Genomic DNA, 286,838 nt, shown 5'->3' on the forward strand with positions numbered 1-286,838 from the left:
CTGGCCCGGCTCTGCTCTGGTGGGGACGGCAGGGGCACAGAAAGAAAGCAGCCCCCCTGCACGACGAGCTTGAGGGAAGTCACAGCTCTCTGCGTGCCTGTCCACGTCCCCTGGGTTCAGGGAAGTTATGGGGGAGCCACTGCAGAGCTCTGTGGCACAGCACAGGGCACAGGGAGGTGTGAAGGAGTGCCTTCCGCGGGGACGAAGCAGGACCGGAACCTGGGGCCACTGGCTGCGGATGCACCCCCACCCCCACCCCCACGCTCCTGGTGTCCGTGCCCATGCTGGACCAGAGCCAAGCCTGTTGGTCCGGGAGGCCTGGTCTTGAGGGATGCTGTGTTCCTGTGCGGTCTCAGATTCTCCCCTGCCCCTCCCTGCTCACAGCCCAGCGCTGGAGGACCACCGGCTCCAGGGATGGAAAGGGAAGTACATCATCTGTGGTCCGAATAGCTCTGCAGGCTGACTGATGCCCTTGACAAGTCCTTCGGGGAGCACTCTTGCCCTTCCGGGCTGCTGTCCCCACCTAGGTGACGTGGATGGGCTTGGTGAGTTGTGAGGGAACTTCCAGGCAAGGGCTTGGGGTCAGGGGGTCTTGGGAACAAAGAAAGAGAATCAGAAAAGTCTGGGAGGCAGGCCTAGTCCCTGCCTCTAACATTTGCCTCTTTCCAGAAGCTTCTACAGGCTGCCTTTAGTGGGGGTGGGGGTGGGGGTGGCAGGGGTGCAGGAGTTGGGTGTGTGATCTCCTTCTGTGATTCTGATGACCCTACCATTCACCAGTCAGCCGGCCTGCTGGCCAAGTCCTTGGGAAGAAGGGCCAGGTAGGGGTGGGAGTCCCTCTGAGCCAAGGGCCATCACTTTGCCTCCCTTCCCTGCCCAGGAGGTACTTCCCAGGCTGGGTGCCTTATCTGGAACAGGAGCCTGTTACGGTTAAGCGGTTAGGGTTGAGGGGTAGAGGGGGACAGGCAGAATAACCACATGGCTGCCTGCGGGAGGGTCCCATGGGGCCAGCCTGTGAGCATCCTCACCTAATGTCCTGTGGTGCCTAGCGGAGCCTGTGTCCTGCTGAAGGCTTGGGACTGAGACCAAGAATTGCTCGGGGTGACCACGGGGTGCCGTGGGGGCCTGGGGTGGGCCACGGGTAGCTTGGCCTCGCTGAACCCTTCCAGGCTTAAGCCCAGGAGTGTATGAGGCCACGATTCTAGGGTGCAGGCCCTAGGAACTCTAGGAACTCTAGGAACTGCTCCCCAAGGCCCCAGGCCTGCCATGGGTCCCCACTGGGTGTGGGTAGTCAGCAGGCGGGCCTCTTTGCAGACCCCAGGGGAGGGGCTGGAAGCCCAGGCGAGCTGGATCTGGCCATAGGAAGCTATGCTCAGTGTTGCCTGTGCAGTGGGCAGTGACCGGGGTGGAGAGGGAAATGCCGGACCTCGGACAGGACAGATTTTGAAAGGGGCAGGTGGGGATGTGTTTGGGCAGGTGCAGTGGGAGTGTGTTGGGACAAAGGCCAGAAGCATGTGCATGTGTGGGGATGCCAAGTCCTCCCCAACTTTCTTCTTCCCTCCCCCACTCTCCCCTCCTGTCCCCCTCCCTTTCCCCTCCTCCCTCATTCCCTTGTCTCCCTCCTTCTCCTCCCCCTCCTCCTGTTCACACCTGCCCCCTCTCTCCCTCCCCCTTCCCTTCCCTCCTCTCTCTCCACTCCCTCCCTCCCTCCCTCCCTCCCTCCCTCCCTCCCTCCCTCCCTCCTCCTCCCTTCCTCCTCTCTGTATCTCCTTCACACCAGCCCCCTCCTTCCCTTCTTCACTCTGCAGGTGACCCCCTGTGCCTACAACCATGCTCCCCCAGGGCTGGCCCTGCGGGGTAGCAGATGCTCGCAGCAATGCCCGTGCTCCTTTAGGGCACGAGAATCCTGTGACCATCATGGGCCCAGCTGTCACTGAGAGAGGGCCAGTCTGGTGGAGACAGCACGGAATTGCCCTGGGCACCTGGGCTGGGCAGGTGGGCTCAGTAACCCCCTTGCCTCCGGAGGCAGGAGTGCCCCTGCCAAGCAGTCGGGGATGGGGGCAGATAAGTGTCCTCTGAGGTCGGGGCTAGAGGTCACAGGCGTGTCCAGAGCTCTTGGAGCAGCCCAGCTGCCCGTTGTGCCAGGATGGATAAGGTCACCTCCCCGAGACCCTGCTCGGGGTGAACTGCTGGGGCCATGCCCTCCTGATGGGCAGCCCCGAGCTCTAGCCTGGCTGGTGGTGGCCTCAGAGGGATTCTCGGGGCACCTCTGTCCTCAAGAAGGGCTCTTTGGAGAGGAAAAAAGAACACATTTCAACACCTCCAGATTCTGAAAATGGATTTCTCCCAGGGAAACAGAGACTCAGAGCACGTTCTCTTCCCTGAGAGAGAGCCAGGAAAGCGGCGGGGGAGGGGGGGGAGGGGAGAGAGGTCTCCGGGAGGGGGAGGATGGTGGGAACCAGGGCGAGTCAGAGACCTGGATGCAAATCCTGCTGGTCACCCACCGGCTGCGTGACCTGGGCACAGGACTTCACCTCTCTGGCCTCAGTTTGTCTTTCTGTTCAATGGGGCAGCTCTTCCTGCTTCATCAGGGAGGTCTCGAGGACGCGTCATGGGTAAAGCCCTTCTTGGTCTTCGTCCCTTTTTCAGGCTGAAAGCCTTCCTGAGTCCGGGGGGCTGACGGTGTACTTCTGAAGGACGTCTCAGAGCCCCAGAAGGACCCAGAGTGCTGGGTACGCTGGGTCTGACTACGGAGCCCGGGTGCTTGCTGTGCGGTCTCAGTGGAGTGATCAGCCTTGCCTGGGCTCCGGGTTCCTCTCTGTTAACTGGGAGCAGGGTCTCCACCTTGGAGGCTGCTGGGGGGTCAGCCAGGCTGTGGGTGTGGCGCCAGGCACAGTGCCTACTCCTGGGGGGGCTCTGAGTGGTTGGGGGGAAGGCATCTCTGGGGAAGGTGGGTCCTGTCTGCTCTGGGCATCCCCTGGCTTCAGCCCATCCCTCCTTCCCTCTCTGGTCCTCTGGGGCAAGCCCTCCTCACCGCCCTGTCCGGCTGGCACAACTTAGGGGCTCCCTCCTCCGGGCGGTCTTCCCAGAGGCCTGGTTAGATTCCATGGCCATCTGGCTTCAGCGGGCCTCACCGCGAAGTCTCTCTGGGATTTCGTAGCCGCCTCCTCCTGGGCCTCCACGTCTCTGCCCTCACCTCCTCCTCTCCGTCGTCTAGAGTCATGTTTGCAAAGCTGCTGTCTGCTCAGGATACTGCCCTGCCATGCAACGGCACACCGCTTCTCAAGGACACCCAAACCACTTGGTATGACCCCCCCCCCCCCGACCCCGGCTTCCCTTCGCAGCTCCACGTCCTGCCGCTGTCCACCACCAACGTGACACCCCATCACGGAGACATCCTTGCAGTGACTCCACGGAGTGCCAGGCCCTTCCCAGCACCCGCCTCCTCACGGGCCCACGAGGAGGTGGGATGGAGGCCATCAGCCTTTCATGAAGAGCCAACCAAGGCTCCAGGAGACTGGGCGCCTTGCTATGCTACTCAGCGTTTGGACTTGAACCCAGGACTTCTGCCTCCAAGTGCACACTTGTCACACTGAACCACAATTTCTCCATATGCGCTGTATCTGCTACTTCTATCATCTCCTTCTGGAACTCCTTTCCATCCCAACCCCTCGTTGTTTTTCAAGGCTTGGCCCAGATGTTGCCTCCTCCAGGCAGCCACCTTGGATTCCTCCTCAGATCTCCTGTTCCCTCCCCCTGAAGTCTGCTGCTGCCTTTTACCCATGACCTTGGTTCATCATGGTCCTGGGAGGGAGGAGAGATTGTGTTCTAGTGGCAGAGATTGCTAGTTGTCCCCCAATATCCATTCTTCTCTTTTCCTAAAGTAAGAGAACTTTGAATTCAAGCTGGGCACATGGCTGCCTGTTCAAGTTTGCAGCCCCCTGGCAGCTGTGTGCAGCTATTCGACCAGACCCTTGCCAGTGACATGTAAGGAGTGACCCATGTAACTGCTGGGTCCTGCCTCTAGAGAAAAGAGAGGTGGCTTCCCTTTTCCCTTCCCCCTGTACCTACTGCTGGATGTCAGCCATGATGGCAGGAGCTGGAGCAGCCACACTGACTACGGGATGGAAGGTGGGTGTTGAGGATCACAGAGCAGCAAGGTAGAAAGAACCAAGACTGCTGATGCACAGACTGTGTCATGAGCAAGGGAAGAACCCTGCTATCTTGTTTAATACAGTGTTTGGGGGGCATTTGTTAGGGAGCCAAAATGTATCTTAATCAGTACGGATCCAGAGAGAGGAGTCGGTCAACTGTTTGCAGAACGATGACGTGGTTACTAGCCAGAGGTCAGCGAGCCATAGCTGTGGGGGGGGTGGTGGGGGTGGGGACTGCGTTTCAGAGCCTGCAGGGCTCTGGGGTAGCGGAAGGGGTGTGTCCATGGATTTGGGCACCGGCTCTGCCGCGTTGAGGGGCGGCTCCCTGGGCAGTTAGCTGATGGGTCGGTGGCTCAGCTGTCTCTTTGGTGACATGTGGGTGACAGTCTACCTCCAGGAGGCTCAGATGAGATGACACACTTAAAGGGCTTGGTTTTGAAAACGCTCATTCGAGCCGGTTCCCCTCCAGGGCTGAACTGGCTTCAGGGAGCACTGAGGGTCACCCCTCTTCTTGCCTGCCCTCCGCCTCTCCCAATTCAAGGGGCCTCTCCTTCCTCCTCTCTCCTCCCCCTACACAGCCCTGCCTTTCCCTGGGGCAGGGCGGCTGTGGGGTTTAATGAGCCCCCCAGACAACACTCAGCCTCTAGCAATGACCATTTTCTCCCAGGACTATTCCTGCACTTGGATTAATGCTCTCAGAATCTTTGGAAATGTCTGCAGAGGAGGAAGGGAATTTCTGGAAGCTGTTCTTAACACTGTAGAATTGCAGACCCCCCAAAGGTTGCCCACATGCCCCTCTGGCCCCCTGTGCCCCACAGGAAGCGGCCCTGACTTGACCCTTCGCGGGAGGCCTGCCCCCAGGAGCCCTCTGCCCACCGGCTCTGACTGCCCAGTGCTCTGCAAGCCACGCCTTGTCGCCCAGGAAGCTCCAGGTGACAATAAAGGGCCCTCGAAGCTCTGACCAGCCCTGTCCCTGCCTTTGGAGCCCTGGACCCCAAGCCCCATCAGCCTGGGAGGGGCGCTGAGCTGGGGCTTCCGAGCTCTGGGGGTCACCCCCGTGGTGGTGCTGAGCGAGGGGGTGCTGAGAAAGTGGCTCGGGCTCCACCTCCCCACCCCGAACTGGGCAGCGCTGCTCTCCAAGCTTTAGGAACCAGGTGGCCCTTCTGGCTTCAGGATGGTATAAAAGCAGTCTGGGAGGAGATGTGCCCTTCCCAGGACCCTCCCCCTGCAATGTTTTTAGTTGTGGTGAAATGCGTGTAACGTGAGAGTTACTTCCTTCACCGTTTCATTGGTGTGAAGCACGTTCACACTGTCGTTCAGCTGCCACCACCGTCCGTCTCCAGAACCTTCTCATGACCCCAGCCTGACACTCTGTCACCATTAAACACTGACCCCCAGCCCCCTCCCCAGCCCCCTGGTGCCCACTCAGCCCTGTGGAATCAGGCGATCTCTGTCCCTCTGTGACGGGCTTGTGTCGCTCAGTGTCATGTCCTCGAGGTCCGTGCGTGTGGTCGCCGGCGCCAGTCTCCTCCCTTCTGTGGCTGAACGGTATCCCGTCGTGCAGACAGACCACGTTTTGTCCATCTACCCCCCATCGACGGACACTTGAGCTGCTTCCAGCCCTGGAGTGTTGTGACTAGTGCTGCCATGAGCTCGTGGGTGCAACTCTCTCCTTGAGTCCCTGCCCTCAGGCCTTTCGGGTGTGACACTTGGAGGTGGAGCTGCTGGGTCACATGGTAATCCCATGCTTACATTGGGAAGAACGTCTACACTGATCTTTACCTCGGCAGCACCGTTTTGCACGCCCACCCACAGCGCGGGCGCTCCCGTCTCCCCACAGCCTCGCCAACACTTGCTTTTTTTTTTTTTCAGATTTTATTTTATTTTATTTTACAATAACGGTCTTAATGGGTGTGAGGCGCTCAAAGCCACCCTTTTTCGAGGTGAACGGAGAGCCGGGGTGGGGGGGGTCTGGTCTTAAGGCTGCTTGAGGGTGTGGGGTGCTGACACTCATGGGGTGCAGGTCTCCAGGCTCTTCTGTCCACCCTGCGGGGCTATGTCCTCCTGTGGGGAGGCCGATGCCCCGCCCGAGAGCCCTCAGCCTCTGAGCTCCCCGCAGCCGCAGGCAGTGATTCCTGGGGGGGGTCTCCCCCTCCAGAGCCCACATCTGGCTGCTTCCCCAGCAGGCCTGCTCGGGAAGGTGCAGGGCAGCCCGCCTAGTAAGGGATCCAAGTCCAGGACAGACTCAGCTGTCTGTCCTTAGAGGGCTCATGGGGGAGATTAGGGACCAGGGAGCTGCCAGGGTGAGATGTAGCCTGAAGGGGCGACTCAGCCCCTGGGGGGTGGACCAGAAGGGGCAGGGGACACCTGTTGATTCTACATTTCTCAAATTCCAGGCTTTTCTGTGGCCCTCAGATCAGGGCAGCACCACCAGCTAAGGCGTCCCCCCTCCCTTTGACCGTGGGTGGGTGTGTAGCCCATGATAAGCCAGAACGTGGGTCTTGAGTGGTAGAGCCCACCGGCACAGGGTTAATCACTGCCGAGCCACCTGGGGGGGCATTTAGAAACCCCAGGCCTGTCCTTTGCAAGGTCTGGAGCCCAAGGACTACTCCTTTACCTTCCAACAAATTCCTCATTTGTTTAAGGTAGAGAATCCTGAAGATCTAGAAGGCTCCATTGAGGAAGGGACACTGGGATGAGGTTGGGATTGGGGAAGAGTTACTGGCCAGGCTCCGGAAGGAGAATTAAGTCAGGCAGAAGGGACAGCATGAGTGAAGGCGTTGGGAGCAAAGGAGCTCGGGGCAGTGGCGGAGGGGAGAGGCTCCTTCCAGGCTGGAAGGTAGGCAGGCCTTAGGGACCCAAGGAAGGGTTGCGGTTGTATTGACTTCCTCTTGCTGCCGTAACAGCAAATGGCCACAAATGTAGTGGCATTTATTACCTTGGAGCTCTGAGGTCGGAAGTCCAAAACGGATGGACAGGGCTGTGTTCCCTCTGGAGGCTTTCCAGGGAGAACCTGTTTGCTTGGCTTTTCTAGCTTCCAGAGGCCTCCTGCCTCCTTCTACCTGTAGAGGCCCCTCCTGATGACACTGGGCCCACCCAGATAATCCAGGATCATTTCCCTATCTCCCTAACTTCACCTCCCCTGCAAAATCCCTTCTGCCAGGGGAGAAGACAGGTCCACAGTTCCCAGTATGAGGACGGGGCCATCTTTGGGGGCCATTATTCTCCCAACCACAGGGTCTAGCCTTTTCCGGGAGGTGATGGGGAGCCACCAGAAGGTGTTGAACAGAGGAAGGCTATGGTCAGACACGGGTTTGAGAAACATCCCCTGTGGGAGCCTATGGGCTCAGATGGCTGTTGCAGACGTCTCTCCATGGTGTGTGGGGGCGCATCCCCTTCATAGCTGACACCCCTTGCAGCGCCTGGCACATACACGGGCCTGAATGAAGAAACTGAACGGAGAGGGGACTGCAGTGGGGAGGGGTGTGGGGCGGCGAAGGGCAGGAGGGGGAAGGGCTGCCAGGGAGGATCGGGCTGGACGTAGGGTTGCGCTCACTAAGACCCAGGAACGCTCTGCAACTGAGCCAAGGAATGGAAAGAGGCCCCACAGGTTTCCCCGAGCCCTGGCCAGCAACCACGCCAGAGCCGTCACATTTAAAATATCACAATTAGCTCAGGCCCAGCTGGCCACACCCCCACGCTCTCAGCAGCCCAGCGCCTTGCCCGGCAGAGCCGCAAGCCAGGGGAGGTCTCTGATTGGATGAGGGTGGGCACCTGACCCGAGGGCTGGGCAGCCATAGGCTGAATCCTTCGGGGGGGGTGCTGGCCTTCAGTGTTCTGTCCAATAGGGCCTCGGACAGAGCTAAGCCGGTCAGACAGCTCTGTGTGATTGGGAGCAGGGACAGGTGTGTCCGAGGGCTGACGGGAACGTGAGGAGCGGAGCAGAGAGGCGGTGAGCGCCGGGGCCCAGGCGAGGACGGTGCGCTCGGAGGACTGCTGGTGCCTACCCTCTGTACTGGGGAGTGTGCGTCCCGGCCACCATGAGCCGGGAGTTTCCCACCACACAGAGCATCTCTTGAGGTAGGTTCCTTTCCTCTCCCTTCCCCATTTCTCCGGGAAAACCGGTGCTCATCCTTCAAGGCCTTGGCCCACCGGCCCTAGTGCCTGCTCTGTAGTGTGGTTTAAAGCACTAGGCTCTGTCCCCAGTACTGTGAGCTCCTGGGAGCAGAGCCTGGCCTCGTGCTGCCCTGAGCACCTTTGGACGACAGCAAATATGGATGACCTAGGGTTGTCAGAGTGGAGGGGAGCAGGGGTGCGCGGGAGGCCCCCAGAGCCCCCCTCACGGGTCTGGTGAATCCATTGGTGGTGGGAGGCCCAGGTGGCATCCTGAAGCCTGGGCATGGCAATTTGCCTAGGGTCAATAGGAGAAAATGTGGACAGGACAGGCCTGGGTGGGGCAGTGGGGTCCCATGAGGAGAGCGGGGGTCCAGGCTTGCCTGAGGAGAGGACGTCTACTCCGTTCCTTCCCAGCTGTGGAGTTTGCCCCGAGCTGAACCAGTCTGCGTCTCCAGAGGCACGGGCTGCTGAGGAGGCAGAGACGGTGGGAACTCTAGCCAGGGCCTGGTGGCTCTTCCCACTGGGGTGATAATGCAGCACCTTTGCCCTGACCTCACCCTGGGGTCCCTCCCCTCGCTCCCTCCTTCCTCTGTCCTCCTCAGTGCTCCCCACTCACTGCCCTCAGCTTCCCAGTCCTGCCCCCTGGCAGCCCCTGCTCTACCCCCTCTAAGGGTCGAGAGCCCAGCACCACCCTGGCCTGTCCTCTGAATGTGGCTGTTCCTCTCTCCACTGGGTTTCTGGATGCAGAAGTCACAGGTCATCAGAGCCCCTCCTTTATTCAGTAACACCCATGAAGACCTCTCTTCTGCCAGGTGGGGACTGGGTGCTGGAACACACAGATCACACAGGCTTTGCCCTCAGGGGAGGGGGGACCCCTGCCTCTGCAGACACAGTTTTTCACAATGGATAACTGCTTCAGTGGGCCACCAACAGGAGGAGATGGGCCAGGCTGGTGGGCTCCAGACCCTCTGGCCCAGGCTTGCTCAGCCAGACTGCTATGCTCTGAGGTGTTCCAATCACCGGATCCCAGGTCAGCACTTTTGGCAAGTGCAAAGCCCCTGAAGCCTTAGGATAGGTACCAATTTTGGTCCTGCCCCAGGACCTTTGCACCTGCTATTCTGTCTGCCTTGAACATCTTTCCTTAGCTGCATGGCGACTTGTCTGGGTGAGGGTGCAGTGTTGGCTGCCATGGAAAGAAAAGGACAGTAGCTTAGACACAGGAGTTTATTCCTTGGTCAGGAAATACCAGTCATCAGAATCTCACATGATTTATGTCATATCCTTGTACCCTCAGTTTTATTATTTACTGAATGTTTTTATTTAAATCAACTTGCTTTTTGAACTTTAATGCTTCTGACCTAGACAATAGGAATTGGAACTCAGGGTTTGATCTGCTGGTTGTTATACATATTTTCTCAGGACATATGGACATACACAACTATTGAAATAGAAAAAAATTTTTTTGCATACTCTTTAAAATCACTTGTTCCCTCCCTTTGAGAAACTCTGAACTACCTATTTGGGGAAACTGACGATTGGAGGGGATGTGCTGTCCCTCAGCATCCGAGAGTCAGTGCTCCCGATGACCAGTGTCCTCTGGCAGCTGCGTCCCTGCCTCCTGGGGGAGCGTTTCAGGGGCAGAGTGAATCGCTGGGAAATGCGCCCTATTCTCCTGCCCCCAGCCTGCACTGGCCCGTCTGTCCTGTACCCCGAGGCTCTGTTGAGCCCTTCTGTGGCATCTGTGGCCTCGGGGTGCTGCTGGGTCTGGTGTTTGCAACTGGCCTGCTCTGTGCCCCCAACCACTCTGGCCTCCCCTCCTTGCACCTTCATCCTCAGGGCCTTGGGGCCCTGCACCCCCACAGGGCCGGGCCTGGAGGAGGGGTGCAGGGATGGAGGATTAGAAGCTCGGGCGGGAGGAAAAGCACTAGGTGTGGAGACACTTCACTAGGGTGTCCGAGGAAGGGAAGGTGAATTCCCACTGGGGGCTTGGGGGAGGGCTTTCTGGAGGAGTAAGGGTGCCTGAGCTGCATCATGTTATCTGTGCCCCACGGGTACGGTACGCTGTGGGGGAGGGGCACAGCGAAGGGCACGACTCAGTGATTCTGAGCTCACCAAACAGCATGAAGATCGTGAAGCTCACATTTGACCCTGCCTTGTCCCCCGCCACCTGTATTGGTTACTTAACGCTGTGTCATAAAGCGCCCCCAAGCTCGGTGGCTTGAAACAGGAGCATTCATGATCTCACAGTTTCTGTGGGTCAGGACTTCGGATGTCACTTAACTGGGTCCCCTGCTCAGGGTCTGTCCCCGGCTGCAATTGAGGTGTCGTCCAGACTGGTGTTGGTCTCAACATCCAGCCAGGGAAGGATCAACTTCTAAGCTCTCTCAGGTGCCAGTTGGCAGGATTCAGATGGCAGAGTCCGCCCTGGGTTCATGCTGGCAGGTGGCGGAGGCCACCCTGGGTTTCTGGCCACACCCTCCAACATGGCAGCTTCCTTAGTCAAAGTTGCCAGCCCGCAGATCCCGGTGAGGCTGGACTCCCAGCCTTCCACAGTCTGTTCGTGGGAATGCCATCTCCTCACTTTTCAGAAGCGAGTCTCAGAGTCCAGCTATACGCAAGGGGAGGCGAGTCCACGGGGGCGGGGGGTGGACCCGGGGGTGGGGCCATCCTTGACAGCCGCCCAGATCCCATGGGGCCCATGGAAATGATTGTCCTGGCTCCTGTCCTTTGAGGCCAGGCTGTGGCTGGGCTGTGACTTGGCGAGGAGGGTGGGGGTGGGGGCTGGGGGGAGTGAGGGGAGGGTGGCAGGCAGAGAGTAGGAAAAGGCTCTGCGTAGCAGCTGCTAAGGGGTTCCAGAACCTCACAGTCCTGCAGCTGCTCGCCCCCTCAGAGGTGCCCCCCCTCAGAGGCGTCCCACCTCCAGGTCCCCTCTCCCTTGGCCCACCCTGACCACTTTGGCCATTCTCGCCTCTCCGAGGCTGCCTGGGGATGGGCTTGGTTGGGGGACCAGGAGGCTCCCCTCCCCAACCAAACGCCTCTTTTCAGGACAATGGGGAAGGATTATAAGGAATTGACCATTTGTTCTTCAAATGTTTTGCAATTTTCCTGGAAATGTAAAGGATTCCAGAGGGACCCAGGGCTGCTGGTCTGACCTCTGCCTGGTCTGCTCCTGTGGCCTTTCCAGGAACTGGCAGTCAGTGGCTGGCCGGGTCCCCAGAGTTGCAGGGCAGCCAAGGTTATGGAGTCCTTGGCTGGAGGGGGAGGGGAGCAGTGGGGAGGGGAGAAGGTGGGCAAGATACCACCTGCCCAGTTCCAGGGATGAATCCTACACAGGGCTTCCAAACCAGTTGGGGCTCCCTGCGGCCCCTGCAGTCCCCGATCCCCCCTTTCTGTTCAGGCTGCTCTGTTCTCCTGGTCACTGAGGGCAGCCACACAGCACAAGGATAGGGCCCTACTGGGAGGCGGGCCCACTAGCACGGAAATGACCTGTTGCTGGGTGACCTTGGGAGAATCTGGCCTCTCTGAGCCTCTGCTTTCTGGTCTTTAAAAGAGAAATGGGAACATTTGTCCTGCATGGGCCACCTGGCTGAGGCTCCCTCGCAGCCACCTCTCTGGGCCTCAGTTTCCTCGTCTGTAAGACAGATTGTTTCAGGGTTCAGTAAGCTCACAAAGATAGAATCTTTTGTACAGGATCCTGTTTGGTGTTAGTGCCCGCTTTCCCAGCAGGAACCTGGGGGCTGAGAAAGAAAAGGCAGGTCTGGAGGGCCTCCCCCTGCTCCTAGTGGGGGCTGGGGCTGGGAGGCATGGGGAGAGGCCTCCGTGTTTCCGGGCCACCCCCCACCTCTCAGGCTGGCTGGCTGGCCCTGCTCTTGGGCCTGCACCTCTGGCCTCCCCCTCTTCTGTCCACACTCTCCTTGGCCTTCTGTCTTCTGGACCATCACTGCCTACTTCTCCTCAGGCCCCTCCAGTCTGGCTCCCACCCCCAACCCGTCTTCTGGGAGATGGTCCCAGCCCGGAATCTGCAGGTGCCCGTCTGCCTGGAGATCTGTCAACAACCACTGCGTCCGGTTGCTCTGCTCTTCCCCTGGGCCACTGGATACCGCCCCTTCGGCTTGCCCTCCTCCCCCCTGCATGCTGCACTTATGCCCCGGGGTCCTGTCTGAGCTCCCCCTCCCGTGTGCCCTCCTGGCCCAGTCACCCTTGTGCACCGCCCTTGCCCTGCCACTGTGTGCTGCCTTCCCCGGGCTTCCCCAGCAGGACATCCCCCAGGCAGGTCACCTTCATGCCACTCCTCCATAGGACCTTCTCTCTTGTCACCTCGTCAGCCAGGAGTGAGGCAGGCATGAGCTACAGAGCCTGCTAGCTGCCCCTTGACACGACAGCCACTCTCCTTGAGCCCCGGCTGCCCTGGGAGTCGGCATGGCCCAGCTGCCTTCACAGCTGGGTGTGGCCATGGGACTGTCTGTGTCCTTCACACCTTCAGGCTTGTGCCTGGCTGGGGACGGGCCACGCCCTGGGGAAGGGCCACGCCCTGGGGAAGTCACCGCGGAGAGGAGGCCAGACCCCCAAGGACCTGGTGGAGTGGGGCTCCTGTGTTAGCCCACACTTCAAAGTGAGGGGTGAACTTTTATTTGTTGAAGCCACTGTCATTTTGGGATCTGTCACACACAGTCTCGCCCACGATGTCCCTGCAAGCAGGGTCCCCGTCCCTGCCCTGGTATGTCTCCCACATTGCACAAGGGTCCCACCTGCGGGGGTCTCCCTGCACCCTGGATGGGGTCCCAGTCACTTCACTTAGCCTGCCCATGCCTTTAGGGTTGGGGCCTGCTCCTTGCTGGCCACCTCTCTGGGCCCTCATTTCCCTGGGGCCTTCTATATAGCACTTAGTCATTCAACAAACCTTTGCTGAGCACCAAATGTGTGCCAGGCCCTTTGTGGGACACAGGGGGTATAGGGGTGAACAAGATGGCTCCTGGATCTCTGGAGAGAGGTCCTTTCTTTCTGGACATGTCTGCCCATGGGCTGGGGGACCCTGGAGGACAGGGACGTCCCTCGGCCACCTCTGTACCCCCTGCACATGGGAGTGGCTGGAGCATCCTTGTTGAATGACTGAGAGATGGACACCGAGTTATAAGGGGAGCTGAGAGGTCTCCAGGTCCAGCTTCTGGCTGGGGTTTGAGCAGCCACTGTGTTCCTGAGGCACGCCTCAGGGTTGCACGCCTCTTGAGACAGGTGGCTCTCCTTCACTCTCCTGGACTTCAGGGGGCTGCCACCCCTCTCCCTCCTGGCCCCCCTCAGCTCCAGGCTCCAGCACCTGCACGCAGGGAGAAGGGGCTGCTTCATCTGGGTCAGGGGTGGGTCCCTACTGCCCCAGGAGGGCGGCCGGGCCAGAGCTGTCCCTGCAGCAGGTGCCACAGCTGGCCCAGCCATGTGACCGGGAGCCCCTGGTCCCTGGTGGCAGGCGTGGTGGGGCACAGGCGAGGAAGTCTCTGGTGAGATCGTTTCCTGCTACACTTTATGAATTGGGCCGGCTGCTCCAACCCCCTGAGGGGGAGCAAAATCTGCCACCCCCAAATCTGCCACTTTGGCGTATTGATTATTTTGAATTAAAGTTACTTAAGAAACAGATGGTACAAGGAGGACACTCTGACCTCCTTTGTTCCCCTGACAGCAGGAAATCCGTCTCCCATGGGAAAGGTGTCCTCCCTGCCCCAGGAGGAAGGAGGCGTCCTAGAACCGGAGATGGGGCCGTGGGGGCGAGACGCCGTGCAAACAGTCCTGGCTTTGTCTGTACTCTTTGGCTGCCAGAGCGCTTCGCTTTGTCAATCCCTCACAAATTTGTTGCTTCTTTTCCTAACAGGTGTAACAGCGGCTCCTGTGGCCACTTCTTTGTGCCTCGTCTCTTAGAGGTCCCTATGCATACGAAATTGATTTTTTTTTTCTCCTTTTAATCTGTCTTCTGTCAATTCAATTATTAGACCCGCCAAAGAACCGAGAAGGGAGAAGGTTTTCTCCCCCTCACCCCGCAGGGAGTTGAAGGGAAGAGGCCAAGGCAGGGCAAGGCCGGACCATGGCCACTGGCCTGGTGGGTACAGACCTGCTCCTTCCCTCGGGAGGCCCGGGCCCTTGGCTAGGGCAGTTGGCCCAGTGGTTGAGGGGTTTCTGTGGGCTCGGCTGTGAGGGAGAGGTGAAAAGACACAGTCCCACCTCTGAGAGGTTATTTGTTTAGTGGGAGTGACAAATACATCAGTACTTCTGCAATGACATTCAGTGCGCGCTGGGAGCCTGACAGAGGCTTGGACGAGGGCACACAGACTCTGGGATCCGAGCGGAAATGTTGCCTTGGGAGCCAAGGCAACTTCACTTCAGAGTGGAGGGGCGTCGAGGGATGGGTAGGAGGTTGCTGTGTAGGAAAGTGGAAGGAGGCTTTCGCAGGCAGAGGGAAAGCTGTGGAGTATTCAGGGAGTCACGGTCTATTCAGTGGCGTTGGAGTGGAGAGCCAGGGGCACGGAGAGAGGCTCCACAGGCTGGCCTCACCCCGGTCCTGCGCTCCCCGTAGCACCCTCTCCCCACGCCCACCCCCCTCAGATAGGTGAGGACTCTGGAGCACTGGCTCAGTGCAGGGTCTCTGCAGGGGAGCGGTGGGGCCAGATCTAGAAAGTAGAAGTGCAGCAACAAGGGCGTGGGGCTGGGGAAGAGAGGTCACCGAGGGTGACTGTGGGGTCTCTGATGCGGACAGAGGAGGGACTGTAGAAAGGACCACTGCAGGTCACGGGCACGGTGCATTCTTCCTTGGGGAGGGTCACCTGTGCCGTGGCCCGTGGCCGAGCACTGTCCACCTGGGCTCTGGGACCCCCGGGAGGCGCCTGGGCTGTCCTGAGCCGGAGCCCTGGCCAAGCCTGGCTGGGTTTAGCAGCCATTGGGAGGCTGCGGCCTCTGCATCGCCAACCAAACTCGGACCTTCTGGTGTTTACGGTTGGCAAAGTGTGACTTCCTGTTTTTAAGAGAAAAGGATTAGAAATGCTTATTTAAAAGCTCTTTGAAGGCATCAAAAGACTTCCTGAGCATCAAGTGACTCTTACAAAAGAGCCATTAAATGATTTCAGCAACAAGAATGGGAAACATACCAGCCGGACCTCCTTGAGAGCTCACCAGTTCTCACCAGGCCAGGAGGGGATTGGTAGCCACGTTCGGCCTGAGCTGAGGGGACCTGGGCAGCGGAGGGGCTGTCCTGGGGTGCCCATGGTGGCCCCCAGGTGTGTCTGACCACCCTCCCCAAGCTCTCTCTTGACTCCAGCACCCTGAACCCTCTCAGTCCTTTTGGACGCCCCAAGGTGCCCCCTGGACTGACATCCCACTCCAGCTGCACTGCTCATGGCCAGCCTCAAACCTGGGAGCCACGTTTCCGGCGTCTAGACTGTCTGCCTCCAGGTGGTCCTCAGCCCGGCCTCCACCTGTGTGTCCATTCTGTACGTCCCTTGTCCCCAGAGCCAAGTCCTGGTGTTGCTCAGCCGTGGCCGCCTCATGGACCTCTGGCTGCTCTCTCTCCTGTCTGTTCATTCCCGGCCTTCCCCTGCCACCCTGGGGTGCCTTTGCTGGACACAGAGGACGTGCAGAGCCTGCCCAGCTCTCACTGCCCTTGCCTGCAAGGTGTCCTCTGGTTTGGGCCCGGAGAAGGTACGGTAGAGGCTGGGTGCCTTTCATCCTCGCTGGGTCCTGGGGCCACCCGGGAAGCCAGGGGACTGTGGATTTCTGTTTAATAGGGAGAGAGAGCTGTAGCCACAGGTCCCTCGAGTCCCTAGAGACCTGTCACAGCCAAGCCCCCTGATTTGAGGACCCCCCCCCCCCCAGCACCCTAGGGGTGACACTTCTGCCTGATGTCATCCCCCTCCCCCCAGAGGCCCTTGGCTGCTTCTGCTGCCCAGGTTCCCGGTGTTTTAGAAGTCCCCCAACCCGGAGAGCCAGACGCCCCCAACTCAGCTGCTTTCCGCCCCCTGAGCCGGCCAGGTGCCCTCACCCCACGCCCAGGCCTGTTGACCTCACGTGTCCTCCCAGGGTAGCCCCTGGGCGCCACTGCTTGCTCCTGGGTTTCGCTCCAAACAGGATACGTTGTTACTTAGGCCGCTACTAAACACTTCAGTGGCTCCCAGAAAATGCCAAGGAATTCTTGGAATAAAAATAACAATGAATAAAGTTGCCTGGAAATGAGGCTACAGGGCTGGATTTGATTATGCCCCACTTAGCAGAGAAAGTTTAGTACAGCTGAGGTGAGGTGAGGCTTCCATTTTCTTTGGTTAAAAAAGATGCCCCCCCCCCCCCAATTAAGGCCAGTGGTTGGGGGAGCACAGAGTCATGAGTTTGGTTGAGCTGAGGGCATTCCTGCAGGGCTATATCCCCGCTTGGGGCCAGGACCTCGTCTCCAGCACCCTGACCATGGGTGTCGGTGCAGACAAGGCTGAGGGGGTGAACATGGTGACACCTCGGTCACCCTTCCTCGGCGGAGCCTGTGATTCCACTGCCCTTTCCCTGGCTGCTGTCCCCCCCTCCACTCCCTTCTCCCTCCTGCTGGACCTGTTCATCCCCTCCCGGGAACACCACGAGCTCGCCTGGGCCTCAGGCCTTTGGAGGACAGTGCTGGGGTCTGAATGTGTCTCCGAAATTCCTTTGGTGAAACCTAACCCCCCAAGGTGATTCTGTTAGGAGGTGGGGACTTTGGGAGAGATGGTTTGATGCCCTCCAAAGAGATGCTTCAGGGAGCCCCCTTGTCCCTTCCAGCACGAGAGGACACGGCCAAAAGTCCTCGCCTGCCCGTGCTGGCCCTCTGATCTCAGACTTCCGGCCTCCGGAGCTGTGAGAAGTCAAGTCCTGTGTTTATGAGCCCCAGATCCATGGTACCCTGTCACAGCAGCCCCAGCAGACTGAGAGAGGTCCCTCTTAGGGGGATCCTGTGGTGGCATTGGGGTCCCACCCGAATGCTCCAGGGTCATCTCCTGGTCTCAAGATCATTGACTGAATTCCTTCTGTTTACAAACACCTGGCCTGTGAGGGAGGGAGCGTGCCCAGGTTCTGGGGGTCAGGGCCTAGCTTCTAGGGGGCCACGGTTCGGCACCGCGGGTTTTCCTGTCCTAGCCACGGGGACTTCTCTGGGCCCCGTGCCCTGGGCTTGGACACAGTTGTGCTTGCTAAGGAATGCTTGCTAAGGAACGGGGGCATGAGCGAAAACCAGAGGTGCTGTTCATCTTCCGAGTGGCCCCCATGCCCCGCGCTGGCGTCTGTGCCAGGCGAGGAGAGCCAGGTCCTGTGCACCTGCCACTCGGATGCCCGAACTGCCCCAGGATCTTAGCAGCCTGTGCTTTTCCTGGAGCAATTCATGGAGGACTCGAGTCTCCTCTCCTTTTCCTTCATTCCCCCACACTTTCTGCCGTGATCCAATGTGCATGTGATGTAATAATCAAAAGAAAGGTAATTGTTCAAGCTTCCCGATGCCTGTGGCCCTTGGCGAGCCAGGCCCTGGCTGTGAGCAGCCTCCACTGAGCGCCTACAGAATGCTGTCAGAAGCATCCCAGCTGGTTTAGCTCCTGAGGGCGGGCCATTGGGTGACTTTACACATTGTGCTCAGGCTTGGAGCACGTTTCAAAAACATCCGTGTCCGCCCCTCTCCTCTGCTCTGCCCTAGGCTCATTACTGGAATCAGCTCTGAGGCTGACCTGCGAAGGGGCTCTCCTCTCGGTCCATGCCTATCACGGGCCGGGTCCCGGGCTCCGTCCCCACACCACCCTTGACTCCCCTGCCCTGGACCCTGGGGCTGCCTCAGGTCCCTGCTTCTTGATTTTCCTTCCCAGCCTCAAGAGCCTGCTGAGTCCTTGGCCCTTCCTCCTCTCTCTGCAGTCCTGGGTCTGATGGACCCACTCTGTCCCCTGCAGGTCGAAAGGGCAGGGTTGTTGAAGCTCGTGTGTGCCTGGGCTCTTGGCCACCCTTTGCCCACACCATCTAGGGCAAAGCTCAGCCCCAGCACCGCCAGTGGAATCCTGGGTGTCTGACAGCATGGGCTTTGGAATAAGAAAGCTGCATTCAAATCCCAGTGCTTCCACTTTTCAGCTCTGTGACCTTGGATGAATTCTTGGGCCTCAGTTAACCCAGCTGTAAAAGGGGGATGAAGGTAGGGATTCCCACCGTGGTGAGGTTTAAATGCACCATGCACGTCAAGCACATGGCACCGTGGGCGCATAGGCAGGACCCAATCAACGCTAGCTTTTGTCGTTCTCCCCTGGCCTCTGTGTGCCTCACCTGTAAAATGGGTACAGCAGTGCCACTGCCTCACGGGCTGAGTGGGTGATGCTGAGGATCGTATGAGTCGCTATCTGCAGAGTGCTTAGAACAGAATCTGGGAGGGTGATTGTTGGCGAGGTACTATTACTGTGGGAACCAGAGAGTGGGCAGAGCAGGAGTCCCTTTGAGGGCACCAAGTTTCCTGCATTTTGTGCATGGACACGGTCCGGGCAGGATCAACACCTCCCTGGAAGTGGTTGTGGGACCGCTCACTGTTCTTGGATCCTGCCGTGGTTGCCCTCCTGAGCCTGGCGGGAGGAGAAGGCGGGGCTGCCCCGTGGCGTGCCCTCTCTACACAGAGAGCAGCCTGGGTGCAGAGGGCACACAGCCTGGGGTCTGCAGCAAGTGAGGAGGACCGGGGCAGGAAGGGGGGTTTGGTCTTCTTGGGACTTTGGAAAGGGTCGAAGTACTTGATTTTAACAATGAACAAGTGGGTGGGTGGTGGGGCGAGTAGACAGGAAGATGGAGAGCTGGACCGGTCAGTGGCTGGGTGGGTGAATGGTCTGATGGGGGGCACGCTGACGGCTGGTGGGCTTGCTGAGAGAACCGTGTGGGGATGGTGGATGGCGCATCGATGGGAGGGTGAATCCCTAGATGACTGGATGGACTGAGGGTTAGCTGGCTGGCTGGATCGATGAATGGACGGAATGCTACACGAACAGGTGGATGGGAGGACAGATGGATGGACAGAGAGATTCAGTTGGATACGCCCATGGATGCTTCCTGGCTGGCTTTCTGACTCAATGAACTGATGGACTGAGCAGGTAGGGATGGATGGGCAGATGGAAGATGATGGATGAATGGAGACAGAGGCATCTGGAGGTGCCTCTTACCTTCTCACATTGGCTGTTGAATTGCTAGTAGTCAAGTAGGATGGAATGCAGGACTAGAGGGGATGTAGGCAGCAGGTGGCCCTTCCCAGGTCCCAGCATGATCTCTGGGTCTATCTGGGCCATGATGCCTGCTCCAGGACAATTGGCAGCCAGGGCAGGGGCCAGGACAAGCCCCTCTCTCATTCCCTGTAGCCCATGGAGCTGGGACCCGTTTCCCAGCTCAGCCTGCGCTTGGCTGTCTGGGTTAGTTCTTCCTGCTTTTCTTAAAACTCCTTGTTTGCCCTGTTCTGCGTGCCTGGTAGGCCTGGGTTTTGGGACTTGGGGCTGGCTTTCGGGGTTGATGGGAGGGGCTGCAGAAGTGCATATCACTGGGAGCTGAGGGCAGGATCCCCTGGAGGCAGAGAGCCCAGCTACTGGCTCGGGCTAGCCCAGGAGCTTGGAAACCCCAAGGAGCCTGGGCCAGAGTCCTGGATGGGTGGGGAGGGGGGCGGGCTGGAGAACTGGCTCTGCTCTGCTTGCTCTGTGACTTGGGATACTGCTCCGCCATCCCGGGCCCCGGGCTGCTTGCCCCGACCTCCACAGGCTGGGTTAGGAGTCCTCCTGCACCCCAGAGGAGCCAGGGTGGGGTGGGAACCTTGTATGTAAACCAGAAGCTGCTCTTACCCTCCCCGAGCGAGGGCCTTCTGCGCTCACTCCCTCCCTGACCTAGTTAACAATGTTGGAGGCCTCTGGCTGACACTGCCTGGCCGTGCCTGGTGGGCAACGGTGGGGTTCTGGGGCAGATGGGGAGCCACAGTGAGACTGAGGGGGGCTGGTGTGGGCTGAGATGAGGCTGCCAGACATGGGCTCACGTCCAGGCTCTGCATGGAGACCAGGCTCCCGCTAATTAGCTCCCACCCACCCACATCCTCCCCTCCTCCCACGCGCAGGCTCACGTGAGTGCTGCTGATGCACCCCCATATCACCCTGTACCCCCAGATCTGCCCTCTGCAGACAGCCCCCACAGCAGCCCACCCTGTGTGCCCGCACACTCCCACTGCACGTCCGCCCACTCTGCCTGGAGACACAGTTGCATTGTCTCCTCCCTGTAGGCACCTGTCACCCTTGTGGTCATAATTACCCACATGGTGAGCACACCCACTCGCCTCCACAGAAAGATGTACCCACCCAGACATGCCCCCTTGTTTCCCAGCCCCCATATGTGGCCTGGGTCCCTGTGGGCTGAGCAGAGCCAGGGCCGGGGTTTCCATGGGCCTTGATGGACCACCTGTCCCTACACGCACCTCTACCACCAGCAAAATGAATGCAGCTGACCTAGATTGGGAGCCGTGAACTAGACCTCAGAGGGGCGTTTCTGAGTCCAGCTGGTGCAGGCCTTGGGATTTGGCACCCCATTTCCTGCCATTCTGGGTCTGCGTCTCCCCATCTACTGTAGGCTGCTGATGCCCAGGGAGCCCAGATGTGCCCAGCACACGGCTCCACACCCTCCTCGGGCTGAGGCTGACCTGGCTCTTCCTTTCCCGCCCCAGGCAACCTGCTTGTGCCTCCCCCACTCTTCACCCCTACTCCACTGCCACCCTGCCTTCCTCTCCCACTGGGTTCCGTGACCAACTACCTCCCTGGCGTCCCCCACCCTGCCCCAGTCTTCCTTCTCAACCCATGTCAGTCTCCACATCCCTGGGGGTGTCTCAGTCGCCATCTTGGTCTCTCCTGCCCAACCCTCATGGATCAACAACCCTCCCTGACGTTCCTCCCTACCTTACCATGGTGCACGCCGACTCCATCAACACCCCCTTGGCTCTGCCTCCAAAAGCTGGGCCCTGAACAACTACCCCCCAGCCATTCCCCCCACCCCGAGCCCTCAACTTCCTCACTCGGCCCCTGTGGCCTCACCCAAACCCTGAGCCCAAGGCCCTCCACACATGAGTGAGATATGCAAGGGATACCCAGACTATTCCTGTGTCTCTAGCCCCTGGGCAAGGGGCGGGAGGAAGCCACACCGCCTGCCACCCTACCTTCCCACCCTCCTCGGCTCTCTCAGCATTGGGGTCAGACCCAGCTGCTCTTGCCCTCGACTGCCACCCTGTCAGTCACACCGCCTCTGCCCCTTCCTTCCCCTGCATGCTCTCTCCTGCATCGTCTCTCCTGCATCCTCTCTCTCACCTACACTCCTGGAACCATGGCTCAACTCGAGGCTCTTGGTAGACAAAAGCAAGCCTGCTCTTAACGCCTGGCTTCCTCTCGCCTCTCTTCCAGCTCCTCCTCTCTGTAACGCACTCTGCGGAAGGGTGTCTGCATTGCCGTCAGACCCCCACTCAGGGCTCCTGGGCACCACAGGCGTCTAACCCCTTTCTTCTCTGCAGCTGCTTCCTCAGGTGCGGGGGGTGCACTCTCCGCTGGCTGTGTGGCCCAGGGTGGGAGCCTGAATGGGCCGTGTGGAAGGGGGTGCTCCGCGGCCCCCTGGCTTCCACCTGGGCTGGCCCACGGAATGTACCAGCAGGCAGTGGAGCGCAGGAGGAGAGCAGGGTGGTGTATTTGTTTTTTGGTTTTCTCCCTGCAAGATTACGGAGGGTGGCCTGCACCCCTGAACAAAGGACCCTACTGCTCCCGGGGCCCTCTGTACCCAGCTCTCTCCTCTGGCTCTAGGTTCTGGTCACTGTGTCGCTCCCCTTGCTCCTCCAGGGGCCATCCCTCGCTTTGCCTGGACCATCTTACTCACAGCTAAGTTTAAGCGATGCTGAACCCTGCCGACCACCAACACCTCTGTTCTGAGCCCTCTGTGCTCAGGGTCCCGGGACCCAGCTGCCCTTGCACACCTGTGCTGGGACGCCTCAGAGAAACACCCACGAAACATGTGCTGTCGTGCTTGTCCTCCTCTCAGGACTGGAACCGTCATCCGCCCGCAAACCAGGTTTCTCTCCAGCCACAACTTCCTCTGTAGCCAAGTCCTGCTGCCCGCACCCCCATCTCTGCTCCCACTGCCAGAGTCCAGGCCCCCCGTCCTTCCCTCGCACAGAGGCACTTCTTCCCCCTTCGGCAGCGGCTCACTCCCCTCCCTGCCCCTGCAGCTCCGGGCTGTGGCCACTCCCAGCTGCTTGTGCCTTCTGTCCTGAGACCTTTAACATGTAGCTCCTTCTTTCTGTGTCACCCTCCTCCTCCTGCGTTGCTGGGTCTACTGCCTAACACCTCCCCTAGGTGACACATCCATAGCAACATCACTGTCCTCACTCAGACTGCCCTGGCCAGCCGTGCAGATGGAGTGGGGCATTTAGGTGGCACGGCCTGCACAGAGCCCTTGCCCCATGGGTCATTTGAAGGTCACAAGGTTGGGACTGGGACTCTGGCATGCTGTCTCCAAGCCCTGCCAGTGACCGTGATAGAGGAAAAGGGTACAGACCCCTTCCGTTCCCCGCCCTGTGACACTGGAATTGGGTTTGGGACTCCTGTTGGAGGCATGTAGGTGCCCTCCTCCCTCTGTGACACCAGGAAGACTCATGCCCCCATCCAGTGAGGAAGGCCTGCAGGCGGAGCCAGGGCTTCCCCGTCCAGACTTGCTCCCCCTGGGGGCTCTCTGGCTCGCCCTGCCTGCCTCCTGCCAGGCCTTCAGTTGTGGGGCCTTTCTGGTTCTTGCAGACGCCCCCGGAGGCCGCTTGTGCCTGCAGGGCTGGCATGACTGGAGTCTTGATTCTAGACTGCTCCAGAAAGAAGGTGGCTGCTGTTCTCCTGCCCCTCCCCCCAGGGTGGTGGGCTGTTGTTTTCACGCTTTGCTAGAACGAGCCGGTGACACAGAGGGACACCAGGGCAGGGGCGAGGGCTCAGGTCCAGCTGTCTTATGATGGTGGGGCCCGGGCCCTGCCCAGCAGCGCCCACCCTGAGCCGGCCTCGGGGTCCAGCCCGAGCCTGTCATGGGGGCTGCCTGTGGCCCGAGATAACCCCCCTCAGCCTCCTGTTAGGAACGCGGCGGTGGGGGGAGCGGAGCTTGTTGGCTCGGCGACGTGGAGTGTTTGTCATGTTCTGCGATGTGCCTGTGGACGCCTGCCATCATTTATCATCATAATTAAGTGCAATTTGGCAGGGGGATGGGTGGGGGAGCTGACAGTCCCACTCACGGTGCCTGTCGGCGACGTTAGCGTGAGCCCCAGCAGCTCAGGTGGAAAGGGCCTGGTGATGTCCCGCTGACCTCTGTGGGCTGGTGACATGTGGCCTGAGTGGACACTGCATCCTGCCCCCTCTCCCAGGCCCCCTCTTCCCAGCCGAGCTGAAGTCACCCCTCTAGCAGGAGACCAGCCCAGCCACTGGCCGAGGCAGCTTGGGGCTGGCTGCGGCCCCCAGGGCGGCCAGTGTCCCGCAGGTGGCCTCCTGGCCCCGGCTGGGCTGGAAGCAGCCCCAGAGGGGCTGGCTCGAGACCAGCTGCTTCCTCCTTGGGGTACGTGGGAACCGGCCATGAGAACATCTGGGTGCGGGGCGTCAGCTCTATCCCTCCTCCCTGGCTGGGCCTGGCATCGCTGCCCTCAGGGTGCCCGCTGACCGCGGCAAGCCAGTGGCTGCTGGGGAGATGGACAAGAGGAGGCAGGCAGAGTAGCCCGGTGTCTTCATGGCCACCCACCCTGTGCCCACCTCGCAGGGGCTCTGTTCACATGTCAGACCTTCAGGGAGACCCTCCCCAGCACCCGGAGCCCTGCCTGCAAAGCCTCCCTCTGAAATCATCCTCTGCTTATTGCCATTTAATTATATGTATAACTGTCTTGTAAGTGTCTGTCTTTTTCACTGGAATGTGGGCTCCCGAGGCCACGGCCGATGCCTGCCCTGCTCCCTGGTGCAGGGCACCCCATGAGCCGGCAGACCAGCAAATGATGCGTGCTGGTCAGGTGAATCAGCGCGTGTGCTCATGGCAGGCTGGTTCCGCCGCGCTCGGCGCGGGCGCTGGGCCTAGAGTCAGGGCCGCAGCCCTACACATTCGCACAAATGCCACATGGCGTTTGCCGAATGACCAAAGAAGAGTGCGTAGCCGGCAGAGGGACTGCAGGGACCCTCACTTTGAGTGGGAGGAAAAGTTGGAAGGGGGGCTTCTTGGAGGAGGTGAGCTCTGAGCTGGGACTTAAGGAGCTGGCATGAGATAAACTTAGAAATAGGGACCATCAGAGAGACCACCACTGGGCAAACCCTTCCGACAGTACACTAGGGCCTGGCCTGGGGCGGGCGGGGTCAGGGGGCTGTCAGTCTGGTGGGGGAGGCCATCGTGCACACAAGGCCTCCTGAGGCTTCCCCGCCGGCGGGCTCAGCGGCCTTCATTCATGTGGCGTCCTCGGCAAAGGCAGGAGCTCTTAGCTCGTAGCGTCAGGCTTGCTGCTCAAGGCCTGCTCCCAGCCCAGCTTCTCTTTAGACCAGGGATGGGACGAGGTTGCATCTCCCTTGTCAGCAAATCAGGTCAGGCTCTTTCCCGGTCTGGGCTGCCTCTCTTTCCTGCTGGCTGGGAGGCTGCCCCGATCGGGAGAGGGCTCTCAGGCTGGTTGGGGCGTGTGATGTGTGGGGAATGGCCCACGTGGGCCTGGAGGAGGTGGGGCCGTGGAGGGGGGAGTGAAGGCTCTGGGGGGCCCGATTCCTACCAAGCCCCACTTCCCACTATGACCTGTGACCTAAAAAGCAGGCCACCTCACCTCACCAACCTCATCTGTAAGATGCAGTCAATCAAGTTGTTTTAGGGCCGAAAGAGAACCTGCCGTGCACAAAGATTTGCTGAGCGTTTCTGAAGAAGCAAGTGCGGTGCTGGTGGGGGAAGCAGACACAGACCTGCCCCCACGTTGCTTACTGTTCACCTGGGGAGACAAACTTTGCTCAAAGAGTCACCCCTGAAAAGGTGGAATCGATCACATAGGTGGGCCATGTAGGGACAAGGTCAAGGTCTTGCCCCACAGTGACTGGTATTGTTCCTGGGGGGTTGTGCCAAGCAAAAGTCTGGGGTGATGACCAGGATGCTGGAGGGTGCCTTTCTTGTCACACGGAGGCACCTTCCAGGCTCTGTGGCCAGCTCCCTCGGTGGCCTTGGGGAGACGCTCTGTCTCGCTAGGCCGCAGTGTGGCCTTCTGTGAAGTGAGCACACATCATGGCGGCGTCTGGCCGGGAGGAGGGCTCTGCCACGCACCTGTGCCTCCGAGGCGGAGCCTTCTGCTCGGCGCCAGGCCTCCAGGATCTCCTTGGGCTCAGGGCACTGGGACACCACAGCAGCGTCTCCTGCCCATGTCCTCACCCACCACACGCCAAGCACCCCCGCCGCTCACTGGTTCTGGCTTGCCGCCCTGTGCCCTCCACCTGAAAGGAAAGCCCTGGCCCTTGACCTTGCTGCCCTTGAGGCCCTGCACAAATGCCATGAGGTCCAGGAAGCCGGGCTTCCCCTTCCGAGGCTGATGGTGGCCTGGGAACACACGTGAGGAGCTTGCAGTCTGGAGGCCCCGCCACGGGGGCTGCTGGCCACATGGATGGTTCTTGAGGCCCCACTCTGGGCAAGCTGAACCCAGGACTCCCGGCTCCCCACGTGGAGACTCAAAATGGAGCTCAGATGCGCAGGCCGCGCTGCAGGGGCTGTGGGTGGCGGGGCATTGGGCGTGGTGGGTGCTTGAGGCCACGTTCTTGGTCCCCGACACCCAGTCATGAGCTCACCTGCCACGGCCTTGGGCCACGCTGCACCCACTGGTGCATCCTGGTGGGAGCTGGTAGAGACTACCAAACCAGCACACAGCCTCTTCCTTCACTTCCTCTCCCAAATCTTCTCTGTGGAGGGCTGTGGGCATCCGACACACAGGGCTGGGGAGGGAGGCCGTGGCAGACTGCGGCCCACAGGCACCAGCCCTTCCTATGAGTCGTGGGTCCTCATGGGGCACTTGCCTGGTTCTCCCCTGAGTGCTCCCTGCCCAGCACCCACAGTAGGTGGGCAGCAAACTGTTGTGAGGGTCACTTAAGGTCCCGCAACCGCTGTTGAGACCCTGGGTAGCAGGTGGGACAGCAGGGTGGGAGCTGCCAGGGCTCTTGGAGCCGGATTGCCCGGGGCTGAGCTGTAGTTGGGGAAATAGAACGTGATCCCCTGGATTCAGGGGTCCAGGGAATGGAGCTGGCCTGGCAGTGTGGCCTGCATGGCCCAGGGGATGGCAGGGATGTCCTGAGGCGGGCGGGCTGTTGGAGCAATGGCAGGATGCAGGGGTTCAGGGAGCAGGGAGACATGGGTCCCTTTCTCAGGCACACAGTGACCGGCTCCCTTCCTTCCCCTTGTGGCTGGAACTGGACTCCCACCCCTGCCAGCACCTACAGATTTCTCACTGCAGCCCTGGACCCTTGGACCCAACGCTGAGGTCAGAGCCACCCCCAACCTCTCCCCACAATGCACCCCACCCCCTCCCCACCTCCTGATTCTAGGACCCTCCCCCCAAAGCCTCACTTTGCAAACCGCGAAGGACCCTGACCTGACCGGTCAGGTTGTGTCTCTTCCTGTCCCAGAGGAGGGCACGGATGGACGTCCAAGGTGTGGGTCTAGGTTCCCGACCTCGAGGCCAGGCAGGCACCCGGAAAGGTGCCCCGTGCCGCGGCTCTGCAGGGCTTGGCGCAAGCACGCGGCTCCCCGGGGCCGTGGTTTTGCAATCCTTCTTGGCCACCGACCCCCATTTCTCTGGCAATTACAGGTTTTCTCGGCTGTGATTTGGATGACGTTTTTTTCCTTCTAAACAACCACTCTGGAAAAAGGGACTCTAACTTTGAACGGCTGGCTTTAATTGTTCCGCTTCTTTCCACAAACAGCGCCCTCTCCCCACTGTGTCCCCCTCCCCCCACTGCCCCATCCAAGTGTCTCCCCAAACGGCAGTGGGGGTTTACCCCGAAAGGGGGTCGCGGGCGGGGCGGGGCAGTGACTGCTCAGCTCTGGGGTGGGGTCTCCGCCTCTGGGGCCACATTGCCCAGCCAGTTCGGACGCATCCCGCCTGCATTCAGGCTCACGAGGGATGCTTCCTGAGCACCCCTTATGCCCTGGGCACCCCTTCGTCTCGCTCTGTCCTCTCACCGGCCCCACCTGGGAGGCCTGCATGGAGGAGACGGTTGGCCAATGTCAGGACTGGGCTTCAAAGTGGAGTCTGTGTGTCCCCAGACCTGCCCTCCTGTCGCTGAACGCTTGAAGGGGAGTCCGGCTGATAACTGCCATGCTGCCTCCCAGGGGCCCGGGGACTCCTTACGGTTCTTACGGTTTCAGTGTCCTTCAGAGCCGCGTCGCCTTGGTGCCGCCTCCGACTTCCCACGTCTGTCGGTACCGACTCTCAGGGCCTCAGGCTCAGAGAGGTCAGGAAGCTTGCGTGAAACCACACTGCTGTAAGTGGTGGGGCAGGGGCTGGACACCAGGGCCGCGTGAACAAAAGGACCTCAGTTTAGTGCATGCCTGTGGACTGGGGCTAAGGAGTGACCTTCGTGGACACGAAGGGCCCGGTTCCAGAGACGAGCTCCTGCATTACCGACTCGCCCCTCCGTGGAGGGTGATGGGGCACTCGCGGGGTCCTCGGGGTCAACTCTGATTTCAGTGAAGGGGAAACTGAGTCCATGGTTGAACAGGACCTCAGAGGCGGAGATGGGGCTGGGCTGTGACCTCTTGGGCCTGCCTGGCTGTGCACCCCAGGATCTTGGTGATACGCAGGGCAACGGGGGACGGCACCTAGAGGAGACCTTTCCCTTGGCCTCTCGGTCTCGGCTCAAGGCCAACTGAAGACTGCCAGTGGCACAGGGGAGCTGGTCCCTGTTACCCTGTGGGGGACCCTGAGCTGCTAGGATCCTTGAGTCCCACGTCTATCCTCTGTGACTCTGCTGTCCCCTTGGTAGCTTATGGGGAGCAGGAGTCATGGTGACTTTGGGTGCACGTGGGTCCTCTGGGTAGTGCTCCTGGGCTCTGTGCGCCTCTGGAGCCTCGAGACCTCCAAGGCTGTGTCTGGGGAGCATCTCGTGCTGAGCCCTCATGTGTCTCCGTGGGACTGGCCCCGTTGCTTGGGCCACGGTTCCCCCACCATCCCCTCTGTGGTCCTCCCTCGAGGGGCCCTCCCAGCCCAGCCCCAGCTGCGGCCCCTCCCTCACCTGCATCTTTCCTCCAGACACTTGTCTGTGGTCCTAGCACCCGCCCAGTCCTGGTGGATGCTTCTTAAAGTAAAGGAACAGACCCTCGAAGATAGGACGTCCCTGGGCAGAAAGTATACCAGCATTTAAACTTTTTGCCAACAATGACGTGAACTGGTGTTGATTTAAACAACAAAACTGGATTACATGTAATTGTAAAAAGCTCCACCCCTCACGTTGCCATGCACGGCCTCGACCTCAGAGGGTGCTTATGGAAGGCCCCATTTGGAGTGCTTTTACAAGCCGGCCCCTCTGTGCCAAGATTTCCGGAGCAAGGAGCTGGGCTTATGACCTCCTGGAGCCCCTCCCAGCCAGCCACAGACTCCTGGCTCTGCCTACCAGGCAGTCCCTGAAATGTACTCACACTCTGAGTGGGGACAGGGTCCCAGCCAAAGTCCAAGCCCCGGGTCATGTCAGGGAGGTCCAGGAATGTGGACACACCGGCCTTTAACCAGGTGGAGCTGGGCGAGTGAGCCCTGGGCTCCCACAGTCAGGGGGTCTCTCAGGCCAGCTCTGGGGGTCACCCAGCCATGCTTCGGGCAGGTCATGCCCTTCAACCCCTGGCAGGACCTGCTTTGTGCAAGGGCTGGCCCTGAGCCCATATGACATCCCCAATGCACCCAGAGGACTCACACTCTCCCCCAGGACCCTTTGCTCCCTCCGACTGCTTCTTTGCTGGGAGTTTAGGGGTGACGCCAGGGGAGGCCAAGGAGGCCAGCTTAGCCGTCCCGCCTTCTGTTCTAACCCTTGGAGTAAACAGGAACATTAAATCACTACTTGGGGGTCAGGAAACTGGAAATAATCAAAACACAGTGTCCTGTCCTCGGCCTGGGCGCTGGGCCGCCTGTCACCGACCCAGCCCTGCCGCCTGGGGCTTTCCCGGCCTCGCCTCCGCCCAAGTCACTGCCCCCGCCATCTGCTTCGTGGGCTCCGGTGCCCACAGTGGACCACACCCCAGGGTACAATTAGTGAGACACCCAGAGAGCTGGCAGCCACCCCACACCCACACACAGGCACCACCCGGCCAGGGACATCGCCACAGGACTGGACCCCCCATCAGCCCTCAGAGCCCACGGAACGGAGGTGGGCCTGGGGGGAGGGCCTCAGGGGGTAGTGAGGGTCTTGGCAGCTCATGCCTACCACCCTTTCTCTGCTTCTAGGGTGCCCCCCGCCTGCCCATCACCCAGAGTTCAGAGGCCGGTTAGACAGACTGGAGCCGATGGGGTGGGGAAGTGGGGGTCTCCTTCTCTCCCATCACAGGGCACTCAGGCCACAAATGCCCTTTCCAACTGACCCTCCTCTGCCGTGTGCACTACAGAAGCTGGTAGGTCTCCCAGGAGCCCCCACTGACCACTTTCTGAAGGGGAATCTGAGGCTTGGTAAAGGGAAGTGGCTTTGAGGCTCAGCCCCTAGTTCCTGGTTCCTTCCCGGGGCCCAGGTTCTGCTCACAGAGGCCACCAGGTGAAGTGAGGGTGAGGAGGCCTCCTGGGCTGGGGGCACAAGGCCCAGGCTCTGTGCTTGGCTCCGGTGTGAGCTTGCTGTGCCACCTCAGACACATCTGTGCCTTCTCTGGGCCTCCACCTTCCCGCCTCCAGATGGTCTCAAAGGGACGTCCCATCTTGGATTCTGCTCTGCTGCAGGGAGATGAGAGGGAATGTGAGGAATGCCCCCAAAGATGAATTGCAACTCCAGGCTGCCTGATCATAGACACACCCCCTACCACACCCCCAGGCCCTGCTGCCTGACCCCCGCAGCCTGGGCCCCCCTGGCCCTGTCCTGTGCCTTGATCGTGAGCTGGGGCTGCCTGCAGGGTGAGGCCTGAGAGAGGAGTCCCCAGGGCCTGGATGGAGAGCGGGGCAACCGAGACACCGGGAGGAGGGAGCCCCTGTAGGCATGGGGGAGGCTCAGGCCTGCCTGCTGGAGCTGGCGGTCTAGTGGGGTGACTGGTGAGGACACTTGTAGTCCTGAGACTTGGCTGTGCAGAGTAGAGGGGCCTGGGCAGGAAGCTGCCCTCCCTGGCCAGTGCTTGGGAGAGATGGCATTTGGGCTGGGCCTCTCAGGGTGAGGAGGGAGGCAGCGCAGCCAGGGGTGGCTGGGGGGACCTCAGGGGGAGGCTAGGCGGCCTCTCCCCTATTCATCCGCCCTGAGACCTGGGACCAGGCCCGGCTCTGCCTGCCATTGCCGTGGCCACCTGGGTGTGCACACGCCATGTGCCTCCATCGGAGCCAGCCTGTGACGTGGGTGTGGTGGTGCCCATTCTCCTCATGCGGAGACGGAGGCCCCAGAGGTGAAGTGGCTTGTTCACGCTGCAGCCGCGTTCTATGGCGATGGAGGATTTGGCCTCAGCGGTGGTAGCTCTGAAGACCGGGCTCCCTCCTGGCTAGGGCTGCCGTGTCGCATCCTGCCACAGAGGGCTGGGTGGTCAGTCTGGGCTCTCTTCCTCCCACCCTGCTCAGCTGTGCATCCCCCCCCCCGGTCTCTAGCCCCCAGCAGAAGCGGGGGGGACAGCTCTATTGCCTGAGGGAGCTGTACATGGGGTGGGAAGGGAGCTGTGTTCTCCCCTGCCCTCCTGCCTCCCCTTTCAGGGGTTGGGGATGTGCCTGAGGCCTGGAGCCCCAGCAAGGGTGGGGGATGCAGACTGACGGGGGAGGGGGGTCGGTGTTCAAGCCAGAACTGGGCCAGGGCTAGGGGAAGGATGGGTTCCACTTGGGAAAGCATGGAGTTCTTAGTCCCAGAGATGGAGTGAGGCTGGCTGGGCCGGGCTAGGTGCTCAGGTGGGTGTGTGGGAGGGAGGGGAGCCTCCAGAAAGGCTTGTGGGGAGGCCCGGGGCAGGAACCGCAGGGATGGGATCCCTGAAAGGAGGCAGGTGTGCTGGGCCGTCGGGAGGGAGCCCACTGCCCTGTGTCCGCTCGCCCTCCTGCCTGCTTATGTGGAACAGGGCGGGCGTCTGCTCCCGGAGCCTGTATCACTTTGCCCGAGGGAGCAGTTCAGCCCAGAAGTTCCGGAGAATTGAGGCCCACCCTGTCCAGCCCAGAAGCAGACCTCAGCACTGGCTCCTTGCCCTTCAGACAGGACACCAGAGTTCCGGGCGTATTCCCCCAGCGGCCACCCTCTGTGGGCTCCTTCCCCGCCCTGCTGACCTCCCCACCCCTCCTGGTGTCCTGGAATCCCCGCCCACCGAAGCCACGTGTGCTCATTCGTGCTCATGCCCGGCCAGGGTCCATCTGGGAAATCCTCAGTAAGCCTGCAGGTTATTGGCAAATGGTGGGGGGAACATTTAGAAAGGTAGCCAGGGCCGGGTCGGGAGGCCTTGGGGGACACATGAAGGAGCTCGAGTGTTTCCTAGAGAAGTCAGGAGTCATGGAAAGGTTTGGATTTTAAACTATCACTCTGCTTGTTCAGTGGGTCCAGGACAGGGGAGAAGAGGGAGCCCAGTGCTGAGCAGGGAGGGATGGGAGGGAGGAGGGCAGAGAGGTGGGGTGCAGGGCTGCGGGAGGCCGGGGTGGCGGAGAGAGGAGTCCGGGTTTCTGCCCGGTGCCTGGGTGCTTGGTGGTGGTAGCTAACGGCCCTCCCGGGCTCCCTTGCAGCAGGGGCGGCCACTCCGAGGAGCCAGGTCTGTCCAGCGAGATGCAAGGGGACATTTACTGGAAGCCTCTGGGAAAAGTTTTGTCCTCCCTGATAAGAGAAGGTATGTGAAGAGGAATGCCCTCCCTGTACCTCCTCCTGCTTCTTGCCTTTGGACATTGTTTGAGGGGTTGGAGCAGGGGCAGGCATTTTGCAACAATGGGGTTCACGTGACACGAAATCATCAGGGGCTGGCCTGGGGCTGTCGAACAACAGCCGGCAGCCAGTCACTGCAGACCCCTCATTATACCAGAAGAACGAGCCCATCTTTGGTTAAGTCACTATTCACTGTGCCTTCTATTATTTGCAGCCAAAGGCATTCCTAAGTGGTACAGGATTTCATGCCAAGATGGGACTGGAACCGATGTTCTGGCACTAACCAGCAGAGTCCCCTGGACAGGAGCAGGTGGGGAACGTGGCGGTGTTGGAAATGTCGGCTCTGAGGCCCTGAGGGTCTTCCAGGTGAACACGACAGCACAGAGCCCAGGAGGGTGGCCCCTGGGGACAGCTGCGGTGGTGGCTACGGCTGTGGGAGTGGGTGGCATTGCTCAGGGAGGGTGGAGAGGGGGAGGCCGACAGGTGTAGAGAGACCTCTGGGGAAGACCAGCCCCCGTGAGGTAGGTGGGAAAGGAGCAGAAGTTGCCCATGTGGTGGGGAAGCACAGTAACGATGGCAGGAATCAGCCCACCTTGGATCGAGCAGCTGCTCAGTGTGAGTGGGCCCGGATTTTCACCAAGGGTCTCATTTACTCGGTCCTCACCCCACCTGCTGAGCTAGGTACCATTACTGTGCCTGTTTTACAGGTGAAAACACCAGGGCTCTGAGAAGGGGCCACGTGGACTCAGAGCAGGAAGAGAAGTCCCAGGGGGCACCAGGAGGGCCTCAGGGAGGAGGTCGGTGCCACCGCAGTGGGCACTGGGACCGGGGTGGGAGTTTGCAGAGCTGATGGGCTGGGCAGGAAGTGAGGCACGCAGGCTCCAGGATCAGCATGAACAAGGGAACGGATGGGATCCGGCTGACCTCAGGATGCATGGCATGGGGTGTGGGAAATCAGGTGCGAGGGACGTGCCGGGGCCTCGGATGTCAACCTGCGGAGTTTGGTGTTTATTGAAGGAGCCCGAAGGGAGGGCAGCGTGACCGGGGCCAGCTTGTCCTGAGGGCATTGAGCGCTGAGGATGCGGCTGCCCAGGAGGGGCTGGTGCAGCCACACCCCCTTCCCAGATGTCTCTCCAGGCAGGCCAGGCAAGACCACAGTCAGAGCCCTTGGCCCCTGGCCACCGAAAACAACGTGTCCTCATTGTCATTGAGAAACTGCAGTTGGGTCTTTGGTCCAAGCCATTTCAGGACAGCGGGCTGCCGGTGGCCCAGGCGGGGTGGCCTGGGACCCCCTGCTGCACAGGCCCAAGCCAAGCCCCCATGGCCGTGGGCCCGAGTCTGGTTCTGGGGGGAGGCTCAGGGGCCGGAGAGGCCAGGAGGGGTGAGTCTGGACAGTGAGGCTGTTCCCGGGAGCCCTGGTTGTTTAGTTGGCTGGGAGAAGGTGGGAGTGGGGCTTCCTGGGGTGCCCTCAGGCTACGGGGGAGCTGGGGAAGAAAAAGCCCTGGGTAGTGACAATACGAGGACTGGAGAAGGACCCCTTCTTCCGCTGCTGGCGGAGCAGGAGCAGGGAGGCCTCCAGCCACGGAGGAGGGCCGGTCGGCTGGGTTCAAGCTCCCCCCACCCCCCACCCAGCCTACAGGCTGAGATCTGGGGCAAGTCCTCTCCCGCCCATCCTTCATCTGTAAAATGGGTGCGATGAGCCCCGTCCCGAGGGGGTGTTGTTAGAATTAAACAAGAGATTCCTCCAAAGTCCTGGGCCTGAGGATTTCGCAAACAATTAAAATTTCAAAAATCAACTTTAGTTCCTGTCATAGGGTGCCAACTTGAGATTTGCCAAGTAAGAACATTGAAAACAAAAACAGAACAGCAGCTACTGTCTACTGTTACCATCGCTCCACACAAGAAGTGGTATTTGGACACAGAAAGGAAGGGTTGGAGGCGAGGAAAGGGTGGCCCCATCAGTAGAAGCAGGCAGCTGGGTCCGGAGCGCTTGGCCCCCTCCGTATTGTTACCTCTGGGAGCCGGAGTGAACAGTCCCAGCATGGGCCTGGGGCTCAGTGGGCGCTCTCCTGGGGCCTTGGTGCCTGTCCCCGTCTCCTCCCTGGGTGCTCCCAGCTCAGCTGGAGAACTCACCACCTTCCAGAGGGCACACTCCAATGAAGAGGGCTCTCCCTTCGTGGGCGGAGTCCCAGCTGCGACCCCAGACTCGCCCCTTGCCTCCTCTCCGGACCCTTCCAATTCACTCAGCAAACGGTGCTCTTTGGGGGAGGATTCTGTCCATGCGGGGGTACCTATTGATGCGTTAGTGCGCTGGGGCCTTGATGACCCTCCAAGGATGGGGGTACCGAGGCTCAGAGAGGCACAGGCCCTTGCTCGGGCCCCCTGAAGCTGTGTGTGACATAGCAGGGGTCCCCCACGCCATCTGCCAGGCCGGGGGTCCTAAGGCAGATGAGGGAAACTCAGGGTGTAGAGTTTTTTTCCCAGCAGAATCAAAGCTGCAGACGGAGATGGGGCATCGGTCCTTGGCTTCACTCCAAGGTCATGGCCTGCAGGCTCTCCTGCAGGGAGGGAACGTGGACACCAGCCAGGCCTAAGTTTGAGCCCCACTGTTGCGATCCCCCAGCTCTGTGACTTGGTGCAGGCCGCCCCCACTCCGAGCCTGTGCTTCCCGGCCTGTCACACTTGTACCCGGCCCGGGGCCTGGCAGACAGCAGGCGCTCGATGTGGCCTTGCTGGGTGGGGACCAGTAGCCTTCTGCCTTGCCTGACCCACCACGACTCCAACCTCCCCCTGACAAGAACGTCTCTGGGACGCACCTGTTCCCACACCAAGGCAAGAGGAGCAGGAAGCCGGGGTCCCCTGGGAGCAGCCTCTTTGGAAACATTAACGGTAGGAATGTTTACGCAGCACGCGCCTCTGGAGCTGCCCAGCGCGCCAGCCCCGGGCCGTGAGTGCACACCTCAATGATTCGGGGGCAGGGAGGAAATCCAGCTACTGGGGGCAGTGGGGCCCGACCGGGGCCTGGGGGGTACCGGGGAGACCCACGTTTGTGGCTGGTGTCATCTTGTACAATAGGCGAGGGTGGCATTTCTGGGTCAGGGGAGTGGCCAGGGTTTCAGCTGGAGGGCGGGCAGCGGGCATGGGACCTTGGCTCCCAGGGGGCCTGGCTGGGGCCCCCCTAACCGCCCATATGCATGCTTTTCTCAAGTCTACAGGGATTTCCCTGGGCCCTAGAGCAGGACATCCTGGCCCCAGCCAATCATGGGTGGGTCCTAGATCCTGGGTGTGTAACCCGAGAGGCCTGCTGCTCGAGGGCACGTGTGCACAAATAGGGAAACTGAGGCTTTCTGGATTCCTCAGATTGATTCCCTGAGTGCCTTGCCCTGTCCTGGGTGCTGAGGACCCTGGGTGCCTCTGCCACACCCCCTGCCCTCAGGGCTCCCGCTCTTGCTGGGAGAGACAGACCCCAGACCCACAGTGCCCCTGGACGGTTGTCGGGTGGATGGGTGGCGTGCGTCAGCCCCCACTCGGGGGTGGGTGTGTGCTGGATGCGCAGAGGACAGGCTCTCACAGCAGGCGTCAGGGAGGAAGGCGGGGGCCAGCTCAGGCGGGGAAAGGCACAGACAGAGGCTGAAGTCCACTCACCCCTCACTCCCCGACAGCTGCCAACAAGGGCTCTGGGGGCTGGGGGGCTGAGAACGCACGGCCAGGGTGTCTGTAGCCGCACAGATGCTCCCACAGGGGCAGAGAGGACCCTGCGCTTCACCTGGCGGGGACCTGCTCTGCCAGACGCGAGTCCTCCCGAAGCATTGCTTCGCTTCCTGGGTTAGACCCTCATCCCTCCAGAGGGGAGTCAGGGGAGGCTGGCTGCCATTGCAGCCTCCTCCTTGCTCGGCAGCTCAACGCGGGCAGCTTTCTCCTTGCTCACGTCAGAGGCCACAGCGGTGGGCGGGGCCCGGTGCTCCACGGGGTCACACGGATGCTCTGATGGGCGGGCAGTGGGCTCGGGATCAGTGGAACGGAAGGTAGGACGCTGAGCCGTGATCAGTCTCAGCGAGGCCCTCACTGGCCCCACAGCGAGCTGAGGAGGAGGTCCGAGGCTCAGGTGGGCTTTCTGCTCTTACACTGACCGGTCGTGGGGTGTGGGCTGCCCCCCAGAAGGGGATGCGACCTGGGGAGGCTCCCTCTGCCCCTGTGCCCGCGGCTGGCAGTGGTTGGAGATGCCTGTCCTGTGGGCCATCTGGGTGGTGCGTGGCCTCCTCACGTAAGTTCTAGATGGGCGGGCCTGTCTCCCTAACGGGAGCTTGGAGGAGGCAGGCTAGGGGACAGACGATAGCCCCGGCCACCGAGGCTGGTCTTCAGGCTCCACGGGGTGGGGTCCTCTGCCCCCCTGCTCAGTTCCGGACCCCCATGCTCCTTGCCGGGACGTGACGTGATGCAGCCGACGGGCATGCTCCCCAAGAGATAAGCTCTCCCCGAGCCAACCTGGTGTCCACCCGTCGGTCTGGCGCCTTCAGACCCCGGTCCTGTGCTGGCTGGGTCCTCGGCCCCTCCTCTTTCTCTCATGACCCTGGATGAGTTATACTGTGACTCGGCCTGAGTCATTGGCCTGGAGGGGAGGTGGGGTGAATTTTGGGGGGTGCCTGCTGTCCTGTAGTGAGGAGTCTCTGACATCTTCAAGGAAGTGGGAGTCCTTGCCCCTTGTAGGAACAAATAGACCACTTTTGCCAGCTTGGAGAGCTTAGAGGACTCCAGGGGCTCAAGGCTTTAGGTGCATCAACTCAGAAGTCACTATGCCATTTGTCAGGATCTTAGTATTCTCCAGTCACGGCCCTGACCTTGTCAGAGCAGAGCCGCCTGTGTTAACCTTTGGATCCTGACCACTTGTGTCACTAAGTCCTGGGAGTTGTAGCCCGAGGGGCCTCACAGTTTCCCCATAGACGGTGTTATGTTTCCCCAAAGCATCAGCTGAACTTTGCAACAGCCATCCGGTTCCACTCCCCCTACAGCGGCTGTCTTCCCATTTTCCTTGGGAGCCTGAGGCGCCACACCTGCCACACGCGTCCGCCCACCGGAAGTCCAGCCTGGTCCGCCCTGGTGAACGTCTGGACCATTGCAATTCTCCCACCTTTATCTCCTGGCAACAGCAGTGGGTCCTCGAAGGCAGCCAGCCAGTGGGTGAGCCCACTCCCAGGTCCCATTTTCATGTGAGAACTGAGGCTGTTTCCCAGGACGCAGACTTTGAGGTAGAGGAGGGCGTGTGGCGGTGCTCCGGGTCAGGAACTGGGGACAGGAAGGAGAGGAAGCCCACCGGGCAATGGGAGATCCTGTCCCAGTGGGATCCTCGGAGGAGCCCCGAGGAGATCTAATGGCCATTCAGAGTTGTCTCAGGTTGGGGTGAATGGCTTGGCCCTGTATAGCCCCATGGTGATGGGTCGCTGGATATGGGCCGCCCTGGGGAGGGGTCATGAGCCCAGCGTATTCAACTGAGCCACTTTCCAGAGGACTGATGGCAACAGCTGGCACTTGGGGGCACGTACAGAAGCAGGGGAGGATGTTCTCCTTCCCTTGGGGAAGCTGGGGGGCCCCTCATGGTATCTATTCTTACTGTTCCCAGGGCCCTGGGGTCTCCCACTAAAACTCTCTGTCCGGCCAGCAGACAAGGGACAGCAAGAACAAGACAGATCGGGCGACTCCTGGGGGCCAGGCTGGAAGGGGTGGGTTCTCACGTTGTGTTGGACACACCTCAGCACAGTGCTGGGCTCAGGATTGCCAGGGGGAAGGGAAACGGAGCTGGTCCCTGCCACCCCGCTCCGAGAAAGGCAGGGCACACAAACCGAGCTTGCCAGCGTGGGGATGAACTGCTCAGGGGCGAGCTAGAGCTGAGGTCACGGGCCTCCAGGGGACCTCAGAACCAGGTCTCCCAGGACGTGCTGCCAGCTTTCCAGGCCCTTCCCAAGAGCCCACCCCCTGCCCTGCTTGAGGGCTTAGGATCCAAAGGGACACAAGGCACAGCCCTGCCCTCAGTGGGCTTCTGGTCTGGCAGGGAGGTCGCCTCCTGACCAGAGGGTTCTCACAGCCGAGGCATGGGCAGGTCTCTGCTGGCACCGTCTAAAGGGGCAACGGATTCTTCCCAGAAGAGGGGTGGACAGGGAGGCACAGCAGGGTGGGCGTTCTGGCTGCCCCTGAGCGCATGTTGTGCAGGTCGAAGGCAAAGAAGGACACTCCAGGCAGAGGGAACAGGATGTGCAAAGGCTCAGAGGTAGGGAATTCATGGCAAGTTTGAAGGACTGTGAGGCTGGAGAAGGGGTTCAGAGGGGAAGGGCTGGGAATATACTGCTGTGGATGCAGAAAGGACAGTCCCAGTCTCCCCACCCCACGGCTTGGCTCCCTGTATGCTGCCCTATGCCAGGCAGCCACAGGACTGGAATTTCTAAGATATAAACCCAGTCTGGGTCACTGCCAGCTTAAAGCCCTCCATGGCTCCGCACTGCTCTCCAAGTGAAGCCCATACTGCTTCTCGTGGCACAGAGGCCCCCTCGGGACTGGCCCCTGCGTCCACCCAATGTACCTCTCCACGGGGCACCCACCTGCTCTTGCCTTCACCGTTGCACAGCCTCTGTCATAGCTTGGCTCACAGTCTGCTTCTGCTTCCCCTTGGGGTCTTTGCACCTCTGCTCTTGCCCCCTGGGATGCCCTTCCCCCACTTATTTTCTGGTTAACTCCTACTTGGTCTTCAGGAGCTGCCTCCTCCAGGAAGCCTTCCCTGACCCCTTTCCTCCTTCAAGCCTGCACCCTGTGCACGGCCCTGGTTATCCTGCATGACTGATGCTGTGTCCCATCAGGACTGCCTCCTGCTGTGGGTGGAGGCCCTCTGGCAAGAGCAGGGTCCTGAGCTGGATTCCTCTCCGGGGCCCCAGCCTCCAGCCCGCAGCACAGGGCTATGCCGCCTTCAGCCTGAATGAGAGGGAAGCAAGGAGATGCCACCCTTAAGCTCTGAAAAGACATTTTCCCAAGCAGCTGGTAAGGCCCCACCCGCTCCGGGGGATTTTCCAATCTGCTCCTGAAAGGCCCGGCTCGGAGCGTACTGGGATCATTCCGGGACACGGCGAGGCCCACGTCCCTGGCCCTGGCCATCAGCAGAGCACATCTGAAGGTCCTTCCTCCTGCTTTTCCCTTTAGTGATCCACAACAGGGCGGCAGGAGAGGACAGACGGACCTCCCAGAGTCCTCCTCCCCTTGGCAGTGTCACGCCACCAAGTACACGACCTCGGCCCAGAATGCTCCGCATCCTTGTGTGGTGTAGAAACGAGCTCTGGCCTGTGTTGCGCAGAACCCGAGGGCCTGCAGGGATGGTGAGGGGTGGGGGGTGACTGCACCTTAGAGGGTGGGTCCCGGGAGTCTGAGCCGGCCACTGCGCCCTTTTCTGTCTGGAGCTTCTGGACGTATGTGCTGGTGGTCTGGGGGCTTGGGCTTGGCTGCTGGCAGCTGAGGGGCTCCCCCTGGTCCAGGAACTGGGGGGGAGGCAAGCGATGGCTGGGGCTGAGAGCGGGCGGGGTGCAGGCCGGAGGGGACTGGGTCGGCTGTGGACACGGCCAGAGCTCGCATGATGTGCCTCTCCTGGGATTTCTAGAGGCCGAGCGGAAACTCGCTGCAAGAGGGGCTTGTTGCTTGCTCTGCTTGGCGGCAGCTGGGATCTCCTGGGAGTTGTTTTGCTCTCGGTAATTGGTAAGAGGTTTGCTTCTAAAAGTCTGCCCAGAACCCCAAAGTGGAAGGAAGCAGAGGGCCAGCATGAGTAGAGAACGTTCTTTGCAAACACATTTTTATACAGGTATGTTTGGGTCTGCTCTTTGGACCCTGTGAGTTCAGAATTTGAAGGAATTGAAACAGGGCTGGGCAGGGGCTCACCTTTGCCCTACAGTCCTAGAGAGGCCCTAGAGGGCAGAGGGGTGTCCCCGGCTCTGGAGAGCCAGGTGTCCTGGGGCAGATGACCGCACACTAATCACAGACACGCCTTATCTGTGTGGAGAGCCGGCCCCTCGGGGAGCCACGGGCTTGGTGCGGTGCCGGTGCGGAGGGTAGAGGAGGCAGACAGGACGGGGCGCCCTTTGCCGAGGGCTTGTCTGGTGTAGGAAGGCACGTGTTGGCCCAGCTCTGCCCCCGAACTCAGCTGGCCTCTGCTCTGCGGGGACAGCCGCCTCCCAGCCTGAGTGCCCGGCTTCCGTGGAACGAGTGGTCAACTTGGCAGAGAAGAGAGAGGCAAGGTCTGCAGTGCCCCCTTTTACGTGGTGACAGGGTATTACCTGGGGAGAAAAGTCCCCAGGATAATGGTTCCCTGATCCCGTGGCAGCGAGAGACAGGCCACAGACCTCTTTGCTGCTGGGGGATGGCACGGAGTCCCTGGCCCGCGGGCCTTCACTTTCCATAGGCAGGGGCAGGTCAGACTGGTGTTTTTTATTTTTATTTTTATTTTTTTTAAAGATTTATTTGAGAGAGAGAATATGAACGGGGGAGGGGTAGAGGGCGAGGGAGAAGCAGGCTCCCCGCTGAGCGGAGAGCCCGACACAGGACTTGATCTCAGCACCCTGGAATCATGACGTGAGCCGAAAGGCAGACGCTTAACTGACTGAGCCACCCAGGCATCCCTGGAGTGGTTGTTCTCTTGAGTTCTGCCTCGGTTTCCCACCTGTGCAAGGGTGGAGTTTAGGAGGCCTCCCCAGACAGGAAGGGGGAGGTTTTATTTGCAGCTCCTGGGAGCTCAGAGAGAACCACTTTGAAAAATGGTGAAGAACGGGCAGGATGGTGTGTTTCCAGCCCCTGGGCCGAGCTGTTTACCCACTGCCCTTCCAGGCCGGGCCCGTCGCCGTCCTGAGCATCCTTCACCGGTGGGTCCTCAGAGGGGCCGATGTCGCCGGGGTGGGGGCGGCATAGACGGGCGCACACAGGCTCCTGCTCTGCTCGTGTGGCTCCTGGGGTGTAACGTCTTCCAGAGGCTCGCTGGACTACGCTCCAGCCCTCGCTGGGCCGGGCCAGGGTGAGGCAGGCTGGGCAGGGCACCAGGAGGTCCCGTGGGACCTTGGCTCGACTGCATCTGTATGAACAGTCCCGGGGAGCATCCGTGCCCAGTGCCTCTCGGCCTGAGTGCCAGCTCTCTGCTAAGGGCTCTGGGCGGATGATTTCTCTCCCTCCTCACACCCACTCTTGAGTGTTGTCTCCAGTTTACGGAGGTGGAGCCTGGACGGCTTTTGTAACTTGCCTGAGGTCACCCTGCTGGTGAGAGGTGAGGCGGGGTCTGCCCCGGGGTCCCCTGACACCAGGGACAGCCCTGTGGTCCTCCATCCATCTCAGTGTCAAACGCGTGGTAGACCAGGGGGTCCCAAGACCGTCTTAGAGATGCGCGGATGGACTGTCTACACAGCTGGCTATTTGGTGTCATGTGTATCAGCAAAAAAGTTAACCCATCAAATCTGCGACTTCACGGAGAACATCTCCTAGGAAAAAAAGCAAGTTTTAAAAAGCGAGACTATTAAGGATTGCATTTAAGAACAACGTTTAGTAAAAATCAGTCTGGATCGGAAGGTGGCAAAAAAAAAAAAAAAAAAAAAACCCACACAAAAAAAACCAGGGACTTGGAAAAACACCGAGTGTTCTACCAGCTCCCTCGTCCTGCACCCCAGGCTCCGTGGGGCTCCGCGGGCCTCCCCAACTGCCCACCCTGGATCCACTCCCGCCAGCTGTCCACACCCCCTCCGGCTCCAGGAAAACTGCTGCAGAGCAGGACCCCCACTGCAGCCCCTCTCCCGAATCCTCTGTGGTCTGACCACCGCTCCTCCTTGCCCCCTGGCCATTGTCTCAATGGGTCTGGCGGCCACTTTATAAGGAGGTGCACGGCCGGCCTCCTCCAGGATGGTCCCCCGGCTGCGCTGACACAGGCGGCCGGCCACGCCCTCTCAGGGCTTCCGGAGCCCACTCTTGCATGGCTTCCCCTTGCCTCCCCTGACTGCTTTCCCCAGGCTCCTCTGAGCAGCCCCTCCACCAGCCCACTGCTGGAGGTCCTCACACCCCCTCCTTCCTGTGACCTTCTGACCCCCTTCTTCGCTGACCTCATGTCCTCCCTGGCATTTACTACTAACTTCAAGCTGGTGAGTCCCCTGCTTACGCCTCCATGCCACCTTTTGAAATCCTGGCCTGCCTGCTGGACATGTGCACTTGGACACCTCACAGGCACCTCAGACTTCACCCTGAGCTGAGACCTGGAGCAGCCCTGCCGAGCCGGCATCTGTCGCCCCAGCCGCCCAACCCACAGTTGCCCCACGTCTCCTCTCCTCGTGTGCCCTCCCTCCTCTGGGATGCGTCCTGGATCTAGCCACCCTCCTCCCTCTCTCCGCCACCAGCCTGGCCTGAGCCCCGTCCCCTCCCAGACTTCAGAGGTCAAACTGCCTGCTGCAATCCGTGTGGATGTTTGAAAGACACGAATGGGATCAGATCACTGCCCTGCTTAGAACCCTCCTTTCCGCTGGCTCCCCACCCTGGGATAAGATCCAGGCTCCTCAGCATCTCTAAGGCCTCCCTGGTTGGTCTCCTGATGCAGGACCACAGGGATAGCTGGCTCAGCAAACCTGTTGTCAGGTGCTTAACTTAGGGTGGGGGTTCCTCCTCTTCTGCCTCATGAGCCAGCCGACGTGGTCCAGGCTCCCACAGCAACTCCGTGGTGTTGGCAGTCCAGGCTCCTTCTGTCTTGTGGCTCTGCTGTCCTCATGGGTCTAAGGTGGCTGCCTGAGCTCCTACCATCCAAGACGGAGGAGAGAGCACAGCCGGAAGCTGAACACAGTCCTCCTGCTTGTACCCATCGACCAGGCTTCGGTTCATTATGTGGCCCCACCTGGCTGCCAAGGAGGCTGGAAACATTGTTTTTGTCTGGGCGGTGAATGCATGGCTACGTCTTGTGTTACTGTGGAAGACGGGGAGAGAAGACAACTGGAACTCCTTCCCGGGAGAGGATGGCTTGTCCCTGACCTGCGTGGCGTCTCCGTGTGTCAGTACCCGTCTCTCTGAAATGGGGGGAGCTCTCTGCAGGGTGGCCGTGAGGAGCCAGTAAGATGGCCTATAGTGTGCGCCGCACACCAGCGAGGCCTTTCTCCCCCTGCCCCTGTCCCCTCCGATGTGGCATCCGTGGCTCGTGAATTCTGGGGATGGCGTTTGAGCCAGCACTTAGTAGGGGCAGACAAAGGTGGCTCCGCGCATCTCCCCCGCTCCTCTTCTGTGCCGGGGTTTTGGCACGCGGGGGCCTTGAGGGCCTCGGGGGGCCTCAGGAGATGAGGCTGGCAGGGTAGGCACAGTTGGTGCGTGGCAAACCGAACCTGTCAATTCCAGAAGCTTTTGGCACATTGTTGAAGCGACTAGATGACTTTGAGAAGTGTCTGCGTGTTTTTTCCCCAAGTGCAGTTATTTTTGCCGCTGTGAAATGTTCTGAAATCTGACAGTTTTGTTTTGAGTCTTAGCCCGATGTGAAGACAGAAAGGAACACTGCCTCCCAGTTCTGTGGCACCCGCTTCTCGGGGTCCCCTGAGGACACCCTGATCCCGGCAGAGGTGGGCGAGGAGAAGCCAGGTGACCAAGGTCTCCCAGGGGTGAGCACACAGTGGGTCAGGCCTGGGAGCCCCCAGACCCACGCCAGGCAGGAGACCAAGGGCAGATTTGGCCAAAGTGAAAGCACCTAGTGTGTTGAGCGCCCCCTGTGTTCATTCCTCAGACATAGAGTGTGTACCTACTGTGTGTCGGGCCCTCATCCACCAAACATTCCCTAGGCACCTACCACGTGGCACAGAGACGTCGGAGGGCTCTTGGCGCAGGACAGACAAAGTTCTCTTGCTGTGCATGGTGGCAGGGAGATAGGTCAGGAGGCCGCTGAAGGGACAAGGACCCCAGAGAAGGGACAGAGGCCTCAGGTACATCCCTGCTCCTCCAAAGCCCGCAGCCCAGCCAGGGCCCCGCTGGGGTGCAGCTCAGGCCGGGAGGATCTGGGTGTCACTGGGTGCTGCCCCCATGACCCGTCTGCATCACCCCTTTTCCCTCCCAAGGCCACGGCTCTCCAGGGCCGGCCCAGAGACCTGTCCTCCTCCCACCCAACAAGTGGACCCCTCTCCAGTTGACCTCAGGCCACCTGTGTTGTCCCCGCCACGGACGCCACGTCCTTCAGCCCCTCTGCTGTGGCCCCCGTGGGGCCCATCCTGGCATCTCACACTGTCCCTCACCTGCCTCCTGAGCTACTAGGGCTGCGCTTGGGATGGGCCCCCGTCATGCCCGCCTTCTGCTTGGGGTCCCGGACTCCGAGCACCGGGGTCGGAAGGCAGGAGGCGACATCACTGAGAGCTGGCTGAGGGCCAGGCTTTACCTGCATCACTTCTCTGAACCCCAGCAGCCAAGGGAGGTCACACGGATTGCCGTCTCCACTTTTACAGACGACCGCACGGAGACACGTTCGACCAGGTCCCCGAGGACATGCAGCGAGCGCAGTATCTCCTGGACCCTCCCTTCACCGCGCTGACGGCTGGGGACCTGCGGCAGTAGCCGCGTGCATGCGTGACCCTGTGTCGTGTTAGGCTCAGTACCATCTGCATCACTGAGGGGCACCGAGAACCGCACAGCTGCCCGTCGCTGGGTAAGAAGACAAAACCAATACCCAGCAAGGCCCCCCTCCCCCTTCGCAGCCCCCGATTTGGCTCCCACCTGCAGACCTTGTGGCTGTATGGGTTGGGGCACAGGGCTGGCAGCTGTGACAAGGACCCCAGCATCCCAGTGAGTGGAACCTAGAAGCTTCTTTTCCTTTCCTGCATCACGAGCCATGCGGGGCTCAGGTGGTGGCTCTGGGCGTCTGGGGCACAGGCTGCCGCCACTGCCCGTCTGTGGCCTTCCGTGTACCTTCTCCCTGGTAGGTCAGGAAGCTCAGGCCTGCCACCGCAGACCCGCGGTGCAGCCAGGCAGAGATGAGAGAAGAGAGCAGGGTGCATGGCCCGTTCCCCAGGACGCCACACGTGTGCCTTCGGTCACTCCCCGTTGGCCGGACTCTGGTCACAGGGCTGCAGGTTGCTGTGAGGGAGGCAGGGAGCATCACCATAGGTGGTGGCTCTGCACCTATACGAACTTAAAGGACGCTGCTGCTCCGAGGGAAAGGAAGGGCAAATGGCCTGGGGCACCACCAGCTGTCTAGGCCCCAGTCCAGCTCCTGGGCCCCACGATTCCCATGCCAACTCTCCCTTCTGTGCTCTGAGCACACTCAGCCCCTGCAAGCGGACACAGCCCTGAAATCCCTTCCAGGCTCTGTGTCCGGCCGCATCCAGACCCTGTGTGTGACGCACACCAAGGCTGACGCAACCTCTCCCAAGCAGGGAGCTGTGAACTACCAATGAGAAGTGCAGGTGGTCTGCAAGCCCCTCAGGCGCCCGGGGCCGTGCAGAGCAGTCAGACCGCTGTGAGAACGGGCCTTTGGCACAGAGAAGGAGGGACAGTGGAGCAGTCACTCTGGCAGGACCACGGCCGCACCCAGTGGGGTCAGCATGGCCACAACCCTTCCTCCGCCAGCCCTTTGGGCACCCCTGCGTCCGCTCGCTCGGAACACCTTGTCAGCTGTCCTCCACCGTCGTGTACCTGCCCCGCTGTCCTCCCTGAGCCCCCACCGAAGTGGGCAAGCACTCAACCTGCATGTCCACATTCCTGGGGGGTCCAGGGATTTCTTTGGGGAGGTTTTCAAAAAACAGCATGCTTTCGAGAGCCAGGCTTGTGGTTCATTTGGGAATACAATTCCCCTAAAACTAGTAAATTGCTGTTCTATTTACAACTGGTTTGTTCCATGTTGCATGTAACCCCACCTAAGTCTTATCCAGACCTTGTTTTTTATTCTTACGGAGTTGGTCTCTCTTATTTCCAGGCCTCTGGTCTTGGCCCATCTTGCTCATTCAAGAGCAACTGCCTTGCTGTCTGTCGCCTGAACCAATGGGCTTGGGCAGGGAGACACCACCTCATTCAGATCACGGCCCTGGGGTTGGCCCTCCTGTCCTGCTGAGAACTCCTGAGACCAGCCTTGTCTTCCACCAAGACTGTCCTCAAAGCCATCTGGGGCCTCTCCCAGATCACTTCCCAAAGGCAGGGAGCAGCAGCCCCCACACACCTACATTCTGAGTTTTCAACCCAGTCCTAAAGTTCCAGGGGCCATCAGGATGTGGTCTGCCTTCTAAGCATCCGTGGGAGTGCTTTTATGAAAGATTTTATGAAGATTTCCACAGTACAAGGGTCGACAGCTTTCTAGCTCACAAAATCTGTGTCTTGGACCATGGAGGCCAGACTGGGGGTGTTTAGCCATGGGAGCAGCACCCGTCCCTTCTGGGCATCCAAATCTGTACCAGTCAGGATGCTGTCAGGGCTTGCTGCAAGAACAAAGAGCCCCCCAGAGAGTGGCTTAAATATGATCAAAGTTTATTTCTTTCTCACATTACAGTCCAAACACATGTGGTTCAGGATGATATGGAGACAACAGAACATCAGAAGCCTAGATGCTGGGGCACCTGTTGCTCCGCTGTCCTCAACAAGAAACTCAGACCTCATGGTCTCAGACGGCTGAGGCAGCTCCCTCCATCCCATCTGCATTCCAGCCAGGGCTGAGCAGAGAAGAGGAAGCAGGGGACATGCTCTGCCCCTTCCTCCAAGGCCCAGGGCTTGGAATGCACACACGTCCATGTGCTCATAGCCCATGGTGAGGTAGGATCTGAGGCTCAGGTTGCCCAGTTGCTCACATGCGTGTGTTTGCATGTGTGCATGTGTGTGTGTGAGCCATGACGTTGCCTGGGTCTGTCTGCCCCTTCGTCCAGTGCTCTTTCCTCAGGCAGCTCCATGGGCAAGGGGTGGGTCTAGGGAGAGAAGTGAGATCTTCCGTTCCGACCATGAACTGCCTGAACTCCGAGCTGTGCGCCCGCACCCCGGAACCAGGAATGAATTGCTCACCCGCCCTTCCGCACGTGCGGCCATTTGCTTGGAGGCCCAGATGCCTGCTGTCCGAGCAGCGCTGGGCTGCAGCCAGTCCCTGAACAGCCCCTTCCTGCCTGTCTCGCTCTGCCGTGTCCTGCCGTGTGTATCTCCGCTGTCCACCTGCGACGTGGGGTCGATGCTTCCGTCCGCGTACTTCTCGCGTCGTTTTGGGAAATCAGGCAGGATCTGGAAGTGAATCCGCTGTGAGCTGGACTGTGGCAGGCGCTGTGCACCGCGCTGGGCCACGTAAAGGCCCCAGGGGACTGTGCCCCCGTGATTAGGCTAAGGATGGTGAGATGGGGAGATGGATGCCCCCCCCAGAAGGAACCAGGTCGGCCGACACTCGGATTTTAGCCCAGCGAGGCCACTTGGACACCCGACTTCTCACCCCTTGTGATCATAAATTGGTGTTGTTTTGAGCCACGAAGTTTATGGTGCCGGGGTGTCCTGGTATCGCAACACCAGGAGACCACCTGCCCCGAGGGCGGAGAGGGGACTGCAGCGGGCTGAGATGGGGTTGGAGCACGGGCCCCCACTGGCTGGGAGGAAACTCGAGTGGAGAGGCTCAGAAGCGGGGTATAGGCTATTTGCTGGATGGGAGGCAGCCTCTCAGACCAGCCTGCTGGGCCAGGGAGGGGCTGTCGGGTGAGGCTGGCTGGGAGGGCTGGGGCCCTGAGCACCTTGTCCCGGGCTACACTCAGTTTGGTGGAAGAGACACCCAGTGGGGCCGGGGGGCAGTATGCAGGGCCCTGGTGGGGCCTCTGGGCCAGGAAATGACTGGGTGTCGGAAGACAACGGGGAGACACGGCCTCACGTATCCTGAGTGCTTGTGGTCACAGTGTTGTGCAAAGTTCTGGAACCTGGCTTGTCAAGATGGACGTGGGTGCAAGGCCGCATAACGAATCTTGGGTCTGCGAGCCCAGGGCTCCAAGCAGCAAGGGGAAACCAGAGGCAAAACCATGAAACTTTTACTGAAAAATGCTTTCAGAGAGAGCCTCCAAGTCCCTGGCCGGTGCCCTTTGGTTTTCTTCTTTTTTGGGGGGTTGGGGGCTGGGGTGGGGGTGGGGTCCAAGGTGCAAAACATTTTGAAAACCAACCTGGGGACAGCTGCTGGGAATTTTAAAAGCCCGGATCAGCCAAGATGCACAATGAAAAAAACGTGAAAGAGACCATGGAAGAGACACATTCAAAATCGCGTGCTTTCCGTCTTGAGTGTTCGCAGAAACATGCCCGTTAGCGGGGGTGGGAGGCGGGGGGAGGGGCCCGGAGCAACGCAGCAAAGGGCTCTTGGAAGAGGATTTCTGCGCTCTTCAAAGACGCCACTCTGGAAAGCCATGTGTAGACACGTGCCTCCAACTGCCCCATGGATAGTTTCAGAGCCGGCAGGGAAGAGAAAAAACAACCTTCTGAATATTGCCAGAATGGTATCTGAATAAACAGTGCGGACAGCTGCTCCTCCCTGCCGGAGCCAAGGAAAGTCTGCTGTTGTCCATGAAGAAAATGCATTTGCCGAGGGACGGTTCGGCTGGAGCTGAGAGGCACGGAAGGGCAGCCCCCCACCCCCCCAGGGCCCCCTGAGGGCCTCTGAGCTCCACCTTGGGCATCTCCTTTCAGCACACCACGCTCTTTGTGAATTTGGGGTCCTGTGTTCCCCCTTCTAAGAGAAAGCGCTCATTGCACATGGAAGTGGAAACGGGTCCCCCTTGGAGCTGCAGGCTGGCTTGTGTCTGAGGGGAGGGTGTGTGAGTGGGGGGGGGGTGCGGGGAGCTGAGGTCCCCCGTGTGGCAGGTGGGGCTGGCAGGAAGCCTCAGGACTCGGATCCCGGATCCCGGAGGCCTGCTGAGGGCCGCGCCCAAGCCCGGGGTCCAAGCCTGGGGTCTGGGGCTGCTGACTGGCCAGCCCAGAGGTCAGGGCCGCGCGCGCAGGATGTGAGAGTCTGGAGCGACTGGAAGGGTAAGAGCCTGGTCTCTCCACCGGCAAAATGCCTAGGGATTAATTAGTTTAATTGGTCCCTGCTTTGGGCCAAATAGTCAGTGTCAAAAGAGAAAAGTAAAAGATACTTTCCCATTTGGGAAGACAAAGACTGGCCCTGCTAATGGCGCAGGGTGGTAGTAACAACAAAAAGCCTTTGCTGGAGTTGACTTGAATGGCCTGGGAAGGCAGCTGGACCCTGGCAGGGACCCCCGTCGCATACCAAGCAGAGACGTGGGGCCTTGTGGGAAAGGACAGCCGACTCTGTGGGGGAGGCCGGGCCCAGGAACGTGCACCGGCCGCCACACCGGCCCGGCCTCGGCACAAGCATCTCGGGCCCCTCGAGCCTCGTGATCAGGGGGTTCGGCCCCTGTCACCAAGGCCGCCAGCATCATTTGCAGAAGAAACAGGTCCCTAGAGGAGCTTGGGCCCTGGCTGCCCCAGGCTGAGCCCCTGGCCTCCTGTTTGCACGCATTAATTGTCGTGGGGCTGGGGAGCCTTGCAGGGGGATGGGCTTGAACCCGGCCCGCGGCTGTGGTTAAGATGCACGAGGACGTGTCCGGCTGCGGGGAGGGGTGATGGTGGAGAGGAGAGGGGCCAGAGCCCAAAGCCAAAGTTTCGGCCAGCTGTGTGACCTTGGGCCAGTCACTTGGACACCCTGGACTGGTGGATCAGTCCTCAGCTGTGTAAATTATGCACACTCACTGTATTGTTAGGACGATGAGCACGGAAGCGCTCTGTCACAGCGGCTGGGGTGTCTCGGGTGTGAGGACAGTTTGCAGTCCCGGGGGCATGGTGACTAGTGCATGAATCATGGTGGAGGCTTGAGGAGTGGTCCCCTGCGTGCTTTCCGAATTAAGGAGGGGCGACAACCTAAAGGTTGGAAAATGCTTGGGGGAACCAAGCATAGTTACTCTAGAAATCGAACGGGATCTCTTCTGTTTATATTCTACCACGTCAAGGTAGAAAATATTTATCTTTGTTGTTTTACAAACAGTGGCCTGTGGCCAGATGAGAAGGGGGCGTTGTTCCACGGAGCTCAGAGGGCAAAGGGTGGCCGAAGCCCCGCCTGGAGGTTCCTCGTGCAGGACCGGGGTGGAGAGCCAGGGACTTGCAGTGGAAGCTGTCTGTATGTTGGCTTGGTACTTTTATTTTTTATTGTGGCAAAATAGGTTAATATTGACTTTCTAAATAATTTTTAATCGTACGGCTCAGGCACTGAGCACATTCCCACTGTTGACCTCAAGGTCCTTCCACTGGTGGAAGTTGTCACAATCCCTTCCTTTTTAAGACCAAAGAGTAGTCCAAGAGGACTTTGGTTTTATTCTGTGGACTGATGGCAGTGGGGAATTCAAAAAGAGAAAAAGGATTGGCCCTGACCCAGCCACCAACAAGGGAGTGGCCAGGCCCCCTGCTCGGGGTGGGGTGGGGAGACAGGGTTCCTGGGGTGGATCCTGTGGGAGGACCCAGGGAGACTTATGATTGCAGGGGCTGACACGTCATTCCTCAGGCTAGAACTGGGGGCGGGGGAAGTGGGGTACTTGCACTGGGTGCAGAATGTAAGGGGTGTCCTCGGTTTCAGTGCTCCAGAGAAATCGCGTTTTATGGTGATATTAAGGAAAATCAAAGTAACGCAAAAAAATTTGTGAGTAGCAAAATGTCAAAATTTTAAATAAAGACAGGATCGGTCTTAAGGGGTTGTTCTCTTTGTCTTGGGCTCCAGTATGGCTTTTCATAGCATGGATCTCGTCTCTATTTAAAATTTTATTTTTTTTATCATGGAGTTTTTGCATTAGTGTTGTCTTAAGTTGTGGTAGGATGTACAGAACACAGACTTTATCATTTTAACCACTTTTAGGTGTATAATTCAGCCGCATTAAGTCCATTTACATTGTTGTACAACCAACACCATCCATCCATCCATCCATCCATCCATCCATCCATCCCCAGAATGTTCACATTTTGCAAAACAGAAACTCTGTCCCTACTAAACACCAGCTTCCTCATTGCCACCCCCCCCAGGCCCTGGTGAACCCCCTTTCTACTTTCTGCCTCCGTGAGTTTGTGTCCTCCAGGGAACCTCAGGTAAGCGGAGTCATACGACCTTGGTTCTTTTGTGACCGCTGATTTCACTTAGCACAGTGCCCTCAGGTTCATCCGTGTTACAGCAGGTGTCAGAATCTTTCCTTTTTACGAGTGGATAATACGCCCTTGCCTGCAGGGACCCCATCTCGTTTACCCAGTCATCTGCTAATTGAAGTTTGGGTTTGTTTCCACTTTCGGCCACTGTGAATAGTGCTGCTGTGAACACTGGTGTTCAAGGCTGTCCCCCCCCGCCCCACATAGAAGGGGAACTCCTGGACTATATGGTAATTCTGTTTAACGTTTTGAGGAACCGCCACACTGTTTTCCACAATGGCTGCACCATTTTGCATTTCTATCAACAGTGCATAAGGATTCCAGTTTCTCTATGTCTTTGCCAGCATTTGTTATTTTCCATTTTTAACTAATTTTTATTTATTTATATATTTTTTTAGTTCTTTCCATCCCAGTGGGTATGGTGTGGTACCTTACTGTGATTTTGCTCTGCATTTCCCTGCTGACTAATGATGTCGAGCATCTTTTCATGTGCTGGTTGGCCATTTCTGTAACTTCTTTGGAGCGATGTCTGTTCAAGTCCTTTGCCCATTTTTGAATTGGGCTGATTATTGTTTTGTGGTTGGGTTGTTATTTGCGTTACTTTTGACTTTAAAAATGTCACACTAAATGTGGCTTGTCTTCATTATGGAGTTTTTGCGCCTCCTTCAATTTTGCACCTGAGGTGAGTACCTCTTTTGCTCACCCTAATTCCAGACCTGTGTCTTTGTGGGGAGGAAAATTCCTAGATAAGCCCCTTGGAGGGGAGGGTGACCCTTGAGGTGGGGGAAGAGCAGGAAAAGAAGGGAGCATGGGGGCCTGGCAGGAAGAGGGGGAGGCCTGATGAAGGTCTGACCCCTGGTGTCCTCACGGCTGTGAAGGAGCAGCTCCTCCCCTCTAACTTGCAGTAGAGCCTGTGCTCAGATATGGGCCTTCCACATGCGGTTTCTTATGGAAAGGAAGGACAAGGGGCCAAGTTCCACATTTGGGCCAACACCTGGGAGAGGTAAAGGAACAGCAGCAAACGTGGAGCGGAGAATGGGGACACAGAGGTGACCAGGAAAAGTCAAGTGTTCAGCAATGCTGGCTTCTCAGGCACTTGGATATGTGCCAACAGATCTAGATCTTATGAAGAGGGAGACCCCAGAGGCAACACAGACGTATCCTCCCACCTGCTGGGTTTTTCCATGCCTGTGGCCACAGTGTGTCCACAGCACCAGGGAAGATGGGTCTGCTTTGAGAAGTCTGTTCCCCAAGCTCAAACTGCACCTCTTTTCCAAAGGACTCATGTTGCTTCCTGCATCCCAGGCAGCATGTGCTGTATCTGTCACCACAGCTGTGCCCGAAGGTCATGGCAATGCTGTCCTAACTCTCCAAGTAACTGAGAGAACCTCAGAGTTCCCACCAGACTCCACCGCATACCACAGGACCATTAATGCTGAGCTCTAACCATTTGTTCAGGCTCCTGGACAGCATTCTAAGAAGTGTGGTTACCCAGGTCACTAATAACACATCAGTTGGCCTTTATACTCAAAGACAGAAGAGCTCTTTCCAGGAGGCCCAGCTGAAATACCACATCCAAATATGATGAGCGCTGTAAATCTACAAATCCAGCAAGTTTGACAAGTCCCAAGTAGGATAAATACAAAGAAAACCACACCAAGACACACCGCAGTGAATTTTCTGAAACCAGAGTTAGAAAATCCCCAAAGCAGCCAGAGAAGCATGAGACATACAGAGAGAACAATATAAAAATGTTTTCTTTTTGGAAACAATGCAAGCCATTAGTCAATAGGGTGACATCTTTAAAATAGTGAAAGAAGCTGTTACTCTAGAATTCTACACTCTGCAAAAATACCTTTCAAAATGAAGGCAAAATTGTTTTTAAGACACCAGCAGACTAGCACTACAAGAAATGCTTAAGAAAGTTCTTTTTTTAAAAAAAGATTTTATTTATTTATTTGATATATATACAGAGAGAGAGCGTGCATGAGTTGGGGGAGGGACAGAGGCAGAGGGAGAAGCAGACTCCCTGTTGAACAGGAATCCTGATGTGGGGGCTCAATCCCAGGATTCTGAGATCATGACCTGAACCACAGGCAGATGCTTAATTAACTGAGCCACCCAGGCATCCCAGAAAGTTCTTCAAGTAGAAACAAAATGACATCAGGTAGAAAGTTGGATTTACAAAAAGTAGTGAAGAGTATTGGAAATGGAAAATATGTAGATAAATGTAAAAAAAATTTTGTTTTAAACAAAAGCCCACTTTAAGAGTGACTATTTGCGGTGATATTTGTGGCTCTCTGATGGTTCATAAATGTTATTAAATAATTAAAACTGATTAAATACACTTAAATTATAGGCATCACATATACTCATTTCATCCAAATACAAATAGAAACTTAATAATAACAAACCCTTCCAACATGTTCTCCAAAGGAAATAATGTTTGATATGTATCATTCTACACATTTTGTATATTAAACATAAACATATAAAAACATATATGGAGTATAAATTGCTATTGTACATGAAATGTTTCACATTATTTGGCCATATGCATTTAAAAACAGTTATTAAAATATTTTTTCTCAACTTTTAATTTCCTTAAGAGACAATTGACTGCTTAAAACAAAATATCAACAAGGTACTGTGGCTCTTATTGCATATTGAAAGGTATAGCACAATGGACAGGAGAGGTGAAATGGAAGAATGCTGCTGTAAGATAACTCACATCACACCTGACATGGTATAACATAGTATAACATGGTATAAACCAAACTGTGAGAAGTTAAATATGCATATTTTAAATCCAAGAGCAACTGCTAAAAATTAGAACAAAGAGATATAGTTTATTGGATATTAGTGGGGAAAATGGAATTAAAAAAAACACAATTAATCCCAAAGAAGGAAGAAGAAAGGAAAAAGGAACAAAGAACAGATGGGACGAATAGAAAACAGATAGAACTATGCTAGAATCAAAGCCAGTGATGCTGATAATTATATTAAATGTAAAGGTCTAAATACTCCAATAAAAGGCAGAGATTTTGACACTGGGTAAAAAAGCAAGGCCCAACTCTATGTTGCCTATAAGAAACCCATTTTAAATACACAAAAAATCAATTGTGTGTATACATAGTATACATATGAATATATATATATATATATGTGTGTGTGTGTGTGTGTGTACACACACACACACACATATGAGCAAAGAACAGTTGCTAATCAAAATAAAAACATACTTTACCATAAATGAATCATAGAATCAAAAGGCGAAAGGATCGGGGAATATTGGAAAGCCATTGGAACCAATCTGAAAGAGCTTCCAATGGCCAAAGCTGGAACAATTTGAGCAAGAGAATAAACAATGATAATATCAAAGTATAATCCAAATCATAAAGTGAATATCTGTTAGTCCATACCTATATAAATTAATAATCTAATAAATAAATAAGTGGGAGAATTCCATTTACAGAATGCCAATTAATAAATGTCAAAAGATAGAGAGGAACAGAAAAATCACCATAGAATTCCATGGAAGTAATGGAAGCAGGATACTCCAATGGATGTTAAAATTAGTGGGCAAAAGCTTAAGAAATAGAGCATTTGCTTCATCTCAAAGTGTCTCCCACCCCAAAGTTACTAATGAAAAGAAAAATAGTATAATACCATGCAGGAATCTGACAGACACTGTCTTCACCAAGTGATTGTGAATTCCCTGATATAATGCATGTTGCCCAGTGGAGTTTTTCTCAATAATGCTTAACCTCAGATAATTATGTGAAAACATTAGACAAAGCCAGATTGAGGGACAGTCTACAAAATGCCTGACCATTACTCTTCAAAAGTGTCAAGTCATGAAAGACAGGAATACTGAACAACTGTCACAGGTTGTAGGAGACTAAGGAGATGTTCCAACTAAATATGATGTGGGATTCTGGAGTCAAAAAGAATCTAGTGGAAAAGCTGGTAAAATCCAAATAAAGTCTGTAGTTTAGTTAATAGTATCAGACCAATGTTAATTTCCTGTTTTTCATAATTGCACCATGATTTAGGTATTAACATGAAGCTGAGTGAAGGTTGTATGATAACTCTTTGTACTCTTTTAGCAACTCTTCTGATATTTTAAAATTATCTCAAAACAAAAAAGCTTAAAAAATAATACCATTTACAATAGCATAAAATATATGAAGTGCCTCGTGGTTTATTTCACAAAATATATTCAAGATCTGCATGCTAAAATCTATAAACCAATGCTGAGAGAAATTAAAGATGGCATAAAGAAATAAAGAGCTATACCATGTTCATGGATCCAAAAACTTTCTATTGTTAGATGTCAATCCTGTCCTCAATGATCTATAGATTCAACATAATCCCAATTATAATTACATGTCTTTTTGTAGAAATTAGCAAGGTGAGTCTAAAATTTAAATGGAAATGCAAAGGACCTAGAATATCCAGGGCAATTTTCAAAAAGAACAAAGTGGGAGGATTTATACTCCTGAATTTTAAGACCTATTATAAAGCAATAGAATGGCATTGACATAAGGATAGATATCCAGATCAGTGGAACTGAATAGAGAATCCAGAAAGGATTCTAGAGGATCTATGTATATATGACCAATTGATTTTTTAAAAAAGGGGTCAAGTTAAATCACTGGGAAAAGCAAAACCTTTAAAACAAACGTTGGTGCAACAACTGGATATCTGTACGTAAAAATATAAACCTCAACCCCTACCTCACATCATACACAAAAATGAACTTGAAAGAGAACACAGACCTAAACATAAAGGCCAACACTATAAAACTTCTAGAAAATAAAACATATTTGTGACCTTGGGGTAGGTGAAGGTTTCTTAATAAGACCCAAATGGCCAAAAACATAAAAGTAAAACTCGGCAAAGTGGAGGTCATCAAAATGAGTAACATCTGCATTTCAAAGGACCTGTTACAGTGAATGGACCAATCACAGCCTGGGGGAACAGGTTTGCAAAACACCCATACCATAAAGGACTCTATCAGAACAAATCACAGCCTGGGGGAACAGGTTTGCAAAACACCCATACCGTAAAGGACTCTATCAGAACAAATCACAGCCTGGGACAACAGGTTTGCAAAACACCCATACCGTAAAGGACTCTATTGGGAAACACAAGAACAGTTTTGCAACTCTATGATAAGACAAGCAGTGCAACATCGGACAAAAGCTTTGAGAGCCATCCACAGAAGAAGATGTGAAATGATCAATCCACCAGCGGCTCCTTCTGCCTGGAGTGCTCCCCCCATCCTCTGTTTCACTAAGTCCCTCCCTTACTGGAAGTCTTTGCTTAGATCTCACCTTCTCAGGGAGACCTCCCCTCACATTTTAGTGACGCCTACACTCTGCCCCAGCCTCTGCCACCACACACCTACCCCAGATCCACCTGCTGCATGGCGATCTTTTCCTTTTTCCACAAAACTTATCACTTGCTACCACATTGTGAAATGTACCTATGCCTATTCTTCATGATCTCTCCTGTAAGAATGAGCAAGGATTCTGTTTGTGTTTTTTTTTTTTTCACAGAATTGTCCCAAGTGTCCACAGTAGTACCAGGCACCTAGCAGGTGTTCAAAAATATCCCTTTTATAAATGAGGAAATGAAAAATGGCTGCCTTTATGCTTTTGTTTTGGTTTTGGTATCTGGCAGTTGGACTATGAAATGTCAGGGCATGAATTCATTTTTATTTATCCAGCTACAGGCTCAACATAGTTCTTGAATCTAAAGAGTCCCATCCATTATCAGTTCTGGAAAATTCTTGGCCATTATATCTTTAAGTATCCCCCCCGCCTTTCAGCCCCATTCTTTTTGTCATTGTCTTCTGGAGCACCAATTAGAGGCAGAGTATACTGTGAATTTTCTCCTTCATGTCTGTTATCTCTCTCTCTCTCTCTCTCTCTCTCTCTCTCTCTCTCTCTTTTTTTCCCCCCGATCTCTTTTTCTCTCTGTGTGTCTCTGGGTAATTTCTTTGATTATACCTGCTATTTCATGAATTCTGTTTTCAGCTACATCTAATTTGCTCTTTTACCAAAAATTGAGGTTTTAATACTATTAGTAAGATTTTCATAGCCAGTGGTTTTGGTTCTTTTTCAAGTTTATTTGGTCTTTTTTGAAAGTATTCTGCTAATTGCCTGTAGTTTGGTTTCTTGATTTCCTTTCTTAAAACACTAAAAAAAAGTTTGTTTCCTACTCAGTAATTGCATTTATGGGATGAACTTGGGGGTTCTAACTTGGGATTGGGATTGCCTGTTTGACGGCTCTGTATTTGTGGAAATCCTATGAGGCCAGGTTGGGGGGATTTGAGTTTGCTTCCTGTAGCTGAGACTTTGCCAGAAATATCTTTAAATTGCTTTTACAATTTGGGGTTTTCTGGATCACAAAGATGGTGTAAATCCAACCCCAACTCTTGTGAAGTAAGGACTGTGGATATGAATTCTCAGAGGGGATTAGTTTTCTAGATAGAGATGAACAGAGAGAGACAAACAGGTTACCTCGTTACCCTACTCGCTCCCTTGCTTGCTCTCTCTTTTTGCCCGCTGTATTAGTCAGGGTAGCCTGCGTTCTGCTTCAGGGACAAACAGTCCCTCCCACTGGTGAAACCTAACAAAGGCTTACTTCTTGAAGCTCTTGCAGAGTGTGCAGGGAATCTGAGCCACTCTCCAGGCAGCTGTCCACCACGAGCCAGTCAATGATCCAGGTGTCATCAACCCCAACACAGCTCTGCCATCTGAGTGTGCGGCCTCCACAGGCCCCTGGGGACTGGGGTGGGGCTAGCCCTGGAGTCTGGCACCAGCTTTTCATTGCTTTAGTCCACAAGTGGCTCACATCTCTTCTTCTCAGCACCCTTTGGCCAGAACCCGTCCCAAGAACAGGAAACCTGTTCATCTACGCCTGGAGGAAGAGGAACGTTGAACCTCAGTGGCCCTAGAAGTCGTCACTCCTCCCGCAGGTGGGATTCACCTACATGTGCATTCCTCGGAATGGGAGCCCTCTCAGTCAGCCTGGCTTTGGGCGTGGATGCTGGTCCCAACGCGCCACCTTGCTCATGCCCAACGTCCTCTCCTCTTCCTGAGCACCTTCTCTGCGAGGATGCTGGGATGGCCTGACACCCTGAGGTTGCTTCCGTGTCAGGATCAGCTCGTCACTCTCCCTTTTAGATCCTCTCAGTTCGGGCCCCTGGGTGACTCCTCCACTTTCGGCAAGCTCAGCTGCAAATTGCCAATGATGCTTATGGCATTTTATGTAGCATTCCCAGGCATTTCATTCCAGGAGGTAAGGATTCTTATTATTATCCATACTTTATAGGTGAGGAAACAGGCAGAAAGTCTTAGCAACCTGCCCAAGGACACACATCGGGGGTCCTGGAGCCTGGCTTCTTAGCCAGGCCTGTCTGACCCCACAGATAGCTCCTCCCTTGGCCTTCCTTGGGACAGAAAGGGATGGTGTCTCGCACGGAGACCCGGCGCAGGCTTCCCAGAGGAGGCAACCTTTGACCTGGTCTGCAACGATGTGAGGTCGGGGTGTGAGGGGACCCAGAGACACTTGTTGGCCGCTCCATAAATATTTGCTGAGTAAATGAATACATAAACAGCCAGCTAGAGGAAAGAGATGAATAATGGCTGTTGGTAAAGTGTGAGTCAGTTTCTTGCAATGGCTCGTGTTTGACCCACAGTTTTTCTACCTGCTCTTGCCTCATTTCCCAACCTAAACAAACCGGGAAGCACTTGTGGGAATGCCAAGGAGCGAGTCTCTCCTGCGGGCTCAGCCGTGGCAGTTGACCTAAAAGGACAAGCCTGTCTGAGCCCTCAGCAGAAGCGGCACAGAGGACCCAGCTGGGAGGTCGGCCCTGGCGCCCACGCTGAGACTGTCATTGGGGTGGCGAGAGTCCCCAGGCCGTCCCGCCCGCTCACCCGAGGAGCGAAAGCAAACAGGGAAATTCTGGGTTGAGCCTGGACTTCGGTCAGAGCTCCTTCATAAACAACCTCCCTTGGTTTTAGTGTGGGGAGGGAACTTGAGTCCCTGGCCTGGAGGAAGGTTGAGATCCAGAAAGCCCCCCCCCCCCCCAGGCAACCATGCAGGGAAACCTAGCGCGTCGGCCTCGGGCGGTAAATGGGGCACTGCACGGTACTCAGAGCGTGGCGGAGGGGCCAGACGCCTTTCCAGCACTTCTGATTTCAGGTAGTGAGAGCTTGGAGAATAAAATCAAGAGGCCTTGGGGGTGGACTCCAGTTGAGGCCCTTTTGGGAACGTTTAGAAGATGGAAATCTTGTTGTCTGCTCAGATGGCTGGGATGTTTCTGAAACACAGCTCGTCCTTATCGATCTCCTCCTGGGGGCCAGGCTCGAGTGAGCGCTTTCACACCCATTAACTTTGGCAATCCTCATAAAAGCCTGCAAAGCAGGCATCATTATCCCCGGTTCTCACATGAGGGATCGAAGATGTGGTGGTTAAGGAAGTTGCTCCCGGTCACTTAGTCGGGAAGTGTGGCCTGGGGACCCTGCTTGTCCATTAGCTACGGCAGGCACAGCACAAGCATGTGTCCCTACGCCATTCTTAGGGGCTCATGAACATCTGCTCCATTTTGCCTACCGCGGAAAAATGTTGAAGTATTTGAACGTTTATAACATTTTTTTAAAATATAGATATTACTATGGTGTGGGCATGAACATCACAATGCAGCTCCAGGGACTGTCACTTGGCTTGGCCCCTCCAGAGGCCAGGCTCTCTGGAGGTCCAGGAAGGGCGTGCGGATGACGCTTGCTACTTCAGGGCTGTGGGTGGCTCTGGGGCACCCGACATCAAACACAGCTCTAGCAGAAGGGTGCCCCCCTCTCCCAGCCCCCGAACATGACATACCGTTGCTGTTTCCGCCCTGGAGTTGGGGGGTGGGGGGTCCAAGGCAGGCTTCTAAAGATGGGGAGTACTGAGCAGTAGAGAATCTTCCCTTTTGCTTGCACATTCAGTCACACCATGGCGTTTGTTTTTTAATAAACATTTAATTTTAAAAGGTTTTTAAAAAAAGATTTGTGAGAGTGTGTGTGTGCACAGGAGTGGGGGGAGGGGCAGAGAGAGAGAGAATCCTCAAGCTGACTCCCTGCTGAACACAGAGCCCAATATGGGGCTCGATCCCAAGACCCTGAGATTATGACTTGAGCCAAAATCAAGAGTTGGGCGCTCAACCAACTGAGCCACCCAAGTGCCCCAATAAATATTTAATTGTAGAATAATTTCAGATTTATAGAGAAGTTGCAAAGACAGTACAGAGTTCCCTGCACCCCTCGGCCAGTTTCCCCCTGGGTCACCATGGGACGTGTGCCAATACCAAGAAGCTGACATTGGTCCATTATTAACTGGACTCCAGACTTGACTTAGATTTCCCCAGTTGTCCCAGTGATGTTGTCTCTCTGCTCCGACATCCGAGCAGGGGAACGCACTGCATGTAGTCCTCTTGTCTCCCCAGGCTCCTCTGGGCCATGTCACGTTGTTTTTTGATCCCTGCTCTGGGCCAAGGCAAGGGCCCTAGAGGTGAGTGGAGAGAGCTTCGGCTGCCGGCGCTCGTGGTCCAGGGAGGGAGGTGGATGTGGGCAAACGTCGTGCTGAAATGCTCGCGGGATGACGTGGCCTGGTGCGGTGAGCCTGGACACAGGCAGCTCTGCCTGGGAAAACCGGCGAAGGCAGTCCTGAAATGCTCTGGAATTGCTTTGAAAGGAGGGGGGCTTGATTGAAAAGCTAGCTTGAATAATAACATCTAGCACTGTATTTTGATGGGATAATTGTTTTATATTTATAAAGATTCTTAATTATCTCCAGCAAATGCATTTAGCTCACTTGGTAATTGAATTAAGGAAAATGTCCTTTCAAGCTCTGTGAGTCGTTGCTGTAATAAAGAAGAATAACTTTAAAGCACTTCCCCGCATGACCTAGACAAACTCATTATTACCGAAAGCTGAGTAATTCCATTAAGGACCCAGTTGGCTCTAATATAGCAGGTATTCTAGAGATGCTGAATTAAAATTGTAAGAGACAATGGAAATTTCCATCCTTTGGGGACCCCTTGATGACCCCCATTTAGAGCTGATCCTTCCCTCCTGGGCCCTGGACGTGCTGCTGACCCCGTGCCTGTACCACAGTCACACGGCCTTGTGATCATCTCTGGGTCTGTCTCACACCGTTACCGCCCACATGGGTGTCTCGAGAGCTCGGGCTGCACCTTGCCCACTTAGGTAGCACAAAAAAGAAGCATGTGCGACACTCCCGCATCGAGTTCTTCCACAGCCGTGAATGTTTCTTCAGAAAGCACCTTCTCCGCGTTTTATCTTTGGTTGGTTGTGGTTTTTTTAGCTTTATTGCACAACCATGGGGCTGCAAATGTCTGGGTTACAGGAATGCTGGCGACAAGGGCCTTGACTGGGGGTCCCACAGCATCGAGGAGACCATGCCTTGATGGCTCGAATGTCCTGGGCTTGGCAGGCAGCTCAGGGGTGGGGGTGGGCGGGGCCCCAGGAGGATCCCGGACAGATTGGCCGTGAACTTGGAAGAAAGTTAGTGTTCATCCTGGAGTTCATTGAATCACAAACGAGTCTCGAGATGCATGGCCACTTCCTGGCTCTTGCACAGCCCAGGTGAGCCTTCTGCTGATGGGGGAGCTGGCTGCCCCCCCCCCCCCCATATTGCCTGTCCTGGAGCCAGAGCAGCCCTCATGGCTGGTAGGACTTCTTAGAGTTGCCCACGGGGCTGGGGCAGCTGGAGCAGGGTGGCTCCCTGGTTCTTTCAGAGGTGCATGAATTGAATAAGCAATTATTGAGTGCCCACTATGCCCAGACGCTGGGCCGGGCTCTGCTGATATGGCGGGGAGCCAGCCAGACAGGCCGCTTAATGCACGGAGTCTACAGTCCAGCGTGGGGACTGCATTGAATGGTAAACGAAAGAAGAAAACAGGGTAACTACAGACTGATAAGTGTTATCCTCTAAGGTAATAAATCGGGGGTGTGAGGGAGGGGCTGGCGGGGCCGGAAGGCACTGCCCGCACTCTGGACGCCTGCCACCCACCTGAGCCTGCAGGGGCCGGGCAGCCCTGGCCCACTCCCTTACCAGCCTCTCTCACAGCCGATGGCCACTCTGGACTTGTCTCCTCCCTTCTTCCTCTCCCTGTCACCTCCTCACGCCAACTCCAGCATGCCCGTGGGACATCAGGTTGTCCTGCTGCCAACTGCCCCATCCTCTCTCATGTCCTAGTTCCGATGCTCCCACAGAGACCCCGCTTGTCCAGCTATGCATTGACCGTCCCAGGTGGGGACCACTCTGGTGCAATCGGTGGAGGTGGGTGCAAAGTGGGTGACCCAGGACCTGGGTGCTCAGGGGCAGGGGCAGTGGCGTGGTGGGCACAGCTAGGGGCCTCCCATGCTGCAGAGAGGTGTGGGGCCTGGGGTGGTGTCCTGCTCTACCCCGTATCACGACTCGCAGTCTCCGTGCCTCAGGTGAGTTATGCCCGGCACCCCACCTACCTACGTGCGCTCATGCCCCATGGAGGGATGCCGTCCTCTGCTGTGGACCTCTGCTGTCCCCTGCTCTGATCACCCACGAAGTGTCCTGGGCCGGTGAGAGGCAGGAAACTCGAAGTGATTTTGTAACTTATGTAACGATGGACGGATGTAAGGGCTGCTTTGTGGCCCATAGTGACGGTTTCAAAGGGCGGCTCTGGGCGGGAACTCGTTATCCATTTTTATAGAATTCCACATCCTTTCTGAATCTCGGGATTACAAAACAGCCACCGAGAAATCATGCACCCCATTAACATCGAGACTTTTATGTATTTACAATTCAGCTTAAATTTTTACCAAGAGAGGTTTTCAAAATGTAACATGTGTTAGTCACTGTGTGAATTGCGAAACCAAGGGAATATCTCCAAAGTGCTGGCCTTGACAATGTAATCTGGCAAGGCTTGGGGACGAATAAAAATAACACTTCTCAGCATCGCTGTCTCAAAGGGTAGGAGGGATCTGGAGCCCTCCCGAGCCCATAGGTAGTTGGTTTGCATGAGCTGGACGGTGGCTGGTGAGCCAGGGTCAGCGGGAAGACGGCGTGTCTGGGGAGGAGGGGGGCCTGGTGTGAGTTCTAGCTCTGCCAGTCATTGGCCAGGTGACCTCGGGAGTTTTCCAGACCCTTCTGTGCAGGGAGAGGCGCCCAGGTGGTACCACAGTGATAGAAAGTTCCCACTTGGCCCCACAGACTCCCAGGTGATGTGAAACCCAGAGGCACCCGTGCCCGTCCCCACGCCAAAATCCCGGGCTGCCCCAAGGGCTGCTCCGTAGTGGGCACGGTGCTTGGGAGGCTGGAGGGAGGTGGCGCCCCAGCGGTACGGCTAGCTTGGTTTCTAAACACAGCAAGCCTGCACCTCCCTGCTGAGCCACGAGCCTGCAGGTGGCTTGCTGAACACGTGGTTTCTGGATGTGACATGAAAGTTAGCATTTGCACTCTTTGTCTGGGTTCCCTGGGTTCGTTTTTCCTGCACTTACAGTCCTGAAATATTCCTGATTGTGTTTACGTTGAGGCAGGACATGTGGAAGCGGGGGCTGCCGTCCCAGGATCTGCTGGGCCCTGCCTCCAGCATCCTTCCGCAGGGCACCAGCACGCACGGCAGTCAGGATCCGGAGCCGGCCATGTGCACAGGCACCCAGGGCACCTGCCCCCACCTCCCGCCCCTGGGTGTCTGTTGACAGTGCCAACTGCATCACATCTTCTACCTGGGAGGGACGTCCCTGTCCATCGGGGATGTTGGCTTTCAGGAGAAGGCACACGAAGGACTTCTGACCCTCACTGCCACCAGGGAATGAGGACTGGGATGATTCCCGTTCTACAGATGACAAAACAGAGCCTTGGGAGTGGCTTGCTTGCCCCGGGTCTCACAGGCAGTACAGACAAAGCCGGGGTGAAAAGCGGTCATTGTTTCTATTCTGAATACCCTTCTTCTGCTGTCCCTTCTCCGAGGTGTTGTCCGCAGTTCCTCACCACCATATGGGATGGCCTGGAGCCTCCCTGACAGTGCCCGCGAGGGCCCCGTGTGTGCGTTCCCCTTGGCTCCATCCGGGCCTCCCTCCCGGCTTGGGTTATATGCCGCCAAACCAAACCCCTCCTGCTCTCCGGCACTGCTCTTTAAATGGCTGGCGTCCTGCTTGACTATCACGACTGTGAACCCGAGGCGGACAGGAGCCCCGGGCTAGCAGCCCCATGCCCCGTCCTGACTGGCCATGCAGTGGACTCTCAGCTTCGCCTGTTGACTGGTGACTTGTTGTTCTGAGGCTGGGCTCCACGTGTCTGGCCACAGGAGGCTAGGTCTCCCCCCGTCCCGACCCCCTGCCCCCAGGTCCTCGGCTGGCCAGCATTTCAAATGATATTGTTTCATATTAAATTATTTTAAATTCCATGGACCCTGGTTTCACAATCAAATAATTCGATCTTGTTTACAAATGGAATTTTTACTTTTTGACGGTTTCTAGCTTTGCTGGGCTGGATGGTCAGTGAAAGCGTGTCCTCCCGTGCCCTCCCGTGCACCTCTGCTGCCTTCCCCGGGGGGCACCATGGGGCCTGGGGACCGTCCTGGGGGCTGTGGACGGGGCTGTCCCTTCACTGCATGCGGGGCACAGAATGTGGGGGCCTTTCCCACTCTCCAGCTTCTGCCATGAGAAAACCCACAAATAACAGGATTAGAGGGGGCCTTGGATTCTTGTGGTCCCAACACCCCTTTTTATAGCTTAGGAAGCTGAGGTGCGGTATCCTGGGCCCTATGTCTGGCTCAGGCCCTGGCCCCAGGTCTTTGGACGCCCTTGTCCAGGGGCGGCTCTACGTGTCGCTCTTGTTCCCCCTAAATCCCTGTCAGCTGGTACGACTGCTTTGGGCCACAGAGACACAGACGTGGAGAGACATGGGCTGTGACCTCTGGAGGCTCGTCATCTGGGGGTTAGGGTGGGGACAAGGGGAGAGAAGTGTCTGCAGGACGAGGCCATGGCTCCGTAGCCTAGGAGGGGGCAAAAGGCCCCGAAGGGCCAGGTGGGGTGGAGATGGCAGGGGAAGCACAGGGAATGGTGTCTGCAAAGCCATGGAAGCAGCTGAGCTTGGTGGTTGTGGCCCGACCTGTGTCAAGACAGATGATTAGACCCAGCATGTGAGTATCTTAACCGGTGGGCTAAATTTCAGTCTTTCCCAACAAGTCCCCTTGTCCCTCCGGAGGCTGCCTCCTTACCCAGCAGTGCCACTTTCACTGGAAACAGGTTTGCAGCCTCTCTTCTGGAACCTTCTCTAGGCCAGTAATGGTGCAGGGGCAGATGGGCTTCATTGTTTTGTGGTCACTCGGATGGGTGACCTGGGTTGGCCTCAGCAGCAGCCCCGCTGGGCTTGGCTCAGAATGGCATCTGGCTGTTTCCACAAGTTGCCGGCTCTCTGAGGTCACAGCCGAACCTGCTAAGGAGGCCACACAATGGGCTGTCTCCGCAGGCCCCCCCTCCCCACCCCCCCCCCCCCGCCCCAAGGGGCCCAAGGCAGGCGTCCCAGCCAGCCCTGGGCTGCAGAGCGCTGCCTCGGGAGACGCGCAGAGAAAGCTGGCTGATAATGTCCTCGCTGACTTCCCAGCTGTCAAGGGGGCCTTCATTCTACCAAACGTCCCAGGGACCGAATGCTGGGCAGGGCCTGATGGACGTGCGCAACTGGCTGCTGGCTGTGGCTCCTGCCTGTCCCCCTGGGGTCCCCGAGACGTCCCTCAGCCCTGGAGCCCACTCCCAGTCTCCGTGTCTCTACTGCATCACTCCGGCCCTTGTGGCCCCGCACTGCCTTGCAAGGGGGTGTCTGGGGCAGATCGGAAACTACCCAGACCACAGTGATCCCAGGGCTGGCAGGCGTTTTCTGAGATGGGACACTGGTCCTCGTCAATGGAAGTGTGAATCCAGCCACAGTGAAAATGCATACACCGTTTGGGCCAGAATCGACACTTCTAGGAACTAACCTGACTTCCTGGTGGCCCGGTGTTGGAAACGGTGACAGAGGATGGGCCTGTGGGACTAAAGGCTCCTGAGCAAGAGGGAGGAGGGTCTGCCTGCACGTGTTGGGATGGACAGGTCTCTAGAATCGACAGGGCAAAGAAAGCAAGATGCCGAACAAAGTCTGATCCATTTTGAGTTACAAAAGGGGGACGAGGTAGATGGGCGTATTGTTGGGGGCGAATTCTGGGAGTCGATTCCTCCCGTCGGGAGCCCTTCTCCAGGTGCTTGCGGGCCTGTAACTCGCCAGGTCCTCAGAGGGCCCAGGAGGTTGGTACTACCATTTGGCCCCTCTGCCGATGAGGACGCTGAGGTCTGGGGAGCTGAGGGCCCTGCCTGGGCATGGGGGGGGGGCGGTGCAGGCCACGAGCCCGAGCCCCTGTCTGCTGTGCTGCTGGCTGCGAGGCCTCGGGCGGGGGGCTGTGGGCTTCCACTGATCACCTTTTCCATGTCCTCTGTGGCTCCTCTCTAGCTGCCAGTATGCCTTTATTTTAGTAAACGTCAACAGGGGTATCTGGAGGGGCCTAACAGACTTTCATTCCCTGACTGCGTTTTTCCATATTAAAGAGAGAAACACGATCATGCTGTTTTAAAAACTGACCCCCCCCCCGCCCGAAGGGAATATTGGGACCTTAGGGAAAAAACTGAAGAAAACACCAGGATTCCAGAAAGTGAGCCCTCAGGGCTCTCAGGGGGCCCACCGGTGCTTGCTTACAGGTCAGCTCTATTTCCCGTGGTTTCCAGAACGTGGGAGGTGGAAGACCCCTGGACAATTTCTGGTCCGAGTCCTCATTTTATGGGGGGCTAAGTGAGGCCAAGAGAGGGGCTGCCTTGCTCTAGGTGTCCCCCGGGCCCCACTCAGGGCCCCACTCAGGGCCCACCCCGACTCTCTGAACCAAAAGCTTGGAGAGGAGGACACCACTTATTTCTCTGCCACAGTTGGTCGATAACCGAGTCGAAGTAGCCGAGGGCCTCTGTTTAGCCCCAGGCAGAATCCAAACACCACCTGGGACAGAACTGTCTCCTGTCGGCCCGGCCCCCAAACGCCCGCCTCCCTGGTACGACCCTGTCCCCAGCCCCGCACACACTCGACCTGGCAGTTGCCGTTGTGCCACTCGCGTGGCTATTGAGAGGGTGACGTTGCTGTTGGTGTCCCGGCAGCCTGGTGCGGGAAGGCCACTTTAGATGATGAGGGCCAGGTTTCCACGGGCGACGGTGGTGTGGCAGGCATCCAGCTGTGCCCTTGCCAGAGGACCCCCTTCCCCTGGACCTCAGTTTCCCCTTCTGTAGAACAATGGGGGTGGCCTAGAGGACCTCAGGCCTTTAAGATGTTCTTGTTCCTGGCCTCACTCCTGCTGCAGGTCAGAGGAAGGAAAGACCAATGGGTCTTGGGGATCAGGGCCCTCTCTCCATGGAGACCCGCTCACCCGATCTCTGGCCAGTCTCCTGACGGTCACCTGGGCAACAGTGGGCTCTAGCCCCAGGCCTCCTACTGGTTGGTGACCTTGATTTTTAGACCCTTGTAAACTCGGTAATGGAGAGTATCCGTAAAGACAAAGGGCCTCATTTAACAGAGAGGAACTAGACCATGAGGGGCTGTGAAGGCAGCAGAGTCTGGCCCACAGCCCCCCCAAGACCTGGTGTGCACCCCATGTCCCTCCATCACAAGGCAGACCCCTCACCCCCAGAGGCTTGACTTAGAGCAGTAATTCCGCCCCATCCCCACTGCGGGCTTCCTTCATTCTTGAGGTCTGTCCACTTGCGGGGGGGGCGGTCGTCTCTCCTACGTGGGCTCCCAGACTCTACCCTTCTTTCCCTGAACCAGGCCTCCTAGCTTCCGTCTTACAAGGGAGGCCGCAGATGCACGGGCTGGGGGTCTCAGTGCTCGGTGACCAAGGAGCTTAGACTGCCTCGGTAGTTGCGCGTCGCCCGATGCTCCCACAGCGATGGTGGGATGCGCGTGGTGGCCCAGGGTCTGCAGCACAGATGTGGTCTTGGCCGTCTGTGCTTGACACCAGGAGCACATCTCCTCTTCGTCCCATCTGGGACCTGGTCTCTGGCCTCGGCCCTGGCGCACGTCCCTGACCCTCATGGGGCCTGAGTGTGGACAGGGCTTTGTCTGGAGACCTGGTACTGAGTCAGACGCACCTTCTGCAAAACTCGGTCCTTGCAGGTGGCCAGAGCTGGCGGGGGGCACAGGTGTGGCCGGTTAGCAGAGAAACTCCACTCAGGCTGGCTTAAAGGGAATTGACTGGTTCTGGTGACCAAGGAGTCTGAAGTTCAGCTGAACCCCCTGGCTCACGTGACATCACAGCACATCACAGCATGTGTCTGTCCTGCACTCGGCATCCGCCCGGCCCCCTGCACTGTGCAGCGGGCTCCCCCATAGGGTGGCCAGGTGACCCCATGGCTCGTTCTGCCGTTCAGCACTCTCAACACCCCCCCCCCCCGAGCCCTGATTTGGCCCAACCCTGCCCTTGCGTCCTGAGGGGACAGCCGCAGTGTGCAGAGTGAGTGCTGCGGGGCCAGGCATGGCTCACGGACCTGGCCAGGAGCCCTGTTGGCCCAGCCCCGCCCGAACTGTAAGGACCACAGTGGGGAAGGAAAAGCCTGGGGTCGGGGGCCAACAGAACCACAGATAGACGTCTACCGCGCCATGCAAGCCAGCGCCAGGAAAGAGAGGGCTGAGGGGGAGGCCACCCACCGCGGGGACAGGAAGACGGGCTGGCAGCTGCTCTCTCTGGGGCTCCACTCTGCTCCACACTCCTGCCTTTTCCCACAGGCCCCCGGTTTCCCCTCGCACACTGGCTCGCCTGGCACCGTCGCAGCCCCAGTTTGACACGACAGAGGCAGTGTGAGCAGCCCCGGCCTGGCCTGTCAGGGAATCCCCAGCAGCGTCTGTTGACCCCACCTCAGTCCAGAAGCAAACGTTGTCTTCACACCCGATGGCCCTCAAGGTATATGGGGGCCTTCTTTCTTTAGACAGTGTGGGGGTTGTACTGGGTCGAATTGTGTCCCCCCACAAATTCACATCCATCCGGAACCTCAGAACGTGACCTTATTTGGCAATAGGGTCTTTGCGGATGTAATTAGTTCAGACGAGATCATACAGGCCCTAAACTCAATGGGCCCTAAACCCGACGGCAGTGTCCTTGTGAGGAAGAGCCGGGAAGGACCCTCCCCGAAGCCTTCAGAGTAAGTGTGGCCCCGCAGACACCTTGGTTCCAGCCTCGCGGCCTCCAGAAATGTGACAGAGTGTCTGTTAAGTCGGCCAGCTCGCGGCCGTTCGTTATGGGAGTGCTAGGAGAGGAGCACAGGTGTGCAGGAGGCTCTCGAGCTGGGTGGGGCGACAGGCCGGGGTGTCTGGGCCAAAGGGGTGGTACGGGGGGGCCCTCACCCTGGGACATCTTGGCATTCAGCATCAGCCTCTCCCCTGGGCTGCTGAGGGCCCCGCTCACCTTCTCAAGGGTGTGGGACCCTGTATCCCCCACTCTGGAGCCCGGGCCGCCTCCAGCACGCCCCCCTCTGCTCCCCAGCCCTGGTCTCATCCAGCCCCTGAAGCCCCAGGGCCTCGCCTCATTGTGGGCTGATGAAGGGCCAATGAGGCCCCTGGGGGAGTAGGGGCGTACGGGGGGGCAAGGGCGCTACTAGAAGCCTCTGGTTTACTCCACAGAGATGCCACCCTCTGCACCTATGGTATCTCGTGTCCCCAGGCCCAGCTCAGTCTGATTCAGTGCTGTGCTTCGTTCAAACTCTTGAACGCCTCTGACGGCCGGGGCCGGGCTGGAGTATGAAACTAGGTCCAGGGAGCGTGGGCTGGAAGGCTTCCTTGCGTGGTGTAGACTGAGCCAGCCGGGCTGGGGAAGGGGCGGATTCTTCAGAGGAGCGTGGGGGGGCAGCAGCACGAAGGTACTGACACACAGTGAATGCTCAGCCCAACTGGTGTGCTGAGCTTGGTGCTCGGAATGGGGTGCACCTTTCATGACAGTTGGGTTACTGCTCGCCATGCTTACCGGGCCAGAACAGAAGCCGAGAGCCCTTCCACCCCGGTCTGACCACACTCCTCACCTGGCTGTGTGACCCTGGGCCAGTCCTTGCACTCTCTGAGATACTGTGGGCTTCTCTTAGAATAAGGGGCCCGGCTAGATGCCCTCCCGGGGTTTCCTCCTTCCACAGGTCCATGATTTTATCACACTCCAAATTAGGTGTGCTTCGAACTGAAGTTTGGGGGTGCACTCGGACTGTCTTGCTTGGAGTTGTGGTTCAGCAAGCTCTGGCAGGGTGGACAGGCTGACCAGGCCACAGGATCCCAACTTCCCCTGGGCACCTGCGCCATAAGGCGTTCTTTTGCTTTGGGGTTTTAGTGCCCTTAAGAATACACACTAAAGCAAAAACATGGGTTGTTTATGCTGGTGGAAAACCTCAGAGGAAAACATATTGGGGGAGGCACTGGGTGAAGGGCAGTGACCAAGGTGACAGGTTGGCAGGGAAGGAAAAAAAATTAAAATGTATCCAAAGTCCAGCGGGCAGGGGGACAGAAAGCAAGAGGGAAGCGCGAGGTGAGTAGGGCACAGGTGAGAGCCAAGTGGGCCAGCAGGAGGAGGGGAGGGCGGGGTCCCCGGCCTCAGAGGAACCTGCCTGCCTCTGTGCACACTGCAGTCTGCCTTACAAGGCCAGCTTCATCATCTCTGATGGCCCGGGGCTCCGGGGGTCCGTGCAGCTCAAAGCGTTTTCTAGAAGAATCGCACACGCCGTGAAGAGCTGTCTGGCAGAAATAATGCTTGGATGAAGCAGGTGGGCAGACGGCGGCTCTCATGGATGCGGGAGGCAAGCCACATACCTGAGCCCACCGTTGGGGGGGCCAGAAGCTCGGGTCTCTGGCACCTGCTTTCCAGGTGGACAGATTCAAGGAAAACACCAGTGCCCGGGACCCAGGGTCAGGACGCACCTCAGAAAGCATCCTGCGCTGGCCCTGAATGCGGCTCAGAGGGCGACACGGGGTCAGCCGGTGCTGGGCAGCTCGCTCCTGGATGGGGACAGTTTTCCTCATGGGACAACAGGTACCACATGTGTGTCTGTGTGCACGCATGCGTCCATGCATGGGGAATGGGGGTGCAAGAGCCCCCCCGCCCCCCCACATTGCAGTTCAAAGCCTGGAGAGTGAGCCCTGCCAGTGCTTTAGTCTTCCCTCCGGTGCGCACAGATGGGCAGTGAAGGCCACAGGAAAGCAGTGGCAGGGGTGTCCACTGCTCTCAGTCCCCCCTGGAAGGGCCCGAAAGGAGGAAAATGGCAGACCAGAACAGCTGGATCATACAAGAGCAACTTCAAAGAGATAAAAAGCTGTCAGAGGAACAAAACAAGTAAAAGGGAAAATCCTTACAAGGGAAAATTGACTCAGAAGGACAGACTGCAGAAGCCACGTGGAGGGGGCTGGCTCCGCAGAGCCGTCATAGACCTGTGGGTCCGTCGGACACTGGGCTGCCGTGACCTGCTGCAGCCCTGAGAGGCAGGGTGGGGCAGAGGTGGTGGGGGAGGAGCCCTGCAGCCCTCTTGCGCTCAGAGGCAGGGGAGGGAGGGTGGCATGTTCAGGGCCAGAGGGCCAGAGAGACCCCGCCGTTCCTGTTTCCTTTTCATTTCTTCTGCCACTTGCCTCCTGCTGCAGCCAGACCAGCTCCTTCCTGCTTCTTTGTACTGGACCTGGTCCTGGATTAGGCCTTTGTATGCACAGGTGCGAGAACATTCCTCCAGAGCATTGCTGGCACCTTCCCCTTCGGCACCACCTCGCTTGGCCGCAGACACAGCCCATCCCGGCTGCACCCCCTGCACAGTCCGTCCGTCTCCCACTAGAACGTCAGCTCCATGGGCAGGGACCTGGGTGTCCGCAGCAGGGCCTGGCCCACAGAAGGCCTCTGTCCATTGCCGGGGACGCAGAGGTTCCCTGCACAGTGACCTCCCACCTCAGGGCCATAGGAGACTCATAAAGCCTGAAGAAACTTGAGGGAAAGAGGCCTTCCACCAGTTTTCATGTTTCCAGAAAATTCTATTGCCTCCTCAAGAGCGAGTTAGCCATCTATTTCCTAATGTTTATTTACTGATTATAGGAAGGTTGGAGTGGTTAAAGTGTGTGAGAGCAATTTGCCAAATAAAACACACACGGCCAGTGTACGTGTGTCTGCACGCGTGTGCGTGTGCGTGTGCGTGCGTGAGTGCGTGCATACTTGGTACATGTGTGCCTGTGTGCAGAGAATGCAGGGCAGCCATTCCGGTCCCGTGTCTGTGACTTCGCCACTGAAGCAGTGAGCGAGTCCGGGGAGGGGGTGCAGGAACACTGCGGGTCTGCCCCCCGGGGCGGGGGACTCTCAAAGGCAAATGGAGTCCGCCCTCTCAGGGCTGAGGAGGTGAAGGCAGGCCAGGGAGTAATTCCCCCTGTTGCCTGGGGGAGTTCCTTGTCCCACCCCCAGGAGAGGAGTCATCTCTCGAGGGTGGCTGGGGAGAGAGCGTGAAGCAGGAGTCCTCTCTGCCCGGCCCCAGGGAGGACGTGGGGCAGGGACCCAGGGGCTGTGCGTCAGGCCGAATGTGACAGTATTCCAAGGCCAGGGGAGCTGGCCTAACCTCAGTTCTACCCTTACTAACTGTGCGACACCCCTCTGGGACCCCAATACTTGATCTGCAACACGAGGAGAAGAGCAGCACCCGTACCCAACAGTGCACCGTTGTGAGCGCCCGTCTCTGTCCCGCGTTGTGGCACGGGAGCGCTCGAGGGGGCGTGCAGCGCCCGGCGGACCGCTGGTGGTCCACAGGTGTGTGCATAGAGCATCTGAGTTCCATCCGGGCAGTAGGACTTAATGGGGCTCGGTGGACGCTGAGCAGGACCGAACCCTGCAGTGGGAACCCAGGAGGAGGTGGCCCAGAGGGAAGCTGAGCCGGCAGGGGCAGAATCCCACTGGGAGGTGGGCAGACCGGGCCACGTTCTGGGCAGGACCAGAGGTGCAGCCGAGAGGCAGAGGAATGAAAGGGGCACTTTGAGGCCGGCTCTCACTTCGTGCCTGATCTCACTCGATCCTCCCCGTGACCCTAGGAGGTGAGCGCAGTCACCCCCATTCTACGAGAAAGAAACTCAGTGGAGGGAGGTGAATTCCCCAGCGTCATGGCTCTAGAAATCCCAGCAAGATGGTCGGACTCCAGCGCTGGGACAGGGGGATGCCGACGTAGCCGGCGGGGACTGAGGGTGCCCCCAGATGGAGTCCCAAGCTCCTTCGGCCCACAGGGCCTCAGCTCTGCAAACTCTGGGCTGCAACCCCCTGGGGTCGTGGGATCAGGTTAGCAGGTGGCCGCCAGCACCGAGAAGACATGAAACGGGGTAACAACCCTCAGGGTTCACGATGCATGGAAAGAGAAGTGCTCTCTCGTGAAAACGTTCAGCGGGACGTGTGTAAAAGTTCGTTGCTTATTGTATATGCAGCCATCCTGTGTGCACTGGGTTGAGATGCACAATGTGTTTCTTACCCTGGCCACGGTCAGCAAGCTTTGAAAGCCACTGCTTTCAGCCTTTCTCTGTTCTGCAGGGGCCTCCGGGCCTTTGTTCTCGGAACAAGAAGGCCAGTGCTGGGCACAGGACAGGAGCCAGGCTGTGCTGGAGGATTTCCGCTCTGTGCCCCCACCCGCACACCAGTGGGGCTGGCGCAGCAAGGTGACGGCACCGCTGTGTGGGGTCTGAGAGGTTGGGGTGTCGAGATGTGACTGCGATCCCATGGCGCCTCACCTGCAGGCCAGGGGTGCTCCAGAGGTCCCCAAAGCGAGGCCCTAAAGGGGCCTCCCCAGGCTGAGCTGCTCTGAGAGCCACTGAACCCCACGTGGTTATGGGGACCCGGCAGAGTGAGAGCTTTCCCGTCCCTGAGCCAGTGTCGGTGGCCGAGGAAAGTGCCTTGGGGAGCAGAGGGCTGTCAGGGGAATGACACTGGCAGGGGCCAAGAAGTGCCCGGCTGGGGTGGGAGGCCTGTTGGGGAAGCCGTCTGAACTCCCTCCAGCCAGCAGCGGGCACCTGGAGGAAGGCTTTTCATCAGATTTGTTTTTCATTCGGTAACTAACTCTGGCTGGAGTGTGGGGCTGGCCCCCCGGATCTGTAGGGCTTCCTCTTGATGGTCCCGCTTCCACCACAGAGCCCCGGATATGGGGCACAAAGCCCTGGGTGGACATTTTCAGATGTACCCTCCCTACGTTGCAGGACATCTTCTCCTCCCTTTCCCCAAGCACTCACAGACATTGTTACTTCTTCTATTACGGCCACGTTGTTTTAAGGTCTCCAAGGCCAGAGGCCAGCTATCTCCTTTTCTAAATATCGCTGAACATTCTGAATGTTCAAACTATGTGAGTTGGCTGTTTTGTTTCTTGGAGAGTGTCAGGGGCCCACCCCCACGAGGGAAGCTGGGAAGATTCTCAGACAAACTTTGCAGGGGCCTCTTCGTGACGGGGAAGCATTCGTTCCCCTCCTGGGAATGGGCCTCTGGTTTGGGCAATTCGCGGCACCTGGAAACCTTCAGTTGTCACAAACAGGCACAAAGCGAGCTGGCATCCCAACCAGAGGCCTCATCCCGCTCTTGTCCTAGCTGGATTTCCCCGGTTCCGTGCAGGTGGGCCCAAGTGCTGCGAAAGGGACTTTAGTTTTCCCAGCGAAACAGAACCAAACAGAGATGGAAACAAACAAAAAACCCCAAACACTCTCACACACACCTAAATGCAACTGCATCATCAGGCTGGATGTGCTGTCGCCTTTGTGGGCTACAAACAAAGATGTCCCCTCGGTTGGCCCGCTGTTCAGACTATGGGCTGCAGATGGGACAAAGCAGCCTGGGGGCTTCTCTGATCCTAAGTTTTGGTCCAGACTTTGGTTACTTTGGCTTTGTGCGTGAAAATGACACACGGGTCCCCGGTCATGTTGCTGAGCGGACCGCCATGGAGTGTTTAAAGGAGAGAGAACGCTGGAAAACGGAGAGGGTCCTCTAGATGGGACCATGACACTGCGGGCGGGTGTGGGTCCCGTCTGCATGTCCAGGGCACCTCCCCCACTGCAGGTGTACAACGGACCTGTCTGGCTCATGACATCATCACCCGCATCATAACGGTCAGGGGGCCGAGCACCAGGAACCTCGCATCACAACACGCCCTCCCCGTCAAGCGGCATTTTCCCTCATGGACTGTAGCCAGCTGCACCTCGACTGGCCTCGGGTTTCCCCAGTGTCCACAAAACCGTATTTTCCCCTCCTGTCCAGTTTAAAGGTTATTCCTAAAAAGCAGCAGTTGACATATTTTTGTTTTTTTCAGACTCAAAAAATTATTTACCAGGAACACACAAATTATTTGTTTTACCCTACTCTACTTGCTCATTGACACAAGAACACTGGAAAAGAACAAATGGAAGATTAGCTTAAAAACTGATTTTTTTTTTTTTACAGCCACTGGGGTTACTGACATTAGAACATTTGCAGTTTTAAGCAAATGCAAGGTCACTCGGTTTGTTACATACTAGTTAAATATTACTGTTTTGTACAGAACAAAAACGGATATTCCTTTGGTTAAAAAAATTGATGACTTTTCCTGTGCTATGTTTATGTCAAGTGGAAAACGATTCTAATTTTATCTCTGTTCAATAAGCAGATTAAAACAAGTCATGAGGCTGACGCTGTTTACAATTCTCTGAGCAGCTCCAGGAAAGAAAATCACCTTGAATCTAGCATTTTCTGAGCCCACTAAAACAGCCAGGTCCCTCAGACCATCTGGGAAGGAATTAATTCCATCTATGTGTTAGTTTAATATGAAATTGTTTTATTTTGACTCTAATTTCCTTCAGGCTATTAGGGAGGAAAAGAAAAAAATAGGAGAGCAGGAGAAAGACAGGCTTTGGTTCCTCACCATTTTCTCTGCAGGGTTTTCTTGGTTTCGGCTTTTGCTTTTTAAATGCTTTGCTTCTTTTGGTTGAAAAATGTACAAAATGTGTATTTTAAGTATCAAAAAATTATATATTTTGAACATGACAAAATTTGAGATCCACAATACACTCTGGCAAAAATATTATTAAAAAATACCGTTTGCTTTCACTCTGCTTAAACTGAAATGTCATTCTTTTTATTTCATATTTTCTGATCTGTTCAGTCTGACATTTGTTAGATGTGAGAAAGTTCTGTAGACTATTCCAAAAAATATTGGAAAAAAGTAAACAACCGATATGTAAAATTTCCACGGAACCACGCTTGCCTGGCTAACGTTAGTTTTCCAAGCAGCGTTGCGCGGGGTTCTCGGAGGGCAGAGCGGCGGGGGCGCCGGCGGCGGCCTTCTCCCCGCTCGCCCGAGGCCGGCTCCGCCCGCAGCCCCGGGAGCCCTCCCGCCGTTCCGCGTCCCCGGCCCCGCGCGGCCTTCCAGTTGGCGGGCGTTTTCCCTCTCTGCGGCGCACGGAGGCCGCGGGGAGACCCCAGCGGGGGCCGGAAGAGGGTGCGCGGCCTGCGGGCATGGGTCCGGCCGCGTCCCACCTGCTCCTCCCGGCCCCGCGCTCCCCGAGCCTCTGCCGCCGCCCGAGCGCACGGCCAGGGCCACCTGGCGGACCGTCCTGAGCTCACTCTTCCGCCGGGCTTCCATTTGGCTTTTATCTGCCTCCCCCATCCTAACTGGCTCCAGATTTGCCACTTCGGAGGCGCGGCGACTCAGCCGGGCCGCGCTCTTGGCCGCCCGGGGACTCCAGAGCAATGCACCCGCGCGAGCGCATGGCCCGGCCCGCGGGGGGACAGGGCCACGGGCGGGGAGCTGGCGGTGGGGCCGGGGCTCAGCGCTCTGACTCCGCTTCCCCGGGCACTGGCCTGGCCTTCTCCGCGCGGAGCGCAGCTGAACTGTTTGGGGGCCCGCACAGCCTCCTCCAGGTCAGGCAGGCTTGGGGAGGGGTCCCCAGGGCCTCTGGGCGCCCTCGGAAGCGGGCGCGGCGGGCAGCGCAGCGCACACACTGGCTCCCAGGCCCTGCGCCCCGGGCAGCCACGACGCTCAGCCCTCCCGGGAGGGCGAGACCACCCACGCAGCCGCCGACGTGGGAACCCGGTTGTCGCCGAGGCCTGGGGGCGCTGCGGGTCGGGGGCTCTGCCTGGCCTCCGCAGCACCACCATTCTGAATCACTGTCCTCAGTGGGGAGACCCCAAGTCGAACTGCTCCGAGCCTGCCAGACCCCCAGTGCCCCGCGCCCCCGGCCTGCCTCAGCGGCTGGGCCCCGCAGGCGCCGGGCACCGGAGGGGGAGGGCCCCAAGGGCCCAGGGCCCAGTTCCAAAGGCCAGAAAATGGAAACTGTGCGAAAAGAATCCCCAAATCCGGCCGGGCCCCAAGCCCACCAGCTTACATAAAGCCCCAGGAGCCCGCCCGCGGCCTCCCCGCCTCGGGGTGAACAATCGGCGGGCGCCCGGCCAGGCTGCCCTGGGACTGGCACCACCACCGGGCCCCTGACCACGGGCCCGGTGTGACCCCGGGGAGGGGGCAGGGGTCTCGGCCTCTTCCCACCATCTGCCCCGAGAAACATTTAACTGGCCTTTAATCACATTAGCAGCCGGCCCCAATTAGGGCCGCGGGAGGGGGAGGCAGGAGGAAACCGCCGCAGTGTCACTCGAGGATAAAGATCCTTTCATGCCCTGGGCCTGGCCGTGGGCAACGCGGCGGGCGCCATCCCCAGCCTTTGATTGCCGGCGCCTGGGCCTCGCCGACGCCGCCATCTCTTTCCCCGCCCCCCAGCCCCCAATGTGCCTTAGCCCTCGGGTGACCGCGTGGGCACGCAGGGCAGCGTCCGAGGCCTGGGCCCACGCCCGCGCGCGCACTCCGGCCGAAGCCTGGGGCCCGCGCCTGCGCACGGGAGCGCTCGAGGGGGCGGCGGGGCTCGTACAGGGCGCCAGGGACGCCAGCGCCCGGGGCCGGGACCCTGGTAAGGCCGCCGCGCACGGATTGGTTCGGAGGGAGGGTGACTCCCCCCCGCGGGCGGCCGGGGCAGGTCACCTGTGCGTTCGCGGGCCCCCTTCCGAGAGGGGCTAGCGAGCCCCGAGGCGGCTCCGTCCTCTTGGGCCCAGAGTGAGGCGCAGCGGGCCCAGCAGGCCAGGCCCAGGCCCAGGCCCAGGCCGGGCGCCGCGGTGGCGGGGCTCCCAGGGGTCCGGGCTGGGCGTCGGGCCCCAGGAGCGCGGGGTCCGCGGGGCTCGGGGGCAGCGGGGCCCGCCTGGGCCTCCCGTGCGCCCTGTCGAGGGGTGAGGGGCGCTGGCGCGCGGTGCTTACCTTGCTCGGGCGCCCGGCGCATGCTCCCAGCGCCCGGGCGCCCCGAGGGTCGGAGCTGGGCGAGCTCTGGACGGGCCGGGGTCGTGCGAGGACAGTGGCGGCCCGCGCCGCCGGAATACTGATGCCGCCACCGGCCGCGACGCCCCGGGGCCGCCCGGGACCCCCGCCCCACGGCGGCAGCTGCAGCCCGGAGCCGCGTGACCCTGGCCCCGACCTCCCGCGCTCGGCTGTTTATCCGCACACAAAGGAGAACACTCATATTTTTCTTTCCCCGGCGCAGACTTCACACCCGCCCCATCTCCCCTCCCCCAGGTCACCCCCCACCTTACACACGCCTCGCTGAGAACCGCTTTCTCTGCGCACACCCCCCTGGTCTCCACTGTTGAATTCCATAGTTGTATTCGAGGATGTCAGCACAGCTTAGAAAGTTTCATAGAAAGTCAGAGAGCAATTAGAGAGGCCCTTTTATTGGAGATTCGTTGGTGCCATGGAATCTCTTAAAGGACCGCGTGAAGCCCCGAACACAATCCCATTAAGCCGCCCAAACTCCCACAGTCCTCAATGGGGTCTCAATGCTTGGACAGACTTTGGCCAGCTCAGCGGGAGCCGCGGGGACTCCGTTGCGAGCGGCCTGCAAGCCGCACTCCCATGGGGCGCGCCGGTGTCCCGGCTGCAAGGCGGCCGCCGGAGCGCGAGGCAGTGGCCGCGGGGCGCTCCAAGGCCTCCGGTCCAGGAGCGCTGTTAAAGCTTGGTGCGCTTTGGTGCACTGACCGCGCGCTGCGTGTCTTTGAATTTGTAGAGAGCCCCAGCCGGTTTCTAGAAAGGAGAGCTGGGTCTCAGTAAACTTTTACCTCCCTCCGCTTTAAAATCGATCCGGCTAACATTTGGAAAACGGGTGGGAGAAATTGCGCGTTGCTGAGAAAAAGGCCACATATGACCAAAGTTTCAGCTTAATTGAATTTTAGTGCCAAATTATAACTCACTGAATAACTGCGCTGGGGTGGAGGGGGTGGAGGAGAAGGGAGTGAATGAGGGAAGGCGATTCTAATGGAAATCCGGCCGTCCAGAAACGCGGTGGTGCGGCCACCCTCGAGAAGCAAGAATTACAGCCTCCGCCGGCTGCCTAATTCCAAAGGAGTGAGGTTATCAGGCTGCGGGCTTTTATGTGGGAAAACGGGATTGGCCCCACTTTGATTTGTGGTTTGGGGTTGATATTCTTGTGTATTGTTTAATGTTGCGGGCAACTCTTCATAGAGCATAGCTTTTCCTTTGTTAGAGAGTGACTTCTCTTCTTGCCAATAAAAATTAGTCTCTTCCTTTAGAAGTCAAAAAGGAAAGAAAGCAGGTGTTTTAAAGGAATAAAGCATTTTTTTTTTGTAAAAAAATAGGTAGTTGGTTGTCAAAGCAAAGTGCCAGTTTTAGAACAATTGGGATTTTGCTCCTGGTGCATCATCACAAACGTTCATTTTATTAAACAGAAGTTCGTACCTCTTGGTTTCTGGATTGGTTTTAGGAAAGGAGAATAGGTGATAGGCTCATAATTAAGGAATTATGATTTCTATGGTAATGAACCAAGCATGGGTTCTAAGGGGAAGTGGGCTGCATACCAAATCCATAAGGGAGTAATTAAACATGTATGTGCAAAATCGAACGTTTACTTTTTGAGGAGCTTGTATTAGTCAACAATGATTTCGAAAATTTTCTCAAGTCTGTTCCGCTTTTCTCTCATTTCATGGCCCTTCCTGGCCCTGCGGTTGCCAGCGACTGGGCCTCTGACCCCTTGTTCTGTGCACACCACACTTTCAGCCAGTCCACGCTGTCTGTCTGCACCGCCTTCGCTTGGCCACATCTGGGCCTCTTGTGGCCTGGGCAGGAAAGGACAGACAGCAGGCTTCAGGACCTGCAGATCCGAGCCGCAGGCCCTTCCAGCCCTGCCTTTACAATCTTCTGCCCTCAGCCACGTTGGTTTCTTCACTGACTCTTTCTCTCTTTCTTGCCTCTAGATTTCTCTCCCACCCTCTGCCTCCCTGAAGCACTTTGCGTCTTCCCCTCCACCTGTCCAGACTGCACCTGTCAGACCGCGTTCCCGCCTCATCGTCTCTTGGACCCGTGTGGGCCTGGCCTGCGTCGGGCTCCCCGGGGAACCGTCCCCACCACCGGGTTCTCACGGAGGGCCTGGTGACACCATCTGTCTTTCATTGCCCTGCTTCTTTCTCATACTGTAGCTTGGCTTTGGGAATGTTTCTGGTTGAGAAGCAAGCAATGAAGACCCCTTGAGAGCAGGTATTACTTTACATATGTCTTGGGGCTGTCAGCAGCCAGCGCCCAGAAAGTAGGCCATCCATCTGTCAATCGGGCGTCGATTTGTAAATCAGAATCACATTTCAGCCACCAGGGAGGAGGGAAACAGTGACAAACGCTCCCGTTCACCGAAGGCAGCGGGGAGAAGCTGACATGCTTCTCCGTTGAACTCACAGGACCTGTCACTGGACTTTTTCAAACCGACACAGAACTATTTCGATTGAGTGGAATCTTAAATTGTTTAAAAAATGCGGATGACTCAGTTGGACTGCAGGAGAAAGTGGGGGAAAAACCAAAAGCAAATCCAGAAATCCAAACAGTTCAGTCTGCTTTGGATATTCTTGATTTGCCCAAGAAAAGGAGCAGATTCCTGAGAAACAGGCTCAGAAAATCTCAAAGTGCTGTCACGTCCTGGCAAAGGCCTGTGGCCCCGATGCCTCTGGGAGGTGGACGGGACCCTCCTGCTGGACGTGGCCCTCCACCACCGTCTCGCCGGCCGCACCGCTGCCTCCCACGGGCACACTGGTGTCGGGGCTGGCTCTGCAGGGGGGGGAATCCCACTCTGGTCGGTAGCGCGCGATGAAAGTAACAAGACAACAATGACGTGGAGAAGCCCGCTTTTGAGACTCTTCGGGGAACAAAGAGATTAGCGATTGCTGCGGTACAGGGAGACGCGAACAGCGAGCTCTCAGGAATTTGAAGGAGGAACATTTAGCATTTCGATTCCAGTGAAAATGTGTTAACAACCCATCCACAAGAAAGGTATCATTTCTGGCCCTTCATCAAGATCCCCAAATCAGGCGGACGCGCGTTTAGACACACGTTCTGCTTCTGAAGGGCCCCGCCCCGAGAGTCTTCGTCTTCCGCGGAGAACCCCGACTCTGTGTGCAGCGTCAGACTCTCCGCTCGTCCTTGTAAGCGCCAGCGACGCCATGAAAAGAAGGAGCAGGTGTATACATACGACACACGCCTGCATCTGGAGTGTCGCCAGGTCAAGACGTACACGTGATGTGATTTTCCACCTGTTTTAAAGACTTGAAGAGCTTCCTCCCTTCCTCCCCGAGGAAGAGTGTTAACAAGTGGATGGGTGGTTAAGCCTCTCCCATCCGTGAGTCATCTGACCTTCTTCTCGCTGCATCTCTTAGCCCAGGGATGTAGGCGAACACTTTGGACAGTATTTTGATGCTCTGATTTTGACGTTCTGACTTTGGTGTCCTTCTGGGGGAAAGAAAAGAGAAACAAAACAGCAATACCTACCTCAGATTTATGGTTCGATCCAGAATGAACACTGGGGTTTTGGGCCAGCACCCCTGGAACGGGTGCCGTGTGTTTGGGTGTTTGTGAGAGACAGCTCTGGGTGCAGGTTTCTACTTGGAACCCCAAGCGTTGACCTCCTTCTTTTTGCCAGTTTAGGTGCTTCTTTATCTTAATTCTCTGCCAGGCCCCTTCTGACCTCAGACTTTGACAACACTGGTCCACAGAACATTTGGCACTGGGTATTTTCCAGGACTTGATTATTTTCCCCCCCCGATCTTAGAGAATACAGCGTATCACGTATACTGGAGAGTATGGAGTTCCGTAGCTGGGAAGCACTCCCTTATCAAAGACATGGATGTTTTCGCAGCAATCAGATGACTATTCGCCCCAAGTGGGACAGAATGGAGACTCCAAGTCGTCTCACATCAGGGTAGTGTGTTAAGGGTCTGAAACAACTTCTGTTGTCAGAGTTCTTCGGCGTTCCAGACACGTGTGTAAGGGTTTAGGGGATTACAGGACCACCCTCCGTCTTTCCTTTAAACAAAAAGAGGCACCGGTTCCAAGGTCCTTCACACCCCTCTCCCATCGGCCAGTTTCAGTCGTAGCTGGCGCCTCGGCACTGTTTCAAGAACGCTTAGATATTTTCAGATAGTTCAGAAAAAAATGAACCAAGGACCTTGCTTTAGTGTATTAAATGCGCCCAGGACTAACACCCGAGGCTGATTTCCATGTCCTGCCCTAGGTGAGGGCTGGACACAGCGCCAGGGACAGCAGTTGACCGCCGATGGCCGCGTTTCGCCCCTCACCCTGCCGGGAAAGTCTCCCGTGCTTAAAAAAGCTGTAAGCGGCTTCATTTGCCTCTGACCTTTGAAACAAAAATAAACTGCTCATGACTAATAGAACCTGAGGTACTAAGAGGTCCTTAAAATGACGACAGTTAGCCCCCAGCATGTGGATGGGGTTCCTGCGGGCTGGAGGTTGGGTTACATAACCTCCACCATCCCGTGCAGTTTCGACCCGGTGAGTTTGTGTGAGCCGTTTTACAGCTAATGATAAACATCTGGGGCTCTCAGACACGGGGCCGTTTGGCGCAGTAGTGAGCATTCCCGTTTAAGTGGGACCGTGATGTATATTTTACTTAGCGCTTGTTTATTTCTTGAGCAAGGTGCCGGGGTGTTTGTGGGTGTGGGTTTTTCTAGGGCCTCTACTAGCGGACTCTGTGCGCAGGGGCTGTGCGCGCTCGGGAAGCGTCACGGTACTTTGCAGGATTTTATGCGGCGTTGGACGTGAGTGCACGGCCTACAGGAAGGCGATTCTGGAAGTACAGGGTGGGTCAGGGGACTGAGGACCACCAGGCCAGTGTTCCGTTTCGCACGGGCTCTCCAGGGGTCCATCCAGTGCTCCAAGCGATGCGGCCGTGTTTTAGTCATGCACGCTTTTGGGGTTCAGTATTAATGCTAATAAAGGAGGGAGGGCCTTGGAGGGCCAGCGTCCCCTGTGTCTGACACGACTGGGAGGGCATGGAAAAGAGCGGCAGGCAGCTCTTAGGAGAAAATCCTGAAAGGGGCCACTGCGGTGTGTATTTTGGACCTGCCGAAAGGAGCAGGTGTCCCTCACCACGGCGGCCGAGGTGGTGGCGTTCGGCCTCATCTGCCTCCACTTACCCGACTCACGTACCGAAGCACAGGTGAAAGGAGAGGCCTGACCGCGGGGAGGTGCACTCCAGCTGCTGCGGGAGACCGAGGCCACGCCTGCCCCGAGGGAACGTGCCACCTGAAGTGCCACTTAGCATTCGTCATGCCCGTTCCTCTTCCCCGGGGAGCTCAGGGTGTTTACGTGGTTTCTTATGTGGGTAGGATTGAATTCATTTTGTGGGATTAAAATGAGGGGAAGCAGGGGAAGGCGTAGGCTGGGGGAAAGAGAGCCAGGGTCCAGGGATGGTTGCGGGGGCAGGTGACAGCAAATCTGAGTCTGCCCGGGCCGAGCCTCCTCAGTCCTTGCTCTAAAGAAGAAATCGTCTTGGCCCCTCCTGACCCGAAGCCCAATGAGGGCCTCGGGGCGCCCGCTGCAGGCAGAGGAGAGGTGTTATGTCAGATGCATCCATGCGGGTGTGTGTAGGGGGTCTCTCGTCCAGGCGGGGCGAGGAGGGGCCCAGCAACACGTCCTTGAGAGGCAGTAGCTGAGCTGAGTCTCATGGGGTAAGTTGGCTTTGCTAGAGGCAAGGGGACAGCCCTGGGGGATGGCAAGAGAGGGTTGTCCAGGAAAAAGCAACAAACAGCCCAAGAAGGGGGGCCAGGGGCACCAGGGTGCCCCTCTCCATTATGACACAGTAGCTCCTCGTCCCTGTTTCTCCATGACACATCGATGGGGTGAGCTGCTCCCCCACTGCTTGATCTGTCCAATACCATGCTGGATTGCAGCAAGTTCAAGGTCAAGGTCTGCAGACTTTAATAGGCACCCACAAAAGAGAAGCCCCGATGGATAATTTTCTAACATTCTCTTATGCAGGGATGTTTGAAGGCTTCCAATCATACTTTCAGGGTCTCTGTATTAGTATTGTCTTTAGCTCATGTATTCAGTAAACGTTTACTGAGCATCTCACAGGTCCAAAGCGCTGGCCAAGGCACCGGGGTAAGTGGTCTCTGCCCTCGCTGGGCTTATGGTCGGCCGGGGGAACACTGTCAGCAGGAGCAGCGGGTCACCCGGGAGGCTTTTTAGTGCCTGCTGTTTTAGCAGCTCCGAAGGAAAGGAGCCTTCAGCAAACATCTCGGGGCACCCTGCCGTGTGCCAGGCACCCTGAGAGGTGCTGGGGAGTGAGTGAGGTGGTCCGCATTTTCAGCAAGTTCAGGGCCTGGTAGGGAAAGATGGGGAAGGACATTTGAGTGTTGTCAGTGGTAGAAGTCTGGGGGGTGCCCTGCAGGGGTGGTCAGTGCTATGCATGGGGTACACCGGGAGGAGGGAAGGCCACCAAACAGCTGGTCTCTCTGGAGGCCAGTAACCCCTAGTTGGGTTTGGGGAGAGGGTGGGATGGTGGTGAAGAGGGGCAGGGGCCAGGTGGCTGGGGCTGCTGAGCTCCGTGCTCCTGAATGACAAGAGTTAGGAAGCTTGAAGGCGTCCCATCGAAGATGTTCTACTGAAGTCAATGCATATTTTATATGAAATGTTCCCCAACATCAGGTATAATTTGACATCTCTTAAAGAAAAATCTGATTTCCCAAATGTAACCTGGGTAGCTGTTTCCATGTCAGATCAGCTTCCTGTTGAATAAAGATTTCAAGTGTGGAATGAAGAAAGGGTAGGGACACGAGTCCTTTTCCAGGACACTGGGGACCCTGGCTGCAGATTAGAAATGCAACTCGAATTTCCCAAAAGGCAAGCAGTCCATCAGTCACACTTCCGAGCCTATTCCCTAGACGGTTATAGAGGAGGACTCCCCCTCCCGCTGGCCCCACGTCTGGTCCCACGGGCAGGCCAGCCTGTCTCGTTTGTTTCTGCTGTTTCTTTGCGTTTCATCTCTGTGATTATGCGGGACGGGTGGGGATGTGGACCTCGGCCAGGGAGGCCGGCCCCTCCCACCTGCTTTGCAGCCAGCCGCTCTGCTCTCGCTGAGGGCTCGTCAGGTGATAGCAACTTCTGAAGATGGTTTCTGCATGTTGCGTGTGTTCCCCCCACTGGAGCTGTGGGTGCCGGTGGCCGAGCAGCTGGTCCGCAGGTGCCCCCGGCAGGCCTCGTCCTCAGGCCGAGCGAGCTGCCTGCCTGCACAGCGAAACTGATTTCAGGGCTCAGCTGAATACATTTTTCTTTTCTTTTTTTAAGAGCAACCTGTTAGAAATTAGTTGTTCAATTCAACTGTTTTTCCTTTTTTTTTTTTTTCTTAAACTTCTCTTAAATTTTTTTTTTAATGTGATAGAATTTTTTTTTCTTCTGGGCAAATTCTTAGGATTTAATTGCACTTAAAATTGTGGAGCCTGTCAGAGTAAATTGCAGATCGCAGAGTTTTACCCAATGAAACCAGTTCTGTGATTGTCACCAGCGTCAGGCTTCTCAGATAAAGTTGTGGGAAGGACAATTTAAGTCTGCAGCGCGGCGAACCACACCTCAAATCAGTATTCAGCCCCAAGCTCATCACGCTCCGAGACAGATACCCCAGGCACAGCCATGATGTTTGAGGAACCAGGCTATGATTTTTAAGTGATTCGAAAATTCTCCCCCTGAAAGAAAAGGAGAGATGTCTACCCCACTGGTTTTAAGTTAATCTGTAATTTTTTTTTTAAAGACAAAGCAGTCTTATGGCATCTTAAAAATAGTAAAGCAGAAGCAATATTACCAGCTCCACGTGAAGCTGCATCTGCTGGCCGCTCAGCCGGCTCCTGTTCTTCCCCGGGGGGAGCGGGACCGCTCTGTGTCACGTGTCACCACAGCCTGCTCTTTGGCCATGACACAAAAGGGTCCCCTCCCTCCCCCGAAATCCTTCCTTCCTTCCTTCCTCCACTTTTTTTTTAACATGGAGTTTAAAAATTTTATTTATTTAAAAAAATTTTAATTCCAGTGTCGTTAACACACCGTGTTCTATTAGTCTTCCTTCCTCCATGTTGGATAAGCGAGCGTCTAGTGCTGAACTGAGCTCATCTCATGAAAGGCAGAACTTTCTGGAATATGCAACTTCTCTGACTCTGATCAGATAAAAGATAAGATCAGAACCCAACTTTGATCTCTAGGGTCAAAAGAGGGCCCCCCATACTTTTTATTCTTCCTCCCAGAGTCCAGCACTCCCGTGGACCCACCGTAAGCCTCAACCAAACCATTATTGAATCTATAAAGGATGGGAAGTCCTTTCTCCATTGTTTGGAATAATTTTTCAGTCAACTGTATTATGTCTATCAGTCACTAAGATACACCTTATCTATATTTTTTATGTAGGTCCCGATAGACTAGGACGGACAGGGAAAAGCTCCTTCTTCGTGGGAAGTACGCACTCCTTCCTACCCTTCTGCCCCGCGGAGAAGGTGAGTTACACAACAGACTGCGGAGGTCTTGGAACCTCTGCTCAGTGAGAGCTTGAGAAGAACACAGCCGTGGAGGCCCACCGCCTCGGGTCCGACTGTGGGCTTCCACTCGGCGCTGTGATGTGCGGGTCACTCGGGTCACCTGTGCCCCCTCATCTGCAGCAGATGTGGCGCCCGTGTCTCCATCAGGTAGCTCTTGTAAGGATTAACCTGATTACCCAGGCGAGGTCCTGTGCAGAGTGCCTGACACTTAGGAGAGTGTGTGATGATGTCATCAGTCTGTTAAGGAGAAGCCAGGATTTTCCAAAAACAAAATTAGAAGCACTAAGGTCTCTGGATCCTGGTCTTGCAGTGATATGTACTTCTCTCTAATGCCATGTTAAGAGTATTAGCCTGTTACCTGTTAATGTGATCATGTACGTTCTCGATCTCTGGGTCCTAAAGAGATTGAAGCATCTGTCGCCCACGGACGTTATTAGATTGTTAGTGTGTGTGTATGTCTCCATATGCACTTTGTACACCGTGCACGCTGTCGGGGCACAGCAGCAGGGCTGGTATCAGCCTCGCCTCCCCATAGCTAACTCGAGCTAGGAAGTGACCGTGGACAGCACCCCCAAAATTGGAAGACCGAGTGTTTAAGTGTGTGGCTTTTTGTTGGGTTGCAGGATTGAGGCTGCTGTGGAGGAAGGGCTTGGGAAATGGGGGCCTCAGAGGCTCATTGGTGCCACTGGGGACCTGAAAGGAAGACTTCCTTCCTCTTCCTCCTGATGGAGAGGAACATCCAGGGCCCCAGAGCTGGCCAGCTCCCCAGGGGTACCTGGCAGGCGGGATGCTGATGCCAGGCTGGCCCCTGGCAGAGGGAGGCATGAGCAGGGCGTAAGGGAAGGGCTCAGAGATGACCTTGTACAGAACTGGCTCAGTCCTGGGCCTTGGGCAGCCTTGGAAGCTTCCAGACCCTCACTTCCTTCTGTTGTGTGAAGACTAGCTAATGTCACCAAGATTAGCGGCAGGAACGTGCTCTCCCATGTATGGGCCGGGCGGGTGATCGATGCTACTTGGTGTGATAAGAGCACATTCCAGCTGAGAAAGAGACAATTGCTTTCTGGAGCAATTTACTTTTATAAATCCCGGAGGCAGTAACAGCATTAGAACGTCTGATGCAAGTCAGTGGTCACGGGAGCCAGCCTAGTTTGTCCAGTCCTGTCTTTTACAGATCTGTTTTCCTGGGCTCGCTCTTTTCCACAGAGAGCTTTTCGCACCTTGCCGTTATGCTTGTGTCAGAGACGAGAGAAAGCCGACTTAGACCGTGAATTGTCCCACATAAAGACCCTTCCTAATTATATTAAATAAGAGCGTGGGAAAAAAAAGTCTAGATGACTCCCTACCCAGTTCAGTCTGGATAGCCAGGTAGATCGTGTTATAAATGTCAAGGGGTTTGTTTCTTGAGCCCAGAACAGGCCCCGTATTAAAATATCTTATACCTAATAGTTAAGAAAGTGTGTGTGCAATATACGTCCCCACTATGCTATTAACTCAGACTATAAAGTTAGGTTCAGAGGTGTCCTCTAAAGACCCTTCTGATGACAGACTTAAGGTAAGTTGGTAAAAGACATTGAGGATTGGGTCCGCAAACACCAACCAGCTTGTACGAAACGTTGTTAGCGGTCAGTTGTTTGGTCTCCTCCAACGATAAAGCTGGTTTCTCGTGTGTGGACGGAGTCTCCCTGTGAGTTTTGTTTATGGAATGACGACATTTTGGGTGGAAGTGCTGAGTAGGGGTCGTATAAAACATTATTACAAATGCATCATTACGACGGTGTACAGAGTTCTTCTTCCTGAAGGGATCGCATGCTCAAGCTTCTGCGGGTCTGTAAGCGTCTTCAGTCGCATTGTCCTGAGGCCAAACGGATTCAAGAGCGAACGTCTCAGTTAACGGCTGCCTCTGCCCGCTGCTCTTCCGTGGGCCTCACCTGATGCCTCACTTAGTCCCACTGTCTGTCTGGCGGGACGGGAGCTCTGAGCACGTCCATCTCGCGGGGGAGGGAACTGCAGCTCGGGGAGGCTGGATGCCTCATGCGAGGTCAGGCTTCGGGAACGGGCAGCTCTGCTCCTCAGCATGAAAGAGGCGTCTGGGAGTCCTTCAGTCGTCTTGCAGACTCTCTAATGGTAAATATGAATTGGGCGTAAGTTAGGGCTATTGGGCCGATTTCACCAGGACAGGCGGTTCCAACCTGGGCTGGAAATGTGTGTCTGTAGCAGGCCGCGGGTTACAGCCGTGGGATTCAGGAACGCTCGCCCGGCTGGGACACCATCCCTGCGTGATCATCACAGTGTGTTTCCGAACCGAATTTGTGCTGTGAGAATTTAAGAAAGAGCTGATGTTATGTTATCAATGCGGACTCGACACAGCATGCGAACTGTGAACCGATGGTTAACAGGGGAGAGCTAAACATGCAATTTGATTTTATTTTCAATTTTTAAACTTTTGAATTTGAGCCTAGTTGACACGCAATGTTACCTTAATTTCAGGTGTAGTGATTGGACAACTGTGTACGTTATGCTGTGCCCCCCACGTGCGTAGCTGCCATCTGTCGCCGTGCAGCATTATTCCAGTGTCATTGACCATGCTCCCTGTGCTGTGTCTTTCCTTCCTGTCACTGAGAGCTTGTGTCTCCCACTTACCTTCACCCACTTTGTCCACTCCCCACTCCCGCCCCTCGGCAACCATCCGTTTGTTCTCTGTGTTTAGGCGTCTGATTCTTTTTCATTCTGTTTATTCATTTGTTTTTTTAGAATCCACATATAGTGAAATCATATGGTATTTGTTCTTCTCAGCCTGACTAACTTCACTCAGCATGATACTATCTAGGTCCACCCACGTTGTCGCAAGTGGCAAGATCCCATCCTTTGAGCGGCTGCGTGATATTCCACTGTGTCTCTGCATCACATCTTCCTCATCCATTGTCTACCAGCGGACACTGGGCTGCTTCCGTATCTCGGCTACTGTAAACGGTGCTGCAGTAAACACAGGGGCATGTGTATCTTTTCATTTTCTTTGGGTAAATACTCAGTAGTGCAATTACTGGATTGTATGGTATTTCTATTTTCAATTTTTTGAGGACGCTCCATCCTGTTTTCCACAGTGGCTGTAATCCATGACAAAGGAGGCAGGAATATACAGTGGGGAAAGGACAGTCTCCTCAAGAAACGGTGCTGGGAGAACAGGACAACTAGATGCAAAAGAACGCAGTGGGGCCACTTTCTTACACCATACACCAGAGTAAGCCCAAAATGGATTATAGGCCTAAGTGGGACCTGAACCCAGGACATTCGTAGAAGAGAGCACAGGCAGTAATCTCTGACATGGGCCATAGCCACATTTTTCTAGCCAAGTCTATAGTAATAATAATAATGATAATAACCTTAAAAAATACAATTTTAATTTAAAAGATCATCCTGCATCTTGCACGTCTCTCACGGGCCAGGTGCCGAAGCATCTTCCAGAAGCTCCCAGGCTGGTCTGGCAGGAGAGAGAGCCACGTGGGGAGAGGACAGAAGCATTCTGGATGGACATGAAGAGACTTACAAACATGGAAGTGATATGCTGGAGGTATAAAAAGGGAGTGTTTTCAAATAACAGCCTCTGTTCCTTAAGAATACCAGCAGTCTCAAAAGTAACCATTACACACCAGGGGGTGAATGCTAGTGAAGGGGCGTGACACCTTGTGAAGGGTTCAGTGGCGGCTGCGTGCTTTCGACACTGGCATGGCTCCCGAGGGCTGCGTTGCACAACCCGGGCCCCAGGCAGACCAGCAGACTGCTCCGTGAGTAGTGGGCGCTGACTGCTGGTGTTCTGTATGTCAGCACATTCGATCTATTGGGTAAGTGAGTCACGGGCGCCCCGATGTCCTTGAAGGGACCCTATCCCCATTGCTCTGCGTTGGAGAATCCCAGGAGCCTGCAAGGATGGAGGGGGGAGACTCAGTGCCGTTTAGAGCCTGGGTCGGTCTCATCGGGGGATCAAACGTGTCTGTGCTCATTCCAAAGCAGAAGAAACACACTTTTAGAGGAAGAAGAGAAACCCAGCTCTAATCCTGCCCACTGGAGCCCATGGCATAACTTCCAGATGGTGATATTCAGATTTTTTTGATATTCCTCCAGCTAGGAATATGAAATACATATGAGAAAAAAAAAACTTATGCCCTGGAAGAAATGATAAACACATCCTAACTACTGACAGTCTCCGGTCTGTATTTAACGAAACGACCGCCTTGTAATGTGAATGTCACCAAGTCAGCTACGGGCGATGTTAAAGTATAAACTTCCTGTGGTCACTCTGAGTCTGTGATTTCATCTGCCTGCTCGCTCCGTGTCCCTAGAGCCCCAAACGAGGTCTGGGATGTTGCAGATGCTCAGAAGTATTGACGACCAAGGGACTTCATGGTTGGCCGGGGTAGATCTGGAGTGGGAGGCTTCCCATAGAGAAGTGCTTTTCAGGCAATCATTTAAAATACACCATTGAGAACGTCATAGTGGCATTTGCTGGTGCAATCTGCTTGAACCTTTCCCTAGGTTCTTAAACAATTGAAGACAAATAAGGGAGACCCAGGGAGAGACAAACGAGAGAGAGACAGGATGGTGGAGAAATCTGGTAGCACTAGAGACCGCGGGGGCCCAAAAACAAATCGGAAAGTGGGCTTCGCTGGCGACCGTGAGCGGCATTTGTATTTCAGAAGTCATTGTTGACAGTTAATTTTGGGAGGGAAGAAGGATTTTCCTTTACTTTTTTATGCAAGATGGTTCTCCATCACGAACTGTTTTAACAACTCAAGAGTTTGTTTGGCACAAATTGGCTGAAAACTCAAAGAAAAAAAAAACAGCCAAGTCCCCTTAAGGATGTCAGCCCCAGACTACAAGGAGTCATTTTGAAATATCTTAGTTTTAAGAAGGTGGCAGAATTACATAATTATTTTCACAACTCATAAGAAATTAAAATACCTCTTCCAAATGTGAAGTTGTGAGATAACACAAGCCACAAATCCTAGACTTGTGGAGTGTGTGCGTCTTTTACTCTCCCACACACGAACCCACATCAGAATGTCTGGGCTGAGAACACATGGCTGCGCGTCCCTCGCGTCCCTTGCGTCCCTCGCAGCCTCACACGGGAGGAGGCCTCCGCGAGCGGCTCCCTCTAGCACTGGCTCCAAGGAGTTGGGTCAGCCGCGATGCTACGGGGAAGCAGGTGGCCGCCACCAGGTGCCGGGGATCACAGCGGCACCTTCTCTGCCACCCACAGCAGATCTGCACGAGGTGAGGAACAACTGAGAAGGTCCTAAGACAAAGGTGCAGCAAGATGGGAGGAACCTGGGAAATGTGGAGAGATGGTCACATGCACCCCAGGTGGCCTGTAATTCTGGATGGGAGACCCTGCACGTTCCTCCTGTTTGTGAATATCTTTGAAAAGCACAGCATTTCATTTAACCAGACTTATTTGGAAATCGAGTGAGCATTACCTGTTAAAGATCCAAGGGAGTGGCTTTGGTATATAGATTAGGCATCTCTCCCTCCGTCCCATTTTAAGGACCTACCCTGCCTTGCGCCCTGTACGAGGCCCTGGGGGCTCCCAAGCAGAGCAGCTAGGTTCCTGCCCATGAGGCATTCGTCGCTAGTAGGGCAGTTGAGTGCATAAACCTGGTCGGGTACAGTGCATGGTGCCAAGGAGCGGAGGAGAGGAAATACAGGTAGGATGGGCACCCTGAAACAGAAGGGGGTGAGCCCAGAGTGGCAATGGGCATGAGCTCAGGGCTCAAGGAAGCATCTTGAGCAGAGATGAGCATGTTGGAGTGGTGGGGGGTGATCGAGGGTGCAAGGCCATGGAGGTGGAGGGGGCCTCATGACCATGGGGGGTTTTGGGTGCCAAGCTGAGGAGCTGGCTGGCTGCAGGGAGGGGCGAGGACCCAGGAAGCCTCCCAGGCTCCCCTCTGGGAGCCACGGGTGCGTGGCAGCTCAAGGTGGGCCCCCTACCGGGGAGGGATGGATGAGCACTTGGGAGAAAGTTTGGAGACCCGGTGTGTCAAGGCATCTGCACGCGGGTGGGAGCTGTGTCTGGAATCTTCTTCGTTGGGAGGTCCTGCTAGCCACCGCCGAAGCACTTTGTTGGAAACAGAAGTCTTACTGCCTTGGGCAGAGAGAGTGGGGGTGGAGGGGGTAGATTCCTGAGGACAGGGCTGTTACTTACTCATCTCGGGGCCTGTTGAAGTGTGCAAAATCGATACCTGATTGATACATTTGAACTGGAAATACTTGCCTCTATTTCTAGAGACCTTCATTAGTGATGCTCTTTCACCAACATTATCTTACTCCGTTTTTTATAAAAGTACATCATCTTGACATAGGAAACAGGCTTATGAACGTGACCAGGGAGGAGCAAGGGACACGCCCCAGGTCTGCCCAGGTTGTGTTTCCTCCCCTTTCCCAGCTGTCCGTCTAGGACGCTGAATTCGAGAGAGGACCTCGGCCGCGCTCTAGCACGCCTACCATCTACTGACGCGTGTGAATGGGGTGTGGCTGCCGCCCTTCGGCGACTCAAGGTCTGGTTTCCTTGCTTAAGGAGGTGGCAATTGGACACGACTGAGTTCTCTGAAGATGTGGTGCCCGCGGAGGAGTCGGGGCGGAGAAGCCTCAGCGGCGCTCTGTGTTTGGAAACCCTGCAGGGGCCCAGAGGCCTCAGACGATCCTGGGACGGGGCCACCATTGTAAGGAGCCCCGGGGAGCTCCTCCGGGACCTCCCGCCCACGGAGGGTTCGCGAGCCTCACCGGCGACTGACGGCGAAGGGGTTAAAATAACAAATAAATGACTTTATTTAGACTAGAGCATTTCTGGCATTTTTTCTAGATTTTTCCCCCGCGGTATTTGATGTGACAGCTTTTGTTTGCTCACACTTGTCTGTCTTTTAAATTTCTCGTATCAGCGGTAAAAGCTATTTCTTTTTCCTGTAACATCTTGAGCTTGGTATCCAATGAAGAGAGAAATTGCTCTTGCATTACTTGAAATTATAATATTATACCTAATTTTTTGGGGAGAGAAATTAGAGTAATTTAGATCTCAAGGCACTGAAGGTTTCTGCAGACGGGTCATCTGCAGCATTATTGCTGATCAGTCATCCGTAAAAGTGTTCTCTCTGCGGGGGAGGTGCTGTCACCTCGGTATTCTTCGCAAACGCTGGTTTGAGGCCCATCCAGGCACGGGGAGGACGGTCATCATCCATTTTGAGGCAATGGTCTGGCTTTGATGGAGCTCTGGCTGGGGGGGCGGTGTGGTTTCTCGGCGGGGTCGTTCGTTCGAGCGGCTAATGGGAGATCTTAAGTGACCCCTCTGGGGGGTTGGGGAGAGGGTGAAGTGCACCCTCCTTTTCAGGGCAGAGGGGTCACTCACCAGATCGATGCATTCTCCAGCAAGGGGCTGGGGTACTTTCTAAACTTTTCTGCGTATATCGCTGAAAACGCAGCCTTCACCTCCAAGGAAGGACAAGGAAGGACACGGAAGAGCCCAACGCAGTGGAACTCTGTAACACGGGCTGCCGTGTAAACAGTGGGGCACCCGAGGGTGCTCGGGCAACGCCTGGGGGTCATTAAACGCTGCCTCCGGCGAGGTAAAGGCCGGGGACCCAAGTATGTTCGCACAAAAAAAGGAGTGAAACCGTTGTTGGTGGTTGTACTATTTTTTTTTCCTTTTTAAATGTAAATAAATAAAGAATTCTGGCAAGACAGAAACCTCTGGGATCGGATCTCGTTACTGACCTAAGGAGAAGAAAACAAAGGATACAGCCGTTGTTGGTTGCGTGTTTTAAATTGCTGAGGTCGGAACCAAACTTAGACGACCCTGCTTCGGCGGCTTCCAAGCCACGTTCCAGGGAACAGAGGCTGCTTCTCGGGGAAGGGGGAGAAGGGCTCCGGGGTCCACTCTGCTTCAGAAACCTTGGGCGGATTTCCCTCCCCTGGAGTCACAGGCGCTTTAGCGGAGTAGGAGAATGTCGTTCTTCTTTGCTTCACCCAACGCTTGTCGTCCTGGGTGATCACGGAACCCTTCTCAGAGGAAACCCTGCCTACTTCCCCCATGAAGGAAGGCCGCCTGCGAGCAGGTGCTTGGCCCACCACCCTCTCTGTCCTCCGGGCTTGTCCCCCAGCACTTCCTCGGCCTCGGTGGTGCGGACAGTCCTCTGTGTTGTGTGTGTGTCCAGGTCTAGAGACAGACTGCACGTTCTTCCTGTCCCATCCGTGTATTTGCAACGCGCCCACTGGTGCAAGGAGGGGGATCCCCTTGCTGCCTGTTGAAAGCCCATCCTGCAGTGGGCCACCTAAGGACCTAAGCCCGCTTAGGACCTGTTGGTGGCAATGAAGGTTAGAAATAAGAGCTTGAGAAGCAAGGAGGTAGTGGAAATAAAGACACAGGGCTGGCCCAGCTCCGGTGCTCCCCCCTTCCTGCATTCCTTTTCCTGGGGTGGGTGGGGGGCTGATACCTTCCCTGGAGTCTTGATCTGTATTTGCACTCATGACAATAAAGGCATAAAGAAAACTTCTTTTTATTGTAAAATTAGGAAGAGGAATGATGTGGCAGACTAAGGCCCAGAGCAGATGCAAAGTTGAGGTTGAGTGGGTAGGTTGAGTGGGTAGAATCAGGTTTTCACAAAGGGCTCTGAGCAGAAAGAAAGCACAGGGCCTGGAAGAGAAGCCCTGACCCCTTGCGTCTTCAGTCCCACAAGCAATCAGAATGGGTGACAGTGCCCTGGAAGGAGACTCAGGGCTGTCACCAAGAGGGAGACATCGAGACAAGGTGGTGATGGCGGCTCAGCGTCCTGGGAAGAGTATGGACTTTGCAGTCCTCTGGTCTTGGCTCCAAATACCAGCAGCTTCCCTTCTTTGTCATGTGATCTTGAACCAGAGTCTCTGTTTCTTTGTTTTTAAATATTTAAAAATACTTATTTCAAATTTCATTAACTTTTTATAAACTACAGACATATGAAGTGTTCAAAAATATGAAAAATTTAAATGTTAATAATACGTACCTTGTAAGTAGTCTCCAGAGGTCCTTTATGTTCTGTTTGCACATGTTCCTATAAGCATGGAACACAATATAGAAGGTTGTTAACAGGAGTGATCTGGGGAGGTGGCCCTTGCAGGAAGCAGGGGTTGAGGACTCAACATCCAGGAAGGCCTCCGGTGAGCCTCGCCTCTAATGTTCACACTTGGCAGAGCCCCTACTCACAGTGAACAGTGCTGACCCGGCTAACCAGAAGAGCAGCACAAAAATGAAGATGGGTGACTTTTGAGGCTGGCTCATAAAAGACGTCACAGCTTCCACGGTGCTCTCCCTTTCTGCCTCCAGAGAAGCCAGACGCCTTGTTGTGAAGACACGCAAGCAGCCCTCTAGAAAGACCCATGTGGTGAGGGACACAGGCTTCCTGTCACCAGCTGGCACCCACCTGCCGACGACGTGGACTCTGAGATCTCCTGGTCCCGGTCGAGCCTTCAGATGACGGCAGCCCCACCCAACTCTAGACTGCAACCTGATGAGAGACCCTCCACCCAGAACCACCCAGCTCAGTTCTCCCAGACTCCTGACCTCCCGAAGCTCGGAGACATTAAGCGTGTTGTTTTAAGCTGCTAGGGTCCGAGTTATCTTGTTATGTAGCGATGGGTAACTAAGACAATCAGGGAGGCGAGGAGGCGGACAAGAGGGGAAGGCTTTGCCAAAGCACATGACGTGCACTATGGGAGTTCATTCACATACGATTTTATAGAAATGCATATAAAGAAACTAGAAAAACATGTAGTCACAGACTTGTAGGAATGTCTGTGTTGCAGTGTCAATTGCCAAGTGACAAATATAAATTACGGAATAATGTGTGTAGAATGATTCTATTTTGGTATAAAGCAAGCAATAAATCAGCCTTCGTGTGTTTGTAGAAGCAAGGGGAAGGGCGTGGTGGGTTTCTTCAGGGCATAGACGTTGAGGGGCATGGAGGAGGTGACTGTATCGACCCTTGGGTCGTCTTTTTGCCTTGTTTCACTGGTTCACATAAGCTTAAGTTAGTCTTGTAATTTGAGTATACGTGAATAAATATATAGTTTTTTAAATCAAAAGAAGAAAGTGGTTGAAAATGAGAAGAAATAAGTAATAAGCGTAATGGCATACAAAGGCATTCATCCAAGGCCTCGTCTGTGCCCTGGCCTGCTTACTGGCCCACGTTGGTGGTCTGGTGAAGCCTACAGACCCAGCTCAGACTCACATTTTTAAATGAGTAAATTTAAAATATATAGGCTTACAAAGGAAACCAATCCTATTGAAATAAAGTTACAATATATTAAAAGGCAGACTTGCAATGTAGTCATACATGTGCTTTTATTTTAAATAGGATCTGGTGGTAAGCAGCTACCATAATTTCAGAGCAGCAACGAGCGTGAGTGGTATTTTGAGATGCCTGCAGCACCATGAATGCGCTAAGAGAACATTCGTGATTTCTGTTGGTGACGAGGTCACCGGAACTGTTGACGCTGTGGAGGTTTGCTGCCTGTCTTCCCAGTGGAAGGGAGCGTACTAATGTCTGTTAGCGGTGAACTTGAAGCCGTGCCTTCTTCCCACTCAGGTTCACAGCCTCCTTTGCAGTAAATGGTAATTACTAATGGGTCAAAGTGCAGGTTGCTTCATCTGGGGAATGATAGTTGATAAAATGGGAAATCAAGTCTTCGTGGGCAGGGGGGTCATGGACGGGCAGATCCAGAGATGTCAAGTTTGTCGCTGGGGCAGGGCCCAGCCGCTGGTGCAGCTGGATGCCGGGGGAGGGGCGGCCGCTGCCCTGAGCAGGATGAAGGGCAGCGGCCGCGGTGCGCACCCCGCTCCCCGCCAGCGAGGCCCGGCAGTGGCCCCAATGCACAGTTCTCGTGCCCGCCTCCTATGCTGTTCTTTTCTCTTTCTTTCTTTCTTCTTAGAATCTTGGAAAAGCCAGCACGTTGAAAAAAAGCCCATGGAGCTTGTTGTTTCATATTAGATAGGACCCGCGTCTCCTACTTCCACCATGACCCAAGAGCCCGTGGATTTGGGCAAGATTACGCACTGGCCCAGCTCATAGCAAAGTAGCTCCTTCCCTCCGTGGTTTTTTTTTTTTTTTTTAATGTGTGCATCTTCCTCAGGAACTCACAGAGAGAATGAGTGCTTTCCAGATTACGGCTTGGCAGCCTGACACCCTATAGTAATGATACCACACGCTCTCACAGCCTTCTTTGCTGCTTTACATTTTTTTATTATTTTTTATTTTGCTGCCTTCATTCATGATTCCCATTTTATTCCCTTGCAGCCTTCTTTGGCAGTTGTTCCCTGGAGGTAATACTTTGAGTTAGTTTCTGGTCACTGCTGGCTGTCTTGAATGTGTCACCGTTTGCCTATTTCTAAAACTACAGGACTTGTTTGGGAGCCTAAGGACTTGGGCAAACACACCAACAAGGGCCCTTTGGATTGATCCCCTCCCTCCCAGGGCCCCTCGAGGGGCCTCACCGTCTGTGAAGGTAAACCATGGAACTTGCCAGGAAGTCTAACAAATTGGAAAGATCCAAAGACCCAGAGCCAAAGGTCAAGGCCTTTCCAGACTGTTAGTCGGATATTCTCATAACCAGCCAATCGCTTCATCATTCATAAAATATTTATGGAGTACCTCTTACTTGTGAGTCACTTTGCTAAGTATTACAGGCAGCGTTTTTCAAACTGTGTGTCATACACATTGCTGGGTTAGTACAATTACTTGCGGGAGTCGTGACCAACATTTTTTTATTTTAGGTTTTATTGAAATTCAAGTTAGTTAACATATAGCGTATTATCAGTTTCAGAGGTACAATTTAGTGATTCATCAGTTGCACAGAACACCCAGTGCTCATCACATCACGTGCCGTCCTTAATGCCCATCCCCCAGTTACCCCACCCCCACCCCCCTCCCCTCAGCAACCCTGTTTGTTCCCTAGAGTTAAGTGTCTCTTATAGTTTGTCTCCCTCTCTGTTTTTATCTTAGTGACCAACATTTTAAAAACGAAAGAGAAAACAGGAATAGTGAAGGTGGCTGTTATTTCACAAAATGTGCATCTGAGATGTGCGCACACGCACGCACGTGTATACTAGATTACAATATATGGCACATTAATGTCTTATTTTGGGTCATTGTCAAAAAATTGGAAAGTCCTAGCTGTAGGGGATATTTAGCAAACATTAAAGATGAGAGCGCTCCTGTCCTCGAAGTTACGGTCGAGTGGAGTTATAAACATAGGAGCTGTGTATACATGAAAAGCTAAGCGCACAGGGCAGCTGCATGATTCTGTTTAACACCCGAGGGCACACCTGCCGTGAGTGAGCATGAGACCAGCCTCAGAGCTGGTCTTCGCTGGAGGCAAGGGAGGAGTCTCTCCAATCCCAGGGTTGGCGGGTCTTTGGACCGCCTCTGGGGAGGGGCATTACCTCTCCGTTATGTGTCTCCTGTGTGGCGGATGGAGGGGACCCTGGGGAGAAGGGGGCAGCCAGGAGCACCCCACACACGCAGCTGGGGGATGGGTCCACTGACCTGGTAATGAATCTGGGCGGGTCACCAGCAGTGTCCACTGCATGGAGCTCAGACTTCCTAACAAAGGTCCCAGCTCTCTTGGAGGAAGAAACGAGACCTAATCGATCCCTAAATAAATTCCATTGGAAGATCCAAGGATTTGGAGTATGTTACTGGAGGGTGGGGGGAGGGGTGCTCCCTACTTCTTCCTAAACAGTTCTATGCTGCCAGCTTTTCATAGGCCGGATGTGACACAGGGCCACGCAAATGTTACCTTTTCCGTGCAGTCTGGCAAGAAAGCGTATTTGTTGTCTGTTGCCTGATAGGATTTCAGACTTACTTCTTGGAATAGGTTGTGCCCTTGTTCAGCCAAACGGGGAGGCTGTCTCTTGGTACCTTCCGGCTGTCCCCGGGCCTCTGATTGGCTGGCACACATCCTCGGCCAGCAGGTGTTGTCAGAACATTGAGGTTACTCTGGCTCGTGAACTTGCCTTTGTTAAATATTTGCAGGCTCCGTGCGTTTGAAGTCGTTTTGCCTCTCTAGACGTGTGGGGAGGCAGTGGCATTCCAGAGAAGGTTTCTCCTAAAGGGAATGTGAACAGAAATGGCTTTTGATGTTGGAGTAGCTGGAGAGGAGCTCTCCTGAATGAAAACACCCTTATTCTCTGCGTGCCCAGCCTCTGCCACCCTCGGTGAAATGAAAACACCGAGACTCCGTGCCCTCTGAGCTTAAACGTCTGTTGGTTTTCACTGTGATTTGTACCCACTCTTGCTGTGTGTAACGTAACCCATGGTTGTGAGGAAAGTGTATCAGCAAACGCAAGGCCAGCGCGGGAGAATCTGGGTCTGGACAGTCTGTCCTTTGGGAGGAGTTCAGAGTCCCGCTACGCAGAACTCGGCACATGCTGTCCCAAACTCCCGGGCCAAACTGGTAGATCCCATCACTCAGGTCATGCGTTGTGTCCACTGACGAGCCTCTCCGGTGTCCAGGGTGCTGGTGTCTTGCCATCTCTCATGTGGGGACACCGCCAGTTGAATACCAGGGTCAAGCGCGTGTAGCAGAAGTTGTCATTTATCTAATTACTAGGTCAGTTATCTAGTTAATTTCTCAGTCATCTGATAATAAGACCGCTTACATAAAAATTCGTTACAGGCTATCAGTGTTCTGGTTCATCCATTTCTAGAAAAAAACAAAGTAAGAAAAGGGTAATTACAAAATCCTCATTTACTTTCCTTCTTTCTGACCACGTAAGCTGTACGTCGTGAAGAACCCTAGTCACTGCAGGCGTACACGGCCTCTCTTGGCAGGCGGGAGAGTAGACCACTGCCATCAGTCTGGAGAGGGGAAGCTCTCTTGAGTTAATAGGGGATTTTTCCTTATTTGTTTGCATGAGAAATCAAGAAAGGACATGTGCTTTTTGAGAGAGGTGAGGGGAGGAAAGGAGAAAATACCATTCACAGCAGTCAATCCTGTCTGACCTGATGTCCCTTTTTATAAAAGTATTTTGCAATGCTCTGTGATTAATTATGAGATATGGCTACGGATTCCCCATCTGTGTATGTACTCCCTTTGCCACGGGATGTGGCCGCTGCCCCCATCAAGAGGTGGTGTCTGTTTTTCTACCTTCTGAAACCCCGGCGAGCCTGTGATGAAGTGCGGCCAGTAGGACGGAGCACCGGTGGTGTGCGGTTTCAGAGCCAAGGTCTCCGAGGGCTTTGCCGCTTCTACCTTCTCCCCCTTGGAGACAGATCACCATGGGAGGAAGCCTGAACTCGCCACCTGGAGAGGCCCCATGAAGGAGAGCCTCGCTGCCATAGCGGGCAGCCTAGCCGACCACCAGACGTGTGGCTGCCAGGACTAGCGAGTCCCGGGATGGTCAGCCCGCTCATCCCAAAGGCAGAGTGCACTCAGCCAGCATGCTGTGGCCGAGCCTTACCCAAACCGCCAGCTCACAGAATTGTGAGCAAAGAAATAATGATTGCTCGGAGCCATCATCAAGGTGGGGGTAGCTTGCTATGCCCCAATAGAGGACTGGTACTGACCCTTCATTTTCTTTGCAATTCGTAGGTTATGTAAATGACCACACATATAATTAAAAAGAAAATGTACTACCTTAATTGTAATACAAAAGGAAATAATAGGAAAGTAATTAATGATAAATAACATGCGAGTGCTGGAGCCCAAGAGTACAGAAGTCACGATGAAGCAGCGGGACCAGGAGTCCCGTGACCTTTCCTGCGTCAGGTGCACCACTGCGCAGATGGGAGTCAGATACCATGAGCGGCATTACCGTCGGTGCTGTGATTTTCTGAAATGGTGATCAGTTCTTGGCTGGGTTCAGGAAAACAAAAAATAATATTTCACCTCAGTTGACCTAGCAGTCAGATTCCTAAAGAATTAATTTTATTATGTTAAAACTGTACCCCAAGCCGCCCTCTGTGTTTATGCGTTAAATGAAGTGCCATTCTAGAGTCAAGATAAATATAAACATGATCAAAAGCTGAAAGAATTCATCACCCATAAACCTGCACCTTAAGAAAGGTTACAGGAAGTCCTTTAGGCAGAAGGGTATCGATACCATATAGAAATATGGATTATATGCAGGAATGAGTGGTACAGGAAATGGGAACTACAGGAGCAAATATTTAAGATATATTTATTTATCTATTTATTCTTGAGAGCTTGTTTGGAGGTTCTAGCAGGGGAGCGCAGCTACTCGTATACCCTTGACCGAAGAAGGGCCCTCCTCTATCGGGGAAGGTCGTCCTCTTCGACTGAGCGCGCAGCTTCGGGAGGGACGCACATGGAGCGGAGAGGGAGGAAGGGGACACCCGCCTAGCCAGCCAGATCCGCCGAATCAACCCTGGCGATCAATGGGGTGACAGATGTCGCAGCCAGATCGCCCTCACATCCTTATCTATTTATTCTTATTTAGATCTCCTTGAAAGACAGTGGAGTGTTTAAAAAAGTAAGAGTGTAAAACGGGGTTTATAATGAGTGTAAAAGTAAAACGCATGAGCACGGTAGTGCACAAGTCAGTGGGGAACACGGAGCACGCTATTTTAAGGTTCATAACCTGTATGCACGGTGGCGTACTCTCTGCTGAAGGTGGACCGTGAGAAGGTCAAACTGTGTACTCTACACCCCAAAGCCACCACAGAAAGAGGAAAACAAAGACATGTTGCTCATAAGCGAACAAAAAAGATAAATTAGAATCATAAAAAAGTATACCATCAATTCAAAAGGAGAGAAAAAAGAACAGATGGAATGAACAGAAAACAGTGAGTTTATAGATTAAACATAACCATACCAATAATCACATTAAATGTAAATATAAAATACCCCAATTAAAAGTTAGAGATTGTTAGAAGATGAAAAAAGCAATACTCAACTGTATGCTACCTGCAAAAAATAAAGCAAAACAACATGCTTCTTAACTACAAAGACACAAAGAGATGGGAAAAGATTTACTGTGATAATAATAATCAAAAGAAAATTGGAATGGCTATATTAATATTAAAGAAGATAACAGAGTAAAGGGACAAAGAAGGTCATTTTGTAAGGATATTGAAGTCAATTCAGCAAAAGGACATCTTAACAATTTATGCGCCTAATAAAAGAACTTCAAAACAAATAAAACAAAATCTGATAGACCTGCAAGGAGAAATGGAAAAATCCACAGTTATGGTCCGGGATTTCAATACCCTCTCTTCATAATTGATAAGACCCGAACAACTTGACCTAATTGACATCTGTAGAGCACTCCATCCAGCAATAGAAGAATGCACGTTCTTTGAATTGGACATGACCTATTTACCAAAATAGATCATATTCTGGGCCGTAGAACAAGTCTCAATAAATTAAAGAGGTTTTAGGTTATATGAAGGGTATTCTTTGACCACAATGGAATCAAATTAGAGATCAACAACAGAAGCTATGTGGACAATCCCCAAATACTTGGAAACTGAAGAACACACTTGTAAATAACCCATGGGTTAAAGAAGAAATCAGAAGAGAGCTTAGAAAGTGTTGTGAACAGAATTAAAACTAAAGTACCACACATCAGAATTCGTGGGAGTGCCCTGATGGAGAGCTCCCGGGGACAAGCTGCATGAAACTCCTGTGTTAGCAAAGAAGATCAACCTCAAATCAACATGACCTCAGGCTCCACCCTAAGAAGCATGAAGAAGAAGGGCAAAGTAAACCTAAGTTAAGTAGAAGAGAGGAAAAAGAAAAGATCAGAGTAGAAATCCATTTAAAAAAGCCTCCAAAGGACAAGAGAGAAAATCACTGAACCCAAAAGCTGATTCTCTCACAGGTCATTAATACTGATAAACATCTATAAGGAGTGATGAGGCAAAAAGAGAGAAGAAACAAATAACTGGCATCAGAAGCGAGTGAGATATCACCGAGCATTATACCGTCGTTTAAAATAAGGGAATACCATGAAAAACTTTGTGCCAATAAATTTGCAACTCGATGAACAAACACTTTGAAAGACAACAATGCCCGTTCATTACAAATGATGTGACCTGAATAACCCTGTATCTATGATAAACATTGAGTTTGTGTTCAAATGCCTTTTCACAAAGAAAATGCCAAGCTTAAATGACTTTGCGGGTCAATTCTACCAAATATTTCAAGAGGAGATCATACCAACTCTATACAAACATTTAAAAAAATTTAAACAATTGAAAATTTGTTTAAAAACAAGACAAAGACATTACAAAAAAGAATTCTAGAGCAACGTCCTTTATGACGATAGATGCAAAAATTCTAAACAAGTTTTAGCAAACTGTTCAAACAATACATGAAAAGGATCATGCATTATGACCATGTGTGGTTTATCTCAGGAATGCACTGTTGATTTAATATTAGAAAACGAATCAATGCAATATATTATATTAAACAGAAAAAAAGAACCACACGGTCATTCAAATAGAGGATCTCTTCTTTTCCCATCAAAAAGCATTGAACACAATCCAGTATCTGTTTCTAATAAATACTATTGACAAACAGGAATTGAAAGGATTTCCACAATGTTTTATAGGGCATCTGCAAAAACCCTTCAGCTAACATCAAAGCCTGCTTTTCCTCCAAGATCAGGAGGAACAGGACCAGGGCATGTTCTCTCACCACTTTGGTTCTTGTACTGGGAGTTCTAGCCAGGGCAATCAGGAAACAAAAAGCAATAAAAGGCCATTAGTTTGGAAAAGAAGAAGTAAAACTGACCTTATTCACAAATGATGAGTTTGTCTATGATAGAAATCTGACAGAATCGACAACAAAGTTGCCAGCACTGTTAAGTTAGCTTAACAAGGTTGTAGGAATCAAAATCAGTGAACAAATAGTAATCATATTTCTATATATTAATAATGAAAAACCATAGAAGTTTAAAGATCTCTTTTGTAACAGCATCAAAAGCATGAAATACATTAAGGGTAAATTTATCAAACGATGCGTGGGTTCCGAACACTGAAACCTATAAAATTTGCTGAGAAAAATTAAGAGAGACCTAACACGTGGAAAGATGTCCTCTGCCCACACATCAGAAGAGTCTACTGGTCACACGTGAATCCTCCCACATTGGATGTATGGCTTGAATGCAATCCCAGTCAGAAATCTTAGTCCGAAGGCTCCTTTGTAGCATTTGACAAAAGGATTCTAAGATTCCTACGGAAATGTAAAGGACCGAGAATAGCCAAAACAACTTTGAAAATGAAGATTAACATTTTAAAATTCCGAGACATCATAAAATAACAATCATTAAGGCAGTGATGTACTGGCTTAAAAGAGGCATCAGTGGAACAGGACAAAGTTTAGATACCAACCGACACAAATAGGAACAGCTCCATGGAGGTTCCAAGGCAAGCCAGTGGAGAAAGGGTAATCTTGTCGACAGTTGGTGCTGGGGATTTGACACAAGCAGTGCAGAACGTTAACCCGAGTGGCTCCTAGTTCTCATCGTAAAACTGAAGTTAGAGAATGTGTAGGAAAAAAAGAGGAGAAGGCTTTTTTGAGATTGGATTAGATGAAGATTTCTTTGAAACAACAATAAAAGCATGATCCACAAAAGAACAAATTGGTAAATTGGACTTGAACGAAACTAAAAACTGTTCTTCAAACAACATTCTTAGGAGAATGAGCCGGCTGGAGGAAATATTTGCAAATCATGTATCTGATAAAAGATGTGTCCAGATTATATAAAGAATTTTACCAGTCTATCCCATTCCCCCACCCCCCTCCCCTCTGAAGCCCTCAGTTTGTAGACTGGCTATGGGTAGTAAGGAGGGCACATATTGCATGGTGCACTGGGTGTTATATGCAACTAATGAATCATCGAACCTTGCATCAGAAACCAGGGATGTACTGTATGGTGACTAACATAAAGTAATAAAAAAACATTAAAAAAAATAAAATGGACCAATACATCTTTTAAACAGAAAAAAAAAGAATTTTAAAGACTCAGCGATAAGAAAATAAATAATCTAAAAATTCAACAAACAGTGTGAACAGACGCTTGACTAAAGAGGATACATGGATGGCAAATAAGGGCATGGAGAGGTTCTCAACATCATTAGTTATTAGGGAAGTATAAAGTAAAAGCAATGAGCTGCCACCACACACCCATTAAAATGGATACATTAAAAAAACTGATCATAGCAAGTGCTGGCAAGAATGGGGGGCATTTGAAACTCTCATCCCCTGCACATGGGACGGTAGAATGAGGAAGCCACTTCGAAAAGAAAATAGTTGGATGGCCATTCCATTCCACCCAAGAGAAATGACAGATGCGTGGACATACGTCTATATAAAGGCTTGTATGCAAATGTTCATGGCAGCTTTATTTGTTAATTGCCAATACCTAGAAACAACCCAATTGTCATCCATAGGGTATATATCAACTGTAGTATATCCTTACAGTGGAAGCAATCAATCAATCAATCAATCATCAATAAACACAAATATTAACATGTGCTAGGTATGGATGAATTTCGGATTCATTGCACCGAGTGAAAGAAACCAGACAGAGGCCATACAGTACGAGTTCATTTACATGAAGCTCCGGAAAACAGAAACTAATCTGTAGTGACGGAAAGCAGGTTAGCAGTTGCTTAAGGATGGGGGGAGGGGAGTGGCACAGAGGAGTACAAAGCAGCACAAGGAGACTCGTGGGGATAGGTGGTGGTGATGAATCGTTTTATTATCTTGATTGCGGTAATGGTTTCAATGGTTTATATACATATAAACTCACCAGCTTGTACACTTTAAATATATGCAGTTTTTTGTATTTCCTTTTTATGTCAATGGGGTTATTAAGAACTCAAATAGCATCTCCCAGACAAAACTGTTTGTAAAATTGTCAGCAAAATTGTTCCCCCCAGTTTTTCACAATGTCCCTGAAACTTCCACAGAGAACGCTGGTCACAAGTAGAGAAATAATTACTGATGGTTTACTTATTTGTTCTTTATCTTCATCATATTGGCCGTATCCTAAGAGACATTTTCCCCTAAAACTCCGTGCTATAGTTTGAGTTTTTTCTCTGTCTCAGGAGCAGCCAGATTGCTGTTAAAACCTCAAACGGTATCATTCTCATTGCTGTTGGTTTACCCCCAAATTAAAGATGATATTTAAGGCTGCTCCTTTGTTTTTTTTTATGCCGCTGCAAAACCAACCCATCATTTAAGGGTCTTAGCTTTCTTGTCCACGAATTTTTACCATCTCTGTTGACTCATTGGCTTTTCTAGTCTGTTTTAGTGTAGCAGACGGTTAGCGAGGACTCCGCCTCAGCTCTGTTCTGCTTAGCACCGTGAGCTCTTTTAGGCTGAAGGAAGAGCTTACTTTCTGCGCTTCCAGTGTCTAGCTTAACAAATGCTGAATTAAATTGTTAGTTATTCTAGAGTGTTACATACTGAACTGTATTATTTGCTAATGATTTTGTGTATTTACTCTCTTCTCTTTTTCTCTATTCTTACCTCTAGCACAGACTTAACACAGAGGAAGTGGCTAATGCTTATAGATCAAATGATTTTGCGAGGAGCATAGATAATCCACGAACAGCCAATAAGTAGCCTTAGAACTTTCTTCCGTATGTCAGAACCCACTTATTAAGTATGAATGCCTTAATCATGTGCTTGGCTGGACAGAATCATTTCCTCTTGTAAAAAAAGAAAATGAAAAAGGTAATGTCTACCAAGCCTGTGTACACCAGTTACTTCATTCCCCAAACATCTGTTGTTGGTATTGGCTGTGGTAGGACATGTTTAAAATAATGAAGACTAATTAATTTACCTACAACAGCATCACACTAATAGGTACTCCTAGGTATGTGGTTTATGAGTCCTAAGCACTCCAGATTTACATAGCTGTTTTTATGACAGAATCTGAATCACTAAGATTAGCTGGACTTAGGTTTATTTACCAAATTCAGAAATACTAGAATCAGAGAGAAGAACTGAGATAGTTTTAGGATATGTAAAAAGAACAGCTGTACTTCACCTGTTATTCTTATGTAGCTGTTATACCCAAGAGATGATTGATGCACCCTAAAAACATGAGCTCTCAGAGGGCTTAGGTGAGTTTGCGAATGACCCACCCAGAGCTGGGTGTTAGGGCAGTTCGAGAATGTTCGTGATCACGTCCTGATCTCTTGGAGAACCACGCTTGGGAAGGCAACAATGCTACTGGAGACCAGTGCTGGGCTGCAGGGATCTTTGGCTTATATCATAGCTCCATTACCAATTAAACAAAGTTTTCCAACTCCTGATTATACACAAAATTCATGATTATTGCAGTAAAGTGAGGAAATGTTGAAAAGTATAAAGATATGGAAAAGACTCATTCTTGTTACAATGATGATTGCTATGTCTATGCTCTTTTTAACAGGTGTACATTCATTTTTCTGCTATTTTATTTTGAAAAATTTCAAGCGGATAGCAGAAGTTTTCGGTGAATGCTCGAACGTCCACACCTAGATTTTTGCCCTTGACATTTTGCTATGCTTGCTTTATCATACATTTACCCATCCACCCGTCCCTTATCCCTCCATGAATCCATCTTACTTTATTAACGCTTTTCAACAATTCGGCATGCATAGATAGAGTTCATTCTATTTTTCCTTTTTAATTTTTTTTAAAAGATTTTATTTATTTGAGAGAGACAGAGAGAGCACAAGCAGGAGGAGAGGCAGAGGGAGAGGGAGAAGCAGACTCCCTGCTGAGCTGGGAGGCTGATGCGGGGCTCGATCCCAGGACCTGGAGATCATGACCTGAGCCGAAGGCAGACGCTTAATCATCTGAGCCACCCAGGTGCCCCCTATTTTTCCTTTTGATGTAAAATGCCCAAATCTCAAGTCCTCATTCCATGAGTGTGTTGGGTATACACTTGGGCGACCCCCAGTGATACTCACCTGGCATTCACACCCACACCCCTGTAAACTTGCTTATAACCAATAGCATATGCAAAGAGGCTAAGATTTCACTTCCGCGACTATGTTGTATGATTTAAGAGTCCATCATGCTGGTAGACTGGAGTGGGACTTCTTGTGGGCTTGATTAAGTAGGAGCCCATATTGGAGGAGCTCACATGACAAGGTGCTGTAGGCAGCATCTAGGGTCTTCGAGTGGTCTCCAGCAAGAACCAGCAAAAAGCTTGGGCCCTCAGCCATACAGCAAGGAAATAATTCTTGAAACAACTATGAGAGTGAACCTTGAAGTGGTTTCTTCTTCAGCTGAGCCTCCAGATGAAAACATGGTCTTGCAGGACTCTGAACAGAGGACCTAGCTAAGTCATCCCCAAACTTTTGACCTACAGAAACTATGAGACAATGAATGTGTGTTGTTTTAAGTTGCTAAGTTGGTGGGGATCTGTTATGCAGCAATAAAAAATCTAATACAGGTATTGGTACCTAGAAGTGGGGTGCTGTTGTGACGAATACCTAAAAATGGGGGGTGGTTTTGGACCTCACCAATGGCTAGAGAAGCATGATAGAGAAAGCCTACATCTTCCTGAAAAGACTGTTACTAATAGAAACCTGGAGTTTTAAGGGGGCTGCTGGTGAGGCTCATAAGGAAGTGAGAAATGTGCATTTGGAGACTGGAGGAAGGGAGTCCTTGACAGGTCATGGCAGGAAGTTAACTGACCCTGCTTCCTGTGGCAATGTGGAAAGCAGGACTTGTAGGTCATGAACTTGGATATATAGCTATGGAAATGCCAAGCAAAGTGTGGAAGGCATCCCCGGGTTTCTTCTGGCTGCTTACAAGAAAATGTGGGTGGAGAGAGAATTGATGGGGGAACTGTCAAACAGAAAGGAAGCAGCACTGGGAGATTTTGAAGATTCTGTACCTCTCCAGATGACCACAGGTGCTCAAATCCGGACAGCACGGTCTACAGAAAAATCTGAGGGTATGACAGTACAACCACTTGCTAAAACTCCCAAAATCAAAAGGTCAGATTATTCAGCCCAAGAGACTTTGAGAGGGTATGCCTCACAGATCCTCTCAGTCAAACTAGAAGACTTCTGGAAGGTGCAAGTGCAGGGACCCCCAGCATCGCCCTCTTGCTAGAGTCTCTTCATGTGAGCTTGATGGAATGAGGGGCCATGTTGCAGAATCTCACATGACAAAGGGACCCAGGGCACCTGGGGACTGTGGAGCGGTTGTAGGACATAAGGCAGTCTCCGGGGGTGGATAGACAGCTAAAGCTAACATCAGTCTGAGAGCTGCCAGGACGTGAATTCTGACAATAGTCTGAATGAGCGTGGAAGCGGATTCTTCCCCAGGCAACCTTCACATGAGAACACAGCCTGGCTGTTCCATCAATTACAGCTTCGAGACACCCTGAGAAGAGTGTCCAGTTAAGTTGTGTGTGAACTTCCAACTAACAAAAGCTGTGAGATAATAAATGTGTGTGGTTTCAAGCCTCAAAGTTGGTGGTAACTTGTTATGCAATGCTAGAAAACAAATACACTGAGTTTTGACAGATTCATACTCTGCAATCCAATCTTCTGCCCAGAGAGAGAACATTACCATCACCCTAGAAATTTCCTGCTGCTACTTCCCACTCAGTCTCCACCCTCAAACCCCGAGAGGCAGAAACTCTTCTGACATTTTTTTACACTATGGATTAATTTTTTCTGCTCTACAATTTCATATAAATAGAATCATACTGTATGTATTCTGCTGTTGTTTGGCTTCTTGCACTCAGCATAATTTTTGCAGTTTATCCATGTTGTTGTGTGTATCAGTAGTTTGTTGTTGTTGTTGTTGTTGTGGGACATTATTCTGTGACACGAATATATCACAATTTGTCCATTTTTTGGTTCATGAACATAGGGATAGTTTCCGGTTTTAGGCCATTATGAATAAACCTGCTGTAAACATTTTTTTTGCATACGTCTTTTTGAGAATGAATGTGTATTTTTATTTCCTTAGGTAAACACCCATTTGTGGAATTGCTAAGTCATAGGATTTGTGTATGATTAACTTACAGAAAACTTACAGGTATGTTTCCAAAGTGGCTGTATTATACATTTTACCCCAACAACGTATGAGAGTTCCAGGTGCAATTGCCTTCTCACCAACATTTGGTGTTTTCTTTTTTTTTAAATTTAGCTATTCTAATAGGTGTATAGTGGTATGTCATTTTGATTTTAACCTAGATTTTCCTGATTTCTAATGATATTGAGTACTTTTTCTTGTGCATATTTGACATTCACGTATCTTCTTTTAGAAAATCTCTTTTTAAAACCTTTGCCTCTTGTTCCCTTTTTGAGGAGAGGTGCTGTTTTTGCTTTTACTATAATTGTTGAATTGTAGGGGTTCTTTATATATCCTGGATACCAGTCCTATTTCAGGTGTTTGTTTTGCAAATATTTTCTTTCCGATGGTGGCTTGCATATTAATTTTCCTTATGGTGTCTTTTGATACACAGAAACATTTAATTTCATTAACTCTGATTTTTCTTTTATGGTTATTGCTTTATATGACTTATGAATATGAACATATTCTGGTTTTCTATGCAAATACCACAATTTTTGGATTACTATAGCTTTATAGTAAGTTTTGAAATCAGGTAGTGTAAACCCTCTAACTTTGCTGTTTTTTTTCAGGGTTGCTTTGTATATTCAAGGTCACTGATGACCAATAGAACTTTCCGCAGTGTTAAAAATATTATGCATCTGTACTGTTTAAGGAGGTAACCACTAGCCACATGTGAGTATTTAGCCCTTGAAATGTGGTTAGTGCAACTAAGGAACAGAATTTTTAATTGTATTTAATTTTAATTGATCTAAAGATCAATTTAAGTAGCCACATGTGGCTAGTGACTACTGTAATGTACAATGCAGTTATCGGCCTTTTGAATCTCCATATACATTTTAGAATAAGCTTGCCAGCTTCTATAGAAAAAAGGCATTAGCATTGTGATTGGGATCATATTGAATCTAGAGTTCAATTTGGGCAGAACTGACATTTCAGCAATGGTTAGTCTTTCGATCTATTATCATGGTATATTTTTCCATTTATGTATACCTTCTTTAATGTCTCTCAGAATGTTTTGTAGTTTTCAGTACCAGCCTTACACATATCTTGTTAAATTTACACTGAAAGAGCCCAGATCTCCATCTTTAACTAATGGAAAAAGAAGATTTGGCAGAGTGATTGATAAATAGATAGATAGATAGATAGATAGATAGATAGATAGATAGATAGATGATGGAATATTACTCAGCCATCAGAAAGAGTGAAATCTTGCCATTTGCAATGACATGGATGGAGCCAGAGAGTATTATGGTAAGTGAAATAAGTCAATCAGAGAAAGACAAATACCATATGATCTCACTCATGTGGAATTTAAGAAACAAAACAGATGAACATAGGGGAAGGGAAGGAAAAATAAAATAAGATAAAAACAGAGAGAGAGGCAAATCATAAGGAACTTTTAACTATAGGGAACAAACTGAGGGTTACTGGAGGGAAGGTGGGCGAAGGGATGGAGTAATTGGGTGAATGGCATTAAGGAGGGCACTTTGTGTAATGAGCACTGGGTGTTATTTGCAACTGATGAATCACTAAACTCTACCCAGAAACTAATAATACACTATATGTTAACTATCTTGAAATTAAATAAAAAAATAAATTTACCCTGAAGTATTTTATGTTTTTTGATGGTATTATAAATGGAATTATTTTTAAAACTTTTTTTCCCAATTGTTTGCTGTAATTAACTTTTGTATATTTACCTTCTATCCTTCAAATTTGCTAAATTTACTAATGAGTTCTAGTAGCAGTTTTGTTGATTCCTTTGGATTCTCTGTGTAAACAATCATGTCATCTGAAAATAGAGACAGTTTTACGTCTTTCTTTCTAATCTGGATGATATTTATTTATTTAATTCATTTATTTATTTTTATTGGCTTATTGTACTGGCTAGAACCTTCAGCACAATACTGAATAAGAATGGTGAGAATGGACTTTTTTTTATTATTAACTAAGATTTTATTTTATTTTTAAAAATTTTTTATTATGTTAGTCACCATATAGTACATCCTTAGTTTTTGATGTAGTGTTCCATGATTCATTGTTTGCTCATAGCACCCGGTGCACCATGCAATACGTGCCCTCCTTAATACCCATCACTGGCCTATCCCGATCCCCCACCCCCTCCCCTCTGAAGCCCTCAGTTTGTTTCCCAGAGTCCACAGTCTGTCATGGTTCATTCCCCCTTCTGATTACCGCCCCTTCGTTCTTCCCTTCCTTCTCCTACCGATGGACATTCTTGCCTTGTTCCCAACCTTAGTGGGAGAAATTTCACTTTCATCATTAAATATGATATTGACTGTATATATGATCTTATTTCTAGTTTTTATCATGAATTCATTTGGAGTTTTGTCAGATGCCCCTTATGTATTTGTTGAAATGATCATATGGGTTAGCTTCTTTAGTCTGTTAATACTATGAATTACATTGATTGATTTTTCAATGATAAGAAAACCTTAAATTTCTGGGATAACTCCTACTTGGTCATGATGTATTATCCTTTTTATATTTTGCTGTATTCTATTTACTAATATTTTGTTAAGGATTCTTGCGTCTATGTTGATGAGGGATATTGTCCGTATTTTTATTTTTTAATGTCTCTGTCAGGCTTTGATTTTAGGGTTGCAGTGGCCTCATAAAATAAGCAGGGAAGTGTTTCCTCCTTCTGTATTTTAATTTGTTTTAATTTAATTTTTAAAAAGATTTTATTTATTTATTTGAGAGAGAAAGAGAGGGAGAGACAGAGAGAGAGCATACAAGCAGGGGGAGGGGCAGAAGGAGAGGGAGTGGCAGGACCCTGGGATCATGACCTGGGCCAAAGGCAGACGCTTAACTGACTGAGCCACCCAGGCGCCCCTCTTTCTCTATTTTTAGGAAGAGTTTGTATTTTTAGAAATGAAGTTGGTTATATTACTTCTTTAAATGTTATGAACCAGTGAAGAAGCTATCTGGGTCTGCAGTTTTCTTTGTGGGCATATATTTGATAAAGAAACTAACTTCTTTTGTAGATATATGACAATTAAGATATTCTGTTATAGAGGATTTGTCCATTTCATCTAAATTGTCATATTTGTTAAGGGTGGCATAGTCTCTAATATCTGTAAGATCTGTAGTAATGTCCCTGTGTCATTCTTTATATTGTTAATTTGTTCCTCCTAGCTTTATTTTCTTTTTTTTTTAAATTTTATTTATTTATTCGACAGAGATAGAGACAGCCAGCGAGAGAGGGAACATAAGCAGGGGGAGTGGGAGAGGAAGAAGCAGGCTCATAGCGGAGGAGCCTGATGTGGGGCTCGATCCCAGAACGCTGGGATCACGCCCTGAGCCGAAGGCAGACGCTTAACCGCTGTGCCACCCAGGCGCCCCCCTAGCTTTATTTTCTTGATCAAATATCTACGTATCAATCATATTTATTTTTCCAAGAACAGCTTTTTGTTACATTGATTTTTTCTTTGCTTTTTGTTTTATATTGCATTGATTTCTGCTCTTATGTTTACTATTTCCCTCGGTGTACTTACTTTGGGTTTTCTTTGCTTCTTTTCCTAATATCTTAAGTTGGAACCTTGGAACATCCATTTTAGATCTTTCTTCTTTTCAAATGTAAGTATTTTAAGCTTGATTTCCCGCGAAGCACTGCTCTAGATCACGTCCACAAATTTTGATGTATTTCCATCATCCTTTTCCAATTTCTCTTGCGCTTTACTGTTTGACTCATGACATTACTTAGCAATGTGTTATTTAGCTTTCAAATATTTGGGATTTTCTAGATATTTTATTGTTTTTTTATTTCTAATTCCATTGTGGTCAGAGATCATATTTTGTGTGATTTTAGTGTGACTTGTTTTATGTTTTGATGAATGTATCATGTGCATTTGAAAAGAAAGTATATTCCTTAGGTTTGGGGTGTGGCATTTTAATATCAATTAGGTCATGGTAGTTGGGAGTATTGTTACATCATCTGTATCTTCACCAATTCCATTGTTTGGTTTGTTTGGTTGCTTTATTAATAGTTGAGTGAGGGGTGTTAAAATCTCCAACTATGATTTTGGAATTGTATATTTCTTTTTAATTCTGTCAATATTTGCTTTACACACACGAGGATCGGCTGTTAGATGCAAACACTTTATGGATTGTTATGTTGTTATGATGAGTTATAATTTTATCATTGTGAAATAGTCCTCTTTTGTCTCTGTTAATATGCCACTCTTGAAGTCTATTTTGTCTGATTCATACGAATGAATTTAAAACAAAAACAAAAACAAAACAGCTGTACCCAACTCTATGCCATCTATAGGATGGGCACCTTTTGTAGATATAAAGATACAGATCTGTTGAAAGTCAATGAGTGTAAAAATATGTATCATGAAAACAGTCAGCATAAGAAGGCTGGCAGGACTATAATAATATCAGATAGAATAGGCCTCTTTTAATTAGATACTTAGTGACCATTTAAAAAAATTTTTTAAAGAATTATTTATTTGAGGGGGGGCAGAAGGAGAGAGAGAACCCCAGGCCGACTCCCTGCTGAGTGCAGAGTCTGATGTGGGGTGCAGTCCCATCACCCATGAGATCATGACCTGAGCCAAAATCAGGAGTTGGTTGCCCGACTGACTGAGCCACCCAAGCGCCCCAGTCAGTGCGCGTGTGACGCAGTTTCTTGTACAGCTGGATTTAGGTCTACCATTTTATTACTTGTTTTCTGTCTGTCCCACATGGTTTTTGTTCATGTTTGCATTTTTTAGTGCTTTCTCTAAGCGTTGCGGTGCGCGTCCTTCACTTCTTACCGTCTACTTGGCGCTAATATTGTAGCTACCGTAAAACGTAGAAACTTCACCATTGCATAAGTCATTTACGCCTCCCTTCCTTTTACGGTATAGTTGTTATATGTATTCCATCTACATTGTAAATCCATCCGGTGCTATAATTTTTCAATGAAATAGTGATGAGTCTTTTTAAAACACATTGAAAAAACCGTTTGTTATAGTTATTCAGATATTTCCCATAGTTGTCATTTTCCCCAGGAGATCTGAATTTCCGTGTAGCACTATTTCCCTTCAGGATGAACTTCATTTAATACTTCTTAGCGCAGGTCGGTTGTCAGCAAGTTCTCAATGATCTTTTATCTGAAATTGTTTTCATTTTGTCTAGATTCGTAAAGGATATATTCACTGGGTATAGATTCTGAGTGAGCAGGTTTGTAATTTATTGTTTCATTTAGAATTGCAGAGATGTGGTTGTAGTGTACTCTGGCCCGTAGTGATTAGCTGGGGGTCATTTGAGTTGTTGTTCTTCTGGACGTGATGTTTAACTTCTCTCTGAGAGCTTTCATAATTTTTTCCGTCTTTGATTTGGAGCTGTTGCCTATGGCTGCTGTGGTGTGGTTTCTTTGTAGTGTTTCTGCTTGAGGGTCTCTGACTTCCTTATCTGTAAATGTGTAGCTTTTATCAAATATGGGATATTTTTGACCATTTTTTCCAAAAATTTTTTATACTACTCTTCTCTCCTCTTCATTCCACCGATTATGATAGACTTGTTAGTATTGTCCCACCGATTCCTGGGACTCAGTTAATTTTTTCTAATGTTTTCCTTTATATTTCTCAGATTGGGTGATTTCTGTTGGCATGTCTCCAAGATCCCTGACGTTCCTCTCTCATATCCATTGCACTGTTAAACATATACAATGAGCATTTTATTTCATATATTGTATTTTTATGCTTTAGAATTTCCATTTGATTATTTTTTATAGTTTCTATTTATCGGCTGGCATTTCCTCTCTTTATGTGCATGGAGAGCATATTTCATTTCTGTCCTTGTCTTATAATGGTGACATTTAGATCATTTTAGAATTGGTCTCCATGTATTATTTTTTTTCTCTTGAGAATAGGTCACATTTTTTTGTTTCTTCTGTGTTGCATAATTTTGGAATAATCGTGAACATTGTGAATGCCATCTGGATTCTGTTATATTTCTCTGAAGAAGGTTGATTTTTTTTTTAAAGCAGACTATTAACTTGATTGGATTGAAACTGCAAGCTCTTTCTCTTGGAATAGCTAAAATCTTAGTTCGGTCTTTCATCCTTAGCTTAGCTGCTTTGAATCCACCTGTCACATATATGGTTCAGGTGTCAGCTAGAGAATTTGGAGTGCCTCTTCTCTCGTCCCCCCTCTCTCAGAATTACCCCCTCACTCTCCAGTGACCCTGGTTTGCCCTTGACAGAGTAGAACTCTGCCCTTTTGTTCTTCAGGCCAGAAACTTGGTTGGTTTTCTTTCAGGGATTTAGTCACTTCTGTGGTGACAAGTTTGAGTTGTCCTCAGGCTGAAAACTATAAAAATGAGAATGTCATCTTTTGCCATTTTTTTTTCTTCTGAATGTTGACTTCCTCTAGAGTCTGCCTACCTTTTGTTCATCCTGCAGTAAACAAAAGTCTTGTTTCATATTCTTACCCGGAGTTGGTAGTCGTTATCTGCAGGACAGTGGGGTCTAGGAGAAGTTTACTTGGCCACACTCAGAGGAAAAAGTTCTCCCTCCCACCTTTTACTGAAGGCAAATGTATTTTATTTTTAGACAACCTACATGACATTTGTATGTGTTTTTCTTAAGGACAAAGCCTAAGCTCCAAATAAATCAAGGTCAAATAGACGAGGAGCTCGGTGACATCAGTCCCACTTGTTTAATCCCTGGCCCACTTTTAATTTCATCAGAAAGATACTAGGTACAAATTTTGTTTCAAAACTTATAAAATGTTCTATTGCTGAGTGAATGTTGAATGAATAAACATTATGTTATAGGCATCTTACATATCATAAAATCATTTAAAAAATATAGCTTTAAATATCCACATACACTTACATCATATATATACTATATACACATATATATTTATATATAGTGTATATATGTATATATGTGCACAAACGTTCATCATTTGGGTGTATTTTATGTTTCCATGCTTTTCGCCTGTATCAGTTACTATTCCAGTAAACGTCTTTGTACGTAAATGTTTGATGACATATGATTATAGAAGATATCTCTTCACCACTCCTCCACTTAACTGGTTGGCTGGATTAATCGATGTTTTCCATGCATTCTGCAGGGCTGACCACACAGGGAACATTCACCTTTCTCCTGCTCCCACTGTTTGGGATGTGTGCTTCCCAAGAGCTAACAGTGTTGGTTCCCAAACCTGTTTATGCCCGTCTTGTTGTGATTTAGTTGACTGGATTACTAATCTATGGAATATGAATGAAAAAAGAAAGCGTGGTTGCTTGTACAAGGACTGTAATAATGAAGTTGAATGCTCTGGGGAGGACCCTAGGAAGTGAAGTCATGAGGTTACTACCAAATAAGGTCATGGGCAAGGCCCCACCATCAATTGAGAAAAAAATGGTAAACTATAGAAAGAATCCGTTTTCATGCTGATATCCAAATATCTTTTCATTCGTGCCCCACCTCACAATTAAGAACATGAATTATAGAGGTGTGGTTTGTGTAAGAAAGATATCACAGGATTCTAATCAGAGATCAAAACTCTGAGAAAGGCCTTGGTGTTTCCTTGTAAGAATGATGAATGAATCCACAGCGTATAACTTATAATGAAACCTTTATAGTGTGTTTTGCCATTGTTTATGATTTCCCCATTTAACTGACTTTTTAATGAACTGACCAGATTGTCCAATTGCGGATCCCAAAAGCGTGAGAAAAGCAGACTTTGGTTGTATTTCCTCAGGACAGATTTTTTTTGAACTGTAATTACTGTGTATTTTTTAGATCATACATGTTACCTAATTGCCCATTAGAGAGATTGTATGGATGTATGTTCCCACATTGGGCTGGTTCCTAAGTTTGAAATTTCCATCCAGTGATGTCTTCTCCCCAGCTCCGGTCAGCGGTCACATGGTGGTCTCAAGTGCCAGTGGCCTAATAAGCCTTGAAAAATGTCCCGGGATTGTCCTTTGCTGTAGTAAAGCAGAATGTGATTCCTTCCTTATTAATACCAGATTTTTGTGACTCCTAACCTCAAAATGCCATAAAAGCATTGTGATTGTGTGCCAGACACACCCAAAATTCCATCTATCACTTTATAATATTCAGACAATCACATTTTTTTTTTCTTTTTAATGCTAGAAGGTTCACAGGGACCAGCTTATTAAACCCTTCCTTTTACAAATTAGGCCCTGGAACGGGCGGCAGGGAAAGTTACTGAGGCTCTGTGGTATCTCGGCTGAGCTCCAAGCTCCAGGCTCTGGAGTCCCGACTAATCCAGCCCTTTCACAGGCATCGCTTTGCTTCGATTGGGAAGGGCAGCGATGCGAAACTTCGCCACGCGGAATTCTGTATTATCAAGGGGGCGGTGTGCAGAGTGTTATCCGATTATGTCTATAATATGAGTTAACATTTATTGAATGCTTACGGTGCCAGATACCGTTTTAAGTGCTTTAGTGGGAGCAAATCATTTTATTATCCCACTTAAACTTCATAATGACTCTCCGAGGCCCCATTTTATAGATAAGGAAACTGAGAACAGAGCAGCGCCTGGGGTTTTACGGCTAGTAAGTGGTGGAGTCAGAGTTTGGATCGCCTGCAGTCCTGTTCCAGAGCCTGGGCTTCTCCCCTCCTGCTAAATTGCTTCTCTGTACGTCAAGAGAAGGAAAAGGAAGTGGCATTTATCAGATGTCTGCCCCTGGCCCGGCATGTTTAGATATTTTTACATACTTAAAAAGATTAATCTGGGGAATCCGGGGCGCCTGGGCGGCTCAGTCGGCTAATCACCTGACTCTTGGTTTTGGCTCAGTTCATGATCTCAGGGCTGTGGGTTCGAGCCCCGCGTCAGGTGCTGTGCTCAGAACGGAGTCTGCTTGTCCCTCTCCCTCTGCTCTTCCTCCCCTGCCCTGCCCCGTCCTTCTCTCTCTCTAAAATAAATCAGTACAATCTTTAAAGAGCAAGATAAATCTCCACAGTCCCGTTTTCAATTTCAACAAGTAGTTATCAGGTAAATTACATGACTTGCCCAAGGGCACAGTTAGTAGGTAGCAAAGCCAGAAACCAAACCCAGAGTTGACCGACCCTGAAGCCCACGGTTTTGTTGGAAGGCGAGGCGCTGCAGCTCCACAGAGATCAGCGGGTTTTGTGACCTTAGCTGCACACCGGCGACACCCCAGGGAGCCTGACGAAGGGCTGCTGTTCTGGTCCCACGTGCAGTTTCTGATTTAATTGGGTTGGGGGCTGTGGGACCACTTTGGCCGTGGGATTTGCCGCAGATTGCAGGGGATTCTCCTAAGCAAGCGAGGATGCCACCCACCGCCCAAGATTCAGATGGTTTGGGTCATACCATCCGATTTCATATTTTTTTTTGTCCAAATACGGGAATAGGGATAAATCACTCAAAGACATGTTTCAACAGTGTGTTAGTTTCCTGGGCCTGCCGTGACAAGTGACCACAAACGGGGTGGCTTCAAACAGGAGGAACTTATTCTCTTGTGGTTCCGGAGGCCAGAAGCCTGAAGTTAAAGTGTCACCAGGGCTGTGCTCCCTCTGAGGGCTCTCGGGAAGAAGCCTTCCCTGCTTCTCCCAGCTCCTGGTGGTGGCAGCGGCCCTTGCCTTCCCTTGGTTTGCACACACGTCACTCTAACCACTGCCTCCTTCCCTCCATGGTCACATGGCCCCATTCCCTCTGTGTGTCTGTGTTTCTGTGTCTGTCTCCTTGAGAAAGAGTAGAAAATATGTCCGTTGGTCTCTGCCCCTGGTTTCTGGCACAGACCTTCTAACACCCTTGGAATTTCCTAAGTGATAAGAGCCCTAGGAGCATCTTTTGTTTTGTATTTGGTTTTTGACCCATCCCTGACCTGGGGCTCCTAAAACCCTTGGAATTTCCTGAGTGATAGGAGAATGTTTTGTTCTAATGAGGCAGGTCTCTGTGGGCTCGTGCGTGGGGGCTGGTTCACCAGACTGGAAGCTCTCCGAACCCCAGACTGTTGGGGTCTTCATGGAGGCCGTCTCACGTAGGCATGAGCACGCACAGTAGTGGGAAGATGGCGCACCCCAGCTCCATGGGGACAGAAGCGCCTGCACTCAGGACCCTCGCAGACCTTGCCCTACTTGCCCCTGCATCTGGAGGTTCACCTGTACCCTTTGTCCCAGGCTTCACTGTGTCGCCAGTTGGTAAACGTAACTGCTTCTCTGAGTTCTGAGAGCAGAGCTAGCAAACAGTCGAAACCAAAGAGAGGGTCTGCGGAGCCTCCGGTTTGTAGCCAAGTCGGCCAGACGTGGTGGGTAACCTGGAGAAGCACTTCTTTCGATTGGCGTCCGGAGTGGGGGACACTCGGTGGGATTGAGCCTTTCACCTGTGGGGTCTGCACTCTCTCCAGTTAGCTCAGAACGGAATTGTGGCTCACCTGAGAATTGCCTGGTGTGGGAAGAACCACACACAGCCCGGGTCAGGAGCACGGTAAGCGTGATAGCGGTGTGAGGGGCCCAGGAGGCACTCAGGAGGAGACATGAGCTCTCCCTGCTCACTTCCCCACTTACAAGGACCCACTCAAGTCCAGTAGGACTTCATTTTAAATAAGCACATCTGCAGAGACCCTACTTCCAAATCAGGTCGTGTTCTGAGGTTCCAGATGGACGGGCATGAATTTGGTGTATATGTGGGGGGAACATTATTTAATCCAGCACCGACAGAAAAATGAACCAACACCACATTCTTAAGAAAACATAAATCTCTAGGGATGGCAAATGAAATTCTATGGCTTTGGATCTAATTTTTTAAAAAGATATATTTTAATGTCTTAAATGTGGCATCCCCCCCCCCCGAAAAAGCAACCAGCCTTAGTAGATGTATCACTAAATTATAGAAGGATCTGTATAGGCTGATAGCCTTTTTGTCTCTGGGTCCCTGTAGCAGGCTCAGGAATACAGGGATACCAGAAGTCTTAATTTATTTGTCCAGTTGTGTGTAAGTATGCCCAGAAGTTTCTGGAAAAGGTAGGTTATGCCCAGTGAGGTCTTCCCTCTACTGGAAGCTGAAAGAAGAAATCGACAGCACTTTGTAAGGGGTCAAGGAGCTACCCACCATCTTTTCAAATACGGTTCAAATACGGTAATGAACCAAAGCAACCAGAACTTGAAGTTTTGTTCTGGGACCACTATTTGAATCAGACATTTCCTTTCTTTTTCTATAATGAAAACTGGATGACAATTAGAAAGCACTGTCATTGAAAACCGGACAATCTGATTCTTAAAGGACATTTGTAGGTCAAAGTTGTCTATTATCCTATTCTCGCCCCCCCCCCCCCACTACCTCGAAAAAAATACTTTCTACCAGTAACGCCACTGTCTCCTTACTCTGGCTGTCTGTTCAGAAGAGCAGCTGCCCAATTATTTCTATCTCGGGTTGGTCTTGCTAGTCAGGCTGTGTGACATTTTGACGAAAATCACCGTTTTCATTTTAGAAATAACAGAAAGGATCTGTTTGTAAGAAGAAGCGAATTTCCCTCTGAGCTTATCACCGAAATCCCCCTACCCCCCTGGCATCACGAGCACACCAAAAGCTTTTTCCCAGGTCCTACTTCGTTGTGATGCTTCTCTTGGCCCTGGGCATGGCCGTGTAGACAGGTATGACACAAAGATGGGTAACTTACTCAGGATACACAGAATAATTGTACAGAATCTGTGGAATAGCCTCCCCCCCATGAGACTTTATAAAGCCTCACTAGCCACATTAAGGCAATTTCTTAAATAATAAATCTCCATTTCCACTTGGAGAAAAATCCTGACTTCTTTGTCTCAATTCAGCCTTCCTTAAAAAGGTTACACTTGGCTCTAACTTGTATTCAGCCACGTCCTTAGGCAACAATTCAAGGAAAGTCAACAGTTTATTCCTCAGTAAGTGCCACGGAATCAACCCTTAAAGGCTACTGGGTGATGTGATTGCAAACGTGTCGTCTGCTGCGTGTGTGATACTGTGAGGGCGAGGCTTGGTTTACGCGCCTAAGAACCGCTCCCCAAGGTGGACTCGGTGGATATGCGCACTGGGGCGGTGGAGACGCTGCTGTCATGGACTGCATGCCTCTTGCTGATATCACACTGCTCTCTAGTCCATGTGCATTATTCAGAGTAACCAGCAATACCTAATAAGCCACAATTTATGGAGGAGTTCAAGTTGCTTACCCATTTAGAAATGACATCATGTCATAGCTGTGGAGCGTTCTCTTTCTGTGCCTCTGAGAAGTCCCATGAAACAAACACCCATTCATTGCATAGAGAAATAATTAGCCAATGTCAGATGTAATAAGAAAACACACAGAAAAATATATTTGGGTAGCTTTTCATTTACTGAGTTCATCAGAGACCTATGTTAGTGAGCTGGGGGAAAGGAAATAGTTTTCTGTGTCTAAAATAGGACTTCTCCGAGTCTTTGGGGGCTCAACCAAGTCCTAAGTCCCCCGCCTGCATACGTGCACACACACACACACACACACACACACACACACACACATATGCACACGCACAGTGCTTGGAAGACAGACACTGACACAAAGTGGATTGGAATTTGGCTGATTCCAACCAGCTCAAGGTCATTGCTGGTCAGTGGAATTGGTGAATACTAACGTTCTGGCATCCACAAACATGGTTTTGACGAAGTCCTAGGATGACCCTCAGAGGTGGTCCCTTGGACACCTGCAGAATACACAAACCCGTGAACCTGAAGCAGCCGGACCCGACAGCTGTCCCCGACCTGACCCAGGCGGACTCGGGATGCTCTGAGAACACAGAGGCTGGACCCCAAAGTACCGATCTGCCTGAAAGTCTGGCTCTTTCTCACTGACTGTGAAAAATAACATCCTATGGGTGCTCGGTGTCACGCAGTTAAATTGTGGCAGATAAGCCCGTTGGCTGCTTTTAAAAAACTTTGCTTTTTGGGGTGAATCACAGTTCCTTGCATAGCCAACTGGTGAGGCCGCACGGGGGCTGTGGCTTCGGGGCGGTCACTGGCCCGTCATCCGCTCTTCCTCTGTGCCCTCTCTCCATAGGAGTTTGAAGAAACTCATATTTAATTTGCTTTGTCTGCAACTCACGGATGGGGGGGCAGGGGGCCCAGTGAGCACCTGTGCCTGTCTGTTACAAGGCCCTGGTCCCATCCTTCTTGGCAGAACACCTGGTGGACGGGCTTTGAACCCCAGGCCTTCCCGCTGGGCTCTGCCCACGGGATAGGGCTGTGAGCAAGAGGACGGCCACCTGTTTCCCAGGTAATCTGGCCCCCAAGAGGGGACTCCGTCACTTTGGTAGAACTGGCCTTCCTAACCTTGGTTTTAGCGACATCACAGGATGTCTTCAGTCAAGTCTGAGCGGCTTACAAAATTAATTTTGATTGACTTGTGAAAAAAACCTGCCCTTTGGAGGAAGGATGCATGTCCTAAAGTCAAATGAACCCTATTGGGATGATTATAGGGAGTGGGGAGGGTGGGTGTGAGGAGCGTTGGTTGTGCGATGCTTTCCCTGGGGGCAGCTTGGAACTATGGAACGACCGGGGGCTTCAGGCCTGAGTTCGAACCCTCGTCCTCTCCCTGCTTGTGACATGGAGTAGTCACGTACCTCGCAGAGTCTAGGGGATTGAATGAAGTAGGCGAACACGTGAGGTTCCAGGCACGTGCCCCATAAATGGTCACCTGCATCTCCGTGGCTACCGGCAAACTACCACCTGCCCTAATGCCTGTCCTCACTTCGTCCAAAATACCTTGTGCAGATTCTGGAAATATCCTCTCATATACTCAACCAATTGGATAAGAATGCCGCCAACTGAACAAAGAAGAAACAGACCTATAGACACACACGCCCACAGACTGTCTGCCCAAACGGTAACGGGGAGTCTTCCAAGATTGCCCCGATCCCCCTCAACTTTCTGACAAGCATGCCGGCTCCGCAGAGAGCACAGGAGGAGCAGACCCCAGACGGAAAGTTAAGTGGATTTAAGTGTAAGCAAGTCTAAAAAGAAGACGGAATTCCCTTTTAAAGACTTAGGAAAACAATTTGAAATAAACGAGGCCAGAAATCAAAGTTTATAACAAGAGGATGGAGGAATCCATTTCCTTCTTGAATATAGTTGCAAGGGCAAGAAAAGAAACCCCACCCAGAGTCATTCTGACCCTGCCACTGAATCACTAGGCTCTCACAGCTCCACGTCCTTCCTCCTGGGGAATTTTTAAAGTCGCCACTCCACGGAAGGATTTGTTCTGCCACCGAGCAGAAGATCCTTTCTCTGGTGGCTGGAGTGGGCCGGGGCCGCTCCCTGTCTCTGCAGCTTCGTGGAGATGCCAGGCCAGGACGCTGTTGTCACAGGTCTCATGAGCAGGACTCAGATCCCAGAAACATGTTTCTCTTTAAGCAGGAAGGGTGCATGATGCTGCCTCTGACGCAAGGACGTCATTTCTCACTCCTGACGGTCTGTGGGGTGCCTGTCAGAGCACATCCCTATGTGAACATCGTGGCTCTGTTCTCGCGGGAAGGACACACAGCACGGAAAGGAAACACATGATGGGAGTAGTTGGCTCTCTCTTTGAGGAGGCTCTGTTCTTGGTGTTGTTTCTTGGGTGGATTCAGGTCCTTTCCCTCTGGGTCCCAGGGCCCTTGACAAGGCCCCTCCAGCACCGGTGGTGGGCACCTTGAAGACAGGGACTGGGTTCCAGGCACCAGGCCTGGCCCTGAGTAGAAGCTTGGCCATGGTTCCTGACTGAATGCTAGAGGAATCTGTCCTCTCATTTGAGCGGGTTAGGAAAATCACCTTCTAGAAACTTCTGAGGAGTCTGAGAAGCAAAGGCAAGCCGGTTTCTCACCCTATTCTTTTCTTGCCTTGTCCGTGTTTGTGGCTGTGGCTTTTCTGGCCATGCCAAGAGTGGCCTCCTGAGGTTGGCGGAGGCCCTGGTGCCCTGGCCAGCTCCGTGTTGTTGAGCAAAGTGTGGCTTCTTCAGCCTCACATGAGTTCCCTGCGCATCAGCCATTCCATGGATCTTGGCTCGTGGCTCCCCTAACCGATCCCGTCCCCTGAGTCCACTTCTCTACCCATGGAGTTAAGCTATGTCAACAAAGAGAGGGTGGGTGACCGTGCCAGCCGTCCGTGCCTGCAGACCGTCTGCTCTGCAGAGGTTATCCCAGGGTCTTCACCTGAGGATGACCAAGCTTTCTGAAAGCGCACTGGCATCACAGTTAAACGCAGGCGAGATCGCGACACAGGCAAGTGGGTGGGCGCCAGCCGCGGAGCAGTTCAGCAACGAGGCTGGTGGGAAAGTGAACATCAGTGGCTCTCTGTTCTGGACTTTTTGCACCACTCTGTGCTCTAGAGAAGGGAGAGAACCGGACAGCACCGTTCCCCAACCCAAGACAGCTTTGTAGGACTGCCGTTCCGTGACCCCTGACAAATGGATGTATTCATTACACCAAAGACTGGAAGGAACCACAAAATGGGATACATATTTGAGGAAATATGCACACAACTCGGTTTATTTTTCTTATCTGATTTTTTTTCTGCTGCAACATGAGTAGTGTTGAGCACTTGGCAGCTGCCTTTCCATACTTGAGTTGTTTGTCATTTCTGGGGCTGCTGATGCTGTTATGATTTCCCTTTTGGGAGGAATTTACAGGCACATGTTGACCCAGCTGAATGGGAACAGGGAGCAACAGGAATCTCATGAACAAGGACCACTGCAGACCGGAGGCTCTTCTCGACGACACCCTGGACTGGAGCTTCTCCCTGCCTTGGCGGGCTGGCCATTTAACGCACCACGACTCCAGTTCGGAAAACCCAGATCCTCTCGTGGCCTGGCCTTGAAGTAAACCCGTTTCCCTTTCAGCACTCCCTGGGAGTGGAGGCACTTGGCGCTTTCCCGTTGGAGGATCGGAAGGCGCAGCCGCAGCAGCTGTTGCTAGGTGAGGCGTGGTTTCCCAGAGACCAGCTCGGCCATGGGGAGGCTGGCTGGAGGCTGGCTGGCGCAGGGCCCGCAGGAGACCGAGGGGGGACGCGGAGGCTGTGCTGCGGGACAGGCCTGGAGGCAGGCCTGGCGGCCGGCCGCACCCCCACCCTGCCCTGCCTCCTCCTCCTTTCCCAAGCCCCCTCTGGCCTCTCTCCCCCGAAGACCTAGCCCCTGCCTCATCCCCACAGACCCATTTATGCACTCACTCGCCATGTTTTCCGGGTATTTCCAACCTGCCAGGCACTGGGAGATACGAGAGAAATTGGCGGCTGTCTCCGCCGTCCAGGAGCTCCGAGTCCTGTGCACAAGGCTGGCCCTGTGAACAGTGAACCACAACCCCTCCCTGCCCCCTCCCCTTTTGGCTGGTGCTGTTGCACTCACAGTGAATGCTGCTGGCACCTCACCTGTGTCCCTCTTTGTACCTGAGAATGTTCTCTGGCCACGGGAGCTAATACCTCCGGGAGGACCTTCAACCATTGGAGTTTGGGAGTTGATGGGACAATTCCTAAAATTGGTAAAGACAGGGATATTGATGTTTTGTGTATATTGCCATGACTAAGCATGGGGGCGAGGGAGAGGGAGAAGGGCAACAGCTCTTGGAGGGAGTCGGGAGCCCAGGCCCTGGCCTGCAGCCCGAGTCCCAGCCCTGGCTGCTGACCTCTCGCCAACCGCGGCCTCCGGGACCCCCTCTCCTCCCCGCGACAGAGCCGTCTGGGGCGCCCCCTGCGCGGAGCAGCTGCGTAGGGGAAGTGGCCCCTTTCCGAAGAGCAGCTGGTGCCGAGCGCCACACCTGTAAGTTTTGGACACAATGTTTCTGTTCTTCCTGGCTTCCTGATGCTTCCCCTCCTCTCTCCACTAACAGTTCCCGCACACACCTCCCCTGACCTGAGCTGCCCGCCAGGCGGGTGACTGCCCATGGCCACGTCACAGGTGTCCCCCAGGCCTCTGAGCCCCGCCACGGCCAGTGACCTCCACTGGTGAGGAGCGAAGGGCCGTTTCCGAATTTGAGCAGAGCGTTCAGCTGGCAGGGTAACCGCGCTAGACCTTTAACCAGCGTGGTCACAACTCCTCCTCTTCCTCCATGTTCCCGTGTGTCCCTCAGTCCCCCTCAGTCCCCCGCCGGCAGGCCTCTTGGTCCCCTTGGATGGGCAGCCAGTTGCTCACAGCTGCTCTCGTAAGACCGTGAGGATGATTGCTGGTATTTCGCAGTGGCTTTTCCCGAACTTTCCCCTACTTTTTTTGCCTAAATGCTTTGTTTTCAGGAAATCTATGTTGTAAGACGGGAGTTGGCAAACTGTGGTCCAGGGGCCAAGTCCCTCCCACAGCCTGTTCTTGTAAATAAAGTTTTATTGGCACACAGCCAAGCCCATTCATTTCCGCGTCACCCGCTGGCGGCTCTGAGCTACACAGCAGAGCCCAGTACTTGCGACAGGGGTCATGTGACCTGCAAGGCCAAAAACATTTACTATCTGACCCTTTGCAGAAAACTTTGCCAACATCCTGTTATAAGAGATGCTCAAATGAAATTCTTTAATTCTTTGAGGGTTGGGGCACATAATTAAGTTGCTTTTTTTTTTTACTCCAACATGTTAAAAGAATGAAAACTGATTTGCGACAACATGCTCTGTAATAGTCATGATAGAGCCTCACGGAGTACTGTCTCCTCGAGTAGTTACGAGTATTTCAACGAGTACCAGTCATATTTTAGCAAAACCTAAGAGCAGATCTAGAAAGATTAGTGAAATATTCCATCAGATTTCTCCCAGCCTACCAGCTGGGATACAGGCTAGTAGATGAAGAAATCACATCAAAAGACCTCTGACGATATTATCAGCAGCCCTAAAGGTTTGTGCGTATACATGTGGAAGGAGGGAATTTTTTGTCTGGAAATTCTTGCTAAATTCAGACATATAGGTATAATGAATTGCACAGTTTTTGCCTTGTTTCTCTTTCATTCTACTTGAAATGACATCATGGATCTGGAGCGACATGAGGAACGAAGGACACAGGTTTTCATGTGCACTTAACTCCTATCGGGCATTTGGGGTAGGGGAGCCCCTCCACTCCCCGTGGTTGCCTATTAAAAATCCCACGTGCTTTCCGATCCACTAGACCAGGTTTTCTCCACTGCAACTACTGACATCTGGGGAGAATCCCTCGCTGTAGGGGCTGTCCCGTGCTCTGTAGGACTTTCAGAAGCATCTCTGGCCCCACCCACCAGGTTGCCGCCGTAAACACCACCTCTCCCCACCTGCCCCAGGCATGGCAACCCACACTGTCTCAGGACATTGCCAAACATCCGCTAAGTGGCCACATCACTCTCAGTTGGGAACCACAGAATTCATCCAGGAGGAAGCAGTGTGGCTGATGCTCCCAGGGGAGAGATCTTTGCAGGTGCCTCTGAGGGAGGGGCCAGAGCCCCTCTGTGCTGACGGCTCTGGACTTGACGCCTCTGAGCACTGAGGTCTGTGCTCTTACCCACCCTCAGCAGGTGAGCACAGTTCCTTCCCCGGTTGGGGCCCCCTACAGAGCTCTTGGGACAGAATGAGCATCTCTTCTGTTCCAAACCAGTGCACTCAAACATTCCTTCTGGAGAGGCATGTCCTTCTTCCATGGTGCACACACACACACATGTCTAAAATCACGGATCTTTGAATGTTGGAGGTACTTCCACGAGGAAGAGGTTGATCTGCGGTAAAAAGTTAATCAACTTTAGGGTACAGTATTTGACCAGACAGGCAAGAGCTGAAAGGCTGGGATGCCTAACACCGCCGAGAAACTGACAATTATGTGACTCTCAGAAACTTTGTTCCCCTCCGAGTGCCATCTTATGTGATTCCCTGCCATTGAAACAACCGCTCTTCTCCTTGTTAAAAAGAAAAAATCGGTCCCACCTCACAATCTCCAGAGTCATGGTTTTGACTAATCTCTATAATCAGCAGCTAATGGGCCTGAAGAAGAGTCAGAAAATGCCCGTTATGAAAGAGCGTGCTTTTCTCATTTTATTTGCCTGTGATTATGTAAATTCCAGATATAGGGTGAAGGGAAGGGAGGCTGTGGGAGCCAGGGGGAGGTGCAGAGAAGGGCCTTCTGCTAACGAAGGGAGCCAGCTTTCACCCCCTGTGGAAGGAATGTATTTTCTGCAGATTGGCTGAAACATTTGATGGTTGAAATACAATGTGTTGGAAAGAGTGCAGATCAGAGAGCACGCTCTGCTTTCTGATTTGGGGCGTCCCTGGGTGTTCTCCCGAGCCAGGTGCCTGGCTGGGTAGGCTCTGCACCCCGTGGGTCTCAGTCCCCACTGCGACCCACAGCAGGGTGGTCCCAGGGGATCTCAACCTCTGCTCTCTGTCGGCCTCAATGTGTCACTCCCAGAAGGAGAAGATGGGCCCCGAGTTGCTGTCCCCGAGGCTACTTCCCCATGTGCCTGGAGGGTGAGCCCCAGGGCCTGTGCCCCTCCCGCTCCAGCCAGGGCACCCACGGTCTGTGTCTTGATTTTCCCCATGCAGCTTTCACAAGAGGAGCATCCAAAATGCATGGGGCTGAATTATTTGTGCAAACTGCTGTTCTTACTCACGGATGTGTCCTATTCCAAGAGCTCTGCAAATAGTTCTCTTGCAAGGATGAAATCGCTGGGCTCTGGTGGCCTCTGCGCTTTCCCAGCTCAGATGTGTCATCTGTGGTCAGGACAGGTGGGCTCTGGGCAGGTGAGCCTTTGAATCTTGGTTCTGTTACTCTGGCCGTGTGGGCAAATTGCTTAACACCCCTGTGTCTCCACTGGCTTCACTGTGACACGGGAGTCATCACCCTACTTCATGGGAGGGTTGTGGGGGGAGGGCCTCCATAAATGCTAGCAAATGGGACTGCGGCAGGTCCGTCCCAGGACCAGGGGCCTGGGAGCCCAGCTGAAGGAATTCCCGTCTCATTCATCTTATTATTGCCAAATTCTAGCTCCGCAGCCCTCTGAGATCGTACTAAAGAGTGATTTACAATGGGATTTCACCTATGGTTGTGGGGACACCTAAATATAAAGCAGTGTTTTCTGCAGACCAGCCATGGTTCCCAGCACTTTACCTGCATTAACTGGCTGGCTTCTCAACCAAGAATAGGTAGGATGTTGTTACTGGCTCCATTTTACGGGCGAGGACATGGAGACAGGCACAGAGAGGGTCGGTGGTAGCCCAGTGTCACACAGCCCTTTAGCGGCCGGCAGGTTCCAGAGCTGGGCCGTGTGGCTTGCGAGCCTCCATGTCCACCCTGGCGTGTCGGCCACAGTGAGTTTCTGTTGCTAAGCCTTAGGTGTGCAAAAATGCTGATTTCTTCAGTTTTCCGTAACCCTTTTCTGTTTTGAGCCACTTGTCTATCTGATGACAGAAAATTCTGGGTTTAGTTGCATCAGAGAGGGGGGCACATACAGCTTTTAAATCTCTGGGGCTGGGTGCCTTTTTCTCCCCTTCTCTTTGCCTAGTACTGCACGCGCCTGTCCTAGAGGTAGACAGCTCTCGTCCCGTGCCATTCTGCCGCTCTGCTCATGTCCTGTGTCTTTAAAAAAAAAAAGAAGCCTCCATGCTTCCCTTTATTTGTTTGTTGGGCAGTTTCCACTGGTCTCAAAAATAGCTGAAGGACCAGATAATTCTTAGGACTTATAAGTGAGGGTCCTGTGAATTCACTCTTGCCTTGGGCGTGTTTAAGTGCAGAGCTCAGCTGACTGACTCTCCCAGCGGCTAGAAAACACTTCATGGAAACAAGTATTTGGTGAAACATAACATTTCACCAAAGACAGCTCGAGCTCTGAAGACAGCTCTCTGCTATGGCTGCAAACCACATTTTCCCAAACCAAATTACAACGAAGGTAAACCCAAAGAAGTCCCCACTTTTGTTGCACTCTTGACTTTAGGGTGTAATTTCGAAGTTGAGAGGAGTTTTAGAGTGTTTGGGAAAAAAAATTCTAATTACAGGAAACAGCATAGGCACAGAGGGAAATTTGTAGAAACCTGGACTGGCCAGCTGGAGAAATCAAGCAACTGACTCACACCCCCCAAGCCAAAAGTTGCTCGAGGCTGCTGCGCGTTTCCCCGCGTTTTATCTTCCGTGCAGATTTCGGAGTTACTTAGCTGTAGGCTGGTTCGCGTCCCTGCTCACTTATCAGAACGGTCCCTTTGCAACAGGCCGTCATCTGCTAAGTGGACAAAGACTGTCCGTGGGCTGTTTGTGGCGATGCAGGGTGACGGGGAGGGCAGCCACAGATTTCTCACAAACCCCAGGGGGGCGGGAAGGCTGGGTTCTGGAGTCGCTCCTGCACGCGCCGGGAGGCATTCAGGGACACGGCACAGGAATCAGAGTGCTGAGGATTACTCACATTATCTTTAAGATACCGCCTCGCGCTGCTCTGCAATTAGGAGGAGCGTTCCCGAAGCTGGTCTTGGTTTGGAGGGAGCTGGATTGCAAAGCAACAAGATAATTAGGCACAATTGAATTAACTAAAGAGTAAGTGTCAGCCTTAGCTGCAGTCCTCCTCGTTTCATGATACCCAACCCTGGAAGGTCTTTGTTTTTGTTTCATTAAATCATTTTTAAGCAGCACCCAAAACACCAAGAAGACAGCGAAAGAGTGAACGTAAGTGAGGACAATGTATACTCCATTAGCTCTATCTGGAAAATATTTAATTGGATTAGCTCTGTTCAGACACCACGCAAGTGCGGTTGTTACCTTACACACGGTTCACACCCGGCAATTACAGCGCGAATGCGCGGGCGCCCTGGTGGCGGTTTCGCTCTTCCTCTCTCAATTCCGCGTCTAAGTTGGTGGGTGTGGAAAACGTGAACAGAAGAGATTTTCTGCAAAGAGTGGAAGTCCACATCACCACATCTGAGGGTGTGTTCCAGTGCTTTCCAGCGGAGACAGGAGCTGGCCTGGGAACAGACGTCAGGGATATCTACCTTGTGTGCACCAATATGCCATGTGCACAGGTGCCCGACTGAGAGGTGATTGGGGGCCGAGCCCCCCACTCTGTCCCACTCACCAGGATCTCAAACTGCTTCTGCCCAAGGGGGAGGGGAGGGAGTGTTTGGGTCTTGGTGGCACAAGTCAAGGACTTTGCCTGCTCATTCACCCCTGTATTTGGGAGCCGTGCCCACCCAGAGAGGACACCATTTACTCCTTCCCATGCAGGTGCTGTAAGGGCTAACGGGGGCCCCGAGGGCAACGCGTGCTTCCATTCAGCCAGCATTTGCTGAGCACCTTCTCCAGCACCCCAGCGGGCCTGCAGGGGTTTTCAGGGATGTTTAGTCAAAATGGGATCCCATGTTCTCACCTACCTACCCACCTCCCTCCCTTCCTTCCAATTCAGTTCTGTTTAAGGAACATTTATCAAGGTCTTCTTTGTACCAGGTCCCGTGCTGGTTATTGGGAAATACAGAGTCAGATTCAACGAGGCCCAACTCTTTGGGTTCTGAAGAGCCAAGTGATGTGGAATGGGGGCTCCCATTGAGGTGATGGCTTTATTGGGCAGTAGGCTCAGTAGACCCAGCAAACCAGTGTTCTTTGAGAGTTTATGGTGAGCAGCGAGCTGTGGGGAGTACAGACATTGTCCTGACGTGTCTTCCTTTGAGTTGGCAACATTGCCTGGGGAGCGATCTCTGGCTCCCCTGCAAGTATTAGCGTTCCTTTGGCCTTAACATATTTTTCAATGACTTTAGTGTTTCAGTACGCATCCTTTCGTGTATCATTTGGCAGGATGGGGGCCCCACCTTTGAGGTAGGGTAGACAGATTCAGCAGAAAAACAAACAAAATTACAATAATAACACCCCCCCAAGGATGCCTGGTTAAATTTGAATGTTAAATAAGCCACAAATATATATATGTATTTTTTTTAGTATAAGGAGGCCCCATGCAATATTTGGGACATACTCATACTAAGAATCTTTCTTGTTGTTTATCTGCCTTTTAAGTTGAACTGAGCATCTGGCATATTACCTGGCACCTCTTCCCCGAGGCACTCAGGGGACAGGACTTAAAGCCAGGTGCAGATTAAGAGATGCTTAGCTGTATTTGCCACAGTCCTTTTTAAAAAAAGAGAGGCTAAAATGCATACTACTTAAACTTCTAAAATTAAAAGCAGTAGTGCAACTGCAGAGTTTGTGTGGCGGAGTGGAGAGGGCACAGGCTGCGAGCTCAGATGGACCCAGGTCCCGCTTCTGGCGCCGAGCCACCTGTTCCCTAACGAGGTGTCCTGGCGCGCTCGCGCATGCGCGCTCTCTCGGCGCACAGCAGGATGGCCTTTCTCCACCCGCTCTTAGTGGGCTGTGCCCAGCGGAATGGGGGTGACCTCAGTCACTTCCAGGTGGCAGCAGGAAGAGCCAGGGCACCCCAGCTCTGTCTCTGCCATGGTGACCAGCCGCGCTCCCCCTGGGGGCTGCGCCTCGGTCCTGGGCCAGTGCTCTGGAGAAAGGATGACGCCAGCTCAGAGACGGGCTCCAAGGCCACCCGCAAATAGGCGTCCTCGTAAGTCGCTGAGATGGGGGGTTGTTAGGTGCAGCACGATCTCGCCTCTCCTGACTGATACACGGTGTCGGGGGACCTTGGACCAGCCCCCCACCTTCCATGACACCTGATGTCCATATATGAAAAGATAAGGATAATATAACCCATCTTTTTCTTTACAAACTTTTGATTTTGAAGTAGTTTCAGATTCACAGGTTGCAAAAATAGCACCGTGTAGGCTGAGGCTCTAGTAAAGAGCACTTAGCACAGTTCGTGGAAAATCCTGGTATGGTCACCTGAGGCATGAACGTTCCCGGGGAGGAGGGGGTCCTCTTCAGGCCAAACGGCTGCAAGTTGATTCTCAGCGAAGTCCATGTGGTCACACCGGGGAGCCAGGCAGCCCTCCGAGTGGGCAGCCAGCCTCCTGCCTGGCCGTACCATCCCGCGTCCTGCCTGGTAGGGGAGCGTCGGCTCCTGGTGAACCGCAGGCTCACAGTTAAGCTTTCTTCTTTCCTTAGGGAACTGCTCCAAAGGGTTATGTAAGTTTTCTCTCTTACATTCAAAAAAACATGTTAAAACAATACAAAATGTCTACGGCAACCACATGAGAGCTGAAAAAGCAGGCAGGAGCTCTTCTTTCCATTTATCACATGCCCTCCACGGGCCAAGGCCTTTGGCTGGATCTTTTTAGAAGGTTTTGTCCTGGGTCTGGGGCTGCCTGATGGCAAGTCATCCTACGCCCCATTTTGGCCAAGTGGGATTTGCTGATTCTCCCCCTCATAAGAGGAGCTGTGAAGATAGGCGCAGTTCAGCAGGGTCTCAGGAGCGCGGTGTGTGCAGAGCTTTGGCGTTTGGGAAAACCCTCCCCATCTCCTCCCACCAAACAGGTATCTGACCACGTACACAGCCTTGTCAGGAGTCGATCGCCTGCTAAGAGGCCCTTAGGGGGGATTCTGGCTCTCTTAGGACCTGATTACCGTATCAGCCTGATCTCACCACCATTTAAATCATTTCAGTATTTAAGATTTTTGTTATTTAAGGATAAGGCCAGGCCCTTGAACAAGAAAGATGGAGTGAAATGGAGATGAAAATCATTTTTTCTGGGAGCTGTGTGTTTCAAGTGACAAATGGAGTCCCTGAGGATGTTGGTTTACCTTTTAGCGACATTTCGGTGCCTGCAGTGGATGGGTTTATTGGTTCCCCAGGCTTGTGCTGTGCTGAGGTTCCATGGCACGGAGACCATAGCCTGCTTCTTGGACTAATTTCCATGTATTATATAATTTTTTTTTTCTGGATACACTTATTTAACGCCATGTCTCGATTCAGAGCTTGGTCTCTGAAGCTGCCAACGATTGCTTGTTCTGCTCCTGGATTCGTTTCAAGTTGCTCAGAGCAGGAATTTCTGAGGCTGCGTGAGGATTCCAACACAGGTAGTGGAGAGCAAGGACGGAGCCAGTGGGGACTAGAAACAAACTGTCTCTGGGAAACCAGTCTGGTATTTGATGTGATCCACTTAGTAATCTGATGAGCTTGGGGCATGAGCAAAGACGCTGGTGGACGGTGACGGTGCTCCCGAGGATCTTGGACTCGCGCACTCAGATGTGCTTACACAGCCCCCCACCCCCGGCTCCTGGCAGGTTTTCACGGCAGCCCCACACACCGAATGGCGTCTTCTTCCTGTCTTAGTCAGCTCAGGCTGCTGTAACAAAATGCCGTAGACCATGGGGCTTGAAGGAAAAAAACAAAAAACAAACAAAAAAAACACCCAACCACACATTTATTTCTCAGAGTTCTGGAGGCTAGGAGGTGCAAGATCAGGGTGCCGGCAGACTTGATGTCCGGTGATAGTTCTCCTCCTGGTTGGCAGAGGGCTCCCTTCTTGCCCTATCCTCACACCAGGGAGAGAGAGAGCTCCCGTCTTTTATCCCCTTAGAAGGACGCCAGTCCCATCATGGGGGCCTCACCCTCATGACCTCATCTAAACCTCATCACCTCCCAAAGGCCCACCCTCCAAATACCGTCACATTGGGGCTTAGGGCTTGAACATATGGATTCGGGGGGTGGGTGGGGCACACATTCAGTTCATCGCATTTCCCCCTTTTCTCCCACATTCACGGAGCACTGACTTTATGCCCGGCTGGAGGCAGAAGCTCCTCTCTTGAGGAGACCTGGTTCGTGCCCTCCTAAGACACACGTTCTCACGTTCTTGTAGGCACAGATGGTGAGCCAGTGTTGATGAACCAGCATAGCAAGGGCTGAGCTGGCGGTGTGTGCTGATTGCTGCTGGCCCACCTCGGAGGCATGGAGCGAATTCTTGGGCTCTCTAGGAAGCAGAGAAGTTGGGGAGGGGGCCTCAGCAACACCGTAGCAGCGTGAGGGCACACAGTGTGTTCTGGGAAGGAAGACGGGCCTGTGTTGAGTTACGGAGAAGTGGCAGCAGAGGGACTAGGACAGCTGGGGTTTGGTCATGGTGGTCCTTGAGTGCTGAACCTTATCTGGTAGGCAAGGGGTAGCTGGTTGGCTTTTTTCTTCATATTATGTTTTGTCAGTGTAGGAGTAACACATTTTTAGTTACATCTTAGGACGAGTGCCTCGGTGTGTTGGGCCGCTGGAGAGGGAACCAGGTTGCTGCTTGGCAAGGAGGTCGGTGTGGCATTACCTGAGGTGAGCAGGACACGCTGGGTCCCCCAGGAAGAGGCTCTGGTTGACCCAGCATCTGACTGGCTTTTCAGCAGAGATGCGCTCTTGGCTGTAGCACAAACAACTTGGGTGGCCGTTCAAACCCTTTCAGGCCCGTTCTGTTGGGTGACCATCTTTATCGTACTTCCAGTTCCCAGGGATGGTTGTGCTCACACACGGTACGTGAAAGGAGAAGATACTTCTGTCTTGTTTTAGCCACCGTTATTCTGGGGGGTCGGAGCAGCTGACCTCATATCCAGATACTCTCTCGGCAGATTGGCCCTGCCCTTCACAGCCGGCCTTTTCCCGGGGTCCTCTCTGGAACATCTGTCCATCTCCATCAAATCAGTCTCCTCAGGTTGCCCACCTATCTCCCGCCCCAGTCATCCATAGTTGGTCAAACTTACAAGGCCCAGCTCAGACCACATCTTCTTTCAGGAGGGAAATTCCAGCTGTGTGGTTTGGCCAGGTTACCTGACCTGTCCAAGCTTGAGTTTTCCCATCCTGTAATGTGAATAACAATAGTGTGGTATCTTAGGCGCTGGATGAAATAATGGGCACGTAGTCACACGTTGCATTTAATCCCTATAGCAACTCTATGGGTTGGGTCCTATTATTATGCCCATTTCACAGATGAGGTAATTGAAGCACGGAGAGGCAAAGTAAGAACAAAATAGCTATGCTGCGGTGTGGAGAGAAAAAAGAGGTGAGGAATAAAGAAAAAAGCATGAGACATTTGAGAAATGGCAAAAATGCCTAATAGTTGGGTAATTTTCATCTGAGAAGGAGAGGAGAGAGAGGGAATGGGGGAACAGCAATATTTGAAGTTATAACAGCTCCACACTTATTGAAAAAGGATGAAAGATATCACACTGCAGATTCAAGAATGACTGGGAACTCCACAAAATACACACGCAATGAAGACTCCACTGAAGCACAGTAAAAGTGCTGAAAAACAATGCCAAAGAGAAAAGTCCGGGGAAGGCGGAGACATAAAGCACATTCCATTCAAAGGAGCAACAATAGGATTTAATAGTTTAGTAAGATTTAATAAGAGTTATTTTCAGAATTAAATATGAAGAACATTCCTCATAGATGATAAGATGCCACGTGCTTATATATATTGTGCAGTTATACAAAATAATACATAATACAACAATAATCTCTGTTTTCTTTCCCAAAGTCTAATTCACATCTTGTATTGCTTTAAAGATTCTGACATCTGACTTTTACTTCTGACTATGAGGAAGTAACATGTCTGAATTTAGATAAAATATGTGCAACAACTTTTTTTCCAATATTAGACATCAGTAAATACAGGACTATGATCCTAGGAGAAGGGGAGAACATGGAATGAGCCCAGTGATTGCCCCCAGTTTTCTGCATGGAGGCCATTTGGGGTTATGGTGCAGAGAGGGAGAATCTAAATGGTACCCAAGTGGTCTTACTAAGTTGGGAGAGAGATAATTGAGTTGGGGGAGGTAGATAGACTCTATGGGGAAGAGCACCAGAGAGGAGGGAGTTACACAGAGAAAGACCTCCAGAAATAGTACAAGTGCTCCTTGAGTATTTGGCTAACTGCTATTCTGCGCTTACATAAGGCTAAGCACCACGAAGCTGGGCTAAGAACGGCTTCCAGAAAACAGACAATTACTAGGGAGCTGTAAGATGAACAGTCCCCAGATCTTACACAGGATCAGGAATGATCTGAGATCCTATCAGCCAGAAGAGAGAGACCTCATTGGATAGAAGTGACATTTCATAAAGAACCAGAAAGCTCTTGCTATAGAAATGAAACTAAGCTGGTCTTTGAAGAAGGGATATTCTGCACCACCTTAAAATGTCTTCAGAACAAGCCTCAAAGGGACCAAGGTGATGTGAAAGTAACTTCACTGGCCGCTATTCCTTATAGGAATACAGCAAAATCCACTGTGTGAAAACATGAAATTCACAGTTCTAGCATCTGATCAAAATTTACGAGATATGCCAACAAGCGGGAAAATATGGCCCATAAACAGGAGAAAAGTCAGGCAGTAGAAGCAGATCCAGAAGTGACAACGGTGATGACATTAGTACAAAAGGACATTGAAACAGTGATTATAAACATTGGCAATATGCTTCAGGATGTGAAAGAAAACATGAATGTAGTGGGAAGAAAAAGGAGGAATTATACACACACACACACACACACACACACACACACACATATATATATAATATATATCAAATGAAAGTTCCAGATATGGGAACTATAATATTGGGGATAAAAAAATTCACTGGATAGAATTAACAGTAGATTTAACATGACGGGGAGGGGGGGAAATATCAGTATGCTTGAATTTGTAGCAACAGAAGCCATCCCAAATGAAAGACTGAAAGAAAAATAAACAGAGTATCAGTGACCTGTGGGAAAGTATCAGCTGGTTTAGCATACATATAATTAAATTCCCAGGAGAAGAGAAGGGAACAGAAAAACATTTGAGGTAATAATGGTTAAAAATTGTCAGCTTTGATAAAGCTATAAACCCATTAGATGCAAGGATCTTTACAAACCCAACCAGGATAAATACACACACAAACTCACACACACAAAAATCATAATCAAATTACTAAAAACCAGTGTAAAGAAAACATCTTAGGGTACCTGGGTAGCTTAGTTGGTTAAGTGTCTGTCTTTGGCTCAGGTCATGGTCCCAGGGTCCTAGGATCAAATCCGCCATCAGGCTCCCTCCTCTGTGGGGAGCCTGCTTCTCCCTCTGCCTCTCTCTGTCTCTGATGAATAAATAAATAAAATCTTTAAAAGAAAACATCTTAAAAGCAGCTAAAGAATAAGGACACTTTACATATCAAGGAACAGGGTAACAATATCGAAGACTTCCTATAAAAAATTATGCATGTTGGAGACAGTGGAACAGCATCTTTAAAGTGCTGAAAGAAAAGCCAGCAAAATACTGTTAACCCAGAACAGCACACCCAAAGAAAACATATCTCAAAAATGAATATGAAATATGCACCTTTGCAGAAAAACAAAACTTGTATGAATTTGCTGTAAGTAGACCTGCTGTATAAAAAATATTAAAAGAAGTTTTTCAAGCAGAAGGGTGATGATACCAGATAGAAACTTAGATCTACACAAAGTAATGAGGAATGGTGGAAGTGGTAAATACGTGACAAGGTATAAAAATTCTCTTCTAGCTTTTAAATTTCTTTATGGACTACTTAATTACTTAGCTATTTGCTATAATTTACCCACGAGGCCACCTGAATTGGCGTTTTTGTGGGAAAGTATGTTATTATAAATCCAACTCAGTAATAGACATAGAGCTATGCAGTTGTTCTGTTTCTTCTTAAGTCAGTTTTGATTACTTGTGTTTTCCAAAAAATATGTCCATTTCATCCAGGTTGTAGAATGTTTGGCCTAAATTTGTTAATTGTGTTGTTATCTTTTCAATGTCTGTAAAATTTGTAGTAACCTCCTCCTTTCATTTCTAATATTAGAAATCTAAACCTTGATCAGTCTTGTCAAGTGTTTATTTTTTTTAAAGATTTTATTTATTTGAGAGAGAGTAAGAGAGCAAGAGAGAGAGAGAACGAGCAGAGGGAGCGGCAGGTAGAGGGAAAGGGAGAAGCAGATTCCCCGCTGAGCAGGGAGCCTGATGTGGGACTCGATCCCAGGACCCTGGGATCATGACCTGAGCTGAAGGCAAACACTTAACTGACTGAGCCACCCAGACGCCCCTTGTCAAATGTTTATTAATTGTATTGATCTTTTCAAAGAATTGGCTTTTGGTTACATGGATTCTCTGCTTTGGGTTTTTTTTTAAATTCCTATTTGATTTATTTCTGCTTTCTACTTTCTTATTTTCTTCTTTCTACTTACTTTGGCTTCAGTTTGCTTTTTCCCCTCTAGTTCAAAGTGCTGATTGATTTAGCACCTTTCCTCTTTTCTAATATGAGCATTCAAAGTGGGAACATCCCCTAGTCAGTGCTTTAGCTGCACATCAGACGTTATAATGCATTGTGGTTATAGTTTCACTCCGTTCAAAATATTTTTTAATTGTCCCTGTGGATTTTTTTTTGGTCCTCTAGGTTATTTAAAACTGTGGATTATATTTAAAATTCTGACATTTTGGAAATTTTAAAGATTTCCTTCTGTTACTGTTGTATAATATTTATCATTTTATATACTATATAAATATTTATATATAGATTATATAATATTTAATCATTTAGGTCAGAAAACATATTCTGTATGTTTTCCTTCCTTTTTTTTTTTATTGAATGAGGTTTGCTTTATGACCTTGGATACAGTCTATCATGTCAGATGTTCTGTGTGTATCTCATGAGAATATGTTCTACAGATTTGGGGTAGAGTGTTCTATAAATGTTAGGTCAGGTTAGATCAAGTTGGTCAAGTTAAGGTCAATTAGGTCAAGTTGGTCGATGGTGTTCCTCAAGTCTTCTCTACCCCTATTAATTTTCTGTATCTTGTCTCCATCAATCCTGAGAAAAGAATGTTGAAATCTTCAACAAGTTGTAAATCTCTTTCTCTTCCCAATACTTCCAAATTTTGCTGCATTTATGTTGAAGTTTTGTTACTAAGTTTTGAATAAGGATGATGATGTTGGAAGACTTAAGCTGGCTGATTTTAAGACTTAAGATAAAGCTACAAAAATCAAGGTAGCATAGTATTACTGAGGACGGACTTATAGATTAATAGAACAGAATAGAGAAATGGACCAGGCATATGCAGTCAATTGAGTTTTTGTAAAAGTACCGATGTTCAGTGGGGAACGGGATGACTTTTCAACAAGTGGTGCTCAAACAGCTGATATCCATATGGGAAAATATGTAACTTGACTCTTGTCCCATGACATAATAAAAAAGGTTAACTCCAAGTGGAGCAGAGACTTATCCCTAAAATCTGTAAGAATAAAACTCCTAGAAGAAAATATTGGGAAAATCTTTTTGCCTTGGAGTAGGCAAAGTTTTCTTAGAACACATTTGCACAAATCAATAACCTTATGTGTCAACTATACTCAAAAAATTATAAAAATTAATTTGGACTTTATCAAAAGCACAAACTTGCTCTTCAGAGTACACTATTAAGAAAATGAAAAGGTAAGACAAATAGTGGGAGAAAATATTTATCTTATGTATCTTATAAAACCCTGTATCTAGAATATATAAAGAACTTTAAAAATGAAGTAATATGGAGGCAAATCCCATTAATGTTGAGGAAGCTTATTTGGAAACTTAAAATGGGCTTATTTTGTTGTATGTAAGTTATATTTTTGACCCCCAGAGTGGATGCAAATATTTCCGTTGACAGTTCTGCTTCCGCACAAGACGGAGTCCTGGGGGCTAGATTTATCCATATGCCTGAAACAACCATAAAACTACAAAATAAGAACAAGACAAGAGATGTGTAACAACAGTTTTCAAGGCACTGGGTGCCAGGCAACAGAGGACATGGATCCCTGAAAATGGGAAACAATCATGTGAGCCCTAGGGTTGCTCCAGCTTACTTATGCTTTGATGAAGTTTCTGGACTGTGGCACAAAGCAGGGGAACCCAGATGGAGCCTGGTTGACTTGCTGTGTTGAAGACAAGGATCTGAGAGTCTGGGAAGACCAACGTGGCTGAGGTTAGAAGGACAGAACTACACAGAGTGCACCTAGAGAGCTGCAGAAGTGCCCTCTGGAGTATTCTGCAGAGTATGATCAGCACAAACATGTGAGGAATGACCTGGAGTTGGGGTAAAACACATCCAAAAGGCACAGGATCAGGCATAGTGCCTGTTCACACCTGCCAGACTGGAAAAACTCATAACTCACAGGCATTGGTGGAATTCTCAGGAGGGTCTTGCCGCACTAGTGGGGAATAATTAGACTGAACAGTGTTCTAGACCCACCTAATATGTCATAGAAACCATTCCTGAAAAATCAACTTTTTCCAAGTAACTTACTGTCATCCTTAAGTTATGCCAAGAAAACCCAAAAATATTTATAAAAATAAAAGCAATCCAGCACCCAACAAGGTAAAATGCCCAACGTCTGGCATCTAATCACAAGTTACCACACATGCAAAGAAGCAGGAATATATGACCCAAGATGAGGAGAATCATCAATCAATCAAAATTGACCTAGAACTGACACAGATGTCGCATTTAGCAGACAAAAGCATCGATCGACATGGTTAATATAACTGTATTCCGTATGTTCAAAAAAAGCAGGTAGAGACGTGGAACATACAGAATGACCCGAATTCAGTTTGTAGAGACAGATATCGCACCATGTGAGGTGAAAAATCTGCCGGATTGGATTAACAGGAGATTAGACAGTGCAGAAAAAAAGATTAAGGAACTCGAAGACATAGCAATAGAAACTATCCAAAAGGAAGTACACGGAGAAAAAAGAATTAAAAAAAAACAGAGCCTCAGTAATCTGTGGGAAAACGTCAAGTGGCCTAATGTAAGTGGATTGTAACTAGAAGCCCTGAAAATGGGGGAAGGAGAGGGGACAAGGGAGCCATATCCAAAAATAATGGCCCCCAAATTTCCAAATTCTTTGAAAACTATTAATCTACAGATGATGCAAGAAGCTCAATGAGCCTTAAAGATAAGAAAATATGACGAAAAGCCCATCATAATCATGGTACCTCATAATCCAGTTGGTCAAAGCCAACAAAGAGAAGGTATTACAAGGAACCGGAGAAGAAAGACACATCGTACGCAGAGGACGGCAGCATACTTCGCACTGGGAATGAGAAGAGCAGCATCCTCACGGCACAGAAAGACGGTGTTCTCAACCTAGCATCCTCTACCTAGAGAAAGCATTTTTCAAATGTGAAGATTTCAGACACACAAAATCCGAAAGAATTTATCATCAGCTGGAAATGTACGAGAAAGTCCTTTAGGCGAAAGGAAAATGATACGGACTGAAATAGGGGTCCACACAGGGAGTGAAAAGCACCAGAAATGCAAACTACACAGGTGAATACGGAAGTTATTTTCTTGCTATTTCCATCTCTTTAGGAGAGAGCTGGCTGTTTGAACAAAAATTGTCACAATGTGTTTTAGGGTTTCTGACAGTGTGTAAGTTAAATGTATGAAACAGTAGCATAAAGATTAGGTTGGGAGAAATGGAAGTAATGTTCTTATGTGGGAAGTGGCATGATAGCGCTCGAAGGTGATAGTATAATATGAAAAAGGTATAGACTGCATACCCTAAAACAACCATTAAAGTGAAAGAGCAGAGGCATGTAGCCTAGCAGCTAGGAAATGAGGATAAAATGGAATTCCTTATATGAATCTCTGTTAAAGACCAATCGAACGTGTAATGAGAAATCTAACGTACACTTGTTGCCTGGGGCTGTTCTTGCGAGGGGAGAAGATTCGTTAACTGTGAGTGGGTCTAAGGGAACTCTTAGGGTGGTAGAAATATTCTATACCCGGTTATTTGAGTGTATACCTTTGTCCAAACTCATTTGGAGACTTGGGGTCCCTTTTATTGTACATAATCGATCCCTTTAATCCCCAGAGGGTATCACAGATGTTTCTCATGTCATCATCATGGCCATCACCATCCTTGCCACCACCGCCACCATCACCACCGTGACACTGACAGTAGTAACATCTATTCAATACTCATTATGTGCCAGGAACGGTATTAATTGATTTGTGTGTGTTGGGTCTTTTCAGTTGTCATTGTATAACCACATGAGTCATGTGCTTTTATTATCCTCAGTTTATTGATGAAGCAACGTGGGTTTATAGAATTTCAAGCCTGTGATTTAATTTCTGGCGGTCCAACTCAAGAGGCCGGTTGATGGTTGATGAATATCTGTCCTGCTTTGTCTTCCCCCATTTCCACATGAATGACAGTTACATTTCTACGTGAAAGTGGGTCATATAGCTCAAACCACTATACAAATGCAAATTGCCGTGCTTGTCATTGTCATTCTCCCCTAACATGCCGGCAGCAAAGTCCTGGGAGAGCTCTTCTGGTTTGTACTTGACTAAGGATGGTCTCTCATCTGAAGAACTGTGATAAATGAAAGAAGCAGGGACCGTCACAAAGTCTTCCATGGAGCCAGTGCCACCCAAGTGCAAGTGAGGGTATAGCTGATGTGGCCTGGGCTCCCGAGACAGAAGCATAAAGCGTTATCTTTGAAAGGAGGGGGAGGATCAGTGTTCTGTTTAGTCAGTCAAAAGCACTTAGGGACTGTATATACAATAAGATCTCAGTTAAGTAGAAACATCTTAAGTACAAGCACACGCATAAACGCGGAGTTACACGTCCGCAGAGAAAAGGACAGAAAGAAAGACACCAAATGATAAAGCTATTATTTTTATGAGTGGGGATTGTGGGTGCTTTATACCCCTTTCTTCTTTGTGCTTATCTGTGTTTCTCATATTTTCTCTAGAAACATGTGTTGTTTGTATAATCAGAAAAGCATTGAGTTTTTAAAGAGACAAAAAGTGCTTTTAAAATAAAGAACTCAAAGCACTATGGATACAGGATTCCAGTCCGAGATACGGGGCTTACAGGGAATGAAGGCTTTCTCGGTGCAGAGCTGTGGGACGTCTGACACAGTCTTTCCAAAGCGTCTGCTGGACGCCGCCCAGGGAGCACTTCTGGCGGGGTTGGGTGTGTCGTCTGGTTTACGGCTGCCGGTGCTCTGTGTTCTTCTGATAGGACTCTCAAGAGATGGGGACTAAATATTCAGAGAAAGCATGACTTTCCCCATGAAACGCAGGGCTGGCTATGTGCAGGTCACACGTTGTGTCCGTCCTTGGCGCCGGGAAGTGTCAGGACACCAGGTTTGAGCACGCCATCCAGGGGCTGAGCACACGCATCTGAGTTTTCTCTGTTCATTTCCTCCTCAATCCTGCTAGTTTGGCCTCTTGTTATTAAATGAGAAGGTGTGTGTCAGTTATATAATTTCACCATTCTTCCCACTACATGGCACTTTCTCCTTTGGAGAGCTCAGTAAGTACATGAAGCAGAGTGCCGGGGATGGAGCCGAACAACAGTCAAGAAACTCTGTATCCCGGCTCCGCCCACTCTCCTATCCTTGACTTTGAACACTTCTGTAAACTCCCTGTGCCGTGGTTTCTTTTTAATTAATTTTTTTCTTTATTAAAATAAAAAATCACACAAAAGACTATGTATAACATATATTTAGGTTATAAAGCAGAATGATAAACAGCCCATAAACCAATAATTTGCATCTACCTGTTCTCTCCCTGCCTCTTAAATCCACTTCTTATACTCTTACTTAAAAAACAACAACTCACACATGTATTTATGCCTGACTATATATTGTTTCATTTTACTTGCTTTTGGACTCAATAAAAATGTTCTGTTGCTGTGTGTACCTGTAGTTTATTTGTCTTCATTGCTACAGAATATTCCATTGTAGGAGATGTCTGGGTTCGTTTCTCTTATGAGTATACCCAGGAATGGCATGGTTGTGTCATTAAATACGTGACTGTTCAACTTTGCAAATAACGCCACATTTGCCTTCGCACTCTGCTCATCTGTATACTCTCCAACACTCGGTGTAGTCAGACTTAATTGCTGCCAATAAAGAGCAAAATAATAGCTTATTGATGACCTTAATTTGTATTTTCGTGATTAGTAAAGAGGTTAATCCACCTTTCATATATGTATTAGAATTTGTATTTCTTCTGTAGAATGCCTATTTATGTATTTTTAAAATTTGATTTATTCCCTTTTGGTTTTTTATTTTTTTAATTAAAAATTATGTATTTATTTGAGAGAGAGAGAGGGAGAGAGAGAGCACAGAGGGAGAGGGAGAAGCAGACTCCCTGTTGAGCAAAGAGCCTGATGTGGGGCTTGATCCCAGGACCCTGAGATCATAACCTGAGTTGTGAGATGCTTAACTGACTGAGTCACCCAGGTGCCCATGATTTATTCCCTTTTGATTTGGAGTTCCTTATACATTTTGGGCACTAATTATTTATTTTTTGTATGTGTTTCAAATATATCCCAGTTTGTGGCTTTTCTTTTCACTGTTTTATGGTGGTTTTTGGTGAACACAAGTTATTAATTGAAATAACTTAAAATGTATTAATGTTTTAGGTTATGTTTAATACTTTTTTGTGTCTTAATACTTTCCTACACCAAGATAAAAAATATTATATATTATATATTCTTCTAAAAGTTTTTGTTTCGTTTTTCACATTTGAGACTTTAATTCATTTAGAATTGACTTTTATTAATGGTTTGAGATAATCAGCTTGTCAATCCATGAAAAACCCAGTTATAGTTAAAAAAACATTTTTTTAAATTTGAGTAATTTGAGCTGTAACTCCCCTTTTGGGAAAGATTGATGTCTCTGTGATATTGAGTGCTCCTATCCATGAACATGGGCTATCTCTTCATTTACTTAGGCACTCTTTAATAAATTTTTAATAAAGTTCAATAACTCTAGAGTTCAGTGAAGCTTGAAGCATACAGACCTTACCCGTTTCTAATTAGATTAGTTTCTGGATACCTTTGATTTTGGTTGCTATCATAAAAGATGTCCTTTTTTTTACTAACTGACTCCAAGAATTTGCTGATGGTGTATAGAAACGCACTGTGTGTTTATATGTAGCAGCCCCTTGCTCAACGTATTCATCTAATGATATTTACATAGATTCTTTTGAGATTCCATGTAAATATTTGTCTCATTTTCTTTATTTTAAAATAAACATAATTCACTTCTGACGAGTTATAAAGGAGTTATACATATAAAGTGCTTAGAAATGTGAGCCATACCTATTGTTGTCATTATAATTATTGTTATTTTAAAGTAATGGCTTTATTTTTTGATGAAAGTTTTACATGCCATCACAAAAACTAAAGTAATAAAGAGAAGTGCAAATAGGAAACCAGCAAATCCCCCATTGCCCAGAAACAAATAGTGTTAATATTTGGTGAACATTGTGCCAGACTTCTCTACAGGAATAAATAGAAAAATAGGTGATTATATAGATTGACAAGATGATATTATTTCTATAAAAGTAGAATCATACTTTGCATGATTGAAAATACGAAATTTTAATTTTATTTGAGCTTAATAAAAGAAAAGCAGTATGATAGAATAGCTGAACTTTAGATGAATTCCCTTACCTCAAGAGATATCAGTCTTAAAAGACCCTCCTTAGGTTACTGAAAAATACTTCACAAATCATCAAGCAGGTGAGTCCTGAGGTTTTCCGGTTTTGCAGCAGGTCTGGACTCCCCACCTTCATGGGATGGGTGAGTGGCTCTGTCACGCCACTCCATTGCCCCATTCTCCACCGGTTTTTGTTGCTGGCGTGAGTTCTTCAAGAACAAGTAGAGGTGCCGAAGGTGAGTGGGGGAGTAACACCTGTGAAAGGAAAGGGCAGGTGCAGCTGTCAGTCTCTGATGCTGACCTGGCAAACCCTCTCCCAGTCCTGAGGAGCCCCAGGGCAAGGGTTCCCTTTAGAGGCCACCCTTTCATTCTGTTTATCCTGTGTGACGGGGCAGCTCGGTCCAGTCTTTCTATTTGTATGACATGTTCCGTGTGAAAGCGTCATTTTCCCATCTTCCCTGGGGCAGCTTGGTCTTTCTCTTTCTGAGCTGTACTTTGAAGACTGCATGTCACTGGCAGGCGGACCTCCTGTGGTCTGTGGGAGGGAGCAGGTAGCACAGGGGCATCTGCTGAGGCTGAGCGCCCCAGTTCTGACTTTGAGTGCTCTGTCCCAGTGCCCAGTCAGCCCCGCCGAGGGCACGGTTCTCCCTCCCACGGGCATCAGGTTGCTGTTCCAACTGAGCACGGTGCCCTGGTAGGGTTGCCAGGTAAAATACAAGCTGCCCAGTTAAAGCTGAATTTCAGATAAACAACCGATAATTGTTTAGGATAAGTATATCCCAAATAGGACATCTTGGCACATTTTTATGTGCTAAATTTGGCACCCTGGAATATGGCAAACGCCTTTTCCCTCTGCTGAGCTCCTTCTGGAACATGCAGGGACTTCTACTCTTGAGGTTTTAATTTAACTTTTGCCAGTCTGCCCAAGCCCGCCGTCCCTTGCAGGAGCTTTGTGAGAATTCTCAGTATTAATTTCTTTCCTCAGAAGATCTTCCAGGGGTTGAGGGTGGGGTTAGGAATTGCACATCCTCGGGCCAAACCGGAATCTCCTGCTTTTCTCTTGGCTGTCCTTTTCAGTGCTTATGGCATTGAGTGGTTATTGATGATGAGTTTTGTTTTATGACTTTTTTTTTCACTTTGTTGGATATCAGAGGAGGGTGTATCTGAATCTTTTTCATTCTCCGGTCTTTGCCCGGAAGCATGCCATTTATCTATTTGTCTGTCTGTCCATCCATCCATCCTTCTATCCATCCATTTATTCTTATTGAAATATGGTTGACACACAATGTTACATTAGTTGCAGGTGTGCAACGGATTCGACAACTCTACACATTACGTTGTGCTCAGTTCAAGTGAAGCTCCCATCTGTCACCACACAACCCTATTACGATACCATTGACTGTATTCCCTGTGCTGTACCTTTTGTCCCCTTGACTTATTCATTCCATAACTGGGAGCCTGTATCTCCCAGTTCCCTTCACCTGTTTTGCCCATCCCCCCATCCCCTCGCTCTGACAACCATCAGTCTGTCTCTGTATTTATGGGTCTGTTTCTGCTTCGTTTGTTCATTTGTTTTGTTTTTTAGATTACACATATGAATGAAATCATACAAGATTTGTCTGACTTATTTCACTTAGCATAATACCCTCTAGGTCCACCTATGTTGTTGCAAACGGCGAGATCTCATCTATTTTACGGCTGAGTAATATTCCGTTGTATGTGTACACCACGTCTTCCTTACCCATTCCTCCATCGGTGGACACTTGGGCTGCTTCCGTATCTTGGCTATTGCAAATAACACTGCAGTAAACACAGGGGTGCATGTATCTTTTCAAATTAGTGTTTTTGTTTTCTTTGGGTAAATACCCAGTAGTGGAATTACAGGATCATGTGGTATTTCTATTTTTAACTTTTTTAAGGTCGCTCCGTAGTGTTTCCCCTCTCCGTGGCCACACCAGTTTGCATTCCCACCGACAGTGCAAGTACACACTTTAACTGCTGATTTATTGATCGAATTCTTAGTGAGTGCCAACCGGGCAGTCTGCCACTGAGGCAGAAGAGAGGATGCAGGAGTTCTCGTTCATTGTGACAAGGCCATCACAGATGCTGCGAAGGATGCTTGCATTTTACAGTTTCTTTTGGGTCTTCCCCCTGGGTTCTTATCTCTCCATTAGACTGGCCGTTCCTTCTTGGCAGGAATGGGGGGCGTTGGGCACCTCCATCCTCGCCTGAAGGGGTCACAGATGTTTGCTTTCTCAGATGATTGAAGGAAAGCAGGAGTTTGCAGAGCTGCAGGAGCTGCGGAAGAGGAGGAGACTCTGGGCCTAGAAGAGCTGGGGAGATAAGGACATTAGAGCCCTGGTCCCTCCAGCTGCCCACGCGGGCTGGGCGTACAAAGATGGAGCCGCCTGCTAGAACAGGGTGGAATGAACCACTACCTGCACTCCAGGTCTGGTTTAGCCTCTGTTCCCTTAAACCAATGGTACATAGGTTGAAGGAATCTAGAAACCAACTATCAACGTAAAGATTTAAAGGTAGGAAACATTAACCAGGCAGTGGGGGCTCAGGGATCAATGAGACTCCCCAATTCAGGGCAATTAGTTATGGGCGGGAGGAGAGAAAAAGCAAGCCTGTTGGGTCATGAGATCTTGCCATTTGCGACACCATAGGTGGATGGGGGCATGAGGGGGCCAGGTGGGCTCTGGGTGACCGGCAAGTGGAGGCTGGGGAGGTCGAGGCAGTGCTGTGTGGAGGAGATGCTGGTGCTGCGCTTCCTGGGTCTCGAGGAGATTGCCAAAGGAGGGAGTTTGGGAGGGAGGCCCAAACTGCAGAGGGGGGCAAAGGCACAGAGTGTGACAGGCAGGGGCTATTCCCACCGCTGTCCTGGGCCCCCGGAGGGAGCAGGGGAGATGGGTGAGGCTGTGGGCAGACAGGCCTGCACGCCGTGCTAGGGGCCGGACTGCGGTCAGTGTGGGGTTGCAGACAGGCTGGAGCAGAGGCAGCGGGTTCCCCTGCCGCCTCCCTCAAAGAGCGTGAACAGATTTGTCTGAAGTCACCAGGCTCGCGCCATTCTCCCACTAATCACTAGATGTGCAGAAAATAGGAGAAACTCTGGAGCTAAGCTCCTGAGCAGCGGGGAAAGCTGTCACCCCCATGTGCTTTTTGAGGTTGAACAGGGAGGAGAAGGGAGGTCAGCTGTCTCTGGAACATCTTATCCACTTATCTCGGCCACACTGTCTGTGACCTTTCTGCTTCAGTGACTCAGTGGGTATGAGTGGCTAGTCTGTTTTCAGGCGTTCCCTTCACCCTTTTGGTTCTGGGCAACCCCAGAATCGTCCAAAAATCATAATTTCCCCCCTCTACTTCCAGCTAACTGGAAACACATTTTCAGAATCCTCTTTTTGTATACACAGAAGACGGCACGATCTTCTCCAAAGACGCGCTCCAGAACGAAAGCTTGTGAGCCTCCCCCCCTCCTCTGGGTGAGGTCCACCCTGAGAAGTCACTTGGGGATACATCAGGGCCTGTCACATGGGGGTCTAAGTGAATGTTATTGAATGATTCAGTGCATGTTTGGGGCAGGTGTCTACATGAGGTTGACAAGCACTCAACGAGGACCTTCCACTCTGGGCACCGTGCTGAAGTCAGGACCCAGAGGGGCCGTGCAGTGGGGGCTGGGAGAGCCCCACATGTGTCCCCGTGTTCACGTAAAGTGGGGCCAGCACACTTTCTGTGTAAGGCCCGGATCGATGGTAGATCTCTGGCCCTGCGGCTCTGTCTTAGTCACTTCAGGCCGCTGTAACAGATGACTGCAGACTGGGTCGCTGCTAAACAACAGTTTGCTCACAGTTCTGGAGGCTGGAAGTCTGAGATCAAGGTCCCGGCAGATTCAGTGTCTGGTAAGAGCCCCCTTTCTGGTTCGTAGACGGCCATCTTTTCGCTGTGTCCTTGCATGGCAGAAGGGGTAACGGAGACTTCTGGGGTTTCTTTTATAAGGGCAGCCATCCCAATCGCGAGGGTTCTGTTCTCCTAAGGGCCCCACATCCAAATACTATGGCTCTGGGTGGTAGGATTTCAACATATGAATTTGGGGGGGGCACACATTCAGATTAAGGCACTGTCACAATCAATATTTCAACAGTACCAATGTAGTGTGAAAGCAGCCCTAGGCACCATGTCAAGAAATGGGCATGGCAGGGTGTCAATAAAACTTTATTTACAAAACTGGGTATCAGGTTGGATTTGGTCCTTGGGCTGTAGTCTGTCAGGTTTTATTTTTTGGAGAAGTCTGATTTGTGAGATTTTGGTGATGAGGCTAAGTCGCCGGGATGACAGAACTTGCAACTTGGGGTGGACTCCTCGTTGATGAGCGTGTCCTCTGCAGGGCTACCCAGGGCAGTGCCTGAGGCATGTCTGTGATGGCCAGAGTGGGCATACGGACCGGGGGGAGGCCCTTGCAGGACCAGGAGCGATGATCTCTTTTCTCTCTCACGCTCACGACCAGTGGCCTCTGAAAGCGAAGCAGATAGGCCGGTGATGGGTATTAAGGAGGGCACGTATTGCAGGGTGCACTGGGCGTTATATGCAAATAATGAATTGTGGAACATTACATCAAAAACTAAGGATGTACTGTATGGTGACTAACATAACAAAATAAAAATTATTATAAGAAAAAAAAATGAAAGTGAAGCAGAACAGCGCCTGCAGAGGAATTTCTGGTCCTGCTTTTCCCCAGGTCTGTTGGGGCAGAGAAGCCTGTATGCATTTGCAGGCATGCGGCCGGGCAGGCTACCGATGTGGGATAATTCACACTCACACTTGAACACGGATGTCTGGGCCCCTAGGAGGCCTGCGCGCGGCTTCCCGCTTAGTCTGAATTCAGGAAACTCTCCTGTGTCACCTGCTCTTTGTCCTTATTGTAGATATTATGACTAATTAAGATGGGCATTTTCTCAAGTAGTTTCTTGGAGCCAGGTGCTGTGCTAGGCACCTCACTTCTGTCTCAAATCAGGACAAGAGTTGGGGTAGCCAGCATCAACCCCCGTGACAGCTGGGAGAATGGAGACTCAAGCGGGGAGGCAGCGCTCTGTCCATCAAACGGCCATGTAAATATTGGGTTTCCACCCAGATCCCAGAGGGGAGCCCTTGGGCCTGAGTTTCCAATGGGAGAGACCCTAGCTCTGGGCTCACATTGCTTTCTTGTCTGGTTCCTCATCTGGGTCTCCACAAGAGGACGGCAGGGCTAGTTATGCGGAGGGTGTGCTGCTGCCTGGATGTGCCTCACTGGTCCATCCAGAAAGTCTTGGGCCCCTCACAAGTCGTCCACATGCACGTGGACGTCACCCAGGAGCTCCGGGACTACTGCGCCAGTGGGGCCCGGGTACCAGTGCAAAGAGCCTCCCCCCTCCCAGGCGAGCACCTGCTTCCCATCCTGGGTGAAGTTCTGTTCTGCTCCAGCCAGACTGTGGCCATCCTGCAGCCGGGACCCAGGTCAGGCCTCCTTTCCCTGGGTATCCTCTGGGCCTAGCGCTGGGCCTAGCACATAGTAGGCTTTCAGCGAATGTCGGATGGATGGTTGAACAGATGACTGGTAGAAAATAACTTTCACGAGGACTCTTCAGTGCTGGTGTTATAACAACTCTGTGATGTGGGCAGAGTGTGGGTAATCACCTCCCTTACAAGGAAGAGGGGCCTTCGTCGTGGGCCTGGCACAAGGTGGGACAGGAGTGTGTGTCGCTGGTGTTGGGCACGCATCCCCACTGGGTGCTCGCTGGGCCTTGTGCGTATGTCATTCCCTTCACCCTCACAAGAGCTGTAGGGAGGGTGGTCTTGTCTCATTCCCATTTCACGGATGAAGAAACCAAGGCAGCTCCTTGGAGTTAATGCCCAGATTAGAGCCAGACTAAGCCCCAGACCTGTTGGCCTCTCCAGCTAAGAGCTCCCTTCCCCGCTCCGCCCGGCAGGGACGGGGTGCTGGGCCTCAATGGGGTTGTGGCCCTGGGGGTGAAGTTCGAAGCAAGTTCTAGATACCTTCTGTCCCCAGATCCCGCAGGAGCCCCCATCCTGCTCAGGGTTGCTGTAGGAAGCCCGCGTGGTTCTGGACGGAGAGGCGCTGCGAAGAGCGAGGGAGGGAAGCAGTGATGTGTGCGGCGGCCCCTCCCGGCTGCTTTGGAGGATGAGCACTGCGCTCGGGGTTGAGGATGCGCTGGGAGGAGCGATGATTGGCTTTGGAGCCAGGGTGCCTGGCCTCGGACCCTCACTGCTTTTGCAGCCTCGAGCTCGTTCCTCCGCCTCTTGGGGGCTCAGTTTACGGACTCGTGAATCAGGGGTATAGACCCTTGCGCTGCGGGGTGGTCGCCAGGGTTGGAGGGACTGGTGGGTGCCCAACGATTGGCAGCAGTGCCATTGCTGTGTCGCCCCGTGGCCTTCGGGGGAGGGGCCTTTCCTCTGGAAAGGTGTCCTGGCAGAAGCACCGAACCCAGAGCTTGTCAGAGGTGCGAATGATAAGCCTCAAGTGGAGACAGGTGAGCTGCAGGGGTCTCTGACACTTTCTTTATCACTTTAGTGTTTGCACGTGGTGGCGGAACACACCCGCGCACTCTCTGGCGCGTGCCGACCTGCGGGCTGGGGCCGCACGCGGGGACGAGGGCCCGCGGGGCCTCAGCAGGTTGGACGTGTTTGTGGGTGAAGGTGGCGTTATCCCTGACCCCCACTCTGTGCCGCCTGTTTCCCTCTGTTCCTCCTCCAGCCCGGGAGACAGGTGCGGTCATTTCCATGCCACGGGTTTGGGCTTGGGTTCCCCCAAACCAGAGGGACGCACAGGCTCAGGCCTCACGGGGGCCGCATGGCAGCGCTGAGGGCCCCCCCTCCCGGCCCCACCGCAGCCCACCGCAGGGGGCCACCCCCAGCGTGCTCTGAAATGAGGTGCCAGAAGCACTCGGGAGTTTTCATCAGCTGGCATTTCTTTTTCTTTCTTTCTCAGTTGTTATTTTGCATCAGGAAAAAAATGAAAAGAATTTAATTCATCATCAAGTGCTGAGAAGGAAAAATGCAGCAAAGGAGCCACAGCCAAGGAACAGCATGAAACTGGAAGGTGAAGCGGACAGAGTCCACCAGGCTGGGCCGCGGAGGGAGTCTGGCTGTCCCAGGCTCTGCCTGGGGGCGTCCGTGTGGGCCTGTCCCCCAACCTTCTTGGCCGCCTCAGGGGATCTTTGGCCCAGCGGCCCACGTGGTAGGTGTCCGCAGGCGACGCCCACGGCGGGGAAGCTTCCGAGTGCCCCCTGCGGCCCAGCGAGGCAGGTGGGAGGCGGCGGGCAGGCCCCGGCCACGGGCCGGTCATTCAGGCCCACGGGGGCTCTCCTCCCAGCCCCGGCACCTTACTGGCCGCGAACTGCTGCTGGGGTGCCCACAGCTCCATTGTCCGAGCTCTGAATAAGGGTCCCAGCATCCACCTTGGAGAAGACGGAGCCAGGTCACTGGCGCCTTCAGGGCACACGTGTGCAGCCCGTTTGTGAAGGACGGAGGTCGGGCTGGAGGCGTCCCCTCGGCCTGTCCAGTTCTATGATCCCGTGTCGCATCCATTCCCGCGTCACGAGTTACTTGGCTCGTGGGGGCAGGAATGTTACACTAACCGCGTTCTGAAAGCCGCAGCCACAGGCTCTGTGCAGTCCCGCCGCCCTTGTCCTGCATCCCTGCTCCTGCGTGTCATGCTGTGTGTGCTGCGGGCTCTAACCTCGCCGCACAGGGTCGTGCTCGCGGGCTCCTCTGTCTGCTCCACGCGTCCAGGAGCTCCCGGTGGGCGGGAACCTTTCTGTGCATCTCGGAGCCCCGCGTGGTGCCCGAGCTCCTGGGCTTGGACCGAGAGCTCAGAGCCGCTGCTGGCTGGACGCACCCGCCACAATCAGAACATAAACTGCCCCATGTTCCTGAGCAACGTTCCAGAAGCCACCCGTGCTGTGCATGGTGCCCAGGGCAGAGCATGGCGCTGAGCCCCACGCCCCGCAGGAACAGAGCAGCCCCTCCTCCCCGGCGCTCAGACCGTGACTCCAGGGCCGGTTCTGTGATCCTCACTCGTCTGCTGACCCCCACCACCTCCCGTCTTTGTTCATTGTTGTTTGTGTCGCTCTTTCAACTTGAGATAGGTTTGTGCAACTTCCACCCGGTCTGTATGCACTGTGAGTCTGACCACGCGGGCACTAGCCTACTCTCGTATATACTTAAAATTATTGTCCCCCTTTCTTTCTTTTCTGTGTTTTTAACATTGTGGTTAATATACACACATAAAATTGGCCATTTTAACTATTTTTAAGCACATAGTTCGTGGTCTCCAGGGCACCCAGCACCACCCCCGTCTCCGGGACATGGTCATCTTCCCAAACTGAGACTGCGTTCGCATCGAACACTGACAGCCCGTTCCCCTCTTGTTTGGGGCCCCTCACCACACAGTTTTGTGGGTGACTCGGTGAATGGGTCCGAGTGACATCCACCCGCAGGGGACGGCATCGCCTCCAAACTCCGAGGAAGCCCAGGAGGGTCTGTGCCTCTTCCTTGGCTATAGGAGGGGTTGGAGGCACCAGCTTACCCTTCACCTTAGAAGGCCTGTCTCGACATGCCCTCACCACTGGGCCCCAGGAACTGCAATATTTTTTCAAAATTTTTCTTATTGTGGTAAAATACCCATGACCTAAAATTCGCCATCAATCCAGTGGCACTGAGCACTTTCACTTGGCTGTGCAGCCCTCACCACGATCCCTTTCCAGAACTTTCCATCTCCCCAACCTGGAGCTGTCCTCAACGAAGCCCCAGCCCCTGGAGACCACCATCCCACTCTCTGTCTCTCCGAGTCTGACTCCTTCTAGGACATGCATGTAGGGGACTGTCCGGGATCTGTCCTTGCACCGCTCCCCACGCTCCCGGCTACGAGAGACGCCTCTGCGCCCTGTGTCTCCCAGGGACCACGCTGCAGTGCTGGGGGTCACAGGCAGTCTCTTCTGGCTCCAGAAGTTCTCCGCATTTCCATCGTCCTCAGTTGTCTGGGTGTGAACAGGGCTTGGATCTAAGAGAGGGGTGCGCTTGGGGAAGTCTCCATCTTAAGGACACGCGGCTTGCAGCGATGTGTCACAGGTGGCGGCTCTGTCCCGCAGGTCACCCGTGGCCTCCGGGGGGAGGGTGCTGTCAGGGTGGGAAGCACAGGTCCCCAGGTCCCGGCCTTCCCTCGTGGGGACACAGAGCTCCTCGAGGCTCTGGTAGCTCGGGCCTGTGTTTGCAGGAAGTCTCCTTGTTTATGCCACTTTTACCATTTCTCCTGGCAGAGATTTTCCCCAGCCAAGGCCAGAGTCATTCTGGGACAGCTGGCCCCCGGGCCCTGCTGAGGAGCCTGGACGCAGCGCTCTGCTCCCAGGAGCAGTATTCCTGGCCAGACATGAAAGGAAAGGTTCTAACAGCCCATTTTCTGCAGGCAGCTTATCCTAAGTGGGAATCCAGTAAAACCCACATTTCAGGCCCTTCCTTCTCATCTCGTCCCACCGACCGCCTCATCGTGACAGGGTCTGACAGCGCCTGGGGGCTTTGGGGTACACCGAGCCCATGCCATGCACCCCTGGGCTGGGCCGGACCCCACGGGCCACCCGCTCCCATTCCACGGTGGCGGCCGGGGTTGAGGGGACGGCGGCTCCCGCCCGCGGCGGCCGGTGCTCGAGTGACCGAGCTCGGCCGACTCAGGTTCCAGCCTCCCTGCTATGTGTCCTCTGCGGACCGCGGGGCTGGGCTGCGCCTGTACATGCCGTTCTCTGCAGCTTCGGGATGGTGTTGTGTAATCCTGTGGCTGCGTGTGGTGTGTGGGACGCTGAGCGTGTGGGCCTCTGCGGGGTCAGGCCGGGTTAAGCCGAGGCCCAGGCCTGTGGCGTGGGATGGGAGCGGCCGGCAGCACCCCCTCACCCTCGGGTGCGCCGGAGCGGGAAGCGCCCGGTAAGGACGCCAAGGCCCCGGCTGATTTACGGAGGGCGGAGCCTCGGGCCATGCCACTGATACAGCCCTTTCAGACTCGTCAGACTGCCGGGCCGGGCTGGCCCTGCTGCTCGCCGGCCAAAACCACACCTATCCTGAGCCCTTTTAGTGTTTTCATAGGGACCGTGGGGGCAGATGATTTATGGCCATCTCTTCCCTTGGTGCCATGGCAGATGCCTCTGGAGACGACACGAGAACATACAGACGGGCGAGAAAGTCTGCATGAGGCGGCCCCTGGGCCCACTCGCCTGAGTCAGAGGGTCAGGCCCGGCCCGTCAGCCTGGGGTGGAGCCGGGCTGAGCCGTCTCTGCGATCTGACAAAACCGTGGTGTCGCTGGGGTAGAACTCTGGCCCACTTGGGCCTAGTGAGCGAGGCTGCCGAGACCAGCTCTGAAACTAAGTGGTTCAGAGGGCCGGCGGTTTGGCGCACGTGTGGGCCACGCGGGCACTCCCTCGGGCCTTGCCATGTGAGTGCAGTAACTTACTGGTAAGATAGAAATCACTTTGAGATAACCAGAGAGCACTGACTTTCCGCGCACATAAACAAAACAGTTTAAAAGGCAAGGCCCCTTTAGCCCGGGAGCCAGCCACGGCAGCAAGCTCAGCTCGCACACTGAGACCGCTGAGCCTCAGCTAAGAGGGGCCCTCGCTTGCTGTCATGTCCTAGTGGGGTGTGTGGAGGAAAGACACGCCGGTGAGCGACGTGCACGTGCCCTAGAAAGCCTCGCAGACTGCGGACTCCCAGACCTAGCCCCCGCGGGCAGGGACCTGGCCTGGCCAAGGTTGGTGCCGACTCTTGCGGGAGCAAGGGAGGGAGGGCCCTTCCACGGAGAAGGGACCCTTGGGGGGTGAAGGATGATGGGATGAGGACGGGGGGGCGGCGAGGACAGATGTAGGGGGCAGAAGGAGCTGTGTCTGCCAAGCCTGGAAGCAGAGTGTGGCGTTCGAGGTGAACAGACTGTGGTGGTCCTGAAATGTAGTGTCTGTGTTGACGCGGTCAGAGAGCCAGCCAGCTGCCAGCTTACTGACAGCTTCTGAGGCCACGCTGATGACCAATGGCCACGAGCCTTGTCCTCGAGGCAATGGAGGAGCCATGGCTTTTAAGAAGAGGGCGTGCTGTGGTCCAGTCGGCAGATGCACCTGTGTATTTGGGGCTGACCACACGTGGCGCTCTGGCCCTGGGTCAGGCGCCACGCTCGGGGCTGCTGAGAAAGCGTCTGGGAACCACTGCTCTGGCGCTGGTGTGCGGGACGTCCTGGGGGATTGGGGGACCAGTGGCTTTGCAGTCATCCTGATGAGAAAGTGGGGGTGGAATTAAGGACCACCACCCAGGGGTGATGAAAAGGGGAAGGTGGGCTGGGGGGGACGGGAGCAGGGGGAGCTGGCCTGGTGGCCAGGTGGATGGGGCTGCGATGGGTGGGCTGGGCTGGGGAGCGGAGGGCAGGTGTAGATGGGCTACTCTCAGGTGTAGGCGATCATGAATGAGCCGGCCGTGGTACTGATGGGCTGTAGGGCATGCGGGGCTCCCCGTCGGTTTCAGCTTCCCCCAGGTGTGCAGAGGGTTAGCTCCACGGTCTATGGCGTCAGAAGGAGTAGGACAAACACAGACGAGCAGGACAAATTATAGGCTTTTATGAGCCCTTTCCGTGCATGCAAGCACATTGCCGTCGGGGCAGGGAGAGGAGACTCTCAGGACCATCGGGAGTGGTCAGGGCGCCCTACGGGTGAGAATGGACTTTGTTAGCCCAAAAGTCGGATCCATGTTTGGAAATGCATTTTGAATGCTCAGGAGGTTGGGGAGGGATTCACTGAGGGGAGGGGTAGCTGAGGTTGATCTGGGAGGACTTCCTGGGGGAACACAGGGCCAAAGAGTCTTGGGGAGAGGAGAAGGCTTAGTGCAGAACGAGCATGCAGATGGGAAGGGTGCCACGGGACCACCCCGGGGCCAGCAGGTGGAATCGAATATATCATGGGGAGCTCAGGACCCAGAGTGTCACCTCCGTGTCCCTGTGCCAGCAGTTCATGGCTCAAGGGTGGCATTTTGAGGTGCCGCGGGAACACTTGGAAGGGCAGATGGGCGCGGCATTGACCTAGCTGGAGATGAGCTTACCCGGCCTCCATCTGGGCTGGTCATTTGTGGTGTCGGGGCGTCGCTTCCTGAGTGTCTCTCCGGGGCTCAAGAGGGCAGCAGAAGGGGGGCCGTCCACGGACCACCCACGCTGCCTCGGTGGGAGGTGGTGGCACAGGCGTAAAGCACTGCAAATCTGGGTGACTCAGGAGCGCTGACGCCACGGCTGGTCTGACGCCCCATTTTCGAGAGGAGGAGAATGAGCCACGGTAACGAAAGTCACAGCTTTGTCTCATGCTCTTCGCGACTTGGCATCTGTGGTGCAGTGTTTCCAGGAATGTCCTCTCTCCGGTGGCACGTGGGAACACTCAGGTCCTGGTTGCTCAGAGATTTCTAGGCCCCCTTGGAAGAAGCAGCAGGGCCACTCACCCGGTTAGATGTCTGCTCAGCATCTTCCCCACTGGCTGCTGTTAGAAGCTCTATCTCGGACCCCCACAACACGGTGCTCCTGTCACCCCAGCGGCTGTGGGGCGGGCTAACTCCATTCTGCTTCAGCCGCGTGATTCCATTCCTTCTCTAGCCATTGCTTCCATGCCGATGGTGTGTGCGCTTGCTTCTCCAGGGCTGTGAGCTTTTCCAGGGCCCACCATGGTTTGAACAAGTGAGTCTGGCTGCTCACCCGCACGGCCCGGGGACCCCCAGGGGCATGCGCCCCCTCTGATGCCGCGCCTTGCGTGGATAGGGCTGCACACGGCACGGTCCAGAGATGCAGCTCTATCCCCCAGGCCCCTAAGTGACTTCTGACCTTAATCCACCTCTGTGGTAAGGTTTATTAATTACCGCGCTCCAGACAGCTTTATGCCAAGACGTTCAAAGCATTTACCGCGCTCCAGACAGCTTTATGCCAAGACGTTCAAAGCATCTTCCAGTCTTAACCCATTCATCCCGGGAGCATCTGGGGAGAGCTGAGGGTCCAGCCATCCTGGGATGACGGCCGGGCATCTGTGGGCTACGGTGCTCACATGTCAGGAGGGGGCTGGGCCGACCCCGGCGGCAGGGCTTGGCCTCGGAGCCCCGCTGAGTCAACGGCAGGCCTGGAAAAGAAGCCGAGTTTCCCGGCCTGGGCCTGGGGCCATGTTGCCAGTGCAGGCTTCCTTCCTTACAAAACAGCCATTGTCCACGGCTCCAAAGACGCACCCGCCCCCCCCCCCCACGCCGCGTAAGTGGTTGTCACTATCTAGGTGCCAACAGCACCAGGGCGGTGTGCGCGGAGCTCGGAAGACAGGCGCTTGGTCATCAGGGGCAGCAAAACACGGCTCTCGCCCTCGGAGAGCGGAGCATCCGTCCGGAGGCTGCCCTCCCCCACAAAAGGGCAGGGCCACAGAGGCGGCCTGGCCACCTGTGTGGGGTGCGGTCCCCCGCACAGCTGTGCGGTCCCCAGGGGCTACCTACCAGGGCAGGGCTTCTCCCCGGGGTGCTCAGGAGGGGGCCCACGGTCCGAGGCAGCTGGACGAGGAAGAAACAAGATGTTCTTTCTCCGCCTGTGCTGCCCTGTGGCTCGCAAGGTTCTACATTGTTTTTCGTGTTCAGCCTCATTTTCATCCAAAAACTTGGTAAAGCTGGAGAAGACTCTTAAACCTTTTTTTTTTTTTTTTTCGTAAACAAGTGTGCTTTTCTGGCCAGATGTTTCTTTTTTCCTGGTCCTTACGGGGCTGTGCCATTGAGCTGTCCGGCTGAAACTGAATAAATCTTTGTTTTACGGCTTCTTTGGTCCTTTACAACTAAGGACCTCAGGAAGGAGTCAGATCTTTTAATCCTTCTGGTCTTAGCCTTGAATGACCTCGCAAATGCACCGTTAGCTCAAAAATCTCAGAGATATTTTTGTCGCTGGCCTGAGAGCACATTACCAAGTCCAGGACCCTAACATCAGAAGGGTTAATTGTGCCCGGAATGTAATAAGCAGGTACCGGTGCCCCGGCAGGTGCTGGGAAGATTAGAAAGCATCTCTTTTCTCACCGATGGCACGTCTTACATGATTCGGCGCATCTTAGAGGCGACCGAGATGGCCATCGCCCATCTCCAGCTGAACGCCCCAGCTCGAGCTGAGCCCCAAGTGGAGCGGGGCTCAGCACGGCCCCTCCAGGCTGCACACTCTGGTCTCCTAAGGAGTGAGTGGGGTATAGGATGACACGGCAGTAGGTGAAAGCTTGAGGGATGGGGAAATGTTTTCATGGTTCCGGGAGAGCGGGCTCATTTCAGCTATTTTTACTTCTCAAAGGACCCTGGCAGAAGGACAGCCTTATAAAATCTGTTGTGAGCCATGCAGCTGTGGCCAGGAGCCGAGCACTCCAAGTGTAGGAGAGAGCAGGGAAGCAATCTGGGCCTGTGTTTTGGACAGGTTTTCATCTGGGAGGAGAAAATGCTATTGCTCAATCTTGGAAGTTGGGTTTTAGACCCCGGCGGCACATCAGACCACAGGGCTGGCCCTGGGCCGGCCGCGGGCGAGACTGCGGGTGGGGCAGTGCCCACGGCTCGCCTGGGCCCCTCTGCCTGTGGGGCCGCCCCGTCAGCCTTGCTCGGCCCCTGCCCCGTGGCCGTGACACCCCACGCTCTGGACGTCTCCCTAGAACAGTCAGCAACACTTACCCGCGTCTGTTTCCTTCTCCCTGCAAATGTACTGTGCCTTCTCCTGTCCCTCTCCCGCGTGCATGGTGTCCCTGCCCTCCCTGTTCCCCACCGCCTCCCCATGTCCCCTCTCCACTCCTTCCTGTCCTCCCACATTGAAGCTGTTGTCATGTCAACTCTACCGCCATGGTGTCTCCATCACGGCCTCCTGCTGGCACGTCCCACCTCGGAGCTCTCGGAACAGCATCTGTCTGCCCATGCTGTGGACAACTTTTCCTGGACTCGGCCCTGACTGTGGCACTTCACGCTCGTCACTGGCTCCCTATTACCACGGACAGGGTCCAGTCACCGACCTCGTGGTTTCAGGCTCTTCACCACGCACTAAACTCCCCTTTCTGGACAATAAGTCTGCTTCATACGCTCTAGGACCCTGGCCACAATGGACCAGTGTGTCCTGCTGTCCCCACCCCTGTCTTTGCCCCGCTTTATTTCTTCTACCTGGAGGGGACCCCCACCCCGACCCTCCAGTGCTGCTGAGAGAGAGAAGGACGCTCTGTACACGGGCTGGGGGGGGGAGGAAGAAAGCGATGACAGGCCTATTTAGTTCTGAAACAAAAAGAAACCTAGAGTCCTAAGGAAAACGAAGGAAGATATTTTGATGTGGCCCTTCTGATGCAACCGCCCGGGGGTCGGGGACATGGCAACCCTGAACCACAAGCCGTCCCATTTCAGCTGTGCTGTTTTACTAAGTGGCTTGCAAAGAGGATGCCCCGGCCTCCTGTCTGAGCCTCGCCCTTCTCACGCGTGCCCCCTGCCGGAGGTGCGAGTACAGTGGCTACGAGGATCGTGTGGGACCTGAGCACCATCTGGGAAACACACGGCAGAAGCTGGGCACCCGGGGTCTTCAGCACTTCGTTTCAGGAGTACGGTGGTGGGGGGAAGAGCCACAGCTCTTTGGCAGCCCCTCCAGTCGGAAACCAGGGTCTGCTTCCCACTCACCCCCATGCTTGACCCTGGGCATCCTGACCTGCTCTGACCAATAGGCTGTGGCCAAAGTGAGGCTGTGTACTTGGAGCCCTGGCCTCCAGAGACTTGCGCCCCCTCCCTCCACTCCCCACGCCCCTGCCCCCTGCACCGGAGACCTGAGACCACGTGGAGCAGAGACCAGCCCTCCTGGCCGAGGCTCCCCAACCAGCAGGCTCCCAGCAGCCACGCATGGGAGTGAGACCCCGTTAGATCCTGCAGCCTCCAGCGGCCTACCAGCCGACCGTGGACATGTGAGCGAGCCCAGACCAGAAGAGCACAGCCAGCCCACGCAATGGTGAGCTTCGTTGTTCAAAGCCACTAAATGTTGACATGGTTTATTAAACAGCAAAGCTAATGGTCCCCCCGGGGATCCTCCGGGGATGGGCCTCTGTACCTTTTTCTTTTTTTTAATGGCAAAGCACAAATAACATAAGCGTTACTGTCGTAACTGTTTTAAAATGTACAATTCAGCGACGTTAAGTACATTCCTGATGTACTGCCTTCTTCGTTCCAGACCTTGTTCATCGTCCTCAAAGGAAACCCACGCTCATTAAGCACTCGCCACCGTCAGCTGCTATCCCCGCCGCCCCCCAGCCCCTGGCAACTGCTAATCTACTTCCCATCTCTATACATCTGCCCATTCTGGGCGTGTCATATAAATGGAATCATACAACATGTGGTCTTTGGTGACTGTCTGCTTTTTACTTAACACAACGATTTCAAGGTTCATCTGTGTTGTAGCATGAATCAGTACTTTATTCCTTTCTGTGGCTAAAGGGCCACTGTTCCCTTACAGACTGGCTGGCTCATCCCCATATTGATCGTGTGCACAGGGATGGCCCTGATGTGCTGGGGACCACTCGAGGTGTTTTGCCTCATTCCCTCCTCCCGGACATCTGATGAGTTCAGGCTCGATCTTATCTGCATTTGACACATGTGGCATCTGAGGAACAGAGACGTTAACCATCTGATCGAAGTCATACACTGGCAAGAGGCGGCTCAGAGCTTCTAATTGATGGAGTTCTGTTCCTGCACTGGGGCAGTTCTGCTCAGAGGTTTCCAGAGAGTGGAGGACATTGGGTGACAGGACACCGCTCGTTCTCGGCCTCCCACCAGACAGGACCATCGCCACTAAACTCCCAAAAGTCCATTATGCCTTTGCAGCCACACAGGTGTATTATTTAAGATGTTTGGTATTTTTTTCCGATTATAAAAATGCTACCCTACGACCGAGCAATTACACTAGTAGGTATTTACCCAAAGAATACAAATCAGAGGGATACATGCCCTCCTGGGTTTATCGCAGCAGTACCTACAACAGGCAAGTCATGGAAGCAGCCCCAGAATGGATGAAGAAGATATGGTCTATGTATACAATGGACTATTATTCAGCCATCAGAAAGGATGAAGTCCTGCTATTTGCCATGATGTGGGTGGAGCTAGAGAGTACGATGCTAAGCAAAATAATTCAGTCAGAGGAAGACAGACACCATATGGTTTCACACGTATGTGGAACTTAGGAAACAAAGCAAATGAATGAAGGGAAAAAATAAGAGGCAAACCGAGAAACAGACTCTTAACTATAGAGAACACAGTGATGGTCCCCAGAGGGGAGGTGGGGGGGTAGGGGAAAACAGGTGATGGGAATGAAGGAGCGCACTTGTGATGAGCACTGGGTCACGTATGGAGGTGTTAAATCACTGTATCTTACGCCTAAAACTAATTACCCTGGATGTTACCTAATCGGAATTTAAATTAAAATTAAAAAAACATAGTACCTACTTATAAGAATTCAGACAAATCAAGTGTAAAGAAAGTGAGAATTACTGATACAAAGAAGAGAAGAGGTAGAGGCGGTGACATGGGCCACCAAAGGGGCAAGTCTGTCATGACGTAATTGGACGAGGTGATGGGGTGGTGTAGTGTCCAGAGATCTGTCGTGAATATTACTCGATAAAAAAAAACAGAACCTGTGACTTAAAAAATTGACAAGGCCGTCCTGATGTCGATGCATCAGAAAGCCCTGTAAGAGTTGCCAGGTTGAAGTGGACACACCGGATGGCCCACAGCAGGGAAGGAAGACTGTAAGAGCGAGAGCTGCCCTCCGGCTTCTGCAGGGCTCAGAAAGAGGAAAGTGAACCGAATGTTATTTTTCAGTTTTGAGGTTCCAGGCACCTTGCCTGACGCTTTTACAGGGAGCTTCCCATGAAATCCTCTAGCCATTCTCCGAGGTGGGTGTTTCTAATTGTAGTAGGGAGGCGAGGTTTAGTGGTAAATGCTCTCTGTCATTGCGAAGGCTGGGACTGTACCCAAAGTGCTAACCCTTGCTGTTTCTGCAGCTTTTCAGCCTTCCCCCCAGATGAACCCCTTGTTGACCGGGGCAAAAGGCTGACCAATACAGTTTGGTCCTCATCCCTCTTGAGAAGTGGAAAAACAGCTCAAAGATCATGTCCTGCTCATGGTCTCCGCAACATTAGCTTTACTTGATGTTCAGGGAACATCGGCATCCCGTTGCCGCTGTCTGAGGTTCAGTGGTTTTTAAAATGATGTCCAGTCTTCGGGGGCGCCTGGGTGGCGCAGTTGTTAAGCGTCTGCCTTCGGCTCAGGGCGTGATCCCGGCGTTCTGGGATCGAGCCCCACATCGGGCTCCTCTGCTGGGAGCCTGCTTCTTCCTCTCGCACTCCCCCTGCTTGTGTTCCCTCTCTCGCTGGCTGTCTCTATCTCTGTCAAATAAATAAATAAAATCTTTAAAAAAAAATGATGTCCAGTCTTCGGCCCCATGAAATGCTTTCCTTGACCAGCCCCTCTCTGATTCCTATTGATTTATTTATACGTGCACACATTAAGCATGGATAGATAGAGGAAGCAAGGCATGGAGGCAAGGGTGCACAGTGATGAGTTAGAGGAAAAGTTGGTGCACGGACAGACGTGCTGACTGGTTCTTACAGCGACCAGACCTGAGTTCCAGGACCCAAAGCAGAGAGAAGACGGTGCATTCACAGGATGGTCAAGCTGCTTTTCCTGTTTATTCTCCCTTGGCCCTGGGGATTCTCCTCTGTGCCACTGGCTGGAAAATCTGGAGCCTATCCAGGGCCACGAGGTCATGGTTCCACTGACCTATCAGGAATCCCGGCAGGCCATTTGGCTGAAGGATACCTGTGTGGTTGTAGAGGTGTGTGTGTGTGGGGGGGTGTCCTGAAACTCTTGCTCCAATTCACAAGAAATAGCCAAGGCTCTCTGCAAAGACACAGCAGTTCACAGAGCACCAAGGAAGGGAGAAGTGGGGAAGGGCCCTTTATGTGGGGATGGTGGTAGGAATGGAAGGAAGAGCCAGAGAGCCCCGTGGAGGTGCTTGTGGCTTTGGTTAGCTGTCAATGCGTCTAGCAAGTAGATAGATGGATTTCCTTGATAATGGCTGATATACAAGCATGTTTTTCATCTTTCTTTCCATTTTTTCTTTCTTATCAAAGTAATACTGTTGTGGAACAGATGGAATTCATGACCAAACATACTGCCAGGAATTAAAAAAGAAAACTTGGGATAATTGCATCTATAAAATAAGAGCTTAAAGTAGAGATGGACCCCGGGGAAGTCACAGCAAGATTAGAAGAAATGAGACATGAACTTGCAGAACTCAGGAAAATGTGGAACAGACAAGTACGGCTGTTACCAGATATGAAGGATGTATTGGAAGTAGCACAAGGAGCAGATCCTGCGGAAGGTGACAACATTGGAAGGCGTGTGGAGGACAGGACTGAGGAGCTAGTGAACAACACAAAATGGAAGCACATGAGGCATTTAAAAGGATTTGAGTATAGGGAGGTGGTAAAGAATATCCCCAATATCTCTACCCAGTGAGACTGAAGAACAAAGAGCTAAGATTATGACAGAAAAATAATTAAAAATTATAATTATAACTTAAGAAACATTTCTAGAAATAAAAGGAAGACCTGAGTCTACAAATTGAAAGGAGACATTGTGTCCCATGGGGATATATACAGTGGTTGACATGAAGGCATTCCTGATTAGAGGCACTAAATTTCAAAGACAACATGGGAATTGAGGAAAGGTGATCACGTTAAGTGAGAAACATAGAAGGAGAAAGGCATCCATGGGGTGTGCTCAGAAGTCATTTTATACCTAACCAAACTGTCACGCAAGTAGAGAGGCAACAGACACTACCGAATGGGTAAGAACTCGGGAAATGTGGTTCATGTAAGCCTTTGCTGAAGAATCTACGAGAGCTAAAACATTAGCTTACCAAGGGAAGAAAGAAAAGACTTGGCTCTGGGTGTTGAATCTACTTAACTCTAGGGTTAAGTCATAAGAAGGTGATGAAAATATTCCAGCAGAGAGAGAAAGTGAGTAGTGTGGGAGAGGAGCAGAGACTGTCTGGCACAGTGGCCTTCAGGGGATGTGGAAAGACGGTTCTGGAACACAGGTGGACTTGCCTTCAGGTTGGGGCATGAAAAGTTCATCACTAGAAGGAGGGGTGAAGAGTGAGTGTGTGGGTGTGGTGCTGGCACGTGGTGGAGGCGAGCTTGGCCGCGGTAGAAGAGTTCTGGTTGCTTCTGGTTGCAGTGTCTGCTGGGCTGGAGGGAGAAGGCAGAGGGGCCGGCATTGGAGGAGCGAGCGGAAGGCATGAGATAGTCTTTTCCAGTTGTGATGTCTCACTTACTGTTTGATCCATCCACTGAGTTAACTGTTTTCCAAATTATATCTTTCATTTCTAGAATTTCTTTTGGTTCTTTTTAAACTCTGCATGGTCATTCCTCCCACAGGCCCTTGTTTGCTTATCTTTAGGAGTTGGTCCTTGTTTTCTTCAAACATGCCCTATGTACCTCTCCTATACTCTCTTTCTACAAATTCCAGTGGCCACAGGCCTTAGGGTCTATGCTGCCATGTCGTCTTCCCCACTGACTGCCTCACATGCCTTCAGGGTGACCTCCTCCCCAATTTGTCTTTGGCCTCCAGCTGTTTTGGTTTCAGTTCATGCTAGTTCCCTTTTTACTGGGGCAGGGGTGTGGTGTCGGGGGTAGGCATTGGTCTTTAGAGATTTCACTCACTTCCTGTGAGTCTAGCAATGCATCAAAAAAGGGTTTCTCCCTTCTTCTGTAGATCGGGATCTGGCTGTTTCACAGCCGAGGTGAAAGAAGAACCCTTGGAACCTTGTACCATAGCCATATATCACCCACCAAGGTAAATAAATAGAATAATCTGTTAAAAAAGACGACTGTTGGCAATTGTGCACCGTCGATCGACAGAAGACCAAGTCATAGGTCTGGACTCCCACGCTGAGCAGGCGGTGTGGGGTGTCGGAACCCACAGCTTCCTCCCCCGTCGCACCACACTGCTTACGAGTACACCTGGCTCCTCTGCGTCTGTGCCTTCGCTCGCCCTGATGTCTTTTCCTGCAACAGGCCTTTTCTGGTCGGGCCTCGTCCAGGGTAGCCCACTTGGTAAAACCTTGGCTTAGCTCACCTCCTCCAGAAGCTTTTCCTGACCCCCTCCCCACTTTCCACTCCCTTCCTCTCTGTTCTCCTTGGTCTCCTCCACCACCTGTGGGCTCCCCAGGGGCTTCCTCTGCTCTTTTACCTTTGCGTGGTGTAGGACCCCAAAAAGGGCAGACACACATCTGTTGGGGATGAATAAATCGGAGTATCTAGAGGATTTCTGATTCCTTTTCAGTTTTGCCCACCTCGGATACTCTCTGGCATTTATGAAACAACTGTGTCCAAAAGCAAAGCCCTGACTCCAGAGAGGCATGCGTTCTGAACCTTGCCCGGCCCAGGGAGCCTGACTTCCTGGCATCCAGAAGGGCGTTGGCAGGTGGCGTAAGCCAGATCCCCACGAGGGTTCCTCTGGCGATGCTGATCTGGGGGCTGATGGGAATGTGGGGGAGGGAAAGGAATGCTCATTTAGGAAGGACTTGTGGTTACTGGGGGCAGGGTCAGACGGGGCTGCACTCGGCCTTTCTGGAACCTACTGAGGGACCCCATCCAAAAAGGGGAGATACTACATGAGTCAGCTCAGTTCTGGTCAAAAGCTTGGACCCACTGACGTGCACTTTTATCCCCTGTTTGGCGTCTCAGGGAGCAAACAAGGGATTATTACAATTGTATCTGCCTGTCCTCATACATGTTCCTTACTGCAAAGGCTGGTGCTGGCCTACCCTTTTCTGTACTATTTCCCTGTGGGTCCTTCGGAGGCCAGAGATGACCATGGCTACCCAAGAAGACCCCAGTTCACTCCTGAGCTGGAAGGGGCAAGATGTATCTGGGCTCATTTGGAGACACTCGTTGTTCACCTCTCTGTTCCCCTTTTCTGAGCAGCCGGAGAGGTGGCATCCGGAATAGATGCTGGGCCATGCTTTCAGGCTCCTAGACCTTTAACATCAGCTGGGGCTGCGCCATCCAGAAGGAGACCCTGTTCCTGCCCTTGCTTGAGACCTATTCCAACCCCCATGCTTGTTGTTTATTCACCAGGTGTGTTTCTGGGGCCACACATTGTGCTGCGAACAGAGGCTATGGGACGAGTCCGCAGTGTCCTGGGAGTGACCCACAGGACGGGGCCGAGGCTAGGCCGATTGTGAGTGCCGATCAGGACGCAGGGGGGCGTCCCAGATCCTGCCATGCATCCCAGAGAGATATCTAGGAGGAGCTGACTTTTGAGCTGAGTTTCCTCAAACCAACAGCAGTTAACTCTGCAAACAGGAGTGGCTGCGGTGAGGGGGAGGGGTGGAGAAGCTTGTACTAGTCTGAGTCCTGGGGAGAAGGCAAGGCCGGTCTTGCTACACCCACAAATATGCCAAGCTGGCCCCAGGAATGTCTCTAAAACCCTGGTTTCCTGCTCAGAGACTATTTCTTACTCCTCAAAATGAGCATAGCATCACTAGTTAATAGAAGTAGAGAGGTAAGTTTTAAGTTGTGTTTTGTAGTTTTATTGAAATATAGCTGAGTTGGAATAAAATGTCCGTATTTAAGTATACAGTGGATGAGTTTTAACACGTGTCTATGAAACCGTCACGGTACTCACCATGGTCAGATGGTGAACACAACTGACACCTCCTAAAGCTTCCTTGGGCTCCTTTGTAACCCATCCCCCCATGCTCACCTACCCTCAGATGACCACTGATCTGCTCTCCGGCGTGATAAATTAGTTCGCATTTTCCAGAATTGCTTGTAAATGGAGGCATCCAATATGTACTTCTTGTCGGATGTCTCTCACACGGAATAATTCTTTTGAGCTCCGTCCGTGTTACTGTGTTACCGTGTGTACCGTGTGTATCTCCCCGCCGGGGGGGTGTTGTGTGTATGAGTCGCTCACTCCTTCTCATTGCAGTCACATTCCATTGTATGGCTATGCCACAGTTTGCTTATGCATTCATCTGTTGATGGACATTTGGGCTGTTTCCAGATTTTGACTCTTCCAAATGAAGCTGCTGTGAACACTGGTGTTCAAGAATTTGCAGGGACACATGCTTTCATTTCTGTTGGGTTATTTCCTAGGAGTGGGATGGCTGGGTCATATGGTGCATGTATGTTCAACTTTTTAAGGAACTGCCAGACTGTTTTCTGAAAGTGGCTTACTTATTTTACGGTCCCACCAGCTGTGTAGAGTTCCAGAAGTTTCTCCATCCACCCTGGAGCTTCATGTGGTCAGTCTTGTCTTTCCTCTTTCATTCTCTCTCTCTTCTTTCAGCATATGGCACACTTGTTTATTTTAATTAGCCATTGCATTTTTTCTCTTTTTTTATTGATGTATAATTACCATACAGTGTCGACGTCAGTTTCAGGTGGACAACACAGTGATTCCACAATTCTATGCATTACTCAGGGCTGCCCGTGGTAAGTTGGGTCGCCATCTGTCACCAAACAATGTGATTCAGTATTATCCACCATATCCCCTGTCCTGTACTTTTCATCTCCGTGACTTATTTGTTTTAATAAATGAAAGTTTATACCTCTTAACGCCCTTCATCTATGTCACCCATCTCCCACCTACCTCCCTTCTGGCAGCCACCAGTTTATTCTCTGTATTTATGGGTCTTTTTTTTTTTTTTATTTCATTTGCTTTGGTTTTTTAGATTTCACATATAAGTGGAATCATACAGTATTTGTCTTTCTCTGACTTATTTCACATAGCATTATACCTTCTAGGTCCATCTATGTGGAAATGCAAATCAAAACCACAACAAGATTTCACTTGATACCTATCAGAATGGATAATATCAAAAAGACAAAACATAGCAAGTATTGGCAAAGACGTGGAGAAAAGGGAACCCTCGTGCACTCCTGGTGGGAGTGCAAACTGGTGCAGCTGCTGTGGGATGTAGAATGGAGGGTCCTCAAAAAATTAAAAATAGGACTACCATATGATGTAGCAATTCCACTACTGGTATCTACCCAAAGAAAAGAAAAATACTAATTTGAAAAGATACATGCACCCTACGTTTACTGTAGCATTATCTACAATAGCCAAGATATGGAATTAGCCCAAGTATTGATCAATAGATGAATGGGTAAAGATGTGACACACACACACACACACACAAACACACACACACACGTGTGTGCAACCCATGATGGAATATTGCTCAACCATAAAAAAGAACGAAATCTTGCCATTTGCAAAAGTATAGTTAGGTTTTGTTTTTTTTAATTTAGTCATTCCAGTGGGTGTGCAGTGATATCTCATTATGGTTTTATTTTGCATTTCCATAATAGCCAATAACGTTGAGCATCTTTCCGGGTGCTTATTTGCCATCTCTTTGTTTTCTTTTGATGAAGTGTGTAATCAGATTTTCTCCTTATTTTTTATTGGCTTGTTTATCTCATTATTGAACTATAAGAGTTCTTTATACATTCTAGATTCAAGTTCATAGATGGATCTATGCTTTCCAGATATTTTCTCCCAGTGTGTAGCTATTAATTCATAGCTGTTAATTTCATAACATTCTTTTTGAAGAGCAAAAGGTTGTATTTGGATATTGTCCAATTTGTTTTTTCTTTTATGTTTCATACTTTGTAGAGTATTTAAGAAATCTTTACCAGACACAAGACCACTAGGGTTTCCTCTTATATTTTCTTCTAGAAGGGGTATAGTCTTAGCTCTTACATTTAGGGTTATGATCCATTTTGGGTTAATTTTACACATGGTATGAAGTATCAAAATCATTTATTTTTTTAACTTGATAACAAACTTTTAACTTTGTATTTTTTTAACTGGTTACTTAATTTTTCCAGCATTAATTATTTTAAAAATTGTCATTTCTTCACTGCCTTACCTTGGAACTTTTGTTGAAAATCAGTCCATTTCTGACCACTTTTTTCTGCTGCACTGACCTGTATGTCTCTATATATGTTAATATGAAACTGTCTTGATTACAGTAACTTTGCAATAAATCTTAAAATTTATCAGTTTAGGTTTATGCCCTCTGACCTTATTTTTTTTTCTCAAAGTTGTTGTTTTGTGTGTATATGTATGTATGTGTGTGGCTAGTCTTAGTTTTGTATTTTAATATAATTTTTTAAATTAGTTAATCCATTTCTACAGTACACCTGCTGAGCTTTGATTGGGTTACTGTTGAATCCATACACTAATTTGAGGATGGTTGACATCTTAACAGCATCGCGTTTTCTGATCCATGAATGCCGTACACCTCTTTATTTAATAGGTCTTTATTTCTCTCAGCACTGTTTTGTTTTCAGTGGTATTTGCACTTCTTTTGTCAAATTTAACTCCATGCATTTAATCTGTTTTGATAAGATCATAAGTGATTTTATTTTTTTTATTTCAATTTCTTTTTTCCTTGCTAATATGTGGAAATAACAATATATTTTTATCAACCTGTATCTTGGAAGCTTGGCAAACTCACTTATTAGTACTAGTGGCTTTTTTTTTTTTTCTGGTAGAGTCCTTAGAATTTTATGTGTAGATGATCATGTCATGAACAAATCTGGCAATTTTACTTTAACTTTCCCAATATGTATGCTTTTTATGTCTTCCCTTTGCCATGCTGCATTAGCTAGAATTTCCAATACAGCACTGAATGAAAGTGATGAGAACAACAGCAAGAGCCAAAGTGGTGAGAGCAGACATCCTTGCCTCATTCCTGAAATTAAGGGAAAGCATTCAACCTTCTGCCATTAGCTACGTTCCTTAAAAATTTCTTGCAGGTGCTCTTTCTCAGGTTGAGAAATTTCTTCTAATTTTAATTTGCTGAGAATATTTGCAGGTATGACATGTTAGATTTTGTGAAATGGGTTTCCTGCATTTATTGTTGTGATCATATGTCTTTTCTCCTTTATTCTGCCAATATGATGAATTACATTGATTTTCAAATGTTAAATCAACTCTGCAATTCCTTCATAAACCCCATTTAGCCATGATATATTATCCTTTCTGTATATTGTTGGATTAGATATGCTCAATTTTTAAAAGAAAATTTGCATCTATGTTCATGAGGGATAATACCCCGTAGCTATCTTATAATATCATTTTCTGGTTTTGGTATCAGGGTAATGCTGGCTTCGTAGAATGAGTTGGAAAATGTTCCCTCCTCTTTAGTTTTTTGGAAGGGTTTCTGTAGAATTAATTTTGCTTCTGTCTTCAATGCTTGGTGGAATTCTCCAGTTAAGCCATATGGGCCTGGGATTTTCTCTGTGAGAAAGTTTTTAACTACAAATTCAATTTCTTTAATAGATATGAGCCTAGGCCATTCAGATTATCTATTTTGTTTTTAGTGAACTCTGAAAATTTGTGTCTTCTAAGTAATTTCTTCATTTCATCTAAGTTACTGAATTTATTCGTATAAAGTTGTTCATAACAGTCCCTCATTATTATTACTGTTTGCCTGTAGGATTTGTAGTGATGTCTCTCCTTGCTCTTATTTATCATACTGGTACTTTGTTTCTTCTATTTCTTCTTCCAGATCTGCCTGGCTAGAGATTTATCAACTTGATACATCTTTTCAAATACCTCGCTTTTGGTTTGGTTGATCTTCTCTATCACTTTTCTTCTCCCTATTTCATTTACTTGTTATTATCTTTATTATTCCTTGTCTCTTGCTTACTTTGAGTTAAGTTTTCTCTTCTTTTTCTCATTTCCTAAGGCGGAAGCTAAGGTCATTGTTTCAAGAACATTCTTATTGGCCAGAGGTGGTCAGTGCTATAACTTTCATGGTAAGCACTTTTAGCTGCATCTTACACATTTGGACCTGTCATGTTTTAATTTTTATTCATTTCAAAATTCCTTCCAATAGTCTTCATGATTTCTTCTTTGGCATGTGTTACTTAGAAATGCATTATGTAGTTTCCACATATTTAAGGGATTTTTTTCAGATGTCTTTCAGGTATTGATTTCTAATTTCATTGTGGCCAGAGAATATTCCTTGTATGACTTGAATTTTTATAAATTTATTTTATTTTTTGGTCCCAGAATAAGATCTACCTTGATAAATGTTTGTGTGCACTTGAAAAGTAGATATTCTTCTGCAGTTAGGTAGGATATTCTATAGATCCCAATTTAGGTCAAATTGGCTTTTAGTATTGTTCAGGATTTATCCTTACAGATTTTCTGTGTACTTGGTCTATCAGTTATTAAGAGAAGTTTCTGAAGTCTCCAACTATAGTTGTTATGTTATGTCTTCTTGATGAATAGACTCCTTTATCATCATTAAATGATTCTCTTAATCCGTGGTAATACTCTTTGCTTCGAAACCTACTTTGATATTAATATAGCTGCTCCAGCTTTCTTCTGATTATTCTTAGGGTAATGTATTGTGTTTCCATCCTTTACTCTTAATTTATCTATGTCTTTTTAATAAAAGTGGGTTTATTTTAGACAGTATGTAGTTTGTTTCTGCGCTTTTAGTCAATCAGACAATCTGTGCCTTTTATTTGAAGTGTTTAGAGCATTTACATTTAATGTGATTATTGATATAATTGAATTTAAATCTATTATATTGTTTTTTTCTACGTGTCTCATATGCTCTTTGTTCTTTTCTTCCTGACTTCCTTTGGATAAATTGAGTGATTTTTTTATTATTTCAATTTATATGCTCTATTGGCTTATTCACTCTACCTCTCTTTTTTTAAATGGAAGTTGCTTTAGGGCTTATAGTATAAAGATTTTTTTTTTTAAACTATAAGGAAACTATAGTCACCTGAATTCCATTTGTTTTAATTTTAAAGCTTATTCCTGTTTTGGATTATATTTTTTATGTAATGAATGACATGATATCTCAAAAGCTTAAAGTATATGCTTCTCACACTTTAAATGACTAATGCAGGGGCACGTGGATGGCTCAGGCTGCTAAGCATCCAACTTTTGGTTTCTGCTCATGTAATGATCTCGTGGAGGTGGGATCGGGCCTCACATCAGACTCTGCACTCAGTGCAGAATCTGCTTGGGATTCTATCCCTCTCCCTTTGTCCCTCCCCCACTGCATGTGTACACTCTGTCTCTAAAACAGAGAAATAGAATTGTCAAAAATAAATAAATATATAATTGACTGATGATGGATTTTTTGAAAATTTATTTTTTAAAAGTATAAGTACACTTTAAAAGTATACTTTATTACAGTCTATCTTCAAGTAATATTAGAACTCTTCACATATAGTGTAACAATCTTACAAGGCTGTACTTCTGTTTCTCCCTTTCCAGCCTCCATGCTAACTGCCGTCATGCCATTATATCTACTTGTCTTTTAAGCCCTTCAGTGTATTGTGATTATGTTTACTTGAAAGAGTCAAGTATCTTTTAAACAAAATTTTTTAGATAAGAGAAAATGTCTTTTGTATTTACCCAATAATTACCATTTCCGGTACTCATTTTTTTGGGGGGGGGGTATACAGCCAGATTTTTGTTACTGTTTGTTTTCTGCTCAAAGCACTTTATCATTTCTTGTAGTAAAGGTCTGTTGGTGAAGAATTTCTTCAGCTTTTGTATGTCTGAAAAAGTCCTTTTTTTTTTTTTACCCTTATTTTTGAAAGGTATTTCCTTTTCTGGGGAATAACTCTAGATTGGCAGTTTTTAAACTTTCAGATGTTGCTGCACTGTCTCCTGGCATGCATTGTTTCTGATGAGAAATTGGCCCTCATACTTATATTTGTTCCTCTGTACATAATGTGTCCTTCTTCCCCACTCCAGCTGCTTTTAAAGTTTTCTCTTTATCACTGATTCTATGATGTACCTTGCTGTAGTTTTATTCATACTTCTTGTATTTGGGGTTCATTTAGCTTCTTGTATTTTGGGGTTTCTAGTCTTCACCAAATTTGGGAAAATTTCAGTAATTACCTCTTCAAATATTTTTCTTCCCCACCTGCCTCTCCTTTAGGGACTCCAGTTAATGCATATGAGACTGTTTGAGCATTTCCCACTGCTCACTAATGCTCTTCAGCTTTTTTCTCATCTTTTTACCCTGTTTTCTTTTGGATGGCTTCAATTCCTATTTAGTCTTCAAGTGCACTAAATTTTTGTTCTGTAGTGTGTAATCCTAGACCTCATTTTTTTTATTTCTGCCAATTCAATTTGTGTCTTTTATTTTATTTTATTTTTTTTTAAAGATTTTATTTATTTATGTGACATAGAGACAGCCAGCGAGAGAGGGAACACAGCAGGCGAGTGAGAGAGGAAGAAGCAGGCTCCCAGCAGAGGAGCCCGATGTGGGACTCGATCCCGGCACGCCGGGATCACGCCCTGAGCCGAAGGCAGATGCTTTAACGACTGCGCTACCCAGGCGCCCCTAATTTGTGTCTTTTAGATATATTCCACATATCTTTTCAACATGCTTATGTTCTCCTCTACCCTTCTAACACACAAAATCTTGTTATAATAACTACTTAATACTTTTTTTATCAGCTCTATTATCTGTGTTATTTCTGCGTATGTTTCTACTGATTGCCCCCCCATTATGAGTCATATTTTTCCTGTTACTTTGTATTCTTAATAATCTTTTGATTGGGGAGAGAATTATACATTTTATTTTGTTGAGTGTTGGATATTTTTTATATTCCTTTACACACTCTTCAGCTTTGTTCTTGGAAGCCATTATGTTTCTTGGAAATAGCTCAATCCTTTTGACCCTTACTTATAAGCTTTGTTAGACAAGACCAGAATGGCCATTAGCATAGGACTAATTTTCTTGAGGCAGTATCCTTCTGCGTATTCTTCCTGATGTCGTGTGTATTACAAGGTTTCTCTGCTTTGGTGAGCACACTAGCTATTTCTAGCTTCAGAGATAGTTCTGCATTTCCTTTCTGGTGACTCTTTCCAGGCCTCGCATGTACATGCTGACAGGCACTCAGCTGAAGTCTCCTGGGGGCCCCTCTGAAGAACTTTAAATCTCTCTCTTCCTGCAACTTGCTTCTCTTCTGTAGCTCCTTCTTCTCTCAAATGCTGCCCTGAAGTTCTCGCCTCCTTGGCCTCCCTGGATTCTCAGGTCCATCTGCTCATGTGAGGCAGAACCCCAGGCTCTTTTTGGGCTTCCCTTCCTGCTGTGTGGCCTGGAAATGTAGGAAGCTAGGGGCAACCAGAAGGCACATCTCATTTGTTCCCATCTTGCAGGGATCACTGTCCTGTGCTGTCTGTTGTCCTACATCTGAAAATTATTTTTATCTTCTTTTTAAAGTTGTTTTGTCTGGTTGCCATTTAATGTGGAAGGGTAAGTCGGAGCCCTGTGACTGTGTTGTGGTCAGAAGCAGAAGTTCTACATATGCATTTTTTTATTGTGATAAAATACATATAAAATCTACCACTTTGGGACGCCTGGGTGGCTCAGTGGGTAAAGCGTCTGCCCTCGGCTCAGGTCATGATCCCAGGGTCCTGGGATCGAGTCCCACATCAAGTTCCTTGCTCAGTGGGGAGCCTGCTTCTCTCTCTCCTTCTGCTGCTCCCCCTGCTTGTGCTCTCTCTCACTGTCAAATAAATAAATAAAATCTTTAAAAAATAATAATAGAAAAATAAAAAATAAATAAGAAAATAAAACCTACCACCTTAACCATTTTTAAGTGCACAGTTCAATGACATGAAGCACCTTCGCATCGTTGTGCAGCCCTCACCACCATCCATCTCTGGAACTTTCTTTCATCTTCCCAAACTGGGACTCTGTCTCCACTAAACACTAACTCCCCACTACCCCCTCCCCCATCCCCTGACACCCACATCCTACTTTTTGTCTCTGTGAACTTGACTCCTCTACCTCATGTAAGTGGAATCATAAAATGTTTGTGTTTCTGTGGCTGGCTGATGTCACTCAGCATAATGTCCTCAAGGTTCATCCACGGTGTAGGACATGTGCGTCAGAATCTCCTTTTCACGTGTCAGCTGAGTAGTAGTGCGTCGTATGGTTTATCCATTCATCTACGAGTTTGTTTGGGTGGTTCCTGTCTTCCATCTACTGTGAGTGAGGCTGCTGTGAATATGGTGTGCAAATCCCTATTTGAGTCCTGTGTTCAGTGTTTTGGGACGTATATCCAGAAATGGGATTGCTGGATCGTGTGGTAATTCTGTTCAATTATTTGACAAGCCACCAGGCTCTTTCACGGCAGTGGCACCATTTTCAATCCCCACCAGCAACGCACAGAGTTCCAGTTTCTCCACATCCTCACCAACACCTGTTATTTGGTGTTTGTTTTTTACAGTAACTGTCATCTTGGGTGTGAGGCGCACCACACACTGGCCGCCTGTAAACTTTTGTCTGCAAACATGAAAGAATGGCCTCTCAGTTAAGCAGGCCAGGAGGCTGACGGTCAGGGTGCTCTTCCAGGGTCAGGGCAACGCAGCTGAGTTCAGCACCCTACGTGACTTTCAACTTAGTGAACTGCAGACTCTCAGTGGCCGCCTCCATCTTCGGCACCTGTCACAGCGCCCAGCAAGCCCTGAGTACTCTGTCAGTGTTGCTTGGTGGGAGGAACGGTAGTGGAAAGAGCAGGCAGCTCTTGAGGACTGTGTTGTCCAGTGTGTGGCCATGACAAAGGACACGGGCGGGAAAGGGGTGGCTTCCCAGGGCCTTCAACATGAAACTCAGGATCTTGGTCTTTCTTCTAGGAACTATGGAGGTGGTTAAGTAGGGGTCCATCTGGCTAGACGTGTGTGGTTCAGAAGCCACTCTGGCTACAGCAGTTTGGAGGGTTTTCAAGGAGAGACCCGAGGAGACCGGCGAGGGCACGAGGAGCAGACAATCAGGCAGGCTCCGTGGCGATGTGTGGGAGAATGGGAGAGCTTCCTGTTCACGGCGGCCGGGCCCGGGGCCCTGGAGAGCCTGTCTCCTTGCGCACAGCAGGTGCAGGAAACGCAGTCCGTGCTCGGAAACTCACAGATTATACGAAAACAGACCAACGTGTGAGAGGGGAGAGGAGCCTGTCTCAGCCTGGGCAGAGAGCTCCGGTTTCTAGAATCTGTGAAGGTGTTAAAAGGAATTTCTCAGAAAGTATAGTTGCTCATCTTAGGAGCTCAGCAAATGAGGAGGATGAGATTATCTCTGCTGCTGGAAATGTGTTCGTCGGGTCTCGGGTTTCCCTGTGTCCTCTCCCCATAGGAAAATGACAGCTTGACACCGTAGAAGATATGAAGTCGAAACAGAGGAGATTTCCACTTGTCTTTCACTGCGGTGCTAATGGCTTCTTCTGTTCTCAGACTTGTGTCTGCCTCTGGGTAATTGGCAAAGACGGATGTGCCATCTAGCATAAAAAATTAAAAACACTTGAAGTAAATGTGAGTTGTAAGTCTGTAATTATTATTTAAATGAAATAAACCTTCCAATTTCAGAAACTGATCATTTTTGGATCCACTCGGCAATGCATAACACGTATAGCTTTAGGTTGGTGGATTTTTTTTTTTTTAAAGGATAGTCAAGTTCAGAGAAGGGAGCTGGAAAAGAGAAGATCACGTTGGTGGGAAAACTTGCAGCCCCCCCCCCGTTGGTTTCTGTCTCAGGGCATTTTACATAATTAAAGGGAGCTCTGTGACAAATGGCACCCCCAGCACACCCATGACAGGCATCTCTGCATCGCCCGGGGGGATGAGTCGGCTCGTCTGGGATGCTTACGTGGCCCTGTTCCCTCCTTCTATCTGTTCTCTCTCTCCCATCCAGCTCCCGCCTCCCACCCTCCCTCTCCCCCTCTTCCCCCTTAAGATCCCACTTACCTATTGCTTCATTCTTCTGGAATTATTTCTACCACTTACGAGGACTGGTAGTCATGTTCTCATAGCAATGACAGATGTCCAAACCACTTCCTCCTTGGAGAGTTCCGCTGCTTTTGAGAAAAGGCCCCTGGGTGTTTGGAGCAGGCGTCCGGGGAGCGGTGAGAGCAGATAGCACCGTCATTTCTAATGTGTTTTTGTGACGTTCCCACTGGGAGACAGGGAGTTCTGTTTGAGAAAAAAAAAAAGGCTTAAAGCAATGCCATGAGCGCTGATGGAGCCTTTACTTATAATTGAATGAGCAGTCCTAATTTTATAAAATACAGTCATTAGAAGCCCAGCGTTGGAATCTCCTGTGTATCCCAAAGCAGAGCTAAAGTATAACAAACCTACTTGACCCCTCTCAAACAAGCGGAGACCAGAAAGTTCTGCGGAAAACATTTACTGGGGAAAAAAAAATTTTTGAATATTGGGAAATGCGACTCAGTTCACTGTCCCTACAGAAGAAGCATCCCTTTAGGGAAGAGACCTCACGGGATTTGCAAGGCCACGTTAAGGGGGCACGCTTGATTCCCACATGGAAAACGCGGGCTGAGCCCTGGACGTCTCTGGTTCAGGGACACCTATGTCCCTTAAGGAGCAGGTGTGGGACAGACACGGGGGCCGGTGGTGTGCCCTGGGAGTCAGAGGACCAAGGTCCTAGAAGTGGGAAGTCGGGGCTGTGGAGAGGAGCCAGAACCACATGAGAGGGTGTCCAATCTTCCCATGTACGGGGCTCTTAAACCCATAACTTCCTCCCACCACCTTGCCTTCTGTGTGGTCCTTTCTTTGGACCAAACTGATGAACGATTTATTTTAGGAATTTATTAGGTATTTATGAATGCCATGTTAGCCCTGGGCAAGTGGCGGTGAACAGGGGAAAGCAAACGTGCCACGTGATGGGGCTTACCTTCCCACGCTAGAAACACCCGACGCACCACGGGGTAACAGTGAATGACTCTGTCTCGCTTGTCCGTGGTCACCTGCAGGAGAGGGCTGGGACAGCCTGGGTTGAGGGACTTGACCCCTTCCCCGGGGAGTCTGCGTGTGAATAGGGTGTGTGGCAGGGAGTGGTGTTCCTGGCAGATGGCACGGCCCGTGGGGACCCCCGAGGCAGGGACGAGAGGCTGGGGTGGAGGCACTGGCTGTGGCTAGGGCAGGAGGGCAGAGCGCGGAGCCGTGCCTGCAGGCACAGCTCCGCGGATGGTACCTTCGGACGAGTTGAACAGTTTTGCCTGCAGGGTCGGGAAATGCCTGGGAATAGGGTCGCGTGGCCCAGGGCACAGGACCCTTCGACCAGCAGCCACGGGCTGGCCCCTGTCTCTGGCCACTCCTCACTCTGTGCCGTGCCCGTTGGAGGTCTCTCTCCGGGAGGGGACATCTCACTCCGATGAGGAGTCGCAGTGTCTTCTTCGTCCCTGGCATCTGTCCCCGATGCGCCATCTGCCCTGCACAGCAAGCCCACGTCTTTCTTCTGGTGCTTCCTTCTCTACTTCTTGTTTGGACCGCGCGTGGAGGAGGTCACCGTGAGCCGGGAGCTGTGTGGAAGGAAGGGGGCTTGGGGAGTCAGTCTCTGGGCTCTCGTGTCCCCTCTCCTGGGCGCTCTTTGCTCGGGATGCTCGTCTTTGCTTTCCGGACCCATCCCTCCAGATGGAGTCTGTCCTTCCCAACAAAGAGAGGGGGGCTCAGCGTCACTCCTTTCTGCACAGGTGACCCCTGCCCCAGCAGGCTGGAAATGGGGGTGAGATTTTACACAGACCCTGGGAATCGCCTTATGTTACTTAATATTAAAAAATATATAAAATCCTGCAAGCAAACTGGACAAAGATGTTGATGAAACCCGTTTTCTTCTCAAAGCATTATCAGTGACACGCCATATGGTTTTTGCCAAATCATTTGGCTGTTGCAAGATTTTCTATTCCCAATTGTAAAAGTGAGCTAATAGAATTTGCCACCCCACCGGGATATCACAAGCACTAATCAGAATGTCTATAAATGCCTTTGAACTCCTTGGGAAAAACACTCCGCCAAAATACCAAGTGAAATTTATATAAATGTCGTCCTAACCCCGGATCTTCGTTTTCAAAGTGGGAATTTAGGGCTTACGTGGACACATTTATTATAGTCCTCACAGAAATTACACAAGACTGGATGCCCTGAGTTTTAATTTTTTCTTTAAACAAGAGCATGAAATATTCTAGGCTGAGGCTCAGGAAAATTTTCAAACATAAGCCCCGTTACCAAACAGAGCTTTGTAGGAGGCTTTCCGGGCGCCGGGGTCCGCACTCTGCACCACAGGCCCTGTGGCCCTACTGTAGTTCTGGTCCCCTTGAGCCAGTGGCAAGATGGCCTGGTCTGTCATCCCTGAATCTTTGGGCTGTGCTGAGCTGTAATGCTCAGGCATTCCTTTTTCCTTTCCGGGGTGGGGCGCATGGAGAATCAAGGAAAAATTTCTACAGACAGATCTGCAACGGTTCACCCTTTAGGAAGACCCATGACTGTTTATTTGACTCCCTGATACAGCTTAATTATACTTAAGTCCATGTGTTTACTTCGCAGATCTCCAAAAAGAGTAGAAAAGATCTAGCAACCCCAAATTAGTTTAGGAACCAGCATGTCCCTTGCTTTAAGGAACACAGTAAACATTTCAGAAGAGCATGCCAGCTCATTATCCAGCTCTCTCTCCAGTGACTTCAGAGAGAACAGCGGTAGTTAAGCAATGTTTGCCAAAAGCAAATCTGGGGACGGGTGTTGATTTTAAAAGAGAAGGAACGAAGAGCTCGCTGCTCCCCTGCAGGTTTCCCCGGCACGGCAGCGTGGAGGCGAAGGCCGCATCTGTAGACTTCATGAGGGACGGCGGCCCATCCTTGACCTCCCTGCTGCTGGGGGTCCCTGATAGTTGAGTAAGCTGCCGTGTGATGGGTCAGGATCTTCCCCGAGAGATGAGACACAGCGCCCCAAGACGGGGACAGAAGAATGCATAAACACTCTTTATTTGCCCTCAGTGGGTTCTCACCCCCGAACCTGGATGGTTGGCCCCGAGCTCAGGAATTCAGGTCCCATAAGGAGTGAGTATGGCTGTGCTTTTCACCATGACATCCCCCTGCCCCAAAATACACCCTCTTGAATATTCTGGCAGAACGTAATGAGCACATCCTATGGCTGTTGCAGGTTCGGTGTTTGTTTAACAGAAATAACTATTTTGTCATACGCATCTGGATACGGAGTGCAAAAAATAAGCATTAGCACCCCCCCCAATAAAAGACCCTACAACCGAAAAATTGTACAAAGGCCGTTCAAAGTCTGCCCCATTTCTTTCTAGGGTTCCCAATCTTGTTCTTTCTTCCACCCTGGGCAGTCAGAAGACAGGAGCAGCTGACCAGCCATCTCTCTCCCTACCTCCTGGTGATATTTGAAAATCTTCATTTTGTTTTATAGGTCACAGGTCAGCCCATCCATGTGGATTCTTGTAATTGCACAGGACGTGCTTTGTGTGGGCCGATTACATCTTTTCTTTCAGACCCAAAGGGAGCCATTCATTATTAGGACGGCGCTGGTGCCTAAAGCTGACCTGCACTGTGTGAAGGCAGATCGCCCGTGAGAGCCCCTGGCGTTACTTTATTCCTGGAATCTTAATTATAAGGCAGGGCCAGGACGGCCGTATTAAGTAGCCTCCATTCACCCCGGCCCGCGGCCCAGTGCGAGGGTGCCCGGAAGGCTTGATGGCAGAGAACCATTGATGCGGAAGCGAGGTGAGAAACCCATCCCTTGCCTTGAGACCTTTGCAAACTGCTTCCCCTCTTGCAGGTCCCGTTTTCCTTCTCTGCCAGAGGTCAACGGGAAGTGAGGTCTCAGGTGCACCCCAGACCTGGGTCCATCTTAGCTTCCCCACGTACTAGAGGACAAGGCCCTCGGTTTCCCCAGCGGGAGGGCGGGATGGGGTGGGTGATAGCCAGGGCACCACGCACATCTCACAGTGCGGCTGTGACCTCAGGGCAGAGCCCAGCCCACCTCTTCAGTGTCCTTGTAGACACAGGAGGTCACCTTGGAGCAGATGTTCTTTGTCTTTTCGTCACTTTTGTCAACTTCTTCTAGTTTGCAGTGTGTTAGCCAGGCTCCTGCTGCCTTGGCGGGGGCGACTCAGGGGCTCCCCTGGCATTTCAAAGGCTGCCCTCCTTTTTCCATACTGGCTCACAGAGAAAGTTCTGGGGGGAGGTGGGCACAATTACACGGGAGCTCAGGAATCTCACAGTAGGAAAGGGGCCAAGGTGTGACTCCCTTCCTTTTGCTGCTCAGTGATGGACAGGCCAACGTGGGGCTGCCTCGGGCTGCTGACAGGGACAGGGACCAGTGATGCCAATGGAGAGAATTGAAGGACAACGCCTGGGGTCCTGTAGGGGTGAATGGTCGCAGCGTGTGCTGGACTTGGCGGGGGGGCTCCATGAGAACACTGGCTGCCACACAGGGTGACCTGAAAGGGTCCTGCAGTATAGGGACCTGCTCAGGGAACATTGGCGTGATACACCCCACAAGGGCGCCCTCTTGCTTTGGGCAAACGCCCGTTAGAGCAGCCAGGGGCATTTCTGGTGCTCCCCCTCCCCAGGCAATGAGCACAGTCATACCAGCTCCTTACCAAATGGAGATCCAGCGTGCACTTTTCTCCCCTTTCCTCTGGGTTGCCAGGGAGTTCAAGTGTGGCTAGTTCCAGACAGGACACTGTGGCCAAGTGGGCGCGGGGGCTGGCACGGAGGGGCCGATGTGCCATGGAGAGCAGAGCGTGAGTGTGCAGCTGCCCCACACTCCCTCCTGGAGTACGTGGCCGGGCACTGCATGTCATCTGGGGCCAGCCAGGGCGCCCTGGGGGATGGTGCAGGAGCAGAGCCTGCCAGCTCGCTCACCGTGGGTGACACTGGGTTTAATGCGGCAAAGGAGTCACCAGAGGCCAAATTCACGGATCACCAGAACCAGGTGGCAAGAGCCAGGCTCAGACGTGGCTTTCTGGGGGTGAATGGCGAACACAACCAACCTCTGACCCCCCAGACAGTGCTCCAAGGTTAAGTCCCAATTTTGAAGAGACAGAGCCCCTGGGGACTTAATTCGAGTTCGGCAGGAAAGGCATAGCGTTTGGCGTGGTGGGTCTCTAACACCGCCTGTCTCCCGTCCAGTCTTCCTTTGCTCCCTCGGTGCTGCTGGTCTGGAAGACCTGCTTTTACGGGCTAGCGATCCCCGCCGTCCTCAGGCACCCATCCCCCCATCACGCGCACAGTACCTAAACACGCCGAGCCTCACGGTTTAAAAATACCGTGCCTTTGCGAAGAGGTACATCTGGCCTGAGATCCCAGCTGTGAGATCAAATGGGAGCTGGGGGTTATTTGTGTTTTCCAGTTACTCTGCTCTGTCCCGCTAATTGGGGGTGCCGATCCACTTAACCAAAACGGATTTTATTCACCGAATATCCCCTCGAATCTTGCGGGAATAAGAATAAATCAAGTAAATGAAGTAATCCAGGAAGAATAAATCAAGTAAATAAACCTCCAACATGGGCAGTTGAACACAGACGTCCTTGCAAACGCCTTGTTTCTTGACAGCATCCGGAGCCCAGCTCCATTAGGAATGCGTCAAAGAGAAACGCGGGCTGGGGTGGGGGGAGAACTGCAGGAGAACAGCCAATTGAACCCCTCGATTTATGGGGCTTCAACACGTAGTTTGCTCTTAATGGCTTTCTGCAGTGCCTGCTGCGGCAGGGGTGCAGGAAGGGCTGTGTGCACCTGTGTGGGGGGGGCGCTGCTCTTGGGGCTCACGCCATGGAAGCCTTCCAGAGCCCACGCTGAGGCTCCAGGTGGAGGGAGGTGCTCCCCCGTCTCAGGGGTCGTTCCTGACGATCCTGCAAGGCAGGCGCTCCGTTCCCGTCGGATGAAGGAGGCACGTTGCCGGCTGATGCTGCGACGGTCTGCGTCCAAGGCCGTGAAGTGGCCGCACGGAGAGCTGGACTTGTGTTCAGCGTTTTTATTAGTTGAATTGTGTCCTCCCCAAATTCACATGTTGAAGTCCGAACCCCCACTGCCTCCGAACGTGACCTTCCTCAGAAACAGGGTCGCTGCAGATGTAATGGGTTGCAATGACGTCATAGTGGAGTAGGGCGGGCCCCAACCCAAGGTGACTGAGTCCTTATCGAAAGGGGAAGTTTGCGCGCGCGCGCGCCCACACACACACACACACACACATGCACACATGGGGAGATCACCACGTGAAGATGAAGGGGGAAAGCCGGTGGGGGGGGGGAAGCTGTCACCAGCTGAAGAATGACAGAGTGGCTAGCAAAGGCCACAGGCTGGGGAGAGGCCCAAACGATCCTCCCTCAGCCCCGGAGACTCCAGAACTGTGGGAGGTGCCCTTCTGTCACGTAAGTGTCCCGTTCTGTGGCACTTTGTTACGTTGGCCCTGAGAGGCTGGGTCCCCTGCACCCCGTTTCCCTGAGCTCCTGTGAGCTAGGTGACAAGGAGACTTTGCACATCCCTGGAGCTGGCGGGAGGAAGGGAGCGGGTTTGCTGTCTGGGGTCCTGACAGCAGGAGCCGAGTCTCGGTTGCGTCCACTGCCGGGCACCCCCTCCTCTGCCCAGGAGCCGTCCACTCTGGCCGCTCCCCGAGGAACCTGTTCCTACCCCTGCACTGGGGCTGCATTTCTTCCAGAGGGGCCCTCCCTGGGGGCTGCCTGTGGGCAGAGCCTAAACTTTGGACTCTTGCCCGAACCCCCACCCAACAAACCCTTCACATGTCACAGTCTGTCCTGAGTTCCTGGGGAGTTCAGTGGAAAGCTTCAGGGCTGGGACCTTATGGTGAATGCTGTACATTTCTCTCCCTTTGTCTCCCCAGGGGGCCCTGGAATGGGGGGGCAGGTACAGGGGCAGGTTCCATCTTTGCCCTGTTGGGCTTTCCTCTGAGGCTTTGGACAAATTGCTTGCCCCTTGGGTCTCGTTCCCCACCTCACGCGTACACTGAGGTCTGCCGTTCGTTTGGCTTCAGCGGGTTACCTGGGAAATGATGGAGGTGCCCTCCGGAGGGGCGGTGGGCTCGGGGAAGTCAGGTCCAGGGGCCTCTGGATTGGAATGGAATCTCTGCTTGTAGGGATAACAGGCCCCCCCAGAATGCAGCTCCCCGGCCACACGTGTGCGTGTGCGTGTGTGCGTGTGTGCACGTGCGCGCATATGTCTGTGTGCGTGCCGACACCCCGGAGCCCCTTCAAGCCACGGGTGAGGACAACGGTCATGCTGTCAGGTTGTGGATAATGCAGCTCGCGTGTCAGGACACGGCCAGTGGTTTGCAAGCTTCATTCGGTGGTTTCGGTGCTTAACGCTGTTTCAACCCAACCGCCTGCTCGCTGCAGACGTGGCAGGGTTCCAGGAGATGTCAAAATTACCTGAGTCACCGGCCTGCACCTGGAGCGGTGGGTCTGTATTTATCTGTGGCCCAAAGCTAGTGGCAATATTATGTATTATGTGTTTTCTTCTGTATTAAAACAGCTGAATATTCTGTAACATTGTGATTCAAAAGTGACAGCTATATGACACAACTGTTTAGGAAATTTTTTATGTAGGTAATTTTGACAGTTTACTAATGGTTGGTGGCTCCAGCCCCTTATGCCCCGAGTGTCACATTGCTGTGTGCTTCCTGTTCTCCACAGCCGAAGCGACAGTGATGTTGGCACGTTCGTGGGAGTCTAGAGGCTGGGAGTGGGAGTTTTCTCTCTCTCTTGTCTTTGCTCCTAATATTGGGAGAGACAAGCCTGGCTTTCCAGCATCCCACTCCGAGCCCCCGAAACTCGGGGAAAGAGAGAGACAGAGACAGATTGAGAGAAGAGGCAGCAAAAGCTACTTCTGGCCACAGGGTATTGCTGTGCCTTTAAGAGCGTAAATTCCTGCAGCTCTCCCCTGAGAGGACTGAGCAATTTTCCACTCTCAGAAAGAAGAAAGAAGGTTTCCCGCTCCCAGTAGGAGCTTGCAGGGGCCCTGTGCTGCTCTGGAAATTGCATAAAATGTCAGTGCTGTAGACAGATATATACATTCAGGGCTTCTAGCTGGTTCCCTAACCACTCTGGGTCCGCAGCCTGCCTTCGCGACCCGCTGCCTTAGCAGGACGGCCCCAGAGGACGGCTTCGGAAAGATCTGTATGTTCGTGGCACCGACCAGCTCATGAGGACGTGACAGGATTGAGGCAGGGTCACTGGGACTGCCTGAGCTGAGCGTTACCAGTGAACGCAGTGACCCCCCGGTCCCTTGCACGCTTGAGCTTGGCAGGTGTGTCGGCCGTGGGGTCCTCTTCCTTCTGCAAGACTTGAAGCTCCTGAGAGCATGTCCTGTCCTGGGCTTCACGTGGGGAAGGTCAGCAGAGGCTGTGTTGTCACGTGCCTGGGTGTGGAGCAGGCGGGCAGAGTGCACCCCATCCGTAGAACAAGGGGTGCAGAGCACCACTGCTTCTCCCTTTCTCCCTCTTTTCCTAAACTCTTATTCGAAGTGGGATACACAGAAAAGCGCATGTGTGTGCGTGTGACAGCTGGACAGATCTCCACACGCTGGGCATACCCGTGTGGCCAGCACCCAGGTCAGGAGACAGAACATCCCGTAACTTCAGGATTCCCCTGTTCCCGCCAAGGTGAGCCCCTGGCTCGGCTGCTGGCAGTGCAGCTGAGCTTGGCCTGTTCTGGTGCGTTCCAGAAGTGAAATTATACCGTACGTCCCCTTATGTCTTCTTTCTTTAGTTCCAGCATTTACGTTGGTGCGATCTGGCCACATTCTCGCGTGTCATGCGGGAGCGTTCTTTCTCGTTTTCACACTGCGGTCCGTGGTGTGGACGTACCCAGTGCTGCGTGTGCTGCCAACGACGAGGAGGTAGTGGTTTCTATTTGGGGCCGAACAAATAGTCCTGCAGGGAACGTTCTAGTTCGTGCTTTTTGCCCAACGTCTGTGAGCGTTTCTGCTTGAGAACAGCCTTGCGAGCATTCGAGGACTTACTTCAGCTGGAAAACCTGGGTCTGGCCACAGAGCTCGGGCCGGCGACACCCTGCCTGCAGGGAATGACGGCTCTGTCCGTGCCATGGCTTTGCCCATGTTTGGTATTTTTATTTTAGATGTTTCCACTGTGTTTGTCTTTTCTGTTCTCTCCCCTCTCCTCCTCTTGCTTTACCTCCACAAATATGGCCATTTTGTTTTTGACAAAGGTGTAAAAGCAATTCAATGAAGAAAGAGTCGTCTCTTCAACAAAGGGTGTTTGAACAACTAGACATCAGTATGTAAAAAAATGAACCTTGACCTTAACTTTTCTCGTCTACTACTTGCATGTTCGTGTTCTTTTCAAACAAGAACATGATTCTTTTCAAAAGTTCTTTTCACTTTTCAATTATAAAAATTGTATTAGCAACAAAATCTCAGTAGAGAGTCCCCAGAGCAGAACGCACAGGGCTACTTTCTCTGACTTCCATGAAAAACAATCAGAAATTAGTATAAAAAGAATTTGAGCTCCAAGAGGCAGAGGGCTTCTTTGATGCTGTTCCGTAGCTGTGTCCCCAGAGCCTAGAACAGTGTTTGAGACCTGTTTTTGAATTAATGAAAAATATAAGCAAGCATATCAGTTAGAATGCAGTCAACGAAAATTAGCAGAGGACCTACGGAAGGACGTTTATTGTTCTCTGAACGTCTAGAGGTGGGTTTTCTGAGCTCTGTTCAACATCTTCATCGAGGGTCCAAGCCCTTTCTCTCTTTCTGCTCTGTGCTCTCTTTATGTTGGTTCCCTGTCCTCACTGTCCCAAGAGGACGGCAATGATTATTAGAGCATTAATAATAATTACTATAATGATACTGGCACTTCGTAGGACTTCCTTTGTGTCAACCACTGTTCTGAGCCCCTTCTGTATTTTCACTCATTAAATTATCATATGAATTGATAAGGTATTCCTCATTACATGTGGGGCAACTGAAGCAGAGAGCAATCAGTAACTTGTCCAAAGTTATAGAGCCAGTAATGGATAGAACGGGAGCTGAGCCCAGGCGTAGCCCATAGTCTGGGCTCCCCTTCTAAGCTGCATGTGGTTCCAGGTATTTACTGTCAGAGCCAAAGCGGGAGGAAGGGGCTGGACGGAATCATGGGTCTGCCCTGGGAACACAGGCTGGCCAAGTGAGTAGCGGGTGGTGGGAAACAGGAGCCGCAGGATGGCTTCAGACAAACATGATCCCTGCCCTAGAGCAGGGTATATTGCCACCCTGAACAGAACGTGGGTTCCCAAAGCAAGGGAGAAGTAGGAAGTTGCAGTCAGCTCCGGGGAATAATATTTCCACCACCTTAAAAAAAAGTCCATCCGCCTGCAAATTACAAAATGATTTTTGAGATAACTTTGATTGAAGAGAAAATTAAAAACAAATTAAAAATTATTTAGGAATAATTGAGAACGGGTGAACTGAAGTGGACCCACCAGAGAAAAACCTCAAGAGAAAAATAACCCACGGGAAAAAGGGAACAGGTAATCTGGAGACTTCCCGTGTCGGCAAAGCAACAATGAGAGAAAACGGACCCAGACCACTTACCGGGCACGCTCTAACTTTCTAAGGAATAGGTGTCTCCTATAACGTACTTACATAAACTGCTCTACAGAGTAGAGAAAGATGGCTTCCAACTCCTTCAATGAAGTTAGCACAATTCTGACGCCAAATCCAGACAAGACGAGGACAAAAAACATTTTCGGCCACCCCACTTTATGAAAAATTCCAACTAAAACCTGTGACGGAGAAATTTCGGCTGTGTATTGGAAGACCACTTTTATCCCAGGAATGGGAGATGGTTCCATGTTGGGGAATCTGTTCGTGCAGTCCCCTATCATGTCAGGCGAAAGAGAAACGTGATGTGACCTCCCTCTCTCTGACCTTCCAACGTCTTCCCTAGAGCTGCATTTCCCAGACTTCCTTGCAACCGGGTCCCCGTTTAGCTTCCGCCAACTCACTGGTTTGGGAAACAGGGGAAGCAGCTGTTCGGCGGGGGGGGGGGGGGGGGGGGTCTGGGATGTAGGACAAGGACAGTGAGCGCTGACCCCAGTGTCACCACTGCAGGGAGACTGTGACGTGAATGTACCCCTAGGAGCTGTGCGACACCTAGACCCTGCCCCCAGAGGGGTTCCCCAGAGTAGGGCAGAGTTCAAATTATTAGGTCCCGAGGGTTCCCTTCAAAAGATATACCTCCCTCTGTCAGCCAAAGGAAGGGAGAAGGGTAGTTCTAATTGAGATACTGTTTGTATTTGCGTGTAAGCACTGTGCACAACAGTGCTCGTATTTTTCTGCACATTGTTACAATAAATTCACATTTTCATTTTCTGTTTGCCTTCTGGCTTTATAATGATCCCCCCACAAGGAATGATTTACATTTTCATGAAATCACATTTATTCATTTTTTCCTTTATGGTACTAGATTTTGCTTTTTATTTAGAAATTTCTTTCTCATAATAGGTCTACTACTTAGTGATGTTTTTTCCTAGTACCTTTATGGCTTTATTTCTTCTATTCAGATCCATCCAGGCTTTACTCGGGAACAGAGAGTAAGAAGACGTCTATGATTTTTTCCCCCTAAGTGGCTAGCCAACATGATTTATTGAAAACCTATCTTTTCCCTCACTGATTTGAAATGCCACCCATGTGTTTTAAATTCTCATTTGCATATGGGATAAATTCAGGTTTTCTTGGGGCTTACGGATAACATTTTTGGAGAGGTGCCTCATTTACTTAAACAAGTTAGTGACTCGTATGAGCCCCTAGCTCTGGTTTGAATGCTTCCATGTTAAGTAGTTGGACTATAGAGGAGATAGACACGCAAGCTTCAGGTCTCCCCAGGCAATGGTAGACACTGTCATTTACTGATATCAAACATCTTTACACTGGGACAGTTGCTTTACAAACATCATCTAATTTAGTCTTCACTGTTTATTGATTTATTCAGTGATTTTAGAGGAGGAGCGGCTACGTGAATGACACTGAGCTCAGGTCAGTCAGATTAATAAGCTAGACTGCGTCTCTGCCCTCGCAGAACTTGCAGCCTGCCAGGTAACATGGCTGGACCAAGATGGAGTCAGCACGCGCCACTCTGTCTCCCACCGACAGATGCTAAAACCTGGAAGGATGTGTGGAGCATCTTCTCTTCGAGCACTCCTCACAGAAATGGCAGCAGGCTGACTGGGGAAAGCCCCCCATCAGTGAGTGCCCCACCACCTTCTCCTTTGAGTTTCAGCCTGTCGTCCTTTGGACTCAGAGGCAGCTGGAAACTTGGAACTACACACCCAGTGTGATCAGGAAAACTCCCAAGGGAAGCCCTCAGTTTCTGGGCTGAAGGACTGCGCAGTTGGAGTGATGGAAATCCTTCCCTCCTGTTTGTGGCTCTTGGTTAGCCTGTGTGGGAACTGGGGCTCTGTGACCGCAGACTGCCCTCACAGAAACCATGAAGGTCAGGAGCAGTGGAACGTCCTTAAATTGCTGAAGGAACATGGAGTTCCACATCAATGGAAAATAGCCTTTAGGAGTAAATGTGAAATAAAGACATTCTCAGCTGAAGGAAAATGGGGAGAAGCTCCTATCAGCAGACCTTTTGCTTATTTGATCACCCCCCCTCTTGTTAATGGTCATAAATGAAATCAACAATGACCACATCTTGGCACCTGCTAGTTTCATCCTTGTCTTTAAGAATAGCATTGCGTCTTTCAGACCCAGAAGACTGCAGATCCGCTGAGGCAGCGTTAACTCACTGGCCTGAGGCTACACATCCCGTTGGCAACCGAGGGAGATCGGGACTTCGAGTTTTGAACGTGTCCACCCAGTGACGTTGCTCTATGGCCATGCGAACTGGCCAGGGGCGCACTGCCAACAATGCAGTCAGGATCGTGTCTCTTTAGACAGGTATTTGTCATTCATTGATTACCTTTTATGATCAACTTGAAGCCTTTATGTTCAATTTTTCTGCTTTTGGTTGCTCCTCTAATTTGGTTTTCTTGCAGTAAATGCCATAGTGAAGGGTCTAATTGCAAGCATAATTATTTGTGAACATTAAGGAACAGGGTTTATTAACTCATTTTGGAGATACCCTATCCCTTCCAGAAGTAAACCACCTATTACATATGTGTCTCAAATTTTTATTAATGGTATTAAGGTTACAGTTCCATGAGGTTTGACAAATGTGACCCATGATGGCCACCACCACCACAATCAAGACAGAACATTTTCCCTCCATAGGTTTCTTGTGTCCCCTCCACCTCTTGCTATGACAGCTACTCACCGCTTTTGGTGAAAAGATGGAATCATATGTTATGGACCCTCTCAGGTTGGCTTATTACATTGAGCGTCATATCTTTGGTGTGTACCCATGTCGCCGCGAGTATCACTAGTTTTCATTTTATTGCTAAGTGTATTCCAGGCTTGGGTATGTTGTAATTTGTTTATCTAGTCACCTGCGAATGGACGTTTGGGTTGTTTTGAGTTTTGGGCTATTGTGGATGAATATGCTTCAAATATTTCAGTCTCAGTTTTTTTGTAGACATCTATTTCCCTTTCTCTTGGATATATATCTGTACATGGAATTTCTAGGTCATAGGGTAAGTGTGTTTTTAACTATGAACAAATGATCAAACTGCTTTTTGAACTGCTTATACCATTTTACATGTACAATAGCACGGACGCGGTTTTGGTTTGGTTTGGTTTTGGTGGTTCTAGCTTGTCTACATCCTTGCCAGCACATGGTATTATGTGGTGGTCGCGCATTGGGGTTTTTACTTGCCTTTCACCTAGGACTCATGATGTCGAGCGTCTCTTCACATGCTTATTAGCCACATATAGATCCTCTTTTGTTAATGGTCTGTTAAAATCTTTTATCCAATTATAAAATTAGCTTGTTTGTCTTAAATTTTAAAAAGCCACAAGAATAGAACTGAGACTGAGCTCAGGAGGCCACTCACAGACAGAGCTACAGACAGGTGCACTCAGGGTCAAAGGAGAGACACCACACGGGGACTTTGACCCTCACATGTCCTTCCTGCAGACAGGAGGGTGCACACTGAGGGCACAGACAACACCCTTCACACAAGGATGTGCACACTCGCACGTGGATGTGATGAAGGATACCCGGGTGCCAATGTGGGACCACCTCCCATGCGTCAGCCACCAGGCGGGGGGGGGGAGGGGGCAGAAGTGCAGGTGGTAGAGGACAGGGTAAGACTTCTCTCCTTCCCGATCTACAGACCAGCAGCCCCAGCATCCTTTCCGCAGGCCTCCGATGGACAACAGGAAGATGTGACAACAAGAACAACAAAGGAAGAACCACAGAGACGTGGTAACATGTTTTTCTAGAAGAGAGAAGCCAACCTGGAAGAAAGGAGGTATAAAGGGGGGCATTCCAGGGGGTGGAACCCAGGGAGAACCAGGTCTGGGCAGACACCTCCAGCCTGATACCTGTCACCACTCCCCGGACATCCCCAGGGCAGGTGGAGACCATCCTTCAGAGACAGTCACATACAGTGGCATGCACAGCAGGACCCTCTCTCTGTGTGGCCACTATGTGGGTGTCCCACAGCTGGTGTCAGGCTGGGCTGAGGCTGTGCCAGGCCCTGGGCTGGGGATGAACATTTAAGATTTTTTTTCTTTAATTAGTAGCCTTATGTTTTTAGAGCAGTTTTGAATTTACAGATAAATTGATTGGAAAGTACAGAGTTCCCACATACTGCCTCTGTCTGGCACCCAGCTTCCCTGCAATTTCCATCTTGCTTCAGTGTGGTGCACCAGTGGCCACCAACGAGCCAGCCTGAGTACATTGTGATTAAGCTAAGTCCATAGTTACAGGAGGGTTCGCTCTTGGTGGTGTCCGTTCTGTGGGTCTTGACAAGTGCATAACGTCACGTAGCCACCATCACAGAATAGTGTCAATGTCCTGGGAATGCTGTGCTTCACCTATCCCTCCCTCCTTCCCTCCCCACAAACCCCGGCAACGGCTGATCCTTTCATTGTCTCCATATTTTTGCCTTTTCCCGAATGTCATATAGTTGGAATCATACAGTATGTAGCCTTTCCAGATTGGCTTTTCTCACTCAGCAATACTTATTTACGGTTCTGCCGCATCTTTTTGTGGCTTGATAGCTCATTTCTTTTTTTTTCTTTCCCCTGCAGTTTTATTGAGAAATAATTGGCATGCATCACTCAGTAAGTTCCAGGCGTACAGCATGATGGTTCAATTTACTTACATTGGGAAATGACTGCCACAGAATGTTCAGCTGACACCCTTCCTCTCAGAGAGATACAATAAAATGAAAAGAATGAAGGGGAAAAAATCTTTTTGTGATGAGGACTCTTAGGATTTACTCTCTTACTCAATTTTTTAAAATTGAAGAATAATGTTCCATTGTCTGGATATACTGCAGTTTATCCATATCTTCTTTGTATATTTTCTTTGGTGAGGTGTCTGTTCAGATCTCTTGCCCATTTTTAATTGAGTTGTTTGGTTTTTATGGTTGATTTTAGGAGTTCTTTGAATATTTTGGATATAAGTTCTTTATTAGATATCCATTTTGCAAATATTTTCTCCCAGTGTGTAGCTCATCTTTTTACCTCTTAATGGTGTCTCTCACAGACCAGGAGTTTTTAATTTTAGTTAAGTCCAACTTAGGGTTTTTTTCTTTCATGGCTTGTGCTTCTGGTATTGTATCTAAAAGGTCACCACCTTACCTGAGGACACTTGTATTATCTCCTGTGATATCTTCTGGAAGTCTTATAATTTTGTAACTTACATTTAGGTCTGTGATTCATCTTGAGTTATTTTTTGGTGAAGGATGTAAGTCTGTATGTAGATTTATTTGTTTGAATGAGGGTGCCCAGGTGTTCCAGCACCATTTGTTGAAAAGACAGTTTTTTTTTTTTCCCATTGAATTATCTTTGCTCCTTTGTCAAAAGTCAGTGAACTGCATTTGTGGGGTCTTTCTCTATTCTGTTCCATTTTCTGTTTGTCTGTTTTCCCCATGCCATGCTGTCTTGAGCACTGTAGCTTTATAATAGGTTTCGAAGTCCTCTGGCTTTGTTCTCTTTAAATGTTGAGTCGGCTAGTCTGAGTCTTTGTCTCTACATATAAACTTTAGAATTAAATTGTCAGTATTCACAAAATTAATTGCTGGGAATTGGGTCGCATCTATAGATCAACTTGTAAAGAATTGACAATTTAACAATATCGTCTTCTTATCCATGAACGTGCAATACTTCTGCATTAATTTGGATCTTTTATTTCTTTCATTAGAGTTTTGCTACTTTGCTCACATAGATCTTCAAACTATTTTGTTGGATTTATACCTAAGTATTCCTCTCTTTTTTGGTGCTCATGTAAATGGTATTGGGTTTTTAATATCAAATTCTAATTGTTCATTGCTGATATACAAGAAAGGAATAATTTTTGTATATTAATTTTGAATCCTGTAAACTCACTATAGTTGTTTGTTAGTTCCAAAAGGATTTTGTTGATTCTTTCAGACCTTTTGCATAGACAATCATGTCCTCTTCAAACAAAGTTTTATTTCTCCCTTCCTACTCTCTAAGTCTTTTATTTCTTTTTCCTGTATTATTATATTTGCTGGGACTCCCAGTATGATGTTGAAAGGGAGTGGTGAGAGGAGATACCTTTGCCTTGTGCTTCCTCTTAGCAGGAAAATTTCTGGTTTCCCACCAGTAAGTATGATGTTAGCTCTTCATTTTTGGTGCTTATTCTTTATCAAGTTAAAGAAGTTCCCTTCTATTCCTAGCTCACTGAGAATTTTTATCATGAATGGGTGTTGGATTTTTTCCCAATAGTTTTTCTGCATCTACTGATAAAATCATAAGATTTGTCTTCTTTAGCCCGTTGATGTGATGGAATTACATTAATTGATGTTCAAATATTGAACCAGTATTGCATTCTGGAATAAATCTCAGTCCTGCTGTATCAATCTTTTTACACATTGTTGGATTTGATTTGTGAACATTTATTGAGGATTTTCCCATCTATGTTCGTGATTTCTATTGGTCTGTAGTTTTCTTTTTTCTTTTTTTTTTTGGTAATAATGTGTTTGTCTGGTTTTTGTATCAGGGTAATACTGGTCTCATGGAATTAGGAAGTTAGGAGGTATTCCTTCTGTTTCTGTTTTCTGGAAGACAGAGTAGAGAATTGGTATAGTTTCTTCCTTAATTTTTTGGTAGAATTCATCAGTGAACTCACCTGGACCTGTCACTTTCTGTTTTGAAGATTATTATTTACTGATGCTATTTCTCTCATAGATACAAGCCTACTGAGTTTATCTCTTGCTTCTTGTAAGAGTTTGGGTAAAATGTATATTCAAGGAATTGTCTATGTCATCTAGGTGATCAAATTTGTGGGAATAGAGTTTTTTATAAATTTATTATCCCTTTAATGCTCATGGAGTCAGTAGTGACGGCCTCTGCCTCTGTTTCATTTCGGATGTTGGCCATTTGTATCCTCTCTCTTTTTCTCATTAGGTCAGCTAGAGTTTAATCAATTTTATTGATCTTGCCAAAGAAGCAGATTTTTTTTTTATTTTCTCTACTGATTTCCTGTTTTCAATTTTACTGATTTCTGCCCTAGTGTTTATTATTTCTTTTCTACTGCTTACTTTGGATTTGACTTGTTCTTTTTCTAGTTTCCAAGGTGAAAATTGAGTTTACTGATTTTAGATCTTCTTTCCTAATATATACATTCAATACTAACAAGCTTCCTCTAGTCACTGCTTTTGCTGCATCCCATAAATTTTGCTAAGTTATATTTTCATTTTCATTTAGTTCAAATATTCATTAATATCTCTTGAGACTTCTTCTTTGACCCATATGTTATTCAGAAATGTGTCATTTAATCTCCAGGTATTTGGGGGTTTTCCAGTGTCTTTCTGTTATTGGTTTCCTGTTTAATCCCACTGTGGTCTGAGAACATATGTTATTATTTCTATTCTCTTAAACTTGATGAGGTATGTTTTATGACGTGGAGTTTGGTCTATTTGAACATTGGTGAATATGGGATGAAGTATTCTGTAGATATCAGTTAGATCCAGTTGGTCGACGGCACTATTTTGGTTCAACTATGTCCTTGCTGATTTTCTGCCTGCTGGGTCTGTCCATTACTGGTAGAATGGTGTTAAAGTCTCGAACTTAATAGTGGATTAAGCTATTTCTTCCTGTAGTTCCAGCAGATTTTGCTTTATATATTTTGACACTCTGTTTTCTAAGTGCATACACACCAAGAATTGCTATATATTCTTGGAAAACTGACCTTGTTGTCATTATCCAACACCCCTTTTAAAAAATCTCTGATCATTTCCTTGCTCTAAGGTCTGCTATGTCTGAAACCAATATAGTTCCTTCCGCTTTCCTTTGATGTGTTAGCATGGTACAACTTTCTCCATCCCTTCACTTTTAATCTAAGTCTTTATATTTAAAGTTGTGTTCCTTATAGACAGTTTATAGTGGGACTGGTGTTTACCCACTCTACCACTCACTGTCTTTTAATTGGTCCAATTGCATTTAGACCATCCATGTTTAAAGTGATTTTTGATGGAGGTTTTAGTCGGTACGGACTGCCGTAGCAAATTACCGCAGATGGGTGATTTATAAACAACAGAGAGGTACTGCTCTCCGTTCTGGAGGCTGGAAGTCTGAGATCAGGGTGTCAGCCTGTTGGGGTTCTGGTGAGGGCTCTCTTCCTGGTTCATAGGCAGCCCCTTATCACTATGGCCATGCACGATGAAAGGGGCTGAAGATCCCTCTGGAGTCTGTTTAGTAAGAGCACTAATCCCACTCATGGGGCTCCATCCTCATGATCCGAGCACCTCCCAAAGACCCGTCTCCCAACACCATCATCTCTGAGGCTTAGGAAGGATTTCAACATAGGAATTTTAGGGGGACACAAGCCTGCAGACCACAACAGCTGGATTAGTATCGATCATGTTTGTTCCTGTTTTCTGTTCATCACGCTTGTGGTGTGTTTCTTCTTTATCTACCAGTCTTTTTCTGAATTCTGTGGTTTTTTTTTTTTTTAAGATTTTATTTATTTATTTGACAGAGAGAGAGACAGCCAGCAAGAGAGGGAACACAAGCAGGGGGAGTGGGAGAGGAAGAAGCAGGCTCCCAGCGGAGGAGCCTGATGTGGGACTCGATCCCATAACGCCGGGATCACGCCCTGAGCCGAAGGCAGACGCTTAACCGCTGTGCCACCCAGGTGCCCCTGAAATCTGTGGTTTTAACTGAGCATTTCACTGATTCCATTTTCTTCCCTCTTAGCATATTAATTATATTTCTTTCTTTCTTTTCCTTTTTTAGTGACTATCCCAGAGTTTACAATACGCATTTGCAATGAACCCACGTCCACTTTCCAAATAACACAATACTGTTTATGGAGTGCCGGTACTTGGTAGCAGAGCATTCTCAATTGGGGGGTCCTTTCCCTTACCACCTTGCTGCCCTCATCTCACTGCTTCCTAAGTGTGATCCCTGAATACATTGGTGCTATTATCATTTTGAGCAAACTGTTATTTGTGAGTTCAATTAAGAATAACAAAAATATTTTTACTTTAGCTTGCTTTATTCCTTTCTTACAGTCTTTCTTTTTTTGTAGATTCAAGTTTCTGATCTACATCCTTTTCCTTCTCTGAAGAACTTCTTTGAACATTTCTTTAGGCCAAGTCTATTAGCAACACATTCTCTCAATTTCTGTTTGAGAAGGTATTTCTACTTCACCTTTGAAGGATAACCTCACTGGATACAGAATTCTAGACTGGTGGGTTTGTTCCTTGCTACACTTCCAATATTTCCCTTCACTCTCTTCTTGCTTCCATGGTTTCTGGAGAGAAGTCCAGTGTGATTCTTATCCTTGTTACTTAGTGATTTTCTGTGTACTTTGCCTCTTGATACCTGAGAGAGAAATATGGAAATATAAAATAACTGTGCACTTTCCTGTCTCCTTTCAGCTTCCTCGGTGTTCTGCTCACTTAATTTGGTGCTGTGGTATGAGAAGTGTGCGTGCTTTTGCTCGGTTGCCATGTTGATGAACAGAGCATCTTCTCATTACAGGACGTACCTCTTTCCTCTAGGGATGCTCCTTGCTCTGCCGTCTACTGTGTCTGCTATTGACACGGACACCGGTTTTCTTATAATTAGTGTTTGCATGAGATCTCTTTTTCCATCCTTGGTGTCTTTGTACTTAAGCTGGGTTTCTTGCAGACAGCATGTAGTTCATTAGGTCTCTTTTTTCTTTCCTTTTAGAATGCCTTATAATTATTTTGTTGGAAGCCCAACCTGATATATCTGGTAATAATAACTGCAGTGAGTAGGCTTTTAGTGTGAGGTTTTATGTTAATCTGACCAGGAGCTGAGCTGTGTTGTTTGTTGCAGATGTTAAGTTCCAAAGACTGCAAATTCCTCTCGCGTCCTTTTTATTTTTCATGTGGTCTTTGGGTTTCGCTGAGAACTGCTTCCTAAATATAGTTTGTGCCTTGCAGCCCTTGAGGCCGTAATCCCCTGGCATGATATTGGAGCCCCGTTGATGGGGTAGTAAGCTGTGGAGGAAGGAGAGCATTCTGTAATCTCATGATTAAATTTTAGTGGACCTGTGTCCCCGCCTGTGACCTTTGCGTATGTGTCTTGGTTTTCTCCCCTTCTCCTGGACTTCAGTGAGACAGGCTAGGGGGGCTGTTGCCCTCCATCCTAACTGACACACAGTTCTGATAAGGTCATTTCTCCTGCTGAGTAGACCTTTGTTATGGAGATGCTCAGAGAGTATTTCAAAGGGTTCATTTTCCCCTCTCCCAGACTGAGACAAGAGGGAAATTTTCTTGGCTCTTCAAGGTGAGAACCTGGTGGGATTGGAGATAAAATCCACTCAATTGTGCCTCCCCCTCCCATTTCCCATTCTTAATGCTTGTCCACACTCAATCTCCCGCAATTTGTCACAATTACCACTAAAGTATTCCTCCCGGTTTATGGCTCCAGTGGCTTCTGCTCCTCAGGAGAGCAGATCTCAGCTGTGACTGTGTCTCCTGTCTCCCCCATTTTCAGGTGGTAGTTTGCCCTGTGACCTCAATTCTCTGACGGATGATGGATCCAACAAAAGACATTGATTTTCACTTTGTTCTTTTTTCTTTTTTTTTTCTTTTCCTTTTTTTTTTTTTTTAGTAAGGATGGGAGTGATTACTTGCAAGCACTTACATGTCAGAGCTGAAATTGGAAGTCTCAAGTCTTGCTTTTTTTATCCAGTCTGACAATCTTTGCTTTGAATCAGTGCATTTAGACCATTTGCGTTTTAAATTTAATTGTATAATATTGCTATTTGTTGCCCTCCTGTATATTCTTTGTTCTTTTTTCCATTGTTCTGCATTCTTCTGGGTTGAGTAATTTTAGCATTTCATTTTATCTCACCTATAGGCCTCTTAGCTGTACCTCTTTATTTTTTTAAGGTTCATCTAGAATTTATGATATGCACAATTAATTTATTGCAGTCTATCATAAAAGAATGTATCAAGTCATGTATTCAGTAAAAAATACAAACTGTATGTTTCTATCTCCCCCTCACGTATTTTGAGTAATTACTGTCCTATATATTATTTCTATACGTGTTAGAGACTGCACAAAGTATTATCAATTTCACCTTAAGTAGTCAGTGATCTTTTTTTTAAAAAACTTTGTTTTTTAGAGATGTTTTAGGTTCACAGCAATATCAAGAGGAAGGTACAGAGATTTTTCAAATGCCCTCTGCTCTCACACATGCATAGCATCTCCCATTATCAACATCCCCCACCAGAGTGGAGTATTCCTTACAACTGATGAGCCTACACTGACCCATCATGACCACCCGAAGCCCATACGGTCTACCACGGCGTTCACTCTTGACGTCGTGTAATCGATGGGTGAGACGGATATATAATGACATGAATCCACTATTATTGTATCACAAAGAGCATTTCCACTGTCTAAAAAGCCTCCATGTTCCTCCTATTCATCCCTCCTGCCCCAAGCCCTAGAACCACTGATATTTTATTGTTTCCAGAGTCTTGCCTTTTCCAGAATGTCATAGAATTAGAATCCTACAGGATGTAGCCTTTCCAGATTGGCTTCCTTCACTAGGCAATATGCATTTAAGTTTCTTTGGCGTCTCTTCATGGCTTATTAGCCCATTTTTTTTTATACCACAGAATAATATTTCATTGTCTGGATGTACCCAGTGTATTGATCCGTTCACCTACTATCAGACTTCTTGGTTGCCTCAGAGTTTGAGAGTTATGAGTAAAGCTGCTATCAACTTCTGTGTGCAGGTTTTTGTGTAGATATAAATTTTTAACTCCTTTGGGCAAGTACCAAGAAGCATGATTGCTGGACCGTCTGGTAAAATTATATTTAGTTTGGTAAGAATCTTCCAACTGTCTTGCAAAGTGACTGCGCCATTTTGCGTTTTCATCAGCAGTGAGTGAGGGTTCCTGTTGCTCCACGTCCTCCACCAGCATTTGGTGTTGTCAGTGCTCTGCGTTTCGGCTGTTCTAGTTAGTGGGTAGTGCTATCTCACTTCCCTGATGGCATCTGATGTGGAGCATCTTTTCACATGTTTATTTGACACTTGAACGTCTTCTCTGGTGAGGAGTCTGTTAAGCTCTTCGACCCATCTTTTAATTACACTGTTTGTCTTCTTTTTGTTGGATTTTAAGAGTTCTGTCTTTATTTCGGATACAAGTTTATCAGATACATGTTTTGCAAATATTTCCGCCAAGTCTGTGGCTTATTTTCTCCTTCCCTTGACATTGTCTTTAACAGACCAGAAGTTCTTAATTTTAATGAAATCCAGCTGATCAATGATTTCTTTTTGTGCTTTTGGTGTTGGATCTGAAACTCATCGCTAGAATCGAGGTCACCTAGGTCTTCTCCTGTGGTATCTTTTAGGAGTTTTATAGTTTGTGTTTACATTTAGGTCTATGACACGTTCTGAGTTCATTTTTTGCGAGGTATGGAAGGTTGATTGTTTGTCTCTGGATGTCCAGCTGTTCCTGCACCATTTCCTGAAGAAACCGTCTTCAGTCCATTGTATTGCCTTTGCTTCTTTGTCAAAGATCATTTGACATTATTTATGCAGGTATATTTCTGGGCTCTCTATTCTGTTTCATTGCTAGAATAAACAATTTATGGGAGAAGATAAAAATTATTAATGCCCATATGCTTAGCCTTCCTAAGAATCAGATGAATATGATTTAAAACAAACAAGAGGACATTTCATACTGATCAGATTGACAAAAACTTTAAAAGACTGACAATATCAAGAGTTAGTGAATATAAGGCATAAAAGGAATTCTCACATTCTGCTGGTAGGAGTGTAGATTAATTCAACCACTTTGGAAAGCAATTTGTCAATATCCAAAGCAAAATTGGAATTGGAAATGCATGTTCGCGAAGACTCAGCAATCCCCCTTCTAAATCTATTACCTAGAGAAGCTTGTGCATAATTGCAGCATTGTTTGTAATAGGAAAATAAATTGGAAACAACCTAAGTATACACACACACACACACACACACACACACACTCATATCAGCACAGTTCCATCTCAAAAACATAATGTTGAGGAAAGAGCAAGCTTCCTTTGCAATATCATTTACGAAAATGTTTAAAAACACACTACAAACTACATGGCAAGTTATTCATGGCTATCTCATTCTGTAGGTATAAACAGCGCACTGGAAAAACAGACCCAATTCAGAAGGGTGAAATTCAGGTTACCTATGGGGAGACAGTGCCTTGGGAGTAGGGACAAGAAGGCAGCATGAGCTAATATTCTGTTCATTTTATAAAAATGTCAAATAGTTGTGACAAAATATTACCCTTCATCAGTTCTGGGCGGTGGCCACACAAGTGTTTGTTATGCCATTCCCTTAATCCTTGTATATCCCCTTAATTTCCTATATAAGGAAGGAATAGACAAACCCATCTTGGCCATATATAAAGTGCAGTGAAAGTCAAATGACTGTCAGGACTGGCATCTGATGACTTGACTTGCATCCCTGATGGCCCCTGGCTCTCCGTCAGTTGGGATAAGCTGTCTTCCCTCTCTGTGCCTGTTTTCCCAACTAGAATGAGGGCTGTACAGATTTCAAAATGTAGATTGCTACTGAGTCCTGACCAGCATGTGTTTAATGGAATGGACCCGAAGAGATTCGGAAACGTGGAAGTGCATCACATATGCTGGTCCCCTGGTGGGAAGATCAGAGAGTGAGTGTTTAATGGGGGTGGAGCTGCTATTTGGGATGAGGAGAAATTGCTGGAGATGGATGGTGGTGATGGTAGCACAACAGGGTGGATGTACTTAAGGTCACTGAAAAATGCCTCTTAAAAATGGCTACGATGGTAAATTTCATGTTAGGTGTATTTCAACACATTAGGAAAGAAGTGCATTGTATAAAGCACCGATAAATACTGTTTCGTGGACTTCTGCTGCTCCTGTACTTAAAAGACTGGAAACTCAAAACCAGCCAGGTGGGAGGGACCACTTTCAGAAGGGCGAGCATAAAATCCCAAAACTTTTGTGCTTCTCTGCCTCCCCGCACCCCACCCCCGGATGATCTGAAGCTCCTGCTGCTGCCTCCAGCTGCCGGGAGCCTCCTCCTTGCGCGGCTTTGGGGCCCTGCTATTCTCTCTCCCACTTAGCCAGGCAGCAGGATTTAAATGTCCCTTCTCCCGCGGAAGAAATGCGTTCTGTTGAGAGCAGCGCCTGTCATTGTTAAACGCTCATCATAATGATGACGGCCATTAGTCTGCCAAGCTGGAGCAGGAGGAGGAGGAGGAGAGGGGACCAGAGCGAGGGGAGGGCGCACGGCCGGGAGCGCGGGGAAGCAAGCGGGGCTGCAGGAACATCGGGGCGCTGGGAGCTGGAGCACGGGCTGGGGCCGCTGCGTCTCCGCGCGCCGCTTTGTCAGGGTCCATCAAATAGAAAAATCAGCCTGGGGCTTTTAATGTGCGTTTTGGAGAATTAGTTTCAATTAGCAGAGAGACATTTTAAACCTCGAGAAATATTCAGCCATCGTGTACTCCATTTAGTGTTTAAAACCCACTCTCAGCCTTAATAGAATCACAGGATGTAAGGGCGAAGGGACCTCAGGAATTCTGCAGGGCAAGCCTTCCCTGTGCCGGGGCCCCGGGAGGGTTCTGCCATGTGGCAAAGCTGCGGAGAGGCATAGCCAGGCTTAGGAGTCGGCTGGGGACCCTCTCCTCTTCCCTTGGGTGGGGCTGTGGGGCCAGCTTTGTGCACAGTCGTGTGTGCTTGTGTGTGTGCACGTGTGCGTATGTTTGCCAGAGGCATGGGCAGGAGATAAGTGGTGAATGATCCCCCTGGACACGGTCCCACCATGAATCTACCCCTTACCTCTGCAGATCTCTGGGGACCTAGTAAGTCAGCCCTTGCCTGGGTGCTGCCGAGCCCACCCAGCACCAAGTTTCCCAGCCGTAGTTTATACCCAGGCGGGCCTGCATGCACACTCTCCTCCTCGGCTCCAAGGGAGGGGAAACTGCTCTCCCAGTCTGCTCCTGGAGCTGCCGAACGATGTCAATGCCACCTTCCTTACGGGGCATTTTTGAAATGGGTAGAAGGCTGAAAGCGTGGAATGCATAGCGGGTCCTTAGTCAATAACAATTGCTCTCTATCTGCCTGCGAGAACCCTCCCCAGGCAGCCTCATGACAAGATGCGGCCTCAGCTCCATCCGCTCCCATTTCGTGGCATCTGGAAACAACAGGAGAGGGGAAAAGCAGACCCGACTTGTCGGCATCACTCATCACTGCCCCCTTTTGCTAATGGGCTTCATTTTTTTCTCTTCTTTTCCTCTTTGCCCAGAGGCAGTAACGCTTGTCTTTAATCAGTGTAAGGTAATTGAGTACCCTCACATCAGCCTGCCAGGAAAAATGAGCCATTAATTTCCTGGAGGTTCCAAGAAAACGCTTTTATTTGTTATACTACAAACATATTGAGGCCGCTGGTCTGGAAAGAAAAATAAAACTCTGCTAAGTCCCCTGTTTACCACAAGTGGCTTGGTAAAAATTAACTGCAGTGGCCGAGGCTACCTCCTCTTTTGGTGACACGCCGGTGAACTCCGCTGTAATTGGGAGAGCAGAGGGCAAGCCTGTTTACGACCGAGATTTCTGTCAGGGAACCTGTTACACCGTATATGGGTGGGATTCGGTTGTGCAATTTTCAGCCCAGGAATCGTGCAGGTAAATAAAAAACAAGGCTCCATGTGGGTTTGGGTTTTATTTTCCCTGCCGTTGGCCCTGGCCCTCTCCCCAGCTTCTTTGTCAGACCCGCTGTGTGCTGCTTCCGGTAGAAGGTTCTGGATAAAGCCGCCAGTCATCCGCGCAGCCTTTAGGGGACACTTTCACCTCTCCCTGACGGGCAAAAAGCCTGTTCTGATGACTGGTCCTCCTGGGCCGTCCACACCCATTAGTCAGAGTCATGCCGTCTTGCTGGCTTCCAGCTCCGGCTGCCCTGGGAGAATCTCCAGTGCCAGAAAGTTCCTTGGCTCCTTGGGAGGAATTCCTGTGTCCCGCCGCTCACCTTCTCTGTCCCTCAGACCTCCCTGGAGAGTCCTTTGAGGACCTGTTCATGTCAGGGGCTGGAGGCTGGAACAAGGGGGAAGGGAGTGACATCACTGCCCCGTTTTGGGGCTGCTGCTTGGGTCTGGAAGTGAATGATCCCAGACTGACTACAGCAGGGAGGGGACGAGGCAGGGAGGCCACGTCTTCAGCATGAATGAATGAGGCTGGGCTTGCACTCCGAGTCCAGTAATCACTGACACTGCTCCGTGCTACTGGGGAAAGCCAGCAGCTCGAGAGCTGCTGCCGGTGGCTCGGTGGAGAGAGACCCCGGGCAAGGGTAGCCGGGAACAAGCCAGGCTCTGTTTTTTGCAATTATTGGTCCGACTTTGATCTCAAGCAATGGGGTTTTCAGGGCGCTCAGGACACTTGGTTCCAGAGCCTGTGCAGCTGTTTCGTGGCCCCGGACATGAAGTGGCCCGTCTTGCCACATGAGAAAGTGTAGACTCTTGCAACCACTGACACTCCTGCCTCGTCTCGGCTCAGGGCGAACCACCCATCCATGTGGGAAGACCCAGCGAATTGGGGGCCCTCCAAGAAGCAGCACCCCGGGCCCCTGAATCCTGCTCCCTGTCCCTGCCATGGACTCCTGGGGCAACAGCGTCCACCCTGAGCGCCAGCCTGGCTCCGACGACAAGGCCGCGTTCACGGAATCTCATAGCACACTCAGCGTCCTGAGAGGAGGTAGCACAGGGCATGTGCTCTTCTCATTATCTCAGCAAAACAGCAAACGGGGGAAAGCTGAGGGGAACTGAGGACGGATAACACAAATATAATAGCGTCGAAGCCGCCACATTAACAGAGCCCATCAGCAGAGCGCCGGTCTGGGCCTAGCGTCCTCCCTGCCTCAGAAAACCCCGCTTGGGAACCTGCGCAGGGCCTTCTCTGGAGCTGGATGCTGGGGACGGGGAGGACCAGGCGTAGGGGAGAGTCCTGAAGCGGGCGTGCTGCGGGTGTGCCCAGGGCGCAGGGGGCAGGTAAGGGCACCCTGTGAGGGTGCCTGGGTTCAGGGGGCAGGGGAGGCTGGTCCAGAAGCCGGGAGAGGGGACAGGTATGAAATGGCAATGCATTTCAGAGAGCCTGGCCCAGATGAGAGAGGCCAGCTGGGAAGTGGTCCTCCACAAGGAGAACGTGACGCTGCAGAGCCAGCAGGGCTTCTGAAACCGTCTTCTGGGTTTGCTAAATTGGTATTGACTGAACGATTGATCAGCTGATTGATGACTGACTGATGCATTCACCGAGCCGCTGCTGTGTGTCGGCTCAGCTCTGGGCCCGCAGCGATCGATCAGCCACCCGCCTTGCACCTGGAGAGACAGCAAGACAATCGGCTCCAGATGGAGCCGCAGGTGCCGCCGGAGGCTGTGCTCCAAGCAGGACCCTCTGGCCACACTCCACTGTCCCGTCCCCAGGGGAGGCTCGTGGTCCGCCCCGGGACCCCCACCCCAGCTCGGGGCTCCAGAGTGTCTGTCTGTGCAGAGGAAGCCGGCCCTGTTACTCTTCACACGGCCTTGAGATGGTGGGGGTCAAAGGCAGAGTGGGGCCAGGGGAGGGGTGAAGGCTGGAACTGGGCTTCCTCTACCTGGACGTGTCTCACAAGCTGTGAGTCTTGGCTTGTTCTTTCAGCCGTTACAGAATGTCCCGTCGATCATCGAGAGACCCACTCTAAGCCAGACAGAACCCACAGAGGGATTGCCTTCCTCGTGCTGGGGGAGAAGCTTTTGTCCTGGGTTCCTCTCCCGCAGCAACAGATCACCGCTGACAGAGAGGCTGTCATGCCTTAGCGTCTAGAGGCCAGCAGTCTGAGATGGGTCTCCCCGGGGGGAAACTGAGGGGTTGGCAGGACCGGGTTCCCTCCGGAGGCTCCAGGGGAATGTGTTCCCTGGCTGTTTCCAGCTTCTGGGGGCCACATGTGCCCCTGGCTCATGGCCCCTCCTTCTTCAAAGCCAGCAGAGGCAGGCAGGCCACGTCCTGCTCAGCCTCCTCTCCTGCCTGCCTCCTTCCCATTTATAAGGACCCGTGGGATGACACTGAGTCCGCTTGGAGAATCCTGGATCATCTCCCTCTTTTAGGGTCAGTTGACTAGCAACCTTGATTTGCCCCTTGACATGTAAGGAACATATTCACAGGTCGAGGGGCTTGGGATGGAGGTGCCTTGCGGGGACGTTAGGCACACCCCGGCCTCCCAGAGAGGATGGCATTTAAACTGAACTTAAACTGACTCTGAAAGGGAGAGCAGAGCACCCTGGGGGCAGGCCAGGCCGAGTGAGGGCTCCCAGCCCTAACAGAGCAGATCTCTCAGGTGTCTCCTTGCGAGGCATGAAACGCGGGAGACGGGGAGGAGGTTAGAGATGGGACAAGTCATGCGAAAGGGAGGGGAGACCTGGCAGAGATCAGCCTGGGGGCAGGAGCAAAGGGAAACAATGCAGATCACTGTGGGCCACCACGCCCAGCAGGTCACCAGGCAGGCCTAGGGGGTGGGGGCAGCCTAGTGGAGCAGAGACAGCTGCCCCTATTCTGTCTCTGGGAGCAAGAAAGGGCGCTGGGCTGGGGAAGCCCGCCAGACATCGTGCTGACAGTGTCTGTGCGCAAATAAAGCCAGCCGGGGTGGGTCCAAAGGCACGCACTGTACTCAAGCCATTTTAAATTTTGCCAAAACCCCAGGGTTCGAGCCAGAAAGAAGACCTCGAGCTGGAGGCGGGGGCTGGGGGACAAGGGCGGTGGGCACTGTTGTAATTGTTTCGTAATACACTAAGTTAATTTATTTGTTTTGACTTGCGCCTTTTAAATAGGGTTTCATCACATAATGTGCTTTCCATCTTATCCTGTTACATGGGTAGGAGACCTTGTATTTGTTTACTTGTGGGATGCCTCCCATCCCCAAAGTCCCACTGAACCAGCTGGACGGGGAGATGGTATTTTTATAGCCTCACTTTCCTTCTCCATTCTTGCTGGCCTTGTTGATTTCAACGACCCCCCCAGCACACCAGAGCCAAGTCCCCGTGAGAGCATGCGCCCCTCTCCTTCATCCTGCCACCACCCCGCCTCTCCCAGGCCCATGGCAGCCAGATGACCAGCACCCCTGTGGGCACCGGGCATGGAGGGTGGAGGCCGAGGCAGCCAGGTGCTGGCACGGGAGGGGGCGAGGTGCGGGGAGGATCCTGAGGGTCCAGGCCTGGCTGGGCTCCTCCTGGGCTGCAGGGCCACGGGGTCACTGCCCAAGGCTCCCCTCACCGTGGCTCCTCTCAGAGGCCCTTCAGCCCCCACCTCCCTTAGGAGGCATCTCCGGGGGATGGTTCAGGGGATGGAGCCGGCCACCTGCAATGGCTCCCATCCTTCCACCAGCTTGGGAGAACCAGAAGTTGCTCCCCCAATTTTGTAGCTGGGGAGATCAAGCCCCAGACAAGTTCTCTCCTCGTTCGTTCCACTCGATAAGCATGGATGCCCCCCTGTGTCCAAACCAGGCCTCCCCATAGGTCCCCCACCCACCCAAGTGCAAGAGCTCACTTTCAGAGATACGCTCGTGGTCTGAGCACTTCTCTCCGCGACATGGTCCTGTGGGTCCCTGCTGTTGGGAGGTGAAAGCCCCTTCACCGTCTGACTCCCCACTTGTCCAGGTCCCGTACCCCGCGCCCCTTAGTTACTCTCAAAGGCTAGGGCAGAGGCCCTTCCTGTCATCAGACACACACGCCTCCATGCCTTTTGCAGGCGGTCACCTCTGCCAGCAGTGCCCCCTTTGTCCCCAGGGCCACCGTCCATCCGTGGAGACTCAGCAGAGCTGCCCCCGGCCTCCTGTGACTGTCCACTGCTCCCTGCATCAGCTGGCCCTCCGTGACTGGCCCGCTACATTCTCTCATTCCTATTATCTCTCCTTTTGGTCATATTATTCGGGCTCTCACTTTCTTCCACCTTTGCTGAGGTACAATTGATAAACTCAAACTGTATATATTTAATGTGTACAACATGATGATTTAACGCATGTCTACATTGTGAAATGATTTTCACAATCAAGTTAATATACACATTTATCACCTCACCGTTTTTGCGTGTGTGTGTGTGTGTGTGTGTGTGTGGCAAGAACATTCTGGTCTACTCTCCTAGCAAATGTCAAGTTTACAATATACATTATTACTAAACAGAATCACCATGCTGTACCTTAGATTCCAGAACTTCATCTTATAACCGAAGGAGTGTAACCCTTTGACCGTCTCCCCACGTCCCCTACTCCCAGCCCCTGGTCACTACCATTCTAAACTCTGTTACCATGAGTTTGACTACTTTATTATTTTTTTAAAAAATTGTATTCATTTATTTGAGAGAGGGAGAGCACAAGTAGGGGAGGGGCAGAGGGACAAGCAGATTCCCTGCTGAGCAGGGAGCCCGACATGGGGCTGGACCCCAGGACCCTGGGATCATGACCTGAGCCGAAGTCAGATGCTTCACCAACTGAGCCACCCAGGCATCCCCAGTTTGACTACTTGAGAGACCTCATCCAAGTGGAATCATACAGTATTTGTCTTTCTGTATCTGACTTATTTCACTTAGCATAATGTCCTCCCAGTTCAACCGTGTTGTCCCAAATAGTAGGATTTCTTCTTTTTTATGGCTGAATAATATTTCATATGTATTTAATATATTGTATATTGATTTTCTTCCTTCCTTCATTCATTCATGGTCATTTTGGTTGTTTCCGTGTCTTGGCCATTGTGAGTAGTCCTGCAATGACATGGGGGGGTGCAGAGATCCTGACTGCATTTCCTTTGGATCAATACCCAGAAGTGGGATTGCTGGAGCATATGGTAGTACTATTTTCAATTTCTCAAGGAAGCTGTGTACTATTTTCCACAGTGGTTGTACCAACAGTGCACGAGGGCTCCAATGTCTTCACATCCTCATCAACACTAGTTATCTTTTCTGTTCTTGATAGTAGTCATCCTAACACATGCGGGTGATGTCTCATTTGGGTTTGACTTGCATTTCCCTGATGACCAGTGGTGGTGAGCATAGTTTCATGTACTGTTGACCATCTGTATGTCTTTTTGGAAAAATGTTTATTCGAGTCCTGTGCCCATTTTTAATTACTTTTGTTCTTATTTTTTTGCTCTTGAGTTGTATGAGTTCCTTATGTATTTGGATATTCAACCCTTATCAGATATATGCTTTGTAAACATTTTCTCCCATTCTGTAGGTTGCTTTTTTCATTTTGTTCATTCTGTCATTTCTTTTACAGAAGCTCTTCAGCTTGGTGTAGTCCCACTTGTTTATTTTTTCTTTTGTTGTCTGTGCTTTCAGTGTCTTATCCAAAAAAACAAAAAACAAAAAACATTGCCAAGACTAATGTCATGGTTTTTATTCCCCCTGTTTTCTTTTTGGAATTTTATAATTTCAGGTTTTACATTTAAGTCTTTAATACTTTTGGACTAATTTTTTGTGTGTGGTGTAAGATAAGGGTCCAATTATATTCTTTTGCATGTGGCTATCTAGTTTTCCCAACCCTATTTATTGAAGAGACTATCCTTTTCCAATTGTGTATTCTTGGTGCCCTTGTCAAGGATAAGTTGAACATATATGCATAGGTTTATTTCTGGGCTCTCTGTTCTATCCCATTGGTCTGTGGTTTGTTTTTAATGTCAGTGTTACACTGTTTTGATTACTATAGCTTTGTAATACAGTTTAAAATCAGGAAGAGTGATGCCTCCCACTTTATTCTTCTTTCTCAAGTTTGTCTTGGCTCTTTGGGGTCTTTTGTGGTTCCATATAAATTTTAGGATTGTTTAACTAGACTAACCAAGAATAAAAGAGAGAGGACTTACATAAATAAAATTGTAAATGAAAGAGGAAGCATTACATCAATACCATAGAATCACAAAGGACTATAGAAGACTAATATGAAAAACTAATTTGATGCCATCAAATTAGATAATCTAGAAGAAATGGATGAATTTCTAGAATTTAAACCTACCAAGTCTGAATCAGGAAGAAATAGAAAATCTGAACAGAACAAGAATGAATAAGGAGATTGAAATGGTAATCAAAAACCTCCCATTAAAGAAAAGCCCAGGATCAGATGGCTTCATGGGTGGATTCCACCAACATTTAAGAAAGAATTAATGCCAGTCCTTCTCAAACTCTTCCAAAAAATTGAAGAGAACACTTTCAAACTCATTTCATAAGACAGGTATTACTCTCACACCAAAGCCAGTTAAGAACACTACAAGAAAAGAAAATTATAGGGCAATATTCCTGATAAACTCAAAAATCCTCAACGAAATACTACCAAACCATTCGACAACACATTAAAAGAATCATCCACTATGATCAAGTAGGATTTATCCCTGGGATGTGAAGATGGTTCACCATACACAAATTAAATGTGACCCACCGCTGTAACAGAATGAAGGATAAAAATTATATGATCATCTCAATCAATGTAGAAGAAGCATTTGACAAAATTCAACATCCTTTCATGATAGAAACTTGCAAGAAATTAGGTATAGAAGGAATGTACCTCAACATAATAAAGGCCATGCATGACAAGCTCACAGCTAATATCATACTCAACAGTGAAAAACTGAAAGCAACAATTCCCATCTTAAGAATATTGTATCCAATCCATGAACATGGTATATGTCTCCATTCAATTTAGGTCCACTTTGATTTCTTTTACCAATGTTTTATAGTTTTTAGTGTAAAGGTTTTGCATTTCCCTTGTTAAATTTATTCCTGAATTTTTCTTGATGCTTTTGTCAGTGAAATTGTTTTCCTAATTTTGTCTTCAGATTTTTCATTGGTTGTATATAGAGATACAATTGATTTTTTGGTATATTGATCTTATATCCTGTGACCTCGCTAAACTTGCTTATTAGTACTCATAGTAATGTTATAGATTCCTTAGTATTTTCTATATGAAAGATCATGTCATCTGAGAAAAAAGACAGTCTTGCTTCTTCTTTTCCAAATTGTATGCCTTAAATTTCCTTTCCTTCCCTTATTGAGCTGGCTAAAACCTCTAGCACAATATTAAGTGTAAGTGATAGGAGCAGGTATTCATGTCTTCTTCCCAAACTTAGAAAACATTAATTTTTTTCACAATTAAGTGGATGCATTTTATCAGGTTAAGAAAGATCTCATCTATTCCTAGTTTTTTGAGAACCTTTGTACAATAAAGGGTATTAGATTTTGTCAAACGGTTTTATTGCATCTATTGATATGATCATTTCCCCCCTTTATTCTCTTAATATAGTATATTACATCAGTTGACTTTTGGATCAACCAATCTTGAATTTCTGGGATAAACCCCATCGTTTATCATGTAAAATCATCCTCATTTGTTACTTGGACTAATTTGCTAATATTTTGCTAAGGATTGTGGCATCAGTTTTCATGAGTGATATTATTCTGTGATGTGTTTTTGGTCTCTGATGTGTTTTTGGTCTCTGATGTGATATTGTGATGCTTTTGTCAGTCTTTGATACCAGGGGACTATGGCTTCATAAATTGAATTACAAAGTATTTTATATCCCTCTGTTTTTTGAAAGATTTATTGATTATTTGTTTTTTGGGTGTTGAGTTTGAAAAGTTCTTTATAGATCTTTGATATCAGCCTTCATCTGTCATGTCATTTGCAAATATCTTCTCCCATTCTGTGGGTTGACTGTTTCCTTTGCTGTGCAGAAGCTTTTATCTTGATGAAGTCCCAAAAGTTCATTTTTGCTTTTGTTTCCCTTGCCTTCAGGGATATGTCTTGAAAGAAGTTGCTGTGGCTGATATCGAAGAGGTTACTGCCTATGTTCTCCTCTAGGATTTTGATGGATTCCTGTCTCACATTGAGGTCTTTCATCCATTTAGAGTTTATCTCTGTGTATGGTATAAGAGAATGGTTGAGTTTCATTCTGTATATAGCTGTAAGGAACAGCATGGAGGACATCAGAAGGAAGGGAGAAATGAAGGGGAGGATTTCAGAGGTGGAGATGAACCACGAGACACTATGGACTCTGGGAAACAAACTGAGGATTTCAGAGAGGAGGGGGTTGGAGGGATGGGTTAGCATGGTGGTGGGTATTAAGGAGGGCATGTATTGCAATGAGCACTGGGTGTTATACGAAAACAATGAATTGTGGAACACTACATCAAAAACTAATGAAGTACTGTATGGTAACTAACATAACATAATAAAAAAAATTTAGGGACAGAAAAAAATTTAAAAAAATCAACCACTGGAGGGGACAAAAACCAAACAACAACAACAAAAGATTTACTGAAGAGTTGGCATTATTTTTCTTTAAATGTTTGATAGAACTCACCAGTGAAGCCACCTTGCCTTGAGCTTTAGTTGGGAGAGTTTTAAAATTACTAATTCAGTGACTTTGCTTAGAAATTTTCCCTTTTCTTCTTTACTGAGTTTTGATGTTTTATGTTTTTCTAGGAATTTTCTTTTCATTTAAGTTTTTGACATAAAAGTTATCATAATCTTCCCTTTTACTTCCTGGAATTCCTATAGTGACCTCTCTTCTTTCATTCTTGACTGAGCTAAATTTTTCTTCCTTTCCAATATAAGAGTTTAAATCTAAAATCTCTCTCTAAACATTGATTTAATTACCTCACATAGATTTTAATGTCATGTTTTCATTTTGTTTTCTATTTTTTAAATTCCTTTTTTATTTTTTCTTTGGCCCATGTATTATTTAGAAATGTGATGTTTGATTTCAAGTATATTAGTATTTCTCTGATTCCTTTCTGTTGTTGATTTCTAATTTAACTCTGGTATGGTCAGAGAATATACTTTAGATTATCTCAATTATTTTAAATTTATTGAGAATTTTGTGAAGCCTAGATTATGATCTATCCTGGGGAATGTTGCAGGTATGCTTGGAAAAACTGTATTTTTCTGCTTTGGGGTGAATTTTTCCATACGTGTTAGATCCAGTGGTGATAAACTACTGCAGCTTTTGTTTGTCTGGGAAAGACTTTATTTCCCCTTCCTTCCTTTGTTTCTTTTCTTTTCTTTTCTTTTCTTTTCTTTTCTTTTCTTTTCTTTTCTTTTTTTCTTTTTCTATTCTCCTTCATTGCTGAAGGACAGCTTTGCCAAGTATTCTTGGTTGGCAGTTGTTTTCTTTTATAGATGAATATATTATTCCATTCTTCTCTGGCTTGCAAGGTTTCTGCTGAGAAATTTACTGATAGTCTCATGGTTGCTCCCTTGTATGTGATGAGTTTTTCTTTTCTCTCGCTGCTTTCAAAATTCAAGTTCAGAGTAGGGGAAATGAAGAGTGTTGTTCAATTGGTGTGAAGTTTCAGTTATGAAGGATGAATTAGTTCAAGAGATCTGCTGGACAGCACAGAGCCGATAATGGACAATCCTGTATTTGCACTTAAAATTTTGTGAAGAGAATAGATCTCATGTTAAGAGTTCTTACTACACATGCACAGAGGGACACAAGGACATAGATATATCTATTACCTTGATTGTGACAATGGTTTCACAGGTGTATCATACTTCCAAACTTATAAAATTGCGTACATTAAATATGTGTAGTTTATTGTATATCAATTATACCTCAATAAAGTTGTTTAAAACAAAAACAAAAATGTAAAAGAGTCCTGAAATAAAAAGTTGTAACAAAAAAGAAGAAGAAGAAGAAGAAGAAAAAGAAACAGAGATGCTGAAGGAAGTTCTTTAGGATACAGGGATATAAAACTAGATAGAAACTTACACCTATAGAAGGGAGTGAAGAGCACTGAAAACAATAAATACTTAATAAAGAGACTATTTTTTCTTAATTTCCTTAAAACTCGTGATTGCTTTTATAACAATGTGATGTGTTTATTAATGTATAGAAATGAAATATACACAATGGCACCAAGGATGGGAAAGGGTCATATGAAAATATACTGTTGTAAGATTCTTATATATAAGTACTATAATATTAATTCAAGGTGAATGTGACTACATGTTGTAATTCTTATAGTAACCACAAAAAGTATGATGCAGAGATGTGCCCCAAATCTGAAATGTGAGATGGAGTGGATTGCTATAGATATTTGATCAAGGCAGAAAAGGAGGGGAAAAAACAAAAAGAACAAGAGGGATAAATAGAAAATAAATAGCAAGGTCATTTATTTAAACCCGACTGTATCCATAGTTGCGTTTGATGTAAATAGATTCTACCAGAGATAAAAAGGGACACTTCATACTAGAAGTATCAGTTCATTAAGAGGACACATAATTCTAAGTGCATTTGCACCTTAAAATAGAGCGTCAAAATACATGAAGCAAAAATGGACTAAGAATAATAAGCGTATCCAAACTCATGGTCAGAGACTGTAACTTTCCTCTTCCAGAAATGTATAGAACAAGTAGATAAAAAATCTATAAGCTAGAGAACATTTGAATAATACTCTCATCCGTATTGATACAACTGACATTTGTAGACTGCCGCATCCAACAAATGCAGAATACATATTCTTTGCAATTGCCCACGAAACGTCACCAACAAAGAACACATGCTGTGTCATAAAGCAAATCTCAGTGTATTTCAAAAGGTAGGATTAATGGTGAGTGAGCTCTCTGACCACAGCGAAATTAAACCAGAAACCAACACTGAAAAGGTAACTAGAAGTCCTCTGATGTGAGAAAATGAAACAGTACACTTCTGAGTAACCAGTGGGTGGAAAAAATGGCAATAGAAATTATAAAAACTCTAAAATTTGATAGGAATGAAGACACAACACCTCAAAATGTATGGGGTGCACACAGTTACAAAATACCTGACCAGTGGTCCTCAAAACTGTCAAGATCATCAAAAACAAGGAAAATCTGAAAGACGTTCAGTTTAGAGGAGCCTTAGGAGACACGATGATCAGATTTTATGTGTGTCCTTGATGAGACCCTGGGACAGAAGAAGGACAAAAACCAAGTATATCCACAAAAAACATGGACTTTGGTTAATAACGATATATCAATATCAGTTTGTTAGTTATGACAAATCTGTAGATGTGTTTGTACATTTACATTGTACACACAAGAAATTAATAGGGACACTGGGTGTTGGGTATATGAGAGCTCTTTGTACTATCTTTGCAACTTTTTTGGTAAATCTAAAAGTATCCTTAAAGTTTACAGGTTTATTTCAAAGATACATGGAATTCAGCTCAATCAATTTTAGAGAAACATTATAACTTAGAATGCTAATGTTAGAAAAGAATAAAAATTTGAAATCAATGACCATATCTTCTGTCTTAAGATAGCATGAGATGAATTAAATAGTATATGGCCGGGCACTATAGAAAACCAACAAACCCAAGGGTTGTTTCTTTAAAAATATTAATAAAACTCATAAAAGTCCAGCAAGATGTTTTTTTTTTAAATGGAGGGAAAAAATCACCAATATCAGGAATGAAAGAGGAATCATCACTTTTGTTTTATAGACACTACGAAGACAATAAAGGAATATCACGAGCAAATCTATGCAAATGAATTTAATAACCAACATGAAATGGAAAATTCCCCTGAAAAACTCAGCTGATTAAAGCTAAGACAAGAAGAAACAGAAAACCTGAAAATCCCTACATTTATTTATTATGGAACATGAACTTATAATTTAAGGCTCACAAAACTCCAGGCCCAGATGGCTTCATTTTTTGATCTCTATCACACACTTAAGGAAGAAATAATACCAAGGCTGCACAGACTTTTTCAGAAAATAGACACGAACATTTCCCAACCATTTTGTGAGGCCCAGTGCACAACTGATAGCAAAGCCTGAACAGGGTATTAAAGAAAAAGAAAATTGCAGACCCGTATTGCTCAGGGACTAGACACAAGATTTTTCAACAAAATACTAGCAAATCAAATCTTACAGTATATAAAATAATAAATAATGACCAAATTAAATTTATTTCAAGAATGCATGTTTGGTGTTTTTTTTTTAAATTAAAGAATAATTGACATATAATATCATATTAGTTTCAGGTATGCAACATAGTGAATTGACAATTGTGTACATTACACACAATAGGTAGTTACCATCTGTCACCAGACACAGTTATTACAGCATTATTTTTTTAATGATTTTTTTATTATATTATGTTAGTTACCATACAGTACATCCCCGGTTTCCGATGTAAGGCTCGATGATTCATTAGTTGTGTATAACACCCAGTGCACCATGCAATACGTGCCCTCCTTACTACCCATCACCGGTCTATCCCATTCCCCCACCCCCCTCCCCTCTAAAGTCCTCAGTTTGTTTCTCATAGTCCATAGTCTCTCATGTTTCATTCCCCCTTCTGATTACCCCCCCTTTCTTTATCCCTTTCTTCCCCTACTGATCATCCTAGTTCTTATGTTCCATAGATGAGAGAAATCATATGATAGTTGTCTTTCTCTGCTTGACTTATTTCACTTAGCATTATCTCCTCCAGTGCCGTCCATGTTGTAGCAAATGTTGAGAACTCATTCTTTCTGATAGCTGAGTAATATTCCATTGTATATATGGACCACAACTTCTTAATCCAGTCATCTGTTGAAGGGCATCTCGGCTCCTTCCACGATTTAGCTATTGTGGACATTGCTGCTATGAACATTGGGGTGCATATGGCCCTTCTCTTCACTACGTCTGTATCTTTGGGGTAAATACCCAGTAGTGCAATGGCTGGATCATAGGGTAGCTCAATTTTTAACTTTTTAAGGGACCTCCACACTGTTTTCCAGAGTGGCTGTACCAACTTGCATTCCCACCAACAATGTAGGAGGGATCCCCTTTCTCCACATCCTCTCCAACAATTGTTGTTTCTTGCCTTGTCTATTTTTGCCATTCTAACTGGCGTAAGGTGGTATCTCAGTGTGGTTTTGATTTGAATTTCCTTGATGGCTAATGATTTTGAACATTTTTTCATGTGTCTGTTAGCCATTTGTATGTCTTCATTGGAAAAGTGTCTGTTCATATCTTCTGCCCATTTTTTGATTTGTTTATTTGTTTCTCGTGTATTGAGTTTGAGAAGTTCTTTGTAGATCTTGGATACCAGTCCTTTATCTGTAGTGTCATTTGCAAATATATTCTCCCATTCCGTGGGCTGCCTCTTAGTTTTTCTGTTTCCTTGGCTGTGCAGAAACTTTTTATCTTGATGAAGTCCCACAAGTTCATTTTATCTTTTGTTTCTCTTGCCTTTGGAGATGTGTCATGAAAAAGGTTGCTGTGGCCGATGTCGTAGAGGTTGTTGCCTATGTTCTCCTCTAGAATTTTGATGGATTCCTGTCTCACATCGAGGTCTTTTATCCATTTGGAGTTTATTTTTGTGTATGGTGTGAGATAGTGGTCAAGTTTCATTCTCTTGCATGTAGCTGTCCAATTTTCCCAGCACCATTTATTGAAGAGACTGTCTTTTTCCCACCGGGTGTTTTTTCCTGCTTTATCAAATATTAGTTGCCCAAAGAGCCGAGGGTCCATTTCTGGGCTCTCTATTCTGTTCCATTGGTCTATGTGTCTGTTTTTGTGCCAGTACCATGCTGTCTTTGTGATCACAGCTTTGTAGTACAGCTCGAAATCCGGCATTGTGATGTCCCCAGCTTTGTTTTTCCTTTTCAACAGTTCCTTGGAGATTCGGGGCCTTTTCTGTTTCCATACAAATTTAAGGACTGTTTGTTCCAGTTCTTTGAAAAATGTCCTCGGTATTTTGATCGGGATAGCATTGAAAGTGTAGATTGCTCTGGGTAGCATGGACATTTTAACTATATTAATTCTTCCAATCCATGAGCATGGAATATCTTTCCATCTTTTTATGTCTTCCTCAATGTCTTTCAAGAGTGATTTATAGTTTCTAGAATATAGGTCCTTTACGTCTCTGGTTAAGTTAATTCCAAGGTAACGTATGGTTTTTGGTGCTATTGTAAATGGGATGGATTCCCTAATTTCTCTTTCTTCGGTCTCGTTATTCGTGTATAGAAATGCAACTGATTTCTGAGCATTGATTTTGTATCCCGCCACGTTACTGAATTGCTCTATAACTTCTAATAGTTTGGGAGTGGCTTCTTTTGGGTTTTTCATATAGAGTATCACGTCATCTGCAAAGAGAGACATTTTGACTTCTTCTTTGCCGATTTGAATACCTTTGATCCCTTTCTGTTGTCTGATTGCTGTTGCAAGGACTTCTAGTACTATGTTGAATAATAGTGACGAGAGTGGGCATCCTTGTCGAGTTCCTGATCTTAAGGGAAAGGCTTCCAGCTTTTCCCCTTTGAGAATAATATTTGCAGTAGGCTTTTCATAGATGGCTTTTATGAGATTGAGAAATGTACCTTCTATTCCTACACTCTGAAGGGTTTTAATCAGGAAAGGATGCTGTATTTTGTCAAATGCTTTTTCGGCATCGATTGAGAGGATCATATGTTTCCTGAGTCTTTTCTTGTTGATATGATGTATCACGCTGATTGATTTGCGAATATTGAACCACGCTTGCATCCCAGGTATGAATCCCACTTGATTGTGATGGATAATCCTTTTAATGTACTGTTGGATTCTATTAGCAAGTATCTTGTTGAGGATTTTTGGCGTCCATATTCATTAGGGAAATCGGTCTGTAATTCTCCTTTTTGAGAGGATCTTTGCCTGGTTTGGGGATCAAGGTAATATTGGCCTCATAGAATGAGTTTGGTAGCTTTCCTTCTGTTTCTATTTTTTGAAATAGCTTTAGGAGAATAGGTATTATTTCTTCTTTGAATGTTTGGTAGAATTCCCCAGGAAAACCGTCCAGGCCTGGAGTTTTGTTATTTGGAAGGTTGTTTATCACTGACTCAATTTCTTCATAATTAATTGGCCTGTTTAAGGAATCAATTTCTTCCGGTTTCAATCTTGGTAGTTTATAGGTTTCCAGGAAGGATTCCATCTCTTCCAGATTGCTTAGTTTATTGGCATATAGCTGTTGATAAAAATTTCTAATAATCCTTCCAATTTCAATGGTGTTCGTCGTGACCTCTCCTTTTTCATTCATAATTTTAATAATCTGGGTCCTTTCTCTTTTCTTTTGGATAAGTCTTGCCAGTGGTCTGTCAATTTTATTGATTCTCTCAAAGAACCAGCTTCTTGTCCTGTTGATCTGCTCTACTGTACTTCTGGTTTCTGCTTGATTGATTTCAGCTCTAATTTTGGTCAACTGCTTCCTCGTGCATGGATTAGGCCTGTCCCTCTGTTGCTGTTCCAGCTTCTTGAGGTGAGAATATAAAAACTGCATTTTAGATTCTTCTATTCTTTTGAGTGAGGCTTGGATGGCTATGTATTTCCCCCTTAGGAATGCCTTTGCAGTATCCCATAGGTTTTGGACTGTTGTATTTTCATTCTCATTGGTCTCCATAAATTGTTTAATTTGATTTTTGATTTCCTGGTTTATTGAGTCATTCCTGAGCAGGATGGTTCTTAGTCTCCAAGTGTTTGAGTTTCTTCCAAATTTTTCCTTGTGGTTGAGTTCCAATTTCAGAGCATTGTGGTCTGAGAATATGCAGGGGATAATTTCAATCTTTTGGTATCGGTTGAGACCTGTTTTGTGTCCCAGAACATGGTCTATTCTTGAGAATGTTCCATGGGCATTAGAATAGAATGAGTATTCTTTGGTTCTGGGGTGTAGTGTTCTATATATATCTATGAGGTCCAACTTGTCGAGTATGGCATTCAAAGGCTTTGATTCTTTGCTTAGTTTTTGCCAGGGTGTTCTGTCTATTTCTGATAGTGGAGTGTTGAGGTCCCCTACTATTAATGTATTTTTATTTATATGTCTCTTTATTCTGGTTAAGAGTTGGCTTGTGTATCTTGCTGCTCCCCTGTTGGGGGCATATATATTTATAATTGTCATATCCACTTGTTGAATACTTCCCTTAAGAATAATATAGTGCCCTTCTGCATCTCTAACTATAGTCTGTAGTTTAAAATCCAATTTATCTGATATGAGAATTGCTACCCCAGCTTTCTTTTGAGGTCCATTTGCGTGAAAGATGGTACTCCATCCCCTTACTCTCAGTCTGAATGCATCTTTGGGTTCGAAATGAGTCTCTTGTAGACAGCAAATGGATGGGTCATTTCTTTTTATCCAATCTGCAACCCTGTGGCGTTTTATGGGATGGTTCAAACCATTTACATTAAGACTGATTACTGAGAGATATGATTTTAATAATGCCATGTTGCCAGTAAAGTGTTTGTATTGGCTGTGAGTTTCTGATCTGTATCACTCTTGGGGCCTTTTTACTTTTATAGAACCCCCCGTAATATCTCCTGTAGGGCTGGTTTCGTGGTTACAAAATTGGTTAGTGACTGGCGATTCTGAAATGTCTTTATTTCTCCATCAATTCTGTATGACAGCCTTGCTGGATAAAGGATCCTTGGCTGCATGTTTTTCTCTGAAAGAGCTTTAAATATGCTCCCCCAACCCTTTCTCTCATTCCAGGTCTGTGTAGACAGGTCTGTCGTAATTCTGATGCCTTTGCCTTGGTACGTGAGAAATTTCTTTGCCCTGGCCGCTTTCGATACTGTATCCTTGCATCTAATATTTGCGAATTGCACTATGACGTGACGTGGCGTAGGTTTGTCGTGGTTGAGCTTGGGAGGGGTCCTCTCTGCCTCTTGGACACGAATGTTTGTTTCCCTCGCTAGATTAGGGAAGTTTTCAGCTACAATTTGTTCAAATATCTCTTCTAGACCTCTGTTTTTCTCCACCCCCTCGGGGATGCCGATGATTCTAATATTGGATCGTTTCATTGAGTCAGTAATCTCCCGTAACCTACATTCGTGGGCGTGGATTTTTTTAAGACCATCTTCTATTTTCATTTTTTCCTCTATTAACCCATCCTCCAATTCACTAACCCGTTCCTCTGCTTCTGCGACCCTGGCCGTCAGAGCCTCTAGTTTTGCCTGCATTTGGCTCATAGAATTTTTAATTTCTGTCAGATTCGTTCTCATTTCTGTCCTTAGGGATTCTATATTCTCAGTAACCTTTTCGTTAATAGTTTTTTCAATTCTACTCATCATTTTGACCATCGTTACTCTGAATTCCATTTCTGATAATTTGGTTACATCCATATCCATTATTTCTGTGGCAGAGGCCACAGACTCACTGTCTTTTCTTTGCTGGGGGGGGGGGGGCTTCTCCTTCTTGTCATTCTGATGAGGAGAGGTTGCGGGGTTTCCAGAGCCCAAATTATTGACCGGGTCCCAGGCCGTGCCCCTTGTTTTATAGGGATCTTAGGGATGTGGGCTTCTTCTTTAAAGATTTTATTTATTTATTTATGTGGCAGCCAACCAGCGAGAGAGGGAACAGAAGCAGGGGAGTGGGAGAGGAAGAAGCAGGCTCCCAGCGGAGGAGCCCGATGAGGGACTCCTTTCCGGAACGCCGGGATCACGCCCTAAGCCGGAGACAGGCGCTCAATGACTGCGCCACCCAGGCGCCCGGTTGTGGGCTTCTTGATTTTTCAGCCTGCCTTCTGTGTTCTGGGGGAGGGGCCTGCCGCGCCGATACTCAGGCAACCCTGTTTGGGTAAAGTCTCCATGTCCCCCGCGAGGGGGGATGGGGATGGGCACTCTCTGAGCCGGTATTTCCAGGCTTTTGTTCTCTGGCGGCTTTCCCTGGCGGTCGGCTATGTCTCTTCTGAGGGTCAGAGCAGCAGAGGCTGCATTGTCACAGAACAGAGGGATTGCGGCCCGTTCTCCACTGATGTTCTGGCCACTTTAACTCTATTACTGTTGGTACTGCTCAACCCTGCAGTGACCCGGGATGTGCGCCCCACACCCGGAGTCCCAGCCCTCACTTCCAGGGCCAGCGCGCCTCTGTCCTTTGTGTTTCTAATGCCGCCAGCTGCCAGCTGCCCCGTGCGCGCTCCGGAAGCTCCCGGTCTCAGTCTATGCCCGGTGAGCGCACTGGGATTCCGGTGTTCCGCGAGATGCCTGGTGGCGCGCGCACCCGGCTCACGGTCTCAGCTGCTGTTTTGCGGGTGCCGACCACGAGCCCGCCCGCTCCCCCGTGCAAGTGGCTGCCGCTTCCCGGCGCCCAAACGCGGCGGCTCCCTCCCCCTTCCATTTATCTTCCGATATCTGTGCGCGGTTTCATGGCTCCCCGCTTCGTACCTCAATACTCAGCGCTGGAGATGTTCATTTGTAGAGATCTAGATGCGTCTTCCTGTGTCTCAGGCTGGTTCCGTGGTTGTTTAGGCTGGTCTGGTACCTATCCAGCTCGACTCGGGGGACCGGCTGAAAACGGTGTCTCCTGCTCCTCTGCCATCTTAACTCGATGCTCTATTACAGCATTATTGACTGCATCCCCTATGCTGTACTTTCAGCCCCATGACTTATTTATTTTGTAATTAGAAGTTTGTACCTCTCAGTCGCCTTCACCTATTTTGCCCATCCACCCATTCATCCCCCACTCTGGCAACGACCACTTTGTTCTTTGTGTTTGTGAGCCTGCTTCTGTTTTGTTGTTGTTCCTTTTTGTTTGTTTGTTCATTTGTTTTGTTTTTTAGATTTCACACATAAGTGAGATCATATGGTATTTGTCTTTCTCTCACTGACTTATTTCACTTAGCATTATATTCTCTGGCTCCATCCATGTTGTTACAAATGGCAAGATTCTTTTCATTCTTTTCTATGGCTGAGTAATATTCCATAATATGTATATATGACATCTTTGTTATCCATTCATCTATTGATGGACACTTAGGTTGCTTCCATACCTTGGATACTGTAAATAATGCTACAATAGACATAGGGGTGCATATATTTTTTTCAAATCAGTGTTTGCTTTGGGTAAATACCTAGTAGTGTGATTGCTGGATCACAGGGTAGTTCTATTTTTAGGTTCTTTGAGGAATGTCCATACTGTTTCCCACAGTGGCTGCACCAATTTGCATTCCCACCAACAGTGCACAAGGGTTCCCTTTTCTCCACATCCTCACCAACACTCATTATTTCTTGTCTTTTTGATACTAACCATTCTGGGGGTCATAGCCATTGCAATAAAGCAAGGAAAGAATAAAAGACAAAGATTAGAAAGCAAGAAGTAATTTTCTTTATTCTCGGATGGTGTGATTTTGTATATGACAATCTCTAAAGAATTTATGAAAAAAACGCAAAAACCCTACTAGAAGTGATAAGTTAATATAGCAAGCTGGTACAGCCACTCTGGAAAACAGCATGGAGGTTCCTCAAAAAGTTGAAAATAGAGCTACCCTATGACCCAGCAATTGCACTACTCAGTATTTACCCCAAAGATACAGATGTAGTGAAAGGAAGGGGCACATGTACCCCAATGTTCATAGCAGCAATGTCCACAATAGCCAAACTGGAAAGAGCCAAGATGTCCTTCAATAGATGAATGGATAAAGAAGATGAGGCTCATATATACAATGGAATATTACTCAGCCACCAGAAAGGATGATTACCCAATATTTGCATCAACATGGATGGAACTGGAGGAGATTATGCTAACTGAAATAAGTCAAGCAGAGAAAGACAATTATCATATGGTTTCACTCATATGTGGAATATAAGGAATAGTGCAGAGGACCATAGGGGAAGGGAGGGAAAACTGTATGGGAAGAAACCAGAGAGGGAGACAAACCATGAGAGATTCTTGACTCCAGGAAACAAACTGAGGGTTGCAGAAGGGGAGGGGCTGGGGGGATGGGGTAACTGGGTGATGGGCATTAAGGAGGGCATGGGATCTGATGAGCACTGGGTGTTACACAACTAATGAATCAAAAGTTAATGATGTACTATATGTTGGCTAATTGAATTTAAAGAAAAAAAATAAATAGCAAGGTTTCAGGAATTGAGGTCTGTGAGGTCAGTATACAAAAATGAATTTTATTTCTAGATGCTAGCAGGAAACAATTAAAAAATGAAATGCAAAGAGTAGTATCATTTAAAAGAACATGAAACATTAACTTCCTAGGAATAAATTAAACAAAGTGAAAATACCGTGTTTATCAATTAAAGAAGACCTGAATAAATGGGGAGCTACGGCACGTTCGTGGACTTGGGAACTCAATGTTATTAAGATAGTGATTCTCTCCATTTGATCTACAGATTCAACACAATCTCAATCAACATCCCAGCAGACTTTCTCATAGAAATTTATAATTTGATTCTAAAATTTGTATAGAAATAGAACTTCTTCTTCCAGCAAAGATCAAATAACCGGGATCAAGTTTACTCTTTCATCTGAAATAACAGCAGCAATAGCAACAACACAAGAAAACATGAGAAAATGTTTTTCAAGACCTTAGTCATCAGGCAAGGAAGGACAGTGATCCCTGAGAGATGGGACGCAAATGAGGTGATCCTCACGTTGTCCCAGCTTATTAATTTGACACAGTTTGTAGGCTTTGATGCTGTTTTGGGGGAGCCCAGGCAGAGCTGGGCAGACTCCCTGAGTTGAGGAGCTCAAGATGAGAGCGTAGACCAAGGTGTCTAGTTCAGAGGGCAGAGTGTCAGAAAGGAGAAGGCAATATAAAGAACCCCAGATGTATGCAGAGGGTCCCCCTGAGTATTCAGCTCAGTGCTGACCAGCATATTCATGTGAGGAAACTACCCAAGGCTGGGGACAGTGCGTGATGCTCCCACAGAACTGGGAGTATTCCTCTTCCAACAGCCAGGCTGGAAAATTGTCATAACTCATGGAGCTTTGGTTAAAGTACTTGGGTCTTACCTGAGTAGTGGCAAGTAATTAGCCATAATGAGGGCTAGGACTAGGGTGAGGCCCCTCATGAGCCCCCACAACACAGCATTTAAGGGGGTTCTGCCCCTGCTTAACCCAGAGCAACAAGTACCTCCTTAAATTCTGCACCCCAGGCACCTCGCTTTCTTTACCTTAGTACCAGCCCTGGCCCTCGATTAAACACAGCTCTGGTCTCACCAGACAGATCATAAGACAAAACCCAAAGGATCAAATAGTTTGCAAGCAATTTAATTGCATCTCAGAGCACAGCTGAAGAATATTTATAGAAATCCAGTACCCAACAAGATAAAATTCCCGAGGTCTGGAATCCAATCAAAGATTATCAGGCATGCAAAAAGCAGAAAAATGAGTCCCACAGTGAGAAGACAGATCAGTCAAAGCCAACCCAGAACTGTCACAGATGCTAGAATTAACAGATAAGGGCATTGAAGCAATTATTATAACTGTATTCTATATGTTTATAAGTTAAGTATTGGGACACCTGGGTAGCGCAGTCAGTTAAGTGTCTGACTCTTGATTTTGGTTCAGGTCATGATCTCAGGGTTATGAGATCGAGCCTCACATTGGGCTCTCTGCTAGGCATGGAGCCTACTTGGGATTCTCTCTCTCTCTCCCTCTCCCGCTGCCCCTTCCCCCTTGAATGAATGAATGAATGTTAAGTAGAGTCATGGAGAATATGAACGACCCAAATGGAATACCTAGAGACAACAACTACAGTGTCTGTGATGAAAAATATACTGGATGGAATTAACAGCATATTAGACATGGTGGAAGAAAAGAGAGTAAACTTTCAGATATAGCAATAAAAAAAAATACCCAAAATGAAATGCGCAGAGAAAAACTTTAAGTGGAAAATGCTGTAACCTCAAGTAGTCTAATACACATGCAATTGGAGCCCCTGTAAGAGAGGAGGCCCCTCGTTCATGGATCAGGAAACTCAATAAAGTTAAAATTCCAGCTCATCCCAAATTCATCTGCAGATCCAATGCAATCACAATAAAAACCCCAACCAGTTGTGTTTTTAGTGTTTGTTTGTTTGTTTTGTAGACATGGAAAGGCTGATTCTAAAATGTACATGGAAACGTAGAGAGGCTAAAATAGCCAAAACAACTCTGAAACATAATAATAAATTCAAGGGGCTAACGCCACCCGATTTCAAGAGCTATTAAAAAACTATAGTGTGATATTGACCACAAGATAGACAAATGGGTTGATGGGACAGAAGAGCGAGTTTAGAATTAGACCCACAAATGCATAGAAAATTGATTTTCGACAGCGGTTTAAAAGTGGGGAAATGGATGGTCTTTTTAACAAATGGTGCTGGATCAATTGGACATTCATACCTCATAAATTGAACTTTGATCCATAACCTGCACTGTGTACAAAAATTGACTCAAAATGGGTCTTAGACCTAAATGCAAAACTTCAACCATAAATCTTGTGGGGAAAATATAAGAGAAAATCTTTGTGACCTGAGTTAGGCAAAGATTTCTCGGATGTGGCATTAAAAGCCTGGTCTATAAAAGAACAAATCGACAAATTGTACTTCATCAAAGTAAAAAACTGCTCTTCAAAAGTCACTGTTAACAGGATGAAAGGACAAGTTCCAGACAAGGAGAAAACATTTTCAAAGCATGTATCTGAAAAGGAGCTTGTTATCTGGAATATATAAAAACTCTCAAGACTCAGTAATAAGAAAACACAACCTAATTTTTAAAATGGACCCAAGGTTTGAATATACACTTCAGCAAAGAAGACATATAGATGGCAAATAAGCACTTGAATACACGCTCAACATCAGGAGGAAACTGAAAAATTAAAACCACCAGGAAATAGCACTGCATATCCGCTCTTACGGCTAAAATGTAAAAGCCTGACCACACGGATGTTAACAAAACATGCAGAGCAACTGAAACCCTTCCACACTGCCAGCAGGAACGTGAAATGGTACAACCACTTTGAAGCACCATTCGGCACTTCCTTAGAAAGCTACACATACCTCTGCCATATGCACTGGCCACTCCATTCCCAGATATTTACACGTCTGGAGAGAAAGCGTCTGTCGACATGAACGCTTGTTCATGGATGCTCACCGTGCCCTTATTGGTAACAACCCAATTCTCTAGCAAAAGGGGAATGGATACATAAATTTTAGTTCATTCATACAACAGAATCCTACAGAGTAATAAAAGAACTATTGATACCCTTAACAAGATGTATACATATTTTTTACACTGAGTGAAAACTATCGGACCAAAAAAAAAAAAAAGCATACATACAGCCTGATTCCATTTATGTAAATTCTAGGAAATACATACTGACTGTAGTGCAGAAAGCATATCCACGGGAGGGAGGGTCGGGAGGATTCCAGAGATTATAAAGGGGCAAAAGTAAACTTTAGTGGGTGATCTGTGTGTGCTTATTTTCCTGATAGTGGTGATGGTTTTATGGATGTATACATATGTGAGATCCTGTCAAATTGTGCACTTAAGATATACCCAGTTAATTGTACATAAATTATTACATCTCAATAAAGCTGTTAAAAAATTTATATGGAAATATAAAGGACCTAGAGTAGCCAACACAAGCATGCAAAAGATAAACAGTGTTGTTGGACTCACACCACTTGATTTCAAGAATTGCTATAATGCTACAGTAATTACTTCAGTATGGTATTGGCATGTGGTTAGACAAACAGAGCCATGTAACAACATATAGAGTCTAGAAACAGATTCATGCGTATATGCCAATTGAAATGTGATAAAAGCTCCAACATAATTCTACAGGGAGAGGAAATTCTTTCCAACAAACGATTCTGAAACAACTTGATATTCATATGGGAAAAAATGAATCTTGATTCCAATGTCATACCATACAGAAATTATTTTGATGTGGATCATAGATCTAAATTTAAAAGATAAATCATTGGAAAATATCTTTAAGACCTTGGTGTAAGCACAACTTCTTAGGTTCCAAAAATGGTAACCATAAAAGGGAAAAAAATGATAGGAACGGGCTTTCATAAAAATTAAAGATTTCTGCTCAGCTCATTAAAAGACTCCTTCAGTAAAGTGAAAATGCAAGCAACAGACTGGGAGAAAATATTTACAATACATAGATTTGAAAAAGAACTTATATTCAGAATATATACAGAGCTCCTACAAATCAAAACTAAAAAGATGGCCATATAAAATAGGAGAAGATTCACATAGACACTTAAAAAATATATATATATACACACATACACACAAATGGCCAATATGCTCATGAAAAGGTATTCAGCATTTTTAGTGATCAGAGAAATGCAATTTAATATCACCATGAGCTTAGTCCATTTCATAGCCACAGAATGACTAAAATTAAACACTGACAATATCAAGTGTTGATGAGGATATGGGACAACTGGGCTTCTCATAAATTCCTGTGAAGTCTCAAATGATGTAACTACTGTGAAAAATTCTTTGACAATTTCTTATAAAAGTAATATATAGTTACCAGTGATCAAGCAATTCCACTCTTAAGTACTTACCTAAGAGATGTGAAAACATGAGACCATAAAATATTTGTATAGAATTATTTGTAGAAGTTTTATTCATAATAGCTAAGAATTGGAAAAAGCCCAAATAACCCTCCACAGGATAACGGATATGTGAATTGTGGTTTGTTCCTACGGTGGGAGAGTGTTCTGCAGTGAAAAGGAATGTGTGATTGATATATGCACCAACATCAGTGAGTATCCAAAGCATTCTGTCGGCTGAATGAATAGAAAAAGAAATGAGTACATACCATGTCATTCCATTTACATGACGTTTAGTGACAGGCAAACTAGCTATTGCGGTCAAGTTAGAACAGTAGCCAGAAAGGGGTACGTGACAGCTGTCTGGGGTGACAACAACATTCTGTGTCTTGGTTTGGGAGTTAGGTACATGGTACATATACTTGTCAAAACTCATTGAGCTGTATGCTTCTAATCAGGCCTCCCTGAAAAAAGTATTGTGGGGAAAACATCGCAATCACAAGCTTATTTTCTCCTAATGAGATAACATTGGAATTCAGGAAGCCACAACCAATGAAACTGTGGGGAAAACTAGATAAATAAACAGTTAAAACTGTTATTAAATATGTTCCTCTTAGAACTAATAGAGACATCAAGCAGTCAAAGACGTCACGCGAAGATACAGGAGGGCCGTGAGGACGTAATAAACCTGAGCTCTTAAGAAACTGAACTAGCAAAGACATTCCCCTCAAGAAACCCTCAAGGACAGATACCTTTACGTGAAGTTCTGTGAAGCAGTTCACGATCAGATTAACATTCTTCGAGCACTCGTTCCCAAGAAAATGGAAAAAAAAAAAAAGGAAATCTGCCCAACTCATTTTATGAGGCAAAAATAACACTTATTCCAAGTTCGGATATGGCCAATAGTAGACAAAAACTAGGTCTATTTCACTTATAAAAATAGAGGCACGATTCCAAATAAGCTGCTAGCTAATTAACCCCGCGGTACATTTTGAAAAGTGACGTAGCTGAGTTTATTCTAGAAGCGCAAGAACAAGTTAACACCAGAAATTCTGTCGGTGTTATTTATGACCATATTATTGGACTAAAGGAACAAAATGGCTCTCGATAGACACAGCAGATCATCTGACAAAGTTCAACATCTTCTTGTGATTTTTTAAAATTCTCAGGAAACTGAATAGAAATGGACATTCTTTGTGTGATCAAGGTTTTGTACATTACGAGTGTGCAGGAAACCCGATTCTCTGTAGGTAAACTTTAGATTTTTTTCTGTCAATGTTGGGAACAAATCTGGAGACTCTGGCTTATGCTGTGAGAGGAGGACACGGAGGGATCCTCGGGGAAGAGACACAGCTGTCGGTCTGCACAGACCATCTATCATCTGCTGAAACCCACCAGAGTGAACAGAAAATTGGTTGGAACTAATAATAGAGTTTAGCGAGATTGCTGAACACAAGATCAACTTACTAAAATTAGTGGCTTTCTACACCAGTATTAACCAATTAGAAATATAATAGAAAAAGAGATACATTCACAAGAGGAACAAAAAACTATGAGGTATCTAGAAATTAAACTAGAAATAAATGCAGCAAACCTTTACGGGGGGGACATTAAAATTTAAGAAATGTAAAGGACATGAAGAAGAGATGAACAAATCAAGAGAGATATTTGAGAGCATTCAAAGGGCTGCGATGGTCTGCCCAGACTGTGGCCGTAAACCACGACAGGCTGGAGGCCGAGGGGGCCCCAAATGGCAGACATATTTCCCGCTGCCCAATGTCACACTCTTGGGTTCTGGTGAGGGCGCCCCTCCTGGGTTGCTGAAGGCTGCCTTCGTGCTCGTCCTCACTCAGTGGGGAGAGAGCTCTTGGGTCTTTTCCTGTTAAGGCACCCATCCCATCACAGGGGCCCCGACCTCATGACCTCATCTAACCTTCATCACCTCCAGAAAGCACCACCACCAAACACCATCACGATTAGGGTTTCAACGTATGAATGTTGGTGGGGGTGGGGGGCGGGGGGCAAGGGCAAACATTTCATCCAAATAGACATGAAGGGAAACGTGAATAAAATGGAAAGATAGGTCACTTGAATGGAGACTTAAAATTGTCACTCATTCTAAATATATGTAAGTCATAACGTCCACAAATCGCTAAGTCAGTTCTGAGAAAGAAGAGCACCGGGTTGTGGGGTGGTGGTGCCTTGGTAAGGAGACAGCCTACAAAGACAATGGACTCACTGCCATTGCCGGGTCACAAATGATCACAAACCGACTCACAATTTGTTACTTTATGGCTCGGTGAGTCAGAAGGTTTGGCCGGGTTCTCTGCTCGGGGGTCGTCTCGCACTGCAGATGTCGACTGCTTCGCTCCTATCTGGGAGCCCCCCGGGGAAGAACACACTTCCACACCCATTCATTTTGTTCGCTGAATCCAGTTCCTTGACCGTATTTTCTTGCTGACCGTTGGCTGGGGCTGCTCTAAGCGCCTCGAGGCCGCCTGCGTTCTTTACCAGATGGGCCCCCCTTCCTCAGAGCCAGCAGTGGGGAATCTCCCTCGGGTGCGGCCCACTGGGAATCAGCCTTTCAGGAACAGTCTGGACCTTTTCAAGGGGCTCATCTGGTCTGGTCAGGCCCCCGTGGATAATCTCCTTTATGACGAACTCAAAGACAACTGATTGGTAACCCAATTTCAGGAGTGATGCCCCACCGTAGAACACGAGGGGAGGGGATTGTACGTAGCAGATGCACCCGGATAGCCTCGTGGGGCCACGTTAAAATTCCTCCTACCACCCCATGCTACTAAAAACAGAAAACCATACCCGTTACCTACGGAAATGTAGTATTCGATGGGGGTGAGATCACAAACCAGAGGGGAGAGGATAAATTATTTAATTTTCAGTTTAGGAAAAATTGACTCACTATATAGAGGAAAACATTAGATTGATTTCCTAGCACCTCGTACCACACACAGTGAATGTAGACGGGCTAAATATAAATATATGTAATGGATGTAAAATATGAATTTATATGGGCATGAGGATTAAAACTGTAAAATTAATTCAAATGGGGGCAGGACTTCTGAAATGAGGTCCTTTACAAAGCACAACCTCTGGGTGAATTGCTCGTGGTTAGACCTGCGTTAGAATTGGAGTTGTTGGTCAACAGGAAGTAGATGCAGGGTAACAGGAGTGGGCAGTGCATTGCAATGTTCTGTACAGCATTGGAATTGAGCAGAGATTACTACCCACAACATACAAGGGACTCTTGACAAATCAGTAAGAGAAACATGGGTGACCCGCAGAAAACGATGGACAATCTGAAGAAGGAAAAGCCTGAACAGCTAACAAGTGTATGAAGGGATACTCAATGTCACTAGGAATTTGGGGGGAAATGCAAAAAGAATACTAAAGTGGATGTACCAACTTGCATTCCCACCAACAGTGTAAGAGGGATCCCCTTTCTCCACATCCTCTCCAACATTTGTTGTCTCTTGCCTTGTCCATTTTTGCCATTCTAACTGGTGTAAGGTGGTATCTCAATGTGATTTTGATTTGAATTTCCCTGATGGCTAATGCTTTTGAACATTTTTTCATGTGTCTGTTAGCCATTTGTACATCTTCATTGGAAAAGTGTCTGTTCATATCTTCTGCCCATTTTTTTATTTATTTGTTTCTCATGTATTGAGTTTGAGAAGTTCTTTGTAGATCTTGGATACCAGTCTTTTATCTGTAGTGTCTTTTGCAAATATCTTCTCCCATTCCGTGGTCTGCCTCTTAGTTTTTTTGACTGTTTCCTTGGCTGTGCAGAAGCTTTTTATCTTGATGGAGTCCCACAAGTCATTTTTTCTTTTGTTTCTCTTGCCTTTGGAGATGTGTCATGAAAGAAGTTGCTGAGGCCAATGTCAAAGAGGTTACAGCCTATGTTCTCCTCTAGGGTTTTGATGGATTCCTGTCTCACATCGAGGTCTTTCATCCAATTGGAGTTTATCTTTGTGTATGGTGTGAGAGAGTGGTCAAGTTTCATTCTTCTGTATATAGCTGTCCAATTTTCCCAGCACCATTTATTGAAGAGACTGTCTTTTTTCTACTGGATGTTTTGTCCTGCTTTGTCAAAGATTAGTTGCCCATAGAGCCAAGGGTCCATTTCTGGGTTCTCTATTCTGTTCCATTGGTCTATGTGCCTGTTTTTGTGCCCATACCATGCTGTCTTTGTGATCACAGCTTTGTGGTATAGCTTGAAATCAGGCAACGTGATGCCCCCAGCTTTGTTTTTCCTTTTCAACAATTCCTTGGTGATCGGGGCCTTTTCTGGTTCCACACAAATTTAAGGGCTGTTTGTTCCAGCTCTTTGAAAAATGTCATTGGTATTTTGATTGGGATGGCATTGAAAGTGTAGATTGCTCTGGGTAGCATAGACATTTTGACTATGTTTATTCTTCCGATCCATGAGCATGGAATGTTTTTCCATCTTTTTGTGTCTTCTTCAATGTCTTTCAAGAGTGATCTGTAGTTTCTAGAGTATAGATCCTTTACCTCTCTGGTTAAGTTAATTCCGAGATATCGTATGATTTTTAGTGCTATTGTAAATGGAATCAATTCCCTAATTTCTCTTTCTTCAGTCTCATTGTTCGTGTATAAAAATGCAACTGATTTCTGAGCACTGATTTTGTATCCCGCCACGTTACTGAATTGCTCTATAAGTTCTAGTAATTTGGGGGTGGAGTCTTCTGGGTTTTCCATATGAGTATCAAGTCGTCTGTGAAGAGAGACAGTTTGACTTCTTTGCTGATTTGAATACCTTTGATCCCTTTTTGTCTGATTGCTGTGACAAGGACTTCTAGTACTATGTTGAATAATAATGGTGAGAGTGGGCATCCTTGCCGTGTTCCTGATCTTAAGGGAAAGGCTTCCAGCTTTTCCCCATTGAGAATGATATTCACTGTAGGCTTTTCATAGATGGTTTTTATAAAATTGAGGAATGTACCCTCTATCCCTACACTCTGAAGGGATTTAATAAGGAAAGGATGCTGTATTTTGTCAAATGCTTTTCTGCATCAATTGAGAGGATCATATGGTTCTTGTCTCTTTTCTTGTTGATATGATCTATCACGCTGATTGATTTGCGAATGTTGAACCACCCTTGCATCCCAAGGATGAATCCCACTTGGTCATGATGGATAATCCTTTTAATGTACTGTTGGATCCTATTAGCTAGGATCTTGTTGAGAATTTTGGCGTTCATGCTCATCAGGGATATCGGTCTGTAATACTCCTTTTTGACGGGGTCTTTGCCTGGTTTGGGGATGAAGGTAATATTGGCCTCATAGAATGAGTTTGGTAGTTTTCCTTCTGTTTCTATTTTTTGAAACAGCTTTAGGAGAATAGGTATTATTTCTTCTTTGAATGTTTGGAAAACAGTATGGAGGTCCCTTAAAAAGTTAAAAATAGAGCTACCCTATGATCCAGCAATTGCACTACTGGATATTTACCCCAAAGATATAGAAGTAGTAAAGAGAAGGGCCATATGCACCCCAATGTTCATAGCAGCATTGTCCACAATAGCCAAACTGTGGAAGGAGCCAAGATGCCCTTCGACAGATGACTGGATAAAGAAGATGAGGTTCATATATACAATGGAATATTACTCAGCCATCAGAAAGAACGATTACCCAACATTTGCAGCAACATGGACGGGACTGGAGGAGATAATGCTAAGTGAAATAAGTCAAGCAGAGAAAAACGATTATCGTATGGTTTCACTCATTTATGGAACATAAGAAATAGCAGGGAGATTGGTAGGAGAAGGAAGGAAGAATGAAGGGGGGGTAAACAGAAGGGGGAATGAAGCATAAGATACTATGGACTCTGGGAAACAAACTGAGGGCTTCAGAGGGGAGGGGGGTGGGGGATTGGGATAGGCTGGTGATGGGTATTAAGGAGGGCACATGTTGCATGGAGCACTGGGTGTTATATGCAAATAATGAATCATGGAACTTAACATCAAAAACTAAGGATGCACTGTATGGTGACTAACATAACATAATAAAAAATTAATATTAAAAAAAAAAAGAACACTAAGATGTCAACTTCGTGAAAAGACTGGTTGGGTCATGCAGATGTTGATAGAGATGTGAGGAAATGGGTCCCTAACTAGGCACACCTGCAGAGGTGGGAGGCAGGAAGCCGTGGGGGTCGGAGGGGGATGGTCCTGCAGCTCACCTGGTGCCGCGCTTGCGTGGCTCGTAACTCACTGGTCCCCCTTCTGGGTACATGCATGGGGCCAGGGACCAGTGGACGTAGAGGGGCCTGTGCTGCCGCCGAGTGATGGAGAAGACAGCCTGTGTCCATCACCGGGGACGGAGTAAGAAGATGAAGATGCGTGAAGTGGGGTTCTGTGGCTGTGGGGACCACTAAGCTAGCGCGATACTCAGCAACACGCAGAGCGGACAGATTTTTAAGGCATATTGTTGAATGAAAAAAGTAAGAAACAGGAGCTTTATAGTTCAACAAAATGTACTTACAGCTGAAACAATACTTCAGACACCCCAAAGTTACATGTTTTCTAGTTAGACACGGATTCAAGGACGGATTTGAAACATTACAGTGAGCACCTGAGGTGGGGGGTGAGGGGGAACCAGGTGTGCAGATTGGGGACAAGATGAAGATTAATGGCAGGAAATGGGCAACCGAGTCATGTGCCGTAAGTTGGGAGTACAATGAACTCAACTGTCTGCACCTTAGATGCAAATTTTAAAATACGTAAGTGAGAGGCAGAGCCTGGTTTCCAAGGATGTTCCCAACTACAAAGGTCTTGATGACACCCCCAGAAAGCCACCTCTTTCCCGCCTTGGGCACCTGGCTGGTGTGGTTCACACCAGGTGGCCACGTTGACTTGACTCGGTCAATGAAATGCAGGCGGGTGTGTTGTGCGTCCCTCTCAGGGAACAGATTTAAGAACTGGGGGGTGTTCCTCTATGACCCCAAAGCCAGCGATGCCTGGGAGGAGGCTGTACCAACTGCCGGGGTCTTGGGACAAAGACAACTTGGAGAAAGCGAGGCCACCAAAGATGGGCTGTGTGGGGTGAGCGCCACATAAATGTGTGGTTGGGGGGGCACTTGGGGGGCTCAGTCGGTTAAGTGTCTGATCTTGATTTCAGCTCAAGTCATGATCTCAGGGTGAGGCATCAAGTCCCACGTTGGGCTCCATGCTGAGCATGGCATTTGCTTCGGATTCTCTCTCCCTCTCCCTCCCCCCCCACTTGTGCACATGCTCTCTCTCTCCCTCTCTCAAAAAATAAATAAGTAAATAAATAAATATGTGGTGGGAAGCCACTGAAATGTGTGGGGGGGTGCTTGTTTCTGGAGCTAACCTCGCTCAACCTGACTGATACCGGACTTCTGTTGGGGCTCGGGCCCCAGTTTCCCTCTTCTCTGTAATCCTGAAAGTTGCAATTGGACTGAGGTTGGATAGTAGAGAAGGTTCTGGCCACCTTTCCAACTCCCCCATGCTCTGGCGGGAGGGGTCATTATTACAGACACTCAGAAGGCTCCTGTCCAGAGAATGTGCAATTGTGACAGCCGCCCACCAGCCCTCAGGAAGGAGCTGTCTGAGTCCTCCTGGGTCTGGACATGAACGAGAGCCTTCTCGAGTGTCCATAACCAGGGGCTGGAGGCAAGGAGCTGAGTGAGGGCCCTCAAGTACGGCACCAAGGGCAGGAAAATGAGGAGGTGACTAAGGTCCACCCACCTAGGCTGCAATTATCTAATTTTCCTGGAAAATCAGCATCATCGCGATGAATACTTGGCTGATTTCAGGGAAGATTAGTGCACTTGATATGAAGTATGTTCCCATTTATCACTCATCAAGCCTTGCTGAAAGCTTATGCTGATTAACCAGCCCGGTCGGTTAACCCTTATCGTGTGAGCTCACCCACCACCTCCAGCCCCAACAAACCAAAGGAACTGGGGCGGGGTGGGGGGTGGGGGGGCTAAACTTTCTTCTTCATTTTGAAATTCGTTAGCTACAACTTTGTCCCCTGTTATGGCTCCGATGTACCCCCCCACCTCAAATTCATATGCTGAAGTCCTAACCCCCAGTTTACAGAATACTCGGAGACAGTCTTTAAAGAGGTCATCAGTTAAAATGAGCTCATTTGGGTGAGTCCTAATCCAGTATGATTGGTGTCCTCGTAAGAAGGAGAGATTAGGACACGGAGAGAAGGCAGTGTCCACAGTCCAGGGAGGGAGGCCTGGGAGAAACCAGCCCTGCAGGCACCTTGACCTCAGCCTTGCAGCCCCCCACCCGTGGTGCTCTGTCATGGCAGCCCCCGCGAGAGACACAGCCCCTACCCAGCACCTCCCAGAGTTCTGCACCCTCCAGTCGGCCAATTCTGGCCTTTGGGGGGCACCTTTCGTCTCTCCCCATCGTTCCCCCCGACTTCTGTATCTCGTCTGGTAGCCGTTCCCATTTCCTAATTACAGGTCCAAGTACGTGGGGAGCTCCTTGCTCCTGGAGGTGGCCTGTCCCCGCTCTGCACCCCGACGACCGTTTGCTGATGCTTGATGTGCTTGATGCCGGATGTTCCCAGGCAGGTGTCGCCCGTCTTTGCTGTGTCCCCTCGGCAGGGAAAGCTGCAGGCCATTGGAGCTGTGGCTGGGTCATGCAAAATAGGAACGCGGGGGAAAACGGTGCAGGAAGTAATGGTGTGGGCTCTCAATGAAAGCCTGGGAACGTGTTCTCTGGCCCCTGGTGAGCTTGGAAGCTGATGGGTTGTCTCTCCTTGCCTTGGGGCATTTCCTGTATCCAGGCTCTGGAGCCAAGTTCACCGAACCCGGTGCCAAGGTGCCAATGTTTAGTGAGAAACACCGCCTGTCCCGTGGCCCAGACCTGTGCGGGCATGACCGGTGCATTCTCTTTCTGCGGCTGATGTCCATGGAAGGCAAGTCAGGACCAAGTGTCAGGTTGGCCTGGAATCAGAACAGGGTGGCAAGCTGGACAGAGCAACTCTTACAGAGATAATTCGACGGGCCATTGTGCAACATCTAGCCCCGCCCGCAGAGGTCATGTCCGCCTCACCCCTGCACGTTGCCAGCCTGCCCCTCCCACCTGCCACCTCTGGGACCTCCCCAGGTGACCAGGCTCTCTGCTGACATGATCTTTCTTGGGTCTGAATGGAGCCAGGTTTTGACCCCCGGGGAGCCTGCTGCACCCCACAGTGACCCGCCTCTGTGTCTTCCAAGCCTTCCTACACAGAGTCACAGGACACGTGTTTAGGATTTAGGAACTCAGTGTCAAAACCGGGGGCAGATGGTCAAGTCTTAGAATAAAAGATGCTCCCAGTGCTCTTGCCACTTAGGAAATTCCAAGGGTTTAGGAGCTCTGGGCCAGGACCCAGGGGCAGAGACCAACGTACATATTTTTCTGTGATCTCGTGTTCCAGGCGTGAAGCCCGAGTCCCCTCTTACTGCCTCCCTTGCACCTGTGCCCCGCACCTGGGCTCTGAAGGGTCACTCCCTCGGGCTCTGGGCTGGCTCCTCCTGCTCTCTGCAGCCCCGTGTGGTCTCACCTGGTCTCCCCCTCACCACCACCACCTGAGCGCTGAGGACTCCCATCCAGAGTCCAAACAGGAAAGCCCGGAACGGAGTCAGACCTCGCAGCTTCTCCTCCAAGCATCGCTCCGTAACCCGGCAGGTGGGACAGCGCAGCCTGGCTTACCCGGAGTGTGTCTTCCTGACGAACGGGGCCGTCAGGGCGAGCACAGGTTTGAAGCACCGTCTGCTCTGTTTCCCACGTCCTTTGTTTCTCCAGAACCTCGGGCTTGTGGGGTGGGCCTCGTAGTGGGCCTTGGACTTGCCCTGAATCACGTCCTCCCCACCCTGCACCGTCAAGCCCTAAAGGCCCTCTGTCCCCTCTCCCCTCTGCGATGGCTTCCCCAGCTCCTGGCTCATGCTGTCTCCGTCGTCCACGCCCCCCGCAGCCTTCTCAGGCCTTAGGTAGTGGGGAGCCTCTCCCATGGGCTCGGAGGTGCCCCGGTCCCCTCACCAGCCCTGGTCACACCATGAGTGTCCCGGGGGTGAGCCAGGGTCCCCCTCCGCGTGCGCACGCACTGCCGCAAGGCATGTGCTCAGCAAAGGTTGAATTTCACCGCCGAGTGCCACGCAGCGTAGCCCCCGGTGTGATGCAGCCTCCTGGAGAAGGTGAAGTCCAGCCTTTTCCAGCTGACACCCGTCGGCCGCAGAGCCCGTGTCTCTGTCTCACTTGCAGCCTCTGGTCGGAGGCCTCCTGGCTCCCAGTCTTCGTGGCCCTGAACTTGGAGTCTCCTCTGCTCTGAGCAGGAGCCTCCCACGCGTGGGCGACGGGGCCTTCCCGGACCAGGGGGGCTGGGGCACCTCAGCCCCCGCCTCTCTGCCTTGTCTTGCGGTTGAGCAAAGCAGTGCTTTAAAGGAAATTTATGTTTCCAAATTGCAGAACAAAGGACACAATGTTTAGGAAGAAAACACATTGCTTACATTTGAGAAAAATTAGTAGCATTATATAATGAAAGACACTTGAAGGAGTTGACTCACCCCAGGCTGACATACATCTTTGACTAGCTAGCGAGATACTCATAAAATTACATCCTGTTAATTTAAGGCTTCTATGCTAATTTTCAGTCAATTTTATTTGCCTACGAAATTTATTGGTGGCCTCCAGGGTAACAGCCGGGCTCAGTCCAAGTATGTGGGATCCTTGTTAAAAACACCATGTGAAGAAAGTAAAACAGAGTTCGATGGGAGGGCCAGAAGGACATGAGGACAGTGTCCAGGTGGTCCGGGCTCGGGGTGCGCTCTGTGGGGCCCCCCGCGAGGCCCTGCCTCAGAACTGAGCCAGCACAACCCTGACGGACACGCGGGGCTGCTCCAGGGTCCAGAGCGGCCCCTGATGGGTCCAGTACCCCGTCCACAGATGGGGAAGCTGAGGCACAGAGCCGGTGATGGTTCCCCTGAGTGGAAAGCCTCAGAAAGATCTCCATGGTCCCGCTGCTCCACAGCCTCAGGTCAGCAAGACGAGATTGTTCTGGGGGAAGAATGTCAGGTGGTGCATGAATTGATAAAACAGCAAAGGGGAGACCCATTCAAGAAGGTGGCAGCCGTCTCGTTAGGCAGGGAGGCAAACCTAGGTTGGGGCTTCGTGGTTGGTCCCGGTTCTCAGAAGGGCCGCGTGTTGTCGCCGCCTTAAAAATTCCTATCAGGCCCCCACGCATTGTGCAGCTGGCCCTGCCCCCAAGCACAGGGCCACAGAGCAGAGGAGAGCCAGGGGTTCAGGGCTGTGCCTCCCCCAGGCTGTTCCAGCCACGTCCTCCCGACCTCCTCCTGATCTTGGCCAAGCCTGGCCTCCTTGCCAGAGGGAGGGTCCAGACGCCCATGGAAGCCAGCCCCTGGGAGGACCAACATGACAGCAAAGGACAGTAAGTGGTCCCCGCGGTGACGTCCTCCCCTAACCACCGGAGCTTCCTACCCATGCCACCTGCACCTGCGGAGACTGGCGCAGTCACTGCCGCACAGCCACCGTGCCCGTGGCCCGTGCCAGGCCCCTGCTGGGCTGCTGGCCATGCGCTGCCAAGGTCATGCCCCCTGCTGTGCTGAGCCATCATCGATGGGGATGTAGGGTCTCGTGCGGCAAGACGGGGGCACGCCGCAGAGGGGTCAGGAAAAGCTCTTCAGAAAATACCACGCTTAAGAGAAGACCTAGAAACAGGATGAGAATTGACCGGTAGAAAGGGTGGAAGAGTATGCCAAGGGGAGGAACGGGGAGCCCGGGGAGATGAGGGCTGGGAGGAGAGGAGGCGAGATGCCGAGAGATGGAATTCCTCCTCGACGAGCTGCGGGGGTAAAATGCCGTTCCTGAAAAGGTCGGCAGTTTCTCCAGACACGAGGCCGCACCTACCTATGCCGCTTACATGTGATCGGGCTCCTGGGCGACTGTCCCAGGGAAGCGAGGACTTGCACTCACGCACAAACCCGTGCATGGCGTCCGTAGCAGCTGTGTTCGGGGTTAGCCCCAAACCGCAGCCCCAGATGCCCTCTGGGGAGATGGTGAACCAGACTGGGGTCCATCCGGGCTGGGGACACTGCCCGTGATCTCAAGGGACAAACTGTGGACCCCGGCCCCAGCGTGGGTGTGTCTCAATGGCATTACGCTGAGCGAGAAAAGCCGACCTTGGAAGTTACGCGTAACATCTTCAATGACAAAATGAGGGGACAGATGGGCAGCTGCCGAGGCTGAGAGACGGGGAGAGGGGAGAAGGAGGGCGGTGGGCAGCGGCAGGGGTCCACACGGTGGTGACTGTTCTGTGTCATGATTGCGGTGGTGGTTACGTGGATCTGCCCACGCGGTGTAGTCCCACAGAACTGGGTAAACACACACACACACACACACACACGCAGTGAATGCACGTGCTGTGGACCGTCTGTCCACCCTGGGCTCATCGGCTGGAGCCCTAATCCCCAAGCTGATGGCCTTGACTCGGCGGGGGACCCCTTTGGGAGGTGATGAGGTCATGAGAGTGGAGTCTTCACCTTGGGATGAGTGTCCTAATGAAAGAGACCCCCAGAGATCATCTCTGTCCCACATGTGAGGACACAGCGAAAAGGCAGCCATCTGCAAGCCGGGAAGGGAGTCTTCCCCAGGAGCCAAATCTTCCAGCATCTCAAGCTTGGACTTCCCAGCCTCCAGGACCAGGAGCAGTAGATGTCTGCTCTCGAGGCCCCCGAGTCTACAGTGTTTTGTCAGAGTGGCCCGAGCTGACGACGACAACACATGACATGGCTGAACTCTGAGTAAGGTCTGTGGGTTTTCCCGAGGTCCACTTCCTGTCCCTTGCCGAGCAGCGGTGATGCAAGATGTTACCCCTGGGGGAAACCGGGTGAAGGTGCGCCGGACTTCTCGGTGCTGTTTTTGCAACTTCCTGTGAATCTATAATTACTTCCAAAAAAGAAAAAAAAAAAAAAAAGAAGGGACAGGATGGATCCCTGGAGGGCTGACAACGTGGGCCAAGACCAAACGTAGCAGACACATGAGGAGTTCCAATGGTCTAGGCAGACTTGCCAGGTCAGATGTCCGGGGAGGTCAACTCAGGTAAGGGGAGGGGGTGGGCCCCCAGGAACGGTCATGCTGGGAGCAGGATGTGACCTCCAAGCCCTGAACAGAGAGAGTGGCCCTGGCCTGCTTTGCTCTCTGCTGCCTGGGGCAGGCCAGCAGGGGGGCAGGCAGGGACTGTCACCATCAGCCCCTACCCCAAGATCACGGTTGGAGCACAGGGTAGCCCTGACTGCGATTTTCCTCCGGGGGAGGGTCTTCGGGGGCTCCAGGAAGCATGCACCACAGCCTGGGCTCCCCTGCAGAAGTAAGGAACCAGACAGTCTCGCTCTGCTCATTAGGAGCTGTGTGCATCCCACTCTCCCGAGTTATGCGAGGACACAGTTTATCTTTAGCCTGAAGCCACCTGCCTGGTAATCTGTTTCTGTGTACCCGACTGATCCCGCCATCCTTACATGAGCTGGAGACACGGCTGACTTTATTTAAAGCAATCAGCTCACACGGATAAGTTGGCCAGGGTGGTCCGGTGCACCTGTCCGGTCAGGCTTCAGAAGACCCTGCCCTTCTCTGAACAGTGGGACTGGAATGGCCGGCCCGGGGTCAGGCTGGCGAGGGACACAGCGCCGCGACATGGAGGGTGTGGGATGCAAACCACCTCGAGTTGGGACTTCCCCCCACTGGTCACTAAGGCTGTTTCTTCATTTGAACACCTTGATCCCCTCTTCTAGACCAGTGTTTATATCGGTGAACAAAAATCTGGAAGCATTTATACCCAATGCAACACAGTGTTGGGTACCTTGGGAAATATAGATGGTCTCGATGTGTTAATGGTCCCCTGGGAGTCCGAGCCCTGGGAGGAGAGAGTCACCCTGTGTCCCGTGTTTAATGGATCATTGTCCAGACCTGCTCCCCGGGCTCCCCCGCCACTGAGCAGCCACACACGTGCACAGACACTCACCCACCCCGCCCCCGCTGGAATTCTTCTCCTTCCAGGTCCATTACGTATTTCAAGCTGTCTTCCAGCTCCCCCACGGAAGTCAGGATGTGCCCCAAGACAGGTCCCTGCATGGGCTGCATTAAAAAGATTCAAAAACAAGAGTGATAATTCAGTAATGGGAAGTGGGCGGGCAGTGGCATGTCAGTGAGGAGCTTGGGGGGGCCTTCCTACGGTGACCCTGGCAGCACGTGGGGACGGGGGCGCTGGCTCTCCATCGGCTGCCTCATGCACTTTACAATCCCCCAAGATAAGGGTGCTGGCTCCACCTTACAGGTGAGACGTGAGGGTGGCGGACACGCAGGTGTGTGCACCTGCCACCGAAGCCCAGGGCTCTCCAGGGCCCCCTCGATGTGGTTAGGACAGAGCTAACCAAGTGCCGAAACAGCAGGTGCACATTGTTTCCCTGACTTTTACTGCGGCAGCTATACATAACACAGAATTCACCATTTTAGCCATTTTATATTTTTTTGAAGATCCATTTATTTGAGAGAGAGCGTGTGTGAGCAGGGGGAGAGGCAGAGGCAGAGGGAGCAGCCCTCCCCTGCAGAGCACGGAGCCCGATGGGACACGGGCTTGATCGCACGACACTCAGGTCATGACCTGAGCTGAAATCAAGAGTCAGACGCTTAACTGACTGAGTCACCCAGGCGCCCCTCCCCAGTTTAGCCATTTTAAAGTGTACAATTCAGTGGCATTAGATATATTCACAGGGTTGTACACCGTGGGCAGCGTCTGGTTCCAGAATGTTTTCAGCACCCTGGATGCTTAATGTGACGCGGCAACGTGGCTGGGCCACAGGAGGCTCAGACAGCCGGTAAAACATGGCTTTGGGGTGTGCCCGTGAGGGTGTCTCGGGAAGAGATGAGCATAGGGGTCAGCAGACCGAGCAGAGGGCATGCCCTCATCAGTGCAGGCGGCGCGTCGGACCTGTGGGGCCCGAGCGGAGCGAAAAGGCAGATGGGGGAGTGTTCCCTGTGTTGAGCTGAGGCCTCTGCCTTCTCCTGCCCTCTGACAGGTGCTCCCCGTTTCCAGACTGTCTCCGTGGGAGCACACCGCTGGCTTTCCCGCTCTCCAGCGTGTGGACAGCGGACCGGGGGACCTCTCCACCTCCACAATCACGGGAGCCTTCTCTTTCTGGATTTCTGTATTTGTCCTACTGTTCCTACTGGTTCTGCTTCTCTGAGGAACCCTGACGAGGACCGCCCACACCTGTTTCCCGGTCACTCCCACTCCCTGTCCCGGCCCTTGGCAAGCACGCCGCTCCTTTCTGTCTCTAGGCATTTGCCATTTCTGGACATTTCGAGCAGATGGAACCCTTCAGTACGTGGCCTTCCGGGTGTGGCTTCTTTCACGGGGCATCAGTTCGTCCAAGCTCATCGTCCTTGCGGCAGGGGCCCGTGCTCCCTTCCTCTTCACCACTGTGGGGTCTTCCACTGTGTGGGAGGCCACATTGGGGTGTCTGTTCATCCTTGGAGGCTGCCTGGGGCATCTGGGAGCTTTGGGAGTATGACCACATCCTCGGAGGCCTGCGTGAGCGGGAGCTGCCGGGCAGGACCTGGTGTGACCCCCACGGCTGTACCCCAGTGCCCGCGACAGCCCCTAGCGCATTTGCTGAAGAATGAATGAATGAGCATGTGGCTGGGGGGAGACGGTGGGAGCGTGTGTGCTCCAAGCGCCCCGAGGGAAGCAGGGCATGGCAGCTCTCCAGACCACCCCATGTAGCCACCTTTTAGGAGAAAAAACAGTGCGGAGCTCTGGAGGATACGCACTGGCCCGGGAGCCGGGAGCTGGCGGTGGAGGCTTGGCTCTGCCGGCACGCGGACTCCGTCGGTTTCTTAGAAAGCCCAATGTGTCGCCTCCTGCTGCCGTAACAGACCAGCACCGCTCAGCGGCTTCAACAGCGTGCATTTATTATCTTACAGTTCTGGACGCCAGAAGTCTGACGGGCTTCCCTGGGCCGAAGTCAAGGTGTTGGCAGGTTTGGGTCCCTTCTGGAGGCTCTGGATAAGAGTCCGTTTCCAGGCCTTATCCAGCTTCTAGACCTTTCCTATGCTCCTTGGCTCATGGCCCCTTCCTCCGCCTGCAGAGCCGGCAGAGTGCATTCTCTCTGACCCTACTCTCTTCTCCGCGCCTCTCTCTGAATACGCCCAAGAAAGCCTCTCCTCTCTAAGGGCCCATGTGGCTGGATCGGGACCACCTGATTGACCCAGGGTAACATCCCCTCTCAAGACCCTTACCTTAGGCACCTCTGCAAAATCCCCTTTCCAGGTAATGGAACATAGTCATAGATGCCTGTGATGAGGATGTAGACATCTTGGGGGGGGGGGTGGCACTATTCTGTCAACCACAGGAGCCTCTTGGCCTCTCTGAAACTCGGTTTTTCCGTTTGCAAAGGCAGGCTAGACAATCCCCAGCTCATAGGAGTCAGGTACTTGAAGCGGGAGAGAACAGGGAGCTCTACATCGTGACAATTCAGATCGTCCCTGGAGCAGGGGGGTTCCCTGGAGTACACCCTGTCTGACCAGACACCCCGTGGGACCTTTCCACCCAGTTTCTTCCTGATCCCCAGTGTGGCCTCTGAGAGCACCATCCACCTGTTTCCCAGGTGAGGGACACGAGCTTCAGAAAGGCCAAGTGATGTTCCTGACACGACGTGTCTCAGAAGTGGGGTGCACACCCACCTGCCTCCATCTGACTCCAGAGCTGATGGCACCCCCTCCCCCCGCCGGCACAGGTGATTTGGGTGAAATGCAAACCCGTCAGGGAATTTATAAATCGAATACATTTTGCATATTTTAAATCTCTCCCTTTAAGGTAGCTGGAATGTGCAATTAATTTAGTATTAATTTAAAAGTTTTTGAAATAGACTTTCTCTGTAAAAAACAAAACAAAACAAAAACGCAGAGCGTAGAGGGGAGAGGATCCGTTGATGTGATTTTAATGGTCCAGTTCTTTGCTTCCTTAAGTCCTTTTCCGGGAGGAGCGAGCAGCAGAAAGAGAAACTACAGAATGATAGGCAACATCTGGACCTTCGAGAAGCAAAACATCTGCGTCCGTGTGTCCCCAACCTGAACCCGTGCACTCTCTTTCTGAAGCTGGCACGCCCAGATTCTGGCATGCGGCCAGGAAGATACACACGCGTGTGCTGTGTCTCAGGTGGGTTTGGGCTGATACACTCTCCTGGGACATCAGCAAGCCCCTCGCGGTGCGGAAAGAACTTTTCGTCCTACCCAGGTCTTCCCTCACCTGGGGCTCCTCTGTGAGTCTTTCCAATCAACCCAAAAGCCTGAAGGCACTGGGAGGGGGTGGTGAGCACAACCACTCCCCTTGGGCTTGGAAATCCCCCTCTCAGGGGTTCAAAGCGTGTGTGTCACGGGCCTGAGCTCTGAGCGCAGGGCCCGACTGTGCCCGGACGGTGTACTTTCCCCTCCACAGGAGGGACCCAGGCAGCACTCCACAGGGCTTCCTCGCACCATCTCTTGTCCTCATGGGTCCCCTCGTTGGAGCTTCATACGTGTCCCATGGGATCTCGGTGACCTAATCCATAGAAGAGGGCGCCCCTATTGCTACAGCTGCGTCTTTGTTCACCCCTTCGTTCAAGAAATAGGTACTTGCGGGCACGTGTTGCATGGTGCACTGGGTGTTGTACACAACTAATGAATCATCGAGCCTTACATCGAAAACCGGGGATGTACTGTATGGTGACTAACATAATATAATAAAAAATCATTATTAAAAAAAAAAAAAAAAAAAAAAGAAATAGGTACTTGCCATCCTGGGGAGCTCCAGCGGACAGAAGAGAAATGCGAAGTGTTTCCTAGCCTCCAGGAGCTCACAGTCTAAGACGGACAGACAGTCTGCCCCGGGGTAGCCTGGGGTAAGCAACCTGTGTGCTGATTTATTCATTCATTCATCAAGCACTCCTCGCCAGCTGCTTCCGGGCCAGAAACCAGACGCCGCGGGTGCCGAGCGCGAGGAGTCCACCTCTACCAGTGGACACGTCAGGGAAAATGTCAGACAGCACTTGCTGAGTGGTTAGCAGAAAAAACCTTTTGAATAATTAGGAACACGTTTCCTGGAGAATCACTGTAGTGAAAAGACAGTGTCCGCTTTGGCCTACATCGATGATGAGAAACTTGGTGCGTGAAAGCTGCGTGGCGGGTACAGCGAGGGACAGATGGTCTTTGCGTATCGCTGAATTCGCTCGCCCGTCCCCATCGCCTGCAAAGCGCCCATGGTGGGACCCTCCGGGGGAATGTGGGCACGAAGGAGACACAGGTCTGGCTCTCGAAAATGCACAGATGGCCGCGGAGAAGGAAGGCTAAGCCCAGGATGGGGGTGCCCTCAGCCGCCCACACAGCCCACCACTCCGCCTGGGGCTCTGCCTCTTCAGGACCCGTCGTCTGGCTGCCTGCTGATCGAGAGACTTCCGTTGCTCTCCATTGTCCCACTGCCTCTGGGTGCTGCAGACAAGGCTTCATTTTGCCACCTGGTGGACCCCAGTCAGACCCAGGTCCCAGGGGACACTCCTGGAGACCTGCTTTTACCCGGTGGCACAGCCCGAGGGTGGAGAGGAAACTAGCCAACTTCTGCTCTTGGAACGGAATCGGCGGCTTCAGCGCAGGCCCTGGCTCCTCGGGTTCAGCGGTGCCTGCAAGAGCACCATCATCTCCCCTTGCAGACTGGGTTCTTTTAGGATGCTGGACTGTGCAATTAATTTATTCATTAATTTAAAGGTTTTGGAAACGGACTTTCTCAGTTAAAAAAAAAAAAAGGTGGAAGTGGAGGGGGTGGGTCTGGAGGGTGTTCCGGGTTGGATTGTGTCTCCTTACAAAGATAATGTTGAAGTCCTAATTCCTCAGACTCCCTGAGCGGGACTGTCGCTGGAAACAGGGTCACTGCGGATCGAATTTGTTAAATTAAGATGAGCTCATCCTGGAATCGGGTGGACCCCTAATGTAACGGGACTGACATCCTTGCAAGAAAAGGAGCCACGGAGGCAGGCGCCAAGAGTGAGACACGAGGGACGAATGCTGGGTGCGGGCAGAGGCGAGGCTGCAGTGACCAGGTGTGCGCCCCCGTATCCATGGGGGCCGAGGACCACCAGCCACTACCAGAAGCCAGAAGAGGCAAGGAAGCATCCTTCCCTGCGGGTCCCAGAGGCCCTTCTGCACCTTGATTTCACATCTGGCCTCTAGGACCGGGAGACAATGAATTTCTGTAGCTTTAAGCCACCCAGTCTCTGGCCCTTTGTTCTGGCAGCCCCAGGACGCTAACACAGAGGGGCCCTGGCCATGCCCACCCGGACCCTGGCAGCCTTCTGGGGGCACAGCGTGGTTTATGGTGGTCTCTTCTCACTTTCCACTAGGGGGTAAGACGTGTCCCTGCTCTTCTGCAGCACGAGGACCCTCTGGCCTGTCTGGGCCCTGGGCTCTGGGGTGCACAGCTCTTCTTGCAGCCAGCGCTGGTCTTAATGATGCGTTCATCCACGTGCCCTGCTCTCCACCCCCCCATCCCCACCCCACAACCGGCGACTGGGCTTCACAAGGCACCAGGGATCCCAACATTTACACCAAAGTTCCTTAGTTCTCACGGCATCTGGTATTGATCTTTCCTATCTGTTTGCCAACGGGAGCAGAGCGCAGCCAGGCTTGCTGGGCCATGCTCCGAAGCCTCCCATCTCTCCACCTGGCCGCCCTCCTGTTCTCCCTCCTGTGCTCCTGCTCCACGCCCCGCGGGGGCCTTGCCTTCCTGTCCCTCTTTACTGGCCTTGAGGTGCCTCTCTCCTCTTTCCCTGAGAATGTCTGGTCCTCCTTTGCCCAACATCAAAGCCTCACCTCCGGGACCCACTTCCCGCTTCTGTCCCAGGCCAGACGGCACCCACTCCTTTCCAGAAATGCGCCTCTTAGCGGTTTTCCTCTTAAGACACCTGGCAGCTTGACATGGCAGCTGCTGTCTCCTGTCGTCCTGTGCAGAGGGGTAAGAAAGGGCGGCGTCTGGAGCCTCTTAGGGCAGGGGCTTCACAGGGCAAACCCAGTCCTTCCCAAGGGTCTTCAGTGCTGCCTTGGGAGGGACAAAGACAGCTAAATGTGACATTTGTCTCCTACAAAATCTTCCAATAAAATCACAATTGTATTATCTAACTTTGATAGAATAATTTTAATTAATATACAGTCTATATTCAAATTTACCCAACTGTCCCCCAAATATCCTTTATTTTTATTTATATGCTTTTTACATAGGAATATATATTATGTATTATATAGTATACATAATCTTAATATATTAAATTATATTAAGTTAAAATTAAATGTTAAATATATATGATATATATTATATGATATAACATATATAATATGAAACATAAAATATAAATAAACACAAAAATAAATATATGATATGAAAACAATGAAATCTATGAAAATACAGAAATCTGTTTTATACATATTCCCAAGTGCTGTCCTAGGAGGGGTCTGTGCCCAAGGTGGTAGATACCTGTGTAATCAGGGAAGGCTTTCCAGGGGAGGTGACGTTTGAGCCAAGTCTCAGAGCGCACAGGCTTCTCCAGTGGGGTGCTGCCTGGGGTGGAGGCTTCCCAAGCAGGGGACAGTGAGTCCTCTCTGATTCGGTGTTTTTACTGCTCCGTGTCAGGCCTCATGCTGGTCACTGGAGTCGTGGAAGGAACCAGACCCTGGCCCCAGGGTGCTGATAGCACAGGGCGAGGAGGCCTGGAGAGGCTCTGTCCTGTGGAGAACAGGCACATCTTCAGGTTAGAGCAGGGGAAAGGGTCCCAGGGGAAAGGGTCCAGACCTTAAGGCCTCTTGGGGGCAGCGGGGCTGGACAGGCCCCCTGCCCTCGCTCCAGATAGAGGCCCCGGGAGACGGTGCTGAGTCTGGGCAGGGGCGGCCCTCTCTCTGAGCTCGGCAAATCGGCCAAATTTGCCAAAAAGGTATGTCATCTCTGCCACAGAGACTGGGGGGAGGCTGGCAGCTAGGTCCCATGGCTCCTCTGGATGCCACCTGTCAGGAGTCCAGGGGGCCCGGGGGCTAGGTCGGCACTCTCGGGAGAGGGCGTCCTGCGGATCAGGGCCATGCCCCTCAGGACCCCTGTTGAGGAGTGAGAAGCCCGGCGGCCCAGCCCTCGCCTCTGGAGTGCCTGCCTGTGGGGCTCTTGGTCCCCAGGATGGCCTGTTTCCAGGCCAGGCCTCTGTCTGGAGGGCTGGCCAGGCTGGCCAGTGCCCTTGACCTTTTCTCTGTGGCCCAGAAAATGTAGGCTTGTGGCCAAGAATCTCTTTCTGTCCCATTTTTCAGACCCCAGCCTTCCCGCCTCGCTCCCTTCCCGACTCCCACTGGGCGGCCTGGGACCACGCCAGGGGCTCCTTTGCAGGGATGGACTCCTGCGGTCCCTGCGGACCCCTCCTCCAGGCACAGGATCCCTTCCCCTTGCCCTCTTCTTCACTCCTTCTCTGGACGCTGGGAGCACACCATTCTGGAGGGAGAGAGGGCCCTGGAAACGGGCAGGGCCCATCACGGGCTCAGTCAACCTCCCTGAGTCCCGTGCTGCCAAGCCCTACGTATTCCAGAAGCCGGCCAAGGTCCTGCACTCTCACCACCCTCCCTGCTCCCTGCCTCAGGCCCCGTGGCTCCCTCCCCAGCATCCCTAGTCTAGACCAGGGTTGCGCTGCGGTGGCCTGCAGGCCGCATCGACCTGCCCTCTGGTGCGGAGAGCGAAGCTTTATTAGCACGCGGCTCTGCGCATCTGCACACGGTGACGACGGCTCACAGCAGGCCTGAGTCGCCTCCACAGAGACCTCGTGTCCCCCAGGGCTTCCAAAACGACTGTCTGGCCAATTCCAGAAAAAGCGTGGGACCCCCGCTCCTCCCAGTCTCCACCTCACCTTCAGTTTCATCTCCCACCTCCCACCAGCATCTGACCGGGTCATTCCAGCCTGGAAGTCTCTGGTCTCCTGGGCCAGGCCCCGCCTGCCCTCTAGGATTGGCCTCCATGCTGGGGCTTGTGGCCCTTCCCTGCCTGGGTGGCAGGCGGCATCCCCATCGCAGCCTGCTCGGTGCTGGCGGGCGTGGTGAGGGCTGGCAGGTGGAGGGAGCATCAGGAGTGGCCACGGAGCCGCACAGTCCGGGGAGGGCAGCAGGTGGGCGGGGGGGGGGTGGAGACAGGTGGCTCCAAGACTGTGCCCAGCCAACCCGGGGCTTCCGTGTCCATGGGACAGAGACCCTGGTCACCCGCACACTCTGAGCAGGATGGGCTCTTCTCCCTTCTGGGGGCCCCCTGCCAGCAGCCGCAGCCCCCTGGGGAGTGCAGGAATCCGCTGTAAGCCCCCCCATCTGCACCCTGTCAGCCTGCGCTCAGAACACCTGCGTGATTCACCCTCAGGGCTCTGGGGACCAAACACAGAAGACAAGGACCAAAAATGGCCAAGGAGCAGGCGGGAGGGCCCTGGAACCCTCGACAGTGTTCCTTCTGCCCCGTGAGCACGGGCCCCCATTGGCTCCCGGGTGGGGAGCAGGTGAGGGTTCCTCCTGGAACCTCCGCAGAGAAGCCTGGAGACGGAGCTAATGAACACACACGCTCGAGCGCGCTGGCGGTGGCGATGGAGCCCTCCACCACATCGCTGGGCGTTAAGGCGCCGGGGCTGCTGTCCTCCCCGCACCGGACGCTGACGGCAGCCCCCGCCTGCCCACGGCCCCGGCTCCCCGAGATGTGGGGTCAAGGGGTGTCCTCTGTGCGGGGCAAGGGAAGAGTCACTGGGAGCCTGCAGGAGAGAGCGTGTAGTTGCTGCCAGATTAGCAAATAAGACAGGATGCCCAGGTCCGCTTGAATTTCCATGAACGGCAAATACTGCTTCAGAGCAAGTCGGTCCCGCACACTGCACGCTGATCAGAGTGGATGTGGGTGGGCATCTCGTGTTTTCCCTGGCAAGCCTGCGGGAGAGGCCGGGTGCTGACCCTGACCCCAGGGCTGTGGTTTGGGGGAACTTTGTCATGGAAAAAAACCCTCACCCCGGCCTGCTGACTTCCCCGCCCTGTCGCCTTGGCCCTGAGAGGGCCACTTGTCCTGTTATTCACAAGTACTTTGCCCTCCTAGGCACCCTCTCTGTCCTAAAATAGCAGCTCTTGAAAACACACCGCCCAGGGTGGTGGTGGGGGGGCTGTGCCCAGCCCCCTGCGGGTTTTCTGGGAGCCTGAGTGCCCATCGGCCCAGGGAGGGGCTCTTTCCTTCTCAACCAGAGGCTTGAGTGGGCTAGCTCCGGCCTCTTCCACTGGCGTTGTGGGACTGGCCGCACGGTCCAACCCTGACGGGGCCTCAGGGGGCTCTCCAGGGGGGTTCCGAGGGCTGCAGGCCCCGGTGGCTCCCAGACCCTCCCGATCAGAACTTGAAGTCCCAAATTCCTCCATCCTAGTTCTGAGGCCCCAGTCCGTGCCGACCCAGATGTGGCAGTGGAGGCCCGGGGCACGGATGTGACCTGGCCGAGGTCACAAGGAGCCGCTGGAGGACAGGAGGCGTCTCTGGGTCGGTGTGCGGAGGGGCTGGTCCAGCCCGACAGTAGAGGTACTGACGGGCTATGGGCCTCCCTTTGGAAAGCTGGGAGAAAGCCACAGGCACCATCTTGGTGGGTCCAGAGGTCTCGGGCCAGAATATCTTGCCGTTTTCCTGGAGAGGCCGTAGGGCACAGGCCCCCCTGGCCCAGAGAGGACTAGGGCCTTGGCCACTCTGCCACCTTGTCTGCCCAGTCTCTGTCCACTCCAGCCCCAGGCCCTTGGGCACCCAGGATGGCCACTGGGGGGCAGTGCGAGCCAGGACACCTGGCAGGGATCCACCAAGAGGTGCCAGGGCAGCCAGCCCAGCCAAAGGAGACAGTCTGGGTTGGAGAGAGCCCTCGCGTGGGTCGGCAGGGGCAGCCAGGACCCCAGCTGTCCTGCCCCTGGGGGCTCTGGGGTCACGCTCTGTCTGGGTGCTGGGAATTTTTCTAAGGTCCAGATTACAGCCTCTCCTCTTACACAATCACACACATACATACACACCCCCCCCCCACACACACACCCACACGTGCACCCCCATCACCCACGCTTTGCCTGCACGCACACACCGACCCAGGTGGGCTGCAGAGGCCCCAAGTACCCTCTTGGGAATGTAGGGACTGTGGATTTTCCTTTTGTTTCTCCCCTTCCAGGCAGCCCAGGGGGTTCCCGGTGCAGGCCCCACAGCTCGATGCTGGAGCCAGCCCCTGGTCAGGGCCCTGCCGCCAGGCTCCACCTTTCTGGGGAGCCCCTCAGCCCCAGCATGGACTGCACCCGATTTTCATTTTCTCTTTCACAGTGAATTCCCTTAGTGGACAAGGGTCCGGGGAAGCTCACGCATGCCGAAGCTGGTGGGGGCTCTGGAGGTTTAAGTTGGGGTTTTTGCTGCTGGTGGCCAGCGCTGCCTGCCCCATAGCTTCCTTCCCTGGCTCTCTCCTCCTCTTTGCTCTTTGCCACCCCCTCACAACCGCCCCGCAGGCTTGCAAATGGCAAAACTGAGCCCAGAGAGGGGGAGTCACTTGCCCAGGGTCACACAGCCTTTCACATCTGTCTGCAGACCTGCAGATGGGGTAGAGGGCGCTCCTCCCTGCCCGGGGACCTTGGAGAGCACCCCTTTGGAGTAGGGGTGAAGGTGGGGGCAGGGGTGGGTAGGTGGTGGGTGGGAACACACGCCCCTGAGCCCCTTCCCTTGCAGACCCCAGATCACTCCATTTTCATTTGGTTCTCTGAATATTCAAATAAAACGACAGACCCCCAGCTCCCGTCTTCCTCTCTGTAAACCAGCCCTTCCTCAAACCGTGTCTATGTGCTGCACCCCCAGCTGCTGGGGGACCTCCCCTGAACCCTCCCGGGACAGTGACCCCCTCGCCTCATGGAGCGTGAGGGCCAGCCCCTGCTTACTGGGTTTTCCCTTGGATTTGGGGAGGGTTGTCTGCACTCCCCCCACCCCAAGAGGGGCAGACGGGACACCCCAGTGCAGGGGTGCCTCTGTGGCAGGCTCCCGGGGCCACGTGGCAGGCATTTTCACTCACTTGCTCTTGTAACCCTCTGAGCAGGTTCCGTTGCCCCCAGAAAGGGCCTTTGTTCACGGAGGAAACTCTGTGTGCAAGCCCCCAGTTCTCCCCGTTGCCAGGCATCACCTGACAAGCCGTCACAATCCTGGGGCAGGACGTTGTTCAGCTCTGAGTCCGGACCAGCACAGTCACAGCTCCCACACCCACGAGTGTGCCTCGTGGGCCTCCATCTGGGGCCGGGGCGCAAGGGGGTGAGTGGTGGAGCTTGGTCCCTGTCCTGATCTTTCCCGGTGAGTGGCCACAGGGAGTCCCCGCTCTTTCCCTTGTGCAGGGCGGGGATGTGTCAGCCACCTAGCATGGGGTCCCGTTCAAATCCGGTGGCCCCGGTTCATGGTGCAGCCGGAGAAAGGGGGAGGCGAGGTCCCGGGGCCGCCGACAGCTCTCACAGCCCACAGTCTCCTCTCCCCACCGTCCCATGGGCCCGGAGTTCATGCTGCAGCCCAGACTGAGGTTTCCGTCCAGATGCCCCTCTGAGCTCCTCCGTCCCGAGACACTGTTGATGTGATGTTTTCAATCCAGCCTCCGCCCGGCGGGAGCCTCCCCAGGGCTCTGATCCTCTGCCATCAATCTTTTTCACCGAGATTCAGTCCCAGTTCTGGGTGGGCTCAGAGAGGAGGGGTGCCCCACGGCTTGGCACACGGAGGGGGCAGGGGTGGGACGTGGGGGAGACCCTGGGGCCTCTCCCTGGCAAATACCCCCCCAGCCCCCTTCATAACCAGCCCCCGGGGGGGTAGGAGCAGCAGGAGCTGGGGAGGGGCCAGAAGGACGTGTGTGTGGGCTCTGGGGTCCCGCAGCCCCTGGGAAGGGCGGGTTTGCAGGAAGCCCTGGGGACTCGAGGACAGGGACGCACTGCGGCTGGCCTTCTGCGCAGCTCTGCGAAGTGCTCCCGTTCTCTGGGGCTTTGCAAGCTCTGCTCTCCAGCTGCCAGCAGTTTCTGACAGGGAGGCACAGCTTCTACCAGACTCTGGCGACCGGGGCGAGAAGCCTGCTTTCCACAGGCTTAGAACAGCCCCCGGGGTGGCGAGCGTAGCCATTAAAGCATCCACATCCATCACGGTGACGGCTCAGGGCGGCCCGACAGCGTCAGACAGCGCTCTCGTGCTCTGTGTGTGCGTGTGTGGGAGTGTGTGTACGCGCACACGTGTGGGAGCGGGTGCGTGAGTGTGTGCACACGTGCGTGTGAGCCTGAGTGTGTACGTGCATTCCGCCCTGCCTGGAGCACGCAAGGCGAAGAAGGCCGATGGGTTCCAACAAGCACTGCTTTGGAAGTTTCTTTTCCTTTCCTTCTCAGACTGAGCCGTGCCTCTCCGTGCACTTGGCCGTTTCCGCTCCCGGGGGGCCCTGGCCGTGGTGTTTACCAGCCCCGTGGTGAGGCCTGGCTGGTTTCGGGGTGGGGTTTCCCACATTGCTGAAAGGTTTGGTGGACAGAAGCATCGAGCTGTCTGTAGCTTTCCTGCCAGTCCCAAAACCTCTAGCCAGGGCCGCGGACACTTAACCATAACGCTAAACGCATCTCAGGTTTATGGGGAGTCTCCACCCGAGAATCCCTTCCCTTGTTGGACGCTAAGGGTGGCTGAGCTGGTTCACGTCCCGTCTGGGTGAAAGCCAGGAGGCCACCACCATGTGACCCAGGACCTGCCACCCACCCTCCCTGGGATTCCATGTCACCCAGAATGAAGGACCAGGGCCAGGCATCCCTTTGGACTCAAAGTTCTGTGAGTCAGAAACTCCCCCTGGATCACGGGTCTGTATATCCTCCCTCAGAGGGTGAGCTGTCCAGAGACAGCATCCAACACAGGTCCTGGACAGACACCCTCGGGGTGGAAAGGGGCGAGGAGAAGGTGTGGGGTCTGCTCCTGGAACTGGTGGGCCCCATGGGATTTGGGGTTTCACGCCTGACACATGAAAGTATTCACTCAAACCCTGCCTTACTTCATGAAAGATGACCTTGAACTATAGGCAAAACAGAGCAAAAATGAGTGGAAAGCAAAACACAAAAGCTTCCAAGCTACAGCAAATATAAACAACCATAGGAATAGAGCACCAAGGAGAAAAGGGGAACACGAACATGCAGGCCACTAGGTCCCGTGCAGTGGCTTTGATGGGATTCTTGAATCTGGCTCTGGGATTCCTGGCAGCCAAAGTGAAAAGGGAAATAGGATCTGTTCAGTTGTCCTCACTGTCCCTGGGGATAGGGTTTCCCAGCTTTCCTCCCCTGAGGGCACACAGGAAATGTGTAAGACGTCCCGGGGAGGGCAGACAAGGCTGCTCCCATCAGCCCGGAAATGACCATCCCGAGGGCTGAATGGAGCAGTGTCTCTGCACACCTGTGTTAGGAAAAGACTCCATTAAAAGCAGTGGTCATTTGGTGCTCTGGAAAGCACAAAGATTTTTCCAGCCTTGGCTCTGAAAGATGCTTTTCCTGTGAAGTTCCATCTAGGTGGCCCTGAAATGAAAACTGGACGGTGTCCCCAACAGCATCTAGACAGCAAACACTGTGACAAGTTTCATCAAACTGTCCCCCTAACCAGCCCTGGTGAAGGCTCAGGGTGCAGTCCCAAACCTGCAGAGTCTGCAAGGGGCCAGTGAGTTTGGACAGCGCGCCTGCCACCCTAGCTGGGAGGCAGCGGGACGATCGTGCCTTTACTGAGTACTAGTACGTGCGGGGGGAGGACATTCAGGTACACGGCCCCCTTCCCCTGGCCCGCTGTCCAGGTCAGGACCCCAGGCTCCGGGCCGAACCCAGGGGCGTAAGTGAAAGGAGGAGGCTCACTGGGGCTCTACAGCCCCACAGCCGGCTCTGCCCGCTCTCCCCACTCTGCCCCCAGACCTGGTCATCATCCTGGGGTGCTCCGCTCAGGCTGCTGCGGTTCCAGGGCTCCGACTTGCCGAAGACAGCAGTGTGCTCACTACTGGTCCCCCGTGGGCGCCTCCAGGGCCCAGGCCCAGGCGCGGCTTGAACGGGGAGGGGGACAGTCCCACCGGGGCCGAGCTCGCAGCCGGTCGTGGGTGGGGGCTCTCATGGTGGATCGGGGGTGGCAGAGCCTCCAAAAACGGGGGACAAATATGCCGAGGTCGCGTGCAGCATGCCCAGGACAGCTACCCAGGTAGGCACAAGGGGAAACAGCTGTCCGGGGGGGGGGCGCCTCTCTCCTCAGCGCCCTCGGGTTGGGGCCGCGGAGTGGCGGAGGACGGCTCACGGCAGAAAGAAGAGCAAGGAAGAGGGAGAGAAGTTTCCAGAGAGAGAAAGCACTATGCACAGAGGGGAGCCCGAGGGGGCCTCTGGGGGGGTCCTGGTGGGGGGGTACCGCAGCAGTGTGAGTGAGGGGCGGGGGGACCGCTGTAGGAGGTGGGGTCTTGGGGTCTGGCTGAGGGGCTCCCAGTCCCCAGGCCTTGAACCTGGGGTCCACACATGTGTTCTTGCAGGCCCGTGAAACCCCAAGGGAAAGAAAGAGTACCGACCTCGAGTCAACGGCCGCTGACTCACCAAGTCCCTTGGAACCAGGTGGGACTTTTATTTACCAGAAATCCTCCACGGACTTTTCTTTGAAGAGGAGAGAGAAGCTAGTGCTGTGGAAGGCACTTCGTCCGGCCTGAGCCTCAGCCTGGCCAGCGGGTGGCGGGCAGCAGAGCCCAGGGTGGGAGGGCAGCGGGGACCTGAACCGAGCACCGAGTGTCCCCTCATCCAACATCCAGCTCGTGCGCGGCACCATCTGTGTCCCCGAAGGATGGTCCCCACCTGCCCCTGCCCTGGGGGTGTCCGGGCAGTGGTGACAGGTATCAGGCTGGAGGTGGCTGCCCAGACCTGGTTCTCCCTGGGCTCCACCCCCTGGAGCGCCCCCCTTTACACCTCCTCCCCTCCAGGCTGGCTTCTCTCTTCCAGAAAAACATGTTACCCCGTCTCTGTGGTTCTTCCTTTGTTGTTTCTGCTGTCGTATCTTCCTGTTGTCCCTCGGAGGCCTGCTGGTCTGTAGATTGGGAAGGAGAGAAGTCTCACCCTGTCCCCCACCACCTGCACTTCTGCCCCCTCCCTCCTGCCTGGTGGCTGAAGCATGGGAGGGGGTCCCACATTGGCACCCGGGTATCCTTCATCACGTCCACGTGCGAGTGTACACGTCCTTGTGTGAAGGGTGTTGTCTGTGCCCTCAGCGTGAACTCTTCCGTCTCCCTGCGTCCACCTGCACGCACGGGCACCTCATTGTCCTCAGCGTAAAGCAGCTGTGTGTACCCCAAACATGGCCAGGGTACCAGCCCCCTGCTCTGTCCCGGGCCCCATCGGTGCCTCTGGGACCACACATAAGCCTGGCTGCGGGGTCTCCTGCTGCTGCTGGGTCAGCTTCCCTGGGCAAGTCGGACCCAGCCTTCCCTAGCACAGTCGAGGGCTGCGGAAGGGTCTCAGTCCCTCACAGGGCTCCTGCACACGGGTCCACTTTCTCCAGAGAACAGGCCTGAGTGCACCCCTAAGCCCCATGGCAGCCCCCAGATCAGCGGAGCACAGGAAGACCGTCTGCTCTCTCACCTCTGCTGTGCACTTTCCTCTCTGGAGGGTCCCCATCCGTCTGCACTGGAGCCTCCCCGTCCTCCACAGGGGCACCCTGCGCTCCCTCCTCCGGGCGCACAAACCGTTCACAGAGCTCTGGTGCGGCCCACGTGCGGTCCCTCCTGCTACGCTGGGAAGGAGAGTCCCAGCTCCCAGCCCCACACCCGTAGGCAAGAGGGCTCGAGAAGCAAGCGTGCATGGTGTCCAAGATCTCTCAAAATGCGCCAAACTCCACACCCAAAACCAAAGGATCCAGTCCAGAAATGGGCCGAAGACATGAACAGACATTTCTGCAAAGAAGACGTACAAATGGCCAACAGACACATGAAAAACTGCTCCACATCAGCAGCCCTCGGGGAAATTCAAATCAAAAGCCCAATGAGATACCGCCTCACACCCGTCAGAAGGGCTAAAACTAACAAGAAACGACAGCTGTTGGCGAGGCTGCGGAGCGAGGGGAGCCCTACTACGCTGCTGGGGGAACGCAGGCTGGTGCAGCCGCTCTGGGGAACAGTGAGCGGGTCCCTCAAAAAGTTGAAAATAGAGCTACTCTACGACCCAGCAATTGCACTACTGAGTATTTACCCCCAAAATTCAGACATAGTGAAAAGAAGGGGCACCTGCACCCCAACGTTCATAGCACCAATGTCCACAGTAGCTAAATCGTGGAAAGAGCCGAGATGCCCTTCAACAGACGACTGGATAAAGAAGATGTGGTCCACATATACAATGGAATATTACTCAGCCGTCAGAAAGGATGGATTCCTCCCATTTACATAGACATGGATGGAACTGGAGGGGATTAGGCTGAGTGAAATCAGTCAATCTGAGAAAGACAATTCTCATATGGTTTCACTCATGTGTGGAATATGAGAAACAGCGCAGAGGATCACAGGGGAAGGCAGGGAAAACTGAATGGGAAGAAACCAGAGAGGGAGACAAACCATGAGAGACTCTTGACTCCAGGAAACAAACTGAGGGCTGCTGGAAGGGAGGGGTGGGGGGATGGGCATTAAGGAGGGCGCGTGATGTGATGAGAACTGGGTGTTATTCGCAAGGGATGAATTACTGAACTCTACATCTGAAACTAATGATGTAGTGTATGTTGGCTAATTGAATTTAAATTAAAAAAAAAGAATAAGGGGCGCCTGGTGGCACAGCGGTTGGGTGTGTGCCTTCGGCTCAGGGCGTGATCCCAGCATTATGGGATCGAGCCCCACATCGGGCTCCTCCACTGGGAGCCTGCTTCTTCCTCTCCCACTCCCCCTGCTTGTGTTCCCTCTCTCGCTGGCTGTCTCTATCTCTGTCGAATAAATAAATAAAATCTTTAAAAAAAAAAAAAGAATAAATAAAAAAAAAAAGAATAAAAAAAAAAGAATAAAAAAACAAACAAACAGAAGAAGCCAGCGTACCAGCAGCCAGACCGTCCCGCGGTGGGAATACCCAGCATTTGAGAAAGCAGGGGCAAGATGGGGAGGTGCTCCAGCTGCGGGACGTGGGGACAGGCAGGAGGTGGCCACGCCTCACACAGGGGTACAGGACCACATGTCCTGGGCTCACCTGGCCAGGTACCCCCAGGAGGCAAAGGAGGGCCGTCCTCAGCCGCCCACGGCCAGGGCACGTTCCCCACTCCCTGGAAGGCCTGTTCCAGGAACCACAGCCCTCGGGCACAGCCAGACCATTCTCGACATGCAGAGGCTGAGATGCTGGTTCCTGGAAAACAGGGCCCCATAGGCCGGGGGGCCTGTGCAGGGGTGGCTCACAGCTGGCAGGGGGCCAGGAGTCAGCAAGGGCTGGAGCAGGTCAGGCTCCCAGCCTGGCACGGCTGGGTGGCCAGTGGCGGGGGCTGGAGAGGCCCTGAGGGGGTCACGGTGGTCAGAGAAGCAGCACGGCCACGGACAAGCAGCCTGCCTTTCTGAGCGCCCACTGGGCTCCTGGTGGGGGTAGGTGGGGGGCCTGGAACCCCCACAATGACTCTAGGCAGGCTGTACCGATAAAGCCATGCAGCCCAGCTCCTGGGTCCTTGTCCTCGGCACTGGAGCAGGTGTCTGCTGGGGGCACGGTCTCATCCACCCCTCCCGCTCCTGCGGGGCTGGCGTGTGACCCCTCCACACTGATGTGGAAAGCGAGTCCGGAGAGCTCTGACCGCACTGCGGGGCCCTGAGCTGGGCTGGAGTGCAGGCCCCATGGCCTCGAGTCCTCCCAGTGACCTCCAGGAGCCCCCGTGGCCGAGGCCAGCAGCACAAAGCAGACACAGCAAGTTTCCCCCAGGGCGGGGACGCTGGAGAAGGATGGCCTTGCAGGCATCTGGGAGGCAGGGCGCGCATTCCCTGGACCAGACTCCCAGGAACGCAGGCCTTGAGGCAGGAACACGCACACTTTGCCTGAGGCCCTCTGGAACCACCCGTGGGTCTGGGTGGGGGTGAGGAGGGTGCAGTGGGGAGGAGAGGCAGCCAGCAACCCCAGGTCTTGGCCCCCTTCCTGTGAGTCTGGGCTTTCTCCTGCAGGCAGCTGGAAGGTACCAGCAAGGATTAACATGCCTGGATTTACCCTTCTCATGTTCTCTTCTCCCAACACCAAGGCCCCTGTTGGGTCTGCTCTAATTGGTTTATGTCTAGCTGTAGCGAAGAACAAATTGATTCCCCTCCAGCTGTTTCTGCAGCGTGGGGCCTCCCTCAGCCACGGGCCACCTGCTGTGCCCCTCAAAGCTTCTCTGGGGACACTGGGGAGGGGTCCCTGTACGAGGGAGAGGGTTCTGGTTTAGTGTCCCTTCCCCTGCCTGAGGCTCAGAGCCGGGACACATGTGCGCACACACACACACACACACACACACACACACACACACACACAGCCCTGGTGGAGGGAGCAGCGGGTAAGGACGCTCCCCGTCATGCAGCTAGGTGGGACCGCCACCCCGCCATTGTTCCTCCTCCTGCCTCTGCCAAAGCAGACCTTCTAGCTGACAACCTGACCTGCCCACCAGCCTTGGACTTAAATCCTTCCGTTCACTCCTTTTGGGTAAAATCCAAACTCCCTTCATCTCACTACCTATCACTTTAAAAGCAGAGTCTCTGCAATGCCTGAGTCTTTATGTATTCCTGCCCCTGGGCCTTTGCACAGCCCCTGCCCTCAGTCAAGAATGCCTGCTTGTGCCCTCCCCCACCCTCGTCCCCTTGCTGGCATGGCACTATGTCCTTGTCCTTCTGGCCTCGGCCGGCAGGCCACCTCTCCCACAGACTGCACAGGAGGGAATTTTGCCCTTGTACCCTCACCTCGCCCCTCCTTGCACTGGGCATGCGGATTCCCTGCCTCTGTGGCCAGCATCCTAGAGCGTGAGCGTCCACGGAGCTGGAGCAGTGCTCAGCATTGGAGGAGACGGGTCTGCAGCCCGCACGCACCCAGGGCTGCGCGGGTCCCCAGCAGGACTCCGAGCTGCGGACCGCGAAGCAGCAGCCCAGTCACCACAGAGTCTAAAAGTCCTTGCTGGAGACTTTGGAAACGACATTTAGGGGCCACCGTTCAGAGCCTCATAAGAGGTGAATGAAGGCCTCCCCCTTCCCCTCCGCAGTCCCCCATCCCAGCGCCTGCAGGGAGCCTCCTTGCCCGCCTGCACCCTACCCCGCCACCCTGCTCTCTCTCTCTCCAGCAGCCCCTCTGCCCCTCCCCCCTTGATGAGCTAGACTCAACCTCCAGCTTCTGCTTTATTTTCTTTTGGCTTTGCCCATTCCCCATATTTCTCCACAACAAAGGGGAGCCCTGGAACTCACCCAGCCAGTAACACTCACCCCTGCATTCCCTCTCTCTCTCCTCAGCTCTCTCCCTCCTGAGACCTCTCTCTTTGTGCCCCCTGGCCCAAATCTGCATCATAAAAAAGCTTGAAACCCAGCTGGCAAATAGAGAGCTCTCTCTTTGGGAAAGGGGAGCCCACAAGGTCAAAATTCTCTTTATTCCATGGGGCGCATGTTAATAAATCATATTCCCATTGAGAATCAATAAAACCCTTTACAAACCGCATTTTAACCTTACACAAACCCCCATGGACAAGCCTACAAATAAGGAAACTGAGGCACGTGGTAAGGAAACTGTGGCATGTGGTGGGGGTGGCCGGGGACTCAGAGAAGGCTGCCCTGTAGAGAATTGTAACCAAGATGTCCACACTGCCTGTCATGTTCAGATCCCGCATTGTCCCCGACCTGGGCTGCTTCCCTACGTCCCTGGACAAAAGAAGGTGTGGTGTGTGCCCCGTGGACTCGAGGTCACAGCCCGAGTTCCTGCCCGGAGCACCTGGGGCAGTTCTAAGATGTCTTGGCTCGCTCCCCGAAGTAGATTATGTGCTATTTCCTGCAAACGCTGCCTGTAAACGCCATGCTCAGTGTTGATTGGTCAAATCGTTTGAAAGTGAAGTCTTGGACTGTTGAAGGGAACCAGCCTGGAGGGAGACCTGGCCCCATGCTCCGGAAGCTTCTGGGGTGTCCGGGCAAAGGTGGGTTTTGGGAGCAAGGGCAGCTCTGCACATGCAAGACTGGGTGGGCCAGACCCCATCAGTAGACGGGCCTGGAGGGCCTGGCGGCTTTGTATGGTCTATGGCTGCCTGAGTTGCAAAGATTAAGTTTGTTGGGGGGTTGTTTTTGTTTGGTTTCAGTTTTGCCCCCTTTAGGGTTTGTGGGTTGGAGCAAGAGAGGAGGGCAGAGTTTCTTAAGGTTTGACAAAAGTTTTAAGAAATTGTTTTTGTGCAACTACAAAGCTGGGAGATCTGGAAGAAATCCACAGGCTGGGGTCAAAACAGCCACACTAAAAAGCCACTTCCTCCCTCCCTCCAACCATTCCCTTGTCTCTGATCCATGTGTCACGGTGCCTGCAGGGTTTTGGGGGAGCCTGGAGCCTTTGGGCCCCCCCAACCTCTCAGATGACGGGAAGATGGGGTAGGAAGGCAGACACACTGTGATGCTGGGCCTCGGTGCCCCTAGCTGACTCAAGGGACCCCAGGCAGTGGGGGTCCCCTTTCCTAAGAGCCATGCTCTTGAATGGCCCAGCCTCTGTATCCTGTCTAGACAGCAGGGCTCCAGCCCAGGAGGGCACACAGGCTGGCATTGAAGGTTCCAAAGCCAAGAGCCCCTGCCGTGGAGAACGGGCTAGGGATGGCCACGGGGTGGGGGGTGGGGGGTGGGAGGGCAGGTTCAGGGCAGTCACTGGCGTGAAGGAGGTCAAAGAGCGTGGGTCAGGCTAGGTGTGGGATCGGGCGTGTCTGTGAGGCTGGTGTGGTGGCAGGAGCTGGGGACTCTGCCCCCGGAAGCCCAAGTGTGGTGAGGAGAGCAGGGCATCCACACGTTGTGGGAGGTGGTTGTGGGCAGGGGAAGAAAGTCCCCACACTTCATGGTACAGCAGCGGAGATGGCCACATGGCACAAACCCCACAGGAAGGGCCACTGTGTTGGGTAGAGGCACCACACAAGGGCAACCCCGGGCCCGGCTCTCATCGGGGCAGGGACTTATGTCTGGGGTGCTGTGCTCCCGTCCAGAAGGAGGGGACTGCCTGGCGTGCACATAACTGCAGATATACCGCACATTTCAAACACAAATGACAGCCTTCCAGATGCTTCGTCTTGACCGGTGTGAGCTGTTCAGCTCAGCTGCACTCAGTCACAAGAGCTGATCAGACCCAGACACTCACCAGGAAAAATGCATTCTCTCCTTGGATCTGGGTCCTAGAGTTTGTAGAATAAACATTTGTGAACTCTGAGAGCATGTGTCGCATTTAATTATGGCCTGGGCAGGGCTCGGGGCCGTGTGCCTCTGAGAGCCTGCTCACGGTCAGTTTTTCCCCTGCCTCCCTCCCAGCCTTGGCGGGGAGCAGCAGCGCTTCTGGGGGGGGGGGGTCAGCAATCCAAGACTTGGAATGAGCCCTCTCCGAGGACGCTGCTCTGGCTTCCTGGGGGCTGTGAGGCCCTTCTGCTCACACTAGGGTTTGCGTGGGAGTGGAGAGGAGAGAGAGCAGAATGTCACCTTGTCAGTAAGGGGCCCCCTGTGGGGCACTCTGATCCCCTCCAAGCCTGCTCTGCTTTTTTTCCTTGTTTCTACAGCACTTCTTACCTTCCAACATACTTTTTATGAGCTCTTTTGTGCCCTCCCCCCACAAACCCATATGTTGAGGTCCTAATCCCCAGTACCTTAAAAAGTGACTGTATTTGGAAGTAGAGCCTTTACAGAGGTGATTAGGATTAGGTGAGGTCAGCAGGATGAGCCCAGATCCACGTGACGGGCATCCTATAAGAAGGGGAAATCAGGACACAGATGTGTGCTGAGGGACGGCCGCGTGAGGACACAGGGAGGATGAGGCTGTCTACAAGCCAAAGAGAGAGGCCTCAGGAGAGACCAACCTGCCGACAGCTTGATTTGGACACGTAACCTCCAGAACCGTGGAAAAGTCAATTTCTCTTGTGTAAGCCACCCAGTCTATGGTATTTGTTGAAGCGTCCCAAGCAAACTAATATAACAGTATATATAATTTATTGATTTCGTAAGTTTATTTTTGATGTTCTGACCACCGCTGCTCCCCCCCCACCCTGGGGTAGAGATGTTGGATTTTGTCCTTGATGCATCCCAAATGCACAGAAGTTTGCCTGACATTCAACAATCTTTGGCACTTAGTAAATATTTGACATTCAGCAAATATTTGATGAACTTTTACCTCTGGCCAAGATGGAATAACAGGGACTAGATTTACCCTCCTGCCTGAAACAATTAGAAGTCTGGACAAAATATATGCAATCAACAGTTTTCAGACATTGGACGTCCAACAGTTCAAGACGGTGATCCCCGAGGGGTGGGAGACGAATCATGTGAGCCCTGGTACCGCTCCAGCTTACTGCCTGGAGAGAATTTCCAGGCCATGATCAGGGAGGGGGCCCAGGAGGGGTCTTCTTGAGTTGAGGAGATGGACTGGGAGGTGAGAGGAACCGGGGTCCACAGGCAGTGTGAGAGAAGGATGAATTCAGAGTCCATGGAGGGGTCCCCTGGGGCATCCCGAGGGGGGAGGATCAGCCGGCTACCCCAGGCAGGAACGAACCATCTGGACGGATTAGAGATAACAGCACCCACGCTCCTGCAGGGTGGGGAATCGCGCTGCTCCCATGCCGGACTGGAAAGTCTTGAGGCTCATGGGCATCTGGTAGAGTGCTCAGAGGGTACTGGTGCAGGATGGGGGTAAAATTAATGCTAGACTAAAACCTGCCCACCAGAACGTAAAACCAAGCCTCAAAGGATCAAACTGTCTCCAAGTCACAATGCCTGGGACCAAAGCTCAACAATAGTGGGTAGGAAGCTATTCAGCACTTGCCAAGGTAAAACTGACAACATGCAGGATCCACAGAAAATTACCTAGTTATGTAGAGATACAGGGCAATACGACTATAATGAGAAGACTCAATCAGAGATGATAGAACCAGCAGAGAGGATCAAAATAGTTATTCTAACTTTATTCTCTGTTCTAGAAGCAAAAGGAAGCACTGAACGTGTTACGTGGACACATGAAAGATAAGAAAAGAGATGTCAGACAAAGAAACATCAAGGAACAAAGATACAATGTCTGAGATGAAAAAGACACTGGATGGGATTTTCTAAAGATTCAACACTGTAGAAGAAAGGATTAGTTACCTTGAGGACTTGGGAATAGAAATATCCAAAATAAAATAGAGAAACAAAATGGAAAACAAAACAAAACAGAGCATCAGGTAGCTGTGGGGATAACTTCCAGTGGCCCTGAAGCAAGGCAGGAGGGGCAGGAAAAAATGTTTGAAAGAAATAATGGTAGAAAATTTTACAAAGTTGATGGATAAACACGGAGACCCAATGGACGGCAAGCACAGGAAACACGAAGGAAGCCACACCCAGGCACCTCCTCATCTAACTGCTTAAAACCAGCAAGAAAGAGAAAATCTTGGAAGCAGCCAGGGGAAAAGCACACCGACGAATGGAGGCAAAGGTGGAGACGGGCTCCTAATAGAGCTGTGCAGGAAAGGAAGCCACAGGAAAACACCTGTCAGCATTGAAAAGAGAGAAAACTGCCGGCTTTCTCTTCTATTCTGAGCCATTAAAAAAAAAATCTTTCAAAGATAAAAGCAAAATAAAGACATTTAGACACACAAAGCTGAGAGAATTCAGGATCGTTCAACCTGCACTACGAAAGAAAGAAGAAAGAAAGAAAAAGAAAAGAAAAGAAAAGAAAGAAAGAAAGAAAGAAAGAAAGAAAGAAAGAAAGAAAGAAAAAGAAAGAAAGAAATTAAAGGAAGTCCTTGTAGCAGAAGGACACATTTACCAGATGGATACCAGAACCTTCTCGATGGGATGAAGAACACTAGGAATGGTAACTCTGTAGATATACACATGTACCTTCTTTTTCTAATTTGACAATGTCTCTTTCAAAGGTGATTTTGAGCCACTTGGTTCTGGATGGTGGCTTTCGGGCGCTGACAGCATTCAGGAGCTCTGAGTCCTTCCTAGAAGGCGTGGGAATGCTGCCCACACCAGGCCGTCCGGTGACGTGAAAGCTGAGAATGGAAAAGCCTGACAGTGCACATCATTGCTGTTTTTTGTTTGGAGTTTATTCTAAACCCTTTCCAGAGCACATCTATGAGCGCCACTCGCAGCTGCTCCAACAATGGAGAGAAGACATGAACGGGGATGTGAAAACGAGTCCTCCGCCCTGTTCAAAGAACCAGCCGCCTTGTAGTCCCAAGAGTGCCTTGCCCGTAACTGAGGCTGCGTCTCTATGGCACAGTCCACAAGGGGCACGCGTTCTTCTCATAGGACCTTCTAGCTGGAGGGGTGTCTTCTTGCAGAGCCTACCTCAGCGATGGGACAGACGGCACCCAGCACCTGTGTGCAGCCCCCGTTGCCCTGCATCACTGTAGTCAAAGCAGCACTCGTACGGTGTGGGCTTCAGCAGAATGACGCATTTACGTTTACAGTGCCTGTCCCTGAAGACTGCTTAGGTGGCGACTGTCCGTGCCTGGCATTTCCTGTCCCCGTCTTTCCCTCCTCACAGATTCCCTCTCCGGTGAACTGGTTGTATAGAGTAAATGCAAAATGAAAGGGGAACCATAATGGCATTTGGCAAGTACGAACATACGTGAGGAGAGTTTTCTACAAGATACAGCGAGCCCCCAAACCTAGAGGCTAGAAGTAGTGTATACATAAAAGATGTGCAGCTTTTTAAAAATAAAGAGGTTGATGGTATTACGAGGCGTGCTGCTTGTTTGTCTGGCCGACCTAAAATAGCGGAGCCGTATGCAATTAACTTTTCTCCACCAGATCCATCTGTACATTACGAAGGCAGAGGGAAGAGGCTGAGTCAGAAGAAGGCTAAGGAGCTGCATAATGATAGTGTTAGTGTTGCTGGACCATGATGGGCAAAGCCTGACTCAGTGAAGGAAGGAAAGAAGCAGCTCCTGACCAGATGCTGGTTCTGGTGCACCTGCTGGCTCGAGCCCCATGAAAGCCGACCCATGGGGTGAATGGCCCGAAGAGTAAGCTGGGTGCACATGGGGCCCCTCCCAGCCACAGGAAGGACCAGCCCTTGCTTGATACTTGCAGAAACTCAGATGGGTCTCAAGGGCAGTGTGCGTGCGAGAAGGGCCAGTGTCTGAGAGGCAGGCGAGTGGTTGGCAAGTGCCGAGGGAACTGGCATTGGGCACAGCGTGGGGCAATGGCACCATCACCGTCTTCAGCCTGTGGGCACCTATTGAGTTCACGGGGCCTTAGGGTCATTCTGCGTCCCGGGCCAAAGTAGCACATAGTGGCATTTTGTGCAGATGACCTCTCCACAAGGAAAAGCAGTGCCCTCCACTTCCAGATATCCTCCCTGCGAGTCCCAAGACCCTCTAGCTGGACAGCAAGGGGATGAGGAGGGTCGCAGCCCCCGATTGCCACTGTGTGTTGGGGAAAGAGGACAGACCCACTCACAGAAGACTCTCTTGTCCCAGAATCGAGAAGAAAATGCAGTATAACCTGGAGTAAGCATGAAGAGGGTCGCGTGCATGCAAGCAGCATGAAAGCAAGTACAGAGCCGGGGCAGAATTTCAACAAATTCATAGAGCAGTGCAAAAGCGAGAGCATGGGGACCTTCTTGTATCTTGTAGATAGACAGGAGGTTGCATCTGCGTGGGTCTTCCAAGGTCGCCTCAGAGGTGTGTGCTTTCAGGTACAAGGGTCAGGGATCCATGACTTTGCAAAGTAAAATAAAAAGTTTGGCCTCTTATCAGACCTATTATGCTGTCAAGGAGACACCCCAAAGGCAGAGGTGGGCAGGCAGCTGCCTCCTCCTTAGTAACAAAACACGCTTGGTCAGCTTATGATCCTCAGGTTCCTCAGATGTAAAACAAGCTCCTACGGAAAGGGGAGCCCGCTCACGCAGCTGGCGGGAAGGCTAGCTGGTGCAGCCGCTCTGGAAAACAGTATGGAGTTTCCTCAGGGAGGTAAAAGTAGAACTTCCCATAACCCAGCAATTGCACTACTAGGTATGTACCCTAAGGATACAAACATAGGGATCCAAAGGGCACCTGCACCCCAATGTTTATAGCAGCAATGTCCACAATAGCCAAACTATGGAAAGAGCCCCGATGTCCACTGACAAATGAATGGATAAAGAGGATGTGGTGTATATATACAGTGGAATATTAGTCAGCCATCAAAAAGAATGAAATCTTACCATTTGCCATGACGTGGATGGAACTAGAGGGTATAATGCTAAGCAAAATAAGTCAATCAGAGAAAGACAATTCTCATATGATTTCACTCCTATGTGGAATTTCAGAAACAAAACAGAGAATCAAAGAGGAATGAGAAATAAAATAAGACGAGGGGCATCTAGGTGGCTCAGTCAGTTAAGCATCTGCCTTTTCAGCTCAGGTCATGATCCCAGGGTCAAGCCCCAGGTTGGGCTCCCTGCTCAGTGGGGAACCTGCTTCTCCCTCTCTCGCTCCCTGCCACTCCCCCTGCTTGTTCTCTATCAAAAAAAAAAAAAAAATCTAGGGGCACCTGGGTGGCACAGTCGTTAAGTGTCTGCCTTCGGCTCAGGGCGTGATCCCAGCGTTCTGGGATTGAGCCCCACATCAGGCTCCTCCGCTAGGAGCCTGCTTCTTCCTCTCCCACTCCCACTGCTTGTGTTCCCTCTCTCGCTGGCTGTCTCTGTCAAATAAATAAATAAAATCTTAAAAAAAAAATAAATCTAAAAAAATAAAATAAGACAAAATCAAAGAGGGAGACAAACTATAAGAGACACTTAACTCTAGGAAACAAACAGGGTTGCTGGAGGGGAGAGGGTGGGGGGATGGGGTAACCGAGTGATGGACATTAAGAAGGGCACGTGATGGAATGAGTGAGCACTGGGTGTCACATGCAACTGATGAATCACCGCACCCTACCTCTGAAACTAATAATGCACTATATGTTAACTAACTGAATTTAAATAAAATAAATTTTTTTTAGATGGGCTCCTACCATTGTCCTCAGGGCGTGTTGTTGAGGGATTAAACAGTCTACCCCGAGCGGGGCCTCTGGCAATCCCACCTCCCTCTTGTGTTCCACGTAGGTAGATGTCTGGGTGGGGGCTGGGAGGGTCAACCAGCCTGGCCCGGTCCAGCCCGCTGCCCGCCCCCCGCCCCTGCCCCCTGCCCCGCTGCACCCTGGCCGGGCCTGCTGGTGTCCTGGTCTGCTCTGTTCTGCATCACATGCGGGGCTTGGACGCACCGCCCTCCAATGAGGACGACAGGTTAGGTAATATGACGTCTTCCAAATGCTCCAGGGGAGCGCGGCCTCCCCGCTCGTGTGAGCTGAAGCCAGCTTTGATTGCCACTGATTGAGATTTCATACGTTTAGTTTTTCCCTTGGAAAGCTAGACTCCCATAGAGATCATGGAACCTTCTACTAAGAGTTCTGCTGTCAATTTAACATTTTTTTGTTTGAGGAAGGGATGGCATCATTTCCACGTGCTAAGAAGCTGAAGCAAACATCTAGAGCAGATGTTCCTGTAATAGCTTGTGTTTCCCTCGGATTGTGTTTCTGGTCCAAGCGATGTGGATCTGAGACCAGTGAGGGAGCTCGGGTCCTCTCTAAGGGACACCCGCTGTGGCCCAGCCACTGGTGCTGATTCCCGCCCTTGCTCAGGGGTGGGATGGGGCCAGGCTCTTCTGGAAGAACCCCTCCATCCTGCCTGTCTATCTCTATCTCCTGAAGTGGAGGAGCCCAAGCCTGGGGGTGTCATCACATGGGTCAAGCCACGCAGAGGTGAGCCCTCCTCTCGCTCCGCCAGAGGTAGCCCAGGGGCCAGCGGCTGCCAACGTTACCCCACTGAACATGGCTGCTTTCCTGTTCACTGAGGTCAACAGCAACCGCTCTCTGTTTGTATCAAGTTCCTTTTGACTGTTCGAAGACAACACGTCTCATCTAGGAGTCCAAAATGAAAAACAAGCAGGGCCGTCCCCAGAGATGGCATGTGGCCCCCACCTGGAATGACACTAGTCCACAACCCTGAGGTCTGAGGACAGTCCATTCGGGCTTGCAGACCATTCACCGGGGCCTGTATGGAAGGTGTGTGTGCGCACCCGTGTCTGGTGTGCGAGTGTGTGTGTCTGTGGGACTGTGATGTGTGGTGTGTGTGGTTAGTGAGGGAGTGTCTGTCCATCTGTCTACGGCAGGGGCATGTGTGTGCATGTGGTATGTGGTACGTGCATGATGTGGGGTGATGGGTGTGCGTGGGGTGTATGCTTGTGTAGACCATATATTTACGTGTGTGGTGTGTGACCAGTTACATGCACATATGTATGTGTGTGTATTAGTCAAGGTTCTCCAGAGAAACAGAACTAACAAGATGCTGGTGGGGGGCTGGGGGAGGGAGGGGGAGAGAAAGAGAGAGATTGATTTTAAGAAATCGTCTCAGGCCATTGTGGAGGGTCTTGTGAAGTCCAGACTCTTCGGGCGAAGAACCACGGTTCAAGTCCAAAGGCTGTCGACTGCCAGAATTCCTTCTTGCTCAAGAGAGGTCAGGCCTTCAACAGATTGGATGAGGCCCACCCACGTTATAGAGCACACTCTGCTTTACTCAGAAGTCCACTGACTGAAACGCCAATCCAAAGAAAGCCCTCAGTGTAACAGTCGGAGTAAGGCTTGGACAAGCATCTAGGCGCTATGGCCTAGCCAAGGTGACACCTAAAATTAACCATCACAGTGTACGTGTGTGCGTGTGTGCGCATGTCTGCGGATAACTGTGTGGACGTAGAAGTCTATGCGTGGATGAGTGTGTGTGTATGTGTGTATGGCTCTGTGAACGGGTGTGTGTGTGTGTGTGTTTAAATGGCTGTGATGTGGGGTGGATGAGTGTGTGTGTTTGCGGTGTGTGTACACGTGAGACTGTGTGTGCTGGAGCCACTCCGGTCTTACTTCTTGCAGCGGGATGGTGCGGGGACCCCTGTAACCCCCATTGCCTAGCACAGGCTCTGCTCTCAGCTCCGCCCTTGAAGCAAACATGGCGCCCTTGGTCAAGACGCTTCAACGCTCTGTCCCCTGCTTCTTCACGGCCATTGTGGGTCCCACTTCACAGGCTCTCCAGGGTTCAGTAAATGAATGTCTGGCGGCTTTTATTTTCTGTGTCGGGCGTGCAGTGAGCACTGGACAATGGCCATTACTGTGGCTTTTGTTAACATTGTTAGGTCTGAGACAGCAAGGTGCCTGGGGAAGGACACACGATGTGAGGAAGTGGGGAGCGCCATTGCCTGGGCACCTGCTCCGTGCCAGGGCCCGTGCGGACGCTTCTCGTCTCACTGATGAGGTTAAAGACAAAGGCAATGCCAACAGTGCAGATGATAAAGACGGAAGCGATGGTGCGCACAGTGACTTCGCCGACGACAGGTGTTCCCTGGAGGGGGCATGGAGGGGGCGGGGCCCTGAGAGCTTTCCTATCAGCTGGGTACCCCCTCCCAGAGAGGCAGGCGAGGCGGCACCGGGTGAAGAGTGTGGAACTCTGGGTCGAGAGCTCAGCATTTCCATGTTGTGCAATTTCTCACGGAAACTTCTGTCCTGTCCACTAGGAATCATGCCCATAACGCCTGCCCCTGCCCTGTCTGGCTGTGCAAAGTAAAAAGATGCTGCCTACCCATACCTGTCCTGGGGGCGGGGAAAGTTTCCTCCATGTGTTCCCCAGGGGCTAGCATGTATCGGTGACTTTGATGAATGGTCGAGATGACTCTTTGGCGTCTGGGTCCAGGTCTGAAGGCAGCATCTGGGGATTTACATTGGCTGCATGTGTTTCCTTGGGTTGTTAGAACAAGATACCACAGACTGCGGGGCTTAAGCAGCGGAAATTTATTTCTCACAGTTCCGGAGGCTGGAAGACCCGGACCAAGGTGTTGGCCAGTGTGGTTTCTGGGGAGGCCTTCCTTCCCGGCTCGCACGTGGTTATCTTCCTGCTGCCTGCTCATATAGCGGGAGTTGGGATCTCTCCGTCTCTTATTATAAAGGCACTAATCTCGTGATGGGAACTTCATCTTTATGACCTAATTACCTCCCCCAAGCGTCATCTCCAAACACCATCACACTGGGGGTTAGGGCATCGGCACATGAATTTTTGAGGAGACACAAGTCAATCCACGGCAGAGGGGAAATGCATCAGGAAGCTCTCACGTAAGGTTTGCCTACCAGAGACCCACAGGGAAGAGTCTTCTCTGCCCGCCAGAGCCGTCTACCCAGAGCTCCAGGGTCCTGACGCCATAACCTCCCACTCCTCTGGCCCCCCAAACGAACACCCTCCTAAAATCCCACCCTTTTCAGCCACAGCTTGTGACTTGGCTCCCACGTGCCTGCCTGCTGTCCTGCAGAGTGCCCATCCTCCCTCTCAGCTCAGGGGCCACTGGCACCTCAACCAGGTTCCTTTAGGGCTGGATTTTCCACTTGTGGCTGATGATGCCTGAGTGGTTCAGGAGAGTCATTTCGGTGGGCCACCAACGCATTTTTTAAAGAAAGAAAACAGAATAGGAAAATCAAGAGTGGGGGCGCCCGGGAGGTGCAGTCGTTAAGCATCTGCCTTCGGCTCAGGGCGTGATCCTGGCGTTACGGGATCAAGCCCCACATCAGGCTTCTCTGCTGGGAGCCTGCTTCTTCCTCTCCCACTCCCCCTGCTTGTGTTCCCTCTCTCGCTGGCTGTCTCTATCTCTGTCAAATAAATAAATAAAATCTTTAAAAAAAGAAAAAAGAAAAAAGAAAAATCAAGAGTGGGTCCCTGAAGCAGTAGTTCTCGTTCGGTGGGGTTTTTGTCCCACACGCAATGCGCGTGAATAAATGTGTCTACGTGGCTGCATGAGCTGCGTCACGATTTCTGAGTGTGGAAAAGAAGTTTGAAAGCTGCTGCTTTGGGGGATGCTGAGATTAAAAAGACCCCCTTTCTGTTTTCAGACCGCTCTGGGCAGGGCACAGAGATGGGGCATTTTTGGTAAGACCACCCCTGGGAGTACCTCTGTGGGACATCGCTTTTTACCACGCTGGGAAAGAGACTGAGAGGACGCAGCGAGTTTCCCCAGGCCATCCACTGGGCTCCTGCCTCAGGCCTCCCCAAAGCCTTCTCCTGGGGAAATAGAAAGGAATCCCTGTAAGAGGCAGACAGGATAATGTCAGTGAAAATGGACCTCCGACAATTTTCTCAGGCAAAAATTAGCAGGAACAACTTTCTCAGACCTCTGGAAATTGACCAGAGCTTACAACAGTTCTAACAGCATTTGCAAGAAAAATGGCAGGATCTTGAAAAGAAGAACAAGGTTTGTGGCATTTTAACTGACCTTATGCCCATCTCCTTTCTCCAGCTTTGTGGTCGTCTTGAAAATCAACGACTCACAAACATGATGAAGGCCAGCAGTGTGGTAGCCAGTGGAGGTGATAAGTGGAGTGCCAGCTACTTCAAAGCCCCATTGCCAAAGAATTGTCATTACTTAACCAGTGTGAGGTCAGTAGAAGGCCCCATTTGCAAGGCTGTCTTTGTCTGACTTGGAGCTCTCCTGGCACAAGGAGAGCATTTGTTGAAAACATTTATAGGCAAATGTTTACCTTCATGGCACCCAGAGGCAGCGGGTAACAGTTGGGGCAAACAACAGGCTAACCAGAAAGCTTAAAAGGAAAAGCTGGGAAATTAAAAGTTCATAGGAACTTTTAATTTTTATTTTACTTTGTTTTATGCAATACACACACACATACACACACACGTATGTATGTACATATATACAAGCTCTACATCCAGTGTGGGGCTTGAACTCACGACTCCAAGATCAGGAGTCACACATAGGAGCTTTAAAGTTCCAATATATTCCTGGGAATCTGGAAGTTTCCATGTATGCTATGTGCTTGTTTTGGAACCAGGGAAGGCCCTAAGCTCTCACATCTGGCTGATCTTGAGGCTAGGAAATAAAAGCCAGGACAGAGTTGTTAACTGCTTGGCTGAGCGTTGAAGGAGCCCCCCAACACACATGAGAAACAGCTCCCTGGCAAAGATCAGGAGGCTTATAGTTTCCAAGCACCGAGGAAAACTCCATCCAATCTTTAACTGAATATTAAGCCCAGTGAGAAGAGACTTCAATGGCCACACACAATGAAAAATAGACTCTACAGGATTTGTTCAGAAAAGTCACAAAGCAAAGCAAAATCAATTGACCAAAACAAACAAACAAACAAAGAAATAAATAAACAGCACCTGCAGCAGCAAACTCTGGGGAGAGGGAGGATCTGATTTCCAGAGTTAGCACATTATATGATTCTAAATGTCCAGTTTTCAAAAACAAAAAACTACAACATGAAAACTACAACAGATGAAGAACAAAAGACTACGTCATCAAACAACAGCAGAACACACCTCCCTCTTATGCTCACATGGAACATTCTGGATGGATCACATTCTGGGCCATAAAACACATCAAAACAAATTTAAAGAATAGATCTCATGCAATATTTGCTTTCAGACCACAAGAGCATTAAACTAGAAATTGTTAACGGAAAGACAGCTGGATAAGTGTTAAATACTTGGAGATCGAACAACACAATTCCAAATAGCACATGGGTCAAAGAAGAAATCTCAAGATAAATTTAAAAATATTTTTAACTCAATGAAAATGAAAATACGATTTATCAGTATTTGTAGGAGGTAGTGAGAGCAATGTACTTAAAGGGAAATTTATGGCAATGAATGCATTTATAGAGAAGAACCATCTAAAATCAATCACCTAAGCTTTTACCTTAGGAAACTAGAAAAAGACAGTAAGTTAATTTCAAAATTAGCAGAAGAAAAGAAATAATAAAAATTAGAGCAGAAATCAGTGAAATTGAAAACAGGAAATCAATAGAGAAAATCAATGAAACCAAAAGCCGGCTCTTTGAAAAGGTCGATCAAGTCAATAAGCCTCTTTCCAGGCTAATTCAAAAAAAGAAAAAAAAGGATACAAATTATTAATGTCAGAAATGAAAGAAGGGACATCACTACAGATCCCATGGACATTGAAAGGATAATCAAGGAACACTATGAGCAACTCTCTGCACACTCTTGATAACTTAGATGAAATGGATCTATTCTTTGAAAGACACAGTCTGCCATTTCCCAACACAGAAAATTTGAGAAAACATAATAGTAAATAAAATGCATGGAATTATTTCACTGATAATATCAATAAAGGAGGGAAAATAAATCAAGAAAAAAAGGACACAATCTGCCAAAACTTATACAATATAAATTAGGCCTATACCTATTAAAAAAATGGAATCAACAGCTAATAACCTTCCAGTGAATTCTACCAAACATTTAAGGAAGCATTTATACCAACTCTCTACAGTCTCTTCCAGAAGATTAGAACAGAAGGAATACTTCCTTATTCATTTTGAGTCCAGCATGATCCTAATATCAAAACCAGATGAAAATATTACAAGAAAACTACAGAACAATATTTCTCGTGAACATAAATACAATAATCCTTCACAAAATATCAGCAAATCAAACCCAACAATGCATACGAAAAGAATTATACATCACGGCCAAGTGGAATTTGTCCCAGGTATACAAGGCTGGTTCAGCATTCAAAAATCAATTAATGTAAACCATTGCATCTGTTGGGGTTCAGGTAGAGCATGAAATCATTCACAATACCTGGCTTGCTAAAATGTAACACGAAGGCCTCTGGGGGCAGGCAAGGTTTCCGAGAAGAGTGTAGGCCTTTGGAATGCCATGGCGTACATGACCACTCTGCCATAGGAATGCAGCAGAGTTGCCTTCCCCAAAGCTTTCTTAGCCCAAACAGCTGCCTTTTGATCTAAGAGATGAAGGCATTATCCCTTAGGCTATGTTCAACAGAACTCGTAGAACACAGAGATTAGCATATCATATCTTTCCCCTGAACAGATTCTCCTAGTTCCAGTAAGACACCTTGTCACATATCACATGCTTTGAAACAGTGATAAAAATTCATGATTATCCTGAAGGACAAATAAGGGCAGAGCAAAGAAGGGCAAAGGGTCTTTGTCTCTGAGCATCGACCCCCTCGACCTCTCTCTTGTTCACATCAAAGTTTGGAATAATCTTTCATCCCTCGGTACAGGGATTGCTGGCCATTCCCGGCATGCATCAACAAGTCGAAGAAGAAAAATCACATGATCAAATCAATGCAGGAAAAGCACTGGAAAAAATACAAAATCAGTTAATGATAAAAACTTACAATAAACTAAGGATAGACGGAGAACTTCCACAGCTTAACAAAGACTTTCTACAAAAAAACCTACAGCTAACATCATACTGGTGAGAAACTCAAAGCTTTCCCACTATAATCAGGCAAGGATGTCCCCTCTCACCACTCCTTTTCAACACTGTACTAGAAGCTCTAGCTAATGTAATAAGATGAGAAAAGGAAAGAAGATACACAGCTTGACAAGGAATAAATAAAAGTATTTTTGCTCAAGATGACATGATTATCTATATAGAAAATCCAAAAGAATGAATAAAAAGTTTTGGAACTAATAAGTGATTATAGCAAGGATGCAGGATACAATGATAATATACAAAAGTCCATTGCTTTCCTATATATCAGAAATGAGCAAGTGGAATTTGTAATAAAAAAAACAAATATCATTTACACTAGCACTACAAAATTGAAATACTTGGGTATAAATCTAACAAAATATTTACAAGATCTATATGAGGAAAACTATTGAACTGATCAAAAATTAAAGAAGAACGAAATGGAGAAGTATTCCATGTTCATGGATGGGAAGTCTCAATATTGTTGATATGTCAGTTTCTCAACTTGATCTGTAGTTTCAATGAAATTCCAACCAAAATCCCAGCAAGTTATTTTGTGGATATAGACAAACTAATTTTAGAGTTTATCTGGAGTGCCAAAAGACCCAGAAAAGATATCTTAGTCTTCTGTGACTGCTGTAATAAAATTCCACAGAGTGGGTGGCTTGTAAAAAACAAACTTATTGCTCATAGTTCTGGAGGCTGGAGTATGAGAGCAGGGTGCCAGCATGGTAGACTCAAGACCCTTTTCTGAATTACTGACTTCTCAAAGTATCCTTGCATGGCAGAGGGGCTAAGGAAACATGTGGAGTCGTTTTTAAAATAAGAACACTAAACTCATTCATGAGGGCTTCACTCTCATGACTTAATTACATCCTAAAGGCCCCATCTTCTAACACCATCACATTGAGCATTAGGCTTCCAACATGTGAATTTAGGGGTGCGGGGACACAAACATTCAGACCATAGCAATAGCCAACACAATATGGAAGAAGAACAACAAAATTGGAGGACTGTCGCTACCTGATTTCAAGACTTACTATAAAGTTATAGTAAATTAACTCAGAATGGATTACACACATAAATGTAAAAGGTGAAACTATAACACTCCTAGAAGATAATATAAGATCAAATTTCTTAACCTCGAGTTTACAGTGCTTTTTAGGCAAAACACCAAAGGCAAAATCTGTGAAAAAAAGAATTGATTAGCTGGACTTTATTAAAATTTAAAAACTTCTGCTCCATTAAAGACAGTGTCGAGAAAATGGAAAGGCAAGCCACAAGCTAAGAGAAAACATTTGCAAAAGACCTGACAAAGAACTGTTATCCAAAATATACAAGGAACACTTGAAACTCAACAATCAGAAGCCAAACAACCCAATTTTAAAAAATGGGTCAAAAACCTTAAAAGAGGAGCTCCTGGGTGGCTCAGTTGGTTAAGCATCTGCCTTCCGCACAGGTCATGATTCCAGGGTCCTGGGATCGAGTCTCACATCAGGCTCTCTGCTCAGTGGGGAGCCTGCCTTTCCCTCTCCCTCTGCCTGCCGTTCTGCCTGCTTGTGCTCTCTCTTTCTCTGTCAAATAAATAAATAAAATCTTAAAAAAAAAAAATCTTAAAAGATACCTCACCAAAGAAGGTATACAGGTGGAAAGCAGCATATGAAAAGCTGCTGCACATAATATGTCATTAGGGAAATGTAAATTAGAACACCAGTGAGGTATTACTGCACACCTATTAGAATGGCCAAAATTCGGAACAGCGACAACATCGGATGCTGGCCAGGATGTGGAGCAACAGGAACTCTCCTTCACCGCTGGGGGGGATGTGAAATGGCAAGTGACTCTGGAAGACAGTTCGGTGGTTTCTTACATAACTGAACATAGTCTTACCATATGATCTAGCGATGTTTCTTGGTATTTACTCAAAGGAGTTGAAAATCTATATTCACACAAAAACCTGTACCCCGATGTTTATAGCAGCTTTATTCATAATTGCCAAACCCTGGAAGCATCCAAGATGTCCTTCAGTTGGTGAATGGATAAGTAAACTGGAAGATCCAGACATACTGTGTGATTCCAGCTATGCGACATTCTGGAAAAAGCAAAACTTTGGAGACAGTAAAAAGGTCATTGGTTGCCAGGGGTTGGGGGTGGGGAGAAGGAGGGATGTATCAGCAGAGCAGAGGGCTGTGAAAATACTCTGTGTGACCAGTTTCTTGTTATCTAACCAAAATGACAATGACTTAAAGCAATAGTTATAAATCTATGTTGATGGGCGTACAGTGTATATTAATGTAATTTTTATGATAATAACAGCACAAAGCAAAGGGGAGGAAATGGGGTCTAGAGAAGCAACATTTTAATATACTCTTGAAAGTAAATTAGTATTAATGTAATCTACACTGTTAGAAATAAAGATGCTCATTGTAATCCCAAAGCAAAACCTCAAAGACACAGAGTAAAAGAAAGAAAAAAAAACAAGGGAATTAAAATTTTATACTAGAAAACATCTAGTTAACACAAAACAAGGCAGTCATAGCAGAACGTGGAAACAGAAAATGAAATAGGGCACAAATAACAAGATGGCAGACATACGTACTACCCTACCAGGAATTGCATTTAATGCATGAAGATGAAACAGTCCAAGTTGGAGACACTCATTGACAGAATGGATTAAACATATGATCTGATTAGTTTTAGTCTATACGAGACATACTTCAGTTCTCAAAAATCGAAAGTTAAAGGACGGATAAAAGATATGTCATGCAATCAGAAGAGAGCTTATAGGTATATAAGCTGTACTTATAGCAGACAGTAGACTTTAGGACAAAAATTGTTACTAAAGACAAGATTTCGTAATGATAAAAGGGTCAACCCATTAAGAAGACACAGTGGTCATAAAAACGTGCAATGAAAATGAAGTGATGAATAAGCAATTCAAAAATAATAGCTAGAGACACCAACACCCCACTTTTATTGTGGCTGGAACAATAGAAAGAACAAAGAAATCAATAATACGAATGAATCGACTGGACATAACAGATACCTACAGAAAGATACAATGTTTCACGCAACACCACCGGAAATTCATTCTTCTCAGGTGCGTGAAATACTCTCCAGTATACGCCATCAATTAGACCATGAGACAAGTCTCAATAAATAAATTTAAAACAACTTAAATCAAACAAAGCACGTTCTCTGGCCGTAATAGAATGAAATTAGAAATCAGCAACATAGGAAATGTGAGAAATTCACAAATATGTAGAAATTAAACAACACACTCCAAATTAACCACCACTTCAAAGAAGAAATCACAAGGGAATTAAAAAATACTTTGAGGAAGGTGAAATGAAATGGAGGAAAATGAAAACAACAATACACAAAAACTTGTGGGTTGCAGTTAAGCAGTGCTCAGAGGGAAATTTAAGGCTATCAGTGCTGATAATTAAAAAAGAAGGCTCTCAGATGAATAACCTGTCTACCTTAAGAAACTAGAAAAAGAGTAAATTAAACACAAAAGTAAATATAAGAAAGCAAATAATAAAAATTAGATTTGAAATTAATGAGAGAATAGAAAAAAATCAGTAGAACCAAAAATGTGGGTCCTTTTTATTTTTTTAAACAATCAACAAAATTGACAAACCTTTAGCTAGACTGACCATGAAAAAAGAGAAAAGACTCAAACTACGAGGTCAGGAATGAAGGAGGGGACATAACTACTGGTCTTTCAGAAATAAAGAAAGGTGATACGGGAATCTAATAAACAATTGTATCCCAATAAATTAGATAGCCTAGATGAAATGTACAAATTTCCAGAAAGATGGGGCGCCTGGGTAGTGCAGTCGTTAAGCGTCTGCCTTGGGCTCAGGGCGTGATCCTGGTGTTCCAGAATCGAGTCCCACATCGGGCTCCTCCGCTGGGAGCCTGCTTCTTCCTCTCCTGCTCCCCCTGCTTGTGTTCCCTCTCTCGCTGGCTCTCTGCCACATAAATTTAAAAAATCTTAAAAAAAAAAATTTCCAGAAAGATGTGAACTCCTGAAACTGATTCAAGAAAAAGTAGAAAATCTGCTCTCACGTACTCTCTCTCTCGAATAAACAAATAAAATATTTTTTAAAAAGGAGGGGTCGCCTGGGTGGCTCAGTCGGTTAAGCATCTGCCTTCAGTTCAGGTCATGATCCCAGGGTCCTGGGATCGAGTCCCATGTCAGGCTCCCTACTCAGCATGGAGTCTGCTTCTCCCTCTCCCTCTGCGCTTCCACCCTGCTCATGCTCTCTCGCTTGCACATTCTCTCTCTTTCTCTGTCAAATAAATAAATAAAATCTTTTAAAAAAAGAAGTAGAAAATCTGAACAGATCTGTAACAAACAAAGAGATTGAATTAATAATAATAATAATAGACTTCTCACAAAGAAAAGTCCAGGATCAGATGGTATCTCTGATGAATTCTACCAAAAGCTTAAAGAAAAATTAATATCAATCATTCACAACATTTTCTAAAAACATAGAAGAGCCAACACGTCCCCACTCATTCTGTGAGGCCAGTATTGCCCTGATACCAAAACCAGATGAAGACATCACAAGAAAAACACAAGTTGATATCCTTGATGAATGGAGACTTGAAGATCGTACACAAAATACTAGCAGATCCAGCAACTCATGAAGAGGCTTATACACTCTGACAAAGTGGTATTTATCCTAGGAAAGCAAGGTTGCTTTAACATTCGAAAATCAATCAGTACAATACACCATATTAATAGAAGAAAGGGTAAAAACCACATAATCATCTCAATAGATACAAAAACGAGTTTGAAAAAAATAAATACCATTTTATAACCTCTGTTTGTGTTGTTTCACTCAACAAATTTGAAATAGGACAGAATTTTCTCAAGCTAATGAGCAGAACCCATGAAAACACACAGCCAGCAATCTGCTTAATGGGGAAAGTCTGAAAGCTTTTCCCCCAAAGTTCAGGAACAAGACAAGAATGCCCATTCTCTTTACTTCTACTCAATATCCTACTGGAGGTTTTAGCAAAGAAATGAAGCAAGAAATAGAAATAAAGGCACTCACATTGTAAAGAAAGAAGTAAAACCATATTTATTTACAAATGACATAATCCCGTGTAGAAAATCGTAAGGAATACACACACACACACACGCACACACACACACACACGCACACAGACACACACGCACACAGACACACACACGCACACACACACACGCACACAGACACACATGCACACAGACACACACACACGCACACAGACACACACGCACACAGACACACACACACAAACACGCACACGCACACACACAAACACACGCACACAGACACACACACACAAACACGCACACGCACACACACAAACACACACACAAACACACGCAGACACACACACACACAAACACGCACACGCACACACACAAACACACACACACACACACAAACACACACACACTATTAGATCTAACAAATGAGGTCAGCAAGGTTCCAGGATTCAAAAATCAATATACAAAACCCAGTTGTATTTCTATACACTATCATTGAATAAATAAAAAACGAAATTAAGAAAACAATTCTAACCATAATAGTACCAAAAAGGGTTAAATAATTAGGAATAAATTTAACAGAAGTAGTCTAAGGCTTGTACGCTGAACATTGCAAAACATCACTGAAAGAAATTAAAGTCCTAAGTGAGAGACTTTGCATGCTCACAAATTGGAGAAGTTAACACTGTTAAGATGGCAATACTCCCCAGACTGATACAGAGTAAGTGCATTCTCTGTCAAAATCCTAGCTGGCT

General features: G+C 50.3%; 1 protein-coding gene and 2 long non-coding RNA genes across 16 annotated transcripts; 2 read left to right on the forward strand and 1 right to left on the reverse strand.

Moving 5' to 3' along the window:
* The first annotated feature begins 31,753 nt into the window (after positions 1–31,753).
* On the forward strand, positions 31,754–241,124 carry LOC123001951 (uncharacterized). 13 transcript variants are annotated; one of them, XR_006411313.3, is made up of 6 exons: positions 31,814–31,932; positions 32,152–32,252; positions 32,499–32,650; positions 37,294–37,462; positions 44,746–44,945; positions 46,779–64,877. XR_006411313.3 is itself a non-coding variant. In XM_048220178.2 (6 exons), the coding sequence occupies exons 1-5, from the start codon at positions 31,826–31,828 to the stop codon at positions 44,829–44,831; spliced, it is 615 nt and encodes a 204-aa protein (XP_048076135.1). In that variant the 5' UTR covers positions 31,814–31,825; the 3' UTR covers positions 44,832–44,945; positions 87,247–90,749. The 13 variants fall into 13 exon arrangements, 2 of the variants coding, with proteins under 2 accessions (XP_048076135.1, XP_044246002.1); XM_048220178.2 differs by lacking the exon at positions 46,779–64,877 and adding an exon at positions 87,247–90,749; XR_008961457.1 differs by lacking the exon at positions 31,814–31,932 and adding an exon at positions 31,754–31,802 and having other exon boundaries at positions 44,746–64,877.
* On the reverse strand, positions 148,634–162,429 carry LOC130544823 (uncharacterized). The gene is made up of 2 exons (XR_008961460.1): positions 160,823–162,429; positions 148,634–153,217 (listed from the first exon to the last, which is right to left on the reverse strand). It is a non-coding gene; the product is annotated as an uncharacterized LOC130544823 (long non-coding RNA).
* On the forward strand, positions 157,884–172,852 carry LOC130544822 (uncharacterized). 2 transcript variants are annotated; one of them, XR_008961459.1, is made up of 3 exons: positions 157,884–159,494; positions 164,138–164,726; positions 164,946–172,852. It is a non-coding gene; the product is annotated as an uncharacterized LOC130544822 (long non-coding RNA). The 2 variants fall into 2 exon arrangements; XR_008961458.1 differs by lacking the exon at positions 157,884–159,494 and having other exon boundaries at positions 162,454–164,726.
* Positions 241,125–286,838: the final 45,714 nt, after the last annotated feature.

The sequence above is a fragment of the Ursus arctos genome, unplaced genomic scaffold (genome assembly GCF_023065955.2).
Source record: "Ursus arctos isolate Adak ecotype North America unplaced genomic scaffold, UrsArc2.0 scaffold_25, whole genome shotgun sequence".
NCBI lineage: Eukaryota > Metazoa > Chordata > Mammalia > Carnivora > Ursidae > Ursus > Ursus arctos.

What these genes read in the sequence shown, in the direction of transcription:
- LOC123001951 (XM_048220178.2), top strand. Translation starts at nt 31,826, where the DNA reads ATGGTGGGGGGAACATTTAGAAAGGTAGCCAGGGCCGGGTCGGGAGGC. An exon ending in GTCCTCCCTGATAAGAGAAG is followed by an intron (nt 32,253 to 32,498) that starts GTATGTGAAGAG and finishes TATTATTTGCAG; the next exon opens with CCAAAGGCATTCCTAAGTGG. An exon ending in AGGCCCTGAGGGTCTTCCAG is followed by an intron (nt 32,651 to 37,293) that starts GTGAACACGACA and finishes CTCCCCCTACAG; the next exon opens with CGGCTGTCTTCCCATTTTCC.